General features: G+C 33.0%; 14 protein-coding genes, 1 long non-coding RNA gene and 1 pseudogene across 20 annotated transcripts; 6 read left to right on the forward strand and 10 right to left on the reverse strand.

Moving 5' to 3' along the window:
- The first annotated feature begins 1547 nt into the window (after window positions 1-1547).
- On the forward strand, window positions 1548-26596 carry LOC145333368 (uncharacterized). The gene is made up of 15 exons (XM_080178485.1): window positions 1548-1564; window positions 1766-1848; window positions 2272-2351; window positions 10060-10129; window positions 11016-11095; window positions 11475-11575; window positions 12707-12762; window positions 13232-13322; window positions 13605-13705; window positions 14314-14375; window positions 15305-15365; window positions 19815-19894; window positions 21045-21153; window positions 21779-21863; window positions 26510-26596. The coding sequence occupies exons 1-15, from the start codon at window positions 1548-1550 to the stop codon at window positions 26586-26588; spliced, it is 1155 nt and encodes a 384-aa protein (XP_080034611.1). The 3' UTR covers window positions 26589-26596.
- Window positions 26597-27444: 848 nt separating this feature from the next.
- Window positions 27445-75952, forward strand: LOC145333727 (gamma-aminobutyric acid receptor subunit beta-like). The gene is made up of 21 exons (XM_080178934.1): window positions 27445-27488; window positions 28656-28739; window positions 30322-30432; window positions 32145-32204; window positions 32605-32639; window positions 35659-35772; window positions 36131-36206; window positions 36833-36903; window positions 37866-37927; window positions 38341-38396; window positions 39102-39149; window positions 39769-39859; window positions 40778-40877; window positions 41601-41697; window positions 62921-62986; window positions 69569-69672; window positions 70150-70188; window positions 70964-71002; window positions 72782-72839; window positions 73479-73569; window positions 75544-75952. The coding sequence occupies exons 2-21, from the start codon at window positions 28734-28736 to the stop codon at window positions 75594-75596; spliced, it is 1377 nt and encodes a 458-aa protein (XP_080035060.1). The 5' UTR covers window positions 27445-27488; window positions 28656-28733; the 3' UTR covers window positions 75597-75952.
- Window positions 41809-61978, reverse strand: LOC145333824 (uncharacterized). Of its 3 annotated transcripts, none has more exons than XM_080179074.1 (10): window positions 61902-61968; window positions 60996-61118; window positions 60441-60463; window positions 59731-59778; window positions 49427-49489; window positions 47814-47909; window positions 47604-47647; window positions 46397-46469; window positions 42865-42939; window positions 41809-42139 (listed from the first exon to the last, which is right to left on the reverse strand). In XM_080179074.1, exons 1-10 carry the CDS (start codon window positions 61946-61948, stop codon window positions 42042-42044), a joined length of 690 nt encoding a protein of 229 aa, XP_080035200.1. In that variant the 5' UTR covers window positions 61949-61968; the 3' UTR covers window positions 41809-42041. The 3 variants fall into 3 exon arrangements, with proteins under 3 accessions (XP_080035200.1, XP_080035202.1, XP_080035201.1); XM_080179076.1 differs by having other exon boundaries at window positions 41810-42139; window positions 60996-61106; window positions 61902-61955; XM_080179075.1 differs by having other exon boundaries at window positions 41813-42139; window positions 60996-61112; window positions 61902-61978.
- A 13614-nt stretch (window positions 75953-89566) lies between the features above and the next one.
- LOC145334282 (carboxylic ester hydrolase-like) lies at window positions 89567-115347 on the reverse strand. The gene is made up of 22 exons (XM_080179677.1): window positions 114600-115347; window positions 113144-113283; window positions 112564-112683; window positions 111774-111861; window positions 109926-110116; window positions 103330-103380; window positions 102792-102867; window positions 101981-102065; window positions 101071-101138; window positions 100779-100834; window positions 100426-100472; window positions 99384-99468; window positions 98877-98953; window positions 97812-97892; window positions 96928-97008; window positions 96214-96340; window positions 95610-95709; window positions 94728-94797; window positions 94193-94299; window positions 93274-93365; window positions 90925-90990; window positions 89567-90278 (listed from the first exon to the last, which is right to left on the reverse strand). The coding sequence occupies exons 1-22, from the start codon at window positions 114657-114659 to the stop codon at window positions 90269-90271; spliced, it is 1878 nt and encodes a 625-aa protein (XP_080035803.1). The 5' UTR covers window positions 114660-115347; the 3' UTR covers window positions 89567-90268.
- Window positions 107539-108706, forward strand: LOC145333884 (uncharacterized). The gene is made up of 3 exons (XM_080179140.1): window positions 107539-107644; window positions 108029-108166; window positions 108598-108706. Exons 1-3 carry the CDS (start codon window positions 107573-107575, stop codon window positions 108694-108696), a joined length of 309 nt encoding a protein of 102 aa, XP_080035266.1. The 5' UTR covers window positions 107539-107572; the 3' UTR covers window positions 108697-108706.
- A 573-nt stretch (window positions 115348-115920) lies between the features above and the next one.
- Window positions 115921-124762, reverse strand: LOC145334284 (para-nitrobenzyl esterase-like). Its single transcript, XM_080179678.1, has 7 exons — window positions 124633-124762; window positions 123850-124143; window positions 123166-123568; window positions 122397-123074; window positions 121512-121651; window positions 119834-119925; window positions 115921-116090 (listed from the first exon to the last, which is right to left on the reverse strand). The coding sequence occupies exons 1-7, from the start codon at window positions 124690-124692 to the stop codon at window positions 116081-116083; spliced, it is 1677 nt and encodes a 558-aa protein (XP_080035804.1). The 5' UTR covers window positions 124693-124762; the 3' UTR covers window positions 115921-116080.
- LOC145334286 (pyrethroid hydrolase Ces2a-like) lies at window positions 124685-130234 on the reverse strand. The gene is made up of 4 exons (XM_080179680.1): window positions 129380-130234; window positions 128843-128955; window positions 128092-128157; window positions 124685-125033 (listed from the first exon to the last, which is right to left on the reverse strand). Exons 1-4 carry the CDS (start codon window positions 130094-130096, stop codon window positions 125024-125026), a joined length of 906 nt encoding a protein of 301 aa, XP_080035806.1. The 5' UTR covers window positions 130097-130234; the 3' UTR covers window positions 124685-125023.
- Window positions 130235-136149: 5915 nt separating this feature from the next.
- LOC145334027 (gamma-aminobutyric acid receptor subunit beta-like) lies at window positions 136150-167934 on the forward strand. The gene is made up of 21 exons (XM_080179304.1): window positions 136150-136185; window positions 136417-136500; window positions 143586-143696; window positions 145117-145176; window positions 145599-145633; window positions 146534-146647; window positions 147007-147082; window positions 147710-147780; window positions 148129-148190; window positions 148603-148658; window positions 151304-151351; window positions 151835-151925; window positions 152811-152910; window positions 153639-153735; window positions 162912-162977; window positions 164089-164192; window positions 164669-164707; window positions 165311-165349; window positions 166222-166279; window positions 167117-167207; window positions 167782-167934. Exons 2-21 carry the CDS (start codon window positions 136495-136497, stop codon window positions 167832-167834), a joined length of 1377 nt encoding a protein of 458 aa, XP_080035430.1. The 5' UTR covers window positions 136150-136185; window positions 136417-136494; the 3' UTR covers window positions 167835-167934.
- Window positions 153834-161999, reverse strand: LOC145334281 (uncharacterized). Of its 2 annotated transcripts, XM_080179675.1 has the most exons (10): window positions 161924-161999; window positions 160760-160876; window positions 160147-160169; window positions 159426-159473; window positions 158281-158343; window positions 157696-157791; window positions 157486-157529; window positions 155976-156048; window positions 154942-155016; window positions 153834-154177 (listed from the first exon to the last, which is right to left on the reverse strand). In XM_080179675.1, exons 1-10 carry the CDS (start codon window positions 161968-161970, stop codon window positions 154080-154082), a joined length of 684 nt encoding a protein of 227 aa, XP_080035801.1. In that variant the 5' UTR covers window positions 161971-161999; the 3' UTR covers window positions 153834-154079. The 2 variants fall into 2 exon arrangements, with proteins under 2 accessions (XP_080035801.1, XP_080035802.1); XM_080179676.1 differs by lacking the exon at window positions 159426-159473.
- A 6322-nt stretch (window positions 167935-174256) lies between the features above and the next one.
- On the reverse strand, window positions 174257-178088 carry LOC145333578 (uncharacterized). Its single transcript, XR_013884539.1, has 4 exons — window positions 177985-178088; window positions 177470-177561; window positions 176452-176517; window positions 174257-175921 (listed from the first exon to the last, which is right to left on the reverse strand). It is a non-coding gene; the product is annotated as an uncharacterized LOC145333578 (long non-coding RNA).
- Window positions 178089-178434: 346 nt separating this feature from the next.
- Window positions 178435-199652, reverse strand: LOC145334285 (carboxylic ester hydrolase-like). The gene is made up of 18 exons (XM_080179679.1): window positions 199592-199652; window positions 198324-198463; window positions 197723-197842; window positions 197261-197348; window positions 196479-196669; window positions 195953-196003; window positions 187935-188010; window positions 187217-187301; window positions 186297-186364; window positions 186052-186107; window positions 185670-185716; window positions 184155-184239; window positions 183482-183558; window positions 182424-182504; window positions 181566-181646; window positions 179627-179753; window positions 179021-179120; window positions 178435-178585 (listed from the first exon to the last, which is right to left on the reverse strand). The coding sequence occupies exons 1-18, from the start codon at window positions 199649-199651 to the stop codon at window positions 178484-178486; spliced, it is 1635 nt and encodes a 544-aa protein (XP_080035805.1). The 5' UTR covers window position 199652; the 3' UTR covers window positions 178435-178483.
- A 745-nt stretch (window positions 199653-200397) lies between these two features.
- LOC145334288 (para-nitrobenzyl esterase-like) lies at window positions 200398-211810 on the reverse strand. 2 transcript variants are annotated; one of them, XM_080179683.1, is made up of 8 exons: window positions 211710-211810; window positions 210908-211201; window positions 210220-210622; window positions 209359-210036; window positions 208168-208307; window positions 206395-206486; window positions 202464-202529; window positions 200400-200633 (listed from the first exon to the last, which is right to left on the reverse strand). In XM_080179683.1, the coding sequence occupies exons 1-8, from the start codon at window positions 211767-211769 to the stop codon at window positions 200624-200626; spliced, it is 1743 nt and encodes a 580-aa protein (XP_080035809.1). In that variant the 5' UTR covers window positions 211770-211810; the 3' UTR covers window positions 200400-200623. The 2 variants fall into 2 exon arrangements, with proteins under 2 accessions (XP_080035810.1, XP_080035809.1); XM_080179684.1 differs by lacking the exon at window positions 202464-202529 and having other exon boundaries at window positions 200398-200633.
- A 160-nt stretch (window positions 211811-211970) lies between these two features.
- Window positions 211971-217752, reverse strand: LOC145334289 (para-nitrobenzyl esterase-like; annotated as a pseudogene). Its single transcript, XR_013884794.1, has 8 exons — window positions 217631-217752; window positions 217192-217256; window positions 216507-216806; window positions 215950-216352; window positions 213265-214090; window positions 212776-212888; window positions 212478-212543; window positions 211971-212107 (listed from the first exon to the last, which is right to left on the reverse strand). The product of XR_013884794.1 is annotated as a para-nitrobenzyl esterase-like (transcript).
- A 141-nt stretch (window positions 217753-217893) lies between these two features.
- On the reverse strand, window positions 217894-221941 carry LOC145334287 (para-nitrobenzyl esterase-like). The gene is made up of 7 exons (XM_080179682.1): window positions 221871-221941; window positions 220684-220977; window positions 220003-220405; window positions 218808-219652; window positions 218618-218730; window positions 218181-218246; window positions 217894-218032 (listed from the first exon to the last, which is right to left on the reverse strand). Exons 1-7 carry the CDS (start codon window positions 221928-221930, stop codon window positions 218023-218025), a joined length of 1791 nt encoding a protein of 596 aa, XP_080035808.1. The 5' UTR covers window positions 221931-221941; the 3' UTR covers window positions 217894-218022.
- A 34273-nt stretch (window positions 221942-256214) lies between these two features.
- Window positions 256215-262571, forward strand: LOC145333369 (uncharacterized). Its single transcript, XM_080178486.1, has 5 exons — window positions 256215-256272; window positions 256701-256826; window positions 260269-260368; window positions 260436-260534; window positions 262418-262571. Exons 1-5 carry the CDS (start codon window positions 256215-256217, stop codon window positions 262569-262571), a joined length of 537 nt encoding a protein of 178 aa, XP_080034612.1.
- Window positions 262572-263351: 780 nt separating this feature from the next.
- On the forward strand, window positions 263352-268654 carry LOC145334045 (uncharacterized). Its single transcript, XM_080179323.1, has 7 exons — window positions 263352-263490; window positions 264092-264416; window positions 265135-265577; window positions 265834-266139; window positions 266357-266470; window positions 266544-266736; window positions 268467-268654. Exons 1-7 carry the CDS (start codon window positions 263374-263376, stop codon window positions 268613-268615), a joined length of 1647 nt encoding a protein of 548 aa, XP_080035449.1. The 5' UTR covers window positions 263352-263373; the 3' UTR covers window positions 268616-268654.
- The last annotated feature ends 19113 nt before the right edge of the window (window positions 268655-287767 follow it).

Below are 287767 nucleotides of genomic sequence, written 5' to 3' on the forward strand. Positions count from 1 at the left end.
TACCGATTATTGAAACTATCCTGATACAGGATATCCGGCTGATTTTTAATGCCGAATATCCGGTTATCCGGCAATTTGCATGATTTCGAACGTTTAACATCTATCCGGCCGGAACCAGATATCCGTTATTAGAAATCAGCCGGATATCCGGTATCTGGCCAAAAAAGTATCCTGCCCAACCCTAGTTCTAATCTCTCTCAAGTTGCTGAGCCCCTAAATCATATATATGCGACGCAAATAGTTACATAAAAAGCCGGGATATTGTTAGAGTTATGTCATTCTTTTTGGTAGATTTTTCTTGGATGGTTGGTTTAGGATTAAACAAAACCCCACAAGAAGTCTAAAAAATCTTGGACTAATATAAAAGTGCCCATAAGAATAAATACAGGGGTTAATGATTATATACGTTCCAGACAAACCAATTATCAAAATCATGCAACTTCTTGATAAAGCATGAGTATTTAATTAAAATTATATTCTTTAATGAGTCTAAAATCATGATTTGGAATCTAAGATTTTAAAATTAAAACGCATGCAAGTATAATATTAAAGAGTATTAATTATTTTGTTAAAAGTAAAATGTACGCTTTGAAATCGACAAAAAGGGAAAACAGAATAATGCTTTGCAAGTACATTATTTTTAATTTTGAAATTAAGCTTTTCAAAAATATAATACAATGAATGTTTGTAGTACTATGTATTTATATTGTCTGTTCCATAATGAAATGGTTAAAGCGTCATTTTACTATGAAACCTATGTGCATTATAGAATTGAAATAAGATATTTACAGTTTTACACTTACTCATATTCTCCACCTCCTTATGATTAGGTAACTTTCCCTATTTGGCCCTGACCGCTCAGAGCACATTTCTAATCTTACTTAACCTAACAAAAACAAGTAAAATCTCGCATTTATTTTAATTGTACTAAAGAAATTTGAACACATAAGGAAAACTATAACCTCTGATTATCCGAGACATTTTTTATATAATTTGGACTAATGTTAATTTGCAGTAAAATTACCTTCCTACCCATATTCACGTGCCCCGTTGAAATTAAATGTGAAAAATTATGTCCACTTTTTAGGCCTCTGTAGCAATCTAATGAAACTACATTATAATTGAATTATTAACTACATATGTTAATATGATAACAGCACTAAATTATGGTAGGTATCATCGGTGAGCCAGTGGTTGAGCTCCAGAAGAATGGATCATACCATGAGGAATATCTTAAACTACAAGAAAGAATCCAACTACCTTTAGAGTTTACTGTTTGTTTCAGGTTTATAATTTATAATAGCTGCTCCAGCAATCAATACTTGTATGAAGGTAACAGGGTGTCTATCTCTCTATGTGTGTATGTTTGTAGCTTTATATCTCGCTAACCGCAAAATTGATATGGTTCTTAATTAAAATGAAGATTCTAAAACTTGCAAGGAAGGTTTGTAACTATTTGTTGAAATTGTCATCAGTTTGACTGTAGAAACGCATTTGATAAAAAAAATTACATTTAATACTATACAGGGATCTAAAAGGATAAGACAATGGCTGATAATTTTATGTAAATCACAAATGACGCTACACAAATACCCCTTCTGTAGATTACACTTAGTGGTTGAAACGTGGGGAAACTTAACTTAATCAACCAACCAATCAAAATTTGATAACAATCCCGAAAGTTGTTAAGTCAACGGAATAAGAAAACGTTAAGTAAAATTTTTGAGGACTATATTAATGGTCTAAAGCTATTTTTAATGTTAAGGTTTAAGCTGTATTATGAGAGAGGAGAGACGAACTATGTATTCAGCTATGCAGTCAGATCTGATGAAAACAGACTGAATTTTCGTAAGTCCTTGGCCGTGCCTTTTAGCTCTGGCCTCCAAGCCCTGGTCTGTTTAGTTGTGTAGTTACCTTTTAAATGTGGAATGTACATTCGATAGATACATCATATACATATACTCTTTAAAATACAATGGAATAAACTATAAGTTCAAAAGGATATGATATAAATTACTGTATATAAAATCTTTTACTAAGGACTTTAGATTTATATCTGTATTTAATTTTACTGTTTACTTCTTATTTACTCTAGGGGAGGTAAAAAATAGCTGAAAAACAGACATTTTTAAGCTTCTCAAAAGAATAGTTAAAGATACAGACCCGCCATTCCGGAGATCTTAAGCTTCAAAAAAACGTTCTACTTTATATAACAGGATTTGTCAGCGTGTTGTTGCTGCGCTACTTATGAACATCTTTGTACTTGTTTAGATTTGAATACAAAGAAGAAGGAGGGTTCCCTATGCCTTGGAGAACAATGTGTTGCCATGCCCATCAACAATGTAGATATCAGGAACATATTTTAGTCTAACCACAGTCAGGGAGTAAGGTAGGGGACAAGGGGCAATTAATTCAATTTATGAGTTTTTGATGAAAGGTCTTGAAATGGAGATTTATCTAGAAAATTTAAAGAAAATTGTAAAGGGTATGTTAATTACAACTAAGAAAACTATAAAATAAGAAAATGTTCTAAAAAGCATACATTTGAAAATAAGATTACCAGAACATCAGACTACACAAATATCACAATAAAGTTTTTATATATGAAATGATATTTTCTGGAGAAAAAAATTGTTAAAACCAGCCATTTCATCTGTTTGCTAGAAATTAAGTTTATTGATACTTGTCTGCTATGCTTAAAACTAACTCAGCAAGTTCACGGCAATGATGCGCTAGTACCCAAAGTCAGTCAGAACCTGCTTAATTCTTGCACATTTCCTTTAAGCCAGTACCTAAAGTCTGAGACTCCTAAAAAATGAATATTCGATCCATTGTCCCCTTTTTTTACTCCTTGAATCACAGTGCTCCTGAAGTCAAAATAATTTTGACTAAACCCAACAGAAAAACGGGCTATATGGTCATCAAATGTAACCTAACCTAATCTTAACAAATTATTGTCTCTGCAAGAATCATAGTTTTGTCGGGGGGTTCTATATTTTGGGTAATCTTCAAATATGTCTCAGGATGGTTTTAGGCTATTTACTTTACATTAAGTTTTTGAGACAGTTTTATGCTATTATCTAGCCCCTCTCTGCCCTTTTGAATACAGATCCCTTAGATGCTAGGGGCGCAGCCGCTAATAAAAATAATAGTACATGTACCAAAATGTCTTTTTTTTGTGTGAAAAATAATTAATGTTTAAATATAACATACATGACAAAGCAATAAATGATTCTAGACAGTTAAAGACACATAATTATAACAATTACAAAAGTCACAATAAATGGATTATTTTGTATCTTTTTACTTCAATTTAGGTTTTACCTGTCTGTCTATCTGTAACGCTTTACAAACTTGATTAAAGGCTTTTCCATTTCATTGTAAAGATTCCTTTGATTAGTAAGTATATTTTATCAGGTTTTTTTTAGCTATTATTGTTTGGGTCCTAAAACTAAGGTTAATTATATGGTAACTTTGCTAGTATAATGTAAGTTAGTTCCTACGCAAGCTTGTCTGTAATAATAATAATAATAATATAATAATTACCATTAACAATAACATGTGAAAGCATTAATCAAAATAATTATCATTTACCACGCTCCTCCTGAATACAATCAAGACGAATCAACAAAAAGAACCAAACAATTGTAAACAACTTTTTAAAAGCGAAGCTTTTCTATAATTAGGGTCGGTCCGTCCGTACGTCCGTAACGGATAGCTTTTTTCATTAATTTAGGCATGTTAGAATTGTCCTATCGATTTCAAATTTTGCATGGTGATTCCTTTAGTAGTTAGGTACGATTTAGAAAGCGTAGCAACTCTATAATAATTACCAAAATGTCCTTACGTCCATTTTAAACATGTTGATTTTTTTTACTTTTTTAACAACAAATTTTTATGTGAACTAATCATCTGATTGATCTGATTTTTGGTATATTGATTCCTAGGACAACAAAGTATAATGTAATAAGCGAAGCAACTCTATAATCAAGTCCTAGAAATGTAAGTATGTCCATAAACATTATCCTGAATCAATACTTACAATTTTGCTTTGACCCTTATACATTTATATTATGATTTTTCAGTTCTGACAGTATACAAGTGTTAATGTCCGTTTGTCCTACCGTTTCAGTGCTTCGCTTTTATGGATGTTGTCATCCTTGTTATATTAATTTTACACCTTTTTTGTTTCTCTACTCCATTTTTTATAATATCTTTAATTTCCAAATGGGGGAGGGGGGAGTATTGGACGTTTAGTTACACTGGTACCCAAAGTTTTATAGAATTTATATTTTGTTGGCTCAATAACTTTAAGAACTATTACTAAATCTTAAAATCTTGATTCGTTAGTTAGGGGTGATATCTCTTGGAAGGGTCGTTGTACCCTCCCCAAAAATAGTTATAAACCTTTCAAGGATCTATGAGAAGCTACCCTGTAAAGGAGAAATACATTGGTTCAGCCGTTAGCAAGATCCTTCGTTAGAAACAGACAGAAAGACATCCTGTTACTTTATTATAAGGATGAGAATCTTGTTTTGTTTGATATCTCATTTTCGGTTTTCGGTGTAATTTTCCAATGTTTAAATATAATTGGGGAAGGACGTGGAACATTATTGTTATAAAAATGTTTAGAAACTGTAAACAAAAAGTACAAGATAAATAAAAGTTATATAAAATGACAAAATGTTGCTTAAATTGGGATGGACGTATTTTATTTTAAATCTTAAGGAAAATATATTAAAGATACCTAGAAGGGTTTTTAGATATAAGTCTTACGTGACATCGCCTCTTAAGGGGCGTTTCGTCGTATTTTCACAGTAGCTTTTCTCATATTTCTAGCTCCTGCAGGGGGTTCTAACCCTACGGGACAATCACCTAACCTAAGCTAACCTAACCTTTCATAAAAATAACCTATCAAAAGCTACTCTGTAAATCCGACGAAAACCCCCCTTAAGAGGCGATGTCACGAACTATACCCGAGTTTTTATATACGAATAAGAAGTTATGGGTTTAATTGACCCACAACCCTTTCATTTACACAATATTTAGAAGCTGCTATTAGTGTAATTTCAGAGATTGCCTATTTATCTATAACCCTTAACGGTCAGGGGGAGGGGGAGGGGGGGGGGGCGATCAACGACTCTTCCCCCAGCTGAGTGACTTTGTAAATATGGGTATGACACAAACCTGGCAGGGTCATCCAGGTAAAGAGCAAATTTTTTTTACTTCAAAAATAAGAAAATTACAGCCGTTTGAAATTTTTGAGTAAAAAGAATCTAAAAACAAAGGTTGTTAAATAAAAGAGTGAAGGAAGCTAAATTTGACTTTGGCAAACAGGGGACTTGCACAATTTTTATAGCCCTCTAGCTCTAACAGGAGCTGAGATAATAGGTGCGGCTAGGGGCCCGACTGTTAAGGGTTAAGAGACCTATTCCTATATCCCTTGAAAATAAAGATACCCAATATATCGAAAATAATTTAGATACAATATGGATGGCAGGTATTCATCAACTTGTCTTTAAAAACTACATAATAAATACATATTTATTCACTTTTCCAATGTTTATTAGTCTACAATTATTTTTTCAATGTCTAGTAATTTTTATTTGTTTGTTATGACTTTAGCTTAAATGGCCACGTGCACGTTTGCTATCGGGGAGGTGTTTAGTTTGTGTCTAGGCCAATCTGTGTCATTCTAGAGAAGTTAAAATATAAACCTACTGGCTTTGCCTACAAACAGCTGTAAGTACTTACAGACAAAGGTCGTAAAATCAAATGGTAAGTTTTCTAAGATTGGCTTGGAGATCAGAAAAAAATATTTAAGATATTTTTTATAAATAATGCCAAAAACGTTGTATTGCTAAAGTGGGTGATCATGAAATGTAACATTGATGTGGAGCAAGAGTAAATTGCGTGATCAGGCGGTTTCCCTCAAAATGCCTAGTGAAGCACAGAACCTTATTTTGAAATAAATTGAAAATAAGAATGGGAAAAGAGATAGATTTTCTTTTTTTTTGTTTATTACAATTATGTACTGGGTAGCACAACATGGTTTAGGCATAAAACCCCCCTCACCCTCCCTTATTTTCAATTTATTTCAAAAGTACGGGGGATTTCAGTGCTCAATAGACACTCTTTGGGATATCACCCAAAGGGTCATTCTTTTGACAGGATAACATTGAATGAAGCTAGCTGCCAAACGGCTGACCTCAAAAAATACTTAAATATTACATTACTAAAAATACACATGAATTTTCTCTACTATGTAAGCAATAAATCTAAAGTATAGATGTATAACCAGACAACTACCTGGATCCCCCTGATGGCGACCTTTTTCGTCTGCTATTAAATTACTTTCTGCTCTTTTGTAACGACTTGGCTGTGTTAGTATTTCTGATGCTAATTGTCGATTTGCAAAGGCCCAATTGAAAGTTGGTACAGGGTCCTCGGCAAGGGGACAAACAGTTATTTATCACCAACACCCTCTATTGTTTTACTCTAATATATTAGCAGAGCTGGATCTTTAAATGTGTAGCCGTTGCCGTGGCCGTAGACGTGGCTGTAGTCGTGGCCGTAGTCATGACCGCAGTCACTGCCAGTGCTGCCAATAAAACATGGATTTAAACATGGTTTGATATTTTTACGTATTATTATTTTTTTTCTTCTTCATATTTTTAAAGAAAATTTAAAAAGTGGTTGTGATTTAAAGATCGCATATAGCCGTGGCCACGCGTAGACAATTTGATTTAAAGATCGCTATTAGGTTAGTGGCTGTACCTCTGGCAGCGGCAACGGTAACGGCTACACATTTAAAGATCCAGCTCTGTTGATTTCTTTGTAGAAGCCAAGTTTTTTAGTCTGTCCGTCGGTCATTCCGTACGGTAACGCTATTGGGGATTTCCTCGGCTGCTAGTTAACATTGACTGCTGATTTTTTGGTGTAAAGGTCCCAAGTTCCAAACAGCATTCAACTTAAAATTCACTTGGTCCGTAGGACACTGAATACAGTTAGGGCGTTGAATCCATTTTTATAGAAGCAGAAATATAATCTATGATTATGGTTTGGACCCTCTAAAACTGTAATCTACCTTTCCACTTTCCCCTCTCTTGGTGAAGATATCTTCAACGCCGATACGATTTTTGAAATGTAAGATTCTACTTTCCCTTCTCTTGGTGAAGATATCTTCAACGCCGATACGATTTTTGAAATGTAAGATTCCACTTTCCCCTCTCTTGGTGAAGATATCTTCAACGCCGATACGATTTTTGAAATTTAAGATTCCACTTTTGCCTCTCTTGGTGAAGATATCTTCAACAAGAGAGACAAAAGTGGAATCTTATATTTCAAAAATCGTATCGGCGTTGAAGATATCTTCACCAAGAGAGGGGAAAGTGGAAGGGTAGATTACAGTTTTAGAGGGTCCAAACCATAATCATAGATTATATTCCTGCTTCTATAAAAATGGATTCAACTCCCTAACTGGAATAACTGCTCTGTATTACATCTGTCATGTTTTTGTTGTACTTCGCTATCTTTGGAAATTGATAACATTGTTTTATCTTTTTTTTTTATAATAATACTTGTTCCTTTCGTTATACTTATATGTTAAAAGACTATTATTAAAAAATCTATAAAAATATGTAACGAAGTACTATTTAATATTTACGTAAAGAAAATAAGTTATGTTTATTTTCTTAATTAAAGTTAAAGGGTGTGCAAAAAAATGCGTATATTTTTAAAATTCAAATTGCGCGGCTTGTGTTAATAGTAAAAAAATGATACGCATACCGTTAGATCGGCTAAGAATCTTTTAAATATAAGAACGATTCCTCTGCTACGTTTAGTTAGGGAGCAACGTGTTAAAATGTCCCAACTGACCTTAAACTTGACTTGCGAGTAAAGTTTGGGACATTTTACCACCTAGCTCCTAGATTATTTGTAGCATAGGAACCGTTCTAATATTTCCAAAAGTTAGAGTTCATAGCGCGCAATTTGAATCTTAAAAATCTACGCATTTTTTTGCACACCCTTTTTATATATTCATAACAAGGATAGTTAAGCCCATTAGTAATAGTAAAGCAACACTAATATGCAAACAATATTTTTGTTTGGGAGTATAGTATGACTTCGAAACCGAAAAATATCCGCTGGATAAGAAAAAATTATCTATAGCCTAGTATTACAAAAATTTTCCACGAGTATTAAATAAAAATCATGAAACTAATACTAGTTTTTTAGCCTGGGCCTTCGGCCACTCAGGCTGACAAAACCGGTATCAATCCCTTAATTTTCATCTTAGTATACGTGAAAAGCTGTCTAAAAATGCGATTACTAACTATAAAAAGTTTTTTGTTATTTAGTTTTAACAAGTTATAAAATAAGTTTTCAATTATTTAAATGTTTAAAATCCTGGTCAATTTTGAAAAAAGTCATTCTATTAAAAGTTAATACTTATATTGTTAAATGTTTACCTAAAGTAAACAAAAATTCTAAATTGTAAAGAACATTTTAGTATATGCGTTTAAACTTAATTGTAAAAATTCTTCTTTTGACACTTTTTTGTGTTATTTGTTGATTTTTTTAACGAAGCTTTTGTATTAATTTAGGCATTTTAGAATCGTACTATCGATTATAAACCTTGCACTAATATCTATATAAAAGTTCAAGGGTGGGATAAAGAGGTGTTTCTCCTCCCTCAAACCATGAAACCTCTCATCTTACCCCCCACAGGTAAAAACGTCCCTGTGTACATATATCTTTCATCAAGTCGAGTTTGAAGTGGTTAATATTTAGACGACTAGGGTTGAGTAAATCTTTATCCTTATACTAAAGTAACAGGATGTTTGTGTGTTTGTGTGTCTGTGTGTTTGTACCGAAGGATCTCGCTAACCGCTGAACCGATCGTGTTCTCCTTTATAGGGTACCTTCTCCTAGTTCCCGGGAAGGTTTATAACTATTTTGGGGAAGGGTACCACCACTCTCCCAAGAGAAATCACAATAAATCGACATTTTTTTCTCTCGAATAGAGACTCCTACGTAACATTGCAAAGTATCTTATTATTATTTTTTAAACCAAACATTTAAAGTGCCACTAGAGGCCTCTAGGGGCGTAGGCGCTATCATACATAAAGTCTGTAAGTTTTTTATTTGTTCGAACTGTTTCAGTATCTTTTGTTCGAAAAAATGTCTGTTTTAAAGGATTACAGAGTTATGGCCAAATACTTGTAATGTTATGATCCAACATATGAAAAACTTACAGACTTTATTACATTTGAGTCCTTTTAAAAGTTTAAGATATGATTTTGTTCAGACCTTTTATTTTATACTTTTTATTGATTATCCTATGTCTGTCTGATATGTTCGGCTTCGCTGTGTAAATGTTGTCATCCTTGTTAGAATTGAGTTTATAATGGGAGGAATCTTGGACAAAATAGCCTCGGACATAATAGCCTTAGGACAAAATAGCCTTGGACAAAATAGCATCGGACAAAATAGCCTCGGACATAATAGCCTTAGGACAAAATAGCCTTGGACAAAATAGCATCGGACAAAATAGCCTCGGACAAAATAGCCTCTTAAGTTAAATAGCCTCAAATGATAATAATGATCATGGCCGCAGCGCTCAGCACCCTGACCTGCCTAGCCGCGGGCGCTCAGCACCTTAGCCATATATCCTAACCTAACCTTACCTAAAAATTGTAGAAACAATATAAAAAATTGTAAAAATCTACCAACCACTTTTTGTAAAATCCACGAAATTCTAAATCACCAATGTATTAACAGTTGAGGCTATTTTTTAAAGTAAATGTCCTAAGGATATTTTGTCCTAGAGGCTATTTGTCCTGAGGCTATTTTGACCGAGGCTATTTTGTCCAAGATACATAAAGTAATTAAATAGAATTTGAAAAAAGCAAAAAAATATAAATATGTGATACATAACCTTTAAACTCAAACTTAACTTAAGATCTACTTAAGTAACTAAATTATACCATATCACAACAGAAACCTTTCCACTTGGTTTAAAGTCGACAGGACGATTCTAACGGATAAAATATGTGTAGACAGCAGTACAGCGCTGTTTGTGGACTAATCAAGCAAACTGAAATAAAGGATAATCTCGCTCTGGAAGGTTAGTATTAATGTTCATGGAAAATATTTAGCTTAAAACCACCATAAGAACAGTAACTAACCTATCCTGTTATTCAAAGTACTAAGCTTTTTTGTTTGTAGAGAAGAATCTCGTCAAACACTGTACCGATATGTTTCTCCTTTAAAAGGAAGCTTTGTATAGGCCCTGAGATGGTTTTAGCTTATTTATTTTTTATAGATAAGTCTGGGTATCGTTTTAAGCTCTTTTTCAGCCCTTCTATATCCCTTCGAATATTAACTTCATCTTCAGACAGAAGGACAGACAGGCATCGTTCTACCTTGTATTATATATAGCATGTACACAAAATCAATTCTCTAAACAAACAAGAGCCAAATGCAGCTTTATATATCAATTCCTAATTATATAAAGTATTATAGTTTTTGGTCTGTAGCTTAAGATTTCATAAACTACTGAACCGATTGAGTTGTCTATTTCAAAATCAAGTTTTTACACAGGTTCCGAGAAAGTTTTAGGCTATTTCAATTCTAAATTAGGCCACAGTAAAAGTGTCTGACTATGACGTCAGAAAAAATTAACAATTAACTAATGAGAAGCCAGTATTCACAATGGTAAAATATATAGCGGTCTCTCTTTGGTTAGTTGATAATTTTTTCGGACGTCATACTCAGACACTTTCACTGTTTTCCTAAATTAGGGTTGTGCTGGATACTTCTATGGCTGGATATCGGATATCCGGCTGATTTCTAATGTCAGATATCCGGTATCCGGCTGGACATATGGCCAACGTTCGATATCCGTCAAATTAATTTATATCCGGTATTTTAAATCAGCCTGATATCCTGCTAATCCGGATATCAGGCCCAACCGGATATCCGGCCTAACCCTAATCTAAATATATTTTCAGTGACTCTGAATATGAATGGAAAATCTACGAACAAAGCATTTGACAGCCAACTCATTGACTTAGCTCTTATAAATGAAACGGTAATTTATAAAGAAAAGTTACTCTATAAGTATTGTTATATGGTATATGAAGTCATAGGGAACTTTAAACCAAAAAACAATTAATCCGTTTCTAACGAAATAAATTTTTGGAATAAAATGAAAATAATCTGGAGGGTGGGGGGGGGGGGAGATATGTTTTTCTCCATTGCCTCACCACTGCAAAGGATCCTGCGGTGCTTATTTCTGCGCGGCGGTACCATAATCAAGTGGGGCTACCAAGTACCCAGTATAACCTAACCTAAAGTAAAAAACAAACAAACGAAACACCTCTTACATTTCAATTTGCTTTTGAATAAGGGGGTAGAGGAGTTTTATTCTCTACAGGACAATTTGCATTTTTAACTTTTTTTCATTCAAGGGGGTGTTAATAATTGGCCAAGAGCAAGATTTGGTTGGAGGTGGATTCGATGAAAAACAAAGCTTTTCTGGGGCCATCAGCCAGTTCAACATTTGGGCCAGGTAAACAGATCTCCAGGACTGCGGGGTGCCTGCAGCTTAGTTATTTTATAAACAGCTGCTAAATGTCCAATTGTAAATTGTAATGCATTTTCAACGGCATTACAGACAAAAATAATGTATAAACCAGATAACTACCTGGCATCAGTAGTAGAGACCCTTTCCGTCTGCTAACAAACTACTTCTTTTCTTTTGTAGGGACTCATCTGTCTACATATTTCTGACGCTATTAGCTGATTTCAAAGACCTAATACAAAATCAGGGTCCCCGCTCTGTAAACAGATTCAATTTACTGCTAACAGGCATTGGGATGATCGTTAATACCAATGATCATCACATTTTCATACTACACTTTTTACAGCTTTATTTAACTAATTAAATATTACCACACAATTGAAACAAACTTTATTGTCTTTGCATATTTCACTTTATACTATAACATACTTTACAAACTTACCTTGGTGGAGATATCAAAGAAATTTTAAAGTGTTTCACGAAAAGCAAGGATAATAATGAACAACACTAGCGCAAATTTAACTTGTAAAAAATATTTTGGATCTACTGCAGTTCACGGTAAAATATTGCTGGTAAGCAATATTTCCAAAAATCTATGAATTTTAAAGGCTGCCAAAACGGCTGAACGTACAGATCATGCCCGCACACTGTTTTAAGCGGCATAAGAAGGCCTACAAATAATCTGGAATAGCCAGAAATCAATAATGCATATTTATCTCGCAGTGCAGAGAAATGCGCGAAAAAGGCCTACTTTACGCGTTTTTTCTTCAGTGAAGCTTTCCCTGTGCATAATTGGATCTTGGCTATTGCAGATTATTTGTAGGCCTTCTTATGCCGCTTAAAATGGTGTGCGGGTATGATCTGTACGTTCAGCCGTTTGGCAGCTAGCAGCATTTAAAATTCATAGATTTTTGGAAATATACTTACCAGCAATATTTTACCGTGAACTGCAGTAGATCCAATATTTTTAATTTATTAAAATGGATCTTAACTATCAAATATAATATTAAGCGATGAATTTTTCGTCTCTGGTTAGATGTACAGACATTATCTAGTTATAGAATTGTGATGCTACAGAATAAGAAAAAAAAACAATTTTAAAGTTATTTTTTATTTTAGACTTGTGAATGATTCGATCATCAGCAAATTCATGACTTGTAATTTCACAGAACCTGGTAAGATAATTTCTAATTGCAAAATTATTGTAGATTAGAATAATTGGCAGTAAAGTTTGGACATTGCTCAAATAACCAACCAATCAAGGTAGAAGTCCCGATTTTATAGATGTTAGACATTTTTTGGGATAGGCAATATTTTTCGGAAGAGAAACACCTATCCAAAAGATAGCTTAAAATCACCAAAGGAAAGTAGTTATATTTTTTTTGGAGCACCATCTTATGGATTCAGCAGTTATGTATTATAGGAAAAGATATAATAATTGCTTGGATATTGCACAAGATTTTCGCCAACTCTAATAAAAGTGTTCTTCCAGTTGGCCTATATTATTATACCCCTCATCAACTCCTTTTTATCCCATCCATCCTCTCCTTCTTGAGGAACTTACTGACTAGTAAATGAGGACCATAATTGACGAAAAAATCTTCTCTGTCATAATATCCATGTTTTATAAATTGATTGTTTCAGGTGATCTAGTTGGTTGGAGAGTCGACATTTGGAAAGTTAAAGGTGACGAGGAGCTTCTCAGTAAACAAGAAAATGAAGAATTATTTTGCAAGTAAGCAAGTGATCAACATTAGTTGTAGAGTAGTTGCGTTACTAAAAAATGACAATTATATCAATTGGTGGCACATCAATAACAGTTTAAGAGGAAAAGTACAAAAAAAATGAATTATGGGATATAACCAATAATCAAATTCTTAAGAATATTAGTAAATATGAAATTAAAAAAAGAAAAACAATTATATTCAAAACTTAATAAATTTTTTTCACCCTAGGCAATTGTCTTTGCGATGAAACACATTTTAATATAAATGAAAATGTTGCATTTTTTGTTTAGAAAAAGTATGGATACCCATATGACCGTTGTTCCTGAGCCAGTGACCTTTGAAACAGCCAAACAGTTTTGCCAGTTCCTTTCTGGAACCATCCTGCCTGCAGGTTAGGTTGCTGGATGTGTCCCGCAGTTGGGGTAGGTGTCGGGTTCGAATCTAGACTACAACGCGTCATACTAGAGATATTAAAAGTCATACTGATACTTTGTCATGAACATGGCTCTAAAAGTTAAAGTACAGCGGAATGTCTTGGCCCATTAAAAGGCGCAAATCATAACCATGCACAGTTAGGACTTCCAGAAAAAGGTCATGGGTATTAGGTATTGCTTAATCTAATATCCTTAAGCAACTCCTTCAATTCAAATGATCGATGCTCTAAGGCCCTTGGACGATCTCTTTAAGTCAAAGAGGACCTAAGAAACAAGGATGGCAATATCCATTAAAGCGAAGCATTAACACTTGAAGAGTGGCAGAAATGAATAAGCATAATATAGATATATAAGTCTAAACTAATTTTTATGTAAATTTGTTGAAAAACTGCGCAGTTACAGGATAATGTTTAAGAATATACTTACATTTAGAGTATAGGTAGAGATGCTTCGTTTATAACATTTTACCTCGTTCTATTAAAAAATCATATGAATAAGATAATTATATCACAAAAAAATTTGTTACCAAAAAGAGTAATATCATGATGCTTTAAATAATTTTTAGGCTACACGTCAAATGATAAAGAATATTTTGCAACATTGACGGCTGAACTTGCAGTTTTTGAGGTAATCTCTTTCCAGTATGGCTTCGAAACCGATTGATATGCGTTTCTAAGCCATTACTTAAACACTATGAATACATCATGTTACAGACAATTTTCCTTAATGTTTAGGCTAAAAAACTGGTTTTAATCTTATAAATTTATTTTTTATATCCGCGGAAAGCTGTCTGTAAAACGATGAGATAAATAACAGTAGTAGGATAATTGACTAAAAATTCATACTTATTAAAATCCCAATAATAATTTGTTTAATAATACCTGTATTAGCTTATCATGGGGAATAAAGGAACGTAGATTAATTTAAACGCCATTTTCCTCTACTTAATTACTTAATATTTTTTTAGTAGCGAAGCTACTCTATAATTCACTTTGTCCGTCAGTCGCCATTGGGGAAACGTGATTTTCTCGGCTCCTATTCAAGATAAATGTTTAGCGAATAATCCTATGACATATGCCCATTTAATCTATACATTGTTTTTGTGATTTTCTCAATTCCTATTCAACATGGCTGAAACTATCAGAGATTAATCTATTTTACATTCAAATATTTTCAACAAGTTTTATTAAGATTTGTATTTAAGACTTAATAATTGGGGTGCTAGATCGGTTCCTAGATTTTTAGCTTTTCGTGATTTTCTCTATTCCTATTCAGGATTGACGGCTGAAATTATCAGGGATTGAATATACTCATATTCTACATATTTCCATCAAATTACATTAAGATTTGCCTATTAATTGCGGTGCTAGATCGATTCCTAGATTTTTAAGTTTTCATGATTATAAGGTTGCGTGATTTTAAAGGCTTCGTGATTTCCCTATTTTATCAAGTTTAATGATTATTGTATGACACGGTGATTTTTTTCTCTCCAGAATTCCATTCATAACTTTTTAGCTTCTCTACTTTTGGATGTTATCATCCTTGTTATTGTCTAGGATTCTGATTGTGAGAACTCAGTGAAGAATGTTAGCTACTGGTTGGGTAATTCATTTGTAGGTAAAATTTAACATTCTTGCTTGAATTGATGAAAAAGAATGTGTCCTAACTTTTTTGATTTTTTAACCCATTCGTGACGAGCTTCCAAAGTTCAAAGTTTTGATAGATTTTTTCAATAATTACTCAAAAGAATTTAAAAAGTAAGGTGTCAGATTAAAGATCTTACTATTTTTGTTCATAATTGCAATTTTCTTCTTTTTTTGTTGTGTTTTAGCATATCTAAATTCTATGGATCATTTTACATCTACTACTTACTAAAAGCACCGACTAGCTATTTTAAAAAAATCACAAAAGTTAAGACACATTCTTTAGAGAGACTTTGATGGTTTCCTCATAATGACTAGTCGTGCACTTTTATTTGAAGGGGGGGGGGGGGGGATGGAATTAAGTATTAAAAAAATTTGTGTGGGGTAATCTTTATATCATATAGGTTGCGACGTCCAAAAAAAAGATGATTTGTTTTATATAATTTTAAAAAATATGAGACTGCCGAGCCCTTGGTTAAAAAATGAATACTTGAAAACAAGTGTTTAATAAATTGGCTTGTACTTTTTATGCATTAAATACCTTTTTATCTATTTCTTAACAATAAAATTACCATTTCTAGATATAACTAATTATAATAAATTATTTTTTGTTGAAGAAAAATTCATTTATTTACGTGAAAAGTACTTTTTTTAAAGTGATGCACTGAAAAATTGTATAATCTATAATATAAAGTAGAACGATTTCTGTCTTTCTGTCCGTCTGTCTGAAGCTTAAGATCTCTGTTACCGCTGAACTGATGGGGTAAAGACCCCAATAAAAAATTTAAGAAGCTCTAGGTGGAGCCCCTAGAGACTAGGGGCGAAGCCACGAGTTAAATAATAAAATACAGACAGAATAGAAAATTTAAAAGTTAGGTAATTTTAGAAGATTATTATATGTATGTGTATTTTAAACACTTCTCCCCTAGCATATAGGGGTTTTTAAGTGGCAGAGAGGGGAGCTGTAAAATAGCCTAAAACTATCTCAAGACTAGAAATCTAGAAATAAATAGTTTAAGTCTATCTTGGAAGTAATTTGGTACTTTTTAAAGATTACTGATTGAAATTTTCGGACGGAACTACCCTTAATTTAGAAAAGCGTCGAGTTTTAATAATCATAAAAGCAAGCTGAATTCAACAGTGTTTTTCAAATGTCTGTCTTTTATCAATGCAAATAATAAATACTTCAAAATGATGAATTAATTCATGTTTGCAATTTAAGTATTTTTCATTTGCCAATTTTTATATAAAAGCAAAGCATTTCTATATTTATAATTGTCCCATTGATTTAAAACTTTGCTAAATGATTTAGGTTACAGTTAGGGTCGATTTAGAGAGCGTAGCAACAAACAATTATTACCAAAAGGTCCGAACGTCAATTTGAAAGATTTTAAAGATTTGGCTTTTAAAATTATTCACTTTATATGATTTCTGTAGCAATCGGGTGAACTTCTAGAGTTTTTAATTGACTGTCAAAATGAAAGTTTGGCCCGTATTCAATTTATATCTGCAGAACTTCGTTTTTATGGATATTATCATCCTAGCTTAGAATTGCGCACGTAAAAAGTGATAATTGTCCAATTATGCGGAGTTTTTTATGGTTTAAAAATAATTTATTTTATTTATAGATTTGAAGTCTGAAAAAATAAGTAATCATATTTTTTGATTATATAAAATCAACTTTGGGCTTAAAGGAAGCCTGCAAGAAATACCACGCTTTAACTGCTGAAAGACTGCCACAAGTAGACCAAATACCCCAAATTTGAAGCCTTCAGCTTCTATAACAAAAAAGTTCTAGGCATTTTAAAATGACATTTTATGTACATAAAAATTTTGAAAGAATTGCAATGCTCATGTTGAAAACTTTGAAATTAAACTACGTGACCTAGAAACAAAATTATCAGCTTATTTTTGTCATAAATTTAGATTTCCAGTAACTAATTATATTTTTACAATAAAAATACCCATTTTTATAGTCAAAATCATTAAAAAAAATTAAGTTTTACTTGCGTTGTACCGAATGTACTGTAGCCAATCAGAAGGCTGAATCAGCTTAACAACCAATCACAGCTAAGCTTGTATTAGTTTACCCCTTTGTTTCCGCTATGATTTTCGTTTTAAAATGCAATCTAAATCGATTTTTTTTCATAGATTTTGACTATGAAATGTGGTGTTTTTATTGTAAAAATGTAATCAGTTACAGGCAATCTAAGTTTCTGACAAAGATGAGGTTATAATTTTGTGTCTAGGCGACGTAATTTAATATTGTTTTTTCTTTTATGAGCATTGGAAATCTTTCAAAAATTCCTTTGTACATAAAATGCTATTTTGAAATGCCTAGAACTTTTTTGTTATTGAAGCTGAAGGCTTTAAATTTGAGGTATTGGGTCTTCTTGTGGCAGTCTTTCAGCAGTTAAAGCGTGTTATTTCTTGCAGGCGTCCTTTAAGTCATAATTATAACGATAAAATGGAGTGGGGACAAAACACCTAATTTAAAAATGCCTAACTAAAAACACCTAAGTTTAAAAATACCTAATGTTAAAAACACCTACGTTAAAAACACCTAATTTATAAATGCCTAATTTATAAATGCCTAATTTAAAAACGCCTAACTAAAAATGCCTAACTAAAAATACCTAATTTCAAAAATGTCTAATTTTAAAAACGCCTAATTTAAAAATACCTAATTCTAAACTATCTAAACGCCTAATTTAACAATGCCTAATACTAAAATATAAATTTTTTTCACTAAAATACTTAAAATTTTGATAACATTAATCCAATTGGCTGATTGTTCTTGCTGAAGGATCTTGCTAGTCAATGAACCAATATGGTTCATCTTTACAATGAAGCTTCCCATAGGTCATGGGAAGGTTTATAACGCTTTAGGGGAGGTTACCAACACCTTCCAATGAGAAATCGCCCTTTGAACCCCCCCCTCTTCTTTTTTATATTTCTTCAATCTTTCTTTATAAAACTAGAACTAAAATGGGGGATGGTCAACTATCACCCCCCAAAAAAGCGACACTACGGCTACTTAGGTTAGGGAAGAAACCAATAAAAATCAAAATTCATTTTCTTTGTCCTTCAACCTTTGATTTTACTAATTAATTTATTTCTCATGTGAGGTGCCACAAACTAATCATGAAATTTTATTTTTAAAAGCGAAGCTTTTCTATAATTAGGGTTGGTCCGTTCGTACGTCCGTCCAATTTTCTATTTCAAACTATATTTTGAAATTTTGGAGGGGGTCGTAACCCCCCCCCAGACTAATTGAATTCCCCTCCGCACTGCAATCGCCCCTAGAGGACTCTAGGGGGCGTAGCCGCCGGTTTAATATATTCAACAACAGTTTTAAGATATGCTTAAAATTAGGATTTTTTTAAATTAGGTATTTTTAAACTTAGGTATTTATAGTTAGGTGTTTATAAAATTAAGCATTTTTAAAATTAGGTGTTTTGTCACATTAGGCATTTTTAAAATTAGGTATTTTTAAATTAGACATTTTTAAATTAGGTATTTATAAATTAGGTGTTTTGTCACAATAGACATTTATAAAATTAGGCATTTTTAAATTAGGTATTTTTAAATTAGGTGTTTTGTCACAATAGACATTTATAAAATTAGGCATTTTTAAATTAGGTATTTTTAAATTAGGTGTTTTGTCCCCACTCCGATAAAATCAAGCATAAATATATTCATAATTAAATAATTTCATATTAATTATGTTTCTTCTGTATTTACATTGGCAGCTAGGATGTTGCGTGCAAAATTTAGAAATTTAGAAATTTACATTGTATTGTTTTTGATTGAATGGGGGGGGGGGGGTCTGTTGATTCCTAGTCAATATAGATATAGCCTAAAAACTTCAGGTTAAGAAGGGGACACAAAAATAGCCCAAAACCATCTTACTATTTTATTTAATAGGAAGGATAGATTTTAATCTGCAATATTATTAACCTTTGTTATTGCTGTGTTCAATCTGAACATAATCATCCCTGTAATATTGTAATATTGTTTAAGTGTAGTTGTTTTACTCTGCTTTCTGCTCTTTTGTAGCAATTAGGCTGTGATAATATTTTGACGCTATTGGCCAATATTCAAAGATCCAATAGAAGGTCGGCATAAGGTCCCCACCCTGCGAACAGCTTTCTGCTCTTTTTGTAGCATCTTGGTTAATGATATATTATTTCGATGCTATTGATTGGCCAATTTTCAAAGATCCAATAGAAAGTCGGCAGAAGGTCCCCACCTTGTGAACAGCTTTCTGTTCTTTTTGTAGCATCTTGGTTAATAATATATTATTAACCAAAATACTATTGATTGGCCAATGTTAAAAGATCCAATAGAAAGTTGACAGAGGGTCCCCACTCCGTAAACATATAGTTATTTAATCCTTTTATTCTTTTATTTTGATATTTAGGTAACAAATGGGTGGAGTATTCAACAAATGCGACAACCAACAATTCTATGGCTTATGTCTCTGCCCCTCAAAGTAACTTGGTAAGGACAACAACTTGAATGGCTTTTCTGTAACTCACTTAGTCAGTCCGTCTGTATGTTTAAAGGGTTCATGTTTAATTACTACAATTACTATTACAACCAGCGTATATGCCCCTAGTGACACTTTAGTTAGGTAGGTATCTTATTAAGTTTTAGCATTGTCTCTTAACCCTTAACAGTCGGACCCCTTGCCGCACCTTAAACCTATTATCTCAGTTCCTGTTAGAGCTAGATGGCTAAAACTTTTTATAATGAGTTTTCGAGTCAATTTTCGCTTCCTTCACCCTTTTATTTAACAACCTTTGTTTTTAGGTCCTGTTTTACTTAAAAATTTTAAATGGCTGTAATTTTCTTATTTTTGAAGCTAGAAGTAATTTTTTTTTGCAGAAAATGTTTATCTTTATGTAAATTTTATATTAGAAATATCAAATTATAAATTTCAGCCGCTCCAGCTGTACTTGGCAGCTGCCAGCCGCCGCAGTCAGCAGTCGGCGGGAAAATTTTGATATGTTATGTAGACATGTAAGAAAAATTGCGGCCACAGGAGCCTTTTAAAGATTTCTGGAGACCTGGAGAATCAGGACCTGCAGGATCATACCTGGAACCTGAAATTGACTTGAACACCTGTATTTAATATTTGGAGCTACTTCTAGAGAATATTTTAGTATTTTGGTAAGATAAAATGCTTTGTTTAAGTCAAAAAAATATTTTTGCTCTTCACCTGGATGACCCTGCCAGGTTTGCTGGCATCCTGTGCCCGCCAGGATAGAGATATAAAAAATTCCAACTCTCAGTTATGTGTTATACCCATACCTAAAAAGTCACGCAGTTTGGGCTCTTTATCTTTTACACACAGAAAATGAGATAGAAAAAACCGGAGGGGGGGGGGGGCATTCAACGCCCCCCCCCCCCCGACCGTTAAGGATTAAAAGACATCATGCTACTTTTACATATGGTCTGAAGAATCAAACTTTGACATAAAACATATGATACATGGCTGGACAATAAATGTGATTTTAAAGCACAGTGTCTGTGTTAAAAATATAAAACACGATAATTTAAAAAACTTTTTTCCTTTGTTAGGCAATAAAATAAAACTAATAAGAGAGAGAGAGTCATCTTATGGAGAAAAATAAAACTATATTTTAAGGAAACTTGCCTGATACGTGGGTGGACTAGTATCAGACCCAGAGAATGTGACAAGAAGCACTGTGCCATATGTAGGAATGAACCAGTTGTTAGAAGTATCACTTTGAAAGGTAGTTTTTTCGGAACTTTTCTCTTGTATTTTTGGATTTAAAGTTTAGGAAAAAGGGAGAGGGAGGGGCAGACAACAGCTTTAAACCATCCAAGACTTAAAGGGATAGTTGCATGAAGTGCATTTAAAAAGTTTGATTGCAAGCATAAGTTAAAAGAATACCAGCAAACATATCTAATTTTGTATTACAATAAATAGCAATCAATTATGCACCACCAAAATAGTCACCATGTTGTTTTTGTGAAAACAGGAAAGCCAAGTCTTGATATTTTTAAAACTACCTGGTAGAAAATTGAAATTATTTCAAATATCTGTCCTATATATGTAGTTTAAACCATTGAACAGAAAAAAATATCTGATTTTTGGTATACTGATTCCTATTACAACAAGGTACAGTTTTGTAAGCGAAGCATCTTTACAATCATGTCCTAAAAATGTCAGTATGTCCAAAAAATGTATCATGTATTTAAGTTGTTTTGCAACAAAATTAATGAAATTGTTTAGTCTCATATTTAAGTAATATTCTGCTTATTGAGTTCTGACACTCTACAAGTGTTAATGTTCGTTTGTCCTTCCATTTCAGAGCTTCGCTTTTATGAATGTTGTCATACTTGTTAATTATGTAGGTTTATGTACTGAAATTTCCGACGCAGAAAAGATTGACACAGTGTATTATCCATTTGGTAAGAAAAATGGACGTCTGCAATTAAGGTAAGATAATTTTTTCCCGCCGTTAACAAACCGGTTACTAATCCTTAAAGTAAAGTAACAGGATCTTTGTCTTTCTGTACCGAAGTATATCATAGGACCTGGAAAGGTCTATAACTATTTTAGAGGCCAAGAGAAATCGCCCCTAGAAAAAATAAAATAACGGAAGATTTAGTCATCTCCCCTCCCCCAATTTTCTTTTAAAATTAAATATAGAAGGGGGGTTGAATTCAACGCCACACCACCTCAAGTGCCCCTAGAGGCCCCTAGGGCGATGTCGCTAGTCTGTAAAGAATATATAATTCATAGAATACAATAAAAAGTACCAATGATAGGCCAGTATAAATTGTAGTTGACCAATATTAAAATTTATACTGGCCTCTCACCCTCCCTAGAGAAATCGACAAAAATATGAAAAAAACGCCGCCCGGCTGACAAGTTTCTAATTACTTAAAAAAATAGCTAACACCATCTATCAGCGAAAAACATATTTTTGGTAAATAGCTGATTTTAAAATAGTTTGAAAAGAAACGTGTCCCTAGAGGCCTTCAGGGGCGTTGCCGCTAGTTGATAATAAGAATTAAAAGAAATTACTATAATACTTTTTCACATAAGTTTGAATAATGTATATTGTAGTAATACAGGGATCTAAAGGGATAAGACAATAGCCGATAAATTGTTGTACATCCTCAATGATACACAAAAATACCCCTGCTGAAGATTAAAATTAGAGGTTGAAACGTTTTAACACTCGATTAATGAATAAAAAGTCCCCAAAGTTGTTAAGCCAACGAATAAGAAAATGTTATTATAAAACTTTAGGAACTAGTTAATAAACAGCCCATTGTCCCATCTCTTTCTGGTAGTAATAGTATGAGAGTCAAAGGCCAACCGAAGAAAAAAACATCTTCATTCAATTTCAAATTGAGATTACAATTTTTATATATTCATAATTCTCCCAATGAGGTGATTTGGGGGACACCATATCTTTTTTCAAAAAATCAAATAAAAAGAAAGGACATTTTTTCCATGAAAATTGTGGAACCATCGAGTCAGCCAACCACGAGATTTTTTAGGACATACATACAGACAGAGAGACATCCTGTTACATTAGTTTTTACTAGCGGCTACGCCCCTTGTGGAGCTGAGAGTCGAATTTGAACCCAATTTATCATTTTAGATTTTAAAAGAAAAAGTAAAAAATAATCTTCTTTTTTTTTTGGGGGGGGGGATTTTTTTTCTAGAGGCGATTTCTCTTGGAAGGGTGGTGTACACTCCCACAAAATAGTTATAAACCTTCCCGGAACCTATGAGAAGCTATCCTGTTAAGGAGAACCCGAACGGTTCAGCGGTTAGCTAGATCCTTCGGTTATCGGTACAAACACTCGGACAAACAAACATCCTGTTACTTTAGTATAAGGATTTATATCCTTTGTTTGCTACTTATGGACACAATTAAATTTATACTTTCTTTTCCTTTTAACAAGGATGACAACATTATACCCAAATTTGTTGTAAAACTTCTTAAATACAGAATTCTGTTTAAGGACTGATATTTTTAGGACTTGATTATAGATATGCTTCGCTTATAATATTGTACCTTATTGTAATAGGAATCAGTACTTCAAAAATGTGATATTAATCGGATGATTATATCACATAAAATTTTTTTATAAAAAAAGTTAAAAATCATCTTTAAAATGGACATTCTGGTAACTATTATAGAGTTATAGATAGGATAATTCCAACATGCCTATATTAACAAAAAAAGCTATCCGTTACGAGCGGACGGACTTACGGATTGACCCTAATTATAGGAAAGCTTCGCTTTTAAAAACTTTGAATAGAATTTTTTTAAAAAGGTAAAATGCGTAAAATTAATGGCTTTTTTTTATTCAAAGTCGAATAGGTTTTTCAATAACAATACAAAACATAATATTCATACATATTAGGGTTGGACCGGATACTTTTTTGGCTGGATATATCCAGCTGATTTATAATACTGGATATCCGGTATCCGACCGGATATCTGGTCATGGTTTGATATCCGGATAGTTTCAATATCCTGTATCCGGCCGGATATTGAAAATGGGTGAATATCCGGCCAAATGGGATATCCGGTCCAACCTTGATATATATATTAAGTTTTATATAAGAGGTTTGCTTACAACAAATTTTGAATTTTTCATATGTATTCATTCAGATATTACAAACTAGCGGCTACGTCCCTAGAGACCTCTAGTGGCACTGTAAATGTTTGGTTTTTTTCTATGTTGCTTTCAAGAAGAAAAAGTATTCGATTTTTTTGTGATTTATCTTAGGAGGGTGGTGGTACCCTACCGTAAAACAGTTATAAACATTCCCGAACCTATGAGAAGTTACCCTGTTATAGAGAACCAGATCGGTTCAGCGGTTAGCGAGATCCTTCGGTGCAAACACACAGACGAACAGACATCCTGTTACATTATTAGAAGGATTGTTCGATCTAGATATCAAGACATTTTTTAAGTTTTATATGTATAAGTAGTGCCGCTAATATATATAACTTGAATTCCCGCTGACCTTGTGTTGTCTTTTAAACGACGGAGAAATAAGCGAGGCGAGAACATAAACCCGGATGTCATTTAACATTACATTTATTTATACTTTGAATTTGAAAAGAACAGTTTTATGCAACATCATGGCTAAACTTCATGGTTCATAAATCTATAATACATTAATATCAACATTATTTTAAACAATATAAACAATTTAATTATAAAAAGAAACCTTACTTTTAATTCTCTCCATATCAGCAACTTTACACAATAACTTTCTTGGTAACTCTGATGCTTACACTATTAAAACGTGGTGTATTATAATTACTAATTTAGACACCTAACATAAATATTAAACAATTGCCCTTTCCCTACCTACTAATGGGTTGCATAAAATCCCCATTAAGTAAGTTGGATGATCGACAACAATGGGTGGAAGTTCCCCATTGTAAAAAAAGGTTTTATACTATAAAATAACTAAAAGAGATTTTAGTTTTGTACGTAAAAATAATACACCTCGCTCGTATTCACAGACAAACAATAACTGGATACGAAGCGTACAGAAATAAGCTTTTATAACCTTTGGACTTTTGTTTACATTGTATAACCGGTTTTATATATAATATTAAGTTACAAAATAAGACACTAATAATTACTTATTGAATGTCGATTACTTTTATAATGTTTTAGCAAGATATTTAAATTTAAACGTATTATAACTATATATTATTTTGTCTCTTTAATTATCAAAGGGGTAAATCTATTGGAGTTAACGACATTAGACTAATCACAAATAACGCAACACCTTGACAATTTACCGTCAGGTCTAACAACTAAGGAAAGACAACCTCTCCGTTACACCCGGGTTATTAGGTGAAGTAACACCCAACATACAACCTACCCTTTGATTGCACGACCTTTGACTGTGCATGATGCAGTGTTGAGCAGAGATTCGAACCCATCAACTCCCCAAAGTCCAAATTATTATAAGGTCTCCGTCTCATACTTTAGAACGCAATATATACATATGTATACGTATTTTGGATCTCCTGCAGTTCACGGTAAAATATTGCTGGTAACGAATATTGCTAACAAATTATGAATTTTAAAGGCTGCTAGCTGCCAAACGGCTGAACGTACAGATCATGCCCGCACATAGTTTTAAGCGACTTAAAAAGGCCTACAAATAATCTGGAATAGCCATTAATCAATAATGCATAATTATCTTGCAGTGCAGAGAAATGCGCGAAAAAGACCTATTTTACGCGGTTTTTCTTCAGTGAAGCCTTCCCTGTGCATCATTAAATCTTGGCTATTCCAGATTATTTGTAGGCCTCCTTATGCCGCTTAAAATAGTGTGCGGGTATGATCTGTACGTTCAGCCGTTTGGCAGCTAGCAGCCTTTAAAATTCATAAATTTTTAGCAATATTTGTTACCAGCAATATTTTACCGTGAACTGCAGTAGATCCCATATTTTTGCATTAGCTGGATGGACAGACAGAAAAATTGGTTAAAAAGTATCCAAGCCTCTAAAAAGTTAACTATTACATAAAACTACTAAGTTTATTGATGTAAATTTAGGTTAGGATGATTAATTAATTTAATATAAAAAAATCATAGGTGTGTGTGTGTATGTTGAGATGGGGGGGGGGGGGCTTTTACAAACCCCAGAAAAATATAATAACCATATCTGGACCTATAAAAACTATAAATGACAACCATATTGGTCCAGTGGTCACCGAGATCCTTTGGTACAAACACACAGACTTACAGATACAAAAACAGACAGACATGTTGATTCCTAATTAATAATTAATAGACTTTAATGTAGCATTTGATATGAAGTAAATGTCTTTATCATTTAATATTCTACTAAATCATTTACTTATCAATTAATGGATATATAATATATATATCATTACTTCGATCTTAAACAAGAGATTCATCTAATAAAAATACACCCCATATACCCCCTTTACCTCATCACCTCCCCTCCTAGCCCGTGCCTTCGGCATCTCATGGCTAAAAGAAATGGTTTTAATCTTATAATTGTACATTTTATCCGCGGAAAGCTGTATGTAATACGATGCGAGCAATAACAATTATTTTAGGGGAGAAAGATCTAGTGTGATGTACTACGAGGCTGGCGAAGGAGATTCTTTTGAAAACAGGAAACTTTCAATGCATTAGTATTCACAGCGGACACAATAAAAACTGTCCCGAATTTGTATTAATTTTGAGGAACACGACTCCAGTTACGTCATATTTTTCTTTCCCGAAAAAGGGAAGGGGAAAGAAAAAAAAGGGAAGGGGGGAAGAAAAAAGAGATGGGAGAAAAGGGGGTTTTCCCCATCTCTTTTGAAGAGATTTTCTTCCCCCCTTCCCTTTTTCGGGAAAGAAAAATATGACGTCACTGGAGTCGTGTTCCTCAAAATTAATACAAATTCGGGACAGTTTTCATTGTGTCTTCGCAGCGTCGCCACTCTATAATTATACTTTTCCAAGTTTTCTTTAACAGATAAAAGTAAAGTTAAATACCTAGAAAAAAATCAAATATTTTCTTTTTAGAAATAAAAAAAAAACAATAAGTGAAGGATTGCACCCGTTTCAGAAATATTACATTAGGTTAGGTTAAGTTTATTTTGCAAAGGTTTACTCAAATTATATTAGATTAACACAACGAAAACAAGGATGACAACATCCATAAAAGCGAAGCTTTAAATGACAGACGAACATTAACTCTTATAGAGTGTCAGAACTTAATATACAAAATATAAATATATAAGTTTTGACAAAATTATACGTAAATTTGTTGCAAAACTTCTGCAAAAATTCTGTTTAAGGACATACTGATATTTTAGGTCTTGATTACAGAGATGCTTTGCTTATAATATAGTACCTTATTGTAACAGGAATCAGTATACCAAAAATCAGATCAATCGGATGATTACATCACATAAACAGTTGCTGTTAAAAAAGTTAAAAATCAACATGACGGACCGACCTTAACTAAAGAAAAGCTTTGCTTTAAAAACTAAATGCTGACTTGAAAAATCTAGGAACGGTCAATGGATAATTCAGTCTTTAAAGGTAAGAAAAAAATTTGTAATTGGGAAAATTTTATAATGATTATTAAGTTGTTACGGTTTTTAAATTATACCCTAATATTATAGGAATCATCATGATATGTTTGAAATAGATAGGACAATTCTAACCAGCCGAAAATAACTATAATTTAAAGGGACTGTGAACGTAAATTTTTCTCATCTTAATATCAAATCTTAACATTATCTCATTCATATTATCTCACAGATAGAGAAAAACGCGCTTTTGTTTGCTTAAAAAACGGCTTTTTCCGACGATTTTTATAAGGTAAAGGGAAAGAAAGAAATTTTCCGTATTATATAAAATGTGCATTAAATTGCTTTTTTCTCCCATTATAGCTAAATTTAAACTTTTTCACATAGTTCTTGATTTTTCCTAACGGTTAAGCTGACTTTTAACATAATCCTTGCTTTAAACCAATGTATAGTTACTTAGAAATTGATAAAATAAGCAATATTTTTTATTGAAAACCAAATACAATAACAAAGATAGAAACAGGTTTTTTATTAGTATCCAATTAACTTTAGATGGCTTATCTCTCGCCCACCTTTAATTACAAATTTGTAAATAATAAAGATGCAATATTTCTTTATAAACGTCTGATAAAAGTGTAAACTAATTCTCCAAAGTGGGTTATTTATTGTCCAACACAATTAAAAAGGATATTATTATTTTAAATAACCTATGAGATCCAACCCTTTGTAGACAGTGAGGTATTTTTTTGTCAATAATACGAATTTAAAATAGGTCTTTATTACCTAATTACTACGTTATAAAAAAAACTAATTGGCAATTTTATACCATAAAATAAATCCTTAACAGTGAGTAAATTGTTTCAACTATATATGACAAGTTAAATATCCCTACAAACATTATAAGAAACAAAAACGTTCAGATTTTCCCTGTTTTTTCTTTTTTCCCTCCCAAAATACCATAAAATCAAGGCATTATTCCTGGATATTTTTGTTAATAGGACGTTTTTGGTTGATCAGTGTAGTGAAATGTGCTTAGAAAATGTTAAGATTTGATAATCAGATGAGAAATTTTTACGTTCACACTCCCTTTAAATATAAAAAAGCCCAAGCCAGTTTATTTAGTTGGCAAAACTCCAGATGATATATATTCTTAATGTTAACATTTACCTTTTCTCAGGAGCCAGATTTTAAGATTATTTTACCAAGCAAGAATTCAGATAAGTTTCCTTATGGTCGGTATACCTGGACTATCTACATGCAGGTAATCATTTTTAAAAAGTAACAAGATGTCTGTCAGTTGCATAGGATCTCGCTTACCGCTGAATCAATATGGTTCTCCTCTTATTTACAGTGGGATTTCAATAAGTCCAGGGAAGGTTTCAAACTATTTTTGAGGAGGGTAGCTCCACCCTTTTCCTATCTATCTATCTATCTATCTATCTATCTATCCATCTATCTATCTATCTATCTATCTATCTATCTATCTATCTATCTATCTATCTATCTATCTATCTATCTATCTATCTATCTATCTATATATCTATCTATCTATCTATCTATCTATCTATCTATCTATCTATCTATCTATCTATCTATCTATCTATCTATCTATCTATCTATCTATCTATCTATCTATCTATCTATCTATCTATCTATCTATCTGTCTATCTATCTATCTATCTATCTATCTATCTATCTATCTATCTATCTATCTATCTATCTATCTATCTATCTATCTATCTACAGCATGACCCTCGAAAAAGTATTTTTAAGCATCTGCAGCTCTTATTTCTCAATGAATTATTAAAAAATGCATATGTCCTTGTTCTCTATAGTATTCCACGTAAGTAGATATAAAAATATTTTTTTTTACCTCCATTAACACCGGAGATTTTTAGTGCTAAAGTTTTGAAAAAGTGACTGAGGAAAAAGTAACTTTTAACATGAAACGACTTTTTTAGCAAAATTAAGCTAGAAATCCTTTTATTTTTGTTACTAGCAGAAACTTTATACAAAAATGAAATAAAAAATTTAGTTTTTGAGTAAAAAGCATTTTTTTACACATATTTTTTGAGTCTTTTTAGTTTAATGATATTTTGAAAAACTTACTTATTAGGCAAAATTGTTTAAGATTAAAAAACCAAATAAATCTCTATGAATATAGCAGGAAAATTGTTTTTGTTTCACAATCCTAACTTTAATAACAAGAAAGTTATAAAGAAAATAAAAATAAACATAATGATTAAAAAGCTTAATTTACCCCCTATTAAATAATTGAGATGTCAGAAAAGTAGGCGGAGCAACTGTCATAATTAATCCTTTTCTATAAATAAGGGTTAATAAATAACCTAAAATTTGCAAATAATCAATTCATTCAGTAGTATTTTTTGCCATTGAAAATTTATATTTTTTGGTGGAATAAAAAAGAAATAATTAGTTAACTTGTTTTTCTTTGTGTCTCATTATCCAGTTGCCAGAAAAACATAATATAACCATCCAAAAAATAAGAGAAACAAAAAAAAATTCTTTTTCTCAGTCACTTTTTCAAAACTTTAGCTCTAAAAATCTCCGGTGTTAATGGAGGTAAAAAAAATATTTTTATATCTACTTACGTGGAATACTATGGAGAACAAGGACATATGCATTTTTTAATAATTCATTGAGAAATAAGGGCTGCAGATGCTTAAAAATACTTTTTCGAGGGTCATGCTGTATCTATCTATCTATCTATCTATCTATCTATCTATCTATCTATCTATCTATCTATCTATCTATCTATCTATCTATCTATCTATCTATCTATCTATCTATCTATCTATGTATCTATCCTTCTATCTATCTAGTCTGATATCTGTGTGCTGTCGAATGGATCTGACGTAGAGCTGACCCTGACCTCCTGCCCTGAGGAATATTTTACCTGTACCACGGGACAGTGCATACCACTGGCAAATAAGGTACAGATTTTTAACACATGACCCTGGCTAAACGCGAAGCGCATTCAATCGTTGTCGGGAAGGTGAAGGGTTCGAATCTAGGCGTTAAAAATGTTCCTACTGCTGTTATGCCAGATACGCAAAAATAAAAGTTAGAGTAAGGAAAATGCATGAAAAACAGGCGTAACTCATTACCATGCAAAGTTAGGATTTCCAGATAAAGGTCTTGCAATAAAAGAATTGGTAGTCTTTCGGGTGTTACTTAACTTAATACCCCGGGTGTTTGGACGGAAAATAAGAGATATTGATCCCTTTAGTTATCCTTGGTTGTTGGACATGACGTTGAAGTGTTAAATGTACAGTTTTCTGTACCGGGGCTACTCTATATATAAATACCTTGCCCGCCTGTCCTTCCGTTCGTAACAATATATGGGAGAAATGTTATTTTCTAGGCTGCTATTTAAGACAATCTTCTAATTTGAATCCATTTTGGAATGAAAGATGTCGGATGTCTATGTATGTTTTCAGTTAAAGGGTAGATAGGTTTTGTCTATTTAAATAGCATATCAAAACTTCATTTTTTCAATTTTTAAAATATGAATTAAAATGTGAGGGATCAAACACCCCCCCCCCCCCCCCCATTAGGATAATATCTTTCGAGCCCTGGGCTAAGTTACAAACTATTTAATTATAAAAAGATAAATTATTTGCATGAATTTTCTAAGTCAACATTAATTAAGAAATGCAAACACAATGTATTGTAAATTAATGAAACAGGCATTTCTCCTTATTGTTGTGTAGTAGGTAGCTTTTTTGCCGTAGGAAATGTTCTACTTAAGTTTTTTATATGGATGTTTTCATCCTTGTTTAAATTTTAGCTTTATTTTCTATTTTGTAATATATTACAAGCATAATATATCTTTTCATATAAAATTTCAATTATTTATAGAAAAATTTTTCAAAATATTAAAATTATTTTTCTACCTTGTCCTATTTAAAAAAAACCAAGGGTCACAACATCCATTAAAACGAAGCACTGAAACGATACGACAAACGGACAATAACACTTGTTTAGTGTTAGAACTGAATAATCAAAATATAAATGCATAAGAGTCGAGGCAAAATTGTAAAAAAAATTGTTGAAAAACTGTTTGATATAAGATAATGTTTATTTATGGACATACTTACATTTTTAGGACTTGATTATAGAGTTGCTTCGCTTATAATATTGTACTTTGTTGTCTAAGGAATCAATATGCCAAAAATCATATCAATCGGATAATTATATCACATAAAAATTTGATTAAAAAGTAGAAAATCAACATGTTTAAAATGGACGTACGGACATTCTAGTAATGATTATAGAGTTGCTACGCTTTCTAAATCGTACCTAACTTCTACAGGAATTAACATGCAAAGTTTGAAATAAATAGGACAATTCTAACATGCCTATATTAACGAAAAAAGCTATCAGTTTCGGACGGACCGACCCTAATTATAGAAAAGCTTCGCTTTCTGCTTAAAGCATCGAAACATTGAAGACCGTTATTAAAAAATTATTTTATTTTTAGGAACCTAGTATTAGTGTCTGACTGATTATGACGTAAGAAAAAAAATTAGCCAATGAGAGGCCACTATAAATTTTACCATTGGTCAATAATGACCTCTCATTGACTAATTTTTTTTTCTTACGTCATAATCAGTCAGACACCATTACTAGGTTCTACTTTTAGTGTAATTCTAAAATTGACTGTACAGATGAATCCGACGAAGCTAATTGTAACTATCTTACGGTAAGCTTTTATAGTAGAGAGGCTACTCTATATAATTAACTTTGTCAGTCCAACAGTATGTAAAGCTAAAGGGAAGTGTGATATTATAGGCTGCTATCTAAGTTTGATTACTGATTTTTTATCAAGATAACAACTTCCAAATTGGGCATCCCGCATACAACTTACTTGGTCCATCGGCCATGCTACAAAAGACATATATTTTTTTTGTAAAGGTTTCATGTTTTCCTATAATTCTTTTCTTTTATTATATCCTTCTATCTCTATTCTTTTTATTTTTCTTCTATGACAACTGAATTTTGAGTAATACAGTCAAAAAAAGATAAATCGACATATAAAAAAAGTTTACTTACACATTTGTACGTAATTTCGGTTATTGAAAAATGTTTTTTTTTGTTTTTAGGTCCCTCCAAACTATTCCGGTCATCTTGGTCCTAGGTAAACTTTAATTTGGTTTTCATCTAATAGCTGTCTCCTGTTTGTCCTCTAAGATCTCACAAATGACAAGGACGGGACAAAACAGGGATGAAACGTTGGTGTTTTTGAGAGTCCGAACTTTTCTACCAATAATATTAATCTAAAGTCATTTTGAGTCTATACTAATTTTTAGTAGCGAAGCTACTCTATAATTCACTTTGTCCGTCCGTCCGTCAGTCAGTCCGTAACGCTATGGGGGAAATGGGATTTACTCAGCTCCTATAAAAGATAGAATGCTGAAATTTTTTGACAACATTCCATTCTTTAAGGAGCACAATTGACTATAAAACATCATTGGCGTTCGGACCGAATTTTAGCAGGTTTTAGGCTATTTTTATATTTTTCACATTTTTCTCCATATCTTCAGTGTTTATGGTCCGATTTTCAAATTTTTTCAGTTACAGATATCAAAATTAAATTTCCCGTCGTTTAAAGGAACAACCATGAAGGCCAGACTGCCTTTTTAGCAGGTTTTAGGCTATTTTTATTTTTTTTTCACATTTTTCTCCATATCTTCAGTGTTTATGGTCCGATTTTCAAAAATTTTTCAGTTATAGATATCAAAATTAAATTTTCCGTCTTTTAAAGAAAACAATCATGACGGCCAGACTGCCTTTTTAGCAGGTTTTAGGCTGTTTTTTTTTATATATTTAACATTTTTCTCCATATCTTCAGTGTTTATAGTCCGATTTTCAAAATTTTTCAGTTATAGATATCAAAATTAAATTTCCCGTCTTTTAAACAAAATAACCATGACGGCCAGACTGCCTTTTTGGCAGGTTTTAGGCTATTTTTATATATTTAACACTTTTTTCCATATTTCAGTGTAAATGGTCCGATTTTCCAAATTTTTAAGTTAAGGATTTAAAATTAAATTTTTTGTCGTTTTAATAAACAACCATGATGGCCAGACTGCCTTTTATCAGGTTTTTGGCTATTTTTATATGTTTTACATATTTCCCCATATCTTTGTTTATTTTGATGCAATTTTCAAACTTTTATGGGATATCAGTATCAAAATAATTTTTCCTATTGTTATGAGCATCTTTAATATAATTTACTTTGACCATCGTCATCATGCAAAATAAAACAAGATTTCATGTCTATTTTATCCAATAAATCTATTCTTGATTTTAGTAAAAACCTTTTAAATCTACCTGTACGTATTCCCATCGACGATTTTTTGTGCTTCGCTACTTATGGATGTTGTCATCCTTGTTTATCTTCAAAAGGCTCACGACGCCATTCTGTAAGATGATTAAAGTCCCTCAGCAGAGTATGACGCGTCGTCATACGATAGAATAGCCAATGAGAGACACTGTAATTGACCAATGGTAATATTTATGCTGGCCTCTCATTGGTTATTCTATCGTATGACGTCATAATCTATTAAGGGACTTTAATCATTTTCGCCATTTTGCAAATTTTTGTGCAAGTGTCTCAATCCTGATCTAATGGATATGGAAAACGTGGATATTTTGACAGGGTAATTTTGTCGTCAATATAGTCCACATATATTGGTCAATATATTCCTCCATGGTCATTGGAGGTAATACGTTAAGGGGGGAGAGATGGGGAATATTGTTGATTAGCCAGCTTAGAGAAACATTTTATCCACTTATATCCACTTATTAATAGCGAAGCTACTCTACAATTTGAAATGTCCGTCCGTCCGTGATGCTGTGAGTATTGGTTTAAAAAATATGACGTAACAAAAAAAATTATCCAATGAGAGTCCACTACGCATGCCGCCATTGGTCAATAACGGCCTCTCATTGGCTAATTTTTTTTGTTACGTCATATTTTTTAAACCAATACTCACAGCATCCCGTCCGTCAGTCCGTCCGTCTGTCTGAGACAAAGTGGGGGAAACGTGATTTTCTCGGCTCTTTTAAAGATAGACAGCTAAAATTTTTAGTGAAGATTCCTATGACATATGCGCATCTAATCTATACATTGTTTTGTCCATCTGTATGTTAATTGGGGTGCTAGATTGATTCCTAGATTTTTTTGTTTTTATAATTTTCTCGACTCCTTTTCAAGACAAACAACTGAGATTTTCAGGGATTAAGTAAATTTGCATCCTACATAATTTTACTAAGTTTCATTAAGATTTGTATAATGATTGGGGTGCTAGATCGATTCCTAGTTTTTCAGGTTTTCATGATTATCTCCTGTTCAAGATAAACGGCTGGAATCTTTAGGAATTTATTAAGTCAACATTCTATACATTTTTATAAAGCTTTTTTTAAGATATGATAATTGGTTGGGGTGCTAGATCGATTCCTAGTTTTTTAGTTTTCATGATTTTTTCGACTCCTGTTCAAGATAAACAGCTGATATTTTTAGGGATTAATTAAGTCAACATTATACATATTTTCACCAAGTTTATTAAAGACTTGCTATTGGTGGGGGTGCTAGATCGATTCCTAGATTTCACATTTTTCTTCTTAGCTTAATGCTTTAAAAGATATTTTACATTTTTAAAAGGTTTCGTGATTTATTTCATTTATGTCTTTTTAACATACTCAAAAGATTATTTTTTCCTGATGTCTATCAATAAATTTTGAGCTTCGCTACATATGGATTATTGTCATCCTTGTTTTATATTTATTCCTTATGTAGATAATTAAATTCTAAAGTAAATATTTGTAGTAATTTAGCTGTAATTAAATATTAAAGCTTAGACAATTACAGTTAAAAGTGTACAGGTACACATATTTTATGTAAAACTTTTAGATTATCACATTTTTAAAAAATTCAGTATAGCTTCTAAACTGATTAATATCAGTAGGATTAGAACTGGTTCTCAGCCATACTGAAAAATCATGTATAGCACCGTATTACAGACAATTATCCATGAATATTACAATAAAAATTATAATATTATGCGATAAAATCATAGTTATCTACTTGCTAAATAGTAATTTGGCAGTAGTCATTAATCAATATAAATATTAATGAATTAATATGTGTTTAGGTCGTCTGGAGAACGCGCAGTAGAAATTTACTTGAATATTTCTATCCTTGCTTTCCCTGTTATTCTGACAAGAGATCTCAGATTTACCTGTGACTTCTATATTAATCTTAGATGGTAACATTTTCATAACCTGCTCAACACATAGCGCATCCGCTCGTCTCCCGGGTTTGGTTGTCTGATGGATGTTACTTAACCTAATATCCTTGGGTATTAGAGCATCCAATTACACACGGATGATACTAAATTCTAGGGTTGGGACGGATATTTTTTTGCCTGTATACCGGATATCCGGCTGATTTTTAATGCTGGATATCCTGTATCTGGTCAGATATCTGGCCAACGCTGGATACACGGCAAATTAAATGATATCTGGCCTGATAACCGGATAGTTTTAATATCCAGTATCCGGCAGGATATTGAAAATGGCCGGATATCCGACCCAACCCTACTAAATTCTGATGTTTTATTGAAGGTATGATGGAAGGTTGAGCTTTAAAGATTTGAATGATAATTCTATGCTGAATGGTATTCAACTACAAGAATTAAAGGTAAATTTGTCTGTCTGGCCTATTTTGTTAGGAAGCCGCGAAGTTTTCCTAAAATTAAATTATATACTTTCCTATTCCGATATAAACATATTATCCTTTTATCATATAAATGGAATGGTGGTTCCTATGACGATTTGGTACAGTAGGTGTTAAAAGCAAAGTCTTACGACTGAATTGGTTACATTTCAAGCAATTTTGCTAAAGATGTACATTGAATTGATTATTTTGTTTTTGTTTTTATATAATTTATTTCGAGTTAAACATGAAACAAACTATAAATTTATGTATTTTTAAATGTTTATAATAGATAAATTACGAATTAAGGAATATAAATCATGTACATTTGAAGTATGAGATATTATTTTTTTGTTTTAATAGAAACTCAAGAAAATCATTAAGAAAATCAGAATTTAGACCCATATTATTTAAAATTGATAAAGCAGATTTTACAACAAACAATGATTGAGAGAAACAGTTTAAAATGGTCCATCTTGATAAACATTCATCTTTACTAATTTTCAATGAGCGATCTTTGGCAATTAGAATTAGCAATCATAGTTGAAAAAATATTTCATTTTAGTATTTTGATTTGTGTTTATGGGTGTTTTCATCCTTGTTTAATTTAGAAAATGTGGACGCCCAAGCTTGCTTTTGTGAATGCGCTAGGACCATTTGAAACTATCATTGACGAACTCAGGTAAATCAAAATTCACACACAAACGCACACATAAATGGTAAATATGATGAAACATTCAAATCTCGAATAGTAATGTTTAGAAAAAAATATCTTAACTAAGCAATGCACAAATCTTTAAAATCAATCAATTAACGAGCAAAATTCTTAATAAAAATCTAAAGATATAAAATGAACTTCATTTGTTTTTTATTCATGTTGCTTTATTTACTAAGTATATTTGCGATTACTTTTATTTAATGAAATCTTCCAATTTTTAACATGTACAAAACGGCCTGCTTAATTGCTTCAAGATCCATGTCAGATCTATATAGGAAATAAATGTCTATAAACGAGCTCAAGTTTTCCAAGGAATACATGATTAAAACTCATAGTGCTCCAATAATCCATAATAAACTCTCATTGCCCAGAACGATAAGACCCATTATTATACTTTATTAAAAATAAATTCATTTTTTTCATTTCATGTTGCTATTTACCTTATATTGATGTATTTAATTTCTAATCATAAAAAAGAAAATTTAAATTTATAATATGATAAATTTAAGAAAACTATGTTTTAAAAGAATTCGATTGTGGCGACATTTTGTGTGTTCAAATATTAAACTAAAATTGTAATCATCATCATTAACCCTTTGGTGATGGTAATGTAAAGAAAAAAATATAATTTAAAAAAATCTTTTAAAAATCATTTAGATTATTAAATATTTACTTTCTTTTAGATAGTAATGCCGGGTGAGGAAAATAGATTTATTGAGAAATAGATATGCATATAGAAAACTAGCCAATAGGGAGATAATTATATCGTCTTATAAATAGTCTTATAAATAATATGAAGTAGAAAGACTTTTTTGGTCTGTTTGTTAAGATCTCACAACGTTTGAATCGATTTAGTTCTCCATTTTAGGGATGCTTTCTATATGCCAGGGGCAGAATTTAAAGAGATGTTTTTTGTTTTGTTTTAGTGTATCAACAATTTTACTTGAGGAAAATGCAACCTACAATGATATTTCCACAACAAGAGAATGTAAGTTTCATTTTATTGGGACAACTATATCAATAACTAGGAAAAAAAAGAAAATAAATCTTTATTGGCGAATTTTTAAGGTTTGGATCTAGGATTTCAGCAGAACTAAATACTTTGCTATGGCTATTATGAACAGCTAGCTAAAGCCTTACTTGCAAGTGTATTATGAAAACACTAGCTAATAATGGCTCTTCAGTTTTACCCGGGAAGGAAGGGAAAACCCGAAATTTTCAAAAACATGTTCTTTCATTCGTTGACATAAAAACTTTCTTCACTTTTATTTAATAAGGTTGCTTTTGGCAAACTAGCAGTGTTTTAATTTTTCAACGAAAAATCCAATCTATAATAGGGATAATTTGTCTTATCCCTTATCTTATTTTATGGCGGGTTAAAATGCTAAAATTTTTATTTAGATTATGGATTTAAAGGTGATGCAAACGCAGTTGTTCTTAGAAGAGAATATTTTCAGGTATTGGCAATAAGTTTCAGGGAGAGCGCAATGCAGGTTAAATTTAGTAACATCTAATATTTCTATTTCATTTGAGGGAAGGTTTATTTATTGTCCATAAGAATTTATATGTTTACTTATTTTCTCTGTATTTCTATTTCTATTTGTTATTTCTACATATTTTTGGAAAATTTGTGATTATCATTTTAATTTCTTTTGAAATGTCTTAATTAGTTTTCTTAAACAGAAAAACCCATTCCCATATAAACGACCCCTTAAATAGTGGATGTAAATATTCATTTATTTCCCCAGTATCATCATTTATATCCCTGGTATCATTTTTAGAAGATTTTTAATTTTTTTTTGAAAATTTTAGAATTTTTATTAATTACTAAAATAATGAAATTAAAAACCAAAATTTAACCACATTTTAGCATAAAAATAAGTTTTTGTTTAAATGAGAATGATATTCCTATCCAGTTTTTTGTTTAGGAATGAATACTTTTTACCCGAGGGAATAAATGATGGACCGATAGGTCATCATTTATTCACGAATTTAGGAATACCCCATTCAGACCAGTAATTTCCGAGATTTAAACAAAATACTTTACTACTTTATATAAACTAATATAACAATTAATGTTCTGATACATAGATCTGATTTGAATCTGATTAAAAAGAGGAAAGATTTTAGCCTTAAAAAAAAAATAAGTTCTTATTATTTAGGATTATTCTTGTGAGTTTGATTTGCTGTACTACCCTTTTGACACACAGGTAAGATTTGTCCAGTATCGCTTTGAATCCGATTAATATCCGGTGGATTAGAGCCGGTTCTAAGCCATACTGAAAAAGCATGTATAGCATCGTAATATATCCAGATTTCTACAAATATAAAATTGTACAATCATTTTATATAAACCGTTTTTTTAGCCCGTGCCTTCGGCATCTCAGGGATAAAAAACTGGTTTAAATCTTATAATTGTAAATTTTTATATCAGCGAAACGCTGTTTAGATGGCATTTGACATGAATAAAGAGGGTATAGAGGGGGTAAGGCCTAAGCACCTAAAGAGGAGCAACTCATTACCATGCGCAGTTGGAACTTCCAGGCAAAGGTTATGCAATTCACTACCATATTTATTTGGAACTTTAAAAAAAGGTTATGTAATCCAAGGATCGTGTGTTTTTGTTTTGTTCATAAGATTTTTGCAGCAAAAAATAAACCTTTATTTACATTACCTATCTCAAGTCCATGATATGTGTTCTCATGTGCTCAAATATTTTCATTGTGTAACAAATTTGATAGTATCCTATTTCAATTTCTTTAGTATCACACAATTGCACTATCTAAATAAAAGAACTTATTTGGAGGCAAAAAAGTTTTTTTTTTGCAGATGTGCTCAATGTTTTTCGCGCTGCAAGGATTTACCAAAGAGTTTATGGTTATGCTGAAGGATGGTGATGGTACTGGGGTAGAATATTTAGGTATTTTTAAAAGCCAAGCGTTTCTATAATTAGGGTCGGTCCGTTCGTCCGTCAGTCCGGAACTGATAGCTCTTTTCGGTAATTTAGACATGTTAGAATTGCCCTTATTGTTTGCATGGGGATTCCTGTAGTAGATATATACGATATAGAAAGCATATCAACTCTACAATCCTTACCAGAATGTCCATGCGTCCATTCTAAACATATTGATTTGAAATTTTTTTAACAACAAGTTTTTATGTGATAAAATTATCCGATTGATCTGATTTTTGTGATACTGATTCCTTGTACAAAAAAGTACAATGCTATAAGCAAAGCATTCTATAATCAAGTTCTAAAAATGTAAGTATGTCCATAAACATTATCCTGTATCAAGCAGTTTTTCAACAAATTTACTTACAATTTTGCATCGACTCTTATACATTTACATTCTGATTATTCAGTTCTGACACTATACAAGTGTAAATGTCCGTTTGTCCCCCCGTTTCACATATGCTTCACATAGAGTTTGATATATATATGCCATTTTTTCTTTCCGTCTGTTCCCTTTTAATTCGGAGCCCCTAAATGCTAGGGCCGTAGCTTCTACTTTAATCGGCATAAGAAGGCCTACAACTAATCTGGAATAAAATAGAATAAGATCCAATTTTGCACAGGGAAAGCTTCACTGAAGAAAAAACGCGTAAAATAGGTCTTTTTCGCGCATTTCTTTGCACTGCAAGATAATTATACCTTATTGATTTATGGCTATTTCAGATTATTTGTAGGCCTTCTTATGCTGCTTAAAACATTGAGCGGGCATGATCTGTACGTTCAGCCGTTTGGCAGCTAGCAGCCTTTAAAATTCATAGATTTTTGGAAATATTGCTTACCAGCAATATTTTACCGTGGACTGCAGTAGATCCAATTTTTTTGAAGGTAAAAGACAGCTACTCGAGTATGAAATTCAGCAGGAGAAGTTGTTTATTGTGGATGGTTATGCTGAGAGCAGGGCTGAAGTCAGAGTTGTCTTCAGAAGGTATGGATATTCCATATAGGGTTGCATCGGATACTTTTTTGGCCGGATATCGGATACCGGATTTCTGGCTGATTTCTAATGCTGGATATCCGGTATCCGGCTAGATATCTGACCATGAACTGTAATTACTACTATTTATTTATTAAATTAAAAGATACTAGCGGCTGCGCCCCTAGCATCTAGGGGCTCTATATTTGAAGGGCAGAAAAATAGCCTAAAACAATACCCAGACTTATTTTTTAAAAAATAAATAGCCTAAAACCATTTCAGAGCCTAAAAGAGTCTTTACTGTAAAGAAGAATCATATCGGTTCAGCGGTTAGCGAGATCCTTCTCTACAGACGAAAAAAGCTTTTTACTTTATATTATAGGATAAAACTATAATTTATTTTGGTTTTGCCTACACTTTTATATAAAGTCGACCCTCCATATCAAAATTTAATTTTAAGAAAAAAAAAAGGGGGTTCTCTCTTTTCTTATGTCGTACCCCCCCCCTCTAATTAGCAAAAAAACAAACGCAAAAGCGACAAGTAAGACTACGTTCAACAGTAACAAAACTTAAAAAAAGAAATTATGTAATAAATAATCAATCTTTTAGGGTTGGGCCGGATATCTGAAAAAATTACCGGATATTCAGCATTATAAATCAGCCTGATATCCGGTATCCGGCCGAATATTGAAAATGGCCGGATATCCGGCACAACTCTACTATCTATCTGTTTAGGAATGTGGAGTACCACATATTTGGAGTATTTCTACAGCAGAAAGTTCTCATTGTTGTCGGACTTATCACTTTCTACTTTGAAGTTTCCAATTTTACAGTAAGTTACTTTTTTCATTTGTTCTTTTGTCAGTAAGAATTCTAAAAAATGTGTTATGTTTTTGTTATTCCTGTGAATAAGTTACATATTATTTTATTTTTCCACATTTTATTTTATTTTAGTTGATCAATTTAATAAAAATAAATAGACAAAAAGGCATTTATAAAAGTCAATGCATAAAGACGACATACACAATTAACCTCTTCTTTACACTTTAATTTAATTTTGCATCTAAACAATAAAAAAATTATCAAGCCATAAATAAATCTAAATGAAGAACTATATTTCATCTTTAAAAATGATAATAAACAAAAAATATAAAAGCAAATAACTTCATTTGACTCTCAAAGTTCTGAATGCGATTTTCTATTATTCTTTTCCGGGGAGGCTTCTTTGTCACAATAACAACCAAGTCTCAAGCTACTCACTGACTCTCCCATACCTAGAAAGTAATATTTAGTTAGGGTTGGGCCGGATACTTTTTTGGATATTCAGATATCCGGCTGATTTCTAATAACGTATATCTGGTATCCAGCAGAATATCTGGCCAACGCCGGGTATCCGGTCAAACCTTAAGTAGCACATATACTCTACATTTCCCTTGTCTGCCCGTCATGCGATGTAAAGAAGAACCCGATCGGTTCAGCGGTTAGCGAGATCCTGCGCTACAAACAAACAAACAGACAGACATCGTTCTACTTTGTATTGTAGATGACTAAAGCATTAAGTAAACTCTCTTAAACAATTTTAAACAACAAAGACTAAATGCTTTGCATTCTACACGTTGCTAAATAAACGACGACATTATAAATTTAAATCAATCAATAACAATATTATTGTGCCAATAATCTATGTCTGCAAGAATGACTAGAAACTCTATGAGGGGCAGAGTAACTGATATAGAATATACGTGGATATATTGACAGGGGAAAATGTATCTTCAATTTAGCTTGCTAATATGGAACTTTATTATTGGTCAGGTCGTTCATCCAGTAGGAGGGAAGTGAATTGGGTAAAATGGGGTATAATTATTTTAGCCAACTGCGATCATCACTTTATCATTGTACATGAAAATCTGCTGCAATATCCAAGTATATCGATTTATAGAGTTCAGATTGCCCACTTATTGGATCCTAGGATTTACCCAAAATTTTCAAATGTACATACCTGCCAATGAAGTGGCGCTAGTGTATAATCCAGGAAGGCATGAAGATTCATCACTAGGGCCAACACACAAACATCCTTATGATTAAAAGTGAAAATGAAAAGAAAATATGCAATTGACTTGTCCTACTAATGTTAATAAAAATTATTTATTTGTCTAAACTATTACTTAAAACACAATCTTGTTCCAAGTCTTAGATAGATGAAGCCAAATGATTTGTGAAGTATAATAGCAATGGGAACAGAACAACATTAAAGACATATTCATAGAGTGCAATTATGATAAGAATTACACGGGTTCCCAAAGTTTTTTTTTATGAGCACCTTCTCTCTTAAAACACTGGTAACTTTTTAAAAGTCCTGATTGGTTGATACAAATTAGCAGTGTCCAAATTTCTCTACCAATATTTTTTTCTGTAGGAGTAGAATTTTTTTACCATAATTTGGGGTGTTCATTCATTGTCTTATCCCTTAAGATCCCTAAAAGGTGAGTTAGATATTTAGATAGATAGATAGATATTTATTAATTCCACTAATTATAACAATTATTATATAAGTTCATTACATTGAATAAACAATATCAATAATAAGATAATTAATATAACTAGGAAGATCATGGCACTACATTTGTATAATAGATACTATTGTAGATTTACCCATGACTTAATTATAATTTTCATGTTACTGATTGTGAGAAGACGGCGGAGGACAAGGCAGGCTGAAGGCTGAGAGTATGTTTATAAGTAATTATTTTATGGACATGTACAAGGGTTACTGTGTAGGTTTTAGTAGCAGATATTGCAGTTATGATCGCTACAGTTTATGAATAGTTTGTATTTATCTATTAAGTGTTTTAGTATTGCTTTTTTAAATTTTTTTCTGTTTTTTATTTGTTTTAATTCTATATTTAGTTCATTCCAGTCTTTGGGAATGGTAAATTTTGTTATAGATGATTTGTTTGCTCCGTTTATTTTCAAGTTCCAAATATTCCTGCGTAGTCTCTCATGTGGAACTTCTTTTTTTATTAAGTTTAGAATTGCAGTTGGTGCGTATTCATAGAAAACGGAGTGTCCTATTAATAGGTTATTGTATGTGATTAGATCTTTGAATTTAAGAATTTTGTATTTCTTAAAGAGTGGTTCAGTGTGGATTCTTCGTGATGAACCATGTATGTTTAAAATGATACGTTTTTGTATAGTAGTGATTGTATTTAAAGCTTTTGTGTTGTTTGGTGCCCAAATGCTAATTCCATATTCAATGAAAGGCTTTCCTAGTGCATTGTAGCATAGTATTTTTTGCTTTGTTGGAATCTCTTTTTTTATGTTTCTTAAGATATGATTGCATGTATTTAATTTACTTATTGTTTTATTGATGTGGCTATCAAAATTTGCTTTTTCATCTAATAGAAATCCTAGGAATTTGAAAGAGGATTCTTGAGTATTAATGTGATTGCTTTTAACAGTTTGTATGATGGTATCGTTTATTTTTATGTTAATTTCTTGTTTTGTGTTGAAATTTATAATTCTGGTTTTAGTGGGGTTTAGGGTTAGTTTATTGTGGTTGAACCATTCAGTGATTTCTGCCATTATAGTGTTTCCTAGGGTTTCTATTTCTGTTTTGTTTTTGCCACTTACTGCAATCATGGTGTCATCTGCAAAGAGGTTTATGAAGCATTTGATCATGTCTGGTAAATCATTTATATAAATGATGAAAAGTAATGGTCCTAGTATTGATCCTTGTGGCACCCCAATTTTTGAAGCTAGAAAGTTGGAGAATTTTTCTCCGATTTTGCATGTATGTGTTCTGCCATTTAAATAATTTTTGAACCAGTTGAGTTCTGTATTTTGTATTCCTATTTTTTTTAGTTTGGTTAGTAGTATGTTTATGTCAACGGTGTCAAATGCTTTGGTAAGATCTATGAATATGGAAGATGTTGACATCTTATTATCTTTGTCCTTTTCGATTTTTTCCATAGTTGCAATCATTGCATGTATGCATGAGTGTAATGATCTGAATCCAAATTGCTTGCATGAAAGTATATAGTTTTTTTCTAAGTACATTCTTAGTTGGTGAGCAACAACTTTTTCAAGCACTTTGGAAATGGCATTTATAAGAGCGATTGGTCTGTAGTTGTTAGGATCGGTTTTGCTGCCTTTTTTGTAGATTGCAACGATGATTGCTGCTTTTAATCTGTTGTGAACAATACCTGAATGTAGTGAGCTGTTTATTATATTAGCTAATACTCTGGGTATTTTTTGTAAGATGGTTTTGATTATGACACTTGGGATTCCATCTGGTCCTGCAGATAGTTTAGGTTTTAGTGTCTTATTTATTTTTGTTATATCATCAGCTGTTATGTTTTTAAATTTGAACCTAGTGTTTTGTTCATGTATGTTATTTATGTATTCTTGTTGTTTTGTATTGTCTGTATGAATTTTATTTGATAGCTCTGTACCAATTCCGTTAAAGAATTTGTTTAGCTCTGTAGCAATGTCGATATCTTCAGTTAGTTCTTTATTGTTAATTATTATTTTGTCAGGTTTAGTATTTTTTTTGTTATTAGTGTGTCTGTTTGTGGCTTTGTTGATTGATCTCCACATAGCTTTGGAGTCGTGTTTAGTTTTTTTGAATTCATTTTCATAGTATTTAATTTTAGCTTTCCTAATTTTGGATTGTAGCTCTTTTTTAAACTCTACATGTTGTGTGTTATGTAAAGGTAGTTTACTTTTAAGTTTTTTAAGGTATAATTTCCTTTCAATTTTGAATAGTTTCTTAATCTCGTCATCTATCCATGGCGAAGCATTGGTGTCTTTTTTTTTATCTTTTTTTAAGGTGTATTTTTTGTTTGGGAATGATTCATTAAATATATTGTCTATTTTATTGAAAAATTTATTCCATTTGTCAATTGTGTTGTTTGTATTGAGAATGTGCGACCAGTCTTCATTGATTAGTTTATTTGAGAAGTGGTTTATGTTGTCAGTGTTAAATTTTCTGCGGTGATAAGTGTTGGTAGTATTTTTGTAGGTGATATCTGTTTTTTGAATGGATTTAATGATTAAGAAGTGGTCAGTAATTGAGTTGCATATGATATAGTTTTTACTGTTATTATAATTATTTGATAGTATATTATCATTGATAGAAGCAGTGTTATTAGTGACTCTAGTGGGTCTGTTGATTAGGGGTATTATGTTTTGATTTTCAAAGGTCTGGTAGAATTTTCTAATACTTTCCATAGTGTTATATTTAAGGATGTCCATGTTTAGATCTCCAAGTATATCATAGTTAGTGTTTGGGAAATGTGTGTCCTTATATTCCAAGAGCAGTTTAATATCTTTAATGCAGTTTTCGATGTCATGTGTACATTGAGTTATAGGGTTGAGCCAGATACTTTTTTGGCCGGATATCTGGCCAACGTTCGATATCCAGCAAATTACCGGATATCCGGCATTATAAATCATCTGGATATCTTGTATCCAGATGATTTCAATAACCGGTATCCGGCCGGATATCCTGCCCAACCATAGTGAGTTACTACCTTGTCCATCATTGAAATTAGCATCTGCATACAAAGTCCAGCTCTTACACCCAGAAACAATTATAGAATTTACCTGCCAACAAAAATATGTTATATTTACTTTAGTAAAACACTAGAGGGAGAAAGGGTTAAATAACTATGTCCCCATCGCAACCACCTTGTGCAACCTTTATATTAGGTCATTAAAAATCAACCAATGGTGTCGCTTAATTAACACAGCCAAGAAGCAGAAAATAATTTAGAAGCAGATGAAAGATGTCTTTGAAAAAGGAAGGGAGGTAGTTGTCTGTACATACAGATATACTATAGATCTGATGTCCCCACCACGCGGCCCCTGTGCCGACTTTCCATAGGGTCTTTGAATATATGTGTCTGAAATATTAACACAGCCAAGTCGCTACAAAAGTGTAAAAAGCTTAAAGTAATTTGCTAGCAGACACTGGATCCTGGAAGTTATATGGATTATATATCTATACTTAATACTTATACACTTATTGTTTTAACAGTTTGTAAAAATTTTTAAACAAAGATGATGCTATCCACAAGAAGCAAAAATTCCATCCTATTATATAAAGTAGTAGACTTTTATATTGAAAAAAAACAATTTTCGTGCTCCTAGAGGCCTCTAGGGGAGTAGCCGCTAGTAATATATATATATATGAATTGTGATGACAGCCAAGCAAATGGAAGGAAAGTGAGCTTAATGGACCGACAGACGGTAATAATAAGTGGTACAATAAGAATCTCTATGTTCATACAAATCTTAATACAAGATTTAGCAGCTGAGTACAAAAATTTTATTATGAAAAAGTGATGTATAGAGTAGAACACAGTAATAGTGTCTGACTGATTATGACGTAACAAAAAAAAATAGCCAATGAGAGGCCGTTATTGACCAATGGTAAAATTTATAGTGGCCTCTCATTGGCTAATTTTTTTTGTTACGTCATAATCAGTCAGACACTATTACTGTGTTCTAACTATAGAGTAGCTAAATTTTCATATAAATCAGCCTTTTATCTTGAGAAATATCTCCTATAGAAGTTTTTATGTTCTCTAGAGCATTACAGACAGAACAGAATTGAAATCTTTACACAAAAATCCATTCGTCTATGATAAATAGCAGCAAAGAAAACACTTTTTTTATTAAACGTACAAACAGACATTAGGAATTATAGAGTAGCTTCACTGTTATGAAATGAATAACCTTATCATTAAGCTGAATAGTAGGAGTGTCATCAGTAAGTAACTCCTGTTCCAGAAGACGAAGAAAAACGCTCAAAAATTCAGCACGTGACGTCATAAAAGTGAGGGATTATCCATATCTTTTATAGGGGTTTTCTTTCCCACTCCTCCTCTCCTCATCCCTCATTTTTACGACGTCAGAATTTTTTTCTGCGCGACTTTCTTCGTCTTCCCTGTTCCCCAATGAAATTTTGATGTGAGTAAAGGTTGATACTGTTGGCCTGCCAATCATTTCTGTCTCCAGCAAATCTCAAGCTTGATGCCCTTTCTTAGATAGAAAATATTGAAACTAAATTTTTAAAGCCATAGGTACTGTCCCTACGGGGATCTTCTAACTCTTACTTAACCTAACCTAACCCAGAATAAAAATATGCTTTTTCTATCCCTTGCTGTTGGCCTTAACCCTTATCCCTACGGCACCCCCAAAAATTTTTTCATTTTATCCCCCCCCCCATTTAAAATTTACCCAACCATTTAGGAGGGGGTATTTACTAGGGTGGGTCGATTTTGGACATTTTTTTTTTTCTGAGGCCAAAGCGGGGATCTGCACTCAATTTATATAGATATAATACACCTCTGGATGATTTAAAATTTATCCTAAGTCTTAAAACCGCTGACGACCAGACATTCAATTGTATAGCTATTTGTAAATGGGAGTCAAAAATTTATTGAATCAGAACTATGGCTTCATGGTGCTCCCTGGATATGCCTTGAGGAGCTGAGTCAGGAACTTTTGTCCGTTTCAAAAAATCTCGTTCCTAGCCTGAGAAAATCTAAAAAACCTCTACAAATTGGACAATTCTCAATAAACCTTTAAAAAATTTGGTTTTTTAGTGATTTCTAAGGGTAGGAACGAGATATTTTGAAACGGACAAAAGTTCCTGATTCAGCTCCTCAAGGCCTTTCCAGGGAGCACCATGAAGCCATAGTTCTGATTTAAAATTTTTTTTGAATGTCGTCTTTGCGTACTAATAAGTAATGAATTATATTTTTAAGTGGTCGTGTTCTAAAACTCAATTTTTTAAAATTCTTTTTCGGTCAGAAATGTTTTTAAGGTTAATTTTATCTGTTGCATATCCCCGCTTTGTCTAATTCCGATATGAACCCACCCTAGTATTTACCCCCCCCCAAAATAAAAAATCTCTAATAAAAAAAAATTTTGCGCACTTCGCGCGCATTTTTAATACTATATATTTAATCAAATGGGGTAAATTTGGGGGGGGGGGGGTAAACTAAATTTACCCCTGCCAACAGATTTACCCCAAGCAAATTTTACCCCCGCGCGCGCCATTTTACCCCCCCTAAAAAACGAATTACCCCCCCCTTCAAAAATTTTTACCCCCCCCAAAATAAAAAGCTTGGACGCCCCTGCTTCTAACCTTTACTCAACTTAACCTAACCTAAACTGGTATAAGTACAAGAATAGGTTTTTTCTTCAAAAGTTTGTTATTATATTAAAGTAAAGCAATAGGGTTAAATAACTGTATGTCTCCACCCTTCCGACTTTCAATGGGGTCTTTAATTATCAGCGTCGCAAATATTAACACAGCTTAGACGCTACTAAAGAGCAGAAAACAATTTGCTAGCTGATGAAACATGTACTTAACACTGGATCCAGGTAGTTATCTGGATTATATATCTACACTTATACATTTATTGCTTTTACACCAGATCAAAGAGGGAAAATGCCAAATAATTAAATGAAGACATTAATTCTTTGTGAAAAATAGCAAACCCTCAATGAAGCTCATAACAATGAAAGATCAAAAGCATTTTAGATATTACCTTGGAAAGCATATGGAAGATCAACACATTCACTATTGCCATAAAGCCAAAAATTAGCACCATCTTAATAGTATAGATTTATTCAAATTTGTTTAATGTAATTGAAAAAAATAACTATTATGTCTTCGAAACCGATTAATATCCGCCGGATTAGAGAAGCTGCTCTTACTACAAAGTGCCTCACGCAAGGCTACAAAAGAATCAAGACATAAATAAAACATAAAAAGATTAAAACCAGTTTTGTAAGCCGCAAGGGGCCGCAGGCCTGGGCCAATGAAACTGGTATTAAGTGCTCCAAGCCATCACAGCCTACAATGTCAGTCGCTTATAATTCAGCATTTTAAGACAAATTCATTATGAGTAAAAATCACACAACCTTTCTTTAAAAAAAACAATCTTAAAAGTTAAATAATGTGAAAGTTTAAATGAAAAAAGTCTTTAGTAAGTGCTATTTATTTTGATGTTAAAAGTTTTGCAAAATACGTTTTATTGCTATGTTGATCAGAAATATGTTAGAATTTGTTGTTAGGTTTTTTTTCTATGAATCTTGAAAAGAAAGGCCTAAATTTGGAAATTATGATTTATTGAAGCTTATAGTATTTATATAATTTGTTTCTATCTTTTAGTAAAATTTTTTTTAAAAAATCATTTTTTGTTTGTTTTTTTATTAAAGATTTTCATATTTTTTAAATTTTTTTCAGAACTTAAAATTGAAATAAAACAAAAAGACCCCGCTAAAATATTTTGGTTTTGCCTAGAATCATCATTGTTTTATGTCTAGTTTCCCAATATGTCTAGTTTCCTAGGGCTCGGCACTTACTTTTGTCTTGATTCAATTGTAGCCTGGCGTGGCCTCTTATTTTTGAAATAAATTGAAAATAAGGGGGAGTTGTAGTATATAATTTTGCCTAACCTCTGCTGGGGGGCCTAACCTGCTATTCACTAACCCTTTGGGTCTGCCAAGTTGTAGTGGGTCTTACTTGAGATACTTGTAAAATAAGCAGAATGGCATTTTCGTGATCCTAAACGAGTGGACAGATTTTTATGAAATTAGTACCATTTTAAAGCGTTAATTTTTCTCTATTGATTTTTCTTTTATTTGAATTTTTAAGCCCACAAATGACGGATCTCGAGTTTTAATTATGAAACATTTGTACTTATTATATTCTGTTAAAATCTTGATAATCTTGTGATATCTCATATGAGGCCATATTTTTCCAAGAAATCGATATACATATAATGCTCCGCATTTATATGTATATTTGACCTTTCTATCATCTACGCGTGTAGGTTTTAGGCGATATTTAACTTATGTACTTTTGTAGAAGAGAGCTCCAGTTATCCAGGGATTTGGCATCCTCAATGCATCACGGAGATTTTCCATGCACAACTGAACGTGACTAAACGGGAAACTCAACATACACTCCGGCCTGCTGATATATCCTACGCAGACCTACGTGTATCCCTTGCCATCCCTGTATGATCAGAAACGCCCCCCTCAATACTTCAATACTCTCTGTAATTTTCCTATATGTATATTGATATAATATGTATTCATTAATTTTGTGTAAACTATACTTGTCTATTGAAAATACATCAGTTCCGCACAAACAGTTGTTAGTAGAGTATCAACTCCAATTTGTGGGCAGCTAATCATAGCTGCAATTAATTATCCAGAAACATACAAAATCCCCTGTGGGTACTTGCGTGTAGTATTCGTTATTTAACTTAGCGGAGACGTACAAACGAAGGGAACGAGTTGCTTCGCTCTTGGATCGCTTCAGCCACAACGTTACCATTCCAACGTGAAGTGCCGCCACACCGCTCGAGGCGGGCTTTAATAGTTTTTAAAAAGCTATCTATTACGTCCGATCTGCTACAGTCAAACTGGTGACAGCTGTGCTTGGATAAACCGCAGTGCTCAACAGGAGATTTACGAGGAAATTACCCAGAGGAACTACGGTAATTTCGGACGATTGTGTACATCCAGACGAGTTTTATGAGAACTGAGATCAGAAAGGACGAAAACCCCTGTGTTTGGAGACCAGTGTGGAGCCATTCTGACGTCTGGGACATCAACTTGGTAAAATTTTCCTTAAATTTTGAAGAAATTTCGTTAAGTTTCAAAGATGGCGCAAGCTCAACAGGCCGCTGATCTAGAGCAGTTGAATTTGCAGCGTGCTATTCAAGAGGCACAGGCAGCAGGAGCGCCGAATGAGAACGCTCAACTCATTGCGCTAGGCGAAACCTGGTTGGAGAACCAGCGTCGGAAGCTTAACAAGCAGAATTTTCCCCGGTTTTGCAACCGTGCCGGAGAAGATTGGGATGGCCACAAGACCAAGATGGCCAATGCGTTTAGAATTGCCCGTCATCACCCATCGGATCAAGAGGGCAGGAAAGGCCAATACATCCAGAGTCTCGACGGAGAAGCGTTCCAGATGGCCCGAGAAGTCGCTGACAACCAAGATGCGCTCACCCTTGAGCAGGTAATGGATAGGCTGGATGCCATATTCCTAGCACCATCAGATTCAGACATCAACAAGGACGCGTATAAGCAGTTGTCGCAGGGCAAGAACGAGATTCCGCAGACGTACCTTGCCAAGAAAGAGCAGATGTGGTTGAAGGCCTACTCCCCAGACAACCGTGATCCAGGCCAATTCCGGAAAGAGGTAACCCTTGGTTTACGCCATCGAGAGGTACGGAAAAGAGTTTTCTGTCAGCTACCTAGTGTTACCAGCATGGGTGTCCTACGGAACGTTATTATGAATGAGATTGCCACGCAGCGCCAACTTATTCACCATGGAGATGCTGAAGATACCTCTATGGATGGCCTCGCCACGTCCAACCGTGTCATCTACCGCAACGACGGCACCGAGGATATGGAGGTCAACGCTGTCGGAGATGGAACCAGTAGCGTCAAGTGCTACAATTGTAACCAGACAGGCCATTATTCGCGTAATTGCCCTAAGAAGAAACAGCAAGCGAGTAAGGGTACGGGCGGTGCCACCAAAGACAAACCGAAAGGCAACTGTCGGAGGTGTGGCACGCCTGGCCATTGGCAGAAGACGTGTACTATTCCTGAGGACAAGCTGGCGAACGTGCGCAAGAGGAACCAGGAGAAGAACGCCAACAGCGGCGGACGCGGCCGACAATATCAAGATCGTGGCCGGCATGCCGTGCGAGAGATGCGTACCAACGAACCTGGAGACGCGGACAGTGGCGTAGGAGACGATGACCAGGCGCAGTTCTACGGAGATGTCAACTGTTTGGAAGCAGTTGGCCACAGAAGCAAGACTTCAAAAAATGTGAGAGAGGGCTCCCGTCGGTAGGTCGGAGTCCCTCAGCAGCTGTAGATCCTACCACCCTCAATCAAATGCAAGGACGGAGAGGCGCCCGGGCCATGGTTAAGATCAGCCTGCGTGCAAATGGACCGACTGTGCGGACCTATGGTCTCATCGATACCGGTAACAAGTTGCACGAAGGAGTCGCCGTAAATGAGGAGTTAGCCCGGAAACTACAGTTGCCGATCGTTCCTTGCGAGTTATCAGTGGGAACAGCGGCGAATGGCGGCGATATGGACGTCATCGGCCGTGTATATAACATCAGCGTTATCTTGGGAGACGACTGTCCTAGCTACATTCGAGAGGCCTTGGTTATACCTGAGCTTCGCACCCCCATCAATCTTGGGTGCAAGTGGGTCGAGGAGATTCGTGGAGTTCTAGATTACTCATCACCGGTGCAGGCGGCGTTGGTCGTGAAGCAGACGAGAGTCCCGCTTGTGCAGTCCATCGACTACGAGGTTCCAAGTACCTCAGAAGACGAAGAGCGGTCTGGAAAACCGCCGGGGGAGCACTCGCCCCCCAACCCTCAGATAAGTGTTTCATTACGAGCCTTCGAGGAGCTGAATGCAGAAATAAGTAGCTATAGTAATGCTGTAAATGTTTGTACGCCCACTTTTAAAGATTTATGTAAAGCAGAAGATAATTTTGCGAATGGTAATGTGCACCATTCACGTGAGTTTTTAGCACTTAAACCAGATTCCGTCGAATCATATGTTGCGCAACTTTCTTTTAAGCACAAAGCAAAAGCAGATTTTGAGCGCAAAAACGTTTGGACACGTAATGTCAAGGGACCGCTTCGTAATTCCCAAGGGCCGGCCGTTCGTTTGAAAACCGTCGCAGTAGGTAAGCGGCCGCGTCCTGTCCGTTTGTCCGTCCAAGCGACTAGGATTCTCGCGCCAGAGTCAGTGTCTGTCGTGAATTTTCTTCCTAGCCGAGAACTCCGACCGCAAGCGATTGTCATGGTAGAAGAGACCGTTTTAGATGATAGTCCAGTGCGTGTGTTGGAAGGAGTATACAGAGCCCAGCAAAATGGGATAGTCCGCATCCCTGTCGTCAACTTGCAGGAGGCGCCGTGCATTGCATCGGCCGGGTGTGTGTTCACCGCCGAGATTTGTGAGGACAGCAGTATGGTGATCAACACCGAAAGTTTGGTGTTGAGAGAGCCCCATGAAGTTATTCAGTCAATGTCCGAGAACAAGACGAGCGACGCCACCAAGCCCATGACGAAGGAGCAGATGGAGAACCCCACATTCAAGGAAGTTTGGGAGGACCTGGAGATGGAGGACAACGAGCTACTGAACGAGCACCCCGATGTCAAGAAGCAAGTCAAGGAGCTCATTTATGAATATAGAGACATATTCAGTCGAGAGGCCCCTGGGCACACAGACCTGGTAACCATGAAGTTGAAACTCAAGCCAGGGACGGAGCCCATCAGGCAGAGATACCGGGAATTGAACCCTAAGATGTTGAAGGATCTGGAGGCACAGATGGCCGACTGGCTCAACCAAGGAGTGATCGAGCCGAGTTCATCGCCATGGGCGAGCCCCCTTGTTCCCGTGCGCAAGAAGGATGGAAAGATCAGATGGGCAGTGGACTTCCGCAGGTTAAACAGTTGCTTAGAGCAAGATAGTTACCCGCTGCCGAGGATACAGACGCTATTGGACCGCGCAGGAGGACATCGTGTTTATTCAACGTTAGATGCCACAGCCGCCTACTTCAACATCTCCATCGATCCAGCATCCAGGGAGCTGACGGCTTTTGCCACGCCAACGGGTTTGTGGCAATTCCGCCGCATGCCCTTCGGCATCAGCACAGCACCAGCGGTATACAGCAGATTCATCAGCACCGCAATGAACCCGCTGGGGAGCGAGGTAGCGCAATGCTACCTCGATGACGTAATATCATACAACCTGAGAGTTGCGGATCATGTACCACAGATGCGACAGGTTTTTGAGGCCCACCGCAAAGCTGGAATCAAGCTGAAGGCTAAGAAGAGCAAGCTGTTCCAGAAGAAGATCCAGTATCTTGGCCACATGCTAAGCCACGAGGGTATCGGTATGGTGCCAGAGTATGTGGAGCGTATCAAGAACTGGCCGCCGCCTTCAACTGTCGCCGAGTTGAATAGTGTCCTTGGTTTTTACGGGTACTACCGGACCTTCATACCGGAGTACGCCGACTTGACGTGTGAGATGAATGCACAGAAGAAAGCCACGAAGCTAGAGTGGACCCCAGGGATGGATGAGCAGTTCCAGCAGTTGAAGGACAAGTTCCAGAATGCCCCCATCCGCGCTGTGCCCGATTTTGAAGCGGATACCCCATTTCAACTGACCACCGACTACTCCGGAAGAGCAATCAGTGCGATCCTGAGTCAGGTTCAGAATGGCGCCGAAAGGTTGATCGCCGCCATGGGACGTAAGACGACTGGCGCGGAGCAGAGATATCCCTCATGGAAAGGAGAAGCCTCCGCAGTTATTTATGGCATCAGAAAGTTTCGGACAATCCTGAGCTTCAAGCCGTTCCAAATTAATACGGATAACAGCGCCCTCAAGCAGTTGAAGTCACTGAAGAAGAACACTGGCATGATGGCCAGGTGGACTGAGGAGCTGGCTGGTTACGAATTCCGTGTGGTTCATCGGCCGGGGAGACTCAATACCAACGCCGACGCGTTAAGCCGGCGTACCGATGCTGACATGCCAGACCCCACAGCCGAGGAAGAGGCTGAGCAGGAAGAGTACGTCGGAGCTGTGGATGATCCCGCTGACGAGCTTCCTGACCGCCGAGAACGGTACAGAGACAGAGTGTACCGGCATCAGTTAGACGACCCTATTTTGGAAAAGGTCCGTAGATGGATAGGCGTTGACCGGCGTGCACCAGACAAGGCAACCCTGCGTGGAGAGAGCAGGGACGTGCACCGGCTGGCTGAGATTTTCGACACTCTGCGCATTGCAGAAGATGGAGTCATTGAGCAGGAGATCAACACTTTTACAGGGAAGCGACGCAGAATCATGGTCCCCTTGTCCCTGAGAGAAGAGGTGTTCACTCACTGCCACAGAACTACCACCGGAGCGCATTTTGGCATGCACTCCACCATATCAAAGTTTTTGAGGAATTTCTATTATGTGGGACATCAAGCAGACATCCGCCTGAGGATCGCCGTCTGTCATGACTGCGTCCAGAAGAACATCAAGGCCAACATCAAGATAGGAGCTCACGTACCCATCCAAAACGGGTACCCGCTCCAGACAGTTTATATGGATGTGGTGGGCAAGTTCGACACAACTACAGAAGGATACAATTTTATCCTGACCTTACAGGACGGATGGTCACGCTTCGTTCAGGCGTACCCCTTGAGACAGAAGACCGCCGACGAGGTCGCCACGACAATTATGGATAAGTTCATTTGTACTTTTGGATGCCCGCAGGCATTCCACAGCGATCAGGGCAAAGAGTTCTGCAACACCATCATGAAGAAACTCTTGCAGAAGCTCGGTGTCAAGCACGAGCTAGGCCCCGTGGCGAACCCCCAGAGCAACCTTATAGAGAGGTGGCACCGGACCATGGAAGAGACGCTGAGAACCGTGATCCAAGGACGGGAGACTCTATGGCCAGAGTACTTACCTGGAGTTGTCCTGGCGTACAACACGAGGATCCACAGCAGCACCGGCGTGACCCCCTTTCTTGCCTTCCAGGGTAGAGAGGCTACTCTACCCGCGGATTTGATTTTGCGGTTACCCAACCCTGACGATGACAAGGATATCCCCACAGCCGTGAGAAATTTATTGGACAGATATACGACCATGTATGAAGCCATGGCGAAGAGTCAAGCAAGCACCATTCGAAGAAATGCTTTGCAGTATCACGGCAGTCGCGAATTTCGAGTAGGCGACAAAGTTTTTTATTTGGCACCCAACCATGGTAAAGCGAAGAAGAAGATGACCAAACATTGGAGTGGACCATACTTAATTACCGAGAAGTGTGCCGACGTTTTATACAAGATTCAGACAATACCAGCGGGAGAAAAGGAGGACTTGGTTGTACATGTTGGTCGGTTAAAACCATATTACCCCCCAGCAATGACAGATGGAGACCCAACTTCTCCCCCAGAACCATTTGAAGAAGACGGAGATGAGGCAGGGGAGCAAATTCCCTTGAATCCAGAAAGGCAGGCGAAGCCGCCTAATCCAAGAGTTGATTTCTCAAATGGGGACGACAGCGATGATGAGGGAGGACCCCCCAATAGACCGGGAGGAGCACCACCACCACCGCCCAACATTGACCCCCTCAACCTTCCCCTACCGGATACACCACCGCCCAGATCACCAACGATGCAGCGCACACCGCGCAGAGAGCAGAGTGAGAAGAGAGGGAGGGAGAGAGATCAATCTTGCGAACCGTCCGGTTCGGGCACTCAACGGAGAGATGCCAAGCGAACCCCCGATAGAGAGAGAAGCCCGAGAAGAAGCTCGCCCCCGCAGACACCGCGCCGAGATAGAGAGCGCGAGCGAGCTACGTACACATACCCTTCCGCACCCCGGGTAGAGAAGCGCGCTCTGAGCGACAATGAAGAGCCGTCCACGGACTCACCCGAAAAAGGGGAGAGGGTTAAATCCGGAGGAAAGAAGCAGAGGAGTGGGACACTTTGGCAACAGCAAGTGGAAGAGAGCAAAGAGGTGCTAGACAGCTCAGACGAGGATATGGACCCGCCTGCAGTGGCTACACTTGCGCGGACAATCAGAATCCCCGTCAAACGCGGAGCAAAGCTGCCGTACAAGGGTACGAAAGAGAGTGCGGGCCATGACATATACTGCCCCGCCCACACAATCCTTCCCCCTGGGCAACAGACTTGCGTCCCTCTCAAGCTACACACCCGTGTACCCCCCGGATATTTTCTGAAACTCTTTGGCCGTTCAAGCATAGAACGGGAGGGAGTAATTTTACTGGCAGGATTAGTGGACAGCGACTACACCGGCGAGATACAAGCAGTCTTCTGGAACTTGAGTACCGAAGCAGTGGAGTTCAACAAGAATCAACGAGTGTGTCAAGCGGTGATCCTAGAGACTCGCGAGGTGGAATTTTATCATGTCGATAATCTTCCTACCACTGATCGCGGTGCTAACGGCTTCGGTAGCACCAACCAGTAAGGCATATTCAATAGATATAGTAGATTGCACAAACCCTTCCACCATCAAGAAATTCAACAAGGAAACGATATGCAGAGCAGAGGAACCTACACAAGAAGTTCCAGTGAAGGAGCGCTACACAATCCTACAGAGGCCAACACTGACGAAGGTACACGGATACTCCTGCGAAGTGAGGGTATCCTTGTACCATTTCAAGTGCGGAGTTTGGGGCCACCTCAAGTTACAACAGGTACCCCAAACTATGAGGCACGAAGAAATTACTGCAGAAAATTGCCGCCGCATGTCACTGTTGCAGGAATACCAAATTTCTGGCTACGGTGACCCTATCAAAGTGAAACTTAACCGCCCAACCTACGTTTCGGCAACCCTGGCCGGATCCCTGAAGATGGAAGACGACAAGATCACCTGCATTGGGCAGACCATCCGCATGGGCGACACCATCCACTACAACACCCTGAAGTTAGCTGAGTACCAGATTCTACTTAAGGAAGAAACTTTTCTGGTTAGCAACAACAAGGTAGAGAGTGAAACGGATCATCTATCTCTACCATGTCCATATCATAAAGGGGAGTGCATCACTGGCGCCGCGACATTCGTCTGGAATATCAACGACAGTTCCTGCACTCTACAAATGGTCAACACCATCAACCCCCTCACCACCATGGACACCTACCTAGTGGACCACCAGCAGCAAGTTTTACTCAACACTACAGGCGCAATGAAATTAATGCATTGCCCCTTTAATGTCATCACTACGGACCACGACGGCATCTACCTGGGCAAGACCAGCGAACTCAGCAGACTCGCCACCATCGACCCCGGACAGATAGATGTGAACCTTCAAGCTGCAGTACATTTAAATTATTTAGCCTACAGTATGCGCCAGACCTTCAGCCAGTTAGATGTAACACTACGGAAGACCATATGCGAAACCCATTACCATGGAAAGTCAGACCAACCAGTGCTGCTACACGAGCAGACTTACGGACTCTTGAAGGGAGACCTGTTGATGACCTTCCAGTGCACCAAGAGGACTCAGAAGATCAAAGACGACATCAATTGCTATCAAGATATACCTTTGGATCCTGATGGTTATGCAGATGCTGCAACTAAACATTATAAGTTGCATTCTACAAGGGTAACGTGTTCAGCCACTTTCCCCCTAACTGTTAAGTCTAAAGAAGGCTGGATTCAGCTGACTCCCGCCATCATCAAGACTCAGGCCCCCATGGAGATGACCATCGACACCCCTCTAGTTAACTGGACGGATTTCAGCCATGGAGGAATCTACACGGAAAGAGAGAGAGCTGAATGGTTACACACACTCACCTTCCCTTCCTACACCGAGGCAAGCCTGAAGGAGATCACCTACGGACTCTGCATCGGAGATGGGAATTGTAACCAACTTTCCACCAACAACCTACCCCTGTACACCCTTGAGAACCTAGTGCCGGACATGGAACGCAAACTTGATTTGTGGAGCAGCGTCAAGAGCTGGCTCCATGAATACGGCGACCTAATGGCATTCGCATGCCTGGTCATCCTAGGGCTAAAATTTATTACTGATCTGATATGCATTATCCTCACATTTCACTCATACCTCGAGGCGGGCTTTAATAGTTTTTAAAAAGCTATCTATTACGTCCGATCTGCTACACAAGTAACCAGCATAACCTATTTTAACCCATCCTAAAGTATCAAAACACCACATCTCCTTATTAAAGATTTTCCAAAAAAAGAAGGGGGGGGGGGAAGGGGTTATTCAGTGCTTAAAAAGGTATTTCAACAGGAAATTCCTGTCACTTGAAATGTGTAATCATACCTGGATTTCTGGTGTTGTAGTCAGAGTCCTCATAAAGTATCCATGTACCTATATCAAGCTAGGTATAAGGTATAACCAATAAGTGAAATGGTGTTATCCTCTTAAAAATATTTTTTTTCAATTTTGAAAATTTCTATCCCCCCCCCCCCCCTCCGACAGAACTATGAACTCTGGCAGCAACGCTCGGCCCCCTTTCCTGCCTTGCTGCAGTGCTCGGCCCTCTAGCCTAAGACATAACCTAACCTAAAATAGTTGTTCTGTAGGGGGGGGGGGGGGGGTAAAAATTTTACAATTGAAAAAAATATTTCCAAGAGGATAACGCCAGTGAAATAAATCTTATAATAATATTTGGGGGGGCAAATGGAGAGGTCGTCAATTTTACTCTATGTTGCCCCCCAACGACAGCTGAAAACCACGTATAGGTTTGGTGATTTTTTTCCGAATTAATTTCGTTATTGGTATAAGCTGATAGAAAGCTATTATAGCGTGTCAAGTAGAAATTGTAAAACATTTTATAATAGTTTTAATTCTTGGCAAAATACTTTAATTAAAATGTTGTTTTAAAATTACTTAAATTTCTGTTTATAATCTTTGCTTATGTGTAATTTCTTCAATATTACATAAGAAACATCTCTGTTAAGAATAATGCAAATATTTGAGCAAATAGATAGACATACTTCTCTTTTATGTAAGTTGTAACAAAATAAAACCTGTGGAACATATTTTTGTTATTCTAAAGGTAGAAAATATTTATCATAGTTCATACAGGGTGTTTCAAGAGAAATGTCTTTTTAAAAAACATAATTATGCATAGAAAAAAAATGCTTTATATATTTGGAAAACCTGTTTTGGGGCATTTATGTTTCAAATATTTAAAATGATTATAATAACAAATTATGCCTTACAAACCGGACCTTATTTTGGAAGATTTATGGAATTAAAGGTTATGGAAAAAATGTTTGTTGATAATAGAAAGATAGAATCGTCATAAACTCTAATTTTTGGATATATAAAAACCATTGCTGTGCTACGTGTAGTATAGGAACTACGTGGTAAAATGTTTTAACTGACTTAAAACTTTTCAACCTTACTCACATTTTTCAACGTAGCTCCTAAACTACAAATAGCACAAAAATGGTACTTATATTTCCAAAAACTAGAGTTTATTAGGATTCTAACGGTATGCATAATATAACTATGAGCCCCGCCCAAATAAGGTAATTAACTTGGTATGTGACAACAAGAATCTATGGTAAATATTTTCCCTGTTGTCTGCATCTAAAGCAGCCAGATTGTTGACTTCAGACTCAAGAGTATATTTGTTCTCCCATCTGTCATAAATATCCAGACGTTGGGGGACTGTGCAATCAACTTGGCTGCAACTAAAACTGAAGTAAAAATTAGTAGAACAGCATCTTTATAATATATTTGTATTTCTGTCTGTCGTTCCATAATTAAAGTAAAACACTAGAGGGAGAAACGGTTAAATAACTCTATCTCTCCATCGCAACCGTCTTGTGCAACCTTTCTATTGGGTCATTGAAAATCAACCAATGGTATCGCTTATATTACACAGCTAAGTAGCAGAAAATAATTTAGAAGTAGAGGAAAGAGGTCTTTGAAAAATGAAGTGAGGTAGTTGTCTGTATATACATCTATACTATAGATCTGTTGTTCCATAAAATTTTTTTTCTCTGTGGGCTCTACGCTCTCCTATAGGCTGTAAACAGAAAATGCCATGAATTGCGAAAAATGTAATCATCTGATCATCAGTTTTTACAACCTTAATTTGTTGGGAAACAGCTTATAGTGCCTAGTAAAAAATGACATCCTGCAATATAAATGACAATGATAAGCCAGAATACATTTCCATTGGCCAATTATGTACAAGATAGTTGCCTAACATTGGTCATTTGTATTGTATGACGTCATTTTTTATTAGGCCTTATAAGCTGCTACTTTTTTGTGGTTGGAATTATGATATGAGGGAGGAGTTTGGTATCATTTAAAGGTGGGACAGAAAATAGCCTAAAACCAACATTAAACTATGTGAATCTCCACAAAAAAAATCAATAATTTTCGGAATCTTAACTGACAAAGAAATAGACAAAAAATCTTACTACTTTACATGATAGAACTGTAAAATTAGACTATACTTTAAAAACACATACCTTAAAAGGCAAACAATCGCAACGACAAAAATATTGAATTTCAGCATGTTTTCTGCTTAATATAAAAAATATTACTAAAGGATTGATTAACCTTTTTATTTCTTATCTTCTATGTTGATATAACTAGGACAATTATATTCAAAAGCTGCGTTTCAATTTAAAAGAATACACAAGTAAGTATTGAATAAGTTTGGATACTCAACGGACGAAATATCAGTACTACCCTTTTCCGAAGCTCCTTTGCGGAGAGCATCATTCATTGACGGTGACTTAATTTGGGGACACCTGCCATACTCGGCGAGGGTGAGGTAATCATGAGTAGCTTTCATAAGATAGCGGGTCAAGTCATCATGTGCTTGAATGTGGAGCTTGATAGCCCTAGTGCTTATGCAAAAGTGTCTCGGCCTTCTCCATGACTACTTAGGTCCAAAACCCTAAAAAACTATGGCTAATCAATCAATCAATTGTACAGAGCAAGAATACGCAAACCATACTTTGTATATGAACGTTGATTATGCGTAGAGGACATACTGACAAATTGTAGAGTTGCTTTTTAGTGTTATCTTTTATATTGCATTAGATTGTTGTTAGGGGCTTTGTCAACTATTCAAACCGGCATTTTTATTCTAATCCTTATTATAAAGTATCATGATGTTTGTTTGTTTGTCTGTGTGTCTGTACCGAAAGAATTACCTAGCTGCTGAACCGATCGGGTTCTCCTTAGTAACATAGCTTCTCATAGGTCCCGGGAGGTTTTAAAAAATAGGTTTAAACCATCCCAAAACTTATATGTAAAAATAATAAAAACTTAAACCACATCTTTAACTATGTAAAGCTTCATTGAAATGGAGAACCCAATCGGTTTGGTTTTATAGCAGTAGAATTTGGAAAAAATCGCAGCCATACTCTGAAGTGTTCAAAAGGGGTGGGGGAGGGTTGGATCCAACCCCTTTGACAAAATAAAGGGTGGAGGATTCAGTTGTAAATATAATCAATCTTTATATTTACTTCTTTTCTAGGACAGAGTTATGGTTAGTCTGACCCTGATGCTCGTTATAGCCACTATCTCTAGCAGTATCCAAGCAGTAAGTATATATATTAGTAGTGTAGCTACTCTATAATTAGGATATGTATGTAGGTATTAGTCTGATTCTAATACTTGTTATAGCTACTATCTCTAGCAGTATCCAAGCAGTAAGTATATATATTAGTAGTGTAGCTACTCTATAATTAGAATATGTATGTATATAGGTATTAGTCTGACTCTAATACTTGTTATAGCAACTATCTCTAGCAGTATCCAAGCAGTAAGTATATATATTAGTAGTGTAGCTACTCTATAATTAGGATATGTATGTAGGTATTAGTCTGATTCTAATACTTGTTATAGCAACTATCTCTAGCAGTATCCAAGCAGTAAGTATATATATTGGTAGTGTAGCTACTCTATAATTAGAATATGTATGTATATAGGTATTAGTCTGACTCTAATACTTGTTATAGCAACTATCTCTAGCAGTATCCAAGCAGTAAGTATATGTATTAGTAGTGTAGCTACTCTATAATTAGAATATGTATGTATATAGGTATTAGTCTGACTCTAATACTTGTTATAGCTACTATCTCTAGCAGTATCCAAGCAGTAAGTATATGTATTAGTAGTGTAGCTACTCTATAATTAGAATATGTATGTATGAATTAGTCTGACTCTAATACTTGTTATAGCTACTATCTCTAGCAGTATCCAAGCAGTAAGTATGTATATTAGTAGTGTAGCTACTCTATAATTAGAATATGTATGTATGTAGGTAATAGGTATTAGTCTGACTCTAATACTTGTTATAGCTACTATCTCTAGCAGTATCCAAGCAGTAAGTATATGTATTAGTAGTGTAGCTACTCTATAATTAGAATATGTATGTATGAATTAGTCTGACTCTAATACTTGTTATAGCTACTATCTCTAGCAGTATCCAAGCAGTAAGTATGTATATTAGTAGTGTAGCTACTCTATAATTAGGATATGTATATAGGTATTAGTCTGACTCTAATACTTGTTATAGCAACTATCTCTAGCAGTATCCAAGCAGTAAGTATATATATTAGTAGTGTAGCTACTCTATAATTAGGATATGTATGTATGTAGGTATTAGTCTGACTCTAATACTTGTTATAGCTACTATCTCTAGCAGTATCCAAGCAGTAAGTATATGTATTAGTAGTGTAGCTACTCTATAATTAGAATATGTATGTATGAATTAGTCTGACTCTAATACTTGTTATAGCTACTATCTCTAGCAGTATCCAAGCAGTAAGTATGTATATTAGTAGTGTAGCTACTCTATAATTAGGATATGTATATAGGTATTAGTCTGACTCTAATACTTGTTATAGCAACTATCTCTAGCAGTATCCAAGCAGTAAGTATATATATTAGTAGTGTAGCTACTCTATAATTAGGATATGTATGTAGGTATTAGTCTGATTCTAATACTTGTTATAGCAACTATCTCTAGCAGTATCCAAGCAGTAAGTATATATATTGGTAGTGTAGCTACTCTATAATTAGAATATGTATGTATATAGGTATTAGTCTGACTCTAATACTTGTTATAGCTACTATCTCTAGCAGTATCCAAGCAGTAAGTATATATATTAGTAGTGTAGCTACTCTATAATTAGAATATGTATGTATGTAGGTATTAGTCTGACTCTAATACTTGTTATAGCTACTATCTCTAGCAGTATCCAAGCAGTAAGTATATATATTAGTAGTGTAGCTACTCTATAATTAGGATATGTATGTAGGTATTAGTCTGATTCTAATACTTGTTATAGCAACTATCTCTAGCAGTATCCAAGCAGTAAGTATATATATTAGTAGTGTAGCTACTCTATAATTAGAATATGTATGTATGAATTAGTCTGACTCTAATACTTGTTATAGCTACTATCTCTAGCAGTATCCAAGCAGTAAGTATATATATTAGTAGTGTAGCTACTCTATAATTAGGATATGTATGTAGGTATTAGTCTGATTCTAATACTTGTTATAGCAACTATCTCTAGCAGTATCCAAGCAGTAAGTATATATATTGGTAGTGTAGCTACTCTATAATTAGAATATGTATGTATATAGGTATTAGTCTGACTCTAATACTTGTTATAGCTACTATCTCTAGCAGTATCCAAGCAGTAAGTATATATATTAGTAGTGTAGCTACTCTATAATTAGAATATGTATGTATGTAGGTATTAGTCTGACTCTAATACTTGTTATAGCTACTATCTCTAGCAGTATTCAAGCAGTAAGTATATATATTAGTAGTGTAGCTACTCTATAATTAGGATATGTATGTAGGTATTAGTCTGACTCTAATACTTGTTATAGCAACTATCTCTAGCAGTATCCAAGCAGTAAGTATATATATTGGTAGTGTAGCTACTCTATAATTAGAATATGTATGTATATAGGTATTAGTCTGACTCTAATACTTGTTATAGCTACTATCTCTAGCAGTATCCAAGCAGTAAGTATATATATTAGTAGTGTAGCTACTCTATAATTAGAATATGTATGTATGAATTAGTCTGACTCTAATACTTGTTATAGCTACTATCTCTAGCAGTATCCAAGCAGTAAGTATATATATTAGTAGTGTAGCTACTCTATAATTAGAATATGTATGTATGTAGGTAATAGGTATTAGTCTGACTCTAATACTTGTTATAGCTACTATCTCTAGCAGTATCCAAGCAGTAAGTATATATATTAGTAGTGTAGCTACTCTATAATTAGGATATGTATGTAGGTATTAGTCTGACTCTAATACTTGTTATAGCAACTATCTCTAGCAGTATCCAAGCAGTAAGTATATATATTAGTAGTGTAGCTACTCTATAATTAGAATATGTATGTATGTAGGTATTAGTCTGATTCTAATACTTGTTATAGCAACTATCTCTAGCAGTATCCAAGCAGTAAGTATATATATTAGTAGTGTAGCTACTCTATAATTAGGATATGTATGTATGTAGGTATTAGTCTGACTCTAATACTTGTTATAGCAACTATCTCTAGCAGTATCCAAGCAGTAAGTATATATATTAGTAGTGTAGCTACTCTATAATTAGGATATGTATGTATGTAGGTATTAGTCTGACTCTAATACTTGTTATAGCTACTATCTCTAGCAGTATCCAAGCAGTAAGTATATATATTAGTAGTGTAGCTACTCTATAATTAGAATATGTATGTATGTAGGTAATAGGTATTAGTCTGACTCTAATACTTGTTATAGCTACTATCTCTAGCAGTATCCAAGCAGTAAGTATGTATATTAGTAGTGTAGCTACTCTATAATTAGGATATGTATGTATGTATGAATTAGTCTGACTCTAATACTTGTTATAGCAACTATCTCTAGCAGTATCCAAGCAGTAAGTATATATATTAGTAGTGTAGCTACTATATAATTAGGATATGTATGTATGAATTAGTCTGACTCTAATACTTGTTATAGCAACTATCTCTAGCAGTATCCAAGCAGTAAGTATATGTATTAGTAGTGTAGCTACTCTATAATTAGGATATGTATGTATGTATGAATTAGTCTGACTCTAATACTTGTTATAGCAACTATCTCTAGCAGTATCCAAGCAGTAAGTATATATATTAGTAGTGTAGCTACTCTATAATTAGGATATGTATGTATGAATTAGTCTGACTCTAATACTTGTTATAGCAACTATCTCTAGCAGTATCCAAGCAGTAAGTATATATATTAGTAGTATAGCTACTCTATAATTAGGATATGTATGTAGGTATTAGTCTGACTCTAATACTTGTTATAGCTACTATCTCTAGCAGTATCCAAGCAGTAAGTATATATATATATTAGTAGTGTAGCTACTCTATAATTAGAATATGTATGTATGTAGGTATTAGTCTGACTCTAATACTTGTTATAGCAACTATCTCTAGCAGTATCCAAGCAGTAAGTATATATATTAGTAGTGTAGCTACTCTATAATTAGGATATGTATGTAGGTATTAGTCTGACTCTAATACTTGTTATAGCAACTATCTCTAGCAGTATCCAAGCAGTAAGTATATATATTAGTAGTGTAGCTACTCTATAATTAGAATATGTATGTAGGTATTAGTCTGACTCTAATACTTGTTATAGCAACTATCTCTAGCAGTATCCAAGCAGTAAGTATATATATTAGTAGTGTAGCTACTCTATAATTAGAATATGTATGTAGGTATTAGTCTGACTCTAATACTTGTTATAGCAACTATCTCTAGCAGTATCCAAGCAGTAAGTATATATATTAGTAGTGTAGCTACTCTATAATTAGGATATGTATGTATGTAGGTATTAGTCTGACTCTAATACTTGTTATAGCAACTATCTCTAGCAGTATCCAAGCAGTAAGTATATATATTAGTAGTGTAGCTACTCTATAATTAGAATATGTATGTATGTAGGTATTAGTCTGACTCTAATACTTGTTATAGCAACTATCTCTAGCAGTATCCAAGCAGTAAGTATATATATTAGTAGTGTAGCTACTCTATAATTAGAATATGTATGTATGAATTAGTCTGACTCTAATACTTGTTATAGCAACTATCTCTAGCAGTATCCAAGCAGTAAGTATATATATTAGTAGTGTAGCTACTCTATAATTAGAATATGTATGTATGTAGGTATTAGTCTGATTCTAATACTTGTTATAGCAACTATCTCTAGCAGTATCCAAGCAGTAAGTATATATATTAGTAGTGTAGCTACTCTATAATTAGGATATGTATGTAGGTATTAGTCTGACTCTAATACTTGTTATAGCTACTATCTCTAGCAGTATCCAAGCAGTAAGTATATATATTAGTAGTGTAGCTACTCTATAATTAGGATATGTATGTATGAATTAGTCTGACTCTAATACTTGTTATAGCTACTATCTCTAGCAGTATCCAAGCAGTAAGTATATATATTAGTAGTGTAGCTACTCTATAATTAGAATATGTATGTATGTAGGTAATAGGTATTAGTCTGACTCTAATACTTGTTATAGCAACTATCTCTAGCAGTATCCAAGCAGTAAGTATATATATTAGTAGTGTAGCTACTCTATAATTAGGATATGTATGTATGTAGGTATTAGTCTGACTCTAATACTTGTTATAGCAACTATCTCTAGCAGTATCCAAGCAGTAAGTATATGTATTAGTAGTGTAGCTACTCTATAATTAGAATATGTATGTATATATGTATTAGTCTGACTCTAATACTTGTTATAGCAACTATCTCTAGCAGTATCCAAGCAGTAAGTATATATATTAGTAGTGTAGCTACTATATAATTAGGATATGTATGTAGGTATTAGTCTGATTCTAATACTTGTTATAGCAACTATCTCTAGCAGTATCCAAGCAGTAAGTATATATATTAGTAGTGTAGCTACTCTATAATTAGGATATGTATGTAGGTATTAGTCTGATTCTAATACTTGTTATAGCAACTATCTCTAGCAGTATCCAAGCAGTAAGTATATATATTAGTAGTGTAGCTACTCTATAATTAGAATATGTATGTATGTAGGTATTAGTCTGACTCTAATACTTGTTATAGCAACTATCTCTAGCAGTATCCAAGCAGTAAGTATATATATTAGTAGTGTAGCTACTCTATAATTAGAATATGTATGTAGGTATTAGTCTGACTCTAATACTTGTTATAGCAACTATCTCTAGCAGTATCCAATCAGTAAGTATATATATTAGTAGTGTAGCTACTCTATAATTAGAATATGTATGTATATAGGTATTAGTCTGACTCTAATACTTGTTATAGCTACTATCTCTAGCAGTATCCAAGCAGTAAGTATATATATTAGTAGTGTAGCTACTCTATAATTAGAATATGTATGTATGAATTAGTCTGACTCTAATACTTGTTATAGCAACTATCTCTAGCAGTATCCAAGCAGTAAGTATATATATTAGTAGTGTAGCTACTCTATAATTAGGATATGTATGTAGGTATTAGTCTGATTCTAATACTTGTTATAGCTACTATCTCTAGCAGTATCCAAGCAGTAAGTATATATATTAGTAGTGTAGCTACTCTATAATTAGAATATGTATGTATGTAGGTATTAGTCTGACTCTAATACTTGTTATAGCTACTATCTCTAGCAGTATCCAAGCAGTAAGTATGTATATTAGTAGTGTAGCTACTCTATAATTAGGATATGTATGTAGGTATTAGTCTGACTCTAATACTTGTTATAGCTACTATCTCTAGCAGTATCCAAGCAGTAAGTATATATATTAGTAGTGTAGCTACTCTATAATTAGAATATGTATGTAGGTATTAGTCTGACTCTAATACTTGTTATAGCTACTATCTCTAGCAGTATCCAAGCAGTAAGTATATATATTAGTAGTGTAGCTACTCTATAATTAGGATATGTATGTATGAATTAGTCTGACTCTAATACTTGTTATAGCTACTATCTCTAGCAGTATCCAAGCAGTAAGTATATATATATATATATAAATATGTAGTGAAGCTGCTGTCCATCTATCTATCAATCTATTTATCTAATTATATATCTATCTACCTATCTATTTATCTAATTATCTATCTATTTAGACATTGCCAGCAACCCCCTACTTGAAAATGATAGATTACTGGTTGTTTATAAATCTGTACCAAATGGTTGCTATTCTACTGTTTCATACACTTCTAGCCAGCAGGTAAGCAATTTTACATAATGAAATTCTTTCATCTTAGAACTAGGATGACAAAATCCATAAAAGCAAAGATTAACTAATTAATATGATCTCGAAACCAATTAGTATCCACTGGATTAGAACCCTCTTTTAAAAGGTAGCTTATAGTGCCTAATAAAAAAGGACGCCATAAAATACAAATGACCAATGATAGGCCAATTCGTCATATGCAATGCATACTGTTCTATCATTGGTAATTTGAATTTATGACGTCGTATTTTTTAAGGCTTCCTGTTCTAAGCCATGCTGAAAAATCATACATCAGACAATTTTCTACGACTAATACAATTAAAAAAAAAACATATTTCATGAGTTAGCCAGGGCCCCCGGTCCTAGGGGCTAACAAACTGGTATTAATCTGATAACTTTTCATTTTACCATCCGTAGAAACCTGTCTATAATACGATTCGATAAATAACTATTCAATTCTTGTGCTTTTAGAGTTATGAAAGAGATAAAACAGAAGCAAAAAGAAGAAAGGTAATTTTTTCATAGCTGTACGTTAAAATAAATTTCTTAACAATGTAAGTTACCAAAGGGCGGCAGCTACAACTTTAGTCATGTGGCTGACGGGGACACTTCTTTAAGCTGAGAGCGGCCAAATCTTGTTCAATTTCCTAAAATTATCAAGGGAAAAGGGAATGTGATTCGGACAAACAATTCCAAGGGGCATTTCCCCACAACACCCTTCCCTTAATGCTTCCCTTCTTATCCACTTCCCTTCAGTTACATCAGAAATAAAGTTTTGAGCCAACTCTACGTAAACAAGATATTTAATTTTCGGCAATTACAAACGGAATTAATTGGCTGAATAGCAGCCCCTGAAATTATCTAATCAGTTTCATACAGGGGTCGGAAGTAGTGCGTCAGCCGCGTGGAAACCTCAGTAAAATCATCATATAATAACTTTAAAATTCAGCTAGATGTCCACTCCAGTTTCTAAGCAGACAATCGAAAACAGTAAAAGTGTCGAACTATGACGTCAGAAAAAATTAACAATTAACCAATAAGAAGCCAGTATTCACTGTGGTAAAATATATAGCGGCCTCTCATTGGTTAATTGTTTTTTTTTCTGACGTCATAGTTCGACACTTTTACTGTTTTCAAACAATCCATCTTTTCATAATCTTTTCTTGAACACCAGCAGGTTTAAATTTGAGGCTTGTGCGCAGGTGAGGCGCGTCTGCCGAGCCCTGGTTTCATTTTATGATAATCTAATTTTATTCACTAAGTTCAATTTAAACTATTTTTCCAGGATGAATGCTTGGACTGGCAATAGTGCTAAAAAATCCAGGTAAATTTGACACAAAAAAAGAAAAAAAAACAGGGGAAAACTATTTTGACAGTTGTATTGCATAGTCTAGCATTGTTTGTAAATTAAAAAATGGGTAAATAGAACAAGGATGACAACATCTATAAAAGCGAAGCGCTGAAACGGTATGACAAACGGACATTAACACATGTATAGTGTCAGAACTGAATAATCATAATATAAACGTATAAGAGTCAGTAAAATTGTAAGTAAATTTGTTAAAAAACAGATACAAAAAAAACTTGATACAGGATAATGTTTATGAACATACTTACATTTACAGGACTTGATTATAGAGTTGTATCGCTTATTACATTATACTTTGTTGTCCAAGGAATCAATATACCAAAAATCAGATCAATCCGATGATTTAATCACATAAAAATTTGTTGTTAAAAAAATCAACTTGATTAAAATAGACGAACGGACATTTGGTAATGATTATAGAGTTGCTACGTTTTCTAAATCGTACCTAACTACCAAAGGAATCACCATGCAAAATTTGAAATCGATAGGACAATTCTAACATGTCTAAATTAACAAAAAAAGCTATCCGTTACGGACGGACGTACGGATGGACCGACCCTAATTATAGAAAAGCTCAAATCAGTTTTAAACTTAGAAATCGTGAAAAAATACAACAAATACATATATTTAAAAGATGACGCTAGACAGCGACAGTGCCGTATAAACATGAATAAGAAACAGCTGATCTTAAAGGGAGTGTGAACGTAAAAATTTCCCATCTGATTATCAAATCTTAACATTTACTAAGCACATTTCACTACACTGATCAACCAAAAATGTCCTATTCACAAAAAAATCCAGAAATAATGCCTTGATTTTATGGTATTTTGAGAGGGAAAAAGGAAAAAACAGGGAAAATCTGAATGTTTTTGTTTCTTATAATGTTTGTAGGGATATTTAACTTGTCATATATAGTTGAAACAATTTACTTACTGTTAAGGATTTATTTTATGCTATAAAATTGACAAATCGTTTTTTTATAACGTAGTAATTAGGTAATAAAGACATATTTTAAATTCGTATTATTGACAAAAAAATACCTCACTGTCTACAGAGGGTTGAATCTCATAGGTTATATAAAATAATAATATCCTTTTTTATTGTGTTGAACAATAAATAACCCACTTTGGAGAATTAGTTTACACTTTTATCAGACTGTTTATGAAGAAATATTGCGTCTTTATTATTTACAAATTTGTAATTAAAGGTGGGCGAGAGATGGGCCATTTAAAGTTAATTGGATACTAATAAAAAACCTGTTTCTGGCTTTGTTATTGTATTTTGTTTTCAATAAAAAAATATTGCTTATTTTATCAATTTCTAAGTAACTATACATTGGATTAAAGCAAGGATTATGTTAAAAGTCAGCTTAACTGTTAGGAAAAATCTAGAACTATGTGAAAAAGTTTAATTTTAGCTATAATGGGAGAAAAAAGCAATTTAATGCACATTTTATATAATACGGAAAATTTCTTCCTTTCCCCGTACCTTATAAAAATCGTCGGAAAAAGCCGTTTTTTAAGCAAACAAAAGCGCGTTTTGCTCTATCTGTGAGATATTATGAATGAGATAATGTTAAGATTTGATATTAAGATGAGAAAAATTTACGTTCACAGTCCCTTTAACATTGACAAATATTTTTTCAAATTAGAAATTTAAATAAACATTTTAAGTGCCACTAGAGGCATCTAGGGGCGTAAGCTAATAAGAATACTCAAATATATTGATTTGTAGGCCCTCCTCTGGCTTGAGACAACTGATGAGCGATATGAACTCAGAATATAACCAGCAGGTGCATATTTTACCTTCTTGTAAATAACAGAGCTGGATCTTTAAATCATTTTAGTGGTGAGCCAGATCGGGGTGAGCCGAATTTCAGCCAATCACAGCGCGGCATTTCATAAAATGCTGTGCTCTCATTGGTTGAAAGTTGGCTCACCCCGATCTGGCTCACCACTAAAATGATTTAAAGATCCAGCTCAGCTTACAGGCGAGCCAGCTGTCTATAAGTTTCATAGATAATCAAAACTGAGTTTCCTTTTGGCTTACTCCTGTAGGGTATTTGATAGACAGCAAACAACCAATCATTTAAATGCTAGCCTTGGCCTGACAGTCTCTTCTGCATTGTGATTATTTATGCCTGCAAGGGGGTCAGGGCATTTTCCCTAATTTTAGAGTTTTAGTGTTTTGTAGTTTGGTCCAGACTTCATATATTATTACTTGCATGTTACACCAGATTTTATAGTTCTCTTAAACAGTGAAGTAGCTGGCTAAAATAATAATACCCCTATTCACTCCTTTACTTCAACCCTCCCCTCTTACTAGATGAACGGACTGATAAATAAATGAGCATCCTAAATTTACAAAAAAAGATTTCCTGTCATAATATCCACGTATATTCTATATCCATCATTATACCTTATTTTTTTAGGATCTGCCTAACAGCACCAGGTTTAATCAATGGAGCAGAATTTTCTTTATAACAGCGACCTTGGCCTATTGGTGTATTTTCTGGATTATAGGCACACTCTACATTTCTATTCATTATCATAAGTTTAATGGATGTAGAATAGACTGGCCCAAAAAAACATGAATTTTTAAATCTTTACCATATCAATTTGCGGTTACCTTGAAGTTGTTACCGGCTCAAAAGTAGACCTTTTATTGAAAACTAGACCTCTCTACAGTGAAAATTTATCTCGAAATTTCAATCTTAAGCTTTTTATCAAAAACTTCATATTTTCATGATTTTAACAAGAAATAAGTAAAGAACTGCCAACCTAAAATTATGTAACAAGAGTTCAAATATTAAGCAATCATAAAAAGTAGACAGAACCACCATTCCTGCCGAATAATTCCAAAAAACGTCTAAAAACATTGTTTTATTTAAACTGATAATTTGTGTAAGAAATTGAACTAAAACAGTAGTTATTAGTCTTATGAGAAGAGAAATGATGAAAAACTCTAAAAAATCTACATTTTAAAGACATAAAATAGGAAAAAGAGTTTTTAATAAATTTCATGTCTCAACAGACATTATCGCCAATAAATAGACAATTTATTTAAATAAGAAATTAAATGAAGGTAAAAAAATATGTAAAACACTTATTCTCATATCCAACTTTAAAAAAAAGGATACTAATAAAAAAATTAATATTGCAAAAATAATTTGATTGTTTATTATTAAACCAGGAATAAAGAGTGAGGCATATCTTTAATTATTTTTCTTCAATGATTTTGCTGTATGAATTAGCTTTCCCAAATTATTGTAATTGTACATAAAAAAAATTAATACTTTCTTTCTTCATATGTTTATTCCTGGTGATTTTAATATTTTATTTCAATGTTTGTAAACAAACAGACAGAAAATTTGATGTTTTGCTTTATATCTGGTGTAAGGTTATATTAATTGGGGAAGAAAGAATGAAAATAAAAATGCATTTGACGAGATAGCGATAGATTATTTCTTAAAATCAATTATAGGGCTAAAATCTACAAACAATGCATAACCTATTTTTACTTAACGCACATTGAAAAGCGATTTAGACCTTCATTTGGGCCACACTTATGTAGAATATACGTGGATATTATGACAGGTAAAAAATTGTCGTCAGTTTAGGTTGCAATTTCCCCTCTCTTTTATTCGTTTACCAGTTTAAAGTAAGAGGGGAGGGGATGTGGTAAAGGAGGACGATGGGGGAAATCTTTATTTTAGCCCGCTATTATAGAACATGAAAATCTGGTGTAAGATCCAAGTAATAATATATCCATTATATGTATGTAAGTTTAAAAGAGAAAATAATATTTTTTTTCAATTTAATTGATTTACAACCATTTTCCTCCAACAATCCTAATATAAAAGTAACAAGTATCTGTGTGTATGTGTATGTCTTACTTTTTAAAAGCGAAGCTTTTCTATGATTAGGGTCGGTCCGTCCGTCCGTTTTTTCGTTAATTTAGGCATGTTAGAATTGTCCTATCGATTTCAAACTTTACATGGTGATTCCTTTAGAAGTTATGTACGAGTTAGAAAGCGTAGCATCTCTATAATTATTACCAGAACGTCCGTACCTCCATTTAAAATATGTTGATTTTTTTACAATTTTAACAACAAATTTGTATGTGACCTAATTATCCGATTGGTCTGATTTTTGGTATACTGATTCCTGGGACAACAAAGTACAATATTATAAGCGAAGCAACTCTATAATAAAGTCCTAAAAATGTAAGTATGTTCATAAACATTATCCTGTATCAAGCAGTTTTTCAACAAATTTGTTTATAATTTTGCTTTGACTCTTTTACATTTACAATCTGATTATTCAGTTCTGACATTATACAAGTGTTAATGTCCGTATTTCCTACAGTTTCAGAGCTTCGCTTTTATGGACGTTTTCATCCTTGTTCTATTAAAACTAAATTGAAAATGGAGGTTGGTCGACATACAAAGAGTCTATATGAATTGAATAAGAAATGTAGAGTGTTATTCTAACTAGCATACAATGAGTACATGAGACCAGCAGATGAATATGTCAACAAGGCTAAATAATTTGGCAGATGAAACAATGAAATCTATCTAACATTTATAATGTCAATTAAGCATGTGAAGATAGTAATTATTAAGTTAGTTTGTGGTGTTTCTGAAAGGTTTATAATAAAACATAAAGAATTTATTTAAATTTTGCATCTTCCATTTCACTTTAAAAAATTAAAAAAGATTTTTGTTTTAATGAAGCAAAATCAGAAACAACTTTATGCAACATTTGTTTTTAAAACATTATTACCAAATTTGTTATAAAACAAACAGATTTAATTTATTTTATTACTTTATTTTAAATTCTTGATTGTTTGTCTTTAATTAGATTATATTTTATTATTTTGTTTAATAAATGTGTTGTTTATTAAGATCTTTATTACTGTGCACATAGGGGCAACAAGGGGCAACAATTCACCACCCCCAAATAAAGTTTTAAATATTCTATGAGTATTATCATACCCAATGCACATCAGATTTCAAAGGAATCGTAAAAATACGCTTTTTAAGTAATCATTCTAATGCATGGAAGTCAAGAAATGCAAAAATTTTCTTACAGAAAAAGGCATACTTTTTGTGTTTCACCAACAATTTTAAAAGTATTATAAAATCTCTTAGAATTAACGTAATTAGACAAAATAACTTCTGATGAGTCATGCATTACATATATTTTGACAGTATAAAAGAAAAAAACACAAATTGAAGAAATTAGTCCTAAATAATTATAGTTGAAGTCAAGATTTTAGTTTTTTTTTGTTTGTTTTTTAATCAACAATTAAAAAGACAGTAAGAGGAAACATGTTTTCGCCGGGTGTCGCCGGCTAAAAAAACGATATTTGATTACCCAAAGACATATTTTAATCGCCAGTACTGGTTTCTTTTACTCCCCCGCGCCCCCGTAGGGGTTTTTAGCGCGTTTTCTGAAGCTGGGTGCACGAAAACTTTGTTAGGAAAATCTTTTAAATGCGCTTTTAAAGTCAAAATGAAAGATGTAATACATATAGATAAAAGACGCAAAAACATAGTTATAAGAAATATTTATTTGATTAGACTTTGAATTAAAGTTGATAATGAATATTTTCAAGTTCTATTGCACTAAATGATGGAGACGGGAGGAAGGGGGGGAAGGCTAAACCTAAATCTAAACCTTTTTATGTTTGATGTTTTAATGTAACTGAATAATCGTTTCTATAGATTATTACAAATATCAGGGATCTAAAGGGATAAGACAAAGGCCAATAAATTGTTGTACATCCCCAATGATAATACACAAAATTACCCCTTGTGTAGATTAAAGTTAGTAGTTAAAACGTTTGAACACACAACTGTAAAACTTTGGGGACTAGTGTTATAAACAGCCCAATGTCCCCTACCTCACTGCGGAAAGGTAAAGTTAATATGCAAATAACGTGAGGTTCCCTTATCATTCTAAATTGGAATTAGCAAGTAGTCTATCTGTATATCTATTGGTAATGCTTTGATTTTAAATTATGTAGTTACATGGTATTCATGTTTAACATCAGCAGTTTTATTTAGAAAGGGAGGGGACTGTTAATTACACTAGTCCCCAAACTTCAAAGTTTTATAATAACATTTTCATATTCGTTAGCCTAAGAACTTCAGGAAATTTAATTGATTTTTTATTGGTTGGTTCATTAAGATGAGTGTCAAAACTTTTCAACCACTAATTCTCATCTACAGACAAATAATTTTGTAATATAATTAATTAAATATGTATTTATTAAATATGTATGAATATTGGGGATGTACATATTAATCGGTTATTGTTTTGTTCCTTAGATCCCTAGGTGTTAATATATAATTCAAAGTAGCTTGGTGTCTGTTTGTCTGTCCACCCATCCCCTAAGATCTCGCTAACCACTAAATCGATTTAATTCTACTCTTTAGGGAATATATCTACTGGTCCTGTGGTTGTTTAAAGCTCTTTTTCAAAAATAAAAACCCCCAAATTTTTTTTCATATTTCTATAATTAGGGTCGGTCCGTCCATACATCTGGTAAAGTTAGCTCTTTTACTTAACTTAAACAGGCTAGAATTGTCCTATCGATCTCAAACTTTTCACGCTGATTTCTACAACAGTTAGGTACGACTTAGAAAGCACAGCAACTCTATAATCGTTACCAGAAAGTCCGTACATCCATTTATAACAAGCTGATTTTTACTTTTTTGACAACAAATAATGGTTTTGAATGTTAAAAATATCCTATTCATCTGATTTTTTTAATACTGATTCCTATTTCAATAAGGTGTAATGTTATAAGCGAAGCATCTCTATAATCAAGTCCTAAAAACGTCAGTATGTCCTCAAACAGTAACATGTATTTAATCAGTTTTAATTACAATTTTGTATAGACATGCATTAATATTCAGTTGTGACACTTCACAAGTGTTAATGTTCGTTTGTCCTTCCATTTCAGAGCTTCGCTTCTTTCATGGATGTTGTCATCCTTGTTTAATTACCTCTTGGGGCAAATCCCCTAGAGGCTAGGGGCGAAGCCGCTAGTATACATATAAACAGTAAAAAGAATCATAATATCATTATAAATATATATATTAGTTAATAAAAATTTATGTTAATCATGCCCACATTTATAATGGATTTATTAAACATAAAAATAAAGTGAAACTTGTAGCTTGCTAAAATAAGGATCCCCATCCACCCCCATTTACACCATTCCCTCCCCTCCTACTGAAATGAATTCCATGACACCAAATTTGACACTTTGAACAATAAAATCGGACTACAATTGACATAGATACACTTTAAAGGGCCCAAAAAGCTAGTGATAGGGTAGCTGCGCTACTAAAAAATTCTCATATTGCTCTGATAACCAAAACCTCTAATTAGACATTTTAAACACGAAATTCAAGATAGTTGATGGATAGATAGATGGATAGATATTTAGATGAATAGATAGACGATTAGATATATGGATAGATAGATGGATAAGTAAATGAATAATCAGATGGATAGATGGATGGATAGATAGAGGGATAGATTGATGGATGGATAAATTGATAGTTAATGGATAAAGAGATGAATAGTTGATGGATAGATAGATGGATCGATATATAGATAGATAGACAGATGGATAGATAGATGGATAGATAGATGGATAGATAGATGGATAGATAGATGGATAGATAGATGGATAGATAGATGGATAGATAGATGGATAGATAGATGGATAGATAGATGGATAGATAGATGGATAGATAGATGGATAGATAGATGGATAGATAGATGGATAGATAGATGGATAGATAGATGGATAGATAGATGGATAGATAGATGGATAGATAGATGGATAGATAGATGGATAGATAGATGGATAGATAGATGGATAGATAGATGGATAGATAGATGGATAGATAGATGGATAGATAGATGGATAGATAGATGGATAGATAGATGGATAGATAGATGGATAGATAGATGGATAGATAGATGGATAGATAGATGGATAGATAGATGGATAGATAGATGGATAGATAGATGGATAGATAGATGGATTGATAGATGGATAGATAGATGGATAGATATATGGATAGATAGATGTATAGATTGATGGATAGATAGATAGGGTAAGGGGGGGCTATTTTCGGGAAGGGTTAATCTGGTAATTTTCTATCTACCTTCATAAAATGACCTTTATCTCCATGTTCCTTTCAAATGACAGAAAAAAACATAAAAGCAATTTTGTTTGTTGTTAAATTACCTACAAAAAAGTATAAAATGAAATTTTTGTGAGATGAATTTTAAGGGTACTAAATAATTAAATCCCCTTTTTGGTTGATTTGCCCCAATGTGCTGTGTAATGAATTTGGTAGCTTTTAGATGTATATGTCAATTTCATCATGCCTGAATTAATCATAAGAGTTAATCATTGCGGACAGAACGACCCTAATTGTAAAAAAAGGATTATAACATCCATAAAAGCAAAGCTCTAAAATAAGAAGAAATTACAAATGAATTATATTATTATATGATTATATAGATGCCTGGCTTATATATTGTACCTTGTTGTCTATGGAATCTTTATTTCAAAATTTAGATGAATGGGATAATTATATCATACAAAAAGTAAGTATTTTTAAGCATACCTAACTGTTATAGCCTCATGCAAAGTTTGAAATCGCTTTTATGACTTATTACGTGATTTTCAAAAGATGGACACAATTTGTAAAGCTACTTAAGTTATAGACAAACAAAAACCATTTGCAATTATTATTTTAACTAAATATATTTTACATATTTATTAGTAATTTAATTAAAATAGTTAAAAATATCGCAACAACAAACAATGATCAAGAATATATTAGATGCCAACATCAAAATTTGTATACTCCTGGGTTAATCTTTTATAGATAAAATTATTACATGCATTCTTTACATTGAGTATCATAATATCTACTTTGGCCTTGTCAGCAAGATTTAGCTCCAGTAGTCTTCCTTCAGGATCCTCTAGGTTTAAAACATGTACAAGTTGTTCTAACTTGCTCTTTAACTCATCAAAAGGAACTATCTTTGACCTGACTTGGATTGTGGTGTAAGAAAATTTAGCTTGCACAAATTTCATGGAATCCATAGCACTTTGCAGAGAGTTTTGATGATATCTAAACAGCATTTGCTCCAGTAGGTTCTGTTGACGTGAAATTTCATTCTTTTTATCAGCAACTTTTTGCAAGAGTTTCTGGTAACCTTCATCTATTGCTCTTTCAAATGTCATGTACCCTTGAAGTTTATTCTCAGCCTTTACTAATTCATTTCTTGCTTCTTCCATAGTTTTCTTTATTTCTTCTATGCGGGAGTTTGTAAGGTAGTCTGCTAAGACTGAAGCTGCATTAGAAGAACCTATGATTTGTGCTATTAATGCACCTACAGACTGGAGAGAAAATCCTGTTGTTGATATTGTAACTACAGTTCCTACTAATCCTAAAATGCTTTTAGTTAGGGCTGTGCTGAGTTCATTTCCTTTTGAATCACGGCTGGCTTTTTCAATAGACCGAAGTATACCCTCTTTCATAATATCAGTAACTTGTTTCACCATTGGTACATCTTCACCATCTTCTCCTAATGATTTGATTATACCACCAGCTACATTTACTACAGTTTCTCCTGCTACAAATTTGAGAAAATCAATAACATGATCATGGTTATCATCACTTGTCTTTGCCTCTGTGTCAAGTTTATCTTCTTGTTTGCTTTTAGTAAGTTGTTTGGGCATAGTTAGATCATTATTATCCGCTCCACTAGTTTTTATTCCACTACTTGCAGCATCATCGCCAAATACAGAATCAAATAATGATTTTACAGAGGCATCTGAACGCTTCCTACGAACATGACCAAAAGAAATCTGCTTACCCTTCCAATCATTCATTTTTTGTATGTAATGCGATCCAACAATATCTTTCAGGATGAGAAAGAGTTGATCCACTCTCTTTAGCATATTATTGACCGCTGCAATGTGACTTTCAACTTCAGGTAATGTTTCATCATGTAGTTTTATAATATTTAGCATTTGATTAGCTGCTAATTTTAATCCAAATCTTATCTTTGTTGGCCTTTCTTCAATAGTGTTGATTGTATGCTCAAGATTTGATACTCTACTAATGGTACTCTTTGCAAATGATTTTAATGCAATTCTAGAAATTATCAATTCCTTTTTAATTGTAGAAAATGTTTCAATAAGCTCCTGAAACCTTGGTATATTGTGAATGCCTGCTGCCTCCAGATTAATGGAATGTAGTCTCTGGCCAAGATCATCAATTTCTGTAGCAATGTCAATATTGTTGAGATTGTTGAAGACTTGATGTAAGGATTTACCAGACAAAACTAAGGTTGCCATCACATTGTGGGCTATATTGCTAAAATCTGTGAAACCCTCCTCAATGATTTCAATGTCTGAAATATAAGAAAATTATGAATTGCATATTAAGTTTTTAAAAGCAAAGTTTTTCTATAGTTAGGGTTGGTCTTCTGTCCGTCTTTTTGTTAATCTAAATAGGTTAGAATTGTCCTATCGATTCCAAACGTTGCATGGTGATTCCTGTAGTAGTTAGGTACGATTTAGAAAGTGTAGCAACTCTATAACCGTTACCAGAATGCCCGTACGTCCATTTTAAACATGTTGATTTTAAACTTTTTAACAACAAATAATTATGTGATAAAATTTTCCGATTGATCTGATTTTTGGAATACTGATTCCTAGGACAACAAAGTACAATGTTATAAGTGAAGCATCTCTATAATCAATATCCCGTTCAATTCTATTTTTACTTTTATACATTTATATTCTGATTATTCAGTTTTTATTTGCTTTAAGTATTAATGTTTGTTTGTCCTAACGTTTCAGAGCTTCGCTTTAATGGATGTTGTCATTCTTGTTTAATAAATGAAAATCTGCTTTATAGAATATGGCATTTGGGATACTTTTTCTAACATTAAATTCAATGCTTCCAATTTTTTGATGCCAATGAAGGCTGAAACTTTTTGACAACATTCCCGTCAATAAGGAGCATAATTAACTATAAAACATCCATAAAATGCATTTCTGCAGGTTTTTGGCTATTCTTATATTTTTCACATTTTCTTCTTATGGATGTTGTCATCCTTGTTTTAATGTTTTAAACTGGAATACTTGCCTGGAATATCAACTTCTGTATTCTCTTGTTTGCTGTCTCGATTTGGTAGCCCAATTATATGCCCTGTACTCAAGAGCAGCAAGAAAACTATTGGTGACATCTCTTAGCTGCCTTAAAAAGCGAATAACTATTAAGTGGCAGTAGCAATAATCAATACAGAATTCAATCAGTCAATTAATTTTGGACAATATTATTTTTTCCAAGAAATATTAGGACAATAAGATAAAGGGCTATACATTTTATTTCATAGAAATCAATGTAGATTTACAAATAACAACCATTGCTGCTAAACCAACCCTTTGATTGCACAGCCTTTGTATGGAAGTCTTAAATATCAGGGAGTAAGGGAGGGAACAATGGATCGAATATTCAATTTTTAAGAGTCTCAGACTTTTGGTACTGGCTTAAAGGGAATGTGCAAGAATTCAGCAGTTTCTGACTAACTTTGGGTACTAGTGCATCAATGTCCCATTAACTAGCTGAGTTAGTTTTGAATATAGCAGACGGAAAATTTGTCCTTAGATGACTGGTTTTAAAAAATATTTTTCCCAAGAAAATGTCATTTCATGTATAGAAACTCTACTGTGATATTTATGTATTAAATGATCTAAGAACCCTTTGAATTTAGGTGACAGTTAAATATATATGAGAAGGGTTGACGAAGTTCTAAGGGTGATTTTTTTAGTGATTAATTACAGAATGTTTACTACATTGTGATGTACTGGTAATTTAATTTTCAAGTAAACGATTTTTTTCTTAGAACTAATTTTGTTCTCAATTATATTACCATGATTCCTTTACAATTTTGGTCAAATTTTTTGGATAAATCTGGTTCTCATTGCTTTTCAGTGAAAACTCTGAAATTAAATTAATTGCCCATTGTCCCCTTCCTTGCTCCCTGCCTAAATATGCTTGATAATGAGTTGCATCTATTATGGGCAAATATCTTTCCCATTTTATAAGGATATATGTCATACCTACATATCTGACATTGACAATTTTTTGGCATTTAGTAATACATTCATAAAATGATTTTTCCCTCTTTTATTTACTTAACAGGATATAAAATTGGATACAATAACTTTCAAAGGCTGACTATAAACTTTAAATTTACCTACAATAACTAGCCTAAAATTAATATTTACCTTCTAATTGTTAAACAATAAAATCAAATGTCTAGTTTTGATAGATAACTAATAACAACTAAATAAATTTGAAAAGTGATTATGATGAGAAAAAATCTATATACATTATACATATATGATAATATATATACGTATATAGCATAAAATAAGGATAGCATCATTACACCTGTCTTGAGCAAATAATAGTTTATTTGACAAAAAAATAAAAAAAGGAGATTGTTTATAAAATATGTAAAACATTTTTTATTCTGTCATTTTTCCTATTATTGAGTATTGAATTTAAATCTTTAAAAATATTTTTTTATTAGAGCATCTTAGAAATGTTGTTGACCTATGGAACATTTTCCTCACTCTTCAAAGATCCCTAATTAAAGAAAACATCAACAGTTAATTCAATTTAAATAAAATTTTGGCGGCATGCAGACATATTTTTGAAATTTAACAAAAACAGTTTAAAATACTCTAAATGTTATATTTTTTGCCTTGGGCAGTGTAGTTTAACCTTCTTTTTTATTTGCGAATATCTAAGGTCAAATATCAGTAATCCAGACACATAAGACAGCCCCTAGATCATACAGTATCCAAATCTGACAATCTGCAATCTATACAGTTTAAGATACTATCTATTTTTTTTTCTTTTTTAGCTTTTATCAAGCCAATTGTTAGTCTGAGCAAAGTTGATATTTTAGTCATCTTTTTTTCTGTTCAATTAAACCCCAGTTTTACTCGAGACAACTGTGTTTGTAACATGTGAATGATCACCAGACTAGAAATTTGTGTTATATTTTATAAAACTTGTTACTGCTTACTATAACCCCAGTAAGAATCTTGATGTTTTATGGGTAGAGTGACTTCTCTATCATTAGTACAATTTTTAGGGAAGGTATCTATCTGGTCAGGTTCAAAGCTATCTTTATTTCAGTGGGATATGTTTTCCCCAACCCCTCCAAAACAAGAAAAATTAAGAAAATAAAAAAAAGTAGAACAATGTCTGTCCGTATGTATGAAGCTCAAGATCTCGATAACTGCCGGTTGGACTCTTCGGAGAGTAAAGATAATGGTCCTGCAGCGGTTTTAAGCTATTTTGGCGATAGGTGGGACACCCACAACCACCCACAAAAATCACCAACTATGGCACTATCTCAACTTGTGCTGCAACTTTCTTAGATTTCTTTATTCATGTTGTAAACCCCCTGAGGCTTTAACTACACTCGACTTTATATATTCAGATAGGGGACAATGGGCTCTTTATTGCACTATTCCCAAAAGTTTTATAATTTCGTTTTCTTATTTGTTTGCTCAAATTTGAAGATTATTACTAAATTTTGATTGGTTGGTTCATTAAGTTTAGTGCATTACCATTTAAACCACTAATTGTAATCTACAGAAGGGGTAGATTTTTATATCATCATTGGGGATTTACAATTTTTTTTCGGTCATTGTCTTATCCCTTTAGATCCCTGCTATTTATCACTCATTTTGTAGTTTATCATAAATAAAGAAGGTTATTGTGAACATATTTCAAGTTATTACACACATTTTCATTTCAGTAGAAACTCTACCCTACATGTTTGACGTGTCAGTCTGACTGCCCCATATATTAGTGTTTTTTATAATCTTCTTTAACCGAAATGCTCTAATTAGATTCCTTTACAGCGGGGTCACATTTAGAGAGTGGAGAAGGAGAGAAATGTGATGAATTGTTTTTTAACCTGCTATACAAAAAAAACAGTTTATTTTAAGTTCTAGCACACGCCTTCCCTAGCTTAGAAGGATTTGTAATATTTTTCTCATTCTAAAGGTATATATACATATATAAACACATATTTTTTTATACCTGGATATTTTTAAGTTCAAAGTTTTCGTTCACTGAGGTTAAAAAAAATTATTTTTTCAATAATTACTAAACAGAATTCAAAAAGTAAGGTGTCAAATTGAAGATCTTACTATTTTTGTTCATAATGGCAATTTTCTTCTTTTTTTTGTTGCGTTTTAGTACCTTAAAACCTACTTAATTTTGATACAACTTAAATTACTTAAAAAATAAGAGGTCTACAAAAAACCGATTGCATATTTAAATTCTATGGACCATTTTACATCTACTACTTACTAAAAACACCGACTAGCTATTATAAATAAAAAAGTTAGGACACCTTCTTTAGAGCAATCAAAGGGTTGGACATCATTTTTTGTCCAATATTTGTGTGTAACAATTTATGTTTCATAATACAAAATTTATTTACAAATACAAAAAACAATAAAATACAGAAAAAATTAACTGGTTGAGTTTTAAAATATATTTATGGCATCACATTAAAGATCACATAGGTTTATAAACATTAAAGCATTAAAAATTATTTATTGTACAAAAAAAATAGTTTAAACTAAAAAATGCATCAAAAATTTATTGTTTGAACTATTTTTGAACAATAAATGTTCCCCATATTTTTATTATGCAATTAATCACAAAATTTTTTTATAGAAATATTTTGTAGTGATTAAATGAATAATAAAGAGTCAAAGATAGTAAACCTTGGTTGGTAAATAAATCTTAGGTTACAGATATAGAGAGGTAGTTTTAAGTAGGGTTGGCCGGTTACCGGATATTGAAACTATCCGGCTGATTTCTAATTCCGGATATCCGGTAATTTTCCGGATATTTGGCGTTGGCCAGATATCCGGCATAAGAAATCATCCGGATATCCAACCCTAGTTTTAAGTGCATTCATTTTCTAACTTTTTATTTACCATCCTATTAATAAATGTGCATAGACACAATCCTCAACCTTTTCTAGTCCAATATTCATAATATGGATCCAGTTCCTACTTATGTGATGGTAAAATATAGACTTTTGCGCATTTGTAATTGCTCTCATTAAAGTGCCTCTTCAGTACATCCCCTTTTCTAGAAGATTTTTGGGATATAGTCCCTTTCATGGCAGGGCCTCTTAAGGAGCGTTCCGACGTATTTTAAAAGTAGCTTTTAATAGGTTAGGTTAGGTGATTGCCCCGCAAGGTTAGGCAATTAATCCCACAGGGTTAGAGCCCCCCGCAGGGGCTAGACATAGAGGAAAAGCTACTGTGAAAATAAGACGAAACGCCCCTTAACCCATTAGTGCCGAACTTCCCCCCTGTCGTCAGAATCACTTGAAATTTTAAACACAGCTTCCTTAAGGGATTGTAAGACATTTGTATTTTTAGATTTTTTGATTTGTGGCATACCAAAGAAGTTTTTTTTTTGCGTCGTTTCCGACGCATTCGGACTAATCATTTTTCCCATGCGTCTATTATGTACCATATCGGACTAATCATCTTAGGCTTTTACTGTATAATCTATTAGTTGCTTCGCCCCAAACCTCTAGGGTGGGTGGGGAATGTCAGAAAAATAGCATAAAACCATCCCAAGATATTTATAAAGCTTTCCTGATAAGTAAAACCAATTCAGACCCGAAATTTCTATAATCTTTAGCTTCAGACAAAAACCTTACTTCTTTATAGTATTTAACACTGTATTAGCAGCGGCTTCGCCCCTAGAGGCATCCAGGGACCCTTGGGTTTGGGGGGAGTCAAACCCCCTCTTTCAATTACAGTTTTTAAAGAAAATTTTTAAAAAATAATGAGAGGGGTTTATTATTTTCTAGGGGTGATTTCTCCTAGAGCGGTTGTGGTACTCTCCCCTAAAATAGTTATAAACCTTACCAGGTCCTATGAGAAGCTAAAATGTAAAGGAGAACCATATCGGTTCAGTGGTTAGTGAGATCCCTTAGTACAAACAGACACATGTAGAATGTATTTAGATCATTTTACTTTATTAAAAGGGTACATAACACAGATACTCTACAATCAGTCTGTCTGTACGTCCATTCGTCTGTATAAAACAATTCAGAATATAATTATTTGGTACTAGTGGCTACGCCCCTAGAGGCCTTTAGGGGCACTTGGGATGGGGAGAGGTCATTGAATTCTACAACAATATTTTTTATTTTAGATTTAAAAAGAATTAATTTCATTAAGTTCATTCTATTTTTTCTTGTGTTGGGGGTCTTTTTTAAGTGGCGATTTCTCTTTGGAGGGTGGTGGTATCTCCCCCAAAATATTTATAAACCTTACCAGGTTCTATGAGAAGCTACCATGTAAAGGAGAACCATATCGGTTCAGTGGTTAGTGAGATCCCTTGGTACACAACACACAGACACATGTAGAAAGTATATCCTGTTACTTTATTAAAAGGATACATAACACAGATACTCTACAATCAGTGTCGGTCTGTACGTCCATTCGTCTGTATGAAACAATTCAGAATATAATTATTTAGTACTAGTGGCTACGCCCCTAGAGGCCTTTAGGAGCACTTGAGATGGGGAGAGGTCATTGAATTCAACAACAATATTTTTTATTTAAAAAGAATTAATTTCATTAAGTTAATTCTATTTTTTCTTGTGTTGGGGGGGTCTTTTTCAAGGGGCGATTTCTCTTTGGAGGGTGGAGGTAACCTCCCCAAAAATAGTTGTAAACCTTCCTAGGACCTATGAGAAGCTACAAAGTAAAAAAAGAAGCATATCAGTTAAGCAGATACACAGATAGATACCCTTTCACTTTATTACAATGTTTAGCAAAAAAATATGATTTTCTCGACAATTATATTGAACAACCCAATACATGACAACCCCTCAACCCCCCCCCCCCCCAGCCCCTGTTAATCCTTAAAGTTTTATAATAACTTTTTCTTATTTGTTGTCTTACCAACTGTGAGGAAGTATTTGTATTTTGATTGGTTGGTTTATTAAGTGTCCAAATGTTTCAACCACTAAATGTAATCTACAGAAAGATTTTATAGTATAATATCCCTTAGTAAGTACATCAATTTATCGGCCATTGACTTACTATTTTAGATCCCTAACCAATACATTTCTTAGTTGTAGCGTAGTTGTTAATTATTTGGATGCAATTATTTATATACAGATGGACAGATGTACAGACAGACCATAATTGTAGAGTATTTGCGCTATTTTTATGAATATATTAACAGCTAGGCTGCAATAAAAATTACGAAAGTATAAACATATTTACAGTCTTTAATTGGCTGTAATTTTGGATATATAAACAGAAATACATACATTCCCTAGTTATAAGGTAGCTATTATTTGTTTGGATGCAATTATGGAAATACAGACAGGTGGACGTACAGACAGACCCTAGTTGTAGATTATCTGCGCTACTACTTTTATATCCTTAAAATAAAGTAACATGTTATTGTATGTCTTTGTGTGTGTACCAAAGGACCTTGCTAACCACTGAACCTATATGGTGCTCCGTTACATGGTAGCTTCTACTAGGTCCTGGTAAGGTTTATAACTATTTTGAAGGAGGGTACCACCACCATCCCTTAAGAGAAATCATCCCTAGAAATTTAAAAAACCCAAAATTAAAAAAAAAACTTTTTCTTTAAAAAATTGTAATTGAAAGAGGGGATTTGACTCCACCTGCAATCTAAGGGGCCCTAGATGCATCTAGGGGCGTAGCCGCTGCTTGTATTGTATTCCATACTATAAAGTAGTAAGGTTTTTTGGCTCAAGCCAAAGATTACAGAAATTGAATGTCTGAATTGGTTTTACTTATCAGGGAAGCTTTATAAATACCTTGGGATGGTTTTAAGCTATTTTCCTGACATCCTTCACACGTCCTATAGGTTAGGGCCGTAGCAACTAGTAGATTATAGGAGATTATACAGTAAAATCCTAAAATGATTAGTCCTATAAGGTCAAAAAGGACGCAATGGCTAAAATGATTAGTCCGAATGCGTCGAATACGACGCACAACAATTTATCAAAAAAAAGTATGTAAACTAACTAAAATTAAAGAAAACTTAGCAGAAACTAAAAATATATAACAAATGCTATAATTAATTATAAATAAGTATGTTTTAATTCTTTAAAAGAAAAAAGTTAGGCCTGGTGTGGAAATTTTTTCCAATTTTTTCCACTTCTGCCATGAAAATATGATTTCATCTGGTCATCGAATGAAGTGAGAGGCCAAGCAATGTAGAGGACAAAACTTGAAGCTCTATTCAGTCATTTACAAACATTTAAAAAGGACATCATAAAAAAATAGAGTGATAGTATAGGTTTGAATTTGTGCGTCGTTTAAGACCCTATTGTCATTAATGGGTTAAGAAGCGTTGCCACGAAATGGACTATTACCGAATTTTGCCCTTATATAAGCAAAAACTAGGAAAAAATATGTTTGGACTAGGAATATATGGAAATATTTGTCTATAATTTACACACTTTATAAAGTTTATTATCTTTGATAATACTATTCTGGTTAACTGGTTTATAAGCTGGTTAATGACTAACTAGGACAATTATGTTCACATATAGCGCAGCATTATACCACTAAAATTGCACAAAGCGATGACATTCTGCAGAAAATACAGTTGGGCCGGATATCCGGTTTGGCCGAATATCCGGCCATTTTCAATAGCCGGCCGGATACAGGATGTTGAAACTATCCGGATAACAATTATCCGGCTGATTCTTAATGCCGGATATCCGGCCGAATATCAGGTAATTTGCTGGATATCTTGCGTTGTTCAGATACCAGTATCCGGCATTAGAAATCAGCCGGATATCCAGTATCAAGCCAAAAAAAGTATCCGGCCCAGCCCTAGCAGAAAACAATGTAAGCATTCAAAAAATGAGCTGCGATTATTTTTAACCGGACTGACATACATTAACTATAGAGTAGAACCAATACTAATACTAATAAAGTTTTAGATCATTGTTGGTAATTTTGAACACTAAATTAGTTTCATTTTGAAAATATTTGGATCAAACATTGGTTTGCAGATCTTATGGTGGGCTGTTTGTTTATTTCTTAGTGTCCTCTGAAAAATAGATATATTTATTTACTCGATTCATGCTAATTTGTATCAGGCCTTGAGAGGATCAACTGAAAATTGATTAACCATTAGTCTCCTAATTTCCGAAGTTGTACGACAGATAACCCAACTATTACAAAACCTACAAAATCAGAAACTAAGAATCAGCTGACCCTGGAGAGGGATTTTAATGACAGGTGTAAGGTATAACCAACAAGCGAAATAAATCTAAAATGAATTTTGGGGGCAGATGTAGAGGTCGTCAAAGCTGATTATTACTGATAGTTTTCGTGATTTTCTTTCGAATTAATTTCGTTGTTTGTATGAGCAATATTAATAAGCAAAATTATTATCTACAGCTTACACTGTATCTATATCAACTGTTTTAATGTGTCATCCATCTTTGAAACTACAATAAAATATTAAGCAATATAATCAAACGTATTGTGCTTCTCCAGCTGTAACAAACAACTGAATTAATTCAAAATATACTTAATAATTTCAACTAGTTTATTCTTGATTTTGAGGTGAAACGCTCTGTTATTATATCAAATTTATTACGCTTGTTGGCTATACCTTATGCCTGGTTCTACTCATGGATATAATTTCCTTTATTTAAAATTTATAAATAGAAAAACAGAAAAATTTTTACCTAAAAAATTTGACAACGGCCAAGAAAGCTCTTTTGAAAATGTTTACTTCTTCTATCTTTGCTTCTCTGAAAAGAATAGAATATGAACCATATTTATTGGTCAGTGTTCGTTCATCCAGTAGGAAGGGAGGGGATGGGGTAAATAGGGAGTAACGTTATTTTAGCTAGCTGCAAGTATCACTTTATTAGAGTACATGATAATCTGGTGTAACATTCAATTAATAATATATCGATTTTTGAACGCTTATTGAACGTGAGTGAAACGACAATTAGTTTATTAAGATATGTATTAAAAACTAGCAAATAAATGGCAGAACGTGTTAATAAATATAGAGAAACAGTATATCGACAATCGAATATCCTCTTCCTCCAAGCATATAATTGTCCTATCTATAATAAAAAGTAGAATGATGTCTGCCCGTTCGTCCGTCTGTATGTCCCTTAAGATCTCGGTAACCACTGAACCGATCAAATTCTACTCTTTAGGGAATATACATTCTGATCCTGTGGTGGTTTTAGGCTATTTTCTTGGGAGTTGGGATACCCTCAACCCCATCAAAACCAAAAAATTCCCTCATTTTTTTTATAAATCAGTTTGAAATTATTGGTTAAATCTCCATTTTTTTATTTAAAAAAAAAATTACCTCTTTGGGCAAAGCCCCTAGAGGCTAGGGTCGAAGCCGCTAGTTTGTAATAATGTTACTAAATTGAATTAATGGAGGTTGAATGATTCTTTATGCCTATCCACTTCAGACTAACCCTATGGGCCTATACCTGCACAGTGGGATCCAGTGGGACATCCCAAAAATTTAAAATTGACTTTTATCTATCCTAGGAATTAATAATGGCTGTAAGTAGACAGCTAGAAAAGAAATTTTTTAAAAATATTCATTTTTGGCGGATTTATGCCATTTTTAAAAAAGGTAGTGAAAAATTTCTTTTCAGTTTTGATGATTTTCCAGATTTTTTTACACAATTTTTTCAAAGCAACAAAAAATACATTTATGTTCATCTTATGAAAATAATTTTTGATTGAGGTACTTTTCAGATACCTGTACCAATGTCTAATTAAAGAAAAATTTAAAAAAAATATTTTTTTGGTGGTGTAAATTGACATTTTGTGAGAAAATTTCACCAAAAATATTAAGATTTTTAACCCCAAAAAATCAGTTTTCTCCATTTTACCCAAAAACGGCCAGGATGCCCCGGGTTTTGCAATAATAATATTAATATGCAACATGTATTGTGTTTAAAACAGTTTTCATAACCTGGGGCCTCCCGGCCGTTTTTGAGTAATTGAGCATTTTACATTGCATGGTTTGAACAATTTCGTTCTTGTTAATTTGAAATTTTCCCTCGTTAGAGGGGGAAGGAGTCATTTTAGAGCCCAAAGTTATCTCTGCAATGTTTTCTAACTTTTTGAGGCGGAACTTTCTTTACTTATGCATTATTTGCCTCCGGCCAACCGTTTCCTCGTTATTTGCCGCCGTAGGTGTGATTTTTAACGATTTTTGCCGTTCTCGCGGTTTTAATGGACATTTAAGGGAACAAGAAGTCCTTAAAAAAAGATGACTTGTAAATACTTTTATTTTAGCAATTAAATTTGCTAAATTTCATGTGTTCTGAAAAAAATTGTATTTCTAACTGGTTTTGGTTCAGCAGAAATTCAAATTCGGGGATTAATTATAATATTGCAAAAACATTATATATGCGTCTGGGAGAGAAAGAGAAATATACGTTTGAGAGAGAATATAATATAGGCAATTATGTTTATATTCTTATACAAACTTTAAATGAAGATAGCTAGACTTAGAATAAAGGTATTAACACAAAATCAAAAATGTTTTGAAAATTATGTTATTGTTGTTTATATCTGTAAAAAAAACATTAGAAAACATGCCTTATTAGTGTCCTATTTTACTTATACTGGACCTACCTAAAAATGCCGGGACTCGAACTGGGTGCACCTGACGCTATATTCATGTTCACAAACATTGTTTGCATTGAAGAAATATTTACATAGACGTTTATTTTGTTAAAATATTCCTATCCTAACTAAAGTTATGAAGGTTTATAGATTTTTTAAAAATAGGGTAGCTTCGCTCCTCCAAAACCGCCAGACGTACTTACCAAATGCACATTAGAAGTTAACAGGAGCAAAATTTATGTTATTTTTGAGTTAAAGCAAAAGAAATTACATCATTTCGTCAAATACAAGCTTTTTTATTGATGTTTACTTTTGTCTACCCTTAATGTCCCGTTTTTTGGCAAAAGATCCCACTGTGACCTGTGGTGTCCTAACCTTGCGGGGCTAACCCTGTATCCAATCTAACCTAACCTAAGAGTTACCTTTCATTCCAATGAACCTTCTGCCAGAAAGCCATTCTGTCGGTTTCTACTTCTTGTTCCAAACTTGCTGATACATCCAACAGCATATAGTTCTAAAATGAGAATATTTGGAAAACAGCTCTAGAGAAGTTTGTTAAAAACCTGTTTTCCTTTATTATTTAGAGTGTAATGTAATTATTAGTTACAAATAAGCAAGCGCTGCTATTCAGCCAATTAATTCTATTTAAAATTGCCGAAGATTACATATGTTGTTGTAGAAAAGTTAAAGTAAAGCTTGTTTTTTTGGTGTAACTGAAAGGTAAGTGGGTAAGAAGGGGAGAAAAAGTTAAGGGGATTGAAGAATATTTTCACTTAGGATTGTTTATCAGAATCACATTCTCTTTTCACTGCAAATAAGAAAATAAAAAAAAACAATTTGTGAATTATATAAATTTGTTTGGTAACCAATTTCCCTAATTGGTAAATATTATTATTAGAAAATTAGAGAATGGGTTAAATAACGGTATGTCCCCACCCGCAGGACCCTGAGCCGACTTTCAATTGGGTCTTTATAAATCAACCAATAGCAAAACATTAACACAGCCACGTTTCTACAAAAGAGCAGAAAGCAATTTGCAGGCAGACGAAAAAACCCAGGTAGTTTATTTATAGTTGGTGTAAAACTAACCTTATCAGAAGAGTAGGCCAACCATTGGGTGAGATTATCCCTCATAAGTGGAGAAGGGTGTCCGTACTTGGCAAAATTTGTCCCCTCCGTTACTCCCTGCTAGCTATAAAGAGCTTGATAAAACTGACCTTATGAGAAGAGTAGGCCAACCATTGGGTGAGATTATCCCTCATGAGGGCGGAAGGGTGTCCGTACTTGGCAAAATTTGTCCCCTCCCTTACTCCCTGCTATAAAGAGCTTGATAAAACTGACCTTATCAGAAGAGTAGGCCAACCATTGGGTGAGATTATCCCTCATGAGTGGGGAAGGGTGTCCGTACTTGGCAAAATTTGTCCAATATTTCACCAAAGTTTCTCTCACTGCAGTTCACAATACACTTTTACTATCAGTAATTACAGTTTCTCATTTTCAGGATAGCTTTCTTTTGGTCAGGATTTAGTCTGTTTTGTATAAGGGAGTAAGAATAATGTTTGATGTAAATTTTTTATTTAGTTTTAGAACAAATAACTAATAAGTACAGAAGATGTAAAAATCATTTAAAGAAATTTTAAAAATTATTGCTCTTTAATTTTAATTGAAGTTTTTCAAGGATTGTTAATTTTAAAATTTTTTATTTGTCGAAAATTGTATATAATACGATACGGTACATATTTTTTACAGTATTGCTCATTACCGGCTCTAGTCCAGCGGATCTTTCAGTTTTGATGATGACTAAAGGTTCCTTTGGAATTTAATTGTCTATCTACGGAAAAATATCATAAAAGCATATAATTGTAAAAGTGTATTCCTTGAAATTCTTCTTCTGTAGTAAGCTCAAACAGATCAAACAAGTAGATAAGCTCATCAGCATGTACTGGCTGTAAAGGGAATGGGTAATAAATTTAATTTACTGTTAACAAAAATAAATGTACATATAAAAAATATAGCGGCTTCTCCCCTTGAGGAGGGGGGAATTAAATTCCAAAACACATTTTTCATATTTAGATTTTTTAAAAAGTAAAAACATTGCAATAGGGAGGAGGGGGGAGGGGGTTTGCACTCCCCACCCCTTCATTTTTAAAAAAATAAAATTTTTTTTTTGGTGGGGAAAGTAATTTTTTTTTCTAGGGGCGATTTCTATTGGGATGGTGGTGGTACCCTCCCCCAAAATATTTATAAACCTATGAAAAGCTACCCTGTTAAGGAGAGCCTGATCGGTTCAGCGGTCAGCGAAATCCTTCAGTACAAACAGAAAGAAATCAAACACACAGACATCGTTTTTCTTTGTATTATACAATTAATATGGAAAGTTGCCAAAAAAATCATTTCATTTGCACTAAATAATGTTTTTACTTCCACTAGCCCTCCAAGACACCCCACAGCTGTTATTTAATCAAACTTATCCATCAATAAGCATAAAAATAGTAGTTAAATTGTTTAGATTGAAATTGCAAATAATATTGTTTATTCTATTTTTGAAAAAATGCACATATTTAATTTGTAGTGGGACAAAGTGACTCAAAAATCAGCAATGTGACGTCATAAAAATAAATAATAAAATCTCTTTTTTGGGGATTTACTTTCCTACATCTCTTTCCATCGCCCTCATTTTTATAACGTTACATGGCTGATTTTTGAGTCACTTTGTCCCACTACATTATTTTTTCAGTCAAATTTTGGTACCCATTACCTTAAGTTGATTGAAAGCTGCCGCAGTCTCCTCGCCAAACTCCGCCTCTCTGCCGGCTAGATAGAAGGGCAGGAAAGAATGACGACCAGAAAATGTAAATCTGAAACAATGTAAAATAGCTTTTTTTTAAATTGGATTTATGTACTTACATGACAGTTAGCTGAAGAGAGAACAGTGGCTATTTGAAATAATAGTTATTAATCGCATCGAATTATAAACAGCTTGAAAAATATATAGAAGATTATATTAATCTTTGTTGGCCCAGAGGGGTCGAAGGACCAGGCCAACAAAATTAGTTTTTAAAAAAATCATGAAAAATTGTCTGTAATAAGATACGATACATGAGATGTGGTATGGCTTAGAACTGGCAATAATCCAGCGGATATTAACCTGTTTCGTAGCCATACTGTAATAGTTATTTCTTGCATCGTATTATAAATATCTTTCCGCAGATATAAATATACAATTATAAGATTAAAACCAGTTTTTTTAGCCCCGAGATTCCTGAGAACCGGTTCTAATCCACCGGATATTAATCAGTTTCCAATGATTACGAGGAATATATTTCTATGTACAGCTGTTTAAACAATATAGTAAACAAGACCTGTAGTTATAAACTGGAACAAACTGTGAGGCCAACTCAGCAACTTTTTGATCAGGACTGAGGAACAAAGAATCTGTCATCATACTGGCATAGTCAGGTAGAGTTTCTATCAGGTTGCTGTTCTTTCCTGAACAAAGAATCTTTCATCATACTGGCATAGTAAGGTAGAGTTTTTAGCAGGTTGCTGTTCTTTCCTGAACAAAGAATCTGTCATCATACTGACATAGTCAGGTAGAGTTTCTAACAGGTTGCTGTTCTTTCCTGAACAAAGAATCTTTCATCATACTGGCATAGTCAGGTAGAGTTTCTAGCAGGTTGCTGTTCTTTCCTGAACAAAGAATCTGTCATCATACTGAAATAGTCAGGTAGAGTTTCTAGCAGGTTGCTGTTCTTTCCTGAACAAAGAATCTGCCAATATACTGGCATAGTCAGGTAGAGCGAAGCACAAAAAAATGAATAAAATATACTTATAATTAAATGTTCAAAAGTCAAGAATAAATTAATTGAATAACGGGGGGGGGGGGGGGCTAGCTTTATATAAGTTTTTATTTTTTATCTTTTTATAATGAATCATATAATCAATTGGTTTATGGAACCTTCACAAAAATCCGTCTTGTATAGTAACAAAGTTACTTAGGTCAAAAAGTTAATTTTTGAGTTGGTAGAAGTATGAAATTTAAAAAAGGTAACAGGTCTACTGTCTAATAATGATACCTGTGTAAAATTTCTTTATAAGCCTGGACTGTAATTCTTCCTCGTGTGTAGTTTCAGAGAGATTGAAGCTACTCTTTATACCTGATCAAATCATTATTCTAGAAGCACTGCCTTTTATGAATTTGCACATAAACAAAAAATTCTAAAATCATTTGCGACTTTTTTGAGTGGTGTGAAGGTTTAGATTATCTGTTTGTAAACTATCAAAGATTAATAGACATTTATAGTGGTAAAATTCAAAGCCATGCCATACAGAAAAAGAATTTCAAGATAAAAGTTATGCAATCAAGATTGCAAAGATTGCCTGTAATGGTGTATTATGACCTACTATAAAGGTTTACTAGCAGATTCGCCCATAGCATCTTTGGGCTTTGTACTTGGTTTAGGACAAAAATAGCCTAATTTCATTCTAAGACCTATATACTTAAATATAAAATAGACTAACACCATTCTTGAACTTATGGAATGCTCCTTAAAATTAACAACTTAATCAGAAGTTATAGATGTTTTAAGCTAGGGACAAAAAAAACCCTTACACTTTATATAATAGGACAGTAGGATAGTAATCAAATCAAACCTCCCACTCATTAATTTTATTATTAGTAATGGTCTTTTGCTTAGATAACTAAAAAGAACCATCAACAGCTGACTATCAAAAGCCTTGAGAAAGTCAAACTGTCAAAGAATTGATAATATTTATTAAATCATGAAACCTATACAAAGACTAACAAAACCTACATATCAGGATGGTGTTTATTTCTCTTATTTGTATTTGGATATATAAATTGATGTATTATGGATATTTCAATTAATCTGATGCTTTCAGAATAAGCTATCAGGTGAATTTAATCTTTGTCTTATTTGTGATACTTCTAAAAAAATGCCTAGAAATTTAGCTCCATTTTCCTGCCAAAACTCGCCGTATTCGATTTGTGGGTAGATTAATCCACCGTCGTTTTTAACAGTTCCTGTCATCAAACAACGTTATAATTTTTAAAAGCGAAGCTTTCCTATGATTAGGGTCGGTCCGTCCTATGATTAGGCTTTTTTCATTAATTTAGGCATGTTAAACTTATCCTATCAATTTCAATCTTTGCAATTGCATGGTGATTCCTGTAGTAATAAGGTACGATTTAGAAAGTGCAGCAACTCTAAATTTTTACCAGTCCGTACGTCTATTTTATTCATGTTGATTTTTAACGACAAATTTTTATGTGATGAAATTATCCGATTGTTCTGATTTTTGAAATACTGATTCCTAGTACAATAAAGTACAATTTTTTTTAATGAAGCATCTATATTATCAAGTAAAAAATGTAAGTATGCCAATAAAAATTATTCTGTATTTAAGTAGTAATTCAACAAACTTACTTAAAATTTTTGTTTCTAAATTAAAATTTATAATTCTGATTATTCAGTTCTGACACTCTACAAGTGTTAATGTTCGTTTTTCTTACTTGTTCAGAGCTTTGGTTTATGGGTGTTGTCATTCTTGTTAGAATTATCAATGCTAAGGAAAAACACTACATTTTTTGCCCTTTTAAAAACCGAAGATCTTTATAGTGCATGTAAAAAAAAGGATACTTCGGTCAAAGTTTTTAAATTTAAAGGCACTATAAGAGATTCTTAAAATATTTAGTTTGGTACTAAACTTTGCTGTCTTTAAGAGAAAGCTGAAAGTGTCATGTGTGACGTCATAATTTTTTTTTATGGCGTTCTTTCTCACTCCTCCTCTCACCCCTCCTTGATAGACGCATTTTTATGACGTCACACATGACACTTTGAGCTTTCTTGTTTTTAATAGTTACCACCATCAAAAAATATAATATTTAAAGAAAAAAGTTAATTTCAATGCTAAGGGTCATTACTACACTTTTTATGAATTAGACAAAACTTACACTCAGGAAAATATAATCTCTATATGTCATTTGAATTAAACATTGTTTTTTTTCCTGTCATAATGGGGACACGGTTGAAAAATCCATTTGTCATGGCGGTCAGATAGTCGTGAGGTAGAACTGGGTCTCTGAAATAAATATCTCTTTGAACTGGCTGTTAAATTTAATATGTCATTGTATAACTTTCATAATACTCAATTCATCAGTATTAAATTTACTTAACATTCTGTAAAGCTAAATTTTTAGGGAATATATATAAATATATCAATTTACTATCAGTTAATACAAGTAAGTTTATTTTGTCAGAAGTTAAAGATCTCATAAAATTTCTGGTCCGAATCGGTCGTAACTTCTACATGATCATTTAAAATGTCTTGCAGTGGCTTTAAGCTATTTTCCTAACCTCCTTCTTGTTCTCCCTAGAGGCTAGGGGCGAAACAATTTGTTAGTTGTATACTACTAATGATCTACAAGAATATGTGAACTTTAGCAGACCAGCTACTCTAATAGAAGGGTAAGTTCGTTGGTATACCATCCCGTAAAAGCAAGTGAGTATACCTGGAGAACCAGTCGATGATAGGCATCCATCCAGCTGAATCTTCTCCATCTTCTACAACACCATCGGGGGCCTCAATAGATGTTCCTGGAAAACAAAATTTAAATATTACTTGGATCATTTACTCAAATAATGTAAAACTTGTAGCGGGCTATATTAATGATCACCCACTGGATGAACGAGTTGACCAATAAACGACAATTGACGACAATTTTTCCCCTGTCATAATATCCACGTATATTCTACATCCATTCCAAAATATAATAGTATATGATTAAATCTTTAAACACTGCACTGCATTAGGCGACTTTGATTAACTCAAACAAGGCCAAATATTATTCCCTACTCCTTCTCATAAAAAGTCATGTTTTAATCTTTTTTTCAAACTTCTCCAGTTGTCATTTGGACTTGCTGGTAAAAAGTTTCAAAATAATTTGTGACATTGTTTTATATAAGTTTAAGTTTAATATCTTTGATCATATTTGCTGTTATCTAATGTCTCATACCAATATTTTTTTTAGACAAAATGAATTGAAAATGATTGGTAAAATCGAAATATATCTTCATGTCTTGGAATAGGGCATATTTTTTGAAAATAAGTTGAAAAACATACTAACTTAAAATAAAAGACTCTCAATTAACATAATTCTCATTGAGCTAGTTTCAATATATACCCCTTCTGCACACCACTTATAAAAGAAAATAGCGGTTACGATCCTAGAGGCCTCTAGTGGCACTTTATATGTTTTTTTTTTGTTCAAGTCACTACGATACATAGTTATTTTGCGTTAAAGTCTCTACGATACCTAACTATGTTGCGTTTAAGTCTACAAATATTTAATTTTTTTCGATTTTTTTTGTGATTTCTCTTGGGAGGGTGTTGGTATTCTCCCCCCAAATAGGTATAAACCTTAACAGGACCTATGAGAAGCTACCCTGTTAAGGAGAACCCGATCGGTTCAGCGGTTAGCGAGATCCTTCGGTACATACAGACACACAGACAGACACACATCCTGTTACTTTATTATAAGGATGATAAGTAACCTGCAACTAATTCATCAATGGTTAAATCCTGCAGACAGTCCAACATTCTGCAGGAGGGGGAAAAGTGAATAACTCATATGACAAAAAAACTTTAGTTCAGACATTCCTTTTTACATAAGTTCTATGCTGTTTTTCCAAAAATGTATGAGAGGAGGGGGTTGGGTCAATCAATTAACTCCCACCATTTAAAAAAAGTCTAATCCTTTCCTTAAAATCATAATTAGATCATTCCAGACATTTACAAAATCTTAATGGACTAAAACTTGAACATATATCAATCTACATCTTAAGGTTTTGTATTTATTAAGAATCTATTTGCGGATTTTTGTTGAAATTATCTTTATTTACTATTCCTTTGATCATAGTATGTGCTTGTACAGTTGAAATATCTCGCAACTCCTTGGGCTGCCCTGTAATTTATTAATTTTGAAATTTTATTAAAATAAAATATCGCACCAAGAATAAGCTTATGGTATTTTAAAACACATTTAGTAATTATCTGATCCACAAATAAAATGGCAATAAGTCAATTAATAACGTATTATTTATTCAAAAAGTCAGGCAAAACAATGTTAAAAGATGTATTCTTGAGTTTTAAAGCGCCAATTATAGAGTAGCTATTTCAATTTCTTAAAATTAAAAATTCCTGTGGGTTTTAGAAAGTTTGGCATCCTCTCTCAATAATAACATAGTTCCACTCTCAAAGATAGCTCCTAAAATTAAATAAATCGCATCACTGTTAGGTATACTTATCTATTAGTAGATAGGTATACCTAATGATACATAGATTGGACAGGGTAAATAAATTGCAACTGTGTTTAGTAAAAAGGGGATGGATGTCACAGTATTAGGCTTACCTATTCTATTAACGTCATAGTAGAGGGAAAGTGAAAGGGAAGGGAAAAAGAAACCCCTGGATAAGAGATGGGGTATAGGTTTTTTTCCTGACGCCAATAGAATAGGTAGGCCAAAAGCAGTAACATTTATCCCCATTTTGCAAGAGCACTCTAGACAGCCACAAGGACAAACTATCCCATTAACACTTTCCTTTTCAATTTTTCTTTAAACAAATTATCATCAAAATAAGCTTATGGCCGTTATTCCTCAAAGTACCTAATGGATCCTACAGACCCCATAGGGCTAGAATCATTTTTAAAGAAAATTCGTTTGTTTGGGAGAGTTGGTTTATCAACGAGCAGCTTCCAAACGATTCAACTAATTATCTTAATCTACAGAAGGTGTAATTTAGTTTATCATAATTGTGTAATGGTATGTAAATCAATTTATCGACAATTAATCATTATCCTTGGTTAACATTATGATTTTACTCTTTTTTGTCTGTCATCATTGGGTATGTGCATCAATTGTCTTATCCCTCAGGATCCCAGGTTATTGATACATTATGAAGCCCAGGAAAGTTTCATATATGACGTCATAAAAAATGCGTCCAAAAAGAAGGGATGAAAGAAGAAATGGGAAAGGAAATCCCTTAAAAAAGAGATGGATAATAGACGTATTTTTATGACGTCATACATGACACTCGTACATTATTTACCTGAAAATAGGCCATAGGCCTTGGGAGACATTGTAAGAGCATGTGCACTCATGGCTCCGGCGCTCTCTCCAAAAATGGTCACTTTCTACAGTTAAAATACTCTTTGTTAAAAGCGAAGCTTTTCTATAAATAGGGTCGGTCCGTTACGTCCGTGACGGATCGCTCTTTACGGTTATTTAGGCCTTTTAAAATTGTCCTATCTATTTCAAACATTGCATGGTGATTCCTGTAGTAGTGAGGTATGATTTGGAAAGCGTAGCAACTCTTATTTTCGACTTTTATTCATTTATATTCTGATTATTTAGTTATGACACTCTACAAGTGTTAATGTTTGTTTGTCCTACCGTTTCAGAGCTTCGCATTTATGGATGTTGTCAATCTTGTTTAATATAAACTATGTTTAACATTTCAATATTATAAGGCTAAGTAAAATACTTTACCACTGGTATTATATTTTTTGTCTGAAGCATGAAATTTTGATAACTACAATACAGAACCCAGGAATAAGATGTAGCCAACGATCGAAATTAATCTAAAATAATATTTGTGGGGCAGATAAAAAGGTCGTAAATATTACTAAGCATTATTTCAAGGAAATTAATTTACCGCATCGTATTATAGACAGCTTTTCGCGGATATTAAAATGAAAAAAGGGCTAACAAAACTGGTATCAATTTTATGATTTTTATTTCAATATTCGTGGAAAATTGTCTGTGATACGTTTTGAAGCCATAATGAAAAAGGCAATCCTGTTATCATTGATTAGAATTTAATTGTTATTAAAAAAAACATCAAAAAAAGAGTAATTTTCCTGTGGGTCTCCACCAAAGTACTGGATCATTTTCTTTACCCACTTTAGGGCCTGAATTTGATCTCGGAGGCCAAGATTTCCTATATTTCAAAGGATATATAACTTCATCTCTTGTGTTAAAGCAAAAAATAATATTTCAAAGTTCATCTAAATAAATGGATATAAAATACGTGGATATATAGACCGGGACAAATTTGATCTCAATTTATATTGCTAATATGGACCACATTTATTGGTCATTTCGTTCATCCAGTGCAGTGGTTGGGGTGGGGTAAAGGGGATGTATCGTTATTTTAGCCATCTGGAAGTATCACTTTATAAGAGTACATAAAAATCTGTTGCAACATCCAAGTAATTATATATATCCATATTCACATGAAAGTTAATCAAATTAATAAATCCAGGTTTTATTTATGCTTATCCTCTGAAGGTTGTCTTAACTTTTTTTTGCTATCTTAACTAATTTAACCAAAGCACATTTTCTACTGGTTTGTCATGTTCCTCCCAATTTGTACTTTAAAAATCCATTATTTAATCCTTTCCTGGAGCTACGTCATTGCCAAAGTTGAGGAATCCCAGAGCACCCAACCTAAAATGAAAATAAAACATTTATTATTCTTGAGAAGCTGTGTTTCGTACCCTAGGAAAATGGAGATAGAAGTCACAGCTGTTGGCCTACCTATTCTATTGACGTCATTGTTGAGGGAAAGAGAAAGGGAAACCCCCTAGAAAAGAGATGGGGTATCGGGTATATTACCCATATATAGTGTTATATTGGTAATAATAGGCCTGAAAATGCATAAAAATACATTAAAACTGCCTGAGGGCTGACCATATTATCTGTGTCTTATGCCCTGAAGTGCGCAAGATAATTGCTATAAACTGTCAATCAATTTTTAGACTAAAGTCTTATATTGTGTTAATTTATAGAGGGTATAAATAAAGTGAACTAGATGTGAAGCATTTCTATAAGAATCTTGTCTGTACGTTCAAAGAATTTTGAAATTTAGATGTCGCATCTCCAGTACTTTTTCATATATTTATTGAATCAATATGTAATAGTTTTTTTACAGGGAAAACTTGCCTATACTAAGTTTTTTTTTAATTAAACCATTACAATTTTTAAAATCAATAATTTCTTTTCAATTCAATGTTAGCTTTTAAGGTGGACTAAAATTATTACTTATTATGTAGCTATGTATAGAAATTTTAAGTAATTAAAGTGCGAGGTTAAAAACAGAAAAATTTTTTTTTATTATTTTCCCTTTAAAAACTTATACTAATTCATCTAAATTCTATTCTTCCTATATCGTTCCTATAAGCAAACAGTTGCAACCTTAGCATCTAGATGAGAGAGAGCAGTAAAATAGCCCAAACCCATCTTAAAACTTCAATTTTAATATAGCCTAAAACTATTCCTGGACTTCTCTAAAGCTTTTCTAAAATTTTGTGAGGTCTATATAAACAGAAAAGGCCTACTTTATAAATTAGAATATTTTCAAACTGCTGTAGCTTACCCAAATATATGTTAATTTACAGCTGCAGAAGTTCAGCTGCTAAATAAGCTCATTTAAACGCCAAATTGCAGCCTTTTTTACAAAAACGTAAGATTGCTAATTCCTAAAGGAAAGAAAAATATATATAAGAAACAGTAAAACAATGTTAAAACTGTTTGGCGATTTTAAATGTGTCATTTATTTTTTGTACTTTTTCTGAGATTTTCTACATGTAATATCTTTTGTTTTTCCTAACACTTATCACATTATTATTTTGTAGCACAGCTACTGTACACAATTGTTATTGTATAATTGTTTCTTGTCCGTTCACTTTAGTTGCTGCTATTGAAATAATTGTACTTGCTATTTATTGCTATGTTTGAGCAATTCATCTTAAGCAGCCTAATCTTATCCTTGTTTAACATTTAAAAGTAACATGATGATTCCTTGTCTCTCTGTCGTCGTGTAGCTTTCGATCTCGCCAACCCCTTTTCTGTTTAAAAGCGAAGCTTTTCTATAATTAATAATCGATCCGTTCGTACGTCCGTCCGTCAGTCCACCCGTCCGTCTGGAACGGATAGCTTTTTTCATTAATCTAGGCATGTTAGAATTGTCATATCAATTTCAAACTTTGGATGGTGATTCCTGTAGTAGTTAGGTAGGATTTAGAAAGCGTGGCAACTCTATAATCGTTACCAGAATGTCCGTACGTCCATTTTAAACATGTTAATTTTTAACTATTTTATCAACATACTTTTATGTGATAAAATATTCCGATTGGCCTGATTATTGAAATATTGATTCCTAGGACAACAAAGTCGTTGTTACAGGCGAAGCATCAATAATATAATCAATTCCCAATAATGTAAGTATGTTATAATTTATATTCTAATTATCAAGTTCTGGAACTCTACAAGTGTTGATATTCGTTTTTCCAGCCGTTTTAGAGCATACCGATATAAGATCAGTTTTGACAGGTGACAAAAAGAATTGAACTTTCATGAAATAAAATAAGGTCATCCTATTACATAAAGCAGTATATGAAATTTTTTTGTCTGTAACTTAAGATATCGATAACTACTAAACTGATTGGATTCTCCTTTTTTGGGAAGCATCTGCTAGTCATTCTCTAATGTGCCAACTTAAATATCTAAACCATTTTTCATCGATTCTATATGAACTAGGATGACAATATCCATAAAAAGCAAAGCTTTATAACGGTATGACAGACGAACATAACTCTTGTAGAGTGTCAGAATTGAATATGCAAAATATAAATATATAAGTTTTGACAAATTTATTGGTAAATTTGTTGCAAAACTTTTTAAATACATAATAATGTTTAAGGACATTCTGATATTTAAAGGGCTTGATTATAGAGATTCTTCGCTTAAAATATTGTACCATATTGTAATAGTAATCTACTCAAAAATCAGATCAATCGGATGATTATATCACATAAAAAAATGTTAAAAATCAACACGCTTAAAATGGACATACAGACATTCTGGTAACGATTATAGAGTTGCTACGCTTTCTAAATCGTACCTAACTACTACAGAAATCATCATGCAAAGTTTAAAATCGATAGGACAATTCTAACATGCCTGAATTAACGAAAAAAGCTATTCGTTACGGACGGGCGAACCGACCCTAATTATAGAAAAGCTTCGCTTTTATAAAGAAACGAATACGCTCCTAATTGTATCAAATAAATGGCTTTAAAATTTTGGTTTGTGTGTGTGTGTGTGCGTGTGTGAGTCATACGACGCCCACACATTTTGAAGCACAGTGAAACGTCACTGATTCGGGTTCATTTGGACAGTTCTTACTGAATCAGAAGATTCTTGTAATAATAAGGTGTGATATTAGAAAGCGCTATTTGCAACTCTATAATCTTAACCAGAAAATGTATGTCCATTTTTATATTTTATGCACAAATTTTTATATGTTAAAAAAACAGTTATCATTCTATCATTTTTTGAATATCGATATCTAGGAATATAAGACACAATTATATAATTTATAACTGTTTCTCAAGTTATGACACTCTATTAAGGCTAATTTTGTTTGTTTGATTATCTATTTTGTTGAGCTTTCCATGTATTTTGTCATCCTTGTTCAATAAAGCAATGTAAATATTAAGAGATATAAGTTTTCCGGAATTGTAATGTAGGGAGTAGATTTGAAATCTGCATCAAATTTTAAGGATTTTTTATAAAATTCGTTTTTTGTATAATTCTTTATCTAAAAGCGGAAATACAAATTAAGTTAATTAATTTTGGCATCCGTGATTGTTGGATTTAAAAAATCTGCGCTCTGATTGGATGTCGTACATCATTCAACCAATTAGAGCGCAGGTAGTTTAAAATCCACCTATCCTATTGGTCAAAATTAATTAACTTAAAATGTATTTCCGCTTTTAGATAAAGAATTTTACAAAAAACGAATTTTATAAAAAATCCTTAAAATTTGATGCAGATTTCAAATCTACTCCCTACGTTAAAATTTCGGAAAACTTATATCTCTTAGTAAATATGTCATCCATAATTAATATTTTTTTCTAGAGTTAATTTGCACAAGCTTTTTGATGGAAAATTAATTAAATAGAATTGTTGATTTATCCCTACGGCCCTAGAGGCCTCTAGTGGCACTTTAAATGTTTTTTTCATAACAAAAAAATATGTCTAGTGTCTATGTTGCGTTGAAGTCTTTAAAAATATTTTTAAAATTTTAAATTTTTTGTGATTTCTCTTTGGAGGGTGGTGGTACCCTCCCCCAAAATAGTCACAAACCTGTTAAGGAGAACCCGATAAGTTCAACGGTTAGCGAGATCTTTCCGTACAGACAAACAAACAATCAGACATCCTGTTACTTTAATATAAGGATTAGCGAATACACCAACGGGCCTTAAGGTTCACTTGAGGGAAAGGAGATAGTCAACCCTCAACTTTTAATTTTAGTTTTAGAAAAAGAAACTATGAAAAATAGTTGGGGGGGGGGGATTCTCTTAGTAGAAAAATAGCTAAAAACCTTCCACTTAAAGCCAGCTTCACACAGAAAGTCATCCTGTTACTTTTACATAAGGATTATTTGCTACTTATGGATAACTTCATCTAATTTCACATTTCACTGTCCCAAATAACCTGCATCAAAGTACAATGTTTCGCGAACAATCTATGCACTGCAAGCACCAGCTTTAAAAATCGTCCAACATTTAGCATAGATCATCAGTTGGTTGTTGAATTTCAACGGAACAACATAATTCACAAAGTTTTCATAAAAATGAGCAAATTTCAGCCCTATCGTGTCAGCCAAGTCGGGGGGAGACTGTCCCCTTGGAGGAATGAGGAAGAGGTTGGTAGAAATTTTTATTTTAGTAGCGCAGCTACTCTATGATTAACTTTATTTCATTCTCCATTGTAATAAGTAAAAAACGGCAAATTTTTAACAAACTTATGGAAATTACTTAAAAATAAAAATTAAATTTTGTTGTACATATATATTATATACTTAAAAATGTTTGTAAATTACATTCTTATTATACATCATACTACTTTTGTGCATACTAGCTGCTACAACCCCTAGAGGCCTTGAGGGGAGGTACCCTCCACTTAAAAATAGCTACAAACCTGTCCTAGACCTATGAGAAGCTACCACTTTAAAGGGGTAATATCGCGATCTTAAGCTTCAGACACACATCCTATTACTTTTTAATTCTTGATATTCTTTATTTTTCAGGATGAAATTGTTAAACAAGAAAACGCAACAACAAAATCAAATTTTGCTGAGCAAGAAGAAATTGAATCCAAAACAGAATTGAAAATAGAAAATAATAAAATTATTGAAAACTGGCCAAGAAGACGAAAAAGTTTATTGGTAAGTTTTAAATAGAATTATTAAAATTCTTATTTAAACGAAGATTTTTTACACTTAGGGTCGGTTCGTTCGTCCGAAGCAGTTAGCTTTTACCGTTTATTTAGGAATTTTAGATTTGTCTTATAATGCAGGAATAAGGTAAAACCAACAAGCGAAATCTAAAATAATATTTGGGGGGCTAATGGAGAGGTCGTCAATTTTACGATGTGTTGCCCCCCAACGATAGCTGAAAATACGTATAGGTTTCGGGATTTTATTCTGAATTAATCTCATTGTTGGTATAAGCTGGTTTTAATGTACAATTTCGTGTAACTTATTTGGGCTTGCTTTTTTATCAAATAACAAATAATATATATTAGAAAAAAATGTTTTAAATCTAAAAATTTTCATTCTAAATCATCATAATAAAATAATATTTATTTTTATTTTAGATGCCTGAAAACGAAAATGTTATTTTAATACCCGGAAGTCAAATAAAGAAGGGGGATGTTTTTCCAAGACGACCTAAATCTACACTATTTATTCAATAACTATTTATCATTTTTGTTTAATTTTTAAAACAAAATTTTCATTGTTTAATTTGTTATATACTTTGTTTAAATCAAATAAAAAACTAAAGAATTAATAAGAACAAAAACGTTCACAGATGCATAGTTGTAAATATATCATACAAAGTAAAAAGATATCTGTCCGTCTAAAGCTTAAGATCACGCAAACTGAAGAACCGATTGGGCTCTACTCTTCAGGAATATATAGCTACAGACCGTGCGAAAAAAAGACATCTCTCCAAATTTTTTTGTAATCATAAACAAATAACGGGGATGGGGGAATCTCCACTAAAACGAGAGGCGAAGCCCCCTAATCATGAGAAAAAATCCCCCTTCCCCTCTAATTAAAATCGTAACCACTGAACCAATTATGCTACACTTTCCAGAAATATATGTGGTGAAGGGTTATCCCACTCACCATATATGATTTAGTTTACAATATTTTGAAGAGCCTTTTTTTCTCAGGAAGATAGCCTGAACTTTGAACAACAAGAATGACAACATCCATAAAAGCGAAGCTCTGAAACGGTAATACAAACGAACATTAACGCTTGTGTTAGAACTGAATAATCAGAATTATAAATTATAATTTTGAAAAAAAATTTGAATAAATTTTTTAAAAAACTACTCATATATATGCAGGATAATTTTTATAGACATACTGACATCATTAGGACTTGATTATATACATGCTTCGCTGAAACATTGTATTATGTTGTCCTAGGAATTAGTATTCCAAAAATCAGACCAATCGGACTTTCTGGTAACGATTATAGAGTGGCTAACTTGTACCTAACTCCTATAGGAATCATCATGCAAAGTTTGAAATCGATAGGACAATTCTAACATGCCTAAATAACGAAAAGAGCTGTCTGTTACGTACGGACGTATCGGGTATATCTTCAATAGAATAGGTAGGCCAAAAGCAGTGACATCTATCCCCTTTTTGCTAGGGCACTGTATACAGCTATTATTCTTGGTAATGGAGGTTAGTTATCAATTTTAAAAACTTACTGAGTATAGCAGATGTACTTTATAATTTGACCTAATGTTTAGATAACAACACTTATTAGGTTTATTAAATTAAATTCATTCTTGTTAGGTTAGTTAAAAAGGATGTTTTGCATTTTTTATATTTATGTAGATACATATAGACTAAGAAATGAATAGCTTAAAAGATGAAAAAGCATATTTGATAAAATGACACCCACCTGTAGTTGATGGTAACAACGACAACATCTTCTCTGACCAATGGTGTGGGATCATATGTTTGGGAAGAACCAATGACAAAAGCTCCGCCGTGGATCCATAACATAACCGGTTTTAGCTTGCTGTCATTGGATGCCTTGTTGAAGATGTTCAGGTACAAACAGTCCTCATTGCCAGTTACTGGATTACCTTTCTAAAATTATATCAACTGTTAAGAGAGACTTGCATAGTTGCAGGGATATTAAGGGATAAGACAATGGATTATAAATTGTTAACATACCACAATCATGATAAACAAAATTACCCCTACTGTAGAGTAAAGTTATTAGTTGAAAAGTTGAAACACCCAATCAAAATTCAATAAAAGACACCAAAGTTTTAGTCAACGATGACGATAACCCAACCCAAGCAATAAGAGTTGTTTTTATAAAACCACCAATACAATCATCTATATGCACTTCATCGGGAGGGTGGGGACATGGGACTGTAAATTACATTGGTACCTAATTATTTAGAGCAATCTATCTTATTCGTTAACTGAACAATTTTCGGAACTATTGTCAAATTTACTTTGGTTGCTTCCAAACTTTAAAACCGATAATTCTAATATACAGAAGAGGTAATTTTGTTCATCATTATTGGAGACGTATATAAACTTTTCTTCAATTATTTTATCCAACAAGATTCCTGACAGTGACACTTCGAGAAAAGAGCCATACAATTAAAGGGAAGGTTACAATACTAAATCCAAGAATTTAAGCACACTAAACTAAAAACCCTGGTTACCAGGAATACAATAATCGATCAAGGGATTTTAAAAGCAAAGCTTTTCTATGGTTCCACGACAAACGCAGGAGTCCCAAACGTCGGAGTGGACAAATGTAGGAATTTTGGGACAAACGTCCCAAACGTCGGAGAATTTTTTTCTCCAATTTTGAATTTTTTTATACAAACCCCCTTGGTCCCGTTATTTTTATAGTAAGGTTTGGTTAGGTTATAGGCTAGTGGGCCGAGCACTGCGGCTAGGCAGGCTTGGGTGGCGAGCGCTGCGGTCATAACCAATATTTTGTATACAGGGGTATAATTTTTTTTTAAAATTGTTATATTATTAAAATAGCGGACACTCCTGCGTTTTACTTAAGCAATGTCCACTCCGACGTTGGTCCACTTCGATGTTTGTCCCACTCCTCATTTGTCCACTCCAACGTTTAGGATTCCTGCGTTTTAGACTTCTGCGTTTTTTCCACTCCGATGTTTGGAACTCCTACGTTTGTCGGAGGACCTTTTCTATAATTAGGGTCGGTCCGTCCGTCCGGATCGGATAGCCTTTTTCGTTAATTTATGCATGTTAGAATTGTCCTATCGATTTCAAACTTTGCATGATGAATCCTGTAATAGTTAGGTACGATTAAAAAATCGTAGCAACTCTATAATCATTACCAGAATGTCGGTACGTTTATTTTAAACATGTTGTTTTTTACTTTTTTAACAACAAATTTTTATGTGATCTAATTATCCGATTGATCTGATTTTTGTTATATTGATTCCTGGGAAAAAAATACAATATCATAAGCGAAGCAACTCTATAATTAAGTCCTAAAAATATAAGTATGCCCTAAACATTATTCTGTATCAAGCAGTTTTTCAACAAATTTACCTACAATTTTGCTTCGACTCTTATAAATTTACATTCTGCTTATTCAGTTCTGACACTCTAAAAGTGTTAATGTTTGTTTGTCCTTCAATTTCAGAGCTCCGTTTTTATGGATGTTGTCATCCTTTTTTATTTATCAAACACAGTCACTCTTTAGTAACCTAGATTAATTATAAATTGTAATTTAAAAACTTACATTGACAATATCCTTTTGAGGACACATTGGTCCAAAATTAAAGGCTTCAAAGTCTTCATACAAGGAAACTGAAACTGGGGGCTGGAACCTACAAGAGATTTTATTTTATTTCATTATACAGTTGCCAAGTCCCAAGGGGCCTTTAGGAGCATTTGAGATGTCGGGAGGGGAAGTCGACTCCTCTCCCGCATTTCAAATCTTACTTTTAAAAGAAAAGATAAAAAAACAATGTTGGAGGTTATTTTTTTCTAGGGTAGATTTCTCTTTGGGGGATGGTGGTACCCTTTCCAAATATAATTATAAACCTTCCCAGGACCTATGAGAAGTTATATAATAAATGAGAACCATATCGGTACAGCGGTTAGCAAGATCCTTCAGTACAAACAGTCAGGTAGACATCCTGTTGCTTTTATATAAGGATTTAGATCTATAGAAACAAAAACGAAAATGGGCAGGGCAATAAAATGAACCACAATCTAAATTAAATTGTATATTATTCGTTTAAGGTTATTGATTGATATGCACATGAATTATCATTGGGGGAATCTTATGGTTAAATATAGTGTTGGACCGGATACTTTTTTGGCCGGATACCGGATATCCAGCCGATTTCTAATGCTGGATATCCGGCCGGATATCTGGCCAGAGCCAAACATTTCCAGATATCCGGCATTATAAATTGTCCGGATATCCGGTATCCAGATAGTTTCAGTATCCGACCGAATATTTAAAATGGCCGGATATCAGCCCAAACCGGTTATCCAGCCTAACCCTAGTTAAAGATTGTTACCTAAGTTGACCCACAGGTGGTTGAGCATAGGGAATACCCAGGAATTTATGAATTTCCACACCATCCTCAGTAGTCTCTACTTTACCATGGATAGTTCCAAGAAAAGTGTCCACTTCCACTCTGCAGCAATAGTATACAATTAGTCTAAGAAAATTTGAATTGCCTCAAAGGAAACTTTTCTGCCTTACACCTTCTTTAGACCAGTAAAACTAAAGCCTTAAGCTATTTATAGTGGCCTACCATTGGTCAATTAAAATGTATAATGGTCTGCCATTGTTCAATAAAAATGGATACTGGCCTACCATTGGTCAACTAAGATTTATACTTGCCTACCAATGATCAATTAAGATGTATATTGGTCTATTAAAATGTATACTGGCCTGCCATTGGTAATTTAGTCTGTGTATTGGCCAATCATTGGTGATTTGTATTGTATGACGTCATTATTTTATAGGCACTATAAAGTGCTAAGGTCTTTCTATAAATATATTTTTATTGCACGACACTTGGTTTAATTACTTTTCAAATAACTAATTATGATCATAGTATCAAAGTTTAATCTTCATAATTATATACATTCCTGTTTTCAACATCTGGAGAATTATTAGTAGAATTATCATCAAGTATTTGAACAATATTTAGAACAGCATTATCCTCATCTTCATATGTGTTGAGTGTAGTTGTTGTTTCATCTTCAAGTCCTATGGTTAGATCTTCCTCCTTAGCAAAAACATTCATTAAATATTGATCAGTGATCTTAAGGGATGATACATCCCCAATAATGATAAACAAAAATAACCCCTCAAAAGATTAAAATTTTTGGTTGAAATGTTTGGACACTACTAGTCTGGAAACAAACAAAGAAAATCAATAAAACTGCAAAAGTTTTTAAACTAATGAATAAGAAAGAAAACTCTGGGTTACAGTGTGATTTAGAGACTAATGTCCCGTCCCTCCCTGGTTTTGATTGAGAGGTACACCGACAAACGTCCTAATGCGACAAACGTCCTAAACGACAAACCTCCTAAACGACAAACGTCCTAAATGACAAACCTCCTAAACGACAAACGTCCTAAACGACAAACCTCCTAAACGACAAACGTCCTAATGCGACATCTCATAAGTAAAACGTCCTAATTTAAAAAAAAAAAATTATCTTCCAAATTTGATTTAAAAATATTCTAAGATAAGATGCAATATATTTTATTTAAAAAATTAAAGGTCTATTTTTGTAATGCACGGTTGTATTGGGTTCGAAACTATTCCGTTTGATAGCCAACACAGACTTTGGAAAAACTGTCGGACAGATTTTTAAAATTTATCCTATGGTTAAAGTTATTTAAAAAATAAATTTCAGTTAAAAGATATTCCCTTGTGTTTTATTGCCATTTTGAATTTTATATTGATATGTATTCTTTCAATTAGAGGATTTTGTCCTTAAATTTGGAAGATTTTTTTATTTCATAATTTTTGAAAATTTTTAGGACGTTTTACTAAAGAGATGTCGCATTAGGACGTTTGTCGTTTAGAAGGTTTGTCGTTTAGGAGGTTTGTCGCATTAGGACGTTTGTCGCAGTAGGACGTTTGTCGCAGTAGGACGTTTGTTGGTGTACCGATTGAGACAATATAATAGTTACGGAATAAATAAACAAGTAACCAAACGGACAAATAAATTAGCGTTTAAACAGAAAGAAAAACAAATAGTTTCAAAGATAGATAAAAGATAATAAAACTGAAAGATATATGAAAGAACAGACAATTACAGCCAATCAAACTAACAAACAGATAAACAAACAAACATTAAACAAATTAATCATACAAAAAAATCAACAGAAAGCCAGACAGACAAACAGATCAAAAAATAAGCAGACATAACTAGACAGAAGACAGACAGACAGACAGATAGAAAGATGGATAAACTGACAAAACTTTGCAAATAAACATATTAAAAATGACAGACTAAAATAGGACAAAAATGCAGAGACTGACAGACAAACAAAAACACACATACATACATCCTGAACAGACAAACATACCTGTGCAAAGACGAGGGGAACGACAATCTTGAGGCAAAGTAGCGCCGCAAGAATTTTCATTTTCCCTGAAATTTGAATTTAAAAAATTATATTCCTCCTACAATATAAAGATGAGCAAAAATTTAACTGAGCTATTTTTTCTGCCAGTCAAAAATAACTCATGTGACAAAATTTTTTGTTTTTTAGCTTTTTCGTTTTCAATATTAGCATTATTCCTAACAAAACACTGTTATTTTCGACCGTCAAAAACTTTTGTATAAAAAATGACATCAAAAATCAATTACAAAATTTCTAGTTTTGAATATGAAAGGGTAACAAAAATATCATTTTTTGAGCGTTTTGAATATTTGGTAAATAAATTGAAAGACAAATACTTTGGTTTTAAAAAAATCTTTAACAATTTGAGAGAGGGGGGGGGGGGGCATTTGATTATTCACCGTAATCATAAAATCTTTGTAAAAGTTACGTTACTATTGGCTAGTTGTGCTTAGGCTTTTCAATGATTTAACTCTTTTTTTAAAAAATCTTTATATGTTTAAGAGATTTTGATTACGTTAAATCAACAAATGCTCCGCTCCCTAACTAAGTATTATTTTTAAAAATACAGCGTGTTTTTTTGGGAAAAAGTATTGCTCAATTTAAGCCACTTACAATTGACAGCAAATATTAATCAATATATGTATTATTTTCTTCCTTGGCTCGGGGAGTTTTGAAATAGAAAAAAATATTTAAAAACCATCAACAAATTATGCTCAAAAAGCATACTAGTTTGGGAAAATCAATATTCAAACACCAAATTTTAAGGTAAATTTTTTTGACTAAATAACTTTAATAGCAGCTAGCTCCCAAACGGCTGTCAGCACTGTCAGTCACTGTACACTTACACACTAAGCTATAAAAATTGGAAAGAATTTTAATGAATATAATAGATTTGAAATCTGCATAAAATTTAAAGGATTTTTTTTATAAATTCGTTTTTTATATAATTCATTATTTAAAAGCGCAAATCCAATTCAAGTTAATAAATTTTGACCAATAGGATAGGTGGATTGAAAACTACCTGCGCTCTAATTGGTTGAATGATGTACGTCACTTAAGCTTCTCCAATCAGGGCGCAGATTGTTTTCAATCCACCAATTACAGATGTCAAAATTATTTAACTTAATTTGTATTTGCGCTTATAGATAAAGAATTATACAAAAAACGAATTTTATAAAAATTCCTTAAAATTTTATGCAGATTTCAAATCTATTATATTCATTAAAATTCTTTCCAATTTTTATAGCTTATTACACACATCATTGGAACCAGAATTAATTAGAAAAAAAATAAGATATTGATGATTAAAATCTGTCAATGGTAAGTGGGTTAGATTATGCAATAAAAAAACATTAAAAATCACACGGTATAGTGTAAAATGTAGATAAAACTTGTGTTTGTTAAACCCTGTATTTCTCTTTACAATCTTTGGCTTCTCTGTTTCAGTGTCTCCTAAACAAATAGAGATACTTTAGAGACACACTTTTTAAATTAGCCAATAAGAAAACAATGGAGGAACAACCCGGTCATACTATTGGCTAGAAAGTGTACATATTTTAGTAAGAAAGTGCGTTTTTGATTTAATTCGCACAATTGGTTAGATATTAATAGTCGCATTACTTCGTATAATCCTTTTCTAGGTTTAATTATATTATATCATATAACAAGGATGACAACATCCATAAAAGCGACAAACGAACATTAACTCTTGTCAGAAAATAAAAGTCGAAAAAAACTGTTAAAAACTGCTGAAAAAAAGGTTAATGTTTAAGAACATACTTATATTTTTAAGGATTATAGAGATGCTTCGCCTACAGCATTTTACCTTGTTTTCCTATTAATCAGTATTCCAAAAATCAGATCAATCGTATTATAATATTAATATCACATACAAAATTGTTATTAATAAAGTTAACATTGACATGTTTAAAATGAACGTAGGGACATTCTGGTATTGATTATAAAGTTGCTACGCTACCTAAATTGTACCTAACTACTATAGGAATCACCCTGCGAAGTTTGAAATCGATAGGACAGCGACTAAATTAACGAAAATAGCTTTCCAGACTGACGGACCGACCCTAATTATAGAAAAGGTTCGCTTTTTAAAATATCTTCGCTCTTGATATGTGAAGTATATGTAAAAAAATTTAATGAACAGTTGAATTTCTTAGGAACTTTGCTTCTAAAAACACAATTTTATAGCTTTATAACTAAAAATTGACAATCTTAAGATTTCTTGAAAATAGTAGATAATTTCAAGATATTTTAGAGATTTTTCATGGCACACAGACAAACACATATCCAATTGCTTTAGATTGAATTTTTAAGTATTAACCTGAACATATTAGACACAGTACTAACTGAATATTTAAGTATTAACCTGAACATATTAGACACAGTACTAACTAAATATTTAAGTATTAACCTGAACATATTAGAAACAGTACTAACTAAATATTTAAGTATTAACCTGAACATATTAGACACAGTACTAACTAAATATTTAAGTATTAACCTGAACATATTAGAAACAGTACTAACTAAATATTTAAGTATTAATCTGAACATATTAGACACAGTACTAACTAAATATTTAAGTATTAACCTGAACATATTAGACACAGTACTAACTAAATATTTAAGTAGTAACCTGAACATATTAGAAACAGTACTAACTGAATATTTAAGTATTAACCTGAACATATTAGAAACAGTACTAACTAAATATTTAAGTATTAACCTGAACATATTAGACACAGTACTAACTAAATATTTAAGTATTAACCTGAACATATTAGAAACAGTACTAACTGAATATTTAAGTAATAACCTGAAAATATTAGACACAGTACTAACTGAATATTTAAGTATTAACCTGAACATATTAGACACAGTACTAAATAAATATTTAAGTATTAACCTGAACATATTAGAAACAGTACTAACTAAATATTTAAGTATTAACCTGAACATATTAGATACAGTACTAACTGAATATTTAAGTATTAACCTGAACATATTAGACACAGTACTAACTGAATATTTAAGTATTAACCTGAACATATTAGACACAGTACTAACTAAATATTTAAGTATTAACCTGAACATATTAGACACAGTACTAACTAAATATTTAAGTATTAACCTGAACATATTAGAAACAGTACTAACTGAATATTTAAGTATTAACCTGAACATATTAGACACAGTACTAACTGAATATTTAAGTATTAACCTGAACATATTAGACACAGTACTAACTAAATATTTAAGTATTAACCTGAACATATTAGAAACAGTACTAACTGAATATTTAAGTATTAACCTGAACATATTAGATACAGTACTAACTGAATATTTAAGTATTAACCTGAACATATTAGACACAGTACTAACTGAATATTTAAGTATTAACCTGAACATATTAGACACAGTACTAACTGAATATTTAAGTATTAACCTGAACATATTAGAAACAGTACTAACTGAATATTTAAGTATTAACCTGAACATATTAGACACAGTACTAACTGAATATTTAAGTATTAACCTGAACATATTAGACACAGTACTAACTAAATATTTAAGTATTAACCTGAACATATTAGAAACAGTACTAACTGAATATTTAAGTATTAACCTGAACATATTAGATACAGTACTAACTGAATATTTAAGTATTAACCTGAACATATTAGACACAGTACTAACTGAATATTTAAGTATTAACCTGAACATATTAGACACAGTACTAACTGAATATTTAAGTATTAACCTGAACATATTAGAAACAGTACTAACTGAATATTTAAGTATTAACCTGAACATATTAGACACAGTACTAACTGAATATTTAAGTATTAACCTGAACATATTAGACACAGTACTAACTAAATATTTAAGTATTAACCTGAACATATTAGAAACAGTACTAACTGAATATTTAAGTATTAACCTGAACATATTAGACACAGTACTAACTGCTCTGGCAAACATGCCATCTGTACGGCCTTCAGCTTCCCTGAAAATAATAGGGCACTTTCACACAAAGTACTTTGTTGGGCTACTTTTAATAAATTTAAAATAAGGGGGAGGGTTATGAATTGTCTGTTTAGTTATGTTATATTAGGTAACTATATAAGAGTTAGGCCCCTGCACAGGTTTTAGGAATAGTAAAACATCTCTACCCCCTTATCTTATATTTATATAAACAAGGATGACAACATCCATAAAAGCGAAGCTCTGAAACGGTAGGACAAACGGACATTAACACTTGTGTAATGTCAGAACTGAATAATCAGAATGCGAATGTATAAAAGTCAAAGCAAAATTGTAAGTAAATTTGTTGAAAAACTGCTTGATACAGGATAATGATTATGGACATACTTACATTTTTAGGACTTGATTATAGAGTTGCTTCGCTTATAATATTGTAGTTTGTTGTCCCAGGAATCAGTATACCAAAAATCAGACCAATCAAATAATTAGGTCACATACAAATTTGTTGTTAAAAATGTAAAAAAAATCAACATGTTTAAAATGGACGTACGGACATTCTGGTAATGATTATAGAGTTGCTACGCTTTCTAACTCGTACCTAACTATTACAGGAATCACCATGCAAAATTTGAAATCGATAGGACAATTCTAACATGCCTAAATTAACGAAAAAAACTATTTAAAAAAGTAAAAAAATCATCATGTTTAAAATGGACGTACGGACATTTTAGTAATGATTATAGAGTTGCTACGCTTTCTAAATCGTACCTAACTACTAAAGGAATCACCATGCAAAATGCATTGAAATCGATAGGACAATTTTAACATGTCCAAATTAACGAAAAAAGCTATCCGTTACGGACGGACGTACGGACGGACGTACGGACGGACCGACCCTAATTATAGAAAAGCTTGGCTTTTAAAAATAAGGTTAAGGGGGGCCGAGGGGTTGGTTATCATTGCTAAACAAACCACTTTGTGAGAAGGAACAATAAAGTATTTTTGGAAAAGATACTCCAAAAGTCATATTTGCTGTTCTGTCAATCGGATATTCTTTCGTATTTTTTTAGATCTTTGCATAAAATAGCCGTAATATAAGATATTTCTAATTTTCATTTAAATGTTAATAGCTTGTCTTTGTGTTGTATAACATTCCCTATGGGGGTGAATTTCTATAACCCAACTTAACTTACCTGTCATTCCAATGTATTTTTTGCCAGAAAACCATCCTCTCCTTTTCAAGGTATTGACTCATTTTTGGCTCAGAATCAATTATCATGTAATTCTAAACAATTTTTATTTAATTTGTCAATTAGTAGTCAGTTAAAAGAATTGTCAAAAATTTAATATGTAATAAACCAGCTTAGTACAAATCAAAAGCTAAAACTAATTGATAATGATGTATTGTTGATTAATAAAATTGTAAATTTTTCTGCCAATTATTTTACAATTGCATGTTGAGGGGTAAAAGTCGCTCAAAAATCAGCATGTGACGTCATAAAAATAAGGGATTATTCATCTCTTTGTAATTGTTAATTAAGATTAAAAACAATAACAAGCCAAAATAATAAAAATTTAATGTACACATCTTCACATATATCTCGAGGTTATTCTCATAATGGATGTAGAATACGTGGATATTATGACAGAAGAACTTTTGTCGTCAATTTAGTTTGCTCATATAGTCCTCAGATATTAGTTCTTACATTCCTCCATGGTCTTGTATGGGAATGGGGTAATGTCAAAAGATTGGGGAGGATGGAGGGTATCGTTATTTTATCAAGATATTTTATATCCATTACTAAATATGATTGTAAAAGAGTCTGCTATTATAAAACAAGGATGACAACATCCATAAAAGCTAAGCTCTGAAACGATATGACAGACGAACATTAACTCTCGTAGAGTGTCAGAACTGAATATACAAAATATAAATGTATAAGTTTTGATAAAAATAAACGTAAATTTGTTACAAAACTTCTTAAATACAGAAGACTGTTTAAGGACATACTTACATTTTTAGGACATGATTATAGAATTGCTTCGCTAATTGTATTATTGTACCTTATTGTAATAGGAATCAGTACTCCAAAAATCAGACCAATCGGATATTTCAATCGCATAAAAATTAGTTATTAAAAAGTTATAAAGCAACATGCTTAAAATGAACGTTGGACTTTCTGGTAACGATTTAGAGTACCTAACTCCTATAGGAATCATCATGCACAGTTTGAAATCGATACGACAATTCTAACATGCCAAAATTAATGAAAATAGCTATCCGTTACGTACGGACTGACTCTAATTATAGAAAAGTTTCGCTTTTAAAAAAGGATAGTAAATACAACCACTTTCTTTGACGCAATGTTAAGATAAAGAATCTAATATGTAACAAATTAGATAACTAGCTTTTTAAAGTACAACAAAATAAAAAACAAGACAATTTGTTTATCTAATAAAGCGAAGCATATATTAGACTTACTTATAGAAGAAATATTTTTAATTAGATCTTTAATCGAGGCTAGGATCAAAGAATCAAAAGAATTAAAAATGAAGAAAAGAAATGGGAAATAGTTGGTCAAAAAGTAAAATGAAAGTAAACTATTTCTGGACCATTAAACAAAAAAAATAGGAGGGTATCTGTATATGGATGTTGAATATACGTAGATATTATGATGGGAAATTAGGTTGCTGACATGAAACTCGTTTATTGGTCAGTTCTTTTATCGAGAAGAAGCGGAGAGATGGAGTAATGGGGGTGGAAGGGGGGAATTTTTATTTTAGCCCGCTGCATGTTTCACTTTATTAGAGAACATGAAAATCTGGTGCAAGATCCAAGTAATAACATATCCATCATTTGTATTTATTCACCTTTTGTTCTCCATAAGGTATCCACTGAGTTGTATTGTCACTGCCAGTGCCTGCAGGAGTGGGATGTCCAAACTTGGCAAAATTTGTCCAATACTTTACCATCTGGTTCTTTATCTCTTTGTCCTTTTCTCTCATTTCAACTAGATTTGGATTGTCCTTAATTGCATTTAATTGAAAAAAAATATAAAAAATAGCTTAAAGCTTGCCAATTATGTATTCAATTTTAGTCCTGTAAATTCAGCTTTATAAATCAGCATGATATCCGGTATCTGGATAGTTTCAATATCCGGTATCCGACCGGATATTGAAATGGCCGGATATACGTTAAAACCGGATATACGGCCCAACACTTCTACAAACCTACTCAAGTAAAATCAATGAAACCCAATTTAATGACATTTAGGTTAATTTTTCCTTAGAATAGTTATTTTATTCAAAGCTTTTGTTACTATAATCAATTAATAATAAAGTAAATAATATCCTTTAAAAAAAAATTAGAAAATCAGACCATATACATCAAATATATGGGGATATATTTGAAAAATTTTAAAATAGCCAAAAACCTGCTACAAAGCAGTTTGACCTCCTTGGATGTTTAATAGTCGATTATGCTTCTTAATGAAGGTAATGTTGTCAAAAAGTTAAAGCCTTCTATCTTTTGTATGAGCCGAGAAAATAACATTTCCTCCATTCTTCTTCTAACAGACGAACGGACGGACATTTTGAATTATAGAGTAGCTTCACTACGAAAAACTTTTATATTTGCAATTCTTCAGCAAATTTTATTACTAACGGATTTTAAAAAAATATTCTATGGTAGGTAATTGTATGAGAATTTAGAATTAAACATTAGATTAAGTTGTTAGAGTTACTGAAGGACAATACCTAATTGTTCAATCAAATCAAAAATGTAAAAGAGATCATCAGCATGTACAGGCCTCAGGGAATTGTGTGACAGAGAATAGCTGACAGGAAAGGTAAAGTGGTAGTTAAATACAGGTACATATTGGGATGACAATTCAGCAAGCTTTTGATCTGGAGCCAAAAAAGTTACATCAGTAAACAAATTTGAATAATCTTCCAAAGTATCATTGCCTCTGTAATACTTTTTCATTATGCTAACTTTAATCTTCTCATCATCTGTTGTTTCAGAAAAATCAAAGCTACTCTTTAATGAAAGTTCCACATCATGTGCAGCTTCAAATGTTTCTTTCTCTTGGCCAGGAGGAAGCTGAAGGGCACCTTCAAATTTTAATGTCCCAGTTATGATAGGAACTCTTGCAAAATTTCCATTTCTAATTGCTGTAAGAAAATCTATAGGAAGAACAGGATCAACTGAGAATGAGTCAACAATAGGTTGAAATGGTTTGCCATTTACTACTTCATCAGTTATCATGAATATTTGTTCCAGGGTAAGATCTTGCAAACAACTCAACATCTCATTGTCATAGTTGGTGCTTGAACAGTTAAAGTGTGCTGCTGCTCTTTCAGCTGCTCTGTGAGTTTTTGTAATTTCAGCATCAAAATTGTTCCATAACATGGATCCACTCTCAATTATAACTCCTAAGAGAAAAGAAAAGATTAAATGTCTTGGATTTCATAAGAATAGGAAATGCTCCCGGCCTATCTAGTAAGTGTATAAAATTTAGTGTACCTGTGATCAGGCCAGCAGCTTTGGGGGACATTGTAATAGCATTGCAACTCATAGCGCCAGCACTTTCGCCAAATATAGTAATCTTATTTGGGTCTCCACCAAAGTGATGAATCATCATCTTTACCCACTGTAAAGCTTGAATCTGGTCTCTGATACCAAGATTGCCAGGAGCTACATCATTACCAAAGTTTAGGAATCCTAATGCTCCTAGCCTGTAGTTGATTGTAACAACCACAACATCTTCATTGACAAGGGAAGCTGGGTCATAAAGAGGAGCTGAGCCTGACTCTAATCCACCTCCATGAATAAAAAACATCACTGGCTGTAAATCAGTGCTGTTGTTCTCCTTTGAAAACACATTCAGGTAAAGACAGTCTTCATTTCCCTCCACAGCTCCATCCTCCTTAATGAGTATATCTTTTCTTTCACCTGGTGCATCAAGTTAAACATTTATCTTTTAGATGAATGAAATTAAAAAAGATAGGACAACTTTACAGTTTCATACAACATAAAACTTTCACTCAATTTAGATTTTTGGACTTTATAACCTTTTTATGATTCTTTTAATTAAAGCAATTTTAAGTTAAGATAATAGAGCCCTACATGGTGTAAACAATCAAAGATTTTAAAGATGTTTTTATTAGAAAATGAAGATTTTGGATAGATGTGCTCCACAAACCTTACCTGGAATATATCAATTTGAGGACAGGAACTACCAAAAGTGAAAGCTTCAAAGTTTTCATAAGACTCAACAGGTACGGGTGGCTTGAATCTCAAATCTCCAACGGGAGGCTTTGAATAGGGAATTCCCATAAAAGTTTTCATCTCAAAGCCAATGTCAGTTTGGACAGTTTTTCCATGAATTAAACCAAGGCTTGTTTTAACTGTTATATTTCCAACTTCTTCATATCTGGTGGTGTTTAAATTATTAGGGAAAAGACCATAAATTTCTTCAGCTGATGGAATCCTAGGTTCTTCCTAAAATAAAAGCAAATAAAGATGCATCGGTTTAGACATCACAGCATGAGAATGAAAATTTTACTGAAGAGTACAGCCATTTTCTTAGATCTTTAGTTTCAGACAGAAACAACTTATTACTTTATATTAGAGGACTAGCGAATTCGCCTCTAGCATTTAGGAGTTCAATTTTGTAAAGGGTAGCAATCTAATAAAAGAAAAATAGACTGAAACCAACCCAAGACATAATTTCAAAAATAGAGTAGGCTGAATCCTCCACCAACATATTTCATATGTGAAGCTTCCATAAAATGGAGAACTAAATCAGTTCAGTACTTATTTATATAACAATTTTCCACCCTTAACCTCAAGGGGAGGGCCGAATAAGTAAAAAATAGCCTAAAACCACTTTAAGACTTTTTAAAGTCAAACAGTATTTTCTAAGATCTTTAGCTTCAGACCAAGAACTCGTACTTCCTTATATTTTAGGAAATATCAAAGACTGCTAACCTTTCCAGCAACAAGAGTTATGACGTTCTGAAGGACAAATAAGGCCAACAGAATTTTCATTTTGTCTGCAAGGAATAGAAAAATATTACTTTTGACAGAATTTGCAAAATTCAAAGTAAAAATATTTTCATTAACAGAAATTAACAGGCAAGAAATAGCTTAAAACAGTTGATAATAGTCTTTCTTTGGTAGGCGAATTTTGATTTCTGAATTATGTACAAAAATTAACATTTAAGAAACAATATTATGGGGGAGTTAATTTTTGGATTTTGTAGTTTTTTCTCAAGATTTGGATTTGAAAAATGACATAAAGAAGGATTAAACTTGAATATTGAGCATTTTATATCAGTTATAGACCTAGATTTTTGTCTGGATTTGATTGTTTTCCTCTTCAATAGCCCCTAAAAATAAAAATTTTTGATCACAGAAAGAAGATGTGTATAATGTTTATGTACTTTTAAAAGCTAAATGATAAACATTCTTTAAGTTGAGCAGAATCAAATTCTCTTAATCCTTTGATCTGTGATGAAACTTAAAGGGAGTGTGAACGTAAAAATTTCTCATCTGATTATCAAATCTTAACCCTTACAGCTCGGGCCCCAATTCCCACCTTAATAGATCGGGGGGGGGGGGGGGGGGGGCTCCAAGAGCCCCCCCCCTCTATCTCGGCTCCTGTTACAGATAAAGACGTAAATTTTTTTTCTGGTGGTTCATGTGTAATTTTAGAGAAAATTACTTTTTCTAGTCATAGCAGCCAGGCCGCTCCTTAGCCGCTTTTTAGCGGCAAGCAGCTAAATTTTAAAACAGCTGTAGAGCGGCCAATTTTGCAGCTAGGATGACCAAATTTTAGGACAAACTTTTATTTTTCATAACAAAAAAATTACTTTTTCTGATCATCGCCAAAAAACGGCAAATAACGGAAACCGCCATTTTCGGCGGTTACGGCGGTAAAACGGCGGTTGGCGGCGCTGATTAATATTTTTATCTGTTTGATGTTGCTCAAGGATTTACCAAAAAAATTTATAGGACTCTAGCTGTAATAGAAGCCACGATATTCATGATATATGTCTGTAGTAAAAGCCGGACAAAAATCGGTCATAAAGTCGGTCAGGGAGCGGTCAAACGGTCATAACACATTTTTTCTCAGAAGGTCATTGATATCTAAGTATTCACCAAAATAATTTTAGGTTTCTCCTTATACACAAAAGTCATAATGTAGAAATTAAGATTTTTTTAGAATTTTTTTCTAATTTTGGTGCTACCCAATCGACTTTGACCGGACACCACGACCGACACAGACCAGATATCCTAATAAAATCAACTCTTGCCGACGTATAATTACTAAACTTAAAAAGTCATGAAGTCACAGCACTCCATCTTACCTACAAAAAAAATGAGATTGAAATAACTAGAGGGGGGGGCTCTTGGAGCCCCCCCCCCCCGATCTGTAAGGGTTAACATTTACTAAGCACATTTCACTACACTGATCAACCAAAAATGTCCTATTTACAAAAATATCCAGAAATAATGCCTTGATTTTATGGTATTTTGAGAGGGAAAAAGGAAAAAACAGGGAAAATCTGAACGTTTTTGTTTCTTATAATGTTTGTAGGGATATTTAACTTGTCATATATAGTTGAAACAATTTACTTACTGTTAAGGATTTATGTTATGCTATAAAATTGCCAATTCGTTTTTTTATAACGTAGTAATTAGGTAATAAAGACATATTTTAAATTCGTATTATTGACAAAAAAAATACCTTACTGTCTAGAAAGGGTTGAATCTCATAGGTTATATAAAATAATAATATCCTTTTTTATTGTGTTGAACAATAAATAACCCACTTTGGAGAATTAGTTTACACTTTAATCAGACTGTTTATAAAGAAATATTGCGTCTTTATTATTTACAAATTTGTAATTAAAGGTGGGCGAGAGATGGGCCATTTAAAGTTAATTGGATACTAATAAAAAACCTGTTTCTGGCTTTGTTATTGTATTTGGTTTTCAATAAAAAAATATTGCTTATTTTATCAATTTCTAAGTAACTATACATTGGATTAAAGCAAGGATTATGTTAAAAGTCAGCTTAACTGTTAGGAAAAATCTAGAACTATGTGAAAAAGTTTAATTTTAGCTATAATGGGAGAAAAAAGCAATTTAATGCACATTTTATATAATACGGAAAATATCTTCCTTTCCCCGTACCTTATAAAAATCGTCGGAAAAAGCCGTTTTTTAAGCAAACAAAAGCGCGTTTTGCTCTATCTGTGAGATATTATGAATGAGATAATGTTAATATTTGATATTAACCCATTAGTGCCGAACCTGGTTTTAAAACCCGGTGCCAGAAAATGTAAAAAAAAACGGTTTCCGGCTTCATAATTGCATCATTCTCAGTATGAATCCCCCCTCTACTACCCTGGCTTTCATTTCCCCCTGGAGCAGGCAGTTTTGCTTACTTCCGTTTGCCGGTATAGATCAACAAAGTTTGAAAATCATGACAATTCAAAATACCCCATCTAACTTTTTTGTTTTTATAGTAAAGTCGCTGATTTTTTTCGTTAAATCTAAAGTTTATTGACAAGTACATCTATTTGTGAATTCGTTTTATTTAAATTATTATTTTTTATATGATTTTTTTATCGTTTTTTTACGCCCTATATAGGCCCGGTTCGGCATTTCCATTTTGAGTCTGAAATTTTTATTACCCGGTTTCACTAATAGATCTTTTTTGACAACAACAACAAAACAGGGTTTTTTTACCCAAAATCGCCGGCTAAACACGAAATTTGAAATAAATCGCTTCTTATTATACTTGTAGCTCTTTAGATTACATGAGGTTGTGTAGTTTTCAATTACGGATCGTATCAAAGTTCTAAAAAGTGTTCATCTCACTTTTGGCGTTCAAAAATTACATTTTTCGATTTTTGGTCAAAATAACCGGGTTTATACAGGTCAACCGGGTTTTAAAACTGGGGGAAAGCACCAAAAACGGGTGTTAATGCCTGGTTGGTATTTATGGCCAAGCCGAACCGGGTTTTTTTGCAACTTTCCTGTGCATGCCACTAGAGCAAAACAAAAAAATACGAATTCCGTTTTGACCATTATAAAGCTTCCCTGAAACTTACAGCTCGATCGGCCCATAAAATTGGCGCTCAGCACTAATGGGTTAAGATGAGAAAAATTTACGTTCACAGTCCCTTTAAAAAAATTGCGTTGCTACAAAAGACTTATTTACGTAAGATCTTTATTACTTTTAGGTCTTTAGTTGAATTAGGTCTGTTGTAGCTATGCAAATAAAATAGCTTGATCTCAAATAGGATATCCACTTTTAGCTACTTTTTTATATTTAATTGTACAATACTTAAATTTGGTACACCGACAAACATCCTGATGGGACAAACGTTATAGACATTAATGTTCTTCATTATATTGAACTTAAACACAAATATACCTGAAAAGTCTAAGAACATATGAGTAGGCATGATAGAAAATACTTGCTTCTTCTATTTTTGATTCTCTAAATGAAATTGTATATTACAAAATATTTGTGTTAGATCAATTCCAATGTGTTAATGCTATTAATACTACTATTTGCCAGAAGTTAGAAAGTTTGTTTAAAGAAAATCTACTACCTCCAACTTTATATATATCTAATAATATTTAACTACCTACCAACTATATTCATGAAGTTAATTATTTAACCCTTACAGATCGGGCCCCAATTTCTACCTTAATAGATCGGGGGGGGGGGGGGGGGGGTAGGGGGCTCTTTGAGCTCCCCCCTCTATCTCGGCTCCTGGTACAGATAAAGACGTAAAATTTTTTTCTGATGGTTCATGTGTATTTTTAGAGAAAATTACTTTTTCTAGTCATAGCAGTCAGACCGCTCCTTAGCCGCTTTTTGGCGGCCAGCCGCTAAATTTTAAAACAGCTGTAGAGCGGCCAATTTTGCAGCTAGGATGACCAAATTTTAGGACGAACTTTTATTTTTCATAACAAAAAAATTACTTTTTCTGATCATCGCCGAAAAACGGCAAATAATGGAAACCGCCATTTTCGGCGGTTACGGTGGTAAAACGGCGGTTGGCGGCGCAAATTAATATTTTCATCTGTTTATTATTGCTTTGAGCCCCCCCCCCCGATCTGTAAGGGTTAAGAGTATCTATACTCTTATTATCATCCTTTATGTCTAACCTATTTACCTTTCATTCCAATGAACTTTGTTCCAGAAAACCATTCTTTCCTCTTCAATGTTTTTAAGCATTACAGCTCCATCACTTTCTATGTCAGGATGTTTGCCAAGGATCATCGTATTCTAGAAATAAATATTTTATTAACTATAATACAAAGTAGAATGATGTCTGTCCGTCCGCCTGAAGCTCAAGATCTCGGTAACCACTGAACCGATTGGATTCTACTCTTCAGGGTATATACCTTCTGGTCCTGTGGTGGTTTAAGACTATTTTCTTTGGGGATGGGACACCCCCAAACCCCCCAAAAACCAAAAATCCCCCCCCCATTTTTTTTTCTTGAGATTTCCTTGGTCCTTTTTTTTGTAGAAGATTTCCTTGGACCTTTTTTTTGCAGACGATTTCCCTGGTCCTTTTTCGAATTTCACCTTAATTTTTTTTGATTGCCTGTTGGGGCAAAGCCCCTAGAGGCTAGGGGCGAAGCCGCTAGTAAAATCTATAGAGCAAAGTTTGGTAAATCTAAATATTTTTTTTAATGAATTAAAATACCTTTTCAATAGAATAGGGCAACCATTGAGTAATGTTGTCTGCAAGAAGTGGGGAAGGGTGTCCATATTTGGCAAAGTTAGTCCAGTACTTGGTCATTATGTCTTTCAGTTCCTGTTCTTCATCATTCAATTCCATAAAGTCAAACAGGTAAAACAATTCATCTGCATGAACTGGTTTCAATTTGCTCCATTGTTCCTGAGATATTGTTCCATTCTCTCTTCCCATTGTATAAAAAGAAAGGAAAGAGCTTGATCCTGGGTACACAAACCTGAAATTGTAAACAGGCACATACTGGGAAGCAAGCTCAGCTAACTTTTGATCTGCAGACAGTACATAAGCATCAGTCAACATATTTGTCCAATCTTGTAGTACTTCAGAAAGATTGTAGTTGTCTCCCAGGTAATATTTGCCAATGATCCTAGCATCAAGTTTTTCTTCTTCAGTAACTTCATCACCACCTTTTAAACCCAAAAAGTCTATATTGGCTACTTTCCAGGTTTCTTCAAAATTATCCTCAGGAAAAACTACTCCTCCATCGTTGAGAACTGTTCCAGTCATGATTGGGATTTTACTAAAATGTCCATTTTTCATGGCAGTCAGAAAGTCAATAGGTAAAACTGGATCTGTTGAGTATGAGTCAATGTTTGGATAAAATTCAGACCCAGCTGTCAGGTCCAAAATTTCCTGTAAGGGCAGGTTTTGCAGGCATTCCAGCATTTCTGTATCAAAACTAGAACTTGAGCAGTTTACATTGTCAGCAATTATTTGTGCAGCCAAATTAGGGGTTACATCTTGATTGCTATAAAGTATTGTGCCACTCTCATAGATTGCACCTAAAAGATTTATTGAATTAAAATAGTTTATATTCAATTTGATAAGTTAAACAGCTATGACTAAACTTTTAAAACTATTTGGAAAATTATGTATATCATCAGGAATAAGGTATAACCAACAAGCGAATTAATTATTTAAGCCTATTTCACCATAGTTGCTTAAAACTTGTTTTTTTGAAGATGCAATTGTTAGTACTAAAACATTCATATTATGGTAATTGCTATATTATTACATGGATATTGCACCAGATTTTTTGTACTCTAATAAAATTATATTCGCAGCTTCCTAAAATGATACCCCTCATCTGCATCCTATATACCATCCACTCCACTCCTACTGAATGAACAAACTGACCAATATGAGTACCATATAAGAAAGATAAAATTTTCATATAAAATAACCATATCAATAATATTTGACTATATACATAAATGTAGATGATATTCATTCAATTCATTTATTATTGTTGTTCTTTTTATGTTTGAACACCCAAAAATAATATATCTTATCTACTCTAAAAAAACAAACAAAATTGACTATTTTCTACTGTCAATATATCCACATATACAATATCCATTATAGTGAATAAGGACGTCCAATGGGAAGTGGGAGAGGGGGAAGGTACAGGGTTGATAATCCCCCTCCCTCCCCTACGGCACCCAAAATTTGAAGTTTGCATGTTTATCCTCCCCCCCCAAAAAAAAAGCTTGGACGTCCTTGCTTATATGATATAAATATTACCCCCCCACCCAAAAAAAAAATTTGAATTTTGAATTCCCCCCCCCCCCCAAATAAAAAAGCTTGGACGCTCTTGATGGTGAACTATGATCTGTCAAGTTTTGATTGGTTAATGAAGCGAAGCTTTTATATTTGGATATGTTCTAGATACACAATCTCTACATCAGACAATAGGGAAAAAGTTAAAGGACAATCAGGCTATAATAATGATTAGAAAGTGTACAGATTTTGATACAAAAGGACAGTTATTTCTTAAAAATATCAATTAGTGTAAATATTAACATTTTTTAGGATAAAGCTTTACTTGTATATATATATATCATGTAAATATTTCTTCCCTCGTATAATATGGGGCAGAGGACATAACTTTTTCCTTGTTTGTATTAATGAAACGAATCCTATATATGTATAAATAAACAAAAAGGCTTTAAGTTTGGCAAATTAAAAGGCCAGATTGTCCATCTAGATCTACTATGTCTATACATATTATAACTAGATTTTTTCATTTTTAAAGGTGTGTCCAAATGAAAAAAATGAAATTAAAATTTTTTTTTTACTTTTTTCCTGAAACCAATGTTTTCTGTTTATTTTTAAGCAGATTTCAAATAAGAGCATCACGATTGAAGTCCATTGAAAAATTAAACCTCTAATTATTTTCCCACTGGGCGCATTTAGCATTGTAAGATGCAAAATTAGGAAAGAAAACAACAAAGGTCGCAACAAAAGGAGCACAACAAAAAGAGTGGGATAATTTCATAGTTAACCCTTACAGATCGGGGGGGGGGGGGTCATATTGACCCCCCCCTCTAGTTTTTTCAATGTCATTTTTTTTGTAGGTAAGATAGAGATTTGTGACATCATGACTTTTTAAGTTTAGTAATTATACGTCGGCAAGAGTTGTTCTTATAAGAATATCTGGTCTGTGTCGGTCGTGGCGTCCGGTCAAAGTTGGTTAGGTGGCACCAAATTTAGAAAAAATTCTAAATAAATCTTAATTTCTACATTATGACTTTTGTGTATGAGGTAGAAACCTAATTTATTTTTAGATATCAATGGGACTTCTGAGAAAAGTGGTGTTATGACCGTTTGACCGCTCCCTGACCGACTTTATGACCGATTTTTGTCCGGCTTTTACTACAGACATAGATCATAAATATCGTGGATTCTATTACAGCTAGAGGCCTAAAATTTTTTTTGGTAAATCCTTGAGCAACAATAAACAGATAAAAATATTAATTGGCGCCGCCAACCGCGTTTCTGTTATTTGCCGTTTTTCGGCGATGATCAGAAAAAGTATTTTTTTTGTTATGAAAAATAAAAGTTCGTCCTAAAATTTGGTCATCCTAGCTGCAAAATTGGCCGCTCTACAGCTGTTTTAATATTTAGCGGCTAAGGAGCGGTCTGACCGCTATAACACATGAACAACAAAAATACACATGAACCACCAGAAAAAATTTTATGTCTCTAACTGTAACAGGAGCCGAGATAGAGGGGGGGGTCAATATGACCCCCCCCCCCCCCCCCCCGATCTATTAAGGTGGGAATAAGGGCCCGATCTGTAAGGGTTAATAGGTTAGAATTTTGATCATGGTGATGTCAACATAATATCTTCTTGAAAAAGATTTTCCTGCTTGTGGACAGTCCTTTTTTAATTTTACAAACTATTGTCTGCAAACTTAGGATTTTTTTTTACAAATAAAGCACAATATCTAGTAAATGCCGCAATTTCCCTTGATTTCTCGCTGGTGAAATACAAATTTTGCCCCCCAACGACAGCTGAAAAAGGCAATTTAATAAAGGTTGCATTATTTTGCCCCCCAAATCAATTTTCGAATTGATTTCCTTGTTGGTTATACCTTATTCCTGACTACTTGCGTTCGAAATTGTTGAGAATCTTCACATAGGTCACGTTATGGTTTTGGGCGATTTTTTTATGTTATTATTAAGGTTTTGGCTATTTTTCTACTTTCCTTACTCCTTCGAATATATATGTAGGTCCTAGATGCTCGGAGCGTAGTCTCTAGTAACTTCAAAACTCAGCTGGATGTCTAAACATTTTCCTAAACAGACAATCCTTTTTATTAGAATTTTATTTTATTTGCATACAAGTGGTTTATGCGCAGCTGAGGTGCAGCTGCCGAGCCTTGGAAACTAACATGTATCACTTGATGAATAGCTATAATAACTATAAATTCATAAACATTAAAACAGATTTTTTCTTTTGTAATTTAATTCTTTCATTTTAAGTATACATTCTTGTAAGGAGAGAAAGTCACACAAAAAATAGCCACGTGACGTCATAAAAATGAGGGAGATGAGAGGAAAAGTGGGAAATAAAACCACCCGAAAAGAAATAGATAATCCCTCATTTTTATGACGCCACGTGGCTGATTTTTGAGTGACATTCTCCTCCTACTTCATGATTCTCTTTATTTAATTTAATAGGTCATATTAATAATAAGAATTAAAAGAAATTACTATAATACTTTTTTCATACAAGTTTGAATGATGTATATTGTAGTAATACAGGGATCTAAAGGGATAAGACAATAGCCGATAAATGGATGTACATCCTCAATAAGGTGATTTAGGGGAACACCATATTCTTTTCAAAATATCAAATAAAAAAGAAGGACATATTTTCCATGAAAATTGTGGAACGATCGCGTCACAGCCAATCACGAGATCTTCTAGGACATACATACAGACAGAGAGACATACTGCTACATTACTAGTACGTAAATTTGTTAAAATGTCAACCAAAAAACGAATTTCTTTATATCCTTTGTTTGCTGCGCTACTTATGGACACAAGTAAATTGTCACTTTCTCTTACCTTTAACAAGGAGGACAACATCCATAAAAGCGAAGCTCTCCTGAAACAGTATGATAGACGAACAATAACTCTTGTAGAGTAACAGAACTGAATATAGAAAACATAAATATATAAGTTTTAACAACATTATACCCAAATTTGTTGCAAAACTTCTTAAATACAGAATTGTGGGCTTGATTATAGATATGCTTCGCTTAAAATATTGTACCTTATTGTAATAGGGACCAGTATTCCAAAAATCATATCAATCGGATAATTATATCACATAAAAAATTGTTATTAAAAAAGTTAAAAATTATCTTTAAAATGGACATTCTGGTAACTATTATAATGTTGCTACGTTTTCTAAATTGTACCTAACTGGTACAGGAATCATCATGCAAAGTTTGAAATCGATAGGATAATTCCAACATGCCTAGATTAACGAAAAAAACTATCCATTACGTACGGACGGACGTACGGATCAACCCTAATTATAGGAAAGCTTTGCTTTTAAAAACTTTGAATAGAATTTTTAAAAAAGGTAAAATGCGTAAAATTAATGGCTTTTTTTATTCAAAGTCGAATAGGTTTTTCAATAACAATACAAAACACAATATTCATACATATTAGGGTTGGGCCGGATATTTTTTTGGCTGGATACTGGATATCCTGCTGATTTATGATGCAAGATATCCGGTATCTGACCGGATATCTGGTCATGGTTCGATATCCGGCATTATCAATCAGCCAGATATCCGGTATACGGATAGTTTCAATATCCGGTATCCGGCTGGATATTGAAAATGGATGAATATCCGGCCAAATGGGATATCCGGTCCAACCTTAATACATATATATTAAGTTTTATATAAGAGGTTTTCTTACAACGAAATATAAATTTTATACAGGTATTCATTCAGATATTACAAACTAGCGGCTACGCCCCTAGAGACCTCTAGTGGCACTGTAAATGTTTTTTTTTCTATGTTGCTTTCAAGAAGAAAAAGTATTCGATTTTTTTGTGATTTATCTTAGGAGGGTGGTGGTACCCTACCGTAAAACAGTTATAAACATTCCCGAACCTATGAGAAGTTACCCTGTTATAGAGAACCAGATCGGTTCAGCGGTTAGCGAGATCCTTCGGTACAAACACACCGACAAACAGACATCCTGTTACTTTATCATAAGGATTGTTCGATCTAAATGTCAAGACCCTACCTCCGTTACTACCCAAACACCCGGGTTATAGGGTGAAGTAACACCCAACAGACAACTAACCCTTTGATTGCACGACCTTTGACTGTGCATGATGCGGTGTTGAGCCGAGATCAACTCCCCAAAATCCAAATTATCAAATTTTTATTAAAGATAGAGGTCTCATGACTTTGAACGCAATATGGTTCAATATTTTTGCATCAGCTGGATAGACAGACAGACAAACTGAGTTGAAGAGAAACCTCTAAAAAGTTAAGTATTACATAAAACTACTACGTATATTGACGTAAATTTTGGTTTGGCTGTTTAATTAATTTAATATAAAAAAATCATTTTCCAGGAAGATTTCTCTTCGGAGAAAGGAGGTACCAACCCCCGATAAATCTTCTCTGGGCCTATAAAAAACTATTAATGATAACCATATTGGTCCACTGGTTAGCGAGATCCTTTGGTACAAACACACAGACTTACAGATACAAAAACAGACAGACATCTTAATTCCTAATTAATAATTGCTTCGCTACATAATTTCGCTTACAATTTAGAACAGTTAGACTTTAATGTAGCATTTGATATGAAGTAAATGTCTTTATCATTTAATTTTCTGCTAAATCATTTACTTACCAATTAATGGATATATAATATATATATCATTACTTCGATCTTAAACAAGAGATTCATCTAATAAAAATACACCCCATATACCCCCTTTACCCCATCACCTCCCCTCCTAGCCCGTGCCTTCGGCATCTCATTGCTAAAAAAACTGGTTTTAATCTTATAATAGTACATTTCATATCCGCGGAAAGCTGTTTATAATACGATAATAAATATTTTTTTTAGGGGAGAAAGATCTAGTGTGATGTACTACGAAGCAGGCGAAGGAGATTCTTTTGAAAACAGGAAACTTTCAATGCATTAGTATTCGCAGCGTCGCCACTCTATAATTATGATTTTCTAAGTGTCATAAAACAAATAAAAGTAAAGAAAAGTGCCAAATATTTTCTTTTAAGAATTAAAAGATAAGATAAAAGAGATAAGTGAAGGGTTGCACACGTTTAAAAAATATTCCATTAGGTTAGGTTAAGTTTATTTTGCAAAGGTTTACTCAAATTATATTAGAGTATTAACACAACACACACAAAAATAAATGGTGTATTGAAAAATCTAGGAACGGTCAATGGATAATTCAGTCTTTAAAGGTAAGAATAAAATTTATAATTGGAAAAATTTTATAATGATTATTAAGTTGTTACGGTTTTTTAAATTATACCCTAATATTATAGGAATCATCATGATAAGTTTGAAATAGATAGGACAATTCTAACCAGCCTAAAATAACTATAATTTAAATATAGAAAAGCCTAAGCCAGTTTATTTAGTTGGCAAAACTCCAGATGAAATATATTCTTAATATATTTACCTTTTCTCAGGAGCCAGATTTTAAGATTATTTTACCAAGCAAGAATTCAGATAAGTTTCCTTATGGTCGGTATACTTGGACTATCTACATGCAGGTAATCATTTTAAAAAAGCAACAAGATGTCAGTCAGTTGCGAAGGATCTCGCTTACCTTTCTATCTATCTATCTATCTATCTATCTATCTATCTATCTATCTATCTATCTATCTATCTATCTATCTATCTATCTATCTATCTATCTATCTATCTATCAATCTATCTATCTATCTATCTATCTATCTATCTATCTATCTATCTATCTATCTATCTATCTATCTATCTATCTATCTATCTATCTATCTATCTATCTATCTATCTATCTATAGCTTGAAATGTGTTGCCACCCCCAACACACACATAAACTAAACGCTATCGGAATAACCATAGTAAATATGGTAATTTTTTTCGCTTTAACGATAATATATTGTATATTACCTATTTTTATTTGTCCACTAATATCTACTGTGTTTCAGATGTCCATACTTGATGTTAAGACGATTCCTCCTGCGGTGCTCCTGGACCAGCTCTGCTATGACAAACCTCCCTAATGATCAGATTAACCAGGATTACGGTAACTTAAACGATAACATTGGTCTAAATCTTATGAATCCGATTTACGGCGACTACTTTAACGATTTTGAGAACGAATTCGGAATAAATTGCGTTTTTTCAAGTGAACAAGGTATCGTACAGAAACTGAAAACATTCAATGAAAACCTTCTCAATATTTTTAGTATTAATTGTCAGTCATTACATTCTAAATACAATGATATTGTCTCCACTGTAGACTTCTTTAGACAACATGATATCCACTTAAATGTTCTGTGTTTTCAAGAATTATGGCTGAATAAGGATGTAAATATGGATTGCTATGGAATTAATAATTACGATTGGCATGTTAAACTCCGCACAAAAAGTAGGGGGGGAGGGGTGGGTATTCTAGTAAGCAAATATTATAAAGTAGATAAACTATTTGATAAATTTTCATTTAAAGAAAATATTCTTGAATCTATTTGCTTAAAAATTTCCCACAATGGACTAAAGTTTTGCTTACTAAACTGTTATCGGCCACCCAATCAGAGTAGTGCTGAAATAGAAGAATTTTTTGAACTTTTTTTGGACCTGATTGATAGAATAGCAGCTTTAAGCATACCATACTTCATTGTAGGAGATTTCAATTTTGATCTTTTCAAAATAAATAATATAAATAGCAACTCCATGAGAATTATTGAGTCTTTTTCCTTTAACGGTATCATAAATACCGTTACCAGAGCTACTAGAGTAACTAGAACCACTGCAACCCTTCTTGATTTATTCGGGGTAGGTAACTTTATTCAAAACCTAATGTCTTCCTTTGTCTTAACTTCAAAAATCTCCGATCACTTGCCAATTATTAATTCATTCCGAATAGACAGAGTAAATAAACCCAAACCTCCAGATTTCTTTGAAAAAAGAGAATTGAATGATGAAAACTTTGATGCCTTAAACTATGCACTCTACCACACTAACTGGAATCACGTTTTAAACCAAGACAACACAAACATTGCTTATGATAACTTTATTTCAACCTTTTTGAGACTTTATAATGAAAAGTGTCCAGTTAGAAAAAAACGAAAAAACAAACGTACCCAGCCTCAGCAGCCTTTCATGTCAGACTTTTTATTGCGTTGTAGATTGCATAGAGATATTTTGTACAGCAACTTTTTAAAAGACAAAACAATTGAAAATGAAAGTATTTACAATGTCTATAGGAATAATTACAATAGGCAAGTGAGAAGAGCAAAGATTGAATATTACAGACAACAAATAAGAGATGCAAACGGGGATGGGAAAAAACTCTGGAAAACCCTAAAGGAAGTCATTGGGTTTAGTAAATCTTCCCCTGAGTGCACATACCTTCAAGTAGGCCCAAACAAAATTGAAAATGACCAAGAAATAGCTAATGAATTTAATCGTTATTTTAGTCAGATTGGGTCTTCCCTAAGGCCTGAAATTCCTTCCACCCCCAAAAATTTCTTTGAATATTTACCACCCCCATGTCAAGATTCCCTCTTCTTTGAGCCATTGTACCCCTTCAAGGTTATTAATATCATTCGTAGTATTAAACCTAAGCGTTCCACAGACATAAATGATGTCTCGATGTATGTTCTGTCTCGCTGTGCTGATACCATTGCCACTCCCTTAACACATGTTTATAATTTATCACTTCAAAATGGCACTTTTCCTGAAAAAATGAAAACTTCCAAAATAGTTGTCCTTCACAAATCAGGTTCACTCAGCGAGGCAGATAATCATCGAGGAATTTCACTCATTGACAACTTTTCCAAGCCCATTGAAAAATATGTCTGTGAAACGCTGGTTAAGTTCTTGGAAGATCGGTCTTTTTTTAGCAACCGCCAGTTTGGCTTCATGAAAGGAATCTCAACCTTTCACAATGTATTGAACTTAAGCACATTGATCACCCAAGCACTCAGTCGAGACACTTCCTGTATGGCCATATTTTTGGACATAAGGAAGTGTTTCGACATGATAAATAGGGACATCCTTTTTAGCAAACTGGAGAATTCAGGGATAAGGGGGGTTGCACTTGATTGGTTCCGTAGTTATTATGCAAATAGGAAACAGCGTGTATATTTTAAGGGCCTTTTCTCCTCCACAATTGAATTCATTATCATTGGCGTACTTCAGGGGTCAGTCCTGGGACCAATTCTTTTTTTGATTTTTATCAATGACCTTGTTTCATGCAGTGAAGAGATCCTAATCAATCTCTTTGCTGATGACGCAGTGGGCTTCATTGAAAAGCAGAATATTATACAATTGATCAACCTTGCAAAGGAGCTTGTCCCCAGACTGACCCAATGGTACAATGCCAATAAACTTCTTATTCACCCCCGCAAGACCAAATGTATGGTCTTTTCCTCCCCCCGTGAGATACTCACCCCCGCTGAGCTCGCCGCTAAGACCAACTTTGAAGTCTATGTAAACATGAATAATCATAACGAAAATGATGAGTCAAAAATCACTAAGTTGGATCTTGTGAGCGGTACCAATGAGGGTAGTATCAAACACTTGGGAATTCAATTGGACGAGAAAATGAAGTTTTCTTATCATCTTGAAAAAGTCTATAGCAAAGTCTCTAAAATAATTTATAGTATGAAAGTAATGCGTCATTTGTTGGACAAGAAACACTTAAAGCTACTCTATTCTTCTTATATTAAGTCGAATATCGAATATTGTTGTCTCCTGTTCACTGCCTGTCCTATGTATCTGTTAGCACCAATCATTAAGTTGCAGAAGCAAGCCATTAGAATAATCGAAAATTTACCTAGCAGAGCTCACACAGCTGAATTCTTTAAATCTAATGGCATACTTCCATTTAACCTGTTAATTGAATTCAATGTTTGTAAATTTATGCACGCCTATAAATTAGGCAATTTTCCCAAAATTTTCGAAAACACCTGGAATTTTGTTCAAGACAGACATACGTATGGCACTAGGAACAGGAACAACTTTGCTTACGAACCGGGCACCAATAGAAACTTTCTCCTGCACGCCCCTCTTAACTCTTTCCCAACTATATTCAACAACCTTCCACTTGAAATTAAACTAATTGATAATAAAAATATTTTTAAGAAAAAATGTTTTACTTATTACCTAAACAAGATTGAGTTTTAAAAAAGCAAATATTTTAAAAAAGCAAATATTTTATTTTTGAAATTAAACTGATTGATAATAAAATTATTCTCAAGAAAGATATTTTACTTACTTATTACTTACTTTCTTAAAAAAAAGCAAATACTTTATTTTTTCTCTTCCTCTATTTAACAATTTTTTGTTCTAACTAAGTTTCTATTCGTATCTTTAGCCCTCGACTTTTTGTAAGCACTTAATTTCTATACCAAAAAAATAATAAAACAGCATTTCTTTAACCTCAAATCTCAACGAGTAGGTTCCGTAGGAACCGACATACATACCTATGTATAGAGTAGCTTTAGCATAGTTTGTTTCTTATCCACTTTATTCATTTTACATTTTATATTTTGACTTTGACTTCTTCTATTATATTATATATTTTTTATCAAGCAACTAACGAATCGCGCAACCTCTACCTCTATTTTATCTAATAAAAAAATAACAAAGTTTTTTCATAATTTTGACCAAAAATATATTTATTTATTCAAATTTAGATATCGAAAATTTTGTTTAATATATGACTATCGCTGACTGGACTGGTTAAGCTCATGTAGTGGGCATAGCCATCTACTCGTCGTAGTCGCTGGAGTCATCGACGTCGTCGGGTTCCTGTTGGAGGAGCTCCTCCACAAGGTCCTGCTGGACGGTGACCAAGCGGTCCATGGTGGCGATGGAATCCATGTTGGCCTGGAAGGAGCGGGCGTACGTGGGCATTACTGAAATTAGCCTCACGACTAACCCATAGTTGGAGTACATCATGCGGAGGATCTCCTCATCGATGGCATCTTGGCGGAATCTCCTCCACATAAGTCTGTCGCCCTCGTACACGACGCCCATTAACCTCCTCTTGACCATAAACCAGAGGTCCAGACAGCGCCTGTCTACCCCCGGAAATGGGAGTAGATCAGGCACTGCCGCGAGGTTCAGCAGCTGCTGGACGCCGTGCACGGGTGCAGGATCATCGATTTCATCGCTTGAGTTCAACATGGCGATGAGCTCCTGCACCTGGTCTTGGAGGGGAACATCTTCTTCTCCTCCAGCCTCCTCCGGAACTTCCGGCGCCCCATCCGGTAAAGCACCTTGGCCTTGTCCAACTTCCTCTTCTTGATCTGACATTTCTGAGACAATTGAACTTTGACCCTACCCACCCCCATATTTATACCCCCCTTGTGTCTTAATACCATACATTATTCAATCTTAATTTAACTTATTAATTAATAAATAACTTTCCCTACTTCCGATTTCCCGCGTATTCCCCCTATGCTTTACAACCAATTGTCTCCCACTCTTCCCCCCTCCCCCTATTTTTCTCCCCCCCAGTATATACCAAACGATAGGCGCCGCTCCGTCTGTCTAGCTGGAAGTCACGGCCGCGCACAAACCACCCACCACTCCCCTTCTAGTTTTTTCCCCCCCTCCTCCCCCTAACCTGTTGAATTCCCTGACCCATCTCCCTTATTTTAACCAGTTTCTCACTTCACTTTTTTTTATGCTAATGAAAATTAATCCATAGCGAAATATTAACAGACATCCTATTACTCTATACATCCTTCATAAAAAATAAAAGTTCATAGCAAGATATCTAGGATTTATTAAACAAATCAATGAATTTATGATAATTTATGATATTTTAATACTTTTACTTTTTTGGATAAAACTAAACTGTATTATTCTTCAAAAACAATTTTATATTTCAATAGCCATATCAGTAACTTTTTGCAGTTTTTTTCTGTTGATTCATTGTTGATTTTTGTTGATTTTTGTGAACATCATGTGGACATTTCCGCGGGTGTTTTTGCGGATATTTTTGCGGATATCTTGTATATAAAGTCGTAGAGAACTTGACCGTAACTGGTTCAAACCGGAAATGGCCAACTTCTGGAACTATAGCTGGAGACAGGCCCCCTCTTGAGCAGTTATCCGCTCAGCAATTTCACCCAATTTAGCTTCATGAAACTCCATGTCCTTGTTTGGGTTGTATAGTGTGAGGGCCAACTCGGTTTCTAAATAACCCTGTTGGTATAGAAGACGGGCTACCTCACGACGTACTTCGTCACTGACATTGTCACCATTAACTATATTGAGAAGTCGTTCATATGTTATTGTCAATCTATTGCGTAGCGGCTGCCACATTTGTTGGTATTCTTCCTCTCCGAACATTTCGTGTCTAAACAATAGTAAGATTTAAACCTCACTAAAGCAAAGCTATAACCAAATTACGCGCGCAATAGCACGCCACAGTCTTTTTTAACATGACCCACTTTCACCCTTTTACCTTCAAAAAGGGGTGGAATCAATGGATTAATGATACGTTTTCGCCTTCCCTTAAAACCCCCTCCCCCCCCCCCTCTTCCTCTCCCATTTTGTTGCCCCATTCACAGCCATGCTGTGACCAGTTCTCAAAACACAAAAATCAGATTCCGGAGGAATCGAACCATACATATTTAGGGACACACTCCCATTATCAAAATACCAAAATCAGATTCCGTAGGAATCGCATATGACCTATTCTTAGGATTTTTTATATCCATTCTCAAAAATAAAAATCAGATTCCGTAGGAATCGAAACCAACCATTACACCTTGTTCACTTAAGTACACGATATGATTATTATTAGGGTATTCTTGTCCTTTTTTGGACTTTTCTTTGGTTTTTTTTTGGATTTTTTGGATTGGACCAAGTGTTATCGCGAAATTTGCCGTTATCCTGTAATTATTGGTGTGGAGATGTCCTTAAAACCCGGACAAAACTCCACTCTATAATGAAAATAATTTGATATAAAGGAAACTGTCTATTTGGAGCTGAAAAGGGATCTCAACGGGAATAGCGACTCCTTATGGAGGTTTTGGTTCCTTAATTGTTCCGAATTCACGCTTGGAGAAGTTGCAACTGATAGTAGGAGGATGTCTGAAATACACAGCAAGATATTGTTTCATTGTTAAGATTATTATTTATTTGCACATATAACATTGTATCGGCTTGGCAAGCGTCAAAGTACACCAGTGGCTCCACAACCCTTAAAGGGTTATGCCAACTATCTGGTACAATGTTGCATGGAATTTTTATTGTAAAATATTGTCTCCATTCAATTTAAACTGGCCTGGTAACTAGGTGGAGATGAAGTTCGGCCAATTCCATGCTAGGTACTTAATAATTGTTATTATGTATATTATTATCTAACCTGCACCAAACACAACAAACCAGATGAATCAAACAAATCAAGCATAGTAACATAATTTATAATATATATCTAATAAAATATGTTGTACCTTTGAGGAAAATAAATCTTATCTTATCTTATCTTATATCAATCTATCTATCTATCTATCTATCTATCTATCTATCTATCTATCTATCTATCTATCTATCTATATATCTATCTATCTATCTATCTATCTATCTATCTATCTATTTATCTATCTATCTATCTATCTATCTATCCATCTAGTCTGATATCTGTGTGCTGTCGAATGGATCTGACGTAGAGTTGACCCTGACCTCCTGTCCTGAGGAATATTTTACCTGTACCACGGGACAGTGCATACCACTGGCAAATAAGGTACACATTTTTAACACATGACCCTGGCTTAACGCGAAGCGCATTCGATCGTTGTCGGTAAGGTGAAGGGTTCCAATCTAGGCTGAATACCACGTCATAACTAAAGGCGTTATGCCAGATACGCAAAAATAAAAGAAAGAGGGAAAAAGTATTGTCGCAAAACAGGCGCAACGCATTACCATGCACAGTTAGGAATTACAGATCTTGCAATCAAAGAATTGGTTGTCTGTCAGGTGTTACTTAACTTAATACCCCGGGTGTTTGGACGGAAAATAAGAGATATTGATCCCTTTAGTTATCCTTGGTTGTTGGACATGACGTTGAAGTGTTAAATGTACAGTTTTCAGTACCTGGGCTGCTCTAAATATATATAAATACTTAGCCTGCTTGTTCGTCCGTTTGTAACGGTATATAGGAAAAATGTTATTTTCTAGGCTGCTATTTAAGACAGTCTACTAATTTGAATACATTTTGAAATAAAAGATGTAGGATGTCTACGTTTTTGTTTTCAGTTAGGGCAGATAGGTTTTTCAATTTTTTTAAACGTGAGGGGTCTAACACCCACCTCTTAGAATAATATCTTTCCTACCCAGGGCTAAGTTACAAATTATTTAATTAAATAAAGATAAATTATTTGCATGAATTTTCTAAGTCAACATTAATTAAGAAATGCAAACACAATGTATTGTAAATTAATGAAACAAGCATTTCTCCTTATTGTTGTGTATTTGTAGCTTTTTTTGCCGTAGCAAAAGTTCTACTGAATTTTTTTTTATGTGGATGTTTTCATCCTTGTTTAAATTTAACTTTATTTTCTATTTTGTAATATATTACAAGCATAATATATCTTTTCATATAAATTTCAATTATTTATAGAATAAATTTTCAAAATATTTAGTTTATTTTTCTAACTTGTCCTATTTAAAAAAAACAAGGGTGACAATATCCATAAAAGCGAAGCACTGAAACGGTAGGACAAACGGACATTAACACTTGTATAGTGTCAGGATATAAATGTATAAGAGTCGAAGAAAAATTGTAAGTAAATTTGTTGAAAAATTGCTTGATACAAGATAATGTTTATTTATAAACATACTTACATTTTTAGGACTTGATTATGATTATAGAGGTGCTTTGCTTTTAATATTGTACTTTGTTGTCTCGAGAATCAATATGCCAAAAATCAGATCAATCGGATAATTAGATCACATAAAAATTTGTTGTTAAAAAAGTAGAAAAATCAACATGATTAAAATTTACGTACGGACAATTCTAACATGAATAAATTAACGAAAAAGCTATCCGTCTCAGACGGACGGACGGACCGACCCTAACTATAGAAAAGCTTGGACGATTTCTAATTAAATCAGCGAAACTTTTGAAAATTAAAATGTTTTTATAAAAAGTAATTAATTTTCAGTGTAATTCTAAGATTGACTGTACAGATGAATCCGACGAAGCTAATTGTAACTATCTTACGGTAAGTTTTTATAGTAGAGAGGCTACTCTATATAATTAACTTTGTCAGTCCAACAGTATGTAAAGCTAAGGGGAAGTGTAATTTTATAGGCTGCTATCTAAGTTAGATTACTGATTTTTTTTATCAAGATACCAATTTCCAAATTGGGCATCCAGCATACAACTTACTTGGTCCATCGGCCATGCTACAAAAGAAATATATTTTTTTTTGTAAAGGTTACAAGTTTTCCTTTAATTCTTTTCTTTTATTATATCCTTCTATCTCAAGCCTTTTTATTTTTTTTATGACCACTGAACCCTTGCACTGAGCAATTGTAAAACGTAATATAATAAAAAACCAGACATATAAATCAAGATAAAAAGGTTCACATATACTTTTTATGTAATGGTATTTTACTTAAAAATATTTATTTCTGTTTTTAGGTCCCTCCAAACTATTCCGGTCATCTTGGTCCTAGGTAAACTTTAATTTGGTTTTCATCTTATAGCTGTCTCCTGTTTGCCCTCTAAGATCTCACAAATGACAAGGACGGGACAAAACAGGGATGAAACGTTAGTGTTTTGAGAGTCCGAACTTTTCTACCAATAATATTAATCTAAAGTCATTTTGAGTCTATACCAATCTTCAAAAGGCTCACGACGCCATTTTGGAAGATGATTAAAGTCCCTCAACAGAGTATGACGTCATACGATAGAATAGCCATTGAGAGACACTGTAATTGACCAATGGTAATATTTATACTGGCCTCTCATTGGTTATTTTATCGAATGACGTCATAACCTATTAAGGGACTTTAATCATTTTCGCCATTTTGCAAATTTTTGTGCAAGTGTCCGAATCCTGATGTAATGGATATATAATAAGTGGATATTGTGGCAGGGGGAATTTTTGTTGTCAATAAAATCCTTATATGTATATTGGTCAATACATTCCTCCATGGTCAAGAGAGTTGATGTGTTAGAGTCATAAGGAGGATGGGATGGAGAATATCAGTGATTAGCCAGCTTGGGGAAACATTTTATCCACTTATTTCATATTTATTTCTTATGTAGATAATTAAATTCTAAAGTATATGATATAGTAGTAATTTAGCTTTAATTAATTAAAGCTTAGAAAATTACAGTTAAAAGTGTACACATATTTTATGTAAAACTTTTAGATTATCATATTTTTTTAAAATTCACTATAGTATTTAAACTGATAAATATCCGCATGATTAGAACTGGTTCTCAGCCATACTGAAAAATCATATAAAAATTATAACACAATGCGTTAAAGTTATAGTTATCCACGTGTTAAATAGTAATTTGGTAGTAGTCATTAATCAACATAGCTATTAATAAATTATTATTATTAGGTCATCTGGAGAACGCGCAGTAGAAATTTACTTGAATATTTCTATCCTTGCTTTCCCTGTTATTCTGACAAGAGATCTCAGATTTACCTGTGACTTCTATATTAATCTTAGATGGTAACATTTTCATAACCTGCTCAACACATAGCGCATCCGCTCGTCTCCCGGGTTTGGTTGTCTGATGGATGTTACTTAACCTAATATCCTTGGGTGTTAGAGCATCCAATTACACACGGATAATACTAAATTCTAGGGTTGGGCCGGATATTTTTTTTGCCTGTATACCGGATATCCGGCTGATTTTTAATGATGGATATCCTGTATCTGGTCAGATATCTGGCCAACGCCGGATACACGGCAAATTAAATGATATCTGGCCTGATAACCGGATAGTTTTAATATCCAGTATCCGGCAGGATATTGAAAATGGCCGGATATCCGACCCAACCCTACTAAATTCTGATGTTTTATTGAAGGTATGATGGAAGGTTGAGCTTTAAAGATTTGAATGATAATTCTATGCTGAATGGTATTCAACTACAAGAATTAAAGGTAAATTTGTCTGTCTGGCCTATTTTGTTAGGTAGCCGCGAAGTTTTCCTAAAATTAAATTATATACTTTCCTATTCCGATATGAACATATTATCCTTTTGTCATATAAATGGAATGGTGGTTCCTATGACGATTTGGTACAGTAGGTGTTAGAAGCAAAGTCTTACGACTGAATTAGTTACATTTCAAGCAATTTTGCTAAAGATGTACATTGAATTGATTATTTTGTTTTTGTTTTTATATAATTTATTTCGAGTTAAACATGAAACAAACTATGAATTTATGTATTTTTAAATGTTTGTAATAGATAAATTACGAATTAAGGAATATAAATCATGTACATTTGAAGTATGAGATATTATTTTTTTGTTTTAATAGAAACTCAAGAAAATCATTAAGAAAATCAGAATTTAGACCCATATTATTTAAAATTGATAAAGCAGATTTTACAACAAACAATGATTGAGAGAAACAGTTTAAAATGGTCCATCTTGATAAACATTCATCTTTACTAATTTTCAATGAGCGATCTTTGGCAATTAGAATTAGCAATCATAGTTGAAAAAATATTTCATTTTTAGTATTTTGATTTATGTTTATGGGTGTTTTCATCCTTGTTTAATTTAGAAAATGTGGACGCCCAAGCTTGCTTTTGTGAATGCGCTGGGACCATTTGAAACTATCATTGACGAACTCAGGTAAATCAAAATTCACACACAAACGCACACATAAATGGTAAATATGATGAAACATTCAAATCTCGAATAGTAATGTTTAGAAAAAAATATTTTAACTAAGCAATGCACAAATCTTTAAAATCAATCAATTAACGAGAAAATTCTTGATAAAAATCTAAAGATATAAAATGAACTTCATTTATTTTTTATTCATGTTGCTTTATCTTATAAATAATATGAAGTAGAAAGACTTTTTTGGTCTGTTTGTTAAGATCTCACAACGTTTGAATCGATTTAGTTCTCCATTTTAGGGATGCTTTCTATATGCCAGGGGCAGAATTTAAAGAGATGTTTTTTGTTTTGTTTAAGTGTATCAACAATTTTACTTGAGGAAAATGCAACCTACAATGATATTTCCACAACAAGAGAATGTAAGTTTCATTTTATTGGGACAACTATATCAATAACTAGGAAAAAAAGAAAATAAATCTTTATTGGCGAATTTTTAAGGTTTGGATCTAGGATTTCAGCAGAACTAAATACTTTGCTATGGCTATTATGAACAGCTAGCTAAAGCCTTACTTGCAAGTATATTATGAAAACACTAGCTAATAATGGCTCTTCAGTTTTACCCGGGAAGGAAGGGAAAACTCCAAATTTTCAAAAACATGTTCTTTCATTCGTTGACATAAAAACTTTCTTCACTTTTATTTAATAAGGTTGCTTTTGGCAAACTAGCAGTGTTTTAATTTTTCAACGAAAAATCCAATCTATAAGAGGGGTAATTTGTCTTATCCCTTATCTTATTTTATGGCGGGTTAAAATGCTAAAATTTTCATTTAGATTATGGATTTAAAGGTGATGCAAACGCAGTTGTTCTTAGAAGAGAATATTTTCAGGTATTGTCAAAAATTTTCATAGAGAGCGCAATACAGGTTAAATTTAGTAACATCTAATATTTTTATTTCATTTGAGGGAAGGTTTATTTATTGTCCATAAGAATTTATATTTTTACTTATTTTCTCTGTATTTCTATTTCTATTTGTTATTTCTACATATTTTGGAAAAGAAGGTGTATCAACTTTTTTGCTTTTTATTTAAGATAGCTAGCCGGTTCTTTCAGTAAGTAGTAGATGTAAAAGTTTTCATAGAATTCAGATATGCAATCGGTTTTTTTGTAGACCTCTTATTTTTTAAGTAATTTAAGTTTTTTAAAAAAATAATTAAGTCGGTTTTAAGGTACTAAAACGAAACAAAATAAAAGAAGAAAATGGCCAGTATGAACAAAAATAGTAAGATCTTTAATTTGACACCTTACTTTTAAAATTCTGTTGAGTAATTATTGAAAAAATCTATTTTTTTAACCTCGGTTTAATGAAAACTTTAGACCCAAATATTTTCTCAAACAGACATAAAAAACATGGGTTCATATATACCTTTAGAATCAGAAAAATATTACGAATCTATTCTAAGCAAAATTGAAAAAGTTTTATAAAACTATAATAAAAAAATAAGTTTATTTTAAGAATCATAATTTTCGGCTTTAAAGGGTTAGCTTGAACCAAACCTGAACAAAACCTAAACAAAAGACAATGCAATGTAGCAGATATTTTTTAAACACAAGAAACAATAATGTATTTTTAACTGCATTGTTTTGAAGTTTATAAACAGACTGATGCATATTTGTTCATAATTTTTCATTCTTTACATGTTCTTTAATATCACTATATTTATTGTAGTATCTATTGTATGTATTGTATGAACGTTCTCCTTTTTTTCTGGCAATTCTATAGGTTAATTTTATAGGTTAAGCTTCCCGATTCGTCAATTTTTGCGATTTGTGATTGGCTAGTTTAGTAGTTACAATTCTTAAAATAAACTTTTTATTTTTTCTATTTTTTATTACAATTTTTTTAAACTTTTTCAATTTGGCTTAGAATGGATTCATATTATTTTTCTCATTCTAATGGTATATATGAACCCATATTTTTTATGTCTGTATGAGAAAATATTTAGGTTTAATGTTTTGATTAAACCGAGGTTAAAAAAATAGATTTTTTCAACAATTACTCAACAGAATTTTAAAAGTAAGGTGTCAAATTAAAGATCTTACTATTTTTGTTCATACTGGCTATTTTCTTCTTTTATTTTGTTGCGTTTTAGTACCTTAAAACCGACTTAATTATTTTTTAAAAAAACTTAAATTACTTAAAAAATAAGAGGTCTACAAAAAAACCGATTGCATATCTGAATTCTATGAAAAATTTTACATCTACTACTTACTGAAAGAACCGGCTAGCTATCTTAAATAAAAAGCAAAAAAGTTGATACAGCTTCTTTGTGATTATCATTTTAATTTCTTTTGAAATGTCTTAATTAGTTTTCTTGAGCAGAAAAACCCATTCCCATCAGGGAGTAAGGGAGGGGACAATGGGCAATTAATTCAATTTAAGAGTTTTTGAAGAAAGGCCATGAAAACCAGAATAATCCCGAAAATATGGTGGAAATTGTAAAGTGATTGTTGATTAAATCTAGAAAACCATAAACTAAGAAAAAAGTTCCAAGAAAAAAAGCAATCATTTGAAAATAAGATTACCAGTATTACAGACTGACATAACCATTCTGTAATTAATTACTAGAAATATCTCCCTGGAACTCTACAGATGACAGGGAAAGAGAAAAGAGATTTGGGGGCAAGTGATGTGAACACGGAAAAAAGGGGCAGGCAGGCGTGTAGCTGGATGGGCAAGTATATGAACTGCACGCCTTCCTGCCCCTTTTTATCCTGTTTATTTCCCCCACCTCCCTTCTCCATTTCCCTTTCTTGTCTACTTTAAAAAAGGAGGTGGGGATGAATGGAGTGAAATATAGTATATATATTCAAAACTAACATAGCGATTAACGGCATTTATTGCGCAAGTCCCCAAACGCAGTCAGAAACTGCTAAATTCTTGCACATTCCCTTTAAGCCAGTCCCCAAAGTCTGAGACTCCTAAAGATTGAATATTCGATCCATTTTCCCCTCCCTTACTCCCTGCATTCCCATATAAACGACCCCTTAAATAGTGGATGTAAATATTCATTTATTTCCCCGGTATCATCATTTATATCCCTGGTATCATTTTTAGATGATTTTTAATTTTTTTTGGAAAATTTTAGAATTTTTATTAATTACTAAAAGAAAGAAAAATGGTACCAGGGAAATAAATGAAATTTAAAAACAAAAATTAAACCACATTTTAGCATAAAAATGAGTTTTTGTTTAAATGAGAATGATATTCCTATCCAGTTTTTTGTTTAGGAATGAATACTTTTTACCCGAGGGAATAAATGATGGACCGATAGGTCATCATTTATTCACGAATTTAGGAATACCCCATTCAGACCAGTAAATTCCGAGATCTTAAGATTTAAACAAAATACTTTACTACTTTATATGAACTGATATAACAATTAATGTTCTGATACATAGATCTGATTTGAATCCGATTAAAAAGAGGAAAGATTTTAGCCTTAAAAAAAAAAATAAGTTCTTATTATTTAGGATTATTCTTGTGAGTTTGATTTGCTGTACTACCCTTTTGACACACAGGTAAGATTTTTCCAGTATCGCTTTGAATCCGATTAATATCCGGTGGATTAGAGCCGGTTCTAAGCCATACTGAAAAAGCATGTATAGCATCGTATTATATCCAGATTTCTACAAATATAAAAATGTACAATCATAATATTCAAATCATTTTTTTAGCCCATGCCTTCGGCATCTCGGGGATAAAAAAACTGGTCTTAATCTTATAATTGTATAATTTATATCAGCGATAAGCTGTTTATAAGGCATTTGACATGAAAGAGGGTATAGAGGGGGTAAGGCCTAAGCACTTCATGTGGAGCAACTCATTACCATGCACAGTTTAAACTTCCGGACAAAGGTTATGCAATTGATTACCTCCCTTACCTGAAACTTACCTTTAATCGCACGACTTTTCTTATATAGTCTCCAATATAATTTATTTTTAGGATAGAAACCTATTTCAATATCTTTAGTACGACACAATCAAGATACTTATTTTTGCAGATGTGCTCAATGTTTTTCGCCCTGCAAGGATTTACCAAAGAATTTATGATTATGCTGAAGGATGGTGATGGTACTGGGGTAGAATATTTAGGTATTTTTAAAAGCCAAGCTTTTCTATAATTAGGGTCAGTCCGTACGTCCGTCCGTCTGGAACAGATAGCTCTTTTCGTTAATTTAGACATGTTAGAATTGCCCTTATCGTTTGCATGGTGATTCCTGTAGTAGATATGTACGATTTAGAAAGCATTGCAACTCTACAATCCTTACAATCCTTACCAGAATGTCCATGCGTCCATTCTAAACATATTGATTTGAAATTTTTTTAACAACAAATTTTTATGTGATAAAATTATCTGATTGATCTGATTTTTGTGATACTGATTCCTTGTACAACAAAGTACAATGCTATAAGCAAAGCATTCTATAATCAAGTCCTAAAAATGTAAGTATGTCCATAAACATTATCCTGTATCAAGCAGTTTTTCAACAAATTTACTTACAATTTTGCATCGACTATTATACATTTACATTCTGATTATTCAGTTCTGACACTATACAAGTGTTAATGTCCGTTTGTCCCACCGTTTCAGAGCTTCGCTTTATCATCCTTGTTTTGTCTTTAGATTAAGATATAAGTACTAAACTGATTGGGTTCTCCTTTTTAAAGGACAAAGGCTAATTTTTCTGTCTTTTTCCTTTTAATTGGGAGCCCCTATATGCTGGGGCGTAGCTTCTACTTGTAGTAATGGGGAGGTAGGTTGTGCTAAAATTCTGTAAAGGTCTGAGTTTTAAGGCTTAAAACTTTAGTAGAACGATAATATTCACTAAATATGTGTATTCCTTATTGAAAAGAACTATAGACAAAAATATTAGTGAAAAATATTTAGTGAAAATTATCTTTCTACTACTGCTTTGAAGCCTTTTAACTCACACATTTTCGGAATTTTTGCACAACCTAACTTACTTGTTTTTTAAGGTAAAAGAGAGCTACTAGAGTATGAAATTCAGCAAGAGAAGTTGTTTATTGTGGATGGTTATGCTGAGAGCAGGGCTGAAGTCAGAGTTGTCTTCAGGAGGTATGGATATTCCATATACGGTTGCATCGGATACTTTTTTGGCCGGATATCGGATACTGGATATCTGGCTGATTTCTAATGCTGGATATCCGGTATCCGGCTAGATATCTGACCATGAACTGTAATTACTACTATTTATTTATTAAATCAAAAGATACTAGAGGCTGCGCCCCAAGCATCTAGGGGCTCTATATTTGAAGTGCAGAAAAATAGCCTAAAACAATACCCAGACTTATTTTTAAAAAAATAAATAGCCTAAAACCATTTTAGAGCCTAAAAGAGTCTTTACTGTAAAGAAGAACCATTTCGGTTCAGCGGTTAGCGAGATCCTTCTCTACAGACGAAAAAAGCTTTTTACTTTATATTATAGGATAAAACTATAATTTATTTTGGTTTTGCCTACACTTTTATATAAAGTCGACCCTCCATATCAAAATTTAATTTTAAGAAAAAGAAAAAAAATGAGGGTTCTCTCTTTTCTTAGGTCGTACACCCCCCCCCCTAATTAGTAAAAAAACCAAACGCAAAAGCGACAAGTAAGACTACGTTCAACAGTAACAAAACTTAAAAAAAGAAATTATGTAATTAACAATCAATCTTTTAGGGTTGGGCCGGATATCTGGCAAATTACCGGATATTCAGCATTATAAATCAGCCTGATATCCGGTATCCGTGCGGATATTGAAAATAGTCGGATATCCGGCCCAATCCTACTATCATCTGTTTAGGAATGTAGAGTACCACATATTTGGAGTATTTCTACAGCAGAAAGTTCTCATTGTTGTCGGACTTATCACTTTCTACTTTGAAGTTTCCAATTTTACAGTAAGTTACTTTTTTCATTTGTTCTTTTGTCAGTAAGAATTCTAAAAAATGTGTTATGTTTTTGTTATTCCTGTGAATAAGTTACATATTATTTTATTTTTCCACATTTTATTTTATTTTAGTTGATCAATTTAATAAAAATAAATAGACAAAAAGGCATTTATAAAAGTCAATGCATAAAGACGACATACACAATTAACCTCTTCTTTACACTTTAATTTAATTTTGCATCTAAACAATAAAAAAATTATCAAGCCATAAATAAATCTAAATGAAGAACTATATTTCATCTTTAAAAATGATAATAAACAAAAAATATAAAAGCAAATAACTTCATTTGACTCTCAAAGTTCTGAATGCGATTTTCTATTATTCTTTTCCGGGGAGGCTTCTTTGTCACAATAACAACCAAGTCTCAAGCTACTCACTGACTCTCCCATACCTAGAAAGTAATATTTAGTTAGGGTTGGGCCGGATACTTTTTTGGATATTCAGATATCCGGCTGATTTCTAATAACGTATATCTGGTATCCAGCAGAATATCTGGCCAACGCCGGATATCCGGTATCCGGCCGGATAGTGAAAATGGCCGGGTATCCGGTCCAACCTTAAGTAGCACATATACTCTACATTTCCCTTGTCTGCCCGTCATGCGATGTAAAGAAGAACCCGATCGGTTCAGCGGTTAGCAAGATCCTTCGCTACAAACAAACAAACAGACAGACATCGTTCTACTTTGTATTATGGATGACTAAAGCATTAAGTAACAAAATATCTCAAACAATTTTAAACAACAAAGACTACATGCTTTGCATTCTACACGTTGCTAAATAAACGACGACATTATAAATTTAAATCAATCAATAACAATATTATTGTGCCAATCATCTATGTCTGCAAGAATGACTAGAAACTCTATGAGGGGCAAAGTAATTGATATAGGATATACGTGGATATATTGACAGGGGAAAATGTATCTCCAATTTCGCTTGCTGATATAGAACTTTATTATTGGTCAGGTCGTTCATCCAGTAGGAGGGAAGGGAATTGGGTAAAATGGGGTATAATTATTTTAGCCAACTGCGATCATCACTTTATCAGAGTACATGAAAATCTGCTGCAATATCCAAGTATATCAATTTATAGAGTTCAGATTGCCCACTTATTGGATCCTAGGATTTAACCAAAATTTTCAAATGCACATACCTGCCAATGAAATGGCGCTAGTGTATAATCCAGGAAGACATGAAGATTCATCGCTAGGGCCAACACACAAACATCCTAATGATTAAAATGGATAGAAAGTGAACAAAATATTCAATTTACATGTCCTACTAATGCTATCAAATATTAATCCTTATGATAAAGTAACAGGATGTGTGTTTGTCTATGTGTCTGTATGTTTGTCTGTGTGTCTGTCTCTTTGTCTGTCTGATTGTTTGTACCAAAGGGTCTCGCTAACTGCCGAACCGATCGGGTTCTCCTTAACAGGGTAGCTTCTCATAGGTCTCGTGAAGGTTTATAACTATTTTGGGGGAGGTTACCACCACCCTCCCAAAGGAAATAACAAAATATCAATTTTTTCTTTACGTGTAGAGACTTGAACATAACATAGATAGGTAACGTATTTTTTTAAACAAACATTTAAAGTGCCACTAGAGGCCTCTAGGGGCGTAGCCGCTAGTGTTAATATAAATTAATTAACTGTCTGTCTAAACTATTACTAAAAACACAATCTTGTTCCAAGTCTTAGATAGATGAAGCCAAATGATTTGTGAAGTATACTAGCAATGGGAACAGAACAACATTAAAGACATATTCATAGAGTGCAATTATGATAAGAATTACACTGGTTCCCAAAGTTTTTTTTATGAGCACATTCTCTCTTAAAACACTGGTAACTTTTTAAAAGTCCTGATTGGTTGATACAAATTAGCAGTGTCCAAATTTCTCTACCAATAATTTTATCTGCAGGAGTGGAATTTTTTTACCATAATTTGGGGTGTTCATTCATTGTCTTATCCTATAAGATCCCTGGAAGGTAAGTTATAGGGTTGAGCCGGATACTTTTTTGGCCAGATATTGTATATCTGGTATCTGGCCGGATATCTGGCCAACGTTCGATATCCAGCAAATTACCGGATATCCGGCATTATAAATCATCTGGATATCTTGTATCCGGATGATTTCAATATCCGGTATCCGGCCGGATATCCTGCCCAACCATAGTGAGTTATTACCTTGTCCATCATTGAAATTAGCATCTGCATACAAAGTCCAGCTCTTACACCCAGAAACAATTATAGAATTTACCTGCCAACAAATAGTTATTTCTTTCATCGTATTATAAACCGCTTTTCGCGGATATAGAATGTACAATTATTAGCCCGTGCCTTCGGCACCTCGGGGCTAAAAAACTGGTTTTAATCTTATGATTGTACATTTCTACATTCGTAGAAAGCGGTTTATAATACGATGCTAGACATAGTTTTTTCGTATTGATGAGAACCGGTTCCTGTCCACCGGATTCGAATGAATACGAGAATAGTTATTTCTCGCATCCTATTATAAACGGCTTTCCGCGGATATAGAATGTACAATTAAAAGATTAAAACTAGTTTTTTTAGCCCCGAGGTGCCGGAGGCACCGGCTAAAAAAACTGGTTTTAATCTTTTGATTGTACATTTTTATATTCGTAGAAAGCTGTATATAATACGATGCTAGACATAGTTTTTTCGTATGGATGAGAACCGGTTCCTATCCACCGGATTCGAATGAATACGAGAAAATATGTTATATTTACTTTAGTAAAACACTAGAGGGAGAAAGGGTTAAATAACTTTGTTCCCATCGCAACCACCTTGTGCAACCTTCCTATTGGGTCATTGAAAATCAACCAAAGGTGTCGTTTAATTAATACAGCCAAGTAGCAGAAAATAATTTAGAAGCAGATGAAAGATGTCTTTGAAAAACGAAGGGAGGTAGTTGTCTGTATATACATCTATATTATAGATCTGATGTCCCCTACACGTGGACCCTGTGTCGACTTTCCAGTGGGTCTTTGAATATATGTGTCTGAAATATTAACACAGCCAAGTCGCTACAAAAGAGTAAAAAGCTTAAAGTAATTTGCTAGCAGACACTGAATCCTGGAAGTTATATGGATTATATATCTATACTTAATACTTATACACTTATTGTTATAACAGTTTGTAAAAATTTTTAAACAAAGATGATGCTATCCACAAGAAGCAAAAATTCCATCCTATTTTATAAAGTAGTAGACTTTTATATTGAAAAAAAAACAATTTTCGTGCTCCTAGAGGCCTCTAGGGGCGTAGCCGCTAGTAATATATATATATATGAATTGTGATGACAGCCAAGCAAATGGAAGGAAAGTGAGCTTAATGGACCGACAGACGGTAATAATAAGTGGTACAATAAGAATCTCTATGTTCATACAAATCTAAATACAAGATTTAGCAGCTGAGTAAAAAAATTTTATTATGAAAAAGTGATGTATAACTATAGAGTAGCTAAATTTTCATATAAATTAGCCTTTTATCTTGAGAAATATCTCCTATAGAAGTTTTTATGTTCTCTAGAGCATTACAGCCAGAACAGAATTGAAATCTTCTTACAAAATTCCATTCGTCTATGATAGATAGCCGCAAAGAAAACACTTTTTTTCCTAAACGTACAAACGGACATTAGAAGTTATAGAGTAGCTTCACTATTGCAAAAAATAACCTTATCATTAAGCTGAATAGTAGGAGTGTCATCAGTAAGTAATTCCTGTTCCAGAAGACGAAGAAAAACGCTCAAAAAATCAGCATGTGACGTCATAAAAGTGAGGGATTATCCATATCTTTTATAGGGGTTTTCTTTCCCACTCCTCCTCTCCTCATCCCTCATTTTTATGACAGCAGAATTTTTTTCTGCGCGTCTTTCTTCGTCTTCCCTGTTCCCCAATGAAATTTTGATGTGAGTAAAGGTTGATTCTGTTGGCCTGCCAATCATTTCTGTCGCCAGCAAATCTCAAGCTTGATGCCCTTTCTTAGATAGAAAACATTGAAACTAAATTTTTAAAGTAACGGGTACTGCCCCTACGGGGATCTTCTAACCTTCCTAACCTAACCTAACCTAAACTGGTATAAGTACAAGAATAGGTTTTTTCTTCAAAAGTTTTTTTTTTTTTATTAAAGTAAAGCAATAGGGTTAAATAACTGTATGTCTCCACCCCGTGGACCCTTCCGACTTTCAATGGGGTCTTTAATTATCAGCCAATAGCGTCGCAAATATTAACACAGTTTAGTCGCTACTAAAGAGCAGAAAACAATTTGCTAGCTGATGAAAAAGGTACTTAACACTGGATCCAGGTAGTTATCTGGATTATATATCTACACTTATACATTTATTGCTTTTACACCAGATCTAAGAGGGAAAATGCCAAATAATTAAATGAAAACTTTAATTCTTTGTGAAAAATAGCAACCCCCAATGAAGCTCAAAACAATGAAAGATCAAAAGCATTTTAGATATTACCTTGGAAAGCATATGGAAGATCAACACATTCACTATTGCCATAAAGCCAAAAATTAGCACCATCTTAATAGTAGATATATTTAAATTTGTTTGATGTAATTGAAAAAAATAACTATTATGTCTTCGAAACCGATTAATATCAGCCGGATTAGAGAAGCTGCTCTTAAGCTACTAAGTGCCTCAAGCAAGGCTACAAAAGAATCAAGACATAAATAAAACATAAAAAGATTAAAACCAGTTTTGTAAGCCCCAAGGGGCCGAGGGCCTGGGCCAAGGAAACTAGTATTAAGTGCTCCAAGCCATCACAGCCTACAATGTCAGTCGCTTATAATTCAGCATTTTAAGACAAATTTATTATGAGTAAAAATCACACAACCTTTCTTTAAAAAAAACTATCTTAAAAGTTAAATTATGTGAAAGTTTAAATGAAAAAAGTCTTTAGCAAGTGCTATTTATTTTTGATGTTAAAGATTTTGCAAAATACGTTTTATTGCTATGTTGATCAAAAATATGTTAGAATTTGTTGTTAGGTTTTTTTCTATGAATCTTGAAAAGGAAGGCCTGAATTTGAAAATTATGATTTTTTAAAGCTTATAGTATTTATATAATTTGTTTGTATCTTTTAGTGAAATTTTTATTTTTTATTTTTTGTTTGATTTTTATTAAAGATTTTCATATTTTTTCAATTATTTTCAGAACTTAAAAATTGAAATAAAACAAAAAGACCCCGCTGAAATATTTTGGTTTTGCCTAGAATCATCATTGTTTCATGTCTAGTTTTCCAATATACATATGTAGGTCCTAGGACTCGGCACTTACTTTTGTCTTGATTCAATTGTAGCCTGGCGTGGCCTCCTTAGCACTAATATAACTTCAACTCTTATTTTTGAAATAAATTGAAAATAAGGGGGAGTTGTAGTATATAATTTTGCCTAACCTCTGCTGGGGGGCCTAAATTGCTATTCACTAACCCTTTGGGTCTGCCAAGTAACCAGCATTACCTATTTTAACCCAAACTAAAGTATCAAAACACTACATCTCCTTATTAAAAGTTTCCAAAAAAAAGAGAGGGAGGAAGGGGTCATTCAGTCCTCAACAATGTATTTCAACAGGAAATTCCTGTCACTTGAAATGGGTAATCATACATGGATTTCTGGTGTTGTAGTCGTAGTCCTCATAAAGTATCCATGTACCTATAGCAAGCTAGGTATAAGGTATAACCATTAAGTGAAATGGTAATATCCTCTTAGAAATATTTTTTCCATTTTTAAAATTTTTATCCCCCCCCCCCCCCCTGACAGAACTATGAACTCTGGCAGCAACGCTCGGCCCCCTTTCCTGCCTAGCCGCAGTGCTCGGCTCCCTAGCCTAAAACATAACCTAACCTAAAATAGTTTTTCTGTCGGGGAGTGAGGGGGGGGGGGGGGTATAAAAATTTTCAAAATTGAAAAAAATATTTCCAAGAGGATAACGCCAGTGAAAAAAATCTTAAATAATATTTGGGGGGCAAATGGAGAGGTCGTCCATTTTACTATATGTTGCCCTCCAACGACATCTGAAAAACACATATAGCTTTCGTAATTTTTTCCCATATTAATTTCGTTATTGGTATAAGCTGATAGCAAGCTATTATAGCGTGTCAAGTAGAAATTGTAAGACATTTTATAATAGTTTTAATTCTTGGCAAAATACTTTGATTAAAATGTTGTTTTAAAATTACTTAAATTTCTGTTTATAATCTTTCCTTATGTTTAATTTTTTCAATATTACATAAGAAACATCTCTGTTATAATGCAAATAGATAGATAGTTTGGTACAAACATAAAGACATACATCTTCTTTATGTAAGTTTTAACAAAATAAAACCTGTGGAACATATTTTTGTTATTCTAAAAGTAGAAAATATTTATCATAGTTCATACAGGGTGTTTCAAGAGAAATGTCTTTTTTAAAAACTTAATTATGCATAGAAAAAAAAAATGCTTTATATATTTGGAAAACCTGTTTTGGGGCATTTATGTTTTAAATATTTAAAAATGATTATTATAACAAATTATGCCTTAAAAACCGGTTTTTCAAAGGCCTTATTTTGAAAGATTTTTGGAATTAAAGGTTATGCAAAAAATGTGCACATTTTTCAAATTGCGCTGCTTGTGTCAATAATAGAAAGATGGTATGCATACCGTTAGAATCGTCATAAACTCTAATTTTTGGATATATAAAAAACATTGCTGTGCTACGTGTAGTATAGGAACTACGTGGTAACATGTTCCAACTGACTTACTCACTTACTTTTCAAACTTACTCACATTTTTCAACGTAGCTCCTAATCCACAAATAGCACAAAAATGGTACTTATATTTCCAAAAACTAGAGTTTATTAGGATTCTAAGGGTATGCATAATATAACTATGAGCCCCGCCCAAATAAGGTAATTAACTTGGTATGTGACAACAAGAATCTATGATAAATATTTTCCCTGTTGTCTGCATCTAAATCAGCCAGATTGTTGACTTCAGACTCAAGAGTATATTTGTTCTCCCATCTGTCATAAATATCCAGATGTTGGGGGACTGTGCACTCAACTTGGCGACAACTAAAATTCAAGAAAAAATTAGTAGCATTGCATCTTTATAATATATTTGTATTTCTGTCTGTCGTTCCATACACAAAAGTACTTTTCTCTATGGGCTCTATGCATGCAGTTGTGAACAGAAAATGCCATAAATTGCGAAAAATGTAATCATCTGATCATCAGTTTTTACTACCTTCCTTTTTTGTTAAACAGCTTATAGTGCCTAGTAAAAAATGACTCCCTGCAATACAAATGACAATGATATACTGGCCTATCATTGGTCATTTGTATTGTATGACGTCATTTTTTTATTAGGCACTATAAGCTCGGGGAGTAAGGGAGGGGACAATGGATCAAATATTCAATTTTTTGAGTCTCATACTTTAGGTACTGGCTTAAAGGGAATGTTCAAGAAATTATCTGATTGACTAGTACATCATTGCCGCTAACTAGCTAAGTTAGTTTTAAATATAGCAGACAGAAAAATGTGTTATGAGATGGCTAGTTTTAACAATTTTTTTCTCTCCAAAAGTATCATTTCATAGATAAAAACTATACTGTCATATTTGTGTAATAAACAATCTAAGAACCCTTAAATTTAATTCTTATATATAGTGGCATTTTAATATTTAAAAATATGGGGTGAACAAGTTCCAGGACGATTTTTCTAGTAATCAATTACAGAATGGTTATGTAAGTCTGATGTACTGGTAATCTAATTTTCAAATGAATGCTTTTTTCTTAGAACTTTTTTCTTGCTTTAGAGTTTTCTAAATTTGATCAACATACCCTTTACAATTTTCTTGAAATTTTCTGAATAATCTGGATTTCATGTCCTTTCAGCAAAAACTCTTCAATTGAATTACTTTCCCATTGTCCCCTCCCTTACTCCCTGCTATGAGCTGCTTTTTTTTGTGGTTGGAATCATGATATGAGGGAGGAGTTTGGTATCTTTTAAAGTTTAATTATTTGAAAGTTTTCGAAATCTTAACTGACAAAGAAAAAAACAAAAATTACTGGTCTACATGATAGGACTGTCAAATTAGTCTATACTTTAAAAACACATACCTTAAAAGGCAAACAATCGCAACGACAAAAATATCGAATTTTAGCATATTTTCTGCTTAATATAAAAAATTCTACTAAAGGATTGTTTAACCTTTTTATTTCTTATCTTTTATGTTAAAATAACTAGGACAATTATAGTCAAAAGCTGCATTTTTGACAAAAAAAAGAATATACAAGTATTGTACAGTTAGAACAGGGATATATTATGCACATCCTACTTAGAGTATGACAGTTGTGTATATGTACCAAGGGATAAGACAATGAACGATAAATTGATGTACATCCCCAATGATGATACAAAATATTGCCACTTCTGTAGATTAAAATTTGTGATTGAAACATTTGAACACTCAACAAAATTAATCAACCATTCAAATTAAAGTATCCAACGTTGTCAAGCCAACGTTATTATAATACTTTGAGGACTAGTGTAATAACGGCCCTTTGTCCCCTCCCTCTCTCTGTGTGCGTACAGACGCACGGACATACTGACAACTTACAAATTATAGAGTTGCTTTTTAGTGTTATCTTTTATATTGCATTAGATTGTTTGTTGTAAGGGGCTTTGTCAACAATTTAAACCGGCATTTTTATTCTAATCCTTATTATAAAGTAACATGATGTTTGTTTGTTTGTCTGTGTGTCTGTACCGAAAGAATTACCTAACTGCTGAACTGATCGGGTTCTCCTTATTAACATAGCTTCTCATAGGTCCCGGGAAGATTTTAAAAAATAGGCTTAAACCATCCCAAAACTTAAATGTAAAAATAATAAAACTTAAACCACATCTCTAACTATGTAAAGCTTCCTTGAAATGGAGAACCCAATCGGTTAAGTTTTATAGCAGTAGAATTTGGAGAAAGTCGCAGCCATACTTTGAAGTGTTCAAAAGGGGTGGGGGAGGGGTGGATCCACCCCTTTGACAAAATGAAGGGTGGAGGATACAATTCAGTTGTATAATCAACCGTTATATTTACTTCTTTTCTAGGACAGAGTTATGGTTAGTCTGACCCTGATGCTCGTTATAGCCACTATCTCTAGCAGTATCCAAGCAGTAAGTATATATATTAGTAGTGAAGCTACTCTATAATTAGGATATGTATGTATGTAGGTATTAGTCTGACTCTAATACTTGTTATAACAACTATCTCTAGCAGTATCCAAGCAGTAAGTATATATATTAGTAGTGTAGCTACTCTATAATTAGGATATGTATGTAGGTATTAGTCTGACTCTAATACTTGTTATAGCCACTATCTCTAGCAGTATCCAAGCAGTAAGTATATATATTAGTAGTGAAGCTACTCTATAATTAGGATATGTATGTATGTAGGTATTAGTCTGACTCTAATACTTGTTATAGCTACTATCTCTAGCAGTATCCAAGCAGTAAGTATATATATTAGTAGTGTAGCTACTCTATAATTAGGATATGTATGTAGGTATTAGTCTGACTCTAATACTTGTTATAGCAACTATCTCTAGCAGTATCCAAGCAGTAAGTATATATTTGTAGTGTAGCTACTGTATAATTAGGATATGTATGTAGGTATTAGTCTGACTCTAATACTTGTTATAGCTACTACCACTAGCAGTATCCAAGCAGTAAGTATATATATTTGTAGTGTAGCTACTCTATAATTAGGATATGTATGTAGGTATTAGTCTGACTCTAATACTTGTTATAGCAACTATCTCTAGCAGTATCCAAGCAGTAAGTATATATATTTGTAGTGTAGCTACTCTATAATTAGGATATGTATGTAGGTATTAGTCTGACTCTAATACTTGTTATAGCTACTATCTCTAGCAGTATCCAAGCAGTAAGTATATATATTAGTAGTGTAGCTACTCTATAATTAGGATATGTATGTATGTAGGTATTAGTCTGACTCTAATACTTGTTATAGCCACTATCTCTAGCAGTATCCAAGCAGTAAGTATATATATTAGTAGTGTAGCTACTCTATAATTAGGATATGTATGCAGATATTAGTCTGACTCTAATACTTGTTATAGCTACTATCTCTAGCAGTATCCAAGCAGTAAGTATATATATATATATATATATATGTAGTGAAGCTGCTGTCCATCTATCTATCAATCTATTTATCTAATTATATATCTATCTACCTATCTATTTATCTAATTATCTATCTATTTAGACATTGCCAGCAACCCCCTACTTGAAAATGATAGATTACTGGTTGTTTATAAATCTGTACCAAATGGTTGCTATTCTACTGTTTCATACACTTCTAGCCAGCAGGTAAGCAATTTTACATAATGAAATTCTTTCATCTTAGAACTAGGATGACAAAATCCATAAAAGCAAAGATTAACTAATTAATATGATCTCGAAACCAATTAGTATCCACTGGATTAGAACCCTCTTTTAAAAGGTAGCTTATAGTGCCTAATAAAAAAGGACGCCATAAAATACAAATGACCAATGATAGGCCAATTCGTCATATGCAATGCATACTGTTCTATCATTGGTAATTTGAATTTATGACGTCGTATTTTTTAAGGCTTCCTGTTCTAAGCCATGCTGAAAAATCATACATCAGACAATTTTCTACGACTAATACAATTAAAAAAAAACATATTTCATGAGTTAGCCAGGGCCCCCGGTCCTAGGGGCTAACAAACTGGTATTAATCTGATAACTTTTCATTTTACCATCCGTAGAAACCTGTCTATAATACGATTCGATAAATAACTATTCAATTCTTGTGCTTTTAGAGTTATGAAAGAGATAAAACAGAAGCAAAAAGAAGAAAGGTATTTTTTTAAAGCTGTACGTTAAAATAAATTTCTTAACAATGTAAGTTACCAAAGGGCGGCAGCTACAACTTCAGTCATGTGGCTGACGGGGACGCTTCTTTAAGCTAAGAGCGGCCAAATCTTGTTGAATTTTCTAAAATTATCCAGGGAAAAGGGAATGTGATTCTGACAAACAATTCCAAGGGGCATTTTACTCAAAACTTACTACTCCCCCTTCTTATCCACTTCCCTTCAGTTACATAAGAAATAAAGTTTTACGCCAACTCTACGTCAACAAGATATTTAATTTTTGGCAATTACAAACGGAATTAATTGGCTGAATAGCAGCCCCTGAAATTATCTAATCAGTTTCATACAAGGGTGCGTCAGCCGCGTGGACACCTCAGTAAAATCATCATATTATAACTTTAAAATTCAGTTAGATGTCTAATCCAGTTTCTAAGCAGACAATCCATACTTTTATAATCTTTTTGAACACCAGTAGGTTTAATTTTGAGGCTTGTGTGCAGCTGAGGCACGTCTGCGGAGCCTTGGTTTCATTATATAATAATCTGATTTTATTTACTAAGTTCAATTAATAATTTAAAACTATTTTACCAGGATGAATGCTTGGACTGGCAATAGTGCTAAAAAATCCAGGTAAATTTGACACAAGAAAAAAAAAACCGAGGATAAAACTATTTTGACAGTTGTATTGCATAGTTTAGCATTGTTTGTAAATTAAAGAATGGGTAAATAGAACAAGGATGACAACATCCATAAAAGCGAAGCACTGAAACAGTAGGACAAACGGAGATTAACACTTGTATAGTGTCAGAACTGAATAATCATAGTATAAGAGTAAGCAAAATTGTAAGTAAATTTGTTAAAAAACAGATACAAAAAAAACTTAATACAGGATAATGTTTATGGACATACTTACATTTTCAGGACTTGATTATAGAGTTGCATCGCTTATTACATTATACTTTGTTGTCCCAGGAATCAATATACCAAAAATCAGATCATTCCGATGATTAAATCACATAAAAATTTGTTGTTAAAAAAGTAAAAAAAATAACATGTTTAAAATGGACATACGGACATTTTGGTAATGATTAGAGAAATGCTACGCTTTCTAAATCGTACCTTACTACTAAAGAAATCACCATGCAAAATTTGAAATCGATAGGACAATTCTAACATGCCCAAATTAACGAAAAAAGCTATCCTTTACGGACGGACGTACGGATGGACCGACCATAATTATAGTAAAGCTTCGCTTTTAAAAAGTGAATGGTGAAACTCAAATCAGTTTTAAACTTAGAATTCGTGAAAAAATACAACAAATACATATATTTAAAAGATGACGCTTGACTGCGCCAGTGCCGTATAAACATGAATAAGAAACAGCTGATCTTAACATTGACAAATATTTTCTCAAATTAGAAATTTAAATAAACTTTTTAAGTGCCACTAGAGGCATCTATTGTCATAATCTAATAAAGATAATGAAATATATTTATTTGTAGGCCCTCCTCTGGTTTGAGACAACTGATGAGCGATATGAACTCAGAATATACCCAGCAGGTGCATATTTTAACTTCTTGTAAATAACAGCTTACAGGCGAGCCAGCGGTCTATAAGTTACAAAGATAGTCAAAACTGAGTTTCCTTTTAGCTTACTCCTGTTGGGTATTTGATAGACAGCAAACAACCAATCATTTAAATGCTAGCCTTGGCCTGACAGTCTCTTCTGCATTGTGATTATTTATGCCTGCTAGGGGGCCAGGGCATTTTCCCTAATCTTAAAGTTTTAGTGTTTTGTAGTTTGGTCCAGACTGGAATTCTTAATGGCAAGCAGTCCTGATAGCAAGGGGGGGGGGAGTTCTGACACATTTGCGTAAACGGTGAGTACAGGCTTTATCTTTGGACTGAGAGGATAGGTTATTAGGGATAAAATCATTCTTATATGATGAATTTCCCCCAGATTTAAGATATTTTGGATAGGCCTCCAGGTTCTGGAGCTCCATGCCTCCAGGTGGTCTCTGTACAGGTAAAATTGAAAAAAAAAAATTTTTTTAAGTTACAGGTCAACTTATAAAACATAATATGTATCTTTTTAATATTATTCACATATTTGAAGAAAAAATATGCATATTTTGTTTTATAAGTTGATTTTTAACTTAAAATTTTTTTTTCTTCATTTTTACCTGTACAGAGACCACCTGGAGGCCTGGAGCTCCGGAACCTGGAGGCCTATCCAAAAAATCTTAAATCTGGGGGAAAATCATCATATAAGAATGATTTTATCCCTAATAACCTATCCTCTCAGTCCAAAGATAAAGCCTATACTCACCGTTTACGCAAATGTGTCAGAACTTTCCCCTCCCCCCCTTTCTCCAATAATCTATACATTTATTTCAGGATCTGCCTAACAGCACCAGGTTTAATCAATGGAGCAGAATTTTCTTCATAACAGCGACCTTGGCCTATTGGTGTATTTTCTGGATTATAGGCACACTCTACATTTCTATTCATTATCATAAGTTTAATGGATGTAGAATATACGTGGATATTATGACAGGTGAAAAATTGTCGTCAGTTTAGGTTGCAATTTCCCCTCTCTTTTATTGGTCTTGACGTTTACCAGTTTAAAGTAAGAGGGGAGGGGGGTGTGGTAAAGGAGGACGAGGGGGGAAATCTTTATTTTAGCCCGCTACAGAGTGGCCTTATTATAGAACATAAAAATCTGGTGTAAGATCCAAGTAATAATATATCCATTATATGTATGTAAGTTTAAAAGAAAAGAGAATATTTTGTCAATTTAATTGATTTACAACCATTTTACTCCAACAATCCTAATATAAAAGTAACAAATATCTCTGTGTATGTGTATGTGTGAGTGTGTGTGTGTGTGTGTGTGTGGTAGGGTACCACCATCTCAACCTCCCAAGAGATATTGACCCTGCAAAAAAAATCACATATATTTTTTACTTTTTCTTTTAAAACTAAATTGAAAATGGAGGTTGGTCAACATACAAAGAGTCTATATCAATTAAATAAGAAATATACAGTGTTATTCTAACTAGCATACAATGAGTACATGAGACCAGCAGATGAATATGTCAACAAGGCTAAATAATCTGGCAGAAGAAACAATTTCTTTTTCAAGGCTATAAAATCTATCTAACATTTATAATATCAACCAAGATAGTAATTATCAAGATTTTTATGTTGTGTTTTTGAACCGTTTTTAAATAAAACATAAAGAATTTATTTAAATTTTGTATCTTCCATTTAACTTTCAAAGATTAAAAAAATATTTTTGTTTTAAAGAAGCAAAATTCAGAAACAACTTTATTCAACATTTATTATTAAAACATTATTACCAAATTTGTTATAAAACAAATAGATTTAATTTATTTTGTTACTTAATTTTAAATTCTTGATTGTTTGTCTTTTATTATATTATATTTTATTATCTTGTTTAATAAATGTGTTGTTTATAAAGATTTTCCTTTCTGTGTAGTGAATTTGATAACTTTTAGATGAATATGTCAATTTGATCATGCCTGAATTAATCTTAAGAGCTAATCATTACGGACAAAACGACCCTAATTATATGTATATAGAAAAAACAAGGATTACAACATCACTAAAAGCAAAACTCTAAAATCAGTAAAAAAGGATAAACGAACAATAACTCTTGTAAAGTGTCAAAACATAAGAAGCAGAACAATAATTTGAATGTTTTTGCTGCAAAATTGTGTAAATACAAAATACAGTATAAGGAAATTCTTTAATTTTTGATTATATAAATGAATGGCTTATAATATTGTACCTTGTTGTCTATGGATTCTTTATTTCAAAATCATAAGGTTTCTGGTAACGATTATAGAGTTGCTTCGCATTTTCAATCATACATAACTTCTATAGGCTCATGGAAAGTTTGAAATGTGATTTTTCTATGTATACCATGTTCTAATGCGTGATTTTTAAAAGATGGACACAATTTGTAAAGCTACTTACACAAACGAAAACTATTTGCAATTATTATCTTACTTAACTAAGTTTGATAAGATAAAATTTATACACTATACAATACATATATTTTACATATTTATCAGTAAATTCATTTAAAAAATAAAATACCAAAACAATAAGCAATGATCAAGAATATATTAGATGCCAACATCAAAATTTGTATACTCTTGGGTTAATCTTTTATAGATGAAATTATTACAAGCATTCTTTACATTGAGTATCATATTATCTACTTTGGCTTTGTCAGCAAGATTTAGCTCCAGTAGTCTTCCTTCAGGATCCTCAAGGTTTAAAACATGTACAAGTTGTTCTAACTTGCTCTTCAACTCACCAAAAGGAACTATCTTGGACCTGAGCTGGATTGTGGTGTAAGAAAATTTAGCTTGCACAAACTCCATGGAATCCATAGCACTTTGCAGAGAATTCTGATGATATCTAAACAGCATCTGCTCCAGCAGGTTTTCTTGCCGCTCTATTTCATTCTTTTTATCAGCAACTTTTTGCAAGATTTTCTGGTAACCTTCATCTATTGCTCTTTCAAATGTGAGGTACCCATGCAGTTGATTTTCCGCTGTTACTAATTCATTTCTTGCTTCTTCCATAGTTTTCTTTATTTCTTCTATGCGGGAGTTCGTAAGGTAGTCTGCTAAGACTGAAGCTGCATTAGAAGAACCTATGATTTGTGCTATTAATGCACCTACAGACTGGAGAGAAAATCCTGTTGTTGATATTGTAACTACAGTTCCTACTAATCCTAAAATGCTTTTAGTTAGGGCTGTGCTGAGTTCATTTCCTTTTGACTCACGGCTGGCTTTTTCAATGGACCGAAGTATACCCTCTTTCATAATATCAGTAACTTGTTTCACCATTGGTACATCTTTACCATCTTCTCCTAATGATTTTATTATACCACCAGCTACATTTACTGCTGTTTCTCCTGCTACAAATTTGAGAAAATCAATAACATGATCATGGTTATCATCACTTGTCTTTGCCTCTGTGTCAAGTTTATCTTCTTGTTTGCTTTTAGTAAGTTGTTTGGGCATAGTTAGATCATTATTATCCGCTCCACTAGTTTTTATTGCACTACTTGCAGCATCATCGCCCAATACAGAATCAAATAATGATTTTACAGAGGCATCTGAACGCTTCCTACGAACATGCCCAAAAGAAATCTGCTTACCCTTCCAATCATTCATTTTTTGTGCGTAATGCGATCCAACAATATCTTTAAGGCTGAGAAAGAGTTGATCCACTATCTTCAGCATATCATTGACTGCTGCAATGCGGCTTTCAACTTCAGGAACTGTTTCATCATGCAGTTTTATAATATTGAGCATTTGATTAGCTGCTAATTTCAATCCAAATCTTATCTTTGTTGGCCTTTCTTCAATAGTGTTGATTGTATGCTCAAGATTTGATACTCTACTAATGGTACTCTTTGCAAATGATTTTAATGCAATTCTAGAAATTATCAATTCCTTTTTAATTGTAGAAAAGGTTTCAATAAGCTCCTGAAAGCTTGGTATATTCTGAATGCCTGCTGCCTCCAGATTAATGGAATGTAGTCTCTGGTCAAGATCATCAATTTCTGTAGCAATGTCAATATTGTTGAGATTGTTGAATACTTGATGTAAGGATTTGCCAGACAAAACTAAGGTTGCCATCACATTGTGGGCTATATTGCTAAAATCTGTGAAACCCTCCTCAATGATTTCAATGTCTGAAATAGAGAATAGTTATTTCTTTCATCGTATTATAAACAGTTTTCCGCGGATATACAATTATGTACAATTTCAAATGGATGAGAACCAGTTCATATTCACCGAATTCGAATGAATACAAGAAAATTGATTAATCAAGCTTTTATTTTTTGTAATAAATGAAAAAATAAAACCTGCCTTATAGAATATGACATTTCGGATACTTTTTCTAACATTAAATTCAATGCTTCTAATGTTTTGATACCCTTAGATTGTCCTTTTTTTAGTAGCAAAGGTACTCTATAATTTGAAAGGTTCATCTGTCCTTATGTTTCAAACGTTATTTTCACTGCTCCAATAAAATATAGTAGGCTGAAACTTTTTGACAACATTCCCTTAAAGAGCATAATTAACTATAAAACATCTATTGCGGTTGGAACGCTTTTCTGCAGATAATTTTACATTTTCTTATGGATGTTGTCATCCTTGTATTAATAAGCTTTTACAAGCTGAAATACTCGCCTGGAATATTAACATCTGTATTTTCTTGTTGGCTGACTAGATTTGGTAGTCCAGTCATCTGTCCTACTCTCAAGAGTAGCAAGAAAACTATTGGTGACATCTCTCAGCTATCTTTAAAAAAAAGATTTACAATTAAGTACAGTATAAATAATCAATATAGAAATCAATTAGGACAACATTTCATTTTCTAAAATATATTAGAATCATAAAGTAAAGGTATATAAGTTTTATTTCATGTAAAAAGCAATGCTGATTTACAAATAACAACCATTGCTGCTAAACCAACCCTTTGATTGCACAGACATTGTCTGGAAGTCCTTTGACTTTGCTTGATAATGAGTTGCATCTGTTATGGGCAAATATCTTTTCCATTTTATAAAGATAAGTGTTTCACATCTGACATTGCAGAAGCAGATACAATGTTTGAGTATCTAGTATTACATCCTTAAAATAATGTTTTGATGTATAGAGGCCTATTGGGACAAGTAAAATTGTTTCTTTTCAATCTATTTTTAAATCAGCTATTTAGCAAAAATATATTTTTTGCCGATTGATGGTGTTAGTTATGTTTTTAGCTAATTGCAAAAATGACCGCAGGGCTGCGTTTTTTACTTTTGTTGATTTCTCTGGGGAGGGTGGTGGTACCCTCATCCAAAATAGTTATAAACCTTCCCAGGACCTATGAGAAGCTACCCTGTTAAGGAGAACCTGATCGATTCAGCCGTTAGCAAGATCCTTTGGTGAAAATAGACAAACAAACATCCTGTTACTTTATTATAAGGATAAACTTGGCTATAGTAATTTTTTAAGGCTGACCAGAATTGCTTTTCATGTACATAAAATTAATATTTACCTTCTAATTGTTAAAGAATAAAATCTAATGTCTAGTTCAGATAGATAACAAATAACAACTAAATAAATTCTAAAAATAAGTATAAAATCTATAAATAAATAAAATAAAATCTAGAAAAAATCTGTATTCATACATTTATGATATTACATATAGCATAAAATAAGGATATTATTATTACACCTGTCTTGAGCAAATTATAGTTTTATTTGACAAAAAAAAGGAGATTGTTTATAAAATATGTAAAACATTTTTTATTCTGTCATTTTTCCAATTATTGAATATAAATTAAAACTTTAAAAATAATTTTTTACTAGAGCAACTTGGAAATGCGTTGACAGATGTACCTGGGTTCAGAAGAACCTTTTACATGGATCATTTTCCCCATGCACTCTTTTCAAATCTAATTTTGGCGGCATCCAGACATATTTTGGAAGTTTAACGTTTTCGGATACATTTTATGATTAGAGTTAAACACTAGAGGGAGAAAGGGTTAAATAACTGTATCTCCCCATCGCAACCACCTTGTGCAAACCTTTTTATTGGGTCATTAAAAATCAACCAATGGTGTCGCTTATAATAACACAGCCAAGTAGCAGAAAATAATTTCGTAGCAGACGAAAGAGGTCTTTGAAAAAATGAAAGGAGATAGTTGTCTGTATATACATCTATACTATAGATCTGTTATTATATGTTTTATTTTTTTCCTAGGCTAATCCTGTTCCACTCATTATAAATGGGGTATTCCTATCCAGTTTTTTGTTTAAACAAAAAACTGGATAGGAATATCATTCTCATTTAAACAAAAACTCATTTTTATGCTAAAATGTGGTTTAATCTTGGTTTTTAAATTTAATTTATTTCCCTGGTATTATTTTTCTTTCTTTTAGTAATTAATAAAAATTCTAAAATCTTCCAAAAAAAATTTTAAATCTTCTAAATGATACCAGGGATATAAATGATCATACCGGGGAAATAAATGAATATTTACTCCACTATTTAAGGGGTCGTTTATATGGGAATGCAAAATTTATTATCATAAATTCTGACTCAGGTTAGAGAGCCCCAAGAGAATAAACTATCCACATAAGAACCATGTTTTAAGACAACTTATAGCTTCAGCCTTCAAGGTACTATTTATTTAAAAATATGCACAACCTGAAGTTAACTTCTGATTCCTCTTGTTCTCTTTTGAACTAAAAACCCTTGTTAAACTCGAGACAACTGTGTTTGTAACATATGAGTGATGCATCAGCAGACAAGAAATGTGTGTTATATTTTTATCAAAACTTGTTACTGCTTACAATAACCCTATAAGAATCTTTATGTTTTGTGGAATTACAATTTTAATGGAAGCTATCTATTTGTCTGGTCAGGTTCAAAGCTATCTTTATTTTAGTTGGATATGTTATTCTTCAACCCCCCCCCCCAAAAAAAAAAAAGAAAGATAAAGAAAAGAAAAACACATTGATTTAAAATAACTTCCTATCACAATCCATAAAAAAGTAGAATAATGTCTGTGTGTCCGTCTGCATGAAGCTTGATATCTCGATAACCTCTAAACCAATAAGGCTCTATTCTTTAGGGATTATGGACACTTGTCCTACAGTGGTTTTAAGTTATTTTGATGATGGTTGGGACACCTCCACTCCCATCATGTGCTGCATCTTTCTTAGAATTCTTCTCTCATGTTGTATAGCCCCTAGAGGCTTGGGGGGAAACCACTAGTATTATGAAAAGGGAAGGGTATGTTTGCCTTTACTACACTCGACACTATATATTTAGACTAGCGGCTACTCCCCTAGAGGCCTACAGGGGCACTTGAGGAGGGGGGAGTTGAATCCCAAAACTCATTTTTTGAGAAGCTACCCTGTTAAAAACAGACAAACAAACAAACAAACATCGTTTTACTTTGTATTATAGATTAATTTGTAGTTTATTATAAATAAGGAAGGCTATTGTGAACATATTTCAAGTTATTACACTCATATATTAGTTTTAACCAAAATGCTTTCATGGGATTCTTTAACAGCGAGGTCACATTTAGAGAGTGGAGGAGGAGAGAAATGGTTTTCAATAGAAGGATTTGTAATATTTTTCTCATTCTAAAGGTATATATATACACATATTTTTATTCCTGTATTGGGATATATTTAGGTTCAAAGTTTTCGTTTACCGAGGTTACAAAAAAATGATTTTTTCAATAATTACTAAACAGAATTCAAAAAGTAAGGTGTCAAATTGAAGATCTAACTATTTTTGTTCATAATGGCAATTTTATTGCATATTTAAATTCTATGGACCATTTTACATCTACTACTTACTAAAAACACCGACCAGCTATTTTAAATATTAATAAAAAAAGTTAGGACACCTTCTTTAGAGCAATCAAAGGGTTGGACATCACTTTTTGTTCAATATTTGTGTGTAACAATTTATGTTTCATAATACAAAATTTATTTACAAATACAAAAGAACAATAAAATACAGAAAAAATTAACTGGTTGAGTTGTAAAATATATGTATGGCATCACATTAAAGATCACATAGGTTTATAAACATTAAAGCATTAAAAATTATTTATTGTTCAAAAAATAGTTTAAACTAAAAAATGCATCAAAAATTTATTGTTTGAACTATTTTTGAACAATAAATGTTCCCCATATTTTTATTATGCAATCAATCACAACATTTTTTTATAGAAACATTTTGTAATGATTAAATGAATAATAAAGAGTCAAAGATAGTAAACCTTGGTTGGTGAATAAATCTTAGGTTACAGATATAGAGAGGTAGTTTTTAGTAGGGTTGGCCGGTTACCGGATATTGAAACTATCCGGATAACGGATATCCGGTAATTTGCCGGATATTTTGAGATTGCCAGATATCCGGCCTAAAACTGGATATTCGGCATAAGAAATCATCCGGTTATCCAACCCTAGTTTTAAGTGCATTCATTTTCTAACTTTTTATTTACAATCCTATTAATAAAGGTGCATAGACACAATTCTGAACCTTTTTCTAGTCCAATATGCATAATATTATTCCAACTTGAGTAATGGTAAATCATAGAATTTTGCGCATTTTTAATTGCTCTCATTAAAGTGCCTCTTCAGTACATCCCCTTTTCTAGAAGAATATTGGGGTATATTCCCTTTCATGGCAGGGCCTCTTAAGGAGCGTTCCGTCGTATTTTAAAATTAGCTTTTGATAGGTTAGGTTAGATGATTGCCCCGCGGGGTTAGAGCCCCCGCAGGGGCTAGACATAGGGGAAAAGCTATTTTAATTAAATAAACTGATATTTAAAAAAAAAAAGGAAAAACTACTGTGAAAATAAGACGAAACGTCCCTTAAGAGGCGTTGCCACGAAATGGACTATTCCCGAATTTTGCCCTTATAAAAGCAAAAACTAGGAAAACATATGTTTGGACTAGGAATAAATGGAAATATTTGTCTATAATTTACACACTTTATAAAGTTTATTATCTTTGATAATACTATTCTGGTTAACTGGTTTATAAGCTGGTTAATGACTAACTAGAACAATTGTGTTCACAAAGAGCGCAGCATTATACCACTAAAATTGCACAAAACGATGACATTCTGCAGAAAGTAGGGTTAGGCCGGATATCCGGTTTGGCCGAATACCGGATATTGAAACTATCCGGATAACAATTATCTGGCTGATTCTTAATGCCGGATATCAGGTAATTTGCCGGATATCTTGCGTTGGCTAGATATCCAGTATACAGCCAAAAAAAGTATCCGGCCCAACCCTAGCAGAAAACAATGTGGGCATTCAAAAAATGAGCTGCGATTATTTTTGACCGGACTTACATACATTAACTATAGAATAGAACCAATACTAATAATAATTAGGGTTTAGCCGGATACTGGATACCGGATATCTGGCTGGATATCTAGCCAAAGTTTAATATTCAACCGGATATTAAAAATGGCCGAATATCCGGCCCAACCCTAATACTAATACAGTTTTAGATCATTGTTGGTAATTTTGAACACTAAATTAGTTTAAATTCTAAAAATATTTGGATCAAACATTGGTTTGCAGATCTTATGGTGGGCTGTTTGTTTATTTCTTAGTGTCCTCTGAAAAATAGATATTTTTATTTACTCGATTCCTGCTAAATTGTATGAGGAGAGGGATATTAATGACAGGTGTAAGGTATAACCAACAAGCGAGATAAATCTAAAATAAATTTTGGGCGCAGATGTAGAGGTCGTCAAAGCTGATTATTACTGATAGTTTTCGTGATTTTCTTTCGAATTAATTTCGTTGTTTGTATGAGCAATATTAATAAGCAACATTATTATCTACAGCTTACACTGTATCTATATCATCTAACTGTTTTAATGTATCATCCATCTTTGAAACTACAATAAAATATTAAGCAATATAATCAAACGTATTGTGCTTCTCCAGCTGTAACAAACAACTGAATTAATACAAAATATACTTGGTAATTTCAGCTAGTTTTTTTTCTTGATTTTGAGGTGAAACGCTCTGTTATTATATCAAATTTATTACGCTTGTTGGCTATACCTTATTTCTGGTTCTACTCATGTATATAATTTCCTTTATTTAAAATTTATAAATAGAAAAACAGAAAAATGTTTACCTAAAAAATTTGACAACGGCCAAGAAAGCTCTTTTGAAAATGTTTACTTCTTCTATCTTTGCTTCTCTGAAAAGAATAACACGAATAAATAAATGGATAAGGTATACGTGGATATATTGACAGAGGAAAATTTTGTAGTCAATTTAGGTTGCTAATATGAACCATATTTATTGGTCAGTACGTTCATTTAGTAGGAAGGAAGGGGATGGGGTAAATAGGGAGTAACGTTATTTAAGCCAGCTGCAAGTATCACATTATTAGAGTACATAAAAATCTGGTGTAACATCCAAGTAATAATATATCGATTTTTGAATGCTTATTGAACGTGAATGAAACGAAAATTAGTTTATTAAGATATGTATTAAAAACTAGCAAATAAATGGCAGAACGTGTTAATAAACTTAGAGAAACAGTATATCGACAATCGAATATCCTCTTCCTCCAAGCATATAATTGTCCTATCTATAATACAAAGTAGAATAATGTCTGCCCGTTCGTCCGTCTGTCTGTCCCTTAAGATCTCGGTAACCACTGAACCGATCAAATTCTACTCTTTAGGGAATATACATTCTGATCCTGTGGTGGTTTTAGGCTATTTTCTTGGGAGTTGGGACACCCTCAACCCCATCAAAAACCAAAAATCCCATCATTTTTTTTTTATAAATCAGTTTGAAATTATTGGTTAAATCTCCATTTCTTTTATTTTAAAAACAAATTACCTCTTGGGGCAAAGCCCATAGAGGCTAGGATCGAAGCCCCTAGTTTGTAACAATGTTACTAAATTGAATTAATGGAGGTTGAATGGGGTATTCCTATAAATGATAAATGATGACCTATCGATATAAATGATGATACCGGGGAAATAAATGAATATTTACATCCACTATTTATGGGGTAGTTTATATGGGAATGATTATTTATGCCTATCCACTTCAGACTAACCCTATGGGCCTATACCTGTGATGTCCTAACCTTGCGGGGCTAACCCTGTACCCAATATAACCTAACCTAAGGTTACCTTTCATTCCAATGAACCTTCTGCCAGAAAGCCATTCTGTCGGTTTCTACTTCTTTTTCCAAGCTTGCTGATACATCCAATAGCATATAGTTCTATAAATAATGAGAATATTTGGAAAACAGCTATGTAGAAGTTTTCTTTAAATATTAAGAGTGTAATGTAATTATTAGTTTCAAATAAGAAAATAAAAAAAAACAATTCGTGACATACTGGCCTGATATTGGTAATTTAGTCTGTGTATTGGCCTATCATTGGTCATTTGAATTGTATGACTTCAATTTTTATAGGCACTATAAAGAGCTTAATAAAACTAGGGTTGGGCCGGATATTGAAAATCACCCGATATCCGGCAAATTACCGGATATCCGGCCGAATAACCGGATATCTTGCATTGTAAATCTGCCCGATATCTGGTATCCCGATAGTTTCAATATCCGGTGTCTGGTAAATGGCCAAATATATGGTCGGATATCCGGCCAAACCGGACATCCAGCCCAACCCTAAATAAAACTGACCTTATGAGAAGAGTAGGCCAACCATTGGGTGAGATTATCCCTCATGAGTGGGGAAGGGTGTCCGTACTTGGCAAAATTTGTCCAATATTTCACCAAAGTTTCTCTCACTGTACACAATACACTTTTACTATCAGTACTTACAGTATCTCATTTTCAGGATAGCTTTCTTTTGGTCAAGTTTTAGTCTGTTTTGTATTAGGGAGTAAGAATAAATTTAATTTTTTTTATTTAGTTTTAGAACAAATAAGTACAGAAGATGTATAAATCATTTTAAGAAATTGTAAATATTATTGCTCTTGAATTTTAAATAAATGCATCATCTTATAAGTTTTTCGAGGATTGTTAATTTTAAAATTTTTTATTTTTTGAAAATTGTATATAATACGATACGGTACATATTTTTTACAGTATTGCTCATAACCGGCTCTAGTCCAGCGGATCTTTCAGTTTTGATGATGACTAAAGGTTTCTTTGGAATTTAATTGTCTAAGGAAAAATATCATAGAAGCATAAAATTGTAAAAGTGTATTCCTAGAAATTCTTCTTCTGTAGTAAGCTCAAACAGATCAAACAGGTAGATAAGCTCATCAGCATGTACTGGCTGTAAAGGGAATGGGTAACAAATTTAGCTGAGTATTTTTTTTTCCTTGCAAAAAGTAATCAAATTGTCCTCCAATCAAAATAGAAAATTGTCCCAAAAGTCATTTAATTTGCTCTTGATATAATCCCATAAACTAATAAGTGAACAAAAATGGACCAAAACCCTGCGGGTAAATAGCCATGCAAGACTCCCTATAGCCAGTATTTAATCAAACTTTTTTTGAAAAAAGTGCACATAATTATTTTGTAGTGGAACAAAGTGACTCAAAAAACAGCAATGTGACGTCATAAAAATAAATAATAAAATCTCTTTTTTTGGGGTTTTCTTTTCAACATCTCTTTTCATCGCCCTCATTTTTATAACGTTACATGGCTGATTTTTGAGTCACTTTGTCCCACTACATTATTTTTTCAGTCAAATTTTGCTACCCATTACCTTAAGTTGATTGAAAGCTGCCGCAGTCTCCTCGCCAAACTCCGCCTCTCTGCCGGCTAGGTAGAAGGGCAGGAAAGAATGACGACCAGAAAATGTAAATCTGAAACAATGTAAAAAAGCTTTTTTTTAAATTGAATTTACGTACTTACATGACAGTTAACTTAAGAGAGGACAGTGGCTATTTGAAATAATAGTTATTTATCGCATCGAATTATAAACAGCTTTGAAAATTATATAGAAGATTATATTAATCTTTGTTGGCCCCGAGGGGTCGAAGGACCAGGCCAACAAAATTGGTTTTCAAAAAAATCATGAAAAATTGTCTGTAATAAGATACGATACATGAGATGTGGTATGGCTTAGAACTAGCACTAATTCAGCGGATATTAACCTGTTTCGTAGCCATACTGTAATAGTTATTTCTTGCATTGTATTATAAACATCTTTCCGCAGATATAAATGTACAATTATATGATTAAAACCAGTTTTTTTTAGCCCCGAGATTCCTGAGAACCAGTTCTAATTCACCGGATATTAATCAGTTTCGAATGAATACGAGGAATATATTTCTATGTACAGCTGTTTAAACAATATAGTAAGCAATACCTGTAATTATAAACTGGAACAAACTGTGAGGCCAACTCTGCAACTTTCTGATCAGGACTGAGGAACAAAGAATCTGTCATCATACTGGCATAGTCAGGTAGAGTTTCTAGCAGGTTGCTGTTCTTTCCTGAACAAAGAATCTGTCATCATACTGGCATAGTCAGGTAGAGTTTCTAACAGGTTGCTGTTCTTTCCTGAACAAAGAATCTGTCATCATACTGGCATAGTCAGGTAGAGTTTCTAACAGGTTGCTGTTATTTCCTGAACAAAGAATCTATCATCTTTCTGGTATAGTCAGGTATAGTTTCTAACAGTTTGCTGTTCTTTCCTGGACAAAGAATCTTTCATTATACTGGCATAGTAAAGTAGAGTTTCTAACAGGTTGCTGTTCTTTCCAGAACAAAGAATATGTCATATTGCTGTCATAGTCAGGTAGAGTTTTCAGCAGGTTGCTGTTCTTTCCTGAACAAAGAATATGTCATCATACTGGCATAGTAAGGTAGAGTTTCTAGCAGGTTGCTGTTCTTTCCTGAACAATGAATCTTTCATCATACTGGCATAGTCAGGTAGAGTTTTAGCAGGTTGCTGTTCTTTCCTGAACAAAGAATATGTCATCATACCGGCATAGTCAGGTAGAGTTACTAGCAGGTTGCTGTTCTTTCCTGAACTAAGAATCTGTCATCATACTGGCATAGTCAGGTAGAGTTTCTAGCAGGTTGCTGTTCTTTCCTGAACAAAGAATCTGTCATCAATATTGGCATAGTCAGGTAGAGTTTCTAGCAGGTTGCTGTTCTTTCCTGAACAAAGAATCTGTCATCTTTCTGGTATAGTCAGGTATAGTTTCTAACAGTTTGCTGTTCTTTCCTGAACAAAGAATATATCATCATACTGACATAGTCAGGTAGAGTTTCTAACAGGTTGCTGTTCTTTCCTGAACAAAGAATCTATCATCTTTCTGGTATAGTCAGGTATAGTTTCTAACAGTTTGCTGTTCTTTCCTGAACAAAGAATCTTTCATCATACTGGCATAGTCAGGTAGAGTTTCTAACAGGTTGCTGTTCTTTCCTGAACAAAGAATCTGTCATCATACTGGCATAGTCAGGTAGAGTTTCTAACAGGTTGCTGTTCTTTCCTGAACAAAGAATCTGTCATCATACTGGCATAGTCAGGTAGAGTTACTAACAGATTGCTGTTCTTTCCTAAACAAAGAATCTGTCATCATACTGACATAGTCAGGTAGAGTTTCTAACAGGTTGCTGTTCTTTCCTGAACAAAGAATCTATCATCTTTCTGGTATAGTCAGGTATAGTTTCTAACAATTTGCTGTTCTTTCCTGAACAAAGAATCTTTCATCATACTGGCATAGTCAGGTAGAGTTTCTAACAGGTTGCTGTTCTTTCCTGAACAAAGAATCTGTCATCATACTGACATAGTCAGGTAGAGTTTCTAACAGGTTGCTGTTCTTTTCTAAACAAAGAATCTGTCATCATACTGACATAGCCAGGTAGAGTTTCTGAGGGGTTGCTGTTCTTTCCTTAAGAAAGAATCTGTCATCATACTGACATAGCCAGGTAGAGTTTCTGAGGGGTTGCTGTTCTTTCCTTAAGAAAGAATCTGTCATCATACTGGCATAGTCAGGTAGAGTGAAGCACAAAAAAAGGAATAAAATATACTAATAAATATATGTTTTAAAATCAATAATAAATTAATTGGAGGGAAGGGGGGGGGGGTTTACTTTTTATATAAGTTTTTATTTTTAACATTTATTTTTTATAATGAATCATATAATCAATTGGTTTATTGAATCTTCACAAAAATCCGTCTTGTATAGTAACAAAGGCCACTTGCAAAGTTACTTAAGTAAAAAAAAATAATTTTTGAGTTGGTAGAAGTATGAAATTTAAAAAAAGGTACTAGGTCTACTGTCTAATAATAATACCTGTGTAAAATTTCTTGATAAGCCTGGACTGTAATTCTTCCTCGTGTGTAGTTTCAGAAAGATTGAAGCTACTCTTTATACCTGATCAAATCATTATTCTAGAAGCACTGCCTTTTATAAATTTGCACATAAACAAAAAAATTTAAAAATCCTTTGCGACTTTTTTCTCATTGGTGTGAAGGTTTTGATTATCTGTTTGTAAACTATCAAAGATTAATAGACATTTATAGTGGTAAAATTAAAAGCATTCCGATACAGAAAAAGAACCTTAAAATAAAAGTTATACAATCAAGATAAAGATTGCCTGTAATGGTGTATAATGACCTTCTATAAAGGTTTACTAGCAGATTCGCCCATAGCATCTTGGGGCTTTATACTTGGGTTAGGACAAAAATAGCCTAATTTCATTCTAAGACTTATATCTAAATATAAAATAGACTAACACCATTCTTGAACTTATGGAATGCTCCTTAAAATTAAGAACTTAATCAGAAGTTATAGACGTTTTAAGCTAGGGACAAAAAAAACCCTTACACTTTATATAATAGGACAGTAGGCTAGTAATCAAATCAAACCTTCCACTCATTAATTATATTATTATCAGTAATGGCCTTTTGCTTAGTTAACTGAAAAGAACCATCAACAGCTGACTATCAAAAGCCTTGAGAAAGTCAAACTGTCAATGATAATATTTATTAGATAACAAAACCTACATGTCAGGATGGGGTTTATATCTCTTATTTGTATTTGGATGTATAAATTGATGTATTATGAAGATTTCAATTTATCTGATGCTTTCAGAATAAGCTATCAGGTGAGTTTAATCTTTGTCTTATTTGTGATACTTCTAAAAAATGCCTAAAAATTTAGCTCCATTGTTCTGCCAAAACTCGCCATATTCGATTTGTGGGTAGATTAATCCACCGTCGTTTTTAACAGTTCCTGTAATCAAACAACGTTATAATTTTTAAAAGCGAAGCTTTCCTATGATTAGGGTCGGTCCGTCCTAAGATTAGGCTTTTTTCATTAATTTAGGCATGTTAAACTTATCCTATCAATTTCAATCTTTGCAATTGCATGGTGATTCCTGTAGTAGTTAGATACGATTTAGATAGCGTAGCAACTCTATAATTTTTACCAGTCCGTTTATTCATGTTGATTTTTAACGACAAATTTTAATGTGATGAAATTATCCGATTGTTCTGATTTTTGAAATGCTGATTCCTAGTACAATAAAGTACAATTTTTTTTAATAAAGCATCTATATTATCAAGTAGAAAAATGTAAGTATGTTAATAAAAATTATTCTGTATTTAAGTAGTAATTAAACAAACTTACTTAAAATTTTTGTTTCTAAATTAAAATTTATAATTCTGATTATTCGGTTCTGACACTCTACAAGTGTTAATGTTCGTTTTTCTTACTGTTTCAGAGCTTTGCTTTATGGATGTTGTCATTCTTGTTAGAATTATCAATGCTAAGGGAAAACACTACATTTTTTGCAAACCGAAGTTCTTTATAGTGCATGTAAAAAAGGGATACTTCGGCTAAAAGTTTTTTAATTTATCCCCTTTTTTACAGGCACTATAAGAGATTCTTAAAATATTTTTTTTGGTACTATATTTAGTTGTTTTTAAAAGAAAGCTCAAAGTGTCATGTGTGACGTCATAAAAATCCATCTCTTTTTTAGAGGTGTCCTTTCCCACTTCTCCTCTCATTCCTCCTTGATAGACGTATTTTTATGACGTCACACATGACACTTTGAGCTTTCTCGTTTATAATAGTTACGACGATCAAAAAATATAATGTTTAAAGAAAAAAGTTATAAAAAATAACTACACTTTTTATCAATTAGACAAACCGTACACTCAGGCAAATATAATCTCTATATGTCATTTAAATTAAACATTGTTTTTTTCCTGTCATGATGGGCACACGGTTGAAAAATCCATTTGTCATGGCGGTCAGATAGTCATGAGGTAGAACTGGGTCTCTAAAATAAATATCCGTGAATATAGGGGAAACACCTATAGAGGCCTCTAGGGGCACTTGAGAAAAGGGGAGGTTAACAATTTAGTTTTAAATAAGAAAAGGAATAAATTTAACTAAAATTGAATAAAAAACTTTGGATACTTTTATTCAATTTTGATTGATTAGTTCCAAACTAGTAGTTTCCGCATTTAAAAAAAAATTTAATCGTGATCCATCACTTTAAAATTATATCTTTTGGTAGTTCAAGTAGCTACTGGTGATGCTTCATAAGACCTACAGTCATGAGACATAATATTACATAAGACCTACACTCATAAGACCTAAAGACATATTTAGTACGTATGATTTACTATTCTATATTTTTAGGTCTGCTTCAGCTCAAGGACAAAAATCGAATAATGTTAATGTTCTTAAAACCGTTGATTTTTACGAAAATATCGTTGATTTTTTACAGTGCAATTGGAAGTGCAAAAGGAGAGTAGGTCTTATGTCATATTAGGTCTTATGACTTATATGAGTGTATGACTTATCAAGCAACACCCTTAGAGTAGAATGTTGTTCGTCCGTATACCATCCCGTCAAGGAAAGTGAATATACCTGGAGAACCAGTCGATGATGGGCATCCATCCAGCTGAATCTTCTCCATCTTCTACAACACCATCGGGGGCCTCAATGGATGTTCCTGTGAAACAAAATTTAAATCACCCACAAAAATGGATTAATTATTACTTGGATCTTACATCAGATTATCATATACTCTAATAAAGTGAAACTTGGAGATGGCTACAATAATACCCACCGTTTACCCCATCCATTCCCTCTACTGGATGAATGAATTGACCAATAAACGACAATTGACAATTTTACCCCTTCTGCACATCACTTATAAAAGAAAATAGCGGCTACGGCCCTAGAGATCTCTAGTGGCAGTTTGAATTTTTTGTTCAAGTCTCTACGATACCTTGTTATTTTGTGTTCAAGTAACTATGATACCTAACTATGTATTCAAGTCTACGAATATTAAAATTTTTAATTTTTTTTATTTCTCTTAGGAGGATAGTGGCACCCTCAGACGGGGTGCTGCCACTTTTACCACTAGCAAAAGTACAGCCACTGTGTTTTTGACAAATATTGGGTGTGTTTTTGTCAATTTCATTTTTAGCTGTGTTTATGGCAATATTTTTTTATCCACTGTCAAAATTACACCTTTCCGCTGTCATAAACACAGTTTTACTGTCAAGTTCACACCCATGAAATTCAAGTATGCTGTCAAATTCACAGTTTTGATGACAAAAATACACCTACTTTTAAATTAATATTAATTATAAATATTTTGACCAAGTTGTTAAAACTTATAACTATTAATAATAGTTAAATCAATCTACTAATTGTTTAGAACAAAGCCCTGTTTAAATGAAAGATTAAATAGGTAAACAACAGGATCTATAATACTTGGCATAATTTCTTTTAAAAGTTTAGTAGAAATATTGTCAGGTCCACAACTTAGTTTAGGTTTTAGTTTATTGAGAGTAGAAAAAATTATTTGAGGGGTAATTTTTTGAATGACAAAATTTTCATTGACTGGAACCCCAAGGTAGTCATTAAAATCATTTTCGCAAAATGGAATTTCATCTGCTGGACTAGGACCAACATTAATAAAAAAAACATGTTTAGGCAGTTAGCTGTCCGTATCACTTATAGTGTAAGTAAACGAATTTTCACTTTTAGGATAATAATGTATCTATATGTAATAGATGTATTAAATATTATGGATAAATAAGTAGGTATAAATTTAATAGATGTATATTTGTCAATATGTAGGTGTATGATTGACAAATTATAAATTTAATAGATGTATTTTTGTCAATATGTAGGTGTATAATTGACAGCAAAACTGTGAATATGCCAGTGCAATAACTGTATTTTTGTCATACCCCCTAAAAACGCAGGTGTGAATTTGACAGTAAAACTGTGTTTATGACAGCAAATCACTGTGTTTATGACAGAAATATCACTGTATTTTTGCTAGTGGTAAATCTGCCATGTACCCCCTCAGACAGACAGACAGACACACATCCTGTTATTTTATTATATTTAAGGATAAAAATTAACCTGCAACTAATTCATCAATGGTTAAATCCTGTAGACAGTCCAACATTCTAGAAGAGGGGAAGAAGTAAATAACTCATATGACAAAAAAAGCTTTAGTTCAGACATTCCTTTTTACATAAGTTCTATGTTGTTTTTCCAAAAATGTATGAATTTGCCCCTAGTCTCTTTAGGATTTAGAGGAGGGGGTTGGGTCAATCAATTTACTTCCACCACTTAAAAAAAAGTCCAAAACCTTCCTTGGAATAATAGTTAGATCATTCCAGACATTTACAAAATCTTAATGGACTAAAACTTGAACACATATCAATCTACATCTTAAGGTTTTGTATTTATTAAGAATCGATTTGCGGATTTTTGTTGAAATTATCTTTATTTACTATTCCTTTGATCATAGTATGTGCTTGTACAGTTGAAATATCTCGCAACTCCTTGGGCTGCCCTGTAATTTATTAATTTTGAAATTGTATAAAAATATCGCACCAAGAATAATCTGATCCACAAATTAAATGGCGATAAGTCAATTAATATTTAGTCAAAAAGTCAGGCAAAACAATGTTAAAAGATGTATTCTTGAGTTTTAAAGCGCCAATTATAGAGTAGCTATTTCAATTTCTTAAAATTAAAATTCCTGTGGGTTTTAGAAAGTTTGGCATCCTCTCTCAATAATAACATAGTTCCACTCTCGAAGATAGCTCCTAAAATTAAATAAATCGCATGACTGTTAGATATACTTATCTATTAGTAGATAGGTATGCCCAATGATACATAGATTGGACAGGGTAAATCAATTGCAACTGTGTTAAGTAAAATGGGGATAGATGTCACAGTATTAGGCTTACCTATTTCTTTGACGTCATAGTAGAGGGAAAGAGAAAGGGAAGGGAGAAAGAAACCCTTGAATAAGAGATGGGGTATAGGTTTTTTTCCTGACGTCAATAGAATAGGTAGGCCAAAAGCAGTAACATTTATCCACATTTTGCAAGCGCACTCTAGACAGCCACAAGGACAAACTATCCCATTAACACTTTCCTTTTCAATTTTTCTTTAAACAAATTATCATCAAAATAAGCTTATGGCCGTTATTCCTCAGATTACCTAATGGATCCTACAGACCCCATAGGGCTAGAGTCATTTTTAAAGAAAATTCGTTTGTTTGGGAGAGTTGGTTTATCAACGAGCAGCTTCCAAATGATTCAACTAATTATCTTAATCTACAGAAGGTGTAATTTAGTTTATCATAATTGTGTGATGGTATGTAAATCAATTTATTGACAATTAATCATTATCCTTGATTAACATTATGATTTTACTCTATTTTGTCTGTCATCATTGGGAATGTGCATCAATTGTCTTATCCCTCAGGATCCCAGGTTATTAATACATTATGAAGCCCAGGAAAGTGTCATATGTGACGTCATAAAAAATGCGTCTAAAAAAGAAGGGATGAGTGGAGAAATTAGAAAGGAAATCCCTTTAAAAAGATGAATAATAGACGTACTTTTATGACGTCATACATGACACTCTACAGCGCTTTGTATATTATTTACCTGAAAATAGGCCATAGGCTTTAGGAGACATAGTAAGAGCATGGGCACTCATGGCTCCAGCGCTCTCTCCAAAAATGGTCACTTTCTACAGTTAAATACTCTTTTTTAAAGTGAAGCTTTTCTATAAATAGGGTCGGTCCGTACGTTCGTATACATTTTATACATTTATATTCTGATTATTTAGGTCTGACACTCTACAAGTGTTAATGTTTGTTTGTCCTACTGTTTCAGAGCTTCGCTTTTATGGATGTTGTCAATCTTGTTTAATATTAACTATGACAAATATGTTCAAATGTTGCCTAACATTTCAATAATAAAAGGCTAAGTAAAATACTTTACCACTGCACTGGTATTATATTTTTTGTCTGAAGCATTAAATTTTGATAACTACAATACAGAACCCAGGAATAAGATGTAGCCAACAATCGAAATTAATCTAAAATAATATTTGGGGGGCAGATAAAAAGGTCGTAAATATTACTAAGCATTATTTCAAGGAAATTAATTTACCGCATCGTATTATAGACAGCTTTTCGCGGATATTAAAATGGAAAAAGGGCTTACAAAACTGGTATCAATTTTATGATTTTTATTTCAATATTCGTGGAAAATTGTCTGTGATACGATTTGAAGCAATAATGAAAAAGGCAATCCTGTTATTATTGATTAGGATTTAATTGTTAATTATGAAAAACAACATAAAAAAAGAGTAATTTTCCTGTGGGTCTCCACCAAAATACTGGATCATTTTCTTTACCCACTTCAGGGCCTGAATTTGATCTCGGAGGCCAAGATTTCCTATATTTCAAAGGATTTAAAAACTTCATCTCGTGTGATAATAGTTATTTCTCGCATCGTATTATAAACGGCTTTCCGCGGATATAGGATGTACAATTATGAGATTAAAACTAGTTTTTTTAGCCCCGAGGTGACGAAGTCACCGGCTAAAAAAACTAGTTTTAATCTTATGATTGTACATTTCTATAATCGTAGAAAGCTGGATATAATACGATGCTAGACATAGTTTTTTCGTATGGATGAGAACCGGTTCCTATCCACCGGATTCGAATGGATACGAGAAAATAAAAAATAATATCTTAAAGTTCATCTAAATAAATGGATATAAAATACGTGGATATATAGACCGGGACAAATTTGGTCTCAATTTATATTGCTAATGTGGACCACATTTATTGGTCATTTCGTACATCCAGTGCAGTGGTTGGGGTGGGGTAAAGGGGATGTATCGTTATTTTAGCCATCTGGGAGTATCACTTTATTATAGTACATAAAAATCTGCAACATCCAAGTATTTATATATATCCATATTCACATGAAAGTTAATCAAATTAATAAATTTTCAATGAACCGCAGGATAATAATAGTTTAAATAGTAATTATCATAGTAAATAATATTAGGCCACCTGCGGCATCAGTTATAGAAACCGCAAGTCGCACCTAATTTTTGTTCACCAAGTGTTATCGCAAATTAAAGTAAATGTAAGTAACAAAATAAATGTATTAAATACTCTATTTCATGTTATCTTTCATATTATTAATCATAAAAGCTTCGTTTCTTACTCTCTTTTCATTCCATAAATTTAAATTTACTGAATACAAGCAAGAATTAAATTTTCAATGAGCTATTCTTTTTTTTTTAATGGTGAACTAATACAAATACTAATTTATCGCAAACCCTCATAATATAATTGTAATATAGTATCCAGTATACATAATTTATTATAATAAATACTGCAAATCAAATTAAATTAAATCTATTCAACAAGGAAATGAAAAGTAAATAAACAATAAGCAACACAAATCTCTTCTTTTATTTCATCTTTGGAAATTAAGTTGATTGCTTTACTTTGAATATTACTCTAGAAATAATGTATTTATTTTCGTTTTCAGTTTTATTTTATCTTTTCTCTGAAATGTATACCTAATGTTTAAATGCTCGTAATGATTTTTTTCATATATTCTCGTATTTCAATTTTATTCGTTTCTATTTTTTAATGTCTCTAGTATGTAAGTACTGTTTTTAAATAACTATATCAGTGAACTCTACATGATACTCTAAACTTATATTAACCTTCTAACTATTTCTTGAAACTTTGAATGATATCTTTTTTCCACTTAATTTAATATTAAAATAGGGGTCGGTATTACAGTACTAACTGGGGGGGGGGGGGGATTGAATCACTACGCGTGAACTGATTATAAGACCCACCTCAGAGTGGTTGGGAACGGTAGCGTTTGGGGGGGGGTCTCAGGGGAACAGTGGTGGATTATGGGACTACAACTTAACCAAAATTGTGCTTGATCTATGGTTGATTAATTTGCTAATATTAGGTACTCTCTTTATAATAACTAATGGATGATAACTTAGACAATGACGACATAGCTATGCTTAGGGAACAAGTAAGGATTGCAAACATGGATATTAATATTAATGTAAACGAATCTAATAACATTCATCAACTTATTGATAGAGATATAACAAATCTCAATAATGATTTAAGACTTAACTTAAAGTGCCAAGTATTATATGGAACCAATTACGCTGAACTAGTAGATGACTTTAACCTGCCTCCATGCAATTACTATAGCGAAGAAACGATCAAGGACTTTCTTAACTCAACTAATATTCATTATCTTTCTGCTTACTCTATCAACGTGCAGTCTATTTTAAGTAAGTTTAACGAAGTAACACTCTTCTTAGATATCATGAACGACGGTAAATCTAAAGTTGACATATTAAGCCTTCAAGAAATTTGGCACTCCTTTGATTTAACATTTAACGGTTATCAATATTTTAAGAACAATAGAAGTACGGGTCAAGGGGGAGGGGTTGGCTTCTTGATTAGGAAAGGCATCTCAGTTGTACAGTTAAATGACAGCATGTATTTTAAGGACAGATTGTATGAATGCTTAACATTAAAAATAACCATAAATAACCAAAATTTTATTCTCCTAAATGTCTACCACCCTCCGAACACACCCGGAATGACTAGAAGCGCAGCAACTAGCGAATTTATATTAAGATTCGAAGCTCATATCGAATCATTAGATAGTCATAATTCACCAGTATTAATTTTTTCAGACTTTAACATCAATTTTTTCAAATTAAACCAACCAAATTCGGAAGCATTAGATCTTTTTAATATATTAATTGCCAACGCATACATCCCAACTATTAATAAAGCAACAAGAATAACAGACAACTCTTACTCTTTGATTGATAACATTACATGTAAAGACATAATTGGATCAATAGACTTGTGTGGTATTATTCCATCAAATATTTCTGATCATTACATGCTAGTCAACCTAATTAAACTTAATGTAAATCCCAAGAATAAAGTTAAACCTCCACCCATATATAAAAGGTCTTTTTGTAGCGAGAACTTAGAGAAATTTAGGACAGCACTAGCAGTTACGGACTGGAGACACGTTATGGCAGAGAAAGAAGACGTTGACAGAGCCTATTCCATATTTATCGATAAATTCTTGACAATACTAGACCAGAATATACCAAAAAGACTGATTAAATTTAATGACAGAACTACTCCTATAAACCAACACATGACTAAAGACCTAATGTTGAGCAGACTGAAAAAGAGGCAACTTTATCTTGCCAGACGGAACTCACCCCAGGACGCAGAGAACTACAGGATTTATCGTAACAACTTTAATAAGGCAAATAGGAAAGCAAAGAAATTACATTACAGAGAGAGAATTGAAGACTCCAGAGGAAACTCGAAAAAACTTTGGGACGTTTTAAAGGACACAATGGGCACAAGTAAGAAGGACACATGGATAGAATATATTGAAGTCAATAATAAAAAAATCTTTGATGACGTAGAAATTGCAAATAACTTTAACGAATATTTAGCTAACATTGGCCATAACTTAACACCTCTTTTGCCCAAAATACATAGCAAAAACTTTCAAGATTACCTCCCCCCACCAGCCGAAGATACTTTTTTCATAAGACCAGTAACTGAGAGGTCCTTGCTTGAGATTTTGGGCAAAATGAAGCATAAAAAGTCATCTGATGACAATGATATAAGTTTATTTCTAGTTAATTTTGTAAGAATAACAATAGTTAGGCCACTTCTACATATAATTAATCTTAGTTTTAAATCAGGCAAAATGCCTGATCAGCAAAAGATCACGCGCACCATCCTCATCCATAAAAGCGGACCTTTTTATCTATTAGATAACTATAGAGGAGTATCTCTAATAAATAGTTTTTCAAAAATTCAGGAAAAGTGTCTTTACATTCAACTAATGGACTTTTTAAATCAAAAACAATACTTCAATAAGTTACAATATGGCTTCAGACCAAAAAGGTCTACCTATCATGCAGTACTACACCTGATAAACAAAATAACACAATGCCTCGCATCTGGCAGACTAGCAATGGTAGTCTTGCTGGATGTGAGGAAGTGTTTTGATATGTTGGATCGCAACTTATTATTGAAAAAACTTGAAAACTTAGGAATTAGAGGCCATAGCCTGGATTGGTTCAGGAGTTACTTTTCAAATAGGAGGCAGAGGGTTTTCTACAAAGGGATTAACTCATCAAATTTAAAGGACATAGACTGGGGGGTTTTACAGGGTTCGATTTTAGGGGTTTTGTTGTTTTTGATTTATATAAATGACATTGATGCATGTTCTGATATTCTTTTAAGCTACCTTTTTGCTGATGATAACTGCGCCTATTTGGAAAGTGACACTTTAACCAATCTTATTAACCTAGCCAATACTGAATTGCCCAAACTATTGGACTGGTACAACAGTAATAAACTTTTGTTACATCCAGGTAAGACGAAGGTCTTAATCTTTGGATTAGCCAGGAACGACAGATTTTTGACAGACACTGACCTAGGACTTTTAAATGAATTTCCAGTTTATTTTGACATGAACGACGAAGGACAGAACTTACCCGAAAAGATATCCAAGTTAACCTTAACACCAAATGACAAAGAGAAATTTTGCAGACACTTGGGAGTATTAATAGATAATAAGTTGTCTTTTAAATATCACTTTGAAAACCTTCGTAACAGAATCAGTAAAATTATATTCTCCATGAAAATGATGAAAAATCTCTTGCATAAACGCCACTTACTTTTAATATATAATTCATATTTAAAAAGTATTTTAGAATATTGCGCGCCTATTTTTTCCGGGGTTTCGGAAACCTACTTAAGGCCAATAACCATTTTGCAGAAAAAAGCCATAAGAATTATTTGCAATGTAAGTAACAGAACTCATACCAGAGACTTATTTATCGAACTAAAACTTCTTACTTACAAAAAATTAATACAATATAACTCAGCCCGTTTCATGTACATGTACAAAAGAAAGGCAGTTCCAGCGACATTCGAAAATACCTGGCAGCTGAACAGGGAGGTAAGGGATAGGGACTTAAGGAACAACGAAGATTATCACATACCCTTCACAGGGAAAAATTATCTTAAAGCCCTCCCAAAGTACAGGTTCCCAACAATTTGGAACAACTTACCTACCTACATTAAAAACATAGACGATAAAAACGAATTCAACCGGAAGCTATTTTCTTATTTATTAAACTTAAACTAAATTCAGGTTATTTTTCTTCCTTTTCCCTGCACTATTTTTTCTTTTTTCTCGCAAGGCACGTATGATAAAGAACCATAAATTATCTAACAGTCATCCCATTACTTTACTTTATATTTCATTGTAATAGTTTCTTATTCACCAAATTTATAATATTCAACCAATGATATGTCATTGAATTAGTAGCTTACTAAATTATTTTCTCTCAACAAATAGTGTTAATTAAATTCTTTTATCTCTATGTTCAGCCTCTTATAAATTTCCTTATATACTTTTTATTCTCGCAAGGCATAAACTATTGAACAGACATCCTATTACTTTAATACTTTTATCATAATAGTTTTATGTTCAGTTTTTTATATTCTAGCAAGATACGCATGACATAAGAATCCTAAATTTTTCTTTCAAACAGACATTCAATTACTTTATTCATTTTTATACCTTAACATAATATTTTCTTATTCACCATTTTTATAATAAATCGAACGTAAAAACATTCAATGATCCGAAACCACAAAAGAACATTTATGCCAGTACTCTTAAAATTTTTTCTTTCATTTCAACGTTAATATCAGCAATATTAATTTGATCAGAACTTAACGCAAACAAACAAACATCGTATTTACTTTTAACTATCTTTAAATGATAAACAATTGATATTTACGATATCACTGTTATATTTGGCAAGTTATTAACATAGTAAATATATTGTGAAATGCATAACTAGATAATAACTACATATATAATCTGCTGACTGGGTGATTGATCGGTGCTAACCGGGACTAGGCAGATAAGTAGGGCAGCTAAGACCAATTGAACTCATCGTCAGAACTAAAGGTGGGCTCCTCAACACAGACGGGTTCGGCGGCGGCATTGGATTCGATGCTACCATCACCCTCAGGACCACCCTCCTCTTCTTCCTCGCCAGAATCCTCGGGAAGTAGATCACTCAGATCACCGTCGGCGGAACCAGGCGCATCGCTGAGCTCGATGGTCTCATTCAAATCCAAGACCGCATCCGCCACTTCCAAGGATGTCCAGACATCTTCTGCGTATTCGCGGGACCGGACTTCCATTGTGTTGAGAGCCTCCATGTTGGCAGAATGTGACCGGTGCGTGATCGGTAACGTTTCAAACAACTGGCCGACTAACGCGGCACCGGATTGAACGAGGCCTACTGCATGTTCATTTGCAGATTCTTGAAGCCCAGTTCTATAAGATAGCCTTATAGCCTCGTCGAACCGTGCACGCAGAAACTTGGACTGATTATACCAAATGGTGATCAGCTCGCGGTCGATGGGGGCGATGTCGACGACCGGCGGAACAATGTCGACGACCGGCGGAATACTGTCGGCAGAAGTGTCGGCGGAAGACCCTGGCCCATTGATAGCAGCGGATGCTATGCTATCAAAAACCAAATCTGGTATACAGGGCGGCAGTGTAGGATCTACAGGCTGATAATCACTGTCCTCACTATCGGACATTTCTATTCCTTTTAACGTTCGATTTAAAAAAAGCACGTGTTGATGAGAATATAGTATTAATTACGTTGACCTCTTGTGAGTTAGAAAGCCGGAATACAATTAAATAGAATTTCTTGTAGGAGCAACCCCCTTCCCTTTATTATTATCGATAATCTCACCCCTTTCCCTCCCTTTTCATAACTGATCCATAAAATTTCTCTTTTCATTAAAATTGAACCCCTTCCCCCATTACATTATTGAATATGATATTCTCTTAATCCACACTCATTTCCTGGAATTGCGCAATTTAGGTAACTCCGTCAACACTTCCCTTTTTCCCCTTCTTTCTCTCTTCTCTCCTTACTCACCATTTTTTAACTCTTTTCCACCCCCCCTCTTTCACTTACTGTCGCCTTCCAAACACTTGTTGGCATTTCAATAATTTACCCCCTTTTCTCAAATAACACCCACTACCCCCTTATTTATTTATTTGTACTATATCTTATACTAGCCTTACTGAGTGTGTTGCTATGCAAAACTTTATTACGTATTTTGAAATTTCTTATTTTCGCTGACATTATTACTAAACCTAAAAATTCTTTCTTTTACAAAAACAGAAGTCGCCTCTAATAGTTTTCGAAGCAGTTTTTTATTTTTATTTTTTATTTAAAGCATGTTTTCAACCATTTTTGAATACTTTACACATCCCTAAGGCATACTATAGTATATTACTACGTTGTCATTCTTTCCTTTTAGCATCATAACAAACTAAATTACTACTTTATTCTTTCTTTATTTTTTTCTTTATTTTTACAATATTATTTTCTACATTAGTAAGTTATTATTAATATAGCGAAAGCACAATCAGTAGATCAAGCATAATATAATACGAGGTAATAAAATAATAATAAATAGATATCAAGCAAATTTAGTAACTTCTTATCACTACAACCATTTATCCACCACAAACCCAAGTGCGCCCGCCCCCGCGCGCTACCACACCCAACCATTGGAACTCGTGTTATCCTTTGATGCTTGGATCAGATACAAAATGTACTGTTTCAGGATAAGGACGATAACCGAGGGGACTAACGCATACGGTATGTCGGCCAATCCGGCCACAATCGCAAATGTGATTGGGGAAGCTTCTTATCACAGGCTTCCCTATGACAGTATCTGTAGGGCAGGTTTTTGTACAGCATAATGATTGAATTGTTCACTAATTTATCTCACATGTTACATTATATTATTGTAAACCGGATGGGTCAACGACAATAAGTCTTCGGCCAATCCGAATAGTCAGTGGACTATTTTCTCTATGCAATATTGTACCATTATCTTCCTGAAATAAATTATTATTAATCCAGGTTTTGTTTATGCTTAACCTCTGTAGGTTGTTTTAACCTTTTTTTTGCTATCTTTATCCAATCTAACCAAGGCTAATTTTCTAGACTAAGCCCAATTTGTGCCAAAAATCCTTATGTGACGTCATAAAAATAAGGGATTATTCATCTCTTTTTTAGGGATTTTCTTTCCCACTTCTCCTCTCATCTCCCCTCATTTTTATGACGTCACATGGAGCAATTTTGACACAATTTGGGCTTTGCCATTTTCTACTGGTATGTCATATTCCTCTAAATTTGTATTTTAAAAATCCATTATTCAATCCTTTCCTGGAGCTACGTCATTGCCAAAGTTGAGGAATCCCAGAGCACCCAACCTGCAATAAAAATAAAACATTTATTTATTATTCTTGGGTAGCTGTGTTTCGTACCCTAGGAAAATGGAGATAGAAGTCACAGCTGTTGGCCTATCTATTCTATTGACGTCATTGTTGAGGGAAAGAGAAAGGGAAACCCCATAGAAAAGAGATGGGGTATCGGATATATCCTGACATCAATAGAATAGGTAGGCCAAAAGCAGTGACATCTATCCCCTTTTTGCTAGGGCACTGTATACAGCTACTATTCTTGGTAATGGAGGTTAGTTATCAATTTAAAACTCTTCCTGGGTAATGGTATAGCAGGTGTTCTTTTTAATTTAATCTTATGTTTAGAAATTAAAACTTATTTGTATCAAATTTAATTTTGATCCTTCAAAGGGTAATTTAGAATTTAAAGTAGACATTTTGATAATTATGTTCATATATAGATAGACTAAGAGATGAAAAGCATATTTGATAAAAAGACACCCACCTGTAGTTGATGGTAACAACGACAACATCTTCTCTGACCAATGGTGTGGGATCATATGTTTGGGAAGAACCAATGACAAAAGCTCCGCCGTGGATCCACAACATAACCGGTTTTAGCTTGCTGTCATTGGATGCCTTGTTGAAGATGTTCAGGTACAAACAGTCCTCATTTCCAGTAACTGGATTACCTTTCTAAAATCATATAGACTATTAAGAGAGATTTGAAAGTATGCAGGGATCTTAAGGGATAAAACAATGAATTATAAATTGTTAACATACCGCAATCATGATAAACAAAATTACCCCTACTGTAGAGTAAAGTTAATAGTTGAAAAGTTAAAACACTGCTAGTTCGGAGCCAACCAATCAAAATTCTACAAAAGCACCCCAAAGTTATTGAGTGCTTGTTAATCTTTGGGTACCAGTGTAATATTAATTCAAATCCAACCCCCCCATCCTCTCAGCAGATTTGTAATTTTGGAACTAGAATTCTCTTTATGACCGATAATTCTAATCTACATAAGAGGTAATTTTGTCATCATCATTGGAGATGTATAACAACTTTTTGTCTATTATCTTATCCAATTCCTTTCCAGATAGTGAAATTTAGAGAAAAGAGCCATACAATTAAAGCTAGATTACAATACTAAATCAAAGCATTTAAGAACACAAACTCTGGTTACCAGGAATACAAAAATCAATTAAAGGATTTTTTTTATTAACTTCATACAGAAAATTTTCTTAACTTTCTTTGATTTGTAATTTAAAATAAAAAAAACTTACATTTACAATGTCCTTTTGCGGACACATGGGTCCAAAATTAAAGGCTTTAAAATCTTCATATAATGAAACTGAAACTGGGGGCTGGAACCTAAAAGAGATTTTATTTTATTTCAGACACAAAGATAGACATTCTGTTAATATTATATAAGGATTTAGATCTATAGAAAATGGGTAGGGCAAGAAATGAACCACAATCTAAATTAAATTGTATATTATTCGTTTAAGGTTATTGATTGATATGCACATGAATTATCATTGGGGGAATCTTATGGTTAAAGATAGTGTTGGACCGGATACTTTTTTGGCCGGACACCGGATATACAGCCGATTTCTAATATCCGGCATTATAAATCGTCCGGACATCCGGTATCCAGATAGTATCAGTATCCGACTGAATATTTTAAATAGCCGGATATCAGCCCAAACCGGTTATCCAGCCTAACCCTAGTTAAAGATTGTTACCTAAGTTGACCCACAGGTGGTTGAGCATAGGGAATACCCAGGAATTTATGAATATCCACACCATCCTCAGTTGTCTCTACTTTACCATGGATAGTTCCAAGAAAAGTGTCCACTTCCACTCTGCAGCAATAGAATACAATTAGTCTAAGAAAATTTGAATTGCCTCAAAGGAAACTTTTCTGCCTTACACCTTCTTTAGACCAGTAAAACTAAGGCCTTAAGCTATTTATAGTGCCTATAAAAAGTAGCGTCATACTGGCCTACCATTGGTCAATTAAAATGTATAATGGTCTGTCATTGGTCAATAAAAATGTATACTGGCCTACCATTGGTCAACTAAGATTTATACTTGCCTACCAATGATCAATTAAGATGTATATTGATCTATTAAAATATATACTGGCCTGCCATTGGTAATTTAGTCTGTGTATTGGCCAATCATTGGTGATTTGTATTGTATGACGTCATTATTTTATAGGCACTATAAAGTGCTAAGGTATTTCTATAAATATATTTTTATTGCACGACACTTGGTTTAATTACTTTTCAAATAACTAATTATGATCATAGTATCAAAGTTTAATCATAATTATATACATTCCTGTTTTCAACATCTGGAGAATTATTAGTAGAATTATCATCAAGTATTTGAACAATATTTAGAACAGCATTATCCTCATCTTCATATGTGTTGAGTGTAGTTGTTGTTTCATCTTCAAGTCCTATGGTTAGATCTTCCTCCTTAGCAAAAACATTCATTAAATATTGATATGTGATCTTAAGGGATAATATATTGGGTGATAAATTTAATTACATCCCCAATAATGATAAAACAAAATAACCCCTCAAAAGATTAAAATTTTTGGTTGAAATGTTTGGACACTACTAGTCTGGAAACAAACAAAGTAAATCAATAAAACTGCAAAAGTTTTTAAAACTAATGAATAATAAAAGAAAACTTTGGGTAACAGTGTAATTCAGAGCCTAATGTCCCATCCCTCCCTGGTTTTGATTGTGACAATATAATAGATTCATAGTTTGATGAATAATTATAAAATTAAGTCACATACAAATAAGCCAGCTTATACCAATAACGCAATTAATTCGGGGAAAATCACGAAACCTATACGTTTATTCAGCTGTCGTTGGGGGGCAACACATCGTAAAATTGACAACCTCTCCATTTGCCCCCCAAATATGATTTTATATTTATTTTGCTTGTTGGTTATACCTTATTCCTGCAAATAAACAAGTAACAGATTGGAACAGAAAGACAAAACAGACAGATTCAAAGACAGATAACTAAACTAAAAGATCAGTATGCATACTGACAATTACAGCCAATCAAACTGACAAATAGATAAACAAAATGACATCAAACAGAATCAACCATTCAGACAATCAAAGTAAAAAACAAGCAGACATACAGGCACACAAACAGATAGAAAATCATACATGCAAATTAAACGGACTAAGAAACAGACATTCAGAAAGAAATATAAAAGACATTTAAACTGACAAAACCTTGCAAACAAACATATTAAAAATAAAGATCTATAGTAAAGATGTATATACAGACAACTACCTCCCTTCATTTTTCAAAGACTTTCGTCTGCTTATAAATTATTTTCTGCTACCTGGTTGTGTAATATAAGCGACACCATTGCATTGATTTTCAATGACTCAATGACACGACGGTTGCGAGATACAGTTATTTAACCCTTTCTCCCTCTAGAGTTTTACTCTAATTTGAAAATGACAAGCAAAAAAGATAAATTTTCACAGACTGACAGACACAAATGCGGAAAACAAACAAACATGCAACTATACACACACATCCTGAACAACCTGATGAACTGACAAACGTACCTGTGCAAAGATGAGGGGAACGACAATCTTGAGGCAGAGTAGCGCCGCAAGAATTTTCATTTTCCCTGAAATTTGAATTTTAAAAAGATATTTCTCATACGATATTAGAAACGAGAAAATATTGAATAGTACCAAACTTTTCTGCCAATCAAAAATAGTCCTTGTGACAGAATTAATTGTTTTTTTTCAGCATTTTCTGTTTTCAGTATTAGCATTATTCGTAACAAAACACTGTTATTTTTGACCGACACAAAATTTTGTACAAGAAATGCATACAAAAAATTAATTACAAAATTTCTGGTTTTGAATATAAATGGTAACAAAAAATAATTCTTTTAAATATTTGGTATATAAATTGAAAGACAAATACTTTGGTTGTAAAACAATCTTTAAGAATTTGAGAGGGAGGAACATTTAATGATTCACCGTAATCATTAAATCTTTGTTAAAGTTACTATTAACTAGTTGTGCTTAAGCTTTCAAATGGCTCAATGTGACTTTTTTTTTGGAAATCTTTATATGTTTAAAAGATTTTGATTACGTTAAATCAACAAATGCTCCCCTCCCTAACTATTTATGTTATTAGTACTACTTCATAAAAAAAAGATACAGTGTGTTTTTTAGTTGAAAAAAGTATAGCTTTATTTAAACCATTTACAATTGACAGCAAATATTAATCAATATATCATTATCTTCATTGGCTCCGGGAATTTTGTATAAAAAAATACTTAAAAATCATCAACAAATTATGCTCAAAAATCTGTTTTTCTATAGCATATTAGTTTGGGAAAAATAATATTCAAACACCAAATTCTATGGTAATTTTTTTTGACAAAGTAGCTTTATTGCAGCTAGTTTCTATACACACATCATTAGAACCTTAATTAGTTAGAAAAAATAGATTGATTATTACATTCCGTCAATGGTAAATGGGTTAGATTATGAAATAAAAAAACACACTGTACAATGCAGTTATATAATACTGTGTTGGTTAAACCCTGTATTTCTCTTTAAATCTTTGGCTTCTCTGTTTCAGTGTCTCCTAAACAAATAGAGATAAGTTAGAGACACGCTCTCTAAATCAGCCAATAGGAAAACAATGGAGGAACAATGGAGGTCATACTGTTGGCTACAAATTGTACAGATTTTAGTGAGAAAGGGGAACACAGTAATAGTGTCTGACTGATTATGACGTAACAAAAAAAAATTAGCCAATGAGAGGCCACTATAAATTTTACCATTGGTCAATAACGGCCTCTCATTGGCTAATTTTTTTTGTTACGTCATAATCAGTCAGACACTATTACTGTGTTCGAGAAAGGGCTTTTATATCTTTATTTAATTCGCATGATGAGTCAGCTATTAATAGTCGCATTACTTAATATAAACCTTTGCTAGGTTAAATTATATCATATAACAAGGAAGACAACATCCATAAAAGCGATGCTCTGAAACGGTAGGACAAACGAACATTAACTCTTGTAGAGTGTCAGAACTCATTAATCAGTATATAAAAGTATAAAAGTCAAAAAAATTGTAAGTAAATTTGTTAAAAACTGCTGAAACACAGGATAATGTTTAAGGACATACTTATATTTTTAGGACTTGATTATAGAGATGCTTCGCTTTTAACATTGTACCTTGTTGTCCTAGGAATCAATATTCCAAAAATCAGATCAATCGTATGATAATATCACATACAAATTTGTTGTTAATAAAGTTAAACTTGACAAGTTTAAAATGGATTTCCGGACATTCTGTTATTGTTTATACAGTTGCTATGCTTTATAAATCGTATCTTTCTACTATAGGAATTACCCTGCAAAGTTTGAAATCGATAGTGCAACTCTAACATGTCTAAATTAAAGAAAAGAGCTATCCGTTCCGGACGTACGGATGGGCGGACCGACCCTAATTATAGAAAAGCTTCGCTTTTAAAAATAACTTGGCTCTTGTAATGTGAAGTATGTGTCAAAACATGTAACAGTCATACCTACAGTTTTATATAATTATAGCTGTTTATTTTGTTAATGCACATCTTATGCACTTTGTGTTTTTTCACTGCTTATTTGCCGTGTGTGTTGATCTTAAATAAGTGGGCATTACATACAGACCAATTTGTGTGCATTTAAGAGTAACTTTGCTTCTAAAAACACAATTTGTATAGCCTTATATAAAGAGCCAACCTAAAGAGTTCTTGAAAATAGTAGATAATTTCAAGATATTTTCGAGATTTTTAATGGCACACAGACAAACACATATCCAACTGCTTTAGATTGAATTTTAAGTATTAACCTGAACATATTAGACACAGTACTAACTAAATATTTAAGTATTAACCTGAACATATTAGACACAGTACTAACTAAGTATTAACCTGAACATATTAGACACAGTACTAACTGAATATTTAAGTATTAACCTGAACATATTAGACACAGTACTAACTAAATATTTAAGTATTAACCTGAACATATTAGACACAGTACTAACTGAATATTTAAGTATTAACCTGAACATATTAGACACAGTACTAACTGAATATTTAAGTATTAACCTGAACATATTAGACACAGTACTAACTGAATATTTAAGTATTAACCTGAACATATTAGACACAGTACTAACTGAATATTTAAGTATTAACCTGAACATATTAGACACAGTACTAACTGAATATTTAAGTATTAACCTGAACATATTAGACACAGTACTAACTGAATATTTAAGTATTAACCTGAACATATTAGACACAGTACTAACTGAATATTTAAGTATTAACCTGAACATATTAGACACAGTACTAACTGAATATTTAAGTATTAACCTGAACATATTAGACACAGTACTAACTGAATATTTAAGTATTAACCTGAACATATTAGACACAGTACTAACAGCTCTGGCAAACATACCCTTTTTACGGCCTTCATCTTCCCTGAAAACAATAAAGCGCTTTCACACACAGTACTTTGTCGAGCACTGACACCCCCCTATTTTTTTTATATAAATTGAGAATAAAGGGGAGGGGAGTTGTTATGTATTGTCTGTTTACTCATTACTTTAGGTTTTACTGGCGGATACGCACCTAGAGGCCTCTATTGGCACTTGTTTTTTTCATATTTTAAATATGTCTACATTACCCCGTCCCGGATTTGAAAAATTTTGTTAAAATTTTTGCCCCCAGCCAAAATATGGTTGATTTATGCATAAAAATGACCCATGCAAAATATTTTTTCTGTAATGCAAAAATTGCGACGGTACAAGCACTGCAAAGTTTTTACAATCTGCAAAAAACCCTGTTTTTATGGCTTTTTTGGGGCTTTTGTACCATCCCAATTTTAAAGATTTTTACGAAATTTCAATTCGAGTGTGTTGATATATACCTGAAATTTACCAAAAAAAATGGGGGCAGTCTCAATTATAACATATGAAGGTGTAGCAAGTAATCTTCCAAATACAAAATTGTCAAATTGCATACATATATAATAGGATTGGGCTGGATACTTTTTTGGACGGATACTGGATATCTGGCTGATTTATAATGCCGGATATCCGGCAAATATATGTTATTTGGCCGGATATCCAGTTATTTGACCGGATATCCGGTTATTTGGCCGGATATCCGGTTATTTGGCCAGATATCCTGTTATTCGGCCGATGTTCTTTTATTCGGCCAGATATCCGGTAATTTGCCATATAACGATTATCTGTCATTAGAAATCAACCGGATATCCGTTATCCAGCCAAAAAAATATCAGCCCAACCCTATTATATATGTATGCAATTGTTTCTTCTTTACAGTAAAGTTTCTGATAGATCCAGGGAATAATTCAGTTATTACCACTTAAATAAAATTAGAGGATCGACCCTTCTCTCAGGTGCCCAAGAGTCCTTTAGGAGCGTTACCGCTAGAAAGTAATATGGAGAAGCTCTTCTTGTGAAAATTAGATAATTTTTAACATTATCTTTTTATGTGTAATTATTATTTGTTTATCTCTGTTAATTTTGTATTGACTTAATGGAAAAAGATGTCTCAGCTTATAAAAGATGTTCGGTGCTTTCCCTCAAAGTGTCTTTTGATTATTGACAACCCCTTCCTCCTTATATTAACTTGCAAGGGTCCCTGGTACCCAATATAAACTATCCTAACCTGACCTTATATAATTAAGAAACAAACTAGAAAGTATCCCTTCCTTTTTTCAAGGTCGGGAGATGGGGGGGGGGGGGGGTATGTGCTCGACTTGGCACTTGGGAAACTGGCAATAATTTGCATTATACTCACGTCTTTAATATATCAAAAACTAAAGCTATAAAGCAGAAGTACCGATTGCAGAGTTTCTGCACTTTCTAAACCCTTATTGTTACAGGAATCATCAACCAAAGTTTTCAATCAAAAAATTTCAACTTGCTTAGATTAAATAAAAGAGCTAACCTTTACGGAGTTCGTTCATACTCATATTATAGAAAAGATTTGCATTTAATTTTAAGTATCAGAAATAGATTGGACAAAATAGGCCATTTAATACACTAGTCCTAAAAGTTTGAAAATGACCTTTTCTTATTCGTTGACTTAATAATTTTGGGGACTTTCAATAAATTTTGATGGATTGGTTTATTAATTTGAGTGTTCAATCGTTTCTACCACTAATTTTAATCTACAGAAGGGTTAATTTTGTGTATTATTAGTGGGGATGTACATCCATTCATTAGCTAAGTCTTATCCTTTAGATACTTCAGTAACATGTTATTTCTTGTTATGTAATAAAAATGAAAGTGTTATTATTAGACTTTGGGTACAGGGATCTAGAGGGATAAGACAATGGCTTTTTAATTTATTTGTATATCCCATGATGATACACAAACTGACCCTTTTTTGTTGAAAACATAGTGGTTGAAACGTTTGATCACTAAACCTAATGAACCAACCAATTAAAATTCAATAAAAGTCTCCAAAGTTGTTGAGCCAAGAAATAAAAAAAATGTTATTATAAACCTTCCGGGACTAGTGTATCAAACAGCCCAATGTCCCCTCCCTCCCTAGTTATTATTAGACTTGTGATACACTCTTGTACAGTTCAGGGAAGGAGGGGACATTGAGCTGTTTACTAAATTAGTCCCCAAATTGTTATAATGGTGTTTTCTTACATTTGGGTTAAAACATTGGGGAAATTCAGTAAATTTTATTTGGTTGATTTATTAAGTTGAGTGTTTAAAAGTTTCAACTTCTAGTCTTAATCTACAGAAGACCCTTACTGTTGATTACAATAGGTGGTTGGAACATCTTATTAAACCAATTAAAATTTCAAACAATCTAAAAAGTTGTTGAGCAAACAAATGAAAAAGTTTTAAAACTTCGGGGACTAGTGTAATTAACAGCCCATTGTGCTCTGCCTCCCTAGTTATTATTAGACTTTTGGTACACTCTGGTATAATTCAGAGAGGGAGGGGAAATTGGACTGTTATTTCACTTGTCCCCAAAGTTTTATAATTGTTTTTCTAATTCATTAGGTTAACAACTTTTGAGAATTTTATTGAATTTTGATTGGTTGGTTTATTAAGTTAAGTGTATAAACGTTTCAACCGCTAAGTTTAATCTACAGAAGGGATAGTTTTGTGTATAAAACAAATTTAATACTTATATAATAGAGGTAGGCCGGATACTTTTTTGGCCGGATACCGGATATCTGGATGATTTAAAATGCAACATATTTGGTATCCGGCAAATTACCGGATATCCGGCCGAATTACCAGATATCCGGCCAAATTACCGGATATTTGCTAGATATCTGGCCAGATGTCGGATATCCGGCATTATAAATCAGCCAGATATCCAATATCCATCCAAAAAAGTATCCGGCCCAACCCTATTATATATGTATGCAATTTGACAATTTTGTATTTGGAAGATTACTTGCTACACCTTCATATGTTATAATTGAGACTGCCCCCATTTTTTTTGGTAAATTTCAGGTATATATCAACACACTCGAATTGAAATTTCGTAAAAATCTTTAAAATTGGGATGGTACAAAAGCCCCAAAAAAGCCATAAAAACAGGGTTTTTTGCAGATTTTAAAAACTTTGCAGTGCTTGTACCGTCGCAATTTTTGCATTACAGAAAAAATATTTTGCATGGGTCATTTTTATGCATAAATCAACCATATTTTGGCTGGGGGCAAAAATTTTAACAAAATTTTTCAAATCCGGGACGGGGTAGTCTACATATGTTGCGTTGATCTCTCTTCTTAAAATCGAGAAACATAATTTTTTGGGAGGATTTCTCTTGGGAGGGTGGTGTTACTCTCCCCCAAAATAGTTATGAGAAGCTACCCTCTGTAAAGGAGAACCCGATCGATTAAGCGGTTAGCGAGATCCTTCGGTACAAACATACAAACACACAGACAAACAGACGGACATTCCGTTACTTTATTATACGGATTAGGTAGTGTTTAGCTATAAAGAGTTAGGACACTGCAGGTTTTAGGAATAGGAAAACATCCCCCCCCTTATCTTAAATTTATATAAAAAATAAGGTAAGGGTGGAGGGGAGGGGGGTAATCAATGATAAACAAACCACTTTTTGTAAAGAACTTACAACAAAATAGTTTTGGAAAAGATACTCCAAGAGTCATATTTTCTGGTCTGTCAATCAGCCATTCTTTCGTGTTTTTTTAGATCTTTGCATAAACTAGCTGTAATTTATGATATTTTCAATTTACATTTAAATGTTGATAGCTTGTCTTTGTGTTGTAACATTCCTTCCCTACGGGGCCGAATTTCCTTAACCTAACCTAACTCACCTGTCATTCCAATGTATTTTCTGCCAGAAAACCATCCTCTCCTTTTCAAGATATTGACTCATTTTTGGCTCAGAATCAATTACCATGTAGTTCTAAACAATTTTTTAATTAATAATAAGTTAATTAAGAAGTAAAGACAATCCTATATATTTAATAAACCAATTTAGTACAATTTTGGTTAGGTTAGGTTAGCCCTATTTGTTAGGTAACTAATAAACTATAGTTATAAGAATGCAATAATCTAAAGCTAAAACTAATTGATAATGATGTTGATTAACAAAATTGTTATTTTTTCTGCCAATTTTATTACAATTGCATGGTGAGGGGAAAAAGTCGCTAAAAAATCATCTTGTGACGTCATAAAAACAAGTGATTATTTATCTCTTTGTAATTGTTAATTAAGATTAAAAACAATAACAAGCCAAAATAATAACAATTTAATGTACACATCTTTAAATATGTCTCAAGATTACTCTCATAATGGATGTAGAATACGTGGATATTATGACAGAAGAACCTTTGGTGTCAATTTAGTTTGCTCATGTAGTCCTGGGATATTGGTTCTTACGTTCCTCCTTGGTCTTGTATGGGAATAAGGTAATGTCAAAAGATTGGTAAGGATGGAGGGTATCGTTATTTTATCCAGATATGCTATATCCATTACTCTAATTGAAGAAGAGTCTGCTATTAATAGTTTCAATTATATTGTTTGTTGCGCTATTTATGCAAGATTGCAATAAAACAAGGATGACAACATCCATAAAAGCTAAGCTCTGAAATGGAAGGACAAACGAAAATTAACACTTGTAGAATGTCAGAACCTAATAAGCAGAATATTAATGCTTAAAAAAATGTAAATAAATTTGATTAAATACAAAATAATGTTTAAGGCCATACTGACGTTTTTAGGACTTGATCATAGAGTTGCTTTGATTTTACATTTTACCATATTGTAATAGGAATCAGTATTCAAACAATCAGATAACTAGGATAATTTTAATACACAAAAATTTGTGGTAAAAAAATTTTAAAGATAAATTAGCTTGAATAAAATGAACGCACGGACTTTCTGGTAACGATTATAGAGTTGCCTCGCTTTCTAACTCGTACCTAATTCCAATAGGATTCATCATGCAAAGTTTGAAATCGAAAGGGCAATTCAAACATGCCTAATTTAACGGACGTACGGACGGACCCTAATTATAGAACAGTCTCGCTTTTTAAAAAAAGATAGTACAACCACTTTTTTGTTGCAATGTAAAGATAAAGAATCTACATGTAACACCTTAAGTAACTAGATTTTTAAAGTACAACAAAATAAAAAACAAGACAAATCGTTTATCTAATAAAGCGAAGCAGATATTATACTTACTTATAGAAGAAATATTTTTAATTAGATCTTCAATCGAGGCTAGAATCAAAGAATCAAAGGAATTAAAAATGAAGAAAAGAAATGGGAAATAGTTGGTCAAAAAGCAAAATGAGGGCAATTTCTCTTAAACTATTTCTAGACCATTAAACAAAAAAATAGAAGGATATCTGTATATGGATGTGGAATATACGTAGAAGATATTATGACAGGAAATTAGGTTGCTGACATGAAACTCGTTTATTGGTCAGTCTTTTTATCGAGAAGGAGTGGAGAGATGGAGTAAAGGGGGTGGAAGGGGGGAATTTTTATTTTAGCCCGCTGCATGTTTCACTTTATTAGAGAACATGAAAATCTGGTGCAGGATCCAAGTAATAATATATCCATAATTTGTATTTATTCACCTTTTGTTCTCCATAAGGTATCCACTTAGTTGTATTGTCACTGCCAGTGCCTGCAGGAGTGGGATGCCCATACTTGGCAAAATTTGTCCAGTACTTTACCACCTGGTTCTTTATCTCTTTGTCCTTTTCTCTCATTTCAACTAGGTTTGGATTGTCCTTTTTGTAGGTTTTATTTGAAACTGGAGAAAAAAAAAACTATAAATAGCTTAAAGCATGCCAATTATGTATTAATAATAGTTCTATAGATTAGAATATCATTCTAGACACTAATACACATAAACACTACAAACTTGGGTTGGGCCAGACATCTTGCCAACGCCGGATATCCGGCAAATTACCGGATACACGGCCAGATAACCGGAGATCCGGCATTATAAATCAGCATGATATCCGGATAGTTTCAATATCCAGTATCTGACCGGATATTGGAAATGACCGGATATACAGCAAAACCGGATATCTGGCCTAACTCTACTACAAATCTACTCAAGTAATTATATTATGAAACCCAATTTAATGATATTTAGGTAAATTTTTCCTTAAAATAGATATTTTATTCAAAGCTTTTATTCTATAATCTATCTATAATACAAAGTAGAACGATGTCTGTCTGTTTGTACTGAAGGATCTCGCTAACCGCTTAACCGATCGGGTTCTTCTTGACAGGGAAGCTTCTCATAAGTCCAGGGAAGGTTTATAACTATTTTCCTGAACCCCCCCCCCAATTTTTTTTTAAAATCTAAATTACGAAAAATTAGGTTGATCAAAACTCTTGGGGCAAAGCCACTAGTTAATAATAAAGTAAATGATATCCTTAAAAAAATTGGATAATAAATACCAAATATATAGAGAAATAGCCAAAGACCTGCTGCAAAGCAGTTCAACCGCCTTGGGTGTTTAATGGTTGATTATGCTCCTTAATGAAGGTAATGTTGTCAAAAGTTTTAGCCTTTTATCGTTTATAGGAGCCGAGAAAATCACGTTTCCTCCATTCTGCCTATAACAGACGGACATTTTGAATTATAGAGTAGCTTCAATTCTACAGCAAATTTGTATTACTAACGGATTTTAAAAACATATTCTATGGTAATTGTACTAAAGTTTTGGCAGAATTGTATGTTTTTTTTAAGGTTTATGTGAATTTAGAAATAACTATTAAATTGAGTTGTTAAAGCTACTGAAGGACAATACCTAATTGTTCAATCAAATCAAAAATGTAAAAGAGATCATCAGCATGTACAGGCTTCAGTGAATTGTGTGACAAAGAATAGCTGACAGGAAAGGTAAAGTGGTAGTTAAATACAGGTACATATTGGGATGACAATTCAGCAAGCTTTTGATCTGGAGCCAAAAATGTTACATCAGTAAACAAATTTGAATAATCTTCCAAAGTATCATTGCCTCTGTAATACTTTTTCATTATGCTAACTTTAATCTTCTCATCATCTGTTATTTCAGAAAAATCAAAGCTACTCTTTAAAGAAAGTTCCACATCCCGTGCAGCTTCAAAAGTTTCCCTCTCTTGGCCAGGAGTCAACGACAGGGCACCTTCAAATTTTAATGTCCCAGTTATAATAGGAATTCTTGCAAAATTACCATTTCTAATTGCTGTAAGAAAATCTATTGGAAGAACAGGATCAACTGAAAATGAGTCAACAATAGGTTGGAATGGTTTGCCATTCACTACTTCATCAGTTATCATGAATATTTGTTCCAGGGTAAGATCTTGCAAACAATTCAACATCTCATTGTCATAGTTGGTGCTTGAACAGTTAAAGTGTGCTGCTGCTCTTTCAGCTGCTCTGTGTGTTTTTGTAGTTTCAGCATCAAAATTGTTCCATAACATGGATCCACTCTCAATTATAACTCCTAAGAGAAAAGAAAAGATTAAATGTCTTGAATTTCATAAGAATAGGAAATGCTCCCGGCCTATCAGGACATTCCCCATGCTATTTCTAATGATTTTCATTGACTTTGGTAATGATACTATTGTTTAAAATGTTGAAACTACCAACTCCCAAAAATCTAGTAAGTGTATAAAATTTAGTGTACCTGTGATCAGGCCAGCAGCTTTGGGGGACATTGTAATAGCATTGCAACTCATAGCGCCAGCACTTTCGCCAAATATAGTAATCTTATTTGGGTCTCCACCAAAGTGATAGATCATCATTTTTACCCACTGTAAAGCTTGAATCTGGTCTCTGATACCAAGATTGCCAGGAGCTACATCATTGCCAAAATTTAGGAATCCTAATGCTCCTAGCCTGTAGTTGATTGTAACAACCACAACATCTTCATTGACAAGGGAAGCTGGGTCATAAAGAGGAGCTGAGCCTGACTCTAATCCACCTCCATGAATAAAAAACATCACTGGCTGTAAATCAGTGCTGTTGTTCTCCTTTGAAAACACATTCAGGTAAAGACAGTCTTCATTTCCCTCCACAGCTCCATCCTCCTTAATGAGTATATCTTTTCTTTCACCTGGTGCATCAAGTTAAACATTTATCTTTTAGATGAATGAAATTAGAAAAGATAGGACAACTTTACAGTTTCATACAACACAAAACTTTCACTCAATTTAGATTTTTGGACTTTAAAACCTTTTTATGATTCTTTTAATTGAAGCAATTTTAAGTTAAGATGATACAGCCCAACATGGTGTAAACAATCAAAGATTTTAAAGATATTTTTATTAGAAAATGAAGATTTTGGATAGATGTGCGTGCTCCACAAACCTTACCTGGAATATATCAATTTGAGGACAGGAACTACCAAAAGTGAAAGCTTCAAAGTTTTCATAAGACTCAACAGGTACAGGTGGCTTGAATCTCAAATCTCCAACGGGAGGCTTTGAATAGGGAATTCCAATAAACGTGTTCATCTCAAAGCCAATGTCAGTTTGGACAGTTTTTCCATGAATTAAACCAAGGCTTGTTTTAACTGTTATACTTCCAATTTCTTCATATCTGGTGGTGTTCAAATTATTAGGGAAAAGACCATAAATTTCTTCAGCTGATGGAATCCTAGGTTCCTCCTAAAATAAAAGCAAATAAAGATGCATCGGTTTAAATATCACAGCATGAGAATGAAAATTTTACTGAAGAGTGCAGGCATTTTCTTAGTTCTTCAGTTTCAGACAGAAATACCTTACTACTTTATATTAGAGGAATAGCGAATTCGCCTCTAGCATTTAGGAGTTCAATTTTGTAAAGGGTAGAAATCTAATAAAAGAAAAATAGACTGAAACCAACCCAAGACATAATTTCAAAAATAGAGTAGGCTGATCTCTCCACCAACATATCACACATGTGAAGCTTTCAAAAATGGAGAACCAAATCAGTTCAGTACTTACTTATAAATTAATTTTTCACCCCTAGCCTCTAGGGGAGGGCCGAGTAAGTAAAGAAAATAGCCTAAAACCACCATCAGACATTTTAAAACTTTTTTTTTCTAAACATTCATTTTAAGTCAAACAGTATTTTCTAAGATTTTTAGCTTCAGACAAAAAATTTATATTTTAGGAAATATCAAAAACTGCTAACCTTTCCAGCTGCCAGAGCTATGACATTCTGAAGGCCAAATAAGGCCAACAAAATTTTCATTTTGTCTGCAAGGAATAGAAAAATATTACTTTTGACAGAATTTGAAAATTTGAAAGTAAAAATGTTTTCATTAACAGAAATAAACAGGCAAGAAATAGCTTTAAACAGTTGATAACAAACTTTCTATGGTAGGCAAATTTTGATTTCTGAATTATTTACAAAAATTTACATTTCAGAAACAATATTTTGAGAAAGGTAATTTTTGGATTGTGTATTTTTTTCAAGATTTGGATTTGAAAAATGAGGTAAGGAAGGATTAGACTTTGATTGAATATTTTATATTAGTTATTGACATAGATTTTTTGTCTGGTTTTGATTGTTTTCCTCTTCAATAGCCTCTAAAAATAAAAATTTTTGATCACAGAAAGAAGATGTGTATAATGTTTTTATACTTTCAAAAGCTAAATGATAAACATTCCTTAAGTTGTGCAGAATCAAATTCTCTTAATCCTTTGATCTGAACATTTGCGTTGCTACAAAAGACATATTTACATAAGATCTTTATTACTTTTAGGTCTTTAGTTGAATTAGGTCTGTTGTAGCTATGCAAATAAAATAGCTTGATCTCAAATAGGATATCCACTTTTAGCTACTTTTTTATATTTATTTGTACAATACTTAAATTTGGTACACCGACAAACATCCTAATGGGACAAACGTTATAGTCATTAATGTCCTTCATTATATTGAACTTAAACACAAAAATACCTGAAAAGTCTAAGAACATATGAGTAGGCATGATAGAAAATACTTGCTTCTTCTATTTTTGATTCTCTAAATGAAATTGTATATTACAAAATATTTGTGTTAGATCAATTCCAATGTGTTAATGCTATTAATACTACTATTTGCCAGAAGTTAGAAAGTTTGTTTAAAGAAAATCTACTACCTCCAACTTTATATATATATCTAATAATATTTTACTACCTACCAACTATATTCATGAAGTTTATTATTTAAGAGTATCTATACTCTTATTATCATCCTTTATGTCAAACCTATTTACCTTTCATTCCAATGAACTTTGTTCCAGAAAACCATTCTTTCCTCTTCAATGTTTTTAAGCATTACAGCTCCATCACTTTCTATGTCAGGATGTTTGCCAAGGATCATCGTATTCTAGAAATAAATATTTTGTTATCTCTAATACAAAGTATAATGATGTCTGTCCGTCCACCTGAAGCTCAAGATCTCGGTAACCACTGAACCGATTGGATTCTACTCTTCAGGGTATTTACCTTCTGGTCCTGTGGTGGTTTAAGGCTATTTTCTTGGGGGTTGGGACACCCCCAACCCCCCAAAAAAACAAAAATCCCCCCCCATTTTTTTTTCTGGAGATTTCCTTGGTCCTTTTTTTTTAGAAGATTTCCTTGGACCTTTTTTTTGCAAAAGATTTCCCTGGACCTTTTACGAATTTCACCTTAATTTTTTTTTGATCACCTCTTGGGGCAAAGTTTGGTAAATCTAAATATTTTTTTTTAATGAATTAAAATACCTTTTCAATATAATAGGGCAACCATTGAGTAATGTTGTCTGCAAGAAGTGGGGAAGGGTGTCCATATTTGGCAAAGTTAGTCCAGTACTTGGTCATTATGTCTTTCAGTTCCTGTTCTTCATCATTCAATTCCATAAAGTCAAACAGGTAAAACAATTCATCTGCATGAACTGGTTTCAATTTGCTCCATTGTTCCTTGGATATTGTTCCATTCTCTCTTCCCATTGTATAAAAAGAAAGGAAAGAGCTTGATCCTGGGTACACAAACCTGAAATTGTAAACAGGCACATGCTGGGAAGCTGGGAAGCATGATCTGCAGACAGTACATAAGCATCAGTCAACATATTTGTCCAATCTTGTAGTACTTCAGAGAGATTGTAGTTGTCTCCCAGGTAATATTTGCCAATGATCCTGGCATCAATTTTTTCTTCTTCAGTAACTTCATCACCACCTTTTAAACCCAAAAACTCTACATTGGCTACTTTCCAGGTTTCTTCAAAATTATCCTCAGGAAAAACTAATCCTCCATCGTTGAGAACTGTTCCAGTCATGATTGGGATTTTACTAAAATGTCCATTTTTCATGGCAGTCAGAAAGTCAATAGGTAAAACTGGATCTGTTGAGTATGAGTCAATGTTTGGATAAAATTCAGACCCAGCTGTCAGGTCCAAAATTTCCTGTAAGGGCAGGTTTTGCAGGCATTCCAGCATTTCTGTATCAAAACTAGAACTTGAGCAGTTTACATTGTCAGCAATTATTTGTGCAGCCAAATTAGGGGTTACATCTTGATTGCTATAAAGTATTGTGCCACTCTCATAGATTGCACCTAAAAGATTTATTGAATTAAAATAGTTTATATTCAATTTGATAATTTAAACAGCTATGACTAAACTTTTAAAACTATTTGGAAAATTATGTATATCATCAGGAATAAGGTATAACCAACAAGCGAATTAATTATTTAAGCCTATTTCACCATAGTTGCTTAAAACTTGTTTTTTTTGAAGATTCAATTGTTAGTACTAAAACATTCATATTATGGTAATTGCTATATTATTACATGGATATTGCACCAGATTTTTTGTACTCTAATAAAATTATATTCGCAGCTTCCTAAAATGATACCCCTCATCTGCATCCTATATACCATCCACTCCACTCCTACTGAATGAACGAACTGACCAATTTGAGTACCATATAAGAAAGATGAAATTTTCATATAAAATAACCATATCAATAATATTTGACTATATACATAAATGTAGATGATATTCATTCAATTATTATTGTTGTTCTTTTTATGTTTGAACACCCAAAAATAATATATCTTATCTACTCTAAATAAAACAAACAAAATTGACTATTTTCTCCTGTCAATATATCCACATATACTATATCCATTATAATGAATAAGGACGTCCAATGGGAAGCGGGAGAGGGGGAAGGTAAAGGGTTGATAATCCCCCTCCCTCCCCTACGGCACCCAAAATTTGAAGTTTGCATGTTTATCCCCCCCCCCCCCAAAAAAAAAAAAGCTTGGACGTCCTTGCTTATATGATATAAATATTACCCCCCCCACCCAAAAAAAAATTTGAATTTTGAATTCCCCCCCCCCCCCCCAAATAAAAAAGCTTGGACGCCCTTGATGGTGAACTATGATCTGTCAAGTTTTGATTGGTTAATGAAGCGAAAGCTTTTATATATTGGATATGTTCTAGATACACAATCTGTACATCAGACAATAGGAAAAAAGTTAAAGGACAATCAGGCTATATTAATGATTAGAAAGTGTTCAGATTTTGATACAAAAGGACATTTATTTTTTAAAAATATCATTTAGTGTAAATATTAACATTTATTAGGAGAAAGCTTTACTTGTATATATATATATATATCATGTAAATATTTCTTCCCTCGTATAATATGGGGCATAGGACATAACTTTTTGCTTGTTTGTAATAATGAAACAAATCCTCTATATGTTTAAATAAACATAAAGGTTTTAAGTTTGGCGAATTAATAGGACAGATTGTCCATCTAGATCTACTATGTCTATAGATATTATAACTAGATTTTTTTTATTTTTAAAGGTGTGTCCAAATGAAAAAAATGGAATTAAAAAAATTGTTTGACTTTTTTCCTTAAACCAATGTTTTCTGTTTATTTTTAAGCAGATTTTAAATAAGAGCAGCGCGAGCGAAGTCCTTTGAAAAATAAAACCACTAATTATTTTCCCACTGAGCGCATTTAGCATTGTGAGATGCAAAATTAGGAAAGAAAACTACAAAGGTCGCAACAAAAGGAGCACAAAAAAAGAGTGGGATAATTTCATAGTTAATAGGTCAGAATTTTGATCATGGTGATGTTGACATAATATCTTCTTGAAAAAGATTTTCCTGCTTGTGGACAGTCCTTTTTTTAAATTTTACAAACTATTGTCTACAAATTTAAGATTTTTTTGTTAACAAATAAAGCACAATATCTAGTAAATGCCGCAATTTCCCTTGATTTCTTGATGGTGAAATACAAATTTTGCCCCCCAATGACAGCTGAAAAGGCATTTTAATAAAGGTTGCGTTATTTTGCCCCCCAAATCAATTTTCGAATTGATTTCCTTGTTGGTTATACCTTATTCCTGGTATATCATATTGAAAACTTTTTTCTACACTGTGATCAGATAATTACCTGAAATCAATCCATAGGCTTTAGGAGACATTGTTATAGCATGACAGCTCACACCACCAGCACTCTCGCCAAATATAGTAATCCTATTAGGATCACCTCCAAAATACCAAATCATCATCTTTACCCATCGCAAAGCCAGAATCTGATCTCTGATGGCAAGATTACCAGGGGCCAAATCATTTCCAAAGTTGAGAAATCCCAGAGCTCCAAGTCTATAGTTTATTGTGACAACTATGACATCTTCTTTGACAAGAGAGGTAGGATCGTATGGAGGAGCAGATCCATAAGCAAATCCTCCTCCATGAATCCAGAACATTACAGATTTGAGAGAAGTACTGTTAGTTACCTTGGAAAACACATTCAGATTGAGGCAGTCTTCATTGCCTTCATAACTACCAGTATCCTAAATGAGACGACAAAGAATGTTAACTGAGAAAAAAAGCATATCTATATTAAACTTAATTTCATCATTTTGCACCAGGAGAAAACTACTGCAATACATAATTTAAAAAATCAAAATTATGCTAATTTGTTTGAATATAATTAAATATATGTACCTGTATAAAAAACTTTAGCTGAGGACAGGAGTTGCCAAAAGTAAATGCTTCATAATCTTTATAACCATTAACAGGTCGAGAAGTTTGAAACCTAAGTCTGTCAATAGGCGGCTGAGCATAGGGAATTCCAAGGAACACATTCATCTCCATGCCTGTTTCAGTGACAACTTTCTTGCCAAGGATGGTTCCCAGAACTGTGTTAACTTGTACAGTTTCAACTTCTTCATGTTTTGTTGTGTTAATGTCAGTATTGGAGAACAGAGTATCAAACTCTTCAATTGATGTTGCGCTAATCTCATCCTAGATTACAATAAATTGAGGAGCAACTACAGCTTCAAATTCTCATAATAATATTGGTGGCTAAGTTCAATCCCTATCTATTTTCAATCTCAGATTTAAAAAAAGTAAGTTAAAAATCTTTCGAGAATCTTCAAATCAACTTGTCTTACCCTTCCTTTTTTTCTTTCCTCCCCCTTATCTACTTTTTCACTGCAACATATTTATAAGGAAAAATGAGAAATTTGATGTAGTAAGTGCCAGTATGTATGTAAGTATAATAGACTGCATAGAAATTGTCAACTTTTTATAAATTAAACCCCCAACAATTATCAGACAGACAGACTGATTTAATTAGTGGAAGATACAGAGATACTTTGGCATTGAATAACTGTGATATTATTTTTACCTGACTTACAACAAGGGGAATGACAATCTTGAGACACAATAGTGTTGCAAGAATCTTCATTTTGACTAAAATATTTAAAAAGTCAACTCCAAACTCTTAAAGAAAAATATACTAAATGTTAATAAATTTTATCAAAGAAACAATCCCATTAACCATACTTTTATGAAATCAAAAAGTCTTTTAAGTACCAGTCACTCATTTTAAAAAAATTAAAAGATCAACATGAATGCCTATAAAGTTAAATGTTGTTGGAAAAGAAGCAATAAAAATAGTATGAAAGTATATGCAATAAAATCTCCTTCTCATTAGTCTTTCAGGATTCAGAGATAAGAAGATATATGCTTTAAAAACACACTTAATCAGTTCAGTAATTGATGAAAACTTAAGCTTCAGCTAACAAAATGAATACTATATCATTTGGATTTCAAAAACTGCTAACCTTTTAAGCAGTAAGAGTTATGACATTCTGAAGGACAACAGAATTTTCATTTTGTCTGCAAGAAATAGGAAAATATTATTTTTAACAGAATTTGATTCCTTCAGTGCAAAATTTAAAATAAAAATAATGTTTTCATTAACAGAAATTAACAGGCAAGAAATAGCTTTTAAAAGTTGAAAATAAGTGTTTCTTTGGTAGGTGAAATTTTGATTTCTGAATTATTTACAAAAATAAACATTTAAGGAACAATGTTATTGAACAGGTATTTTTTGATTTAGTAGGTTTTTTCAAGATTTGGATTTGAAAAATGAGGTAAGGAAGGATTAGACTTAAATTATATTTTATGTCAGTAATTGACATAGATTTTTTGTCTGGTTTTGATTGTATCTTCTTCAATAGCCCCTAAAAATATAATTTTTTGATTACATTACAAAATGTAAAATAAATAACATAGAACTACCAAGGTATACCAGAATAACAATATTATATTCTTAACTCAAGCTAAATAATATTATTTTTGTCAATGATATTATAGAGATTAAAAAAATACCTGAAAAGTCTAAGAACATATGAGTAGGCATGATAGAAAATACTTGCTTCTTCTATTTTTGATTCTCTAAATTAGATTGTGTATTACCTAATATATTTTTGTTAAATAAATTTCCAATATATTAATGTAATCAAAATTAGTACTTTCTAGCGGGAAAATTTTTGTTAAAATTGCCATCAAGTTTTCTAATGCCATCAAATTTTAACAATGGTTATAAAAGTTTAATATTTTTTAATTTCTAAAAAAAATTCATTGTGTATTTTTACCAACATTCTGGATATGAAATAATAACTTTAAACTGGATGCAAAATTGCAATCGAATAAAATATATGTTTCAATTAAACTGCTAACAATATTCATAAAGTTTATTATTTATGGGCAATTATACTATAGGAGTTAGGGATTGTAAGAATTAAACTTATGTTAAACAAATTTACCTTTCATTCCAATGAACTTTGTTCCAGAAAACCATTCTTTCCTCTTCAATGTTTTTAAGCATTACAGCTCCATCACTTTCTAAGTCAGGATGTTTGCCAAGGATCATTATATTCTAGAATTAACCATTTCTCAAACAATTTGTATAATGTTTTGATAATCTAAAAAAAACATTTTAATGAATGAAAATACCTTTTCAGTTGAATAGGGCAACCATTGAGTAATGTTGTCTGCAAGAAGTGGAGAAGGGTGTCCATATTTGGCAAAGTTAGTCCAGTACTTTGTCATTATGTCTTTCAGTTCTTGCTCTTCATCATTCAATTTCATAAAGTCAAATAGGTAAAACATTTCATCTGAATGAACTGGTTTCAATGAGCTCCATTGCTCCTTGGATATTGTTCCATTCTCTCTTCCCATTGTATAAAATGCAAGGAAAGAGCTTGATCCTGGGTACACAAACCTGAAATTGTAAACAGGAACATACTGGGAAGCAAGCTCAGCTAACTTTTGATCTGGAGACAGGAAATAGGCATCTGTTATCATATTTGTCCAATCTTGTAGTACTTCAGAGAGATTGTAGTTGTTTCCCAGGTAATATTTGCCAATGATCCTGGCATCAAGTTTTTCTTCTTCAGTAACTTCATTACCACCTTTTAAACCCAAAAACTCTACATTGGCTACTTTCCAGGTTTCTTCAAAGTTATCCTCAGGAAATACTAATCCTCCATCATTGAGAACTGTCCCAGTCATGATAGGAATCTTATTAAAATGTCCTTTTTTCATGGCAGTAAGATAATCAATAGGTAAAACTGGATCTGTTGAATATGAGTCAATGTTTGGTTGATAAAATGTATTCTCAGCTGTCAGGTCCAAAATTTCTTGTAAGGGCAGGTTTTGCAGGCATTCCAACATTTCTGTATCAAAACTAGAACTTGAGCAGTTTACATTGTCAGCCATTTTTAGAGCTTCCAAGTTAGGGGTAGATCTTGTTATATCTTCTTTGCTATATAACATTGTGCCACTCTCATAGATTGCTCCTAAAATATTTATGAAAATAAATTACTTTATTTTCTTAGGAATAAATCTAATTTGCACAGTTTTTACTACAGAAAGTTCAATTGAAAATATATACTACAATGTCTTTTAGTGCCTTGGCATTGGGTTGTAAAGCATTGTTTAAGAATGATTTCATAAATTACACAAATTGCTGAATGATAAATATAGTCGACAAAAAAAAATTAAGATTAGTTATCATGAAAAGAGATTATTGTACTTTCATGTGACACACACATTGGCTCAAAAACACACATGTATAATTAGTCTAAACTAAACATAATGCTTTTTTTTTTAAAAAAGGAATAAAAATCAGCAAATTCTTTAAAATTACCTGAAATCAATCCATAGGCTTTAGGAGACATAGTAATAGCATGGCAGCTGAAACCACCAGCACTCTCTCCAAATATAGTAATTCTATTTGGATCTCCTCCAAAATACCAAACCATCATCTTCACCCATCTCAAAGACTGAATCTGATCTCTGATGGCAAGATTTCCAGGGGCCAAATCATTTCCAAAGTTAAGAAATCCCAGAGCTCCAAGTCTATAGTTTATTGTGACAACTATGACATCTTCTTTGACAAGAGATGTAGGATCATATGGAGGTGCAGATCCATAAACAAATCCTCCTCCATGAATCCAGATCATTACAGGTTTCAGGGAAGTATTGTTAGTTACTTTGGAGAACACATTCAAATTGAGACAGTCTTCATTTCCTTCATAACTGCCAGCAACCTATATTAGACAAAAGATATCATTGAATGAGAAAAAAACATAGTTATTTAGAAATTCATTATTTTGAAGAAGAAACTAGATATTTTCATTCTAAAATATAACTTCACATTTCATTCCTATAACAGTATCATAATCTAACATTATGAAATATTAAAGAGGCCTCAATAAAAAAAACATCATAATTTTTTTTTATTTCAGACAAGTTATTGGGAAAGAGTCTTTTGGTTAAAACTAACATTTTTTTATTCTTCTTAAAACCTGTAAAAAACTGATATTACCTCTTGATTTGGTTGAGGACAGGAATTCCCAAAAGTAAAAGCTTCAAAATCTTTGTAACCATAAACAGGACGAGGAGTTTGAAACCTGAGTCTGTCAACAGGCGGCTGAGCATAGGGAATTCCAAGGAACACATTCATCTCCATACCATCTTCTGTGACAACTTTCTTGCCAAGGATGGTTCCCAGGACTGTGGTAACTTGAACAGTTTCAACTTCTTCATGTTTTGTTGTGTTAATGTCAGTATTAGAGAACATAGAAGCAAACTCTTCTATTGTTATTGCACTAATCTCATCCTAGATTATGATTAATAAAAGAAAACTTGCAAATATATCAAAAGATAAGACCTGATTAAAATCATTGTAGGATTATTAGTAGGAGAGCTACACAATAATACGTCATTTTAAGTTTTACAGCCCTTATTTCTTAATGTATAATGAAATGTATCACAAGTTCTTGTTCTCTTTATACAATTTTATACCAGAAAAAGAAATGGAGTAAATGCAGGTAGGTTTTTTTTATTTATTATTTTATCTTATTAGACTTAATTGAGATTGTAGATTTTTTGCAAATTTAATCATCAACAATTTTCAAACAATCAGACCATTTGTACTACCACTACTTTAAAATTTTATGTCTTAGATAACGAAAGGCACACCCATGAGTAGCAAAACAAAAATAACAGATTCTTGAATTGGAAAAGTTTTTGCATAAGAGCTTAAAGATTGTCAGAAATTTTCTCTGCTTAATTAAGTGAGACTTTATCAAGATATATCTATAATACAAAGTAAAACGATGTTTGTCTGTCTGTCTGTTTGTACCAAAGGATCTCGCTTACCGCTGAACTGATCCTATACAGGGTAGCTTTTCATAGGTCTCGGGAAGGTTTATAACTATTTTCTTGTGGGGTGGGACACCCCTAACCCCCCCAAAAATGAAAAATACCCCTCTCCAAACAAAAATTATTTTTAAAACTTAAAATAAAATGGTGGGGTGATGAAACTTTTTTTTAAAGATTTTTCTTTTAAATATAAAATACGAAAAATTAGGTTGATCAAACCTCTTGGGACAAAGCCCCCAGATGTTAGGGGCGAAACTGCTAGTATCAATATATATCCCTGACACTGATTTAACTACTGGAGGATACAGAGACACTTTGGTTATAGAGTAGCTGTGATATAACTCCTACCTGACTCACAACAAGGGGAATGACAATCTTGAGACACAACAGTGTCGCAAGAATCTTCATTTTGTCTGAAATATTCAATAAGTCAAATTCAAACTTGAAAAAAATACTCTATTATTAATAAACTAGCGGATATGTGCCTAGAGGCCTCTAGGGGCACTTGGGGAGGGAGGAGCTAAATCATAAAACCCATTTTTTTAATAAAAATTTTTATTAAAAAAATTTTAAAAAATTATACCATCCCCAAAAAATCCCTCCCCAAATTAACCTTCCCGGGACCTATGAGAAGCTACCATGTTAAGGAGAACCCAATCGGTTCAGCGGTTAGCAAGATCCTTCGGTTCAAACAAAACGTCATTTACTTTATTATAAGAATGATATCCTACTATTCAAAATGCAAAGACATATATTTCTTTAATTCTTGTTGTTTAGCATCTTAGTTGGAAATTATCTCCCTGAAAGGGTGTGTCTTTTTTGATTAAATTATTTTGAATCAATCATCATACTAAATCAAGACTATTTCTATGCATTTGAAATGGATGGTATGTCAGTGTGTAATTTTCCAATGTTCACTTTTTTCAATTTTTTATATTTTACTAGCGGTTTCAATCCAGGCCTCTAGAGGCTTTGCCCCAATAGGTAATGAACTGCGTTTGATAGAAAGAAAAAGTAAAAAAAAAATGTGGCGTAGGAATTTTTTTTTTGGGGGGGAGGGGAGTAGTCGACCTCCCTCCTTTTTAAAGTATTGTTTTAAATAGAAACCTTTTTTGGGAGGGGGGGTTTGGGGGTGTCCCACCCCCCAAGAAAATAGCTTATACCAACAATAGTACCAAGAGGTATATTTCCTGAAGAGTATAGCCCAATCGGATTAGTGGTTATTAAGATCTTAAGATTCAGACAGACAGAGAGACGGACAAACAGATAGACAGACAGACATCGTTAAACTTTGTATTGTAGATATTTTATGATTGAATCGATAATTTTTTATAGCATAAGAAATTTTAACATTTTTACAAATACTAGAAAGTTCATTGCATTTCATGAAGATTAGATTTTTAATGTTTTAAAATTTTGTTTTGAAATAAAAAGGAATAATCTTCGATTTTTTTATTGTTTTTCAATGTCCATATTTAAAATAAATCCTCCAATAAGAATATCCAATAATGTTAATGCTAATCTTTTTAGTGCTATGTGTAAAAATGGAATTTTTGTCACATGTAAAACAAGTAATATGATGGGGAGGGAGGGGTTTTAGTGTTTCACTTGTCAGTGTTAGGGATTTAACCCAAAAATTGTCACTGCTTCTGAGAAGTTCTGTTTCAGCAATACAACAAAATTTGTACATAGACAATCCATCTTTTTTTCTCAAATAGGTACAGATATTGAGTTAAGACAAAAAAAATTATACATCTACATTATTTAATAAAAAGTCAATGTAAATTAGTTTAAACGCCTTCCCCTTCCCTCCCTTACTTTAGCTATTTTTAATGAAACTTTCAGTTTTGTAAAAATATATAAAAACACTTTATGCGCTTCAGTCTTCATGACAAGGCGCGTTTTTTTTCTCTTGTGTGCACCAAAAGTAAAAACTTTAAGGTTATAAATTTAAAAGGTTTTAATAATACAACCATCTCGTAATCAAAGTAGCGGCTAACGGCTCTCTGTTTAGCCGTTATTTTGGGCTATTCTATCATTAATTACGTAGCTATCAACTTTTGAAACATATTTTTGCTATAACTCATATAAAATGATACCAAAAAGCATTTTCTAGAATTCTGGTACCAGAGGCTACTGGCTAGAACCAGTTAAAAACGTATGGAAGCGGCAAATATAGTATGATGTGTAGATAGGGCTTGTGAAGGATTTGCTTTGAAAATAGCCAAAAAATTGCTTAAAGGCTAAGCCGCCAGCTGTTAGCCGTTTCTTTTACAACTTTTTGTTCGATTTCGGAAAAAAAGACCTACCGATTACTCATGCCAAGTTTCATTAAGAAATTCGGATTCTAAGTGCCATTAGCGCATTGATTACGAGATGGTTGCATTAAAAAAACTGTGTGTGCGAATGGGGCGTTTGTCCATATTTAGGTATGGAGACCGCTCTTCTATGAGTACTACTAAAACCTAATTTTAATGCAATACACATAGACATTCTCATCGTCGGTTCGTTTGTTTAGAATGCTTAACCCTCTATTCCCACAAGTATAATACGAATTTGGTTGAGCTGGTGGAAGCTCAACAAAAGACCCACGCGAAGTATTATGTTGCTTTAACCTAAGAATAAATGGTTGGTTTTGATATTCGATCAGAATTATATAAGTATATTAAGTATTAAGGAAGGAAAATGTTTTTATAAAGTGTATTTATATTACAAGTGCATAAGTTAAGTATGAAAATATTTACAGGATAAGTGTTAAAATTATAAGTAGAGTAGGACAGAAATGTGCCCTAAGTCCCAAGCAGTGAATTGTGCTAAGTGTTAGAGTTCTAACATAAGGCTTGAGCTCAATTCATGCTAAGTACTAAGGGGCCTAAATTTAAACTACAATGCATGCCAAACAACTAAGTCATTACCTTTTAAAGCCAGAAAGAGAAGTTGATGGTAGGAGAGTTAATAAATAACTGAATAAATTCAAGAGGTACATGCTATAACATTAGCTCTGGACCAGGATTTTAGTGTTTGTCTGTGCAATTAAATATCTGTGTGTTAATATGTGACGTAAATCAGGCATGGTTGTAGGCATACATATATGTACTGGTTGTTTATATGATTACATTAACTATAAACATAATATCTTTAATAAACATATACTATTAGCAAATCACATACAGATTACCATGAATAGGCTAGCGTTACCCGTATATGGTGTCATATAGGTAAAGATAGGCCTATGGATGCATAAATTGATACAAATAATGCCTTGGGCCTAGCTAAAGTAATTGTGTCTTGCCCCTGAGTGCTACTAGATAATTGCAGGGCACGTGTCAATCAAAGATTCATAATATGATCTATATAGTGTTGACTTTATATCAAGCATAGATAGATAGTTGTGGATGCGAAGCATTTCTGTAAAAGTCTCATATGTACGTTCAAAGAATTTGAAAATTGAGGATCGCATCTCCAATGGGGGTAAGTTGTTAAAAAAGAAAAAAGAGAAAAAGAAAAAGTTTAGTAGTCCCAGTATATAGGCATATATAATAAACTATAAATGTATTCCAAGCTAAGTTAAATACGCTTTCCATTAAGAAAGTATGATTTGCGTATTTTCATAGCTGGGTATACAAGATGATAAACCTCCCAAATAGAATACATTCTTTTCTTGAGGGGTTTAGTTTTATCTAACATTGTCACATCAATAAATGTTTTTGCGTTGGTTGTTCTGGATAGTTCAGCTTCTTCTGATGATGAACTAGGTGGTGAAGTGCTCTCGTTCGAAGTGTAGGTTGAGGTTGGGGGTGAGGTAGATATGTAGCCAAGGGCGTCCACTTGTGCTACCTCGTTACCATTCTCGTCCAAGGTGATTGAGTGATTTTCCAGGTCATAGTAGAGTTGGTTGAGGTCATTGGTAGAGAGGGATAGTGTGCTGCTGGAGCTGATGTCACTATCGGTCTCCACTCTACTATCTTCTCTGGTATTCAGGGCTGTATTTAACAAGAAGTTCCTGATGGTGATGGACAGGTTCTCTGAGAATCCATCGTACTCTGGTGTGGTGATGATGTTGTTGTTCTCGTCTATATCATCAAGGTGTTGACAGGAACACAACCGCAATCCGTCCAAGGTAGGGTGGTGGTAGGGCTCCAATACTCCATGATCATCTAGGTTATCTCCAGGCTGGTCCATGGTAGATCCTAAAAAGAGTTAGTGCGCGTGCTCCAACCGGTTCCTTGGGGTATCCTGGCTATGGTAATCTAAACAAAAGAAATTTTAATAATCTTTTATTAATCATTTTATCCCTGGGATATTCTAGAAATTCTTTTCGTTACAGATAGACCTATAATGGATTGATTAGTTATCTCTATTTCTGTTAAATATATCTGTTTCCTGAATTTAAACAATATTTTATATAAAATTTTATAAGTACAATTAGTATTTACATATCGTATTAATTTCTTTGGGTACATTACTTGTATATATGTATAAGTATAGGGTTTTACTAACAATAGTTGGTAACCCTTGTTTGTATATTTTGTATATGTACATATAGTATATACCATTGTTGGCATTAGCTGTATTTATTTATTTTTAACATGAATAAATTTTAATCATTTTAAAGACTAATATCTTACATTACGTCGCTATCAAGTGTACTTTTTTGACTTAATATCTACAAAATATATCGTTCGACGTCCGTAATTAAATTTTACGTAACAATAAGTTGTCAACCCTTTGTTTATGTTTGGGCGGTCAAAAGTGATAGGGGTTGGATTTGAGCGAGGTTATAAAAAGCTGGCGGCCCAGTAATTATGCTCATTTTATTAATAATTGTCTTTGCGAGCGGAGCTTGCGTTCGAGTGTTTAATTTTACCGCTAAATTCCAAGAGAATTTATATAAAAGTGATAAAATATAGTAACCCGTTTGTTTTATATGAATGTTTTTATGTTATAGATTGTTGATATGCCCATTATCGCGTTCGTTAGCCTCTATTTAAGACTCAAGAATCTTATTTTCTTCGCCGATAAGGCCTTTATCACTATATTTTTGATCGAAAGTGGGTTAGAAGCAATATGGGTATATCTTCAATCTATGACAATAATATTTGTAGTTTTGATAGGACATATCTGAATCATCAGGTAAATAGACGTACCTTGCTTTGTTTACGTTTTCCGTCTGCAAAAGTTAAATTCGTTCATCGTAAGCAAAACTTATATTGACACAGATATGTTCCATCATTTTATTTGTTTTAGCTTTTGATTACAGAGTCCCTTTTTATAATCAAAATCTATTTAGTCTTGACTCAAATCTTCTAAAACAATTTTACTATAGGTTTTATAATAAGATTTTCTTTTTACTTAATTCAATTATAATGACGCTAATTGATAGGTTATTTACGTTACGAGTAACTCAACCATATTTATTTTAAAATGGTCGCTTACAAAAATTATATTTAGCTAGCTTTATCGAAAGTACTTTTAAAAACGTCATTGAAAATATTCAGATTTAGCTAGTACATAAGTTTTAATTGCTTGATACATCATAATGAAAATGTTTAGATAGCTCAGCGATAGCTATTTTTAAACGTTGAATCATGTAAAATTAATTACATACTCTTTTACTTAGTTGAATTTACTTTTGAATAATAAAACAAAGTTTTAATGCTTAAATAGCTTAACGATAGCTATTTTTAAGCGTTGAATCATGTAAGATTAATTACACATTCTTTAACTTAAGTAAATTTACTTTTAAGTGATAAATCAAAGTTTTAATGGTTAGGTAGCTCAACCATAGTTGCTTAGAATACTAAAAAAAATATTCGTGTGTACAGTCTCTTTCACAAAATTAATTTTACTATATTGCCTTTCAGAATCACTAGTCCTTTAAATTTACATCTGCTCATAATGTATATTCCTGACAGCCTGGACGCGCATCAGAATATTAAGGAAAGATTCGAGGAATCAATGAGAGCGGCTGCGGCCACTCTTGCCAATTCCTCGTTTCTTGACACATCCTTAGACGACTCGAGTTCAGTGTACAGCGACGCGTCTGGGATGCCAAGCCTTGCTGATGTCGATGACTATGGGAGTACAAGTACTTTTGATACTGTAGAGTCCGAAAGGGATCAAGGGGAGATGTTTGGCAACGAGCATCTCTCACTGATGCTTAGTAGAACGATACAAATCATCTGGTCTCTCCTCAACTCGGTGATGCAGAACTCCTGCGGTGACATTGGTGACGATGTTGCCGGAGGTGATTCTGGGTCTGCCGAGTCGAGGAGAGACCAGAAGACGAGTCTGGACACATTCAACATGGATGGCTTAATTAACATGTTGTTGGGTTTAGGCTTGTTTTCATGTGCTCTCATAGTGGTCTTCTTCGGTGCTGTAGGGCTTGAGACTCTAACAAGATTAGACAACACCTCAGACAGGTCGCTGGCTCGCTGGATAAGAGATGTATGTACGCGCCTCCGAAACATAGGCGTCAGGACCATTGAGCTTCTTCACTGCGGTAACAGGACCAACAGGACTAGATCTGAGGTTACGTCGCCAACTGTGGAGCCGTCGGGTACCATGTATGAAGCCGCATCCTCTGTGATGGATGATATTCTGTCAGATACACAGGTGAGTTTTCTTCTGTTGTATATTTCTTTTCTGTGTTGTATAATTTTTTTTTTTTCTAGCCACCCGTTTTGTTTAATAAAGCATCATGTTGTTGCAGGGTTGTTCTGTCCTATTCTCACTTCCTCAACGTTGACTTTCGGCTCTTCCATATATATCGCTCACCGTTTATCGTCGTTTTATGTCGCCAGAGAAATCCGCTCGGTTACCGCAATTAAATTGAGATACCAGTTAACCTTTACTAAAATCTTAATTAGCAACCTAATATTATTTCCCTCTGGGAAGGTTAAGAGTTTGCTCGTGCCGCACGTTTCTCATTGGGGTTTTAAAGGTTAGATCAAAACTTTAATGTTTTCTTTTTGTTTTAGGCTCCCTCTTCTAGTCCATCGACTCCAGCAGAAGTAAGGTCCAGAGTTGGGCTGTTTGCCGTACACCGTCTGTCTGCCACTGAGGATCGAGTTACTGGAAGTAATGTGCCTGCGGGATTGGACACCTCGACGGGAAGCCCTGGCTTCCGTCCGTTGATCTTTGATCAAACAGAGCGTCTACATGTAAGTATCCATGCTTTAGTTTTCTATTAATTTTCGGAAAGAGGCTGCACATTTGTACACGTATCTAGAAGTATTTGCAACTAAAAGTCTTTTATTGGTAGAATATTAATCTTAAAATATATGGTTGCATAAGCATTTTTGAACCGATCTAAGATTTTAATTCTAGTATAAAGTGGGTTGAATTGCTACCTAATCATATAGCTTTTCAGGATTTTAGGCATTCTTATTTCCTGATTTTCCTAGATTCTTTATTGGCGTTGCGATTAAACTAATAGGATCTATTATATTTTAGGCGACCAACTCCATCCCCCTGACGCAGTTCTACACCAATATGGGGAGGTGTAATCGGGTCAGTTCTGAGAGGACAGCTGAGGGATCCAGCGACAGCTCTTCCTTGAGCTCTATTATGTGCCTTAGTCGCATTGAATCTCCATCTGCAGCTGATTTGTCTGTGGTAAGTTTGATAAGCTCTTATAATATTTCTTTGTTGCAAAAATTACGTAACTTAGACTAGGCTGTTTAGCTCAGATAGCTATGTTTTTAGACAATAAGTTTACTTTAACTATGGTATAGTTCCTTCCTAATAGTTAATATTAAGATTCTGGATAAAGTATTAGTGATGTATATAAAATTTAACTCGCAAACATGTATGTATAAGCGTTGATACATTCTCTTGTGAGCATTTATTAAAATGATTGTCTAATAATGTCCCTTTTCTTATTTTAGGATGCGGCCAGTTTAGTCCCACTAGTTGACGATATCGAGGACGCCGATCTCCCGCCCATTAGATTTAATGCGGTGACTGATGAAATCGAGTACCCCACTCCACTACGAGTTCTCAGTTTGGAACGTCTGCGCCGCTCCATGCGTACTCCAACTCCTGCCATCTTGGAAGAGATAACATCAGCGGAGAGTAGCTTCAATTCAGCTACGCGTTCCTCAGATAATAACAGGACAGAGGATTCCGGCGTTGAGGGAGTCCCTCGACGTCGGGGTCCCACGTTCCCTAAACGCACGCCGTAAAGTGGCGCTGTTAGCTTGGTTGAAATATGACATACAAATTTTAAGACAATGACCAGTTTTAGACAACATGTGACTAAATTTACAGATTTTCAAATTTTTATGTAACTAGTCAAAATAGTAATCACTATGAAGTAAAGACTTTTGTTATTAGACATTATGACTTTTTATACTGTACAAAACCAAATATTAATTTACACTTCTGCCATTATGTTATGTATATACATGTTTAGTCTGTAAGGATATTTAGTATGTAAGGAAATGATTATAAGGTTGTATTTTCTTTATGCCCATAATTTAAAACTTCATTCAATCTTAATTACTTTCTTCGTAAGCGAATTAATCTTTTTCTTTTCTCAATAGTATATTAACAACTGTAATTTCAGCCTTATGTCACAGTTTATTCATTCTTGTTAGCTTGTAAGGGTTATGTATATATAGATATTTAATCGAACTCGCACTTCAGTACCTTTTCTCTAAATTTCATTTACATCCATCCCTGTGCATTAATCGTGAATTTTAATTGTGCTGTGATATAGAGAGGACTTGTAAATAGCATATATATTTTTGTAACCAATATCTAAGTAGACTGAAAGACTGACGTTAGACAAAGTTATTTAAGTACGCTTATTCAAGTATTTTTAAGAAGCTCATGAGTAATTAAAGTAATATCATTGATCGAATGATCTCATTAAGGAAAATTTATTTAATTAATAAGGCTTAGATTAAGTAACGTTCTCCTTTTAAATTATAGAACTTAACATCCCTTTTAAATTTCAATACAATAGTCATAAAGTTTTAATGTTTCGAGGTAAAATGTTCTTATGTCCCTTTAAATTTAAACCTAAGTCTTATTTCCAACAAGTAGAGTTAAATTTTTGGCTCACATTGGCTTGTTGTTAGGCTATGCCTTTTATATGTATACAAATTCAACATTTAACGTTCAATTAATAGTATTAATCGATCTCGAAGTTTTATTATGTGCCAATATACAGCTTATGTCCAAATTATATTAACTAAGATGTTTAATTGTCAGAAACTTCTTACTATCATAATGTTTTTCAAATACTGTAAAATAAAAATTTTATGTTCTGTTTTCAAAATTGATTTAATTTTATATTTTCACCAAAGAGAAATATTTGTCAAAAATTTTATGCCTTTTCTAAAGATTATTTACCTTTTGTTAAAATAAATATAGAGATTTTAAGTAGCATATACACTGTTATTTACTGATTTAGTATTTGTTGTGTACAATTCCCGTTTACGTAGCTACTCTATAAGTATTACTGTCTGTTCCTTAATTTAGTTAGATACATAATTAAAGCGTTATTTTTACAAGGTGCTTAAACTAGCTTACTTTCACTTGATTTATGATAACTTTCATAAATAACAAAATTTCTTGCTATGTTCTTTTTGATATCTCAGTTATGATTTATGCGATTAATTTCCTATCGTTTTTATCGCTCTCATTTAAGATAAATTTTACAATAATTACATAGAGATATATGAGAATATAAGTATTTTACATCAATACACATATGTACAAGAGGTTTTGTATTTTCCATATGCAAAAACTTTTATATCGTTAGGATACGTCCGTACGTCATTGTTAGAAATCAGATTATAAGAATCAGTTTTAATCTAGTTTACTCTTCATGGACAGTGGGGAGAGTACAATGTCCAGAAATAAGGAGGACTGTGTCTCTCAGATTCTCTATTTGGCGTGCTACTGCCCGTAATTCGTCTGTTATAGTCTGTCGGCTTCTATACTCTCGCTGTCTATACCGTATAACCAAACGGTTGTATGCGTCTCTATAAGTGTTTCTAAGTATACGACAATGCAAGTATCGTACAATACGACTAGGTTGGCTGATTCCACAACTAATTTTAAACGATAACATTTCTTTAATCATCGTAAGCAAGTTATAACAATATTCTACTAGGTTCGCGAAGGTCTCATGTAGAACTCGTTGTGATCTAGGCATAGGCTTTCGGAATCTAGTTTGCATTTTATAGATTTTATAAAATATTCTGTTAAGACTTACGTGTTATGTGATAATTGTAGTACTTTCACAAGGTTGGTGATTTCCTCACTTGTGGATATGTTATAGTAAACTGACTCAATTTCAGGGTAAAATTTAAGTTATCGTTATTGTTCACTACTACTAAAATTCTGAGTGGGCGTTTCCTGTCCGAAGTTATAATTAAAGTTTTTGACATATTTTTTTTGTATGTAGAGTGGTTATAGTTTCTAATAACTAATCAACTCATCACAATTCAAGGCGTATATATATAGGTTGCCTACTAGTACTGCTATGTTTGTATACTTTATACAATTTGTATTAAAATAGTTTTTGTGTATATGTCAAGGTGTGTATTTAACATTCGTAACATTCGTATTTTTGTACAATTTGTATCAATCGTTTGACTCTGTTTACCTATACAGAATCAAAACTTTCTATATGCAATTTTTTTTGTAAGTGTTTTTTTTTTTTTTGAAGGGATCGACTTTTTAGTCGACGTATATTGCATATAGTTGGTCTCCCCTGCTGAAGAGAAAATATGTATATTTTACCACTGGATATATAACCTTGAGTGGGAAAATTTACATGAATATGATAACTTAGTTATCAGATTAGAATAACATATTATCATATTGTTCACAAGTTTACAGGGTAAATGGAAATGTAAATTATGGTTGTGAACTTGTGCCATTCCGAAATCTGACATGTCTATCATTTATTTTCCTAAGTCGTCGACCTCCGGTAATAAATACGGAATCGAGTGTCATGTCCTCTTCGTCACTTGAGTCCTCTATGTCCGAATCAGAGTCTAATGGTTTTTTATTTTGTGACGCTTGTTTTCGTGTTTCTAAGGGTGAGTGTGCGCGTATTCCTGGTTGTGGATCCTTTGAATTAACCGGGAATATAAGCGGAAGTGTGTCATTTTTAACTAATGTGGCTATCTCTTGATTTGTGAGTTTATTATAAGGCTTTGTAATAATATCCCTTATTTCCTTTGGGAGGGTGTCAAAATGTTCGTCTATAGGCTTGAACTTTTTGATTTCGTTGAAAGAGTATTTAAATATTTCAGTTCTTTTGTCTGAAATTCTTTCAAGCTTGCAACTGTTAGGGCTTACATCCAAAACTCTATAGGGTGAAATATGATAGATAGGAGTAAGATTGGGGTTAACACCAGGTGTAATAGTGTTATTTCTAACCAAGACAAGATCTCCTATATCAAATTGTTTGTGTATGCGGGTTTTGTTAATATACTTTAGTCTTGCCTCCCTTCCCTTTTCAATAGCTTTTGCTGAAATGTCCAAGTTTTCTTGTATACCGTCCGAGAGGTCTTGCACATAGGCTTCTGTGCGAGCTATTTCAGGGTGATATTCATCCGGTTTTATTGCTCCAAAGAACAATTTAGACAGGGAGCTACGTGTCCCGAATAATAATTCCATGGGTGAAAATCCAGTTTTTGGTATTTTAGTGCAATTATATTGTCGGACTATTAACGGTAGTAGATATACCCATGAGGTTTTTGAGTCTTGCGCCAAAATTTTAATGATTGGCCATTTTATTACTTTGTTGCTAGCTTCCACCAATCCTTTAGAGGGTGAAAAGTACGCAGTAGAATACAAAACTCGGATGCCAATAGAAGCAAAGAATATCAAATTTTGCTTTTCTAAAAATGATTTTGCATTGTCGCACAATATTTGTCTGGGGGAGAAATTAGGATAGAAATAAAACATGAATTTGTTTATAAATTCACGGGATGTGAGTGATTTCATGGGATATGCAAGAATCATTCCTGTTAGTTGGCAGACTATGGTGAGGATATGATTATAACTACGATATGGGGGCAAGGATTGTATATAGTCAATACTTACACATTCAAAAGGTCTTGAAATTGTACTATAAGTTCCTACTTGTTCTAGTTTTGTAGATGAATTTTGAAGTTGACAATTTAAACAAGATCTAGTGTAATTTCTAACATATTTCTTAAGGTTAGGGTGGAAGAAATTTTGCATATTCAAAAGCATTTTAATTTCTCCACTATGTACTAACAAAAGATGAGTATAGCATACTAATACTGGTAATAGTTTGGTTGGGAGATAAACCTTTAAATCTCCTTTTATTTTTGTAAACAGAATCGTGTCTTTAAGTTCGTAGTTCTGTCTTTTATAAGTGTAGGTGTTTGATTTAGAGGTTAGACAACGTGTGTAAATGTTAGAGTATTCATCTTTTTGGTTTGCAATTATATTTTCTATGCTAATCCTTTCTTTTAGGATTTCCAAAGGTCTTAGTACTTTGCCTATAACTCTATGTTCTGCGGCAAGTGAATTTATGGTGATTTTGGGTTTTTGTTGCTTTGGCTGTGGGGGTTGTTCATCATAACCCAAATAGTCGGGGTTATCCATAATGAACTGTGTCCATTCTTCAATAGTCCAAACTTTATATTGGGGTAAGTTATCTTCAAAACCAGATTTAACAAATTTAGGTAGGGCTACCTTCTTAATGCTTGGTAAAGTAGCCTTATATGCCCTTGTTAAGAAATCTGCCAAATTGTCTTCTCCTCTCAAGAAAGACATTGTTAACTTCGGTATTAGAGTTAACAGAGTGGTATTCCACCTCTTCAATTTATTAACGGCTGTTAATGCTTTAGGATTGAAGAGATAATAAGCACATTTTGCGTCTGTTAACAAAGTACATTCACAGCTTGGACCTATTAGAGTTCTAAACGAGTTTGCTGCATAAATAATTCCTAGGATTTCAATGTCTATGATATGTAATCTTGATTCAGCAACGGTAATTTTCTTTGAGGTGTATGCGATAATTTCAAACATAGACGCTAAAGATTTTAAATTAAAGCTATTGGTTGATGAAACCATTGCGGGTCTTACTATGTGTTGCTCCTTGTGTCCATATAGTAAAAATACAAAAGGGGGTTTTGTTTTGTCTGAACAGTGTTGAGTGACAGGTTTGGCACCCTCTATATTTGTGATAACTATCACAGGACGGTACATAGCTACACTAAGAGCTTCAAATATGAGTTGTTGCGGATCTAGATATATATATCCATGCTCTAGTTTGCGAACAAATTCTAAGAATTTATCCCTATCATTATTAAATACAAATTGAATATACTTTTGTCTCAACATCGTAGAACGTATAATTTTTGATGCTCTTTGCAGGATGGTGGTCAAAGGTGTTTGAACTTTATTTAGTTCTAAAAGCAATTGTAAAGATATCCCAAGACTATTGTGTACAGTGTCTTCAGGATAGCCCAAAGTTTTACTAGCCAAATATTCAAACTCGGGTGGTCCATCTTCAGACATACGCTTAGCATAATCCTTAATGTTTTCACCTTCATTCTGCAAAGGTAGGGGTAAAATTGGTAACCTATTATCATAAATAACATGGTGTACAGGATCATCGAAGTTTAGCCCAGGGGGTAGGGTTTTAGCTTGTAATTCTGGTGTTACTATTTGCGCTAAGACTGCCGAATATGAGCCAGTTGAGGTGCCGGCTGCGTCTGATAAGATAATCTTAGGTGCCGATAAGTTAACTAATTTGCTAAAAATTGGTCCTGAAGCTAAAGCTTTCTTAATGTCTTCGAATGCTTGTCTTTGTTCTGGAGTTGGGACAAAAGTTTTACCTATTCTAGTAGATGTAAGTGAAGTTAGAATATGTGTAGGAGCCATAATATCAAATCTTAAATGTTTATGCATACTTTGTAGTACGCCCATAAAAGATCTCATTATAGTAATATCAGTAGGCATGGGAATATTTAGAAGTTTTTGTACTCGCCTTTGATCTACACAGCAATAATTATGTGAAATGAAGAACCCAAAGAAATTTACCCTACTTTTAAAAAGTTGTGATTTCTTTAAACTAATCTTTCCTTTATGCGTGTGTATTCTCCCCATAACTTTCTTCAAAATCTTAAAATGTATATTCAATGATTCTGATCTAGTTTTAGCTAGTTCAGTTGAGACAATGAAATCATCGTAAATGTGTTGGACTTCTGGGATAGGTGAGTATACCATTTTGGCTAAATCACCGTCCATTACAACATTACCATTATCATCATAAACCAATTCCCAGTGTAATATCTTTTCCATAAAGCGTGATAGACTTTCAGGTGAAGTCTTAATGCCAGTGGGTAAGGATGCGTGTCTAAAAGCTCCTAATGGGGTTGCAAACAATGTTAGGTCTCTGCAAGAAGGTTCTAGCGTTATACTATGAAAAGCGTTAGCCATGTCACTACTACTATGCACAAATTTATCCCTTAGTGACTGAATCAAATTCTCTGCTGTGGGTAGCAGTGCAGGTTCAGACTGCAGACAAGGATTCAATTGTTGAAAATTTACAATTAAACGAGGACAGCTCCCCTGATCCGACTTTGGAATCAGATAAGCTGGGCTTGCATAGTTGTTATAGGAATCCCCATCCAAATTAGCTCTTTCAATGGTGCCGTTCTTTAACAAAAACTCTAAGATAGATTGCATTTGCATTTTCTCTACGGGTGATAAATAATATAATTTCTTATGCTGGGGTAAAGTTTGACCAGGTTTTAGTCTAATTGTATAATTGCCCAGATATTTACTCATGTTACCTCTATCAGTAGAATGTGTAGATATGATATCGGGGTAAGATTTAAGGAATATGTCTTCTATATAATGTCTTACCTCTGGTGGATAGTCTGACAGCACCACAAGATCCTCTGGTTTAACAAACTGGTCCTTAGGCACACTGTAGCCGGTAGGTTCCGTTACATAGTCCATGAGGTTATCAGATTCAGCAATATGTTTTAAGCCAAGTTCAATAACGTCATCACTATTTTCAAAAAGTTTATTCTTTTCAGGATCTGGTGTAGTTAGAATTTCATCAATATTAGAACGGTAGTCAGATAAGGCTACTCCTGGTACTGGAGTGTCATTGTTTATAGCTGTAGGATTCGGTATATATCCATCAGCTAAAGGAAAAGATCGTTCTACCAGATTGATGGCGCTGTATTTTGGTAGCTATAAGAGTTGAACTGAGTGGTTTCTGGTGTCTAGTGAGATCTGATTGATGGCTGGAGCCGTATCTTTTTCTGCGTGTCGCTCCAGAGCTTGTACAATCTCATCTAGCTCAGTTGTCACAGATACATTGTGTAGGAATGATTGCGTAAAATCAAAGTCTGTGGTGATCTCCTTGACTACAAATTGGTTGCTTGGTTCCAAGTATCCGGTGATAACAGTGTTAGTGATTGTATGTTCAGTGACATTTGTTATCATCGCTCTTCCACTAAGTTGTCCTCGGTTGTTGATAGTCAGTTGTGTTTGTCCAGGTTGAATTTTAATTCCTCCATTTCTATCATTGGCAATATGGTCATCGCTGAGAATGACTTTTGTTCCAGGAGCCAAGTTGAAGAAGTGGTTGATGTTCATTTCTATAGTCTGAGTTTCATTAGGGTCAATTTTGTCTATTGTCCCTGTGCAGAGTTGTAACTCATAATCAGAACAGAACAGGCTATCTAGTACTCTCCCAGGATGGAACATAGAGTATAGATATGGTGCTGGCGGGTGGTTGTCCGCAACGAAAGTCAACCCTAATTGGAGATCTCTAATACCATTCATTCCGATGATCATAGGTGTGACATTCTTGTGTTCCTCAGGTACAATCATAAACGGTACTGGTCTATAGATGCCTGAGAACTGTGTGAGGCGAATCATGAGAGTTATTTCTCCAGCTACTGGGATTTTGTGTCCAGAATAGCTGACAAGAACCATGTCACTCTTTTCCAGATGGTTCTTAACCTCATTTTGTTGTACTCCAAATAACATACCAAAATAGCTGGTTGACATGATATTTCTGTCTGCTGCTGAGTCAAACAAAGCTGTCATGTATACATCATAGTTTCCATTTGACATACAGCCGGAACAGTTCAGGTACATTTTCCTATTTTCATCCATGATAGCTGCAGAACTATCTACCGCTAAGATCTTGGGGTCATTAGGATCCATTCGAACGGTGATAGCGTTAACCCTACTTGTTCTGCCACGCTCTTTGGATTGTCCATTGGCTTTGGCTTCAACCCATTCTTCATATGCCTGTTTAAACACACCACCAGGTCTTACTTTACCACTATGGTACAGTTCCATCATTGCTGGTCGTCCAGGGCATAGGTGTTGAGCGTGGTATAGGTCTTTGCCATACTTCTTGTGACAGCTTGGGCAGTATCCGGATGTTAGTGCTGTTTGATATTGTCGTCCTTGGTCATCGCACAGTAGTCTGCATCCATCTGATATTTTGTGTGAATTTTGACCACATGCACCACAGTAGCGCTTATTGGATGATCCATAGGAGATATGATAATCTTGTTTGGTGTTCTTTTGTGGTTGTCTATCTCTATTATCCCTGTTTTCTCTGTTGTAGGCTCTAGGATAGGCTGGTTTAGCAGTAACTTCTCTAACTGTTGGCCTTTTATAATAGCTCGACGTAGCGGCAACTTTAGCAGGCTGTTTGTCTCTATTCATTCTTGTATCCCTGTCATGTGAGTAGTTGGCGTTGCTTGTCTTTTTATGAAGCGACAAATCTCCATTGTAACTTGCTGATACACCATTCTGCTGTAGGTCCATATCTAGGTCTTCAGTTCTAGGATACATGGAAGCGGTCAACTCATGATATGTGGGGGATCTTCCAAGATCATGTCTGAGATTGTGATGGTTTTCAGATGCTATATTGCGGCTATTTGTTGGTAAGCTACGTTTGAGTGCCTCCACTGCAGTTATGTTGAAAACATTCTGTCGTTCCTTCTTGTCTGTATAGTGAACAGCGGCTCTGCTGGCAAGATTCTGAATGGTACTGACAAGCTTAGGGAATGACATGGCTTTGGTTCCCTTAAAGGCTATCAGCTTAGCTTGAGCTTCCTGTGGGCTGATGAGTATATCATACTGTAGCAGTAAGCTATTGTAGACACTTTCAATAGATAGTCCAAGATTGAAACTCTGCTGGATGGTAGTATATGCTTCGCCAGTGGTGGTCCTAAGCATAAAGGTCTCAAATTCTGATCTTGAGAGGTTACATAATTCCTGAGCAGTGTTCATCTCTGACAGATAATCAGTAATGTAAGGTGGTTTGCCGTCTCCCTTGAAGCAATGCTTGAGAGGGAAGGTTCCATTGGCTAACTTAAGCTTTTGATCGTTGCATAGGGTGCTCTTGCTTGCATAGCTGCTTGGTGGTTTAATTCCAGTTTGGTTGGTGAAGTTACTGAAGTGTCGTTGAGTGCGTTTGTCATTCTCCTCGTGTACAATACGCTGGGCCTCTAACTCAACTTCACGTCTTTGTTCCTCTTTGTATTCCCTCATACTCTGTGTGTAGTTGGTACAGAAGTTCCTCATCATTTCTGAGTCCACACGTAGGTTGGGGTTACAAAGTCTTATTGTATCCAGGAATTGTGGGAACAGGAAATTTCCCAGAGGATCTGATAGTGTTGCTCTAACATATCGATCTCTGATCAGTGCATCTGGTGAGTCCTCGCGCATGGGTATGGATCTTACAGATTCCGTGTCTGGTTCTGGCGTCTTGGTTCTCTCACCATTCTGTTCTGGTTCCTCCTGGTTGGGCATTGGTTCCTCTCTTCGTGTATCATCTCCTGCAGAAGCTGCATCAGCTGACGGAGTTCTTCTTCCAGGCGTCGTCGAGCGTCCTCGACGTGGAGTGTTCGCCTTTTCAGCGTTGTCATCTTTCTTACTTTTATTAAATAATGGCATTACAGCTAGCTTAAAGCTTTTAAACTTTCTATGAGTTCTTTAAAGAAGCTTATGAGATGTTGTACTATTTTAGGATTTAAATAGCAAAGGTACAAGAAGAAACTAAATAATGCGCCTAAAGTTAAAACAATCAAAAATTGTTTACAATAACAAATTTTTCTTTTAAAATTGTTAAATATAGATGAGTATGTATTGTCTACTTCACCTACATTTGTTTCTGCGTCGTGAATGCTTGCGAGTGAGCTTTAAATATTATTCTGGAGTGTGCGCTAATGCACTCTTATCCTTAATTAAGCTCAACTGTAGAAACACTTCTACTTAGATGTATTCTATATTTGTCTATAAAGCTAATGTGGTTTGTTCAGCTATACAAATTAGCTATAAAGTTAAATAGAATGTTAAGGTTTGCAGCAAAGTTAATTTGGGTATGCTAATATACTATCACAAATTAACTGTTATTTGCTTAGGTGTCGACTTTTCCTAGCAAATGTTGTTGTTGAGAAAAACAGCAATTTATAATCCTTGTTGAATTCTTACTCCACTCTAAGGATATGTAGCTTACAATCTGCTTATTCCTGTAAGGCTTTATGAATATAACTTACTAAGGTTCACTCCCAAAGGGTCGTCTATATTCTAATAGTATTGCAACAGTTTTGCCTGAATATCAAAGATCTCGCACCCAATACTTATAGTTGTATTAGGGTATGCCTACCAATCCTACTAAGTATTATTCGCGAATTATTATGGGGCTTCACTTGTGATTTCAATCCTTATAACTATGTTATTGAGACTCAATTTAGATTATCCTATATTTATGAATATAATCAGTTTATTTTCAAGGTTATTATAGACCGGATGTGCTCCACTTAATTAGTGAGAACACAAAATTCTATGTGTCTTACTGAAGTGTGATATCCTACGCAAGGTGATCAATCTATACGCTGGAAGTTGTCAATCAAACTCTTTAAAGTAGACTACAAGGTTGGTGTTATTATTTGGTCAAATATTATTGAAAATCAAATTAGCTGAATTAGTGCACTTTTTTTTCTAAAGGGTAACAATTTTAGATTATAAAGATTATGAACTATATGTACACACTTTATTTTACTTGGTTATAGACTTTATGCTAATAATCCTAAGTAAAATTAAATTTTCTCAATGGTATAAAAAGAAAATGTTCTTTCTTTGTTTTAATCCGGATTTTTATAAAGACAGTAGAGTACTTCCAATATTACTTGCTACTTCTTTTAGAGACGTCCCAAGACTCCCAAGATAGGCTGCTGTAACCTTTTGCTGCGTTTGGTTACTAGAACTTTGTCTCTTATAAGTGTGCTTTTAATTACATATAGGGCTTAGGTTGTTGACTATACTTTTAAATCACTAATATTCACTATCACTAATGATTGATGGTTTATAACTCTTCTCAAGTTGTCTGTTGAATTCTGGTGGCACATGAAATAGAAATTTTAGCATTAGCAAAGCAAGTAAAAATTTAGTTTTCATGTCCTACTTATTGTTGAGTGAACTGTTTATTGTATCTATGTATATGTTTGTAAAGAACATACAAACAAAAAAAATTTTCTAAGTTAAGATTGAATTAAAAACTTTCTAAGTCAAAATAAAATAGAATCACTCTAAGTCCAAAGTTGGAAAATTTTGACTAAGTCCAAAAAGTTTCTAATGAAATTATTCTAAGTACAAAGTCAATAAATTTTGGCTTAGGAAAAAAAATTCTGAAAATATCTTAAGTACAAAATTAACAAATTTTCTGACTAAGTCCAAAAAAAATTCTCTTATTGAAATTATCCTAAGTACAAAGTTAGTGAATTTTGACTAAGTACCAAAAAAAAATTTCCTTTCAATGAAATTATACTAAGTACAAAAATTAGTGAATTTTGACTAAGTCCAAAAAAAATTTCCTTTCAATGAAATTATGCTAAGTACAAAATTAGTGAATTTTGACTAAGTCCGAAAAACTTTTCAATGAAATTATGCTAAGTACAAAATTAGTGAATTTATCCTGAGACAAAAGAAATAGAATCACTCTAAGTCCAGACGTGGAATATTTTGTCCGAGATGAAATTTCCTAACAGTTCATTCACAAAGCTACTTTAGAGATTGCCCTTAAGTCAAAAGAAATAGAATCACTCTAAGTCCACTATTGGAGTATTTTGACTAAGTGCAAATCTCGCTAAGTTAAGGATTTTAAAATCATAAAGTATTAGAGTGTTAGAATTATCCTTCACCAAAAGAAATAGAATCTCTCTAAGTCCATAATTGGAATATTTTGGCTAAGACAGAAATACTCTAAAACAAAATTTTCTCTTAAGTGTGGAAAATGAAATTTGTTAATCTAGTTGGAAAAATTGCAATTATTACAAGTCCGAATTTTGGTAAATTTCCAACCAAGTTTCCAATTTCATAAAAATTACTATAAGTCCAGAGATTCAAAATTCTCTCTGTAACAAAAGAAATAGAACGGTGCTAAGTCCAAAAGTGGAATATTTTGCTCAGAGTCTCAGGAAGTCTCTGGAGTTATTTCTCTGATTGCATACGGCAATTTGTCTACACTTATATCATTCCAACCGATCGATGTTGAGAATATCTTTGAGACTTTGAAATATTTTGTTTAACTCAAAATTTTAGAGGCAATAGTTATTTTGATACATCCGCATATAAATCAGAATTGCATTAAGAATATAAGTCCTGGGCATGTATAAGTAAGTGCAAATCTCAGAAAATCGGTTCTAACGGCACCAAAGTATTAGTACAGTTTAACTTGAGTATAAATGCTACAAGTTTGTAATAATCTTTTGGCCCTTTACTACGACTCAAGAGTACTAACTGCTTTCGGCATATTGTTTCAGAAACATGGCTCCAAAGACAATATGTATCCCAACTAACAGCGTTTCCCGTGTTCTATAGGATTTGCTCCTAGGTTTTCATTTAATAAGACAGTTCAAAATGGTCCTTTACAAATAGTATTTTGATAGCTTATAAATGAAAAGTTACTCCATGCTTGATTCTTAATAAGTTCTGGTTTAAGTATCAAAGATTCAAGTATTTCAACACTTAGAGAATTTTCGAAAAAGTAAAAATCATACTAAGTCCGAAGATTTATATATATATACTCCGCCACCTAGCACAACTCCTAAATTTCAAAATTCTGACTAAGTCCAAAAAATCAAAATTTTGCACATAGCTCAATCATAGATTATTCCAACCCAAGTGTTTTACTAAAGAGAGGCGGACATGGAGGTGCCGGTGTGCTGGTATTCTCTAGGGCCTCTAGAGTGTCAACCAGTGCGAGTGTCCTTATAGGGCGGCGACCAATGGCCACAAATATGCTAGCATTCTCTAGGGCCTCTAGAGTGTCAGCTAGTGCAACTGCTCGTACACGAGGCTCTCAATTGCATTTGTGTCGTGCCTTTCAGTCCCTATCTCTTCAAACGCCTCATAGTCCTAACCTTGCTCTCAAATAGTTTCACAGGTTTTGGTAAATCCGATTTTGCCATAACTACAATTATTCGATTTTGGTAAAAATACCTGCCTTAGGCGGTTCGGGTACGGAAGGAAAAAAAGAAAAAAAAATTTATGAAGTAAAATTTTTCTAAGATACAACCGGTAAGTTGCACCATTGTGTGTGCGAATGGGGCGTTTGTCCATATTTAGGTATGGAGACCGCTCTTCTATGAGTACTACTAAAACCTAATTTTAATGCAATACACATAGACATTCTCATCGTCGGTTCGTTTGTTTAGAATGCTTAACCCTCTATTCCCACAAGTATAATACGAATTTGGTTGAGCTGGTGGAAGCTCAACAAAAGACCCACGCGAAGTATTATGTTGCTTTAACCTAAGAATAAATGGTTGGTTTTGATATTCGATCAGAATTATATAAGTATATTAAGTATTAAGGAAGGAAAATGTTTTTATAAAGTGTATTTATATTACAAGTGCATAAGTTAAGTATGAAAATATTTACAGGATAAGTGTTAAAATTATAAGTAGAGTAGGACAGAAATGTGCCCTAAGTCCCAAGCAGTGAATTGTGCTAAGTGTTAGAGTTCTAACATAAGGCTTGAGCTCAATTCATGCTAAGTACTAAGGGGCCTAAATTTAAACTACAATGCATGCCAAACAACTAAGTCATTACCTTTTAAAGCCAGAAAGAGAAGTTGATGGTAGGAGAGTTAATAAATAACTGAATAAATTCAAGAGGTACATGCTATAACATTAGCTCTGGACCAGGATTTTAGTGTTTGTCTGTGCAATTAAATATCTGTGTGTTAATATGTGACGTAAATCAGGCATGGTTGTAGGCATACATATATGTACTGGTTGTTTATATGATTACATTAACTATAAACATAATATCTTTAATAAACATATACTATTAGCAAATCACATACAGATTACCATGAATAGGCTAGCGTTACCCGTATATGGTGTCATATAGGTAAAGATAGGCCTATGGATGCATAAATTGATACAAATAATGCCTTGGGCCTAGCTAAAGTAATTGTGTCTTGCCCCTGAGTGCTACTAGATAATTGCAGGGCACGTGTCAATCAAAGATTCATAATATGATCTATATAGTGTTGACTTTATATCAAGCATAGATAGATAGTTGTGGATGCGAAGCATTTCTGTAAAAGTCTCATATGTACGTTCAAAGAATTTGAAAATTGAGGATCGCATCTCCAAAACTTTTTTAAAAGCCAAGGGTTAATACATTTAAATAGTATAGGTTAGAAAGTCCATAATAAACTAATATAATACTCAATTTAATCCTAGACTTGGATTCCTTTAAGGATTAGTAATAATTATAAAAGCTTAGCAACTCTATATAGTTATTAACAGAAAGTTGATGTTAAAATCATTATTTTTATAAAACTTTTTAAACAATAGTTTCAAATAATAGTATTATCAAATTTGCCTATTTTTTTAATTTCTGGGACGATTTTGTTTATTTCAAATCTTTGAATTGTAAATCCTTGACAACTCACACGAAAGCTCAAAAAGGTGGTCCTACAAATCAACAGAAAATGCTAATCCAAGTAGCAAAAATATTAACTAAAAATATCCCCCAAAAAATAATTCTTTGAATAGTAGCGCAGCTACTCTTAAATAAATGTATTTTCCTTCATCCGTCGGTTACTGAGAGAATGTTTTGAAAAATGAAACTGTTGTTTGGACCTAACTAAATCGAAACCAAAAAAACTAATACACTAGGTATTATTTGCTTTGTCTGATTATATGACTTTGTTGATAGATAAAAACATTATTTCCTTCAATAGCCCTTAGTCATCGTGTGTAACCAAAATTATTTTTTTTTTGAAAAAACAATTTTTTTTCATAAATCATGAAGGCAATAAATAAAATATTATTTTTACTGTTATTAAAGGCAAACAATATTTCTTTCATGTCTAAATCTCAGGGAAAATAAAAAAAAATTAATTTTTAACATAAAAGATAGGATATGTAGCAATAACCTAATGTTTTGCCATTTTTTTTTAGCAAAAATATGTCTAAAAACTTGTATTAGCAAAATGTAGTGGGACAAAATGTCTAAAAATCAGCCATGTGATGTCATAAAAATGATGGAGATGAGAAGAGAAATGGGAAAGAAAACCCCTAAAAAAGAGATGGATTATACTCATTTTTATGACGTCACATGGCTGATTTTTGAGATACTTTGTAGACTACTACGCTATATATTTCTGGGAGGGATGTGTCTTGACCCTTAAGAAAATAGCATAAAACCACATCAGGATCAATAGTTAGTTCATCCTTATCAGTTTAGCAGTTAGGAATATCTTCTGACAGAAAGATAGACGGATAGACATCATTATACTTTGTATTATAGATGTCATTAATATGAACAATGACGATTTTTGCCAGATACAAAAAGCTAAATTTTATATGAACCAAAAAATGTTAATTTTATGTCCATAAAAATAATACATTTATATTTTCTAGTATGGCTCCCAGCTATACCTAAAAATCATCGTATTACAGACAATTTTCCACGAATACTAAAATAAAAATCATGATATCAATACCGGGGCTGACAACACTGGTTTTAATCTTATAATGTTTCATTTTAATATTAAGGGAATGCTGTCTATAATACGATGTGATGTTTAACAATTTTACAATTTCGCAATTAGCTTTGACGAGACACTTATGAGTTCACAGTGTTGGCTCTCCTATGGTTGAGCGCTTACTACTGCAGTCTGCAAGGCAAGAAAACAATTTTTTGTGCTCGAGTTAACAAAAATGGGGGATCTGTACTCTGAAACATATAAACTGTAGTATTATATAGTCATTTTAGTTTTTATTTTGTGGTAATAATATCAATAGGAGGGAGGGAGGGGGGGGGGGCGTGTTAAAAATCTCTCCTAATAAAAATGTTATCCCATTATAATTGGGGTAAGTTGGAGTAGGGGGGGGAGGGGTTTTATAAAATGTAATGTAAATGTAAATATCCCCCACTAAAAATCCCCTACTAAAAATTAGCCGTGGGACGTCACTAGATCCATCTATTTTTTAATGGGTTTCCTTTCCCACTTCTACTCTCATCTCTCCCTTTATGAGACGTCACACGGCTCATTGTTTCGGACACTTTGTTAAGCTTCAGTTTCGATTATGAACTCTAAATTTTAATATTTTTTTTGTGTTAACTTTAGTCCGAATCCTAGGGTCTACTGTGTACATTTGTATACAGTTTGTATTCTAAGTAGTAAGTATACTGAACGAACAGGGATCTAGGGGATAGGACATTTGGCAAAGAATCAATATAACCACTAAATATGAAGATATTGGTGTAAAAGTTTGGGCATTATTTAATCCTATAATAAAGTAACAGGATGTTTGTCTGTCTGTTAGTGTGTCTGTATGTTTGTACCGAAGGATCTCTCTAACCGCCGAACCAATATGTTTCTTGTCTATAATACAAAGTAGAACGATGTCTGCCTGTCTGTCTGATTGTTTGTTTGTTTGTTTGTAACGAAGGATCTCGCTAACCGCTGGACCGATCGGGTTCTCCTTAACAGAGTAGCTTCTCATAGACCCCAAGAAGGTTTATAACTATTTTGGGGGAGGGTACCACTACTATCCCCGGAGAAATCAACGAAAATAAAATAAAAAAATTGGTAAATAGCTGATTTTGAAAGGGATTGAAAGGAAACGATTTTACGTGGTCGCTGGTTGTATTTATAGATCATAAATAAACCTGGACCCACAATTCAGCCAACAAATGAGAGGACTTGTTTGTAGTCCATATTCCTCTCCCTCCATGCCATGCCATTTTTGAAAAGGTTGTTTTAATAGCCTTTCTATAATTAGGGTGGGTCCCACAGTTCACTCGAAGCGACAGTAAGAGAAAAAAAATTTCCCAGACATAAGGCCAACTGTTTCGAAAATGTCCCAATGAACATATAAATTTAGTATTAATAAACGAATATCTTAAAATGAGGCCTTTTTGAGAAAATTAGATTTGAAAATTTCAAGTTCAATTTTCATCCCCTAGGGGTTACCGTATAATCATGACAAGAAAAGCAAAGATTGTTTATTTAAAATTTTGAACAAGTTTGCTTTTATAAAGTTCTTCATAAAACCACTCCAGAAGGCAGTTAATTAATGGCCATTTTTGTCAGTTGCTTTGCTAAGGTCACGGAAATTCAGCCTTAAATATATCATATATAGAGAGGTTTTATGAAAGACTTCATAAAAGCAAAGTTGTTCCAAATTTTAAATACATAATTTTTTATTTTCTTGTCATGATTATGCGGTAACTTCTAGGGGATGAAAATTGAACTTGAAATTTTCAAATCCAATTTTCTCAAAAAGGCCTCATTTTAAGATTTTTGCTTTTCCACTAAATTTATATGTTCATTGGGACATTTTAGAAACAGTTGGCCTTATGTCTAGGAAATTTTTTTTCTCTTACTGTCGCTTCGAGTGAACTGTGGTCCGTACGTCCGTATGTAACGAATAGCTTTTTTCGTTAAATTAGGCATGTTAGAATTGTCTTTCAAACCTTGCATGATGCTTCCTGTAGAAGTTAGGTACGACTTAGAAAGCGTAGCAACTCTATAATCGTTACCAGAATGCCCGTACGTCCATTTAAACATGTTGATTTTTAAACTTAAAAAAAAACAATTTATGTGTTATAATCATCCGATTGATATAATTTTTGGAGTACTGAGTCCTATTACAATAAGGTACACAATATTATAAGCGAAGCATCTCTATAATCAAGTCCTAAAAATGTCTCTATGTCCTAAAACATAATTCTGTATTTAAGAAGTTTTGCAACAAATTTACGTATAATTTTATTAAAACTCATAAAAATTTATATTTCATATATTCAGTTCTGACATTCTACAATAGTTAATGTCCGTCTGTTATGCATCTAAAATGGTTTTGTCCGTTTGCAAACACGATAGCTTTTCTCATGATTTAATGGCAATTGCAACATTATTCTTATTGCTTTATCCATGAAACTATAATAGGATTATAATAGTTATTTATAGTATCGTATTAAAGACACCTTTCCGCGGATATTAAAATGAAAAATTACAAGTTAAAAGCCAGTTGTTTTGTTAGCCAAGAGGGGGGCAAAGGTTCGGGCTAATAAAACCGAGATTAATATTATGATTTTTATTTTAACATTTGCGGATAATTGTCTTTACTAGGTTGTTATACATGATTTTTCAGTTTGTCTGAGAACAGGTTCTAATCCAGCGGATATGAATCTGTTTCTTTCGAAGCCATACTGGAAATATTATTTTATTGTTTTATTTGTACAACGATAAGCAGGAAAGATAAAGAAAAAGTTATTACAGTATTGCTTCGAAACCGATTAATATCCGTTGGATTAGAACCGGTTCTCCGCCATACTGAAAAATCATGTATAACATCGTATTACTGACTATTTTCCACGAAAATTAAAATAAATAACATAAAATCAATACCAGTTTTGTTAGTCAGGGACATCGGCCCCTTGAAACTAACAGAACAGCTTATAAGCTTAATATTTACATTCTAATATCCGCGGAAATCTATCTATAATACGATGCGTTAAATAACTATTCTAAATAAATTACAAAATTACAAAAAAAACTTTTAGAGATCTTTTGTTGAAACAAAAGTTTATAGATTTGAAGGTAAGCTAGACAGATTACAATACAAACAGACAAACAAAGAAACAGTAGGTCAGTTTGACAGATTAAAAATAGTTTAACAAGCAGACTTATAGACAGACAGAAAGACAGATAAATGGGACAGACAAATGAACAAACAGAAAGAAAGAAAGATAAAAAAAATAAATAGAAAAAAGTCATGCAGACAATCAGACAAAAAGAAAGATAAAAAGACAGACAAACAGGCACAAAGCCAAACAAACAGACAGACAAACAGACAGACAGACAGACAGACAAACAGACAGACAAACAGACAAACAAATAGACAGACAAACAGACAGACAAACAGACAGACAAACAGACAGACAGACAGACAAACAGACAGACAGACAGACAGACAAACAGACAGACAAACAGACAGACAAACTGACTAACAAACAGATAGACAAACAGACATACAAACAGAATGACTGACAGACAGACAGACAAACAGACACAAAGCCAAACAAACAGACAGCCAAACAAAGAGACAATCAGACAGACAGACAACTGAATAGAAAACAGACAGAAAGACAGATTGAAAAACAAACAGATGATCAACTATATAAATAGACAAACAGACAAAAATCACACACAAAAAACGGCTTGTTGGTTAGAAAACATTGCATTACAGTAAATGTTAGTCAATACTAAGGGAGGAAGGGGACATTAGCCCCAAAAGTTTTATAGTAACGTTTTTAACTTTGAGTACTTTTAATACATTTTGATTGGTTGGTTAACTAAGTTGAGTGTCCAAACCTTTTAAGTACTAATTTAATCTACAGAAGGGGTAATTTTGTGCATAATTATTGGAGACGTACATCAATTTATCAGTCATTGTCTTATCCCTTTAGATCCCTGGTCAATATTACAAGATGTCTACTCAAATATTTATACAAGAAACTCATTTTACATTTAAATAAGGATGACAACATCCACAATATCGTATCCACAATGAATAATATAAAGAACAAATTTGAAATGATAGATATTTTGGATCCAGTCAAGCAGAGTGTGCCAATACCCTGTTTTGCACACTCTGCTTGAGTTGGGGGAATATTGGCATTATCTGCTTTACTTTTCAAAATATGCTTCTTCTAAATTTTTAAAATAATTCATGTATATATACTTGCTGATCCGCCCATCGATGCCTCTAGGGGCACTTAAGGGAAGGAGAGAGCTGAACATCTGCTTTACATTTAAGTTTTAAAAAGAAAATCTTTTCTACAAAATCGGGTTTTTTTTAGGACCAATGAGAGGCTTCATTGAAAGGGGAAATATAACAGTCCAGCAATTAGTGAGATCCTATATTTTTAAATTTTAATTTTACATGATAAAATATTGGCATACTCTGTTTTACTTCATGATATATTGACATACTATGTTTTACTTGGGGGAATATTGGCACACTCTGTTTTACTCGTTTTGTTTGGCACAAACTTCTTGACTTGATATCCGATATTTTTATAATGAACAAACATAAAATTATTTTATATGTTCTGTAAATAGATATGTACAATGCACCTATTCGTCATAGAAATCACAACAAAAATGAATAGTATAGTTATACAAATAAAAATTCATTATCTATTAAGTTGTAAAAGTCTAAAATTCCAAGATAAAACCACATTGTTACATGAATTACCATACTGGGTTTGAAAGCTAAATCAAATGTTAGAGCTATCCATTTCATATCCTATCATATAAATAAAAAATGGACTTGGTATGGTATTTCTGCCTTATCTTACCTATCCTACCTAATACAAAGCTGTAAGATGCTAGGGACGCAACCGCGAGTAACATATAAGGTATTCTACAATCTAAGCACTAAGTTAAAACTGTAAATGTTTCCAAATTAAGAGCGTTGATCTATTTCATTAATGTTGTCATCCTTGTTTTTTTTAGTTCTATCTTCGTTTTCTATAATATTATATATGATTACGTCCGTTTGTCCAACTTTTGTCTGTAACTCTATGATTCAGGTGCTCTTCTTGGCTCCTATTTGAGAACGACAGCTAAAGTTTGTCAGCCATGTTACATTTGTTACAAGTTTAGATAAAAGGGAAATAATTGAATTATAGAGACATATCGTGCTTTTCCGAAGAGTTAAGTACATCAAACAATATTTACGTAATAGTCACTTTCTATCTGTCTATATCTTTATATCTAGGGCTCGGCAGCTGCTTGTCATTGGCCTCAGAGTATTATAACTTTAAAGTTCAGCTGGATGTCTTAACCTGTAAGCAATCCGTCTATGTCAGAATAGTTATTTGTCGCATCGTATTATGGACAGTTTTCCATTAATATTAAAATAAAAAGTTGTAAGATTAATACCAATGTTGTTTGTAGCCGACGAAGGCCAGGGCCAACGAAACAGGGATTTATTTCATCATTCGTGGAAAACTGGTCGCAAACGTGATAGAAACACAATCTCGAATTCGTGGACTTAAAGTCTTTGGGGACCTGGAGCCCAAAAAAAGCTATCTATTTTATAATATAGCTAACAGCTACTCCCCTATCATCTATCGAAACTTTTTCAAATTTATATCTGAAAACAGAATCTAAAATCATCACATGACATATTTGAAGCTTACATAAAATAGAGACCCCAATCAGTTCATTAGTTATTTAGATCTTAAGCTTCAGACAATAAATCTTACTACTTTATATCATACCATAGAGTGATCAACACAGTTTAATTAAACATGTTATTTTTATTTGATAAGTCCAATACACAGTATTTCATGTTAGAAAAACAATCTTCAGTTGGTTATAAATAAAAAGACATGATGCTTTGATGAGCATAGGATTTTGTGACAGACAAAGTAACAAATTCAATATTTATGAAGAAGCTGCGCTTTCAAAAAGTCTTTATGCTGTAGATGGTTGATAGTAGAAGTATGATTGGGCTGAAAACAGTTCATTGCCTTGTAGTAGAATACAGGAATAATGGATAGACCATTAAAGATTTTAAAATTAACCTATTATGTCGGACCATCAACAGTTCTATAGTATAGATGTATAACTACCTTTCCTTTTTTCAAAGACCTTTTCATCTGCTTTTAAACTATTTTCTGCTACTTGGCTGTGTTAATATAAGCGACACCATTGGTTGATTTTCAATGACCCAAGGTCACAAGGTTGATGCGAAGGGGAGATACAGTTATTTAGCCCTTTCTCCCTCTAGTGTTTTACTCTATTGAACCATCAATTATTGGATACCATCGCTCCCAAAATCTTAGGAAATGTGTTTTAGATTTTAGCTTAAACGCATTTGGTATTGGTTAGAGTAATTAATTATCTGGGACATCTAATGTTTGAAACTATTTCCAGGATTTTGAATATGGTAAAAATATTATAGAATTACTCAGACTCTTCATGATTATGTGGCATCCTATTGCAGCTAGATTTAAAAAATAACAAAAAAAGTCATTTGATTCACAGTCGAAAATGGGATGGGAAAAAAACTTCTCCTCAATTTTACGTTAGGGATTGGGGTTCTGTAAGTTTATCTAAACTAGACTTTTAAGATTGTCTTTGGTTTAGAAAGACACTTTTATATACTTTATAAAAATTTTTATATGTTATTAAATATATGTACATATACATATGTATAGAAAACAAGGAAGTTTAATTGTTAAACTTTGGACTACTAGAAAAGACGTTGCTTCTAAGCATTGCTATGCACAGCTATTCATGAGGATGTGAAACCATTAGTGGATAGAAAAGGAAAAAGCAGAATTTCAATTTCAATTTGACATCACTCTAAAGTGCATGATGTAAGCTATTAATGAGGATTGGTTTATCATGTAATTGTGAATCATCAGTATGATGTTAAAAGTGTTTTTACTGCAAACCAACCAAATATGAACAATACTTGTAGAGTGTCTTTATTACCATTAATGTTAATCAAGTAATGTAAAAACCAACAAAGTAATATTTGAAAGGTCACTTGATGAATAGAAAATTTGAAAAGGCTTTAATTATCATATTATTAGAGTAAACACCCAATGTTTGTTAATAAACATTAATCAACCAAAGTATTTATATAAATGTTAATATTATTGTATTTAGTATTAAAATTATTCCATTAAAAAAAAATGCAATCTGAAATTATTTTTATGAATTTTTGTATTTACAGTTCATTTATTAGCTAACATTAAATCTGTTAAAAATTCAGTATTTAAGGTTTATAATAGTTTGTTTAATAATAACTTTCTTTCAAATACTTTGGCTGACTCTTATGAAAGTTTAACAATTAAACAATTATTATATTGCTTAATTTAGTATCCTTTTCTATCGAATTGTTCTTTTTAAAAGTATCATCAATATAATGGTTTGGATATATGGAATCTTCAATTGGATAAAACCTTACTTACCTATATGATGGTGTTGGAGAAAAGGGCGTTTAAACCACCCAAACAAATTTAGCATGTAGCACACCTGAAATCTTGGGAAATACATTAGAATTAAAAGCTTTGATGTCCTTGAGTCTGTGGTACTGAGCTACGGCCCTGTACGGACGTTCATTCTAAATTATATAGCAGGTGTATGTGGAGAAACCTACTAGCGGGATCGCTTCCAAAATAAAGAAGGACTGGATGTGTTGATGGTTTCTTAACTTCATTATTACTAATTGTGGGGTCCCCACATAATGCGGGAGCAAAGTATGATGGAGATAGGGCATGTTCCACCGTCCCCCATTTCTACAAGTTCTGACCATTAGGTATTTCCTTGAAAACTACTTAGATAAAAAGCTAAGAAATAAGATAATACAACTGAGAAAGTCCTGAACATTTCACTATAGCGTAAAGCCCAACAAGCAACCAACTATGATAAAATAGGTGTACACCCCCATAACACTCTTGTTAGAAAAATTAAGACACAACCTTAAAAAATACATTGGTAGTAATTTTGCATCCCATTTATTACAGATGGCAGAAACCATTACTTTATAAAATACTAAATTATGATCCATGATAAATAATTCACTAAATTATGAGGATGTAAATAAAGGATAAACTTATTGGGAAACCAAAAAAACATTTCTCCTTTTTTTCAATATAAGAAATAAGAAGAACAAAAGAGAAAACCGCTGCACAAAAGTTATTTTTAGAGAAATTAATAACTGATTATCTTAAAGAACTTTAGCCAAGTTCACAAAAGACATAGGTCGACCTCTGGAAATTTTAGGTCAACCTAAAAAAGCTTTAGGTTGACCGATTTTATAAAAATTTGTTAGTTTTACTTGTTTAGGTTGACCTACAGAACAAATCGGCCAACCTCTAAAAGTTTTTTGTGAACTGGGCATTTATCTATATATACATTAGGGTGGGTTCATATCGGAATTAGACAAAGCGTGGATATGCAACAGATAAAATTAACCTTAAAAACATTTCTGACCGAAAAAGAATTTTAAAAAATTGAGTTTTAGAACACGACCACTTAAAAATATAATTCATTACTTATTAGTATGCAACGACGACATTCAAAATTTATTTTGAATCAGAACTATGGCTTCATGGTGCTCCCTGGAAAGGCCTTGAGAAGCTGAATCAGGAACTTTTGTGGGTTTCAAAATATCTCGTTCCTAGCCTTAGAAATCACTAAAAAACCAAAAAAATTTAAGGTTTATTGAGAATTGTCCAATTTGTAGAGGTTTTTTAGATTTTCTCAGGATAGGAACGAGATTTTTTGAAACGGACAAAAGTTCCTGACTCAGCTCCTCAAGGCATTTCCAAGGAGCACCATGAAGCCATAGTTCTGATTCAATACATTTTTGACTCCCATTTACAAATAGCTATACAATTGAATGTCTGGTCGTCAGCGGTTTTAAGACTAAGGATAAATTTTAAATCATCCAGAGGTGTATTATATCTATATAAATTGAGTGCAGATCCCCGCTTTGGCCTCAGAAAAAAAATGTCCAAAATCGACCCACCCTAATATACATATATATGAGGAAGGATGAGCTTCCCATCACATCATGGGGAGAAGCCTCAGAAGCTAGTGGTGAAGCCACTAGTAAATTATATTCTATCATATAAAATTTTTATTCATCTTTGTAATAAAAAGATATATAAATACCAGATTATATTTTATTGAAACATTTTTAGGTCCAAATAATCCAAAAAATAAGAATAGATCAAGTATTTATCAAGAAATACTTATAATACTGGGCCAAAGTCTTTTTACATAGGAAATTGGATTTTATAGATATTATGGAAATTTCCACATTATGGTTGTTATGTTTACATTAAACAAACTTTTGGGGTACTTTCAAACACCATGTATGATGTAGCCAATCGTTTTCAACCTCTTCTTCGGGTATGTCACCTTTCCTAAGCACCAAATATTTTCTTTTTCATCCTTTTTTCTTTTCAAAATATATATGTTTTGTAATCCTTATAATAAGGTAACAGGGTGTCTATCTGTTTGTCTGTCTGGCCTGTTTTTTACCGAAGGATCTTGCTAACAGCTGAACTGATATGGTTCTTCTTTACAGTTTTACTTCTTCTAGACCCTTGGTGGGATTATAAATTTTTTGGGGGAGGGTACACCACCTTCCCAAGAGAAATTGCCCCTAGCAAAAAATTACCATCCCCTCCAAATTTTTTAAATCTAATTATTTAAACTAAACTTATAAATTGAAAGGGGTAACCCCCCCTCCCCCTCTCCCAAAACTTTTTATTTAATTTTTCCTTTTAAATCTTAAAAAATTTGAGTGCCCCAAGAGGGCTCTATGGGTGTAGCCCCTAGTAAATATTTAAGATATTTTCAGATTCTAAAACACAAATCTAATTTGATCTTTTAACTGTAAGTATAAACCTGTGTTATTTGTGTATGTGCAAATGTGCTTTTGGTGGGTTCAATGCAGGGTTTAAGTCTAAATCACATAGCTTCATATAAGATACATTTGAAACATTGCTTCTCCAGCTAGCATTTAATTAGAAATATTTATTGCTAGAGAACGACATTATTCATAACTTTGCAAATATTGGACTCCTAGATGAATGTCATATAATCAAAAGCATGGTTTTTATTAGATTACATAATTGGGTGTTAGTGGGTATTAGTGGGCTGGTTTATTTTACATGTTTGGGTAAGTGCTAATAGCCCACAAACAATTAAACTCAATTTTGGCTATTTTAACTTAGAAAGTGTAAGAAATAGCAAGGTAAGCAGTATTTATCAAATTTTAAATATTGTAGAACTTCTTTAGATTTGCCAAACTTAATCAAATAAACATCTTTTAATAATTTTTAAATAAACTTCAATTTTATCTGATTTTTGAAGTTTCTATTAATAAATTGTTTTACAGAGGAAAATTGTCTTCTACTTTCATCCGAGACTGATCTAAATGTTAAGAAAACTTAAGGTACATTTCAAGATTATTGGTCTCATTTTCTGTCAGGCAATTACTATGAGAGGTTTAATTTTTAATTTTTTAATTCAATCACCTTGCCGTCCACAGTATACCATTGCGCCATGTTGGGTCATCCTAGTTCAGGGAAAGGAAATCACAGGAGCTAAATAAAAATCTTCTTTAATCTAGGATGGATTATCCAGCTAGTATGAAACGATTCTTTTGGATCCTTTGCTTATCTTTGCTAGGTATTGTTAATGTTGTTTATAGTTGCAATTTTACCTTTATATTCACTTAGTCTGTCCCTCCGTTAGTCTGTCTGAAACACTAAGGTGAGAAAGTGATTTAAAGGGACTGTGAACGAGAAAATTTCTCATCAGATTATCAAACCTCAACATCGTCTTATTCATATAATCTCAAAGATAGATTTCATTAATATTCTACTTTCCATAGATTATTGTGAAAACATCTTACATTATTTGTCGGTGTGTTGGCCATTGAACATTTTTTATAAAGTATTTGAGAATTCATCATTATTCTATCTCCCTTCCTATCTTTTTCTTCCTCTCTTTTTTTACTAAACAGTTGCTTCATAGTTAAATTTGTCTTTTAATAAATCCTTGATTTTGATTAGATTCATTACTTATGGTTGGTCATCCTCGTTTATTTTTTTAAGGATTATATACAATACACCAAATTATTCAAATGCAAAGAGATTGGGATGAACGACCATTGGAAGAGTATTACTCAACAATATCAAGACAACAAGTTGAGTTACCTAGTGTGACTGTCTGCCCATCTGGTAAATATAAGATTTAGAATTGTGAGTGATACCTCTATCAAAAGCAAATATAATTTTTTTTTCTTAATTTGGTACACAACCCATTTTGTCTATAAATATGAGAGAAAATATGATTTAGCTGGCTGATACTTAAGCTAGATTACTTTGTTATATAAAGATCAAGTTAGAAACTTATTTACTATGGCAGTCTGTCGGAATTATTTATCATATTCTTCTTTTTTATTCTTATCCTCACCTTATTAGTAGCCTGAGACAAAGTGGGGGAAACGTGATTTTCTTAGCTCTTTTAAAAGATAGATAGCTGAAATTTTTAGTGAAGATTCTTATAACATATGCCCATCTAATCTATATATTGTTTTGTTCATCTGTCTGTTATTTGGGGTGCTAGATTGATTCCTAGATTTTCATGTTTTCATGATTTTCCTTTCTAAGATAAAATAAATTTACATTCTACATATTTTCATTAAGTCTTATTACAATTTTTCTATTAATTGGGGTGCCAGATTGATTCCTAGACTTTTAGGTTTTCTAGGGTTTTCTCGATTCCTATTCACAGTTCACTCGAAGTGACAGTAAGAGAAAAAAAATTTCCCAGGCATAAGACTAACTGCTTCTAAAACATCCCAACGAATGTATCAATTTAGTGAAAAGACGAAAATCTGGAAATGAGGGCTTTTCGAGAAAAAGCCAAAAACACATTCTTGTGATATATGTGAAAAAAAAAACAGTCAATCATTCATACTAAATTTATGCTATTAGTCACCATAGTTTCATATTTCTGAAAATGCAAGTTTACAATTAGGTCAGAATGAAATATATAGTTGTAGTTTAAAATTCTGCCACTAGATGTTTCAATCTAGGTTTGATTTAGTTCAATTGAGTTACAGACAACGATTTTCAACTTCTTTTATGCGGTTTTTTTAACATATAACAATCTAACAATCCTGATATGAATTTCATTGAAAAAAAACTTATTATAAAAATTGTCCAATTTTACAATTAAAATGTTTTTAGATTGGTTACTACTAAACTTTAAATCAGTTATATATCCAATCTATATCAGTCATTTCAGCACTTTTAAGTGTCATTATTAAAAATAAACATTTCAGATTAATTATTTAAATATCTACAGGCTTTCAGAGAATATCTAAGGCAGCTAAAACACAGCACATAATAATGCATATATAAGGTTTTAATAAAAGAAAATTTACTTAAATCAATATCATTAGGGTTAGAGAGTTTGTTTTAGATGATTGTGACCCCTCTAATTACAAACAACTAGTTCATTGTAACTGATGTATTTGTTTGATAGCAAAAACTCCATTAGGAACAACTTATAGAAGGAACAGTCATTACAAGGCAGGTAAACCTAAAACATATATACCAATTCTACCTGTTCTTAAGCAAGTCAAGTGTTGACAATGATGTGTTATGGTTAAAACCATCTACAACCTTGTTGTTTAAAAGCAGAAAAAAATAATATTAGTGTAATTTTGGAAGAAGATCAAAGGGTGTTAGAAATTATGAATTCTAATGTAGTAAATCAATAACTTTATCAGTACAAAAACAACAGGAAGAGTAATAGTTTTGTATAAACTAATACCAGCCAGGTAACTTAAGAGGATGATACAGTTTAATAACATCTACTTAAATCAAGTAAAAAAATCAAAGCTTTATTATAAGAACTTTGCAAGGAATAAATCTATTGAACCTAAAACTTTAAATGCATTTGTTAAAATGGACAGATAATTGCAGCCTTTTAAAATCTCAAGTATTACTTATTGCCATGATGTAAATGATATAATAGAACATATAGAAGAAACAAGGAGTTATTCATCTGATTATACATTGAGATCAGAAGTTGGTATTAATAAGAAAAGAGACTTTTTAAAGGTTTGCTTTAACTTAGATGAAGTAGACAATGACAGGGATGCTATAAAAGATCACTGGATCATTATCAATATGAAAACAAACTAATTGTGTGTGTCATGACATAAGACAATTGCCGATAAATTGATGTACATCCCCAATGATGATACACAAAATTACCTATTCTGTAGATTAAAATTAGTGTTTAAACATTTGAACACTCAACTTATTGAAACAATCAATCAAAAAGTCCCTGAAGTTATTAAGTCAAGAAATAAGAAAGTAATAACAGCCCATTGTCCTATTCTTCTTTGGTCATAACATACAATTCTTGGCTAATGTATAATAACATAAACCATTACCTATTACATATTAAAATTTAAATTGCACTTAAGATTTTTAGTTCTGACTTAATTTTAGTATCATTAAAGAAATGAAATGACTAATAGCATAAATTTAGTATGAATGATTGACTGTTTTTTCACATATATCACAAGAATGTGTTTTTGGCTTTTTCTCGAAAAGCCCTCATTTCCAGATTTTCGTTTTTCCACTAAATTTATACATTCATTGGAATGTTTTAGGAGCAGTTAGTCTTATGCCTGGGAAATTTTTTTTCTCTTACTGTCGCTTCAAGTGAACTGTGTATTCAGGATTTGTGGCTAAAATTATCAGGGATTGAATATGCTTACATTCTACATATTCCTATCAAGTTTCATTAAGATTTATTTTTTCCTTTTGCGGTGCTAGATCAATTCCTAGATTTTTAAATTTTTGTGATTTTTAAGGTTGCATGATTTTAAGGTTTTAAGATTTCAATATTTTATCAAGATTAATGTTTATTGTATGACAATGCTTTATATTAATTTTTCCTGATATCCATTAGTAATTTTGAGCTTCGCTACTTATGGATGTTGTCCTCCTTGTTTTCATTACAAATACCCTACAATAAAATTTAAAGTTGAATGATTTATCTTTTTAAAAGATGTGCTTTCTTTGTTTTGTTTGTTGCAATTTAACTCTATACTTTATAAGTAAGCCCACTAGTCAGTCAGTTACAGTGCTATGGGAGAAACAGAATTTTCTTTGCTCCTAATTAAGATAGATTTCAGATTTTTAAAGTAACTCCTTACAAAAAATCTTACTGGCCTGTTGGTCTGTGTTTGTACTACATAAAAACATGTATATGTATCTAATTTAAATGTTTCTTGATTTTTAATAAATTATCTCATCTCTTTCTTTACCTCCCTCTCTTTTCTATGACCACAGAAAATCTCCTATTTAGTGTTTATATTTAGGGGGTAGGGTGAAAGGTAATAACTAGAGTATGAATAAGTCAGCCCTGGATTAATTGAAGGCTTAGAAAATCCCAAAAATAAAAAAAAATTTTAAGGTTTTACTCGTATTCATTTCATACAAAAAACTATGTCTAGCATCGTATTATATCCAGCTTTCTACAAATATAAGAATGTACGGGCTAAAAAAACTGGTTTTAATCTTATAATTGTACATTCTATATCCACGGAAAGCTGTTTATGATACCATGCGAGAAATAACTATTATTAAATTATAGGTACTACATTGCAACCTGGACTACGGCAATTTCTGAATGAAATGGAATTCAAGGATGAGTACAAATCTGGATTACAATCAACTTATAAATCCTTTTTGAGGTTATTTAAAAGTCATTTAATATCATAAATTGTTAAACTTAGCTTTAAAAGTTAATTAATGATCTAGAATGAAATTGGCCCCCATCAATGAAGAAATGCAAATGACAAGTTTGTGCCATAAGAGATTTTCTTCTTATGGGTGCAATGGAAACAACCAACAGAAAAAGTATTTAAATTTGTAAAAATTAGCTAATGTGTAAGCAAACAAACGTCTTAGTACCTAATGAAGGGGGGGGGGGGTAGGGGAAGGAAGAACGTTTTTGGTACAAATATAAAAACTAATTTATTTAAATTTAGCTTATTATTGCAATATTTTGGGTCATAAAGGGTAGAGATCTATTTTGTGATTATAATATAATTTAATGAAATCCTGTGGGAAATACAACATTTTTTCGCTGAAAAACTGTCACAATTAGACTCAATAATCAAAATTTGAAACCTCCATCTTATATACCAAAGAGGTTAAAGGCATTTTAAAATGACATTTTAGGAATATGAAACTTTTCTAAGTTTTCCACACATCATGATAGAAATTTAGAATTTAAATTACATCGCCTAGTAGGAAAATTAAAAATTTATTTTCAGCAGATAGTTTGTGGAGATGCGAATCAAATCCTTTGAACGTACATATAAGACTTTTACAGAAATGCTTCGCATCCAGATTATCTATCTATGTTTGATATAAAGTTAACACTATATAAGAGTAGAATCTAAATATTTGATTGACGTGCCTCTGTAATTATCAAGTAACATTCAGGCACGAGACACAATTACTTTAGCTAGGCCCAAGGCATTATTTGTATCCTTTTATGCATTCATAGGCCTACCTTTACCAATATAACACCATATATGGGTAACGCTAGCCTATTCATGGTAATTTGTATGTGATTCGTTAATACTATATGTTTATTAAAGACATTATGTTTATTGTTAAAGTAATCATGTAACCAATTAGTACAAGTATGTATGCCTACAACCATGTCTGATTTACGTCACAAGTTAACATACAGACACTTTATTGAACAGACAAACACTAAGATCCTTATTATAAGCTGATGTTATAGCATGTATCTCTTAAAATAAGTTAGTTATCTATTGACTCTCCTACCATCAAGTTCTCTTCTGGCTTTAAAAGGTAATGACTTAGTTGTTTGGCATGCATTGTAGTTTAAATTTAGGACACTTAGTACTTAGCATGAATTGAGCTTAGGCCTTATGTTAGAATTCTAACACTTAGCACAATTCAATGCTTGGGACTTAGGGCACTTTTCTGTCCTACACTACTTATGATTTTAACACTTATCCTGTAAATATTTTCATACTTAACTTATTCACTTGTAATATAAATACACTTTATAAAAACATTTTCCTTCCTTAATACTTAATATACTTATATAATTCCGATCGAATATCAAAACCAACCATTTATTCTTAGATTAAAGCAATATAATACTTCGCGTGGGTCTTTTGTTGAGCTTCCACCAGCTCAACCAAATTTGTATTATACTTGTGGGAATAGAGGGATAAGCATTCTAAATAGACGAACCGACGATGAGAATGTCTATGTGTATTGCAGTAAAAGTAGGTTTTTAGTAGTACTCATAGAAGAGCGGTCTCCATACCATATTATTGGACAAACGCCCCATTCGCACTACCATTTGGTTGCCTGTAACTGAATTTATTTTTAAATTAAAAACACACATTTTCATAGTCAAAATCAATTTTTAAAAATTCGGCTTAATTTTGAGTGGTATTGAGAGTACTGTAGTGTGAGAATACCAGCTTATAATATTTCTAACCAATCAGAAAGCTGAATTCACTCAACAACCAATCACAGCTGAGCGTCTGTGGATTCTAAGTTTCATTTATTTCCGCATGATTTTGGGCTTACAAATATAAAGTAAAACCAATTTTTTGAGAGATTTTGACTATGAGAGGGGGTGTTTTCATTGTTACAGGCAGTCAAACTTTCTGCTGATAATAAGCTTTTAATTTTGCTTCTAGGCGACGTAATTTTCTTATGATTGTAATTGATTAGTTTTTTTACAGAGAGCTGTGCAACTTTATGAGATACCTGTACACTATGCATACAAGAATGTTGTACTATGAAAATCATAGAACAAAAGCCATGCAGATGTTGAATGAAACAAGACATCTTATCAGTGATACCGTCCTAAGTGTTAATGATTATTGCAGGAATTAGAAAGAATTAAAACTTCAGTTTTTTCAAATAAGAGTAAAATAATTAATAATTTTTACCATATCAAATTAATAAGCTATTTCATCTTATCATAATTAAACTGAATTTTTTTTTATCTGTACTATTAGTAATTTTCTGTGTAACACTCTATCTGGGCTGCGAGGAGTTATAACATTGTATAATGAAGAGTTATCTATCATAGAATTAATTATAGACTTAGCAACTCTTCAAGCTATAGATTTGGGTAAACCTATGGAAGCAATGGAAATAGCACTGCAGGTGAAATTAATATTACAGTGTTTCTCACATAATCTGAATAGGTCATGCTAATAAATCTAATAATTCAACTGACCCCAATTTTCATCAAAATAAAAGGGAAGTTTTTGCAGGCAGAAACTTTTTTTTACATTTTATTACATATACTATTTTAATAATGTTAATGTCGTGTGGGTGAGTTGCACCTGGACTGAACAGTCAACTTATCAACTCAAGGCCAGACTCTTGGTCCTTCACCTCATACTGGGGACTCAAACCCGACACTTCCCCAACAGATGAGCGGACGTTTTCAGTTTTAAGTTTTTAGTTTTAAATATACTAGATACAAGCAACAAAATTTGAGATGAATTTATCAACAAAAGCTAACTTTAGTAAAATAATTTTATAATTAACTTATAACTAAATTATACAAGAGAAGAACTTTTTACACAAAATTAATTTACCCAGGAAAAGCTTAAACCTAAGATATTTCTAGGCTCTGTATGAGGAAGAGATGGATACTACAACTACATCCACAACAGAATTTGTAATGTATTCCAATTTTACAAGTCTTTTGGATTTTTTTGATTTGGATAAGAAAAGATCAGCAACCTTTACAGAACAGTACATCAATTCAAATGGATTGGACAACAATATTGATATAGATGTATGTTTTTTTTATCAATCTCAAGTTTAAAATGACTACATTTATCTAAATTAATTTTCCTTTGTAACTATAATGTTTAAACGATTTTAAGAATACAAACAGTAAGGCTATAAAGGGCTATGTGGAGATATTTAAATATACACCTGGTCTTTCAGACTATATGAAATTCTCTGCTATGAAATCTTTCAACAATATAATCTTTACACAATGTACCTAAGCAAAGCTTTATCCTCAGAAATCCGACTAGAGCTAACTCATTATGCAATTGAAATGAAGAAATAACTGCCCCTTCTTACCAAAATTTAAACATTTTCTAATCAATAATTTGGTTGAAAATTCTCTCCGCTATTTTCCTAAGGCTGGTTTAGAAAGTATGTTTCTAAATCTTCTCTTTATATTTATATTGTTTGTAAAGAAACAAGTATGACAACATCCTAAAGTGGCAAGTTTCTTGTTAATTTGATATGGGATGTCAAACTATTGGTTCGTCAATTTGGAATTGTGTTATTAAATTGTCAACTATTTTTTTCTTCAACTTTTATGTTGTTTTTATCTATGTTGATAAATATTGCCAGAAATAATGTTAATCAATTATTTATAGTCTTCAGACAGATTTGAGATCTCTTGTAGCTGGCTCCAGAAATATGACCAATTAACATTGCTGCAAGATCAAAGATTACAGTTTTCTGAGATCAAGAAATTTGGAGATTTCATCATCACCATGAAAAACATCTTTCAGCCAGAAGAAAAATCAAATTCAGTCATTTTTTATTATTTGACCGAACATCAAATAATTCAAAGCCAATCTGAAATTACAGGAACACTAAATAAAGTACTACAGAATATTATCGTAAATGATGACATCACCTGGGCTATAGATGATGCAATTGATATTTATCTTACCACAGGTTCTGGAAGAGTTACAGGTATTTCTACGGTTCATAAGACATTCTGAAATATTTCATTATCCAAAACTAGTGGCTACATGCCTAGAGGCCCCTAAGGGCTTTTCAAAGAGACGGGGTTGAATGTGGGATGATGGAACTACCCTTTCCCAAAGTTGTTATAAATCTTCCTTAGGACAATGAGAATCTTCATTGAAAAGGAGAACAATATCAGTTCAGCAGTTCACAGATAAAAGTGATAAAAGTAAAACATTACTACTATTTATATATACTAGCAGCTTCTAGGGGCTTTTTTCCTAAAGGTTCAGGGGAGAATTTTAAAAATTTATTTAAATTGTTTTAAAAAGAAAAGAAAAAATTCAAATATAAAAAAGTATTAAAAAATATAAAATAGTATATTTTATATAAAAACATACAAAAAATGTATAAAAACATAAAAAAAAATTTTAAATTAGAAAAAATTCTTTAAAAAATTTTGGGGGGGAATTTTCATTTTTGGGGGGTTGGGGGTGTCCCACCCCCAAAGAAAATAGCCCAAAACTACCACAGGACTAATAGGTACATACCCTGAAGAGTAGAATCCAATCGGTTCAGTGGTTACCAAAATCTTAAGCTTCAGATGGACAGACGGGGACGGACAGAAATCATTCTACTTTGTATTATAGATTTAATATTTTTATATGAAAATAATTAGAATTTAGACAATATTCAAAGACAACCTTTCATAGATTTATTTTAGATTCAAAAATTAAAACAACGGGAAATGAATCCTTCTGGTTTGGTTCTTCACCTGAAAAGTGGAATAGTCTCTCCACAATAGAACTAAATTGCATAGACTTAGAATATAGAAATGTGCTCAAGACAATGTCAGAAAAATTTCAAGACCCCTGTACTACACCTAAAGATTTGTGCAAACAATTTTGCTCTAACTCAAAGGTGCTTGAGAAGTTCATTCACTCTAATTCTGACCTGAAAAAACTTATGTCTTATGTCTCACATCCAACTTTTAATAACGGAAAAGGACTAAAACTGGTCCCATTTTGCTATGGCGGTATTGAAACTGAATCATTTGACAAGAAAATCAATAAAGGGGAAATCAATTTAACAGAGCCATATAACTTTTGTTCAAGAACAACCCAAGTCATTACAGATGTAGGAATTTGTACAACAATTCAGTTTAATGTAAGTAGATGGTAAAACAAGGATGACAACATCCATTAGTAGCAAAGCACAAAAATCGTGGATGGGAATATGTACAAGTAAAGTGTATTTATTAAAATCAAGAATTGATTTATTGGAGAAAATAAACATGAAACCTTGTTTTATTTTGTATGATGACAACGGTTAAAGTAAATTACATACTAGATACGCATAACAATGGAAATAAATATTTTGATACTGTCATCGCAAAAAAAAGTTTGAAAACTATTTTATTTAGGATTCAAATCTTATACCTGAAAACAATAACAATGAAATTTACTCTGAGGGAATTACAATTGTTACTGACTCTCTGTCACATTCAAATCCAACAATAATGAACACCAAAAAGGATGACTTCACTAGGAGTATGGTCAACAATGGTTTAGATGAAGATGTTAAAACACCACTGGAAATGATCAATATACCAAAGCTCTTAATACATCATAGAAACGAAATACCACTCTTCTTAGGACCGGATTCAAGCATAGCTACTGTAAAGTCAAAACGTACTTTGGGAATTAATGAAGTATTTGTCCCATTACAGGTAAGCAAATTAACTAAATGTCTTTTCAATTCAAAACTGAGGAAACTTTTGAATTCAATTAAAATTATTGTTAAAATAGATTAAAAACAATTAATTTCAAAAATCAATATCATTAAGTTTGAGGCAATATTTATTTCAAGGTTTTGTGTCAAGGGGTGTTTATTCTTGTTTATTCTTATTTTTTTTAATCCTGGAATTTAACATAGCTCCCTTACAGGTTTCAACCAGAGTATATGCAAATGACTTACAGGAAAAATTTAGTGTTCAAGTCAGGAAATGTAGATATGAAAATGAAATATATGATTTGGATATATTTGAATCGTATACTCAGGTATCTTTCATACATATTATTTTTTCAATAATAAATATTTATATCATAAATTTATAATCTTTATCTTTTTTAGAAAAAATGCATATTTGAATGCAAGCTTCGCTACATCCGAAAGTCATGTGGATGTTTGCCATGGTTTGTTCTGATGGAGCATGGCAAACTACAACATCTAGAGATTCCAGTGTGTAACTTGTTTGGAAATAAATGTTATGAACAGAACATGCTAACAGCTAATAAGAAGCTTTACTTCTCAACAATTTCTTCAAGTAATTCACGATCTTCAATTAAAATTTTTCTTAACAAATCTATCATTAATCTCAGGGAGTAAGGGAGGGGACAATAGATCAAATATTAAATTTCTAGGAGTCTCATACTTTGGGTACTGGCTTAAAGGGAATGTGCAAGAATTTAGCACTTTCTAAACTACACATAATCTTGCGGCATATGTTTTTAAACAAACTAGCACATTAAAAAAAAGTTAAACAATAACAAATAGACAGAAAATCTTGATTTTGAAAATTATTTAACTTTTGTAAATTGAATCATAGATAATAGTTATTATGAGTAAAGATTTCCTATTCTTAGGTCCCGCCTATCCATATGTCCATAGCGGTTAGCTCTTTTTGTTACTTTATACATGTTAAATGTTTCTTATTGATTTTAAACTCTGCTTAGTGATTCCTGTAACAGTTAGGTACGATTAGTTAGCAACTCTACAATTGTTATCAGAAAATTGTTATTTATAACATGCTTTTCTAATACTTAAATAGTAGTTGTGATGTAGTTGTGCTAATCCTATTATATAAAGTAGTAAGCTTTTTTGCCTGTAGCAAAGGATCTCGCTAACCACTGAACCTATATGGTTCTCCTTTATAGTGAATCCTCTTATAGGTCCTTATATGGTTTTAGGCTACTTTATTTTTGCAAATAATTTGATGTAGGGTTTTAGGCTATTTTTCTGCCCTTCCATATCCTGTCAAATATATAGCGCTTCCACATCACTTTGAATTAAAATAAATGCTAGGGGCACAGCAACTAGTATCCTATAATGTAAAGTAGAAAGTTTTTTGTATGTAGCTTAATATTTTGGTAATTAATTATCCTATTGATTGAAAATTTTAAAAAGTTTAAAAAGTCCTGTGTTGTTCAAGGTTTTTTTATCGTTAAAATCTCAAGATAGTTTTATACTATTTTTCTGTTCTGGATGCTAAGGGCACAGCCACTAGTTTTCTATTATATGTTTCCTGAACTTTAAAATTAAGTTGTACTAATATTCACAACTTTTTTATTTATGTAGGACCAATTTTTGTCTCAAGGTATCTCTTTTTTATTTTGTTAAAAGTTCTATAGGAATAATATTGTTTTAATAAATTGTATATAATTATCTAAAGGTTTTCATATCTAAGCTTTGTAATAATTACAATAAAAAAAATTGGGCAAAAGTAATTGTAAAAGGAAAATGGTGGGGTCCTTTAATTTTCCAAAGATAAGATAATACTAATTATGGAAATGAATTGAAAGCAAGTTATTGAACCTGTAATCAAAGACTTGTAGTAAAGTATTGTCTGGAGGATGGTGCATTTAAAAATAAAATTAATTCAAAAGGTTATAAATTTTCAATAAAAGTTGCTTTATAGGAAATATTGGAACTATCTGGATTTTCAACCTTAAAGGGTCACAACTATAAAACTGAATTAATTGCCCATAGTCCCCTCCCTTACTCCCTGCATTAATATTACTTTAGATTTACTGCCTGTTTATGCAGTGCACAAATAAAGCACTTACGTTTTAGAATAGTAGGAAATATTCTGACACTGAAATATATCTCATTGCTCATGGGCTTCAAATACTTATATTTTCCAAAACCTTTACTTTTAAGATATTCAATGGTGTACATTTTATTACTAATAAATTTCAAGCAATCACTTTTCATAAATATTTAGCATTAACCACTTGATTAATCATAAAGATATTCACCATCTGTTTATTTTATGAGGAGAACCAGATTGTTCTTGTTATCCAGATTGTAAAGCAGTAGAGTATAAAATGGATTTCAAGACAAAATCAGTGGAAGTAAGTTTAGCTGTTGGTTTTCATCTTATACAAAAATCTAGAAAAAATTGTTGTTTAGTTAAAATATTTTAATACACCTTATGAAATTATTTATAGATTTTTTTTTAGCTTTTACCAACTCCAAATTTTGAGTTATTGGATTTCAGTGTGCTCAATTCTTTGTATAGTTATGAAATTCCCAAATGGTATGATGATAATTGGGTAATTAACCATGGAGCAAATAAGTTTTTGTTACCTTATACAAGAGATTTGATGCTAGGTAACTAATTCATCAATTATTTTTTGTCTGTAAACATTTGATATTTTTTGACAAGATCCAAATGTAAATTTAAGGACTTGATAGTGAATGGTTTGACAATGGAGACAATGTAACTTTTGATATTCTTACTATGGAAGCTAAAAGATGGTATACAATTTTACAAAAAAAAATTAAATATTCAAAGTAGTTACATCAATAATACAAAGAAGTACGATGTCTGTCTGTCTGTCTGTCCGTCCGTCCGTCCGTCTGAAGCTTAAGATCTCGGTAACCACTGAACCGATTGGATTCTACTCTTCAGGGTATATACCTATTGGTCCTGTGGTGGTTTTAAGCTATTTTCTTGGGGGGTGGGACACCCCTAACCCCCCCAAAAACAAAAAAATCCCCCCCTTATTTTTTATTCCAGCATTTGTTTTGAATGAAAGAATAGCAACATTCTCTCACTAAAAACAATAAATATTAATTTTTTTATCACCTCTTGGGGCAAAGCCCCTAGAAGCTAGGGGCGAAGCCGCTAGTACATATATATAGTTTAATTCTTCTACAATTTGGATGAAAATAGTATAAACTCACCTTTATCAGGCTAATTTGGAATAAATGTGCAATTTGTGTTACTTAGGATGGCTTATTTTTATTTGATCTTGAATTTTAGGTGTAGAAGTAGAACCTTGCTAAACTGTCTTATACAATACAGAGCTAACAATCTAGCAGTTATCAGGATTGATTATGAAGAAAAGTACTTTGTTCAAAAGAATATAGTTGACAGAATGCCTTTGAACAATAGGATTGCCGGATATGGTGGTACAATAGGTCAGTAATGATTCCATACAAATTATATTGATTATTTTTGCCAATAATCTTCACTTATTTAAAAACTTAGATATAAGCCATATAAAATAGTATTATCATTTCTTATTAGTTGTGAATTTTTACCATAATTGTTACATCTTTATGAAAAATAATCTAAAACTTGCAGTGATAATTTTTCTATACTTGAACTATTTTTCTCAGGTTTATTCCTTGGATTTTCCTTCATGAGTATTGCTGAGTTCATTGTCTGGATATTTTCTAAGCTCAGATCTATGTTTAGAAATATAAGATTTTAATTCAGGTAAAAATAAAATAAAATATTTTGATAAGTGATGGAGCGATCATAATAAAAAATATATATCTAATTAATAAATAATCAATTTTAGGAGAAAACAACTCAAGAACCATAACAGAAACAATTTTTTTAAATAATCTAAATGTTTAATAAATCTTGATGTTTAAATGTTTTTTAAGTTTTATTTGCTTTGATAAATTTTAAAGACAAAATGTGTGTTTCTTAAAGCTTTGTTTTCCTTACTCTGCCTGTCCAGAATTTCTTGAATTGGATTCCCTTTAATATAAATTTTGGACTATGATTTTTTTCCTTATTATTTATTCCCTTTTTTTGTTTTTGATGGTGTGTGTGCTTTATATCACACTACATATAGTCCATTGTTTTACTAAAAAGCATTAATCACAGCTTTATTTCATTTGTAGCGAAATAATCTAAGTATCTAAGGTAGGGAGGGAAGTTAAATTGGCCTAAAACCATCCCAGGTCCTTTATAATGCTTTTTAAAACATGGATGACTCTTTCGGTTCAATTATAAACAATTTTATTTTAGCGGCTAAACAAAAATTGGATCATGGAAAGAAAACAAAGTCATTTCTAATTAGGACAGAAGTCACTGGAAATTGGTCTAAGAGGGCTACTCATGTCCTTCATCTAACAAAATCTAACTTAAGGGAGGTGACTTATGTCCTTTGTTTGACAAATTCTTACATTAGGAAGGCTGCTTATGTCCTTCATGATGCAAAACTTAGCTTTTCTGTCCTTCACATAGCAAAACCTCACAAAACATAGCATTTCTGTCCTTTACATAGCAAATTCTTGTAAAACATAGCAAATTCTTGCAAAACATAGCATTTCTATCCTTCACATAGCAAATTCTTGCAAAAAATAGCAAATTCTTGCAAAATATAGCAAATTCTCGCAAAACATAGCAAATTCTTGCAAAACATTGCATTTCTGTCCTTCACATAGCAAATTCTTGTAAAACATAGCATTTCTGTCCTTCACATAGAAAATTCTTGCAAAACATAGCAAATTCTTGCAAAACATAGCAAATTCTTGCAAAACATAGCAAATTCTTGCAAAACATAGCAAATTCTTGCAAAACATAGCAAATTCTTGCAAAACATAGCAAATTCTTGCAAAATATAGCAAATTCTTGCAAAACATAGCAAATTCTTGGAAAACTTAGCATTTCTGTCCTTATCATAGCAAAATATTGCAAAACATAGCTTTTTGGTCCTTCACATAGCAAAATCTCACAAAACATAGGTTTTTCTGACTTTTTTCTAACAGGAGGTCAGAACTAAATCAGAACACACATAACAAGAGTTTGTACATTCAGATTATCAATAATGCATTTAACTCTGCATAAATTATGATAATTTATGCTGAGTTAAATGTACTGTTTGAACTTCTATCTAACATGACATGGGAAGGAGGTTGAGGAGCATTTTATGCAGCCTAAATTCCCAAGAATGCAACGCCACTTTTCATACATGGCACCATAGCTGGCCTCTTTTGTGTCACAACCTCCCATGTCATATGATGGACACAAAAGAGGCCAGCTATGATGCCTTTTAGGAAAAGTGGCATTGCATTCTTTGGAATTTAGGCTGCATAAAATGCTCCTCAACCTCCTTCCCATTTCATATGATGGAAACATTGTAAACACTCTTGTTATGTGTGTTCTGATTAAGTTCTCATATCCTGTTAAATAGAAGTTTAAACAGTACATTTAACTTAGCATGAATTATCATAATTTATGCAGAGTTAAATGCATAATTGATAATCTGAATGTATTATGTAAAAACTCTTGTTATGTGTGTTTTGATTTAGTTCTGATCTCCTGTTAGAAAAAGGTCAGAAAAAACCTATGTTTTGTGAGATTTTGCTATGTGAAGGACCAAAATGCTATGTTTTGCAATATTTTGCTATGTTAAGGACAGAAATGCTAAGTTTTGCAAGAATTTGCTATGTTTTGCAAGAATTTGCTATGTTTTGCAAGAATTTGCTATGTTTTGCAAGAATTTTTAATGTGAGGGACAGAAATGCTATGTTTTGCAAGAATTTGCTATGTTTTGCAAGAATTTGCTATGTTTTGCAAGAATTTGCTATGTTTTGCAAGAATTTGCTATGTTTTGCAAGAACTTGCTATTTTTTGCAAGAATTTGCTATGTTTTACAAGAATTTGCTATGTGAAGGACAGAAATGCTATGTTTTGCAAGAATTTGCTATGTTTTGCAAGAATTTGCTATGTGAAGGACAGAAATGCTATGTTTTGCAAGAATTTGCTATATTTTGCAAGAATTTGCTATGTTTTGCAAGAATTTGCCATGTGAAGGACAGAAATGCTATGTTTTGCAAGAATTTGCTATGTTTTGCAAGAATTTGCTATGTTTTGCAAGAATTTGCTATTTTTTGCAAGAATTTGCTATGTGAAGGACAGAAATGCTATGTTTTGCAAGAATTTGCTATGTTTTGTAAGAATTTGCTATGTTTTGCAAGAATTTGCTATGTTTTGCAAGAATTTGCTATGTTTTGCAAGAATTTGCTATGTGAAGGACAGAAATGCAATGTTTTGCAAGAATTTGCTTTGTGAAGGACAGATAAACTATTTTATGCAAGATTTTGCTATGTGAAGGACCAAAAAGCTAGGTTTTGTGTGGTGAAGGGAGGCTACTTATGTCCTCCATCTTGCAAAATCTTTGTTAAGGGAAGCTACTTATGTCCTTCCTAGGAAGGTGACTTCTGTCCTAATTAAGGAATGACTTTGTTTTCTTTCCATGATCCCAAAAATCTTTACTAATTATTTAATATACTGGCTATCATTTAGGGGCTCTAAAATCTAATATTATATGATAGGATGTCAGACAAACTACAAAAATGCAATATTTATAAAGAAGCTGCGCTTTTAAAAAGTAGTCTTTATGTTGTAGATGGTTGATAGTAGAAGTATGATTGGGCTGAAAACAGTTCATTGCCTTGTAGTAGAATACAGGAATAATGGATAGACCATTAACATTTTTAAATTAACCCATTATGTCGGACCATCAACAACTACCACCTTTCCTTTTTCAAAGACCTTTTTCGTCTGCTATTTTCTCCTACTTGGCTGTGTTAATATAGCGACACCATTGGTTGATTTTCAATGGCCAAATAGAGGTCACAAGGTTGATGCGAAGGGGAGATACAGTTATTTAACCCTTTCTTCCTCTAGTGTTTTACTCTATTGTACCATCAATTATTGGATATTGTCGCAAAATATTAGGATATATGTTTTAGATTTTAGCTTAAATGCGTTTGGTATTGGTTAGAGTAATATGAAACAGATAATCAACTCTTTTTTTACAACCTTTGTTCTGTTTGAACTGTGTATGTATATAGACTTATAGAATCTAACCTAAAGATGTTTCTTGCCTTACAAATCATTGAAGTTTTCATTGCTTTATCAATAACTAGCTAAAATTTCCTAAGGGCATTTAGATGCACTTTAGATGGGTTGCAGGATTGGTTAAGTCCCCTCATTTTTAATTTTAATTTTAATTTAAAAAGTTTAGGGGAAAAATGGAGGGGGAATTTTTTTCTAGTGGTGATTTCTCCTGGGAAGTTGGTGGTAACTTCCCTAAAAATAGTTATAATCCTTTTCAGGACCCATGCGAAGCTACATTTTAAAGGAGAACTATAACAGTTGAGCGGTTAGCAAAATCCTTCGTTGAGACAGATAGACTCAAAATATTTTGTTAATTTCATATTAGGATGAACATAATTTTTCTTATCCCCTAATTCGTGTTGATTACGGTAAAGAAGATAAATTCAATAGTGTACACTGTATAACACTCAAGCTCAAGTCATTCTTCACATTACAGGCATCTAGCAAAAGACAATCGGCTGTTTATTACAATAGTCCCCAAAGTTTTGCAATACTGTTTTCGTATTCGTTGGCTTTACAACTTTGGGCACTGTTACTGAATTTTGATTGGTTGGTTTGTTAAGTTGAGTGTTCAAACGTTTCAACCACTTATTTTAATCTGTAGAAGACGTAATTTTTTGTGTCATCAATGGGGATGTATATTGTATATCAATTTATCGGCCATTGTCTTATCCCTTTAGATCCCTGCAAAATTATTATTTTTTATTTTGGATATTCCTTTTTCTCTGATTTGAACAAACTTTACTAAATTGTTTTCTAAAAGAACAACATTACCAGTATGGCTTCGAAACCAATTAATATCCGATGCATTGGAAGTTGGAACAGGTTCTTAGCCATACTGAAAAAAACACGTATAGAATCAACAAACAATTTACCACGAAAATTAAAATAAAGACCTTAAAATTGATATTGATAAACGTACAATAACAATTCTAAAGAATCCATTTGTAAAACAAACAATTTATGTATCATTTATATTTGTTGCTTTCTCTTAAAGGTCCCGTTGAGCACTGAAACCCTGCAGGGCTACTCAGGATCCTAAAATAACCTAATAAAAATAACTTTTTTTAAAATAAAGGGGGTTGTTTCAGTGTTCAACTGACACTTTGAGTGAATGCGCAGCATATTTTAGTACAGTTGTCGGATAATACCAAATTGAATTTTTAGTAGCGAAGCTACTCTATAATTTAAGATGTCCGCCTGTCCGTCTGACCCTTCATCATTTTTATCTTCGCTACTTATGGATGTTGTCATCCTTGTTAAAGTATTTTTTTTACTTACACCAGAAAATCGTGTACTTTATTAAAGTGAAACTTAAAGCTGGCCCTGACCCCCATCCCCCACATCCATCCTCTTTACCCCATCCCCTCATCCTACTGGATGAACGAACTGACCAATAAATGATGTCCATGTTAGCAACCTAAATTGATAGCAATTTTCCCCCTGACATAAAATTAACGTAAATTCTAAATCCATTGTTTCCTTAATATAAAAAATTCCTGTTTATTAAAAGCGAAGCCTTTCTATAATTAGGGTCGGTCCGTCTGACCGTAAGCCCGTCTCTCAGTCCGTCCGTCAGTCAGTAACAGTTAGCTCTTTTTAGTAATTTAACCATGTTGGAATTGTACTAATGATTTCAAACTTTGCATGGTGATTCCTGTAGTACTTGGGTAGGATTTGGAAAGCATAGCAACTCTATAATCTTACCAGAATGTCCGTGCGTCTATTTTCAATATGTAAATTTGAACACAGTAATAGTGTCTGACTGATTATGACGTAACAAAAAAAATTAGCCAATGAGAGGCCGTTATTGACCAATGGTAAAATTTATAGTGGCCTCTCATTGGCTAATTTTTTTGTTACGTCATAATCAGTCAGACACTATTACTGTGTTCTGTAAATTTTTTCACTTTTTTAACAACAAATTTTTATATGATCTAATTATCCGATTGTTCTGATTTTTGTACTGATTCCTGGGACATAAAAGTATAACTTGATAAGCAAAGCAACCCTATAATCAAGTCGTAAAAATGCAAGTATGTCCATAAACTTTATCTTGTATCAAGAAGTTATTCAACAAATTTACTCACAATTTTGCTTTGACTCTTATACATTTATATTCTGACACTCTACCAGTGCTAATATTAGTTTGTCCTGCCATTTCTGAGCTTTGCTTTTATGGATGTTGTCATCCTTGTTAATTAACAGTTTACTTTTCTTATTTCATTCATTCTATTTTTAAAATCGAATGCTGCGCTACTTATGGACAAAATTAACCTGATTAGATAAAGTTACTCAAGAGACACATTGTCTAATTCCTCCAATAGGAGAATACTAAAAAAACTTACAATAGATTTTATTGGTTGAAATTGTTTACACATTCTGTTAAGTAAGGGCATGATTTTTTTTATTTTGTCGTATTATGAGTCAGCTATAAATTGTCGCACATTTTAGGATTAAGAATATAAGTGTTAAAGAATTATATCCTCTTAAATTTGAAGCATATGACAAAACAATATCTTAAGTTAGTTATGAAATTCTTTTAATTAAGTAAGCTTTCTAAAATTATATCGTCAGTATCTAATATATAACAAAATGTAAACACCAGCTCTGTCTGCAAAAATCCCTTTTTAATTTTGACGAAAAATTGGGTCAGTTGGACTATCTAGATATAATATGTCTATTATTCTTGATTAAAAGTACTTACTCATAGTGACTTGCTTGGAAAAACCTTCTTGAAAATCATTGTGAAAGTAAAATTGAATAATTGCTTGCTTTCATTGCAAAGCGAAATTAAATCTAGGGTACACAAATAATACAAATAACATCAGTAGTAGCGAAGCTACTCTATAATTCACTTTGTCCGGTAGTCAGTCCGTAACGCTATGGGGTGAATAACATTTCCTCAGCTGCTATTCAAGATAGACGGCTTAAAATTCCCTATACTAATGAGCATCCAGTATTCAAATTACTTTGTCCGTCAGGCTGTCAATCATTCTTCAAAATACAAATAAAAAGATGTAAAACTTCGTGAGAAAGGTTTCGTGATTTATTAAAAGTTATATTTCTATTCTCGAATTCAACAAATACTCTTTTTTACGAACATTTCCCATCCGTTTATTCATAAAATAGCGTCTTATAGTCTTAGTAATTTCATTACAAAAAAAATGTATAGGTATACCCCACATACATTAGTTGATGAAAGAGTTTTAAAATCACCATGTCTTAAATATACCTACAATCTACATACTTTCTGGTAATGATTATTTAGTTGCTACGCTTTCAGAAATCATCTGCCAAGTTTTAAAATTCTTAAAATAACTATAAGAGATATTCGTTAAATACAAACAGACCGTCGTTAAATTATAGAAAGCCTCGCTTTTGTTAATATGAAAACTAAAACTAAAGTTTTTTTTTATAGACAGATTTCCGCGGATTTAAAAAAATAAATTTAAATGAAAAATTGTAAGATTAAAACAAGACCCGGTATAACAAAACTGGTATTATTTTTATGATTTTCATTTTAATATTCGTGTAAAATTGTCTGTAATACGATGCAATACATAATTTTTCAGTATGGCCGAAAACCGGTTTTAACCCATTAGTGCCGAACCGGGCACTAAAACCCGGTTCCGAAAAATGGAAAAAAAACCGGTTTCCGGCTTCATAATTGCATCATTCTCAGAATGAATCCCCCCTCTACTACCCTGACTTTCATTTCCCCCTGGAGCAGGCAGTTTAGCTTACTTCCGTTTGCTGGTATAGCTCAACAAAATTTGAAAATCATGAAAATTCAAATACCCCTTCTAACTTTTTTGTTTTTATAGTAAAGTCGCTGATTTTTTTTGTGAAATCTAATGTTTATTGACAAGTACATCTATTTGTGAATTCGTTTTATTCAAATTATAATTTTTTATATGATTTTTTTATCGTTTTTTTACGCCCTATTATGACCCGGTTCGGCTTGGCCATAAATACCCGAAAATTTTAAAACCCGGCTCGGTTTCGGTTTTTATTACCCGGTTTTAACTTTTCAACCAATAAAAATAACAGTTTACGTCATTAGTAAGGGTTTGAGCCACCCTAATAACCCTAGTAATCTCTATAGGTGTCACCCAATAGTTTTATGCTCGTTTTCTGATATGTAACACCCAAATTTTATATGTTCTTTTTTTGTAGTGTGTGTCTTTTAAAACTTCGAGCAACGGGTTTTTTTACCCGAAACGGCGGCACCTATAGCCGAAACACTAAATTTGAAATAAATCGCTTCGTATTATACTTGTAGCTCTAAAGATTACATGAGGTTGTGTAGTTTTCAATTACGGATCGTATCAAAGTTCTAAAAAGTGTTCATCTCACTTTTGGCGTTCAAAAATTACATTTTTCGATTTTTGGTCAAAATAACCGGGTTTATACAGGTCAACCGGGTTGTAAAACTGGGAGAAAGCACCAAAAACGGGTGTTAATGCCTGGTTGGTATTTATGGCCAAGCCGAACCGGGTTTTTTTGCAACTTTCCTGTGCACGCCACTAGAGCAAAACAAAAAAATACGAATTCCGTTTTGACCATTATAAAGCTTCCCTGAAACTTACAGCTCGATCGGCCCATAAAAGTGGCGCTCGGCACTAATGGGTTAATCCAGCGGAATTCGTATTTTTTTGTTTTGCTCTAGTGGCGTGCACAGGAAAGTTGCAAAAAAACCCGGTTCGGCTTGGCCATAAATACCAACCAGGCATTAACACCCGTTTTTGGTGCTTTCCCCCAGTTTTAAAACCCGGTTGACCTGTATAAACCCGGTTATTTTGACCAAAAATCGAAAAATGTAATTTTTGAACGCCAAAAGTGAGATGAACACTTTTTAGAACTTTGATACGATCCGTAATTGAAAACTACACAACCTCATGTAATCTATAGAGCTACAAGTATAATACGAAGCGATTTATTTCAAATTTAGTGTTTCGGCTATAGGTGCCGCCGTTTCGGGTAAAAAAACCCGTTGCTCGAAGTTTTAAAAGACACACACTACAAAAAAAGAACATATAAAATTTGGGTGTTACATATCAGAAAACGAGCATAAAACTATTGGGTGACACCTATAGAGATTACTAGGGTTATTAGGGTGGCTCAAACCCTTACTAATGACGTAAACTGTTATTTTTATTGGTTGAAAAGTTAAAACCGGGTAATAAAAACCGAAACCGAGCCGGGTTTTAAAATTTTCGGTATTTATGGCCAAGCCGAATTGGGTCATAATAGGGCGTAAAAAAACGATAAAAAAATCATATAAAAAATTATAATTTGAATAAAACGAATTCACAAATAGATGTACTTGTCAATAAACATTAGATTTCACAAAAAAAATCAGCGACTTTACTATAAAAACAAAAAAGTTAGAAGGGGTATTTGAATTTTCATGATTTTCAAATTTTGTTGAGCTATACCAGCAAACGGAAGTAAGCTAAACTGCCTGCTCCAGGGGGAAATGAAAGTCAGGGTAGTAGAGGGGGGATTCATTCTGAGAATGATGCAATTATGAAGCCGGAAACCGGTTTTTTTTCCATTTTTCGGAACCGGGTTTTAGTGCCCGGTTCGGCACTAATGGGTTAATTGGTTTCTAAGCGATACTGAAAAATGAATTTGCTATTTTTTCTTCATAAAATTACTGAAGCAGAGATTTTCTTTTCTGGACATTAAAAAATGATTTTTAAAATCAGTTTTCTTCAATTAACAGTTGTACGTTCTTTTACTTTTATGTTGCTACTTTATTTGTAAAAAAGTTTAGGATTATGAAACAAATCTATACTATAGATGTATATACAGATAACTACCTTCCCCCTTTTCAAATGACCTTTTTCGTCTGCTAGCAATTGTTTTCTGCTATTTGGCTGTGTTAATATTCCCGACACCATTGGTTGATTTTCAAAGACCCGATTGAGAGTGGCACAAGATTATTAGGATAGGGAAATACAGTTATTTAACCTCTTTCCCTTCCAGTGTTTTACTCTTTTAATATATATTTATTAAAAATTGCTACAATTGGAAGAAATCGTTTTTTTATGGTTTAAATAAAATTGCAAATAGAAAGGAAATAGACGTAGATTAATAGCATTGGACAGGCGCGTTCACAGATATTTAAAGAGGGCTGTGTAGGAGAAAAGCATTTTTTTTATAAATTAAAGCTATACGTAATTTATCCTATTATAATAAGTATTAAGTACTATTTGTCTGAAGCTTAATATCTCAATAACTACTGAACCAATTGAGTTTTTTTTAAGCTAAGCTTCACACAGCTCCTATGATGGTTTTAAACCATCCTATTCAAAGATAAAATTCTTGCGATGGCTTTAATCTATTTTTCTAGCCCATATCTGCCTCCTCGAATACAGGAGATAAAAATATGTTTTAACAATGAAAAATATCCGAAGGGAGCTTTCAATTGGCAAGAGATATAAGTTTTAGCATAAAGTAACAACTTTTTTTGAAAAAAACTTTGTAAGAGGGTGCTCATTTCACCCACTATATCCCCCATCTCACCTTAGACACGCCCCTGACGGTTCAATATTCAGTTCTGACACTCTACTTAATGTTTGTCTGTCATACTGTTTCAGAGCTTCGCTTTTATGAATGTTGTCATCATTGTTAACTGAATCAATGTAAGGGGGTTCTAAGCATTTCAGAATGCTAGCTGCATGAAATGAAAGTGGTACAAGCTTGCACGCAATAGACGTTTAACATAACAATAACTGATCAAACCTATTTATAGAGTAGTATGACACCACAATTATTGGCTATTGGAGGTTTAAATTCTAATGTAATTATATATACGTTGTTTTTTATGGAACAAAAAAAGATATGATTCAAAGATATCTAACTTGTTACATTTTTTAATTGATTTGTTTTTAATAGTGCACAGCTTTTCTCTGATTTGATTTGGAGTATTTCTATTTAAAATGCACCTCTGTTTATATTTTATCTAAAAAGAATGATATAATAAAAAAACAAAAAAACAAATTTTGGCGATTTATTAAACACAAAAATAGCATGCAAAAAGTCACAAAGTCAACTAGGACTTACTTTTGTTTTACAATTGATAACTAATATTTTTATCATGTGTATTTGACCATGCTAAAGTTAAATAAATGTTATGATATGTAAAAAAAATGTTGTGACTTTTAAACTGAAGAATACCCCCTCCCCCCTTCTCTTTTTGTAGCAAGAAACTTTTTTAAATAGGGTTCTTTGTGTGTTTTTGTTTACTTTATGTTTAGGATAGGTAAGGTTAAGGAACCATTGCATGAACTAAGCAAAAGAAAAAAAAAACTCCTAATAGATTCTGTATTTTTTAATTATCAGGAAAGGGGGTTTCTGTGCTCTCTATGCACTTTGCTAGAAGGCAACCATTACGTCTTAGGTGGGGTTCGGTCGGATAATCGGATATCCGACATTAGAAATCAGATAGATATTGAAAATGAACGGATATCCGGCCCAACCCTAGTGTTTATTAATTTGGTTAATAAACCTATCCTAAAGATATGCATCGTATCAAAACTACCAAACTACTTCTAAACTAGTAAACTTCTAATGGATTTCTATATACGGAGCCAGTAAGGTATAAGGTATAACCAACAAGCGCATTAAATCTAAAATAATATTTGGGGGGGGGGGCAGATGGAGAGGTCGTCAATTTTACTGTATGTTGCCCCCGAACGACAGCTGAAAACACGTATAGGCTTCGTGATTTTTTTGCGAATTAATTTCGTTATTGGTATAAGCTGCATTTTCTATTTATAATGTTTTGTTATTGCTTTGTTTTGCTATGAATACAATTGTCCTTGTTCTTAAATAGTTTGGAAATGTTTAACACGAAGGAAAGGAATGACATGCGGCAATAGATTTATTATTACTTGGATCTTACACCAGATTTTCATATACTCTAATAGTTGCTATTCATGTACCAAAGTGTTACTCTTTTAGGAGGTAAGTAGTAATGGATTTATTATTACTTGGATCTTACACAAGATTTTCATGTACTCTAATAGTTTTGCTATTTATGTACCAAAGTGTTACTCTTTTAGGAGGTAAGTAGTAATGGATTTATAATTACTTGGATTTTACACCAGATTTTCATATAATCTAACAACGTGAAACTTGTAGCTGGCTAGTATAACGATGCCCCATCTCCTCCCCTCCTACTGGATAAACGAACTGATAAATAAATTATTTCCATATTAGCAACCTAAATTGATAACGTTTTTCCTTTTCATAAACTCCATGACTTATATTATTTGAAGAAGTAACTGTTATTTATTTTTATAATTTTACTACAGCCATTAATTGGCAGATTTAAAGATTTCAAAGATGTCATTTAACGAAAAAAAAATATATATATTTTTGAAGCATTGTATAATGTATGTTGTAATTCTTGTTAGATAAAGATTTATATGAGTTCAAAATGTAGAAACTTATTTTTCAAGTTCGTACCATCTATTTATAGTGATCAAATTAATTCAAGAAGTCATAATCAAATCAACAATAAAATAGAACAGTAAAATCTAATACAGAAATGACATCCTAGTACATATATACGTGTTATCAATGTACAATTTGTCTTTACACACATAAACTTGGTTCATCCTTCTAATAAAGTATCAGAATGTCAGTTTGTTTGTCTGTGTGTCTGTTTGTTTGTCTGTACTGAAGGATCTTGCTAAACGCTGAACCGATCGGGTTTTCTTTAACAGGATAGCTTCTCATAGGTCCCGGGAAGGTTTATAACTATTATTATAACCCTCACATACCCTAAAGGCATCTAGGGGCGCCGCCGCTAGTCCTATAATATAAAGTAGTAAGCTTTTTTGTCTGTAGCGAAGGATCTCACTAACCTATGAACCGATATGGTTCTCCTTTACAATGAAGCTTCTTATAGGTTAAGGGAAGATTTTTAACAATTTTTGGGGATGGTATCTTCACCCTCCCTATAAAGATGACACCCCCCCTAATAAAATTATTTTATTGAAAATGGGATGATCGACTTTTCCTCCTCCACTAGTTTTCCTAGGGACGCAGCTGCTAGTAATTTAAATATAAACTAACTGTATAGTTTTCATCAAAAATAATGTGCTGCTTCACTAGACTCTATGAAAATCTAACGGGAGAAAATCTGTTTTTAAGAAATAAGTCATAAATTAACAGCAGACTAGCCCAGTAGAAAAATTAGCTGCGTATTAAAAACGGAAACCGCCCGAATTAGAATGTGATTTGACAAAAAAAAGACAAAAATAATGCCTAAATCATTTTGGGTACATCAAAGTAATTTACTTAAGGTTATAGAAATTCCAAGAATAGATTAAATTCAATAGAAAAGAAGATTTTTTTACACCTTAAAAGCGAAGCACTGAAACGGTAGGACATAAGGACAATAACACTTGTATAGTGTCAGAACTGAATAGTCATAATGTTAATAAATAAGAGTCGAAGCACAATTGTAAGTAAATTGGTTGAAAAACTGCTTAATGTAAGATAATGATAATAGACATACTTACATTTTAGGACTTGATTATAGAGTTTCTTTGCTTATAATATTGAACTTTGTTGTCCCAGGAATCAATATGCCAAAAATCTGATTAATCGGATAATTAAATCACATAATAATCTGTTGTTAAAAAAGTGAAAACAATTAACATGTTTAAAATGGACGTACGGACATTATGGTAATGATTAGAGTTTCTACGCTTTCTAAATCGTACCAAATTATAGAAAAGCTTCGCTTTAACAATGTGGACGACTAAATCTCTATTTCAGGGAAACTTCATATAGGTTATGAGTAGATTTTAAAGTGTAGGAATTCATTAGTCTGCAATAAGTAATGTCAATCTAAATAGAAAAAATCCTAGCGATTCCTGACCGATTTGGGTTTGCATTTCAGTGAAGTTTTATATTACTCCTGTGGTGTATTTTATTTGTTTTAAAATATTTCTTTACTGCATCGTAATATATACAGCTTCCCGATGATATTAAAATGAAAAATTATAGGATTAAAACCAGTTTTGCTATCACCAAGTTGCCGAACTAGTTTTAATTTTATGATTTTTATTTTAATATTTAAATTGTCCTTAATACGATGCAATAGATGGTTTTTTCTGTATGGCTGAGAACTGGTTCTAATCCAGCTGAAATTAGTTCCTTTCTCCAAAAGAGTGATTAATTTTTAACCTTATTAAAAACTAAACCTGGCGTACTCTATGACCATTGGATTTGTTCATAACAAAGAATTAATTGAAAAATTGTTTTCAGGGATTGATTAAAGGAAGATAAAATAACTTCTTTTTATGAGTTGTTGACATTAGAGTAAAATACTAGAGGGAGAAAGGGTTAAATAACTGTATCTCCCCATCACATCTGTCTTGCGCAACCTCTCTATTGGGTCATGGAAAATCAACCAATTGTGTCGCTTATATTAACACAGCCAAGTAGCAGAAATTAATTTAGAGCAGACGAAAGAGGTCTTTGAAAAAGAAAGGAGGGTAGTTGTCTGTATATACATCTATCTTTACTATAGATCTGTTTTGTTGACCTACTGTTATGGTTACAAATAACATAGCATTAGTAAATACTTTTGTTGTCTTTATATTTGAAAAGGTCTAAAAAATATTTTTTGCTGACTATTTTGAATATTGAAGAGTATTTGATTACAGCATTAGGTAAACACTCGAAATAATTCTTAGTAGTAGCGCAGATACTTCAGAATGATCTTTATATAAAAGTAACTAGATGTCTGCCTGTCTCGTGTCTGTATATCAATATTGCCATTATGAATAAAAATAGAACCCCGTTGAATCAAAACTTTGAATTTTAGGAGCTTGTTACGAATGGGGTAGAAAGAAATCACAAAAGTTAGGGCACGTTCTTTCTACAACTATTACTACCAAAATATATTTAGCTGTGCCATTTATTAATAAAAATTGTCCTTGTTGTAATTTGTTTAGAGCCAGCCAAATGACTAGTACTTTACAGTACATGGCTTTTAGAAAAGTTTACCCTGTCAAATTTATAAATCAATACGTTGACGTTTAGTTCTTGTTTTTGTCGATAATATGATGAAAGGGTCCATAATTGACATGCAATTTACAAGTCGACGACAATGTATGATCACATATATCGCTATTTTGATAATGAAATTATATTTAAGTTGGGATATAAGGTGGGATTTTGGTTATACAGGTCGATATAATGGGACCAGGTTTTACTTGTATAATAGCTATTTATCGCAACGTATTATAGACAGCGTTCCACGGATATTAAGATGAAAAATTAAAAGATTAAAAATATTTTTTTAACCCTGATGGGCGGAAGGTTCAGGCTACCAAAAGTAATATAAATTTTATGACTTTTTTATATTTGTGGAAAATTGTCTTTATACCGCATGGTTTTTCATTATTGCTGAGAACCGGTTCTAATCCAGCGGATAATAATCGGTTTCTAAGCCATACTGGAATTGTTTTCTGTGCAATCTTCATGGAGACAAGAAAAAAAGCCGTCAAGCAAAACAAAAAATATGCTAAAGTCTCCTCAAATATTTGCAAACGTCTTGAAATTTGAAGAAAAAATAATTGTCATCGTTTTTATTTATTTACAGTTTATTTTTAGAAGTGCAGCTACTCCATAATGGGAATTATAATATGTAATCGAAAGCATTTTCCCGCATTGCTTTTATTTACTCCTGGATTTTTTTTACTCGGCAAACCCTTACCATCCGTTCGGGGAAAAGAAAAAAAAACGGAGTTTTAGGGGCGATTTTTATTGGAGGAGTGGAGGACCCTCCCATAAAATTAATATCTTCCCTTTGCCTATGCAAAGCTTTACCACAAAGGAGAACCATGTCGGTTCAGCGGATAACGAGACTTTTCATAACAGACACACATAAATCCTGATACTTTTATAAAGGTAATCTACTCTCTATTTGTAGCATAAAAGTTAATTCATTCATCATTCTAGTTCAAGAAGTTTTTACATCATTTGCTACAAGTTTCTTAAAACCCATTTGGGTTATAAATATTTAATATCTAAATCTTTTGACAATAAACCTTACTACTTTCTGCCCTTTGACCCCACGGGAGACAGGCTAGGTATAATCGAGTGACAATTAATAAATTCTACCCCATTCTTTTCTGTTAATAGTTTTTTAGAGGTCTGCAAAAGTTTAAGGTTATGACGTATATTATTTTTCAATGCTCCTATCCTCCCTGAGTATTAAACAATGAATAAGTGCTTGTAGTCAACTTTTTAAAAAGTCACCGTACTTTCAATTTCGGGATAAAATATAGTTAAACAGGCTAGAAAAACAGCTTTCCGCGGATATCAAAGTGAAAAATACCAACCAATATGTTAGCAACGAGTAGGATCGATGGCACGGGCTATAAAAAAATAGTTTTAATAATTCTATAATTTTTATTTTTATTTTCGTGGAAAGTTATCTGTAATGATTTTTTAGTATGGCTGGGAACCATTTCTTATACAGCGGATATCAATCTGTTTCGAAGCCATACTTTAAAACTTCTTATTTTAGTCTTTCAAAAAAACAATTTAGAAATAGACCGAATTGTTTATTGCATAAACCACTAATCAACTACTTTATGCTTAGCATACTCCTTATGCCTTTAATAGGTTGTCCTTTTATTTCTGATGTATATATTGCCTAGTCATTTTTTATTTATTTTTTTAGCTATATAAGATGATTCCAAATACAAACAAAGTTTTTCTTAATATTTTCTAAAGAAAGGGGTGATACATAATTTTAGGTAGAGTCCGGGCGAAAAATTGAAGTATATCCACAATGACAAAAAGAAATTACCCCTTGTAAAATTAGTCTTTGAATCTTTGAACAATGACAAACCAATTATGATTTAAGAAAAGTACTTTCAAGTGAACAAAAGAGGAAGCATATTTATAAAATTTTGAGTATGAGTATAATTTAAAGCATGTTTTTAATCATGCAAGTAAAGGTTTTTACCAGAGCTCAGAAGCTGCGCGGCAGCCGCATGAAAGCCTCAGGAAAATCAACCTTTACTATTTTTTTTTAAAAATCACCTAGTAGTCTAAACCTAACACAGTTATGACAATCCATCCTTTCTAAACAAATTTAAAGTATTCATACGGGTTTAAAGTCGCGGCTGCCGAGCTCTGATCTTTACAAAGTATTTATGTGGTAAAAGTTACATCATATAATCTTTTTTAATCAACTATAGTAAAGGGGTTGGGCTGGATATCTGTTTTGCCGGATATCCGGCCATTTTCAATATCCGGCCGGATACCAGATATTGAAACTATCTGGATACCGAATTTGCGGCTGATTTATAATGTCAGATATCTGGTAATTTACCGGATACCCGGACCAAACCTACTACAGTAATGGATGGTGGAGAAGATACGTGGATAATTATTTATTTTATCCTATAATTTAGGTTTCTATTTCCCCTGTTATTTATTAGTCACTTTGTTCATCCAGTAGAAGGGGAGGTGATGGGGTACAGAGTTGGTGTGGAGGATCGTTATTTAACCTGCTTCAAGTTTCACTTGATCAGAGAACATGATAATCTGGTGTAAGATACAAGTAATAATACATCCATTACCAGAGTTCTTAATAACCAATTATTCTTATTAAAAGCGAAGCTTTTCTATAATTAGGGTCGGTCCGTCCGTGATGGATAGCTTTTTCTTAAATTTAGGCACATTAGAATTGTCCTATCGATTTCAAATTTTGCATGGTGATCCCTGTAGTAGTTAGGTACAATTTAGAAAGCGTAGCAACTCTATAATCGTTATCAGAATGTCCGTACGTCCATTTTCAACATGTTGATTTTTCACTTTTTTAAACAACAAATCTTTATATGATCTAATTATCTGATTGATCTGATTTTTGGTATACTGATTCCTGGTACAACAAAGTACAATATTATTCGCAAGCAACTCTATAATCAAGTCCTAAAAATGTAAGAATGTCCTTAAACATTATCATCAAGCAATTTTTCAACAAATTTACTTACAATTTTGCTTCGACTCTTATACATTCTTATTCTTATTTTTCAGTTCTGACACTCTACAAGTGTTAATGCCCTTTTGACCTACCGTTTCAGAGCTCAGCATTTATGGATGTTGTCACTCTTATTTTTCATAGTACTAAAGTTTGTAAAGATCTAGATATAGCGGGTTTTTATTTCTGTTACCTACTGCAAGTCATGTTAAAATTTGTAAAAAAATATGATCATTAAAAAAATGTTTCAACAATATTACAAATATATGCAACATACTAATATTATATCGCAACACAACGTACGAAGCAAAAGTTTTATCTTATGTATCAAAAACATATTTTTTAATTTATATAAAGTACTAGCGGCTACGCCCCTAGAGGCCTCTAGTGGCACTTGAA

Source organism: Acartia tonsa, chromosome 12 (genome assembly GCF_053477335.1).
Source record: "Acartia tonsa isolate MP-2025a chromosome 12, ASM5347733v1, whole genome shotgun sequence".
In the NCBI taxonomy this organism is placed as follows: Eukaryota; Metazoa; Arthropoda; class Copepoda; order Calanoida; family Acartiidae; genus Acartia; species Acartia tonsa.

What these genes read in the sequence shown, in the direction of transcription:
- LOC145333368 (XM_080178485.1), top strand. An exon ending in TAGCTCTTATAAATGAAACG is followed by an intron (nt 11,096 to 11,474) that starts GTAATTTATAAA and finishes TTTTCATTCAAG; the next exon opens with GGGGTGTTAATAATTGGCCA. An exon ending in AATGGACGTCTGCAATTAAG is followed by an intron (nt 21,864 to 26,509) that starts GTAAGATAATTT and finishes CAATTATTTTAG; the next exon opens with GGGAGAAAGATCTAGTGTGA.
- LOC145333727 (XM_080178934.1), top strand. An exon ending in ACTACCCTTTTGACACACAG is followed by an intron (nt 39,150 to 39,768) that starts GTAAGATTTGTC and finishes TTTTTTTTGCAG; the next exon opens with ATGTGCTCAATGTTTTTCGC. An exon ending in CAGAAGCAAAAAGAAGAAAG is followed by an intron (nt 70,189 to 70,963) that starts GTAATTTTTTCA and finishes CTATTTTTCCAG; the next exon opens with GATGAATGCTTGGACTGGCA.
- LOC145333824 (XM_080179074.1), bottom strand. Translation starts at nt 61,948, where the DNA reads ATGCTGAAATTCAATATTTTTGTCGTTGCGATTGTTTGCCTTTTAAG. An exon ending in GCTTTAGATGCAGACAACAG is followed by an intron (nt 60,464 to 60,995) that starts GGAAAATATTTA and finishes TTCTACCTTTAG; the next exon opens with AATAACAAAAATATGTTCCA. An exon ending in TAGCGCCACTTCATTGGCAG is followed by an intron (nt 42,140 to 42,864) that starts GTATGTACATTT and finishes ATTACTTTCTAG; the next exon opens with GTATGGGAGAGTCAGTGAGT.
- LOC145333884 (XM_080179140.1), top strand. Translation starts at nt 107,573, where the DNA reads ATGAGCAAATTTCAGCCCTATCGTGTCAGCCAAGTCGGGGGGAGACTG. An exon ending in CTTGGAGGAATGAGGAAGAG is followed by an intron (nt 107,645 to 108,028) that starts GTTGGTAGAAAT and finishes TTTATTTTTCAG; the next exon opens with GATGAAATTGTTAAACAAGA. An exon ending in GAAGACGAAAAAGTTTATTG is followed by an intron (nt 108,167 to 108,597) that starts GTAAGTTTTAAA and finishes TTTTTATTTTAG; the next exon opens with ATGCCTGAAAACGAAAATGT.
- LOC145334282 (XM_080179677.1), bottom strand. Translation starts at nt 114,659, where the DNA reads ATGAAAATTCTTGCGGCGCTACTTTGCCTCAAGATTGTCGTTCCCCTC. An exon ending in GTTCCAGTTTATAACTACAG is followed by an intron (nt 95,710 to 96,213) that starts GTCTTGTTTACT and finishes ACATTGTTTCAG; the next exon opens with ATTTACATTTTCTGGTCGTC. An exon ending in TGGCCTACTCTTCTGATAAG is followed by an intron (nt 93,366 to 94,192) that starts GTCAGTTTTATC and finishes TTCTCATTTTAG; the next exon opens with AACTATATGCTGTTGGATGT.
- LOC145334284 (XM_080179678.1), bottom strand. Translation starts at nt 124,692, where the DNA reads ATGAAAATTCTGTTGGCCTTATTTGTCCTTCAGAACGTCATAACTCTT. An exon ending in TGATTTGATTGAACAATTAG is followed by an intron (nt 121,652 to 122,396) that starts GTATTGTCCTTC and finishes ATCCAAATCTAG; the next exon opens with TTGAAATGAGAGAAAAGGAC. An exon ending in TACCTTATGGAGAACAAAAG is followed by an intron (nt 119,926 to 121,511) that starts GTGAATAAATAC and finishes AAAATTGTTTAG; the next exon opens with AATTACATGATAATTGATTC.
- LOC145334286 (XM_080179680.1), bottom strand. Translation starts at nt 130,096, where the DNA reads ATGCTGGAATGCCTGCAAAACCTGCCCTTACAGGAAATTTTGGACCTG. An exon ending in TGCCCTATTCTATTGAAAAG is followed by an intron (nt 128,956 to 129,379) that starts GTATTTTAATTC and finishes ATTTATTTCTAG; the next exon opens with AATACGATGATCCTTGGCAA. An exon ending in AAAGTTCATTGGAATGAAAG is followed by an intron (nt 128,158 to 128,842) that starts GTAAATAGGTTA and finishes AATTTCATTTAG; the next exon opens with AGAATCAAAAATAGAAGAAG.
- LOC145334027 (XM_080179304.1), top strand. An exon ending in TCCGGTCATCTTGGTCCTAG is followed by an intron (nt 145,634 to 146,533) that starts GTAAACTTTAAT and finishes TATTATTATTAG; the next exon opens with GTCATCTGGAGAACGCGCAG. An exon ending in TACTGGGGTAGAATATTTAG is followed by an intron (nt 151,926 to 152,810) that starts GTATTTTTAAAA and finishes TTGTTTTTTAAG; the next exon opens with GTAAAAGAGAGCTACTAGAG.
- LOC145334281 (XM_080179675.1), bottom strand. Translation starts at nt 161,970, where the DNA reads ATGCTAAAATTCGATATTTTTGTCGTTGCGATTGTTTGCCTTTTAAG. An exon ending in AAATTTCATTGGGGAACAGG is followed by an intron (nt 157,530 to 157,695) that starts GAAGACGAAGAA and finishes TTCTGGAACAGG; the next exon opens with AATTACTTACTGATGACACT. An exon ending in TAGCGCCATTTCATTGGCAG is followed by an intron (nt 154,178 to 154,941) that starts GTATGTGCATTT and finishes ATTACTTTCTAG; the next exon opens with GTATGGGAGAGTCAGTGAGT.
- LOC145334285 (XM_080179679.1), bottom strand. Translation starts at nt 199,651, where the DNA reads ATGAAAATTCTTGCGGCGCTACTCTGCCTCAAGATTGTCGTTCCCCTC. An exon ending in CGCAAAAGGACATTGTAAAT is followed by an intron (nt 196,670 to 197,260) that starts GTAAGTTTTTTT and finishes ATATGATTTTAG; the next exon opens with AAAGGTAATCCAGTTACTGG. An exon ending in ATTTTGGTGGAGACCCACAG is followed by an intron (nt 187,302 to 187,934) that starts GAAAATTACTCT and finishes ATTTAACTGTAG; the next exon opens with AAAGTGACCATTTTTGGAGA.
- LOC145334288 (XM_080179683.1), bottom strand. Translation starts at nt 211,769, where the DNA reads ATGAAAATTTTGTTGGCCTTATTTGGCCTTCAGAATGTCATAGCTCTG. An exon ending in TAGCTCTGGCAGCTGGAAAG is followed by an intron (nt 211,202 to 211,709) that starts GTTAGCAGTTTT and finishes CTTTTATTTTAG; the next exon opens with GAGGAACCTAGGATTCCATC. An exon ending in CTCAAATTGATATATTCCAG is followed by an intron (nt 210,623 to 210,907) that starts GTAAGGTTTGTG and finishes ATACTCATTAAG; the next exon opens with GAGGATGGAGCTGTGGAGGG.
- LOC145334287 (XM_080179682.1), bottom strand. Translation starts at nt 221,930, where the DNA reads ATGAAGATTCTTGCGACACTGTTGTGTCTCAAGATTGTCATTCCCCTT. An exon ending in GTCCTCAACCAAATCAAGAG is followed by an intron (nt 220,406 to 220,683) that starts GTAATATCAGTT and finishes TGTCTAATATAG; the next exon opens with GTTGCTGGCAGTTATGAAGG. An exon ending in AGCCTATGGATTGATTTCAG is followed by an intron (nt 219,653 to 220,002) that starts GTAATTTTAAAG and finishes TAAATATTTTAG; the next exon opens with GAGCAATCTATGAGAGTGGC.
- LOC145333369 (XM_080178486.1), top strand. Translation starts at nt 256,215, where the DNA reads ATGGATTATCCAGCTAGTATGAAACGATTCTTTTGGATCCTTTGCTTA. An exon ending in CCTTTGCTTATCTTTGCTAG is followed by an intron (nt 256,273 to 256,700) that starts GTATTGTTAATG and finishes TATTTTTTTAAG; the next exon opens with GATTATATACAATACACCAA. An exon ending in GGAAACAACCAACAGAAAAA is followed by an intron (nt 260,535 to 262,417) that starts GTATTTAAATTT and finishes GTTTTTTTACAG; the next exon opens with AGAGCTGTGCAACTTTATGA.
- LOC145334045 (XM_080179323.1), top strand. Translation starts at nt 263,374, where the DNA reads ATGTATTCCAATTTTACAAGTCTTTTGGATTTTTTTGATTTGGATAAG. An exon ending in GTACAACAATTCAGTTTAAT is followed by an intron (nt 265,578 to 265,833) that starts GTAAGTAGATGG and finishes TATTTTATTTAG; the next exon opens with GATTCAAATCTTATACCTGA. An exon ending in TATTTGAATCGTATACTCAG is followed by an intron (nt 266,471 to 266,543) that starts GTATCTTTCATA and finishes TATCTTTTTTAG; the next exon opens with AAAAAATGCATATTTGAATG.